Raw genomic sequence first — 288358 nt, 5'->3', positions numbered from 1 at the left:
CACAAAAGGACAAATATTATATGATCCCACTTGTTAGGTGAGGTATCTACAATGCTCAAATTCATGGAAACAAGAAATAGAATGGTGTTTACCAGGAACTGGGACAGAGGTGTAAATAGGAATTTATTATTTAATGGGTGGAGAATTTCAGTTGGAGATAATGAAATAGCTCTGGAGTTGGATATTATGATGTTTTTTCAACAGTGTGAATGTCACTCATGTCATTGAATTGTTCATTTTAAAATGATAAAGTGGGGGCTGGGGGACGGCACTGTGGCATAGCGGGTAAAGCCACCACCTGCAGTGCTGGCATGCCATATGAGCGCCAGTTCGAGTAAAATTTCACAGGGAAAACAGAGGTTGAAGGGAAACCTACGGATTTAAAGGTGTATGAGAGAGAGAGAGAGAGAGAGAGAGATAGACTAATTATAATGTTCAGGCCTCATTTATATCCTAACCCAGGCAAATTAATCTGCCAGACAAAATATAACATCTATGAGACAGTTGGAAATTGAAACACTGATTGAATATTTGATGATATTAAACAATTAACTATTGGGTAATATTTTAAACTTACTGTTAATTTTTAAGGCATGAAATTGATATTGGATGACTTTTTAAACAAATGAGTCCCTTTTATAGAGATTGATACTGAAATATTTACAAATTATGGGAAGGAGGAGGTTGAAATAAATACATTTTCAGCTGAACAAAAATTAAATTTGCCCTTTTTATTATTTATTTATTTTAAATTTGTATGTATCTCATAAATGCAGCATCATATATATAGTAACCCTAACTTGTTCTCAAGAATCCCTTCCTTTTAGTATATTAAAAGGAGGGTATTATTAAGTTATAGTGATGTCAAAGAGCTCACAAAAGATGTGTCATCCTTGGGTTCTTCTTTAAAGACAATTAAGTTTCAAACCACTATAATCCAAAAGTTGTACTTTTGAATTTATATTGATTAAATAAAAGTTTTCAAAAAAAGACAATTAAGTTTCTAAAAGGAAAGAAAGGGGAGGAAGGAAGGAGAAAGAGGAAGGGAAAAAAAGTGAAATCACCTCTTAGAAGCAACAACATAGATGAGCCCTTGTAAATTTGCCTTTAAAAGATTCCAATAAAAACACATTATTTAAAGGTTGTGTTTTAGGCAGAAAGTAAGTGATCGAAGGACTGAAGATGAAGCAGGAATGATGAATGAGTGTAGTAGACATGAATGTCTTCAGGAGTTAAAAACAAAGAAGTAACTAAGTGCAGGAAAACCTGGCACTTTTAAGTGTAGAAGGAGGGGCCAGTGCTGCGGTGTAGCAGGTAAAGCCACCGCCTGCAGTGCCCGCATCCCAAAAGGGGGCCGGTTCCAGTCCTGGCTGCTCCACTTCCGATTCAGTTTCTGCTATGGCCTGGGATAGCAGTAGAAGATGGCCCAAGTCCTTGGGTCCCTGCACCCATATGGCAGACCCGGAAGAAGCTCCTGGTTCCTGGCTTCAGATCGGCCCAGCTCTGTCCATTGCAGACAATTGAGGAGGGAACTAGCAGATGGAAGACCTTTCTCTCTGTCTTTCCCTCTCACTGTCTGTAACTCTACCTCTCAAATAAATAAATAAAAAATCTTAAAAAAAATGTTTGTGGCCCATCTATTTGCTGCTTACAAGAAACACATCTTTCCAACAAACATGCATACAGACTGAAAGTGAAAGGTTGGGAAAAGATATTCCATGCCAACAGAAATGAAAAAAGACAATACATATCAGACAAAATAAACTTTAACACAAAAACTGTTAAGAGAGACAAAGAGGGGCACTATATAATGATTAAGGGTTCAATTCAACAGGAAGATGTAACTATTATAAATGTATATGCACCTAATTACAGGGCACTGGTTTATTTAAAAGATTTGTTAAGGACTTAAAGGGAGACTTAGACTCCAATACAGTAGTACTGGGGGACTTCAATACTCCACTCTCAGAAATAGACAGATCAACCGGACAGATCAACAAGGAGACAGTAGATTTAAACGACACTATTGCCCAAATGGATCTAACAGATATCTACAGAACTTTCAATCCTACACTTAAAGAATTTACATTCTTCTCAGCAGTGCATGGAACCTTCTCTAGGATTGACCACAGACTAGGCCATAAAGCAAGTCTCAGCAAATTCAAAAGAATTAGAATCATACGATGCAGCTTCTCAGACCACAGTGGAATGAAGTGGCAAAAAAAAAAAAAAACCCTAAATGAAAGATCTCTGTGAGTGAAATCCCAGTAGAAAGACTGGGCCATCAAGGAAGGAGGTACCTTTCTCTGAAGGGAAGAGAGAACTTCCACTTTGACTATGACCTTGTCTAAATAAGATTGGAGATGGCGAACTCAAAAGGCTTCCATAGCCTTGGCAACTCATGACAAGAGCCTAGGGTGATTACTGATGCCATAAACAAGAGTGTCAATTGTTAAGTCAACAACAGGAGTCACTGTGCACTTACACCCCATGTAGGATCTCTGTCCTTAATGTGTTGTACAATGTGAATTAATGCTATAACTAGTACTCAAACAGTACTTTAAACTCTGTTTCTGTGTGGGTGAAAACTGTTGAAATCTTTACTTAATATATACTAAATTGATCTTCAGTATATAAAGATAATTGAAAATGAATCTTGATGTGAATGGGATGGGAGAGGGAGCAGGAGATGGGAGGGTTGCAGGTGGGAGGGAAGTTATGGGGGCAGAGGGAGCCACCATAATCCAAAAGCTGTACTTTGGAAATTTATATTTATTAAATAAAAGTTAAAAATGTTTGTGGGAACATGGAATTAAAAGATAATTTTAATTGGGTACAAAAAACTTTTGAAATCCATACATAGTTTTCTCATACTATGTGTTTTCCATGAATTTGCTGAAAACCCTTCTGTAGGTGTTTATGCTTTCCCTCTTACCACTATTTCAGCTGAGCCCCATATATTTTGGTAGGTGATGTTTACATCACCTTAAGCTTAACATATTTTCTAGTTTCCTTTGGTATCATTTCTCAGTTACCTACAAGCACAATGTCTAATTCCTACATCTGTGTGAATTCCCCACATTTCCTTCTGATATTTGTTAATTGCCTGCCTTGTGATCGGAGAACGTACATTGTATTATTTCAATTCTTTCAGATTTATTGAGGCTTGTTTTATGGCCTTACGTATGTACCATCCTGGAGCATGTTCCATATGCATCTGAGAATAACGTATTTTACTGTTGTTCAGGGGAGTATTTGATGGACGTCTGTTAGCGTTAGTTAACTTACAGTGTTGTACAAGTACTCTATTTCCTTGTTGGCCTTCTGCCCAGTAATTCTAGCATCATTGAAAGCAACATGTTGAAGCCTCTAATAATTATTCTTCCACTGGCTCTTTCTCCCTTCAATCCTGTCATTTTCTGCATTATGCATTTTGGGACAGTTTTGTCAGATATTTATATGTTTATAATTATTATGTCTTTCTGTCAACCTTTTCATCATTATAAAATGTTCTTTCTTCATCTCTTAAACAATTTATATTGTGGCTGGCTCTCTGGTGTAGCAGGTAAAGCTGCTGCCTGCAGTGCCGGCATCCCATATGGGCGCCGGTTCTAGTCCCGGCTGCTGCACTTCCAATCCAGCTCTCTGCTATGGCCTGGGAAAGCAGTCGAGGATGGTCCAAGACCTTGGGCTCCTGCACCCACGTGGGAGACCCAGAGGAGGCTCCTGGCTCCTGGCTTCAGATTGGCTGCAGCTCCGGCTGTTGCAGAGTGAACCAGCAGATGGAAGACCTCTCTCTCTCTCTCTCTCTCTCTCTCTCTTTCTCTCTCTCTGTGCCTCTGCCTCTCTTGTAACTCTCCCTTTCAAACAGATAAATGAAACTTCAAAAATTTTGAAAAATAGAAAACCCAATTTATATCTTATAGCCTATTTTGGCTGGTGTTAGGATAGCAATTTTCACTAAGCATATTGTGGTAGGTATACTTGGTGATTTCCTACAGGCCCCTGAGGTTTTGTTAAATTTTCTCTATTCTTTTTTTCTTTCTGTTTCTTTCTGTTCCACAAAGTACATAATCTCATTTGATGTATCGTCAAGTTCACTGACTTCCTTCTTTAGAAAAAAAAGATTCTACTGAATTCTTCATTTTAGTCATTGTACCATTCAGTGCAATAATTTCTGTGATTTTTAATAACATCTTTTGAAATAATATCTTCTTTTAAAGATGTATTCACTTATTTGAAAGACAGAGTTACAGAGAGGCAGAGGCAGAGAGAGAGAGAGAGAGGGAAGTCTTCCATTCTTTGGTTGATTCCCCAGATGGCTGCAACAGCTGGAGCTGGGCTTATCTGAAGCCAGGAGCCAGGAACTTCTTCCGGGTCTCTCACATGGGTGCAGGGGCCCAAGCACGTGGGCCATCCTCCACTGCTTTCCCAGGCCATAGCAGAGAGCTGGGTCGGAAATGGAGCAGCCAGGACATGAACCAGCACCTATATGGGATACTGGCACCACAGGTGGTGGCTTTACCAGCTATGCCACAGTGCTGGCCCTGAAATAATCTTTTTAATAATATCTTTTTGCAGATATTTTCTAATCAATGATAGATTGTTCTCATATTTTCCCTTAATTTTTCTAAGCAATCTTTCCATTCATTCTTCAGTTTTTTCTAATTTAAATTTGTTTAAAAACTGTTTTTTATTTTGTGTGAAAGTCAATGAGACAGAGAGAAAGACAGAGTGAGCCAGAGAGGTAGACAAACATCTCCTGTCCACTGTTTCACTCCTCCAAATGCCTTCAGCACCCAGGGCTGGGCCCTCTTTTAGTTCTTTGAACACATTTAGAATAGCTGATTTAAACTTTTGTCTTAGGGTTGGCATTTGGTGCAGCAGTAAAGATGCCTCTCAAGACACTCACACCTCATATTGCAGTGTCAGGGTTCAAGTCCTGCCTCCATTTGTGACTCTAGCTTCCTACTAATGTGCATCCTGGGTGGCAACCTAAGGCAGCAGTGAATGGCTCAAGTAGTTGGGTCCCTGTGACCCGTGTGGGAGACCTGGATTGTGTTCCAGGCTCCTGGGCTTCTGGGAAATGAGCCAGCAGATGGAAACGCAATCGCTCGACTCTCTCTCTCTCTCTCTCTCTCTCTCTTTCTTAAAGATAAAATAAAAGCCCAACATCTGGGCTTCCTCAGGTTGATGGCTGCTTTCCCTTGTGTATAGATAACACTTTCCTGTTTCTTTGTGTGTCTCATACCTTTTCTTTTTAATTTAGCACTTCGAGTAATACAATGTAGCAATTCTGAAAATTAGACACCTCCCTCTGAGGTTTGTTATAGTTATTGCTGCTGTTACTGTTTGTTGCTTTTTGTTTATTTGTTTAGTGACTTTCCTGCACTAGTTCTGGAAAATCTGTTTTCTTTGTCAAGTGTGGCCATTTAAAGTTTGTTCTCATTTAGCTTAGTGATCATTTAACAATTGCAAAGAGATTTCCTTAAATGCATTGAGCATAATGAGTTCTATCATTTTCCAAAAGGATTTATATGTATTTGGGATTTGTCTTCAATACTACAGTAATTTAAAACTCTGCCATAGTCTTCACTTCTTGGTAGAAACTCAAGGCCCACTAGAAGTGATTGATAATAGTTTATCATGTATTTCCTGGGAATGCACATAACCCTGGGCATACATTGGGCCATCTAAGTTCCTAAGAATGTGCTGGAGAGGGTGGTGTTTTGGTGAAGTGAGTAAACCCCGCTGCCTGCGTTGCCAGCATCCTGTACACGTGCCGGTTGGAGTCCTGGCTGCTCCACTGCCTATCCAGCTCCCTGCTAATGGCCTGGGAAAGCAACGGAAGATGGTCCAAATGCTTGGGGCCCTGCACCCACCTGGGAGACCAGGAAATAGCTGGACCGTTGTGGCATTTGAGGAGTGAACCAGGGGATTGAAGAACTTTCTCTCTCTCTCTCTCTCTCTCTTTCTCTCCCTGCAACTCTACCTTTCAAATTAAAAAAAAAAAATTGTGTTGGAGCTCTGGACATAGTATTCACCAGAATTTTCTTTTAAGGTTTTTGGTCAGACTCCTGTTTGTTACAATTGGTGACATCCTCAGGCATTTGCAAAGTTAAGCAATTGCCACTAATTGTTTTCTAGCAAGGATCTATGGATAGAGTGGTCCTCACTGACTGAGAAAAGTCGAATAAAGACAAATCCTACAAATGGTGTTTTTCCAGCTGAAAGATCAAACAGTGACAGTTCTGGGGCATAAGGGAACCTATTGGGAGAATTAAAATAGTCTAAAACTAATTTATGGTGATGGTAGCACACTCAATAAAGTTACTAAAATCATTTTATTGCACACTTAGATGGACCTGAAGTATAAAAATAATGATGTTTAAAATGATCTAAGTCAGCTACTAAAAGAAAGTATGTAGTGTATAACTTTAAAACATTACAATTAAATGAAGTATGGAATGAAAGAAAAAACTTTATCCACAGCAAGGCTAAATGCAATAGAAAAAGAAACATTAAAAAGATGGCTTCCGGCCAGCGCCACGGCTCACTAGGCTAATCCTTCACCTGCGGCGCCAGCACACTGGGTTCTAGTCCCGGTCGGGGCGCTAGATTCTGTCCCGGTTGCCCCTCTTCCAGGCCAGCTCTCTGCTGTGGCCCAGGAGTGCAGTGGAGGATGGCCCAGGTGCTTGGGCCCTGCACCCCATGGGAGACCAGGAGAAGCACCTTGCTCCTGGCTTCGGATCGGTGCAGCGCACCGGCCCCAACGCGCCGGCCCCAACGCACCGGCCATTGCTGCCACTTGGGGGGTGAACCAACGGAAAAAGAAGACCTTGCTCTCTGTCTGTCTCTCTCTCACTGTCTAACACTGCCTGTTAAAAAAAGAAGAAGAAGAAGAAGCTCCTGGCTCCTGGCTTCAGAAAGGTGCAATTCTGGCTGTTGTGGTCAATTAGGGAGTGAACCAGCGGACAGAAGACCCCCCCCCATCTCTCTCTCTCTCTCTCTCTCTCTGTGTGTGTGTGTGTCTCTCCTTCTCTCTGTATTTTACCCTGACTTTCAAATAAATAAATAAATCTTTAAAAAAATGGCTTCAGGACGGGTATTGTGGTGCAGCAGGTTAAGCCACAGGTTGCAACTCCAGCATACCTTATTGGAGCCTGGGTTCGATTCCTGGCTACTCCAATTCTGATCCAGCTCTCCATTAATGTGCCTGGGAAGGCAACAGAAGATGACTCAAGTGCTTGAGTCCCTGCCAGCCTGGAAAGAGACTGGAATGGATTTCCTGGCCCCTAGCTTCATCCTAGCACAGCCTCAGTTTTTGTAGGCATTTGGGGAAGTGAACCAGCAGATGAAAGATCTCTCTGTCTCTCTCTCTCTCTGTCTCTCTCTCTGTCTCTCTCTCTCTCTATGCCTTTTAAATACATAGTTTTTAAAAATGGCTTTGGGGCTGGCACTGTGGCATAGTGGGCTCAGCCTCCACCTGCGGTGCCAGCATCCCCAATGGGCTTTGGTTCATGTCCCTGCTGCTCCGCTTCTGATCCAGCTCTCTGCTATGGCCTGGGAAAGCAGTAGAAGATGGCCCAAGTCCTTGGGCCCCTGCACCCATGTGGGAAGACCCAGAAAAAGCTTCTGGCTCCTGGTTTTGGATTGGCTCAGATCCAGCTGTTGAGACCATCTGGGGAGTGAGCTAGAGGATGGAAGATTTCCCTGCCTCTCCCTCTCTCTGTAACTCTACCTCTCAAATAAACAAACAAATAAATAAATCTTTTAAAAATGGCTTCAAAATGAGGGAGAAGACTACATACATTCAGATGTGAAAAAGTAAGGAGGTGCTCAAAAGATGTTAGAGGGATATATAAAAAAGACACAGGTGCCAACTTCAAAGAGTTCTCAATGCCCAAATCTGGGACAATTTGAGCAAACAGAGAGAATGAAACAAATATTCGTGTGTCCATACTGATATAAGCAATTTAATAGGCAAAAAAAAAAAAAAACTAAAGAAGGGAAAGCCCTTCCTTAAACTAACATTCCACTTAATAAAAACATACAGAATGATGAAAATGAAGGACCATCATTTAGCAAACACCACAGGAAATCTTATTTGAGGCAAGAATCCTCAGTGGATGCTAAAACTAGTGGGGATATGATGAGAAGCAAGATATTTATACAGTCTCAAAGTATTCCTCATGAGGTAGTTATTAAATGCAAGGGGAAGAGGCTTTCAGTAGAGAAACCCTACAGACACCAGCGGATAAGCGGCATGTGCAGAGCAGGTGACCGCTGCCAAAGATACACTGAGAAGGGCTTAGCATTACCTCTGCTGGTCTTTGTTCAAACATGCATAACCTGGATTTAATCATGACCTCAGATAAGCCCAAAATGAGGGAGAGTCCACAAAATGATCTTCAGAAATGTCAAGATCAGGGCACGTACTTGGCATAGTGATTAAGACACCATTTGCTGGGACCAGCATTGTGGAACAAAGAGCTAAGCTGTTGCTTGCAATGCCAGCATCCCACTTGTTTGGGTCTCAGCTGCTCCACTCCACATCCAGTTCTCTGCTAATGTGCTGGGGGGAGGCAGCCGATGATGGCCCAAGTCCTTGGGACCCTGTCATCCAAGTGGGAGACCCAGACGGAGTTCCTGGCTCCTGGCTTCAACCTAGTCCCATGCTTACCTGTTATGTCCATTTGGGGAGTGAACCAGTGGATGAAAGATATCTTTCTCCTCTCTCTCTCTTTCTCTCTCTCTCTCCCTCCTCTTCTAAATAAGTAAATAAATAAATGAATAATTAAATTTTTAAGTGTCAAGTTCATGAAATATAAACAGAGACTGAAGAACCATCAAAGATCAGAGATTTTTTTTAAGATTTATTTTATTTATTTGGAAGTCAGAGTTACACACACACACAGAGAGAGAGAGAGAGAGAGAGAGAGAGAGAGAGAAATCTTCCATCTGCTGATTCAACCCCCAAATGACCACAATGGCTAGGGCTGGGCAAGATGGAAGCCAGGAGCCAGGAGCTTCTTTCAGGTCTCCCACACTTGAGCCATCTTCCACTGCTTCCTCAGGTGCATTAGCAGGGTGCTAGATCAGAAGTGGAGCAGCCCAGATGTGAACTGGTGCCCATATGGCATGCCAGCATTGCAAGCGGAGGTTTTACCCGCTATGCCACGTTGCCAGCCCCAACCAGAGAGATTAAGGAGACATAAAAACTAAACATAAGCTGGTGCCGTGGCTTAATAGGCTAATCCTCCACCTAGCGGCGCCGGCACACTGGGTTCTAGTCCCGGTCCGGGCGCCGGATTCTGTCCCGGTTGCCCCCCTTCCAGGCCAGCTCTCTGCTATGGCCCGGGAGGGCAGTGGAAGATGGCCCAAATGCTTGGGCCCTGCACCCCATGGCAGACCAGGAGAAGCACCTGGCTCCTGCCTTCGGATCAGCGCGGTGCAGCAGCGCACCAGCCGCGGCGGCCATTGGAGGGTGAACCAACAGCAAAGGAAGACCTTCCTCTCTGTCTGCCCACTCTGCCTGTCAAAAAAAAAAAAAAAAAAACTAAACATAATACAGAATCCTGGACCTGGATCTTACATTAATAGGACAATTGACAAAATTTTAATAAGCTCTGTAGATTAATTCATATGCCAAATATTGTACCAATACTAATTTCCTGATGTCTAGAATTGCAATATGATCATGTAAGATGTTAGCATTTGGGAAAGGGTTTTTTTTTAAGATTTATTTGATTTATTTATTTGAAAGAGCTACAGAGAGAGAGAGAGAGAGAGAGAGATCTTCCATCCGCTGGTTCACTCCCCAAATGGCTGTAATGACCAGGGCTGAGCCAGGCTGAAGCTAGGACCCAGGAGCTTCTGGGTCTTCCACATGAATGCAGGGCCCCAAACACTTGGGACATCTTCTGCTGCTTTTCCCAGCTTGTTAGCAGGGTGCTGGATTGGAAGTGGGGCAGCCAGGACTCGAACCAGTGCCCATATGGGATGCCAGCACTGCAGACAGCAGCTTGACCCACTACACCACAGAACCAGCCCCATTTGGGAAAGTTGAGTGAAATACACTTGGAAATTTTTTTTAATTAAATTAAACAGTTTTTTAATTTTATTAACAGCATCAGAATTACATCCCCAGAACTAAATCTAAAGAAAGTTGTAAAAAATATTTTCTCTGAAAACTGCAAAACATTATTGAGAGAGATATTAAAGAAGACCTAAATAAATGCAATAATAAATGTTTTCCTAGGTAGGGAGACTCAATATTGTAAAATGTCAGTGCTCCCAAGTGGATTTACAAATTTCATGGCAACTCTGATAAAAATCTCGGTCTTTTCTGTGGACAATATCAAGCTAAATCCAAAATATAAATGGAAATGCAATAGAAGAAGAATAGCTAAGACCATCTTGAATAACAAAGTTGGAGGAATTACACAACTGACAATCAGAACATAACTTAATTAACGTTGAGGTACTACAGCCAGTAGATTATTGGGGAAGGACTAACAAAGAGACCTCAGGAATAGAATAAAGAATACAAAATAACCACATGGATATAGGGACTTGATGTGTGGCAAAGATAGCATCACAGGCTAGTAGGGAAAAGCAGTGTTTTAAAAAGTAGACGTAAATTGAAACTCCAGTACACGTGAGTGGGACATAAAAATCATTCACTATTCATAAGAATTAAAATTAAAAACTTCTGTTTGTTAAAGGATACCACGGAGAGAGTGAAAGAGCAAGCTACGAAATACAGGAAGAGATATTAAGTAGATAAACAAAGCATTCAATTCCAGAATATATAAGTAATCTCAATAAACTAATAAGAAAAACAGGGACAAACTTATATAAAATTGAACAATAAATATGAACTGCCTAGTCAGAAAATTAAATATCCAAATTGCCAATGAGGGACCCTTTTTTAGAGGTCAAAGGGGGAACCATTACATTTGGAAATTCTTTTTTTTTAAAGATTTATTTATTTATTTATTTGAAAGTCAGAGTTACACAGAGAGAGGAGAGGCAGAGAGAGAGAGAGAGAGAGAGAGAGAGAGAGGACTTCCATCCATTGGTTCACTTCCCAATTGGCCGCAACGGCCGGAGCTGTGCTGATCCGAAGCCAGGAGCCAGGAGCTTCTTCTGGGTACCCCATGATGGCCCTTGGGCCATCTTCCACTGCTTTCTCAGGACAGAGCAGAGAGCTGGATCGGAAGAGGAGCAGCCGGGTCTCAAACCAGCACCCATATGGGATGCTGGCGCTTCAGGCCAGGGCTTTAACCTGCTGCACCACAGTGCTGGCCCCTGGAAATTCTTTGTGCTATTTTTTTGTATTTTTTTTTCATAAATCTGAAATATTCAAAAATGAATGTCAAAAAATTTTTAAATTAAAAAGATGAATGAATGGGCCTGTAGCATACGTGTGCAGGAGCTCTGAGACACTCTCCTCAAAACTTGGCCCCAGATAGGACGCAACATGCCTCATAAAGGAGGAGAAGGTTTCCCAGGCATGCCTTATCCATCACCAACAGCGATGCGGACATGGCGTGAAGCCAGGAAAGCAGCAGTCTGAGTGGCAACAGTGTGTGAAATAGTGGGACTAGAGAGGAGTCATCTACTAGGAGCAGAAACCTCAGAGGCAGGGAGCCTGCACAGGACAAGGAGTACGACAGCTGTGGATCCAGAGTGGTAGGGACTGGAGAGACATTAAATAGCCATGCAGCCTGAGTCCTGTAGCAATAATTTGTATGGATATTGATGATTGGAGCAGCAAAGGGTTGAGAAAACTGACTCTGAAACTCGAGCTCTTAGCCAAAACGTTGAAGAGACAGGTTAAAGTGAGCCCAGGCAGGTAATACCACATCCTCGCCTGCAGAAAGTTTTCTCAAACAGGGTCCAGGAGACCCAGAGGATTTAATGCAGTGTGATCTCATGATGACTGCCCAACACCAAACTCCTTCTATTAGTAAGAATCGACAGAAACAGGGCAAAGGGAAAGGACGTGTCAGTTCTCAGAAAAATAGATGTTGGAACAATCCAGTACATAATAACTGCACACGAAATGTTTTCTAAGAAGGGATACATTTGCTAAGATAACCATACAATAAAAATCAATGACCAGGGGCCAGTGCTGGGGCATAACGGGTAAAGCCACCACCTGCAGTGCCCGCATCCCATATGGGCACTGGTTCAACTTCCGGCTGCTCCACTTCTGATCCAGCTCTCTGCTATGGCCTGGGAAAGCAGTGGAAGATGGTCCGAGTCCTTGGGCCCCTGCACCCATGTGGGAGGCCCAGAAGAAGCTCCTGGCCCCTGGCGTTGGATCAGCTCAGCTCTAGCGGTTGTGACCGTTTTGAGAGTGAACCAGCAGATGGAAGACCTCTCTCTCTCTCTCTCTCTCTCTCTCTCTCTCTCTCTTTCTTCATCTTTGTGACTCTGCCTTTCAAGTTAAAAAAAAAATCTTAAAAAAAGATTCAATGACCAATAAACAGGTTTGAAAAGTGTGACTTCAAACAATGTAAAAACATAATTTATACTAAATTATATATTAAATGTCTTATAATTCTCTATAAAGTCTGACTTTTGACATTAAAAACTCAGGGCATGGATGAAACATCAGATTAGAAGAAGTTGAAAGGATAGTGAATTAACAGAAGTACCTGAAAACTTTGTTCTAAAATTGACATAGAGGGTGTGCGTTGTGGCACAGGTTAAGCTGCTGCTTGGCACGCCTGCATCCCATAGTGGAGTGCCAGTTCTGATTCAGCTCCTCCACTGCTAATCCACCTTCCTGATAATGTATCTTAGGAAGACAGTGGATGATATGTGCAGTTCTTGGGCTCCCTGTATGGGAGAACCGAATGGAATTCCAGACTCCTGACTTCAGCCTGGCCGAGTCTTGCTGTGGTCATTTGAGGAGTAAATCTGTGGATGGAAGATTCTCTTTCTCTCTCTCTCTCTCTCTCTCTCTCTCTCTTTCTGACTCTCCTTTTCAAGTAGATGAAAATAAATAAAAAGTAAACATTTAAAAGAATAAGTTAAAAAGCAGAGAGACATAAGGAGGTGGAACATATTAAGCAGAGATTAAGAGACATAGAGAGGGGCCAGTGCTGTGGCATAGCGGGTAAAGCCGCCGCCTGCAGTGCCGGCATCCCATATGGGCACCGGTTCGAGTCCTGGCTGCTCAACTTCCGATCTAGCTCTCAGCTCTAGCCTGGGAAAGCAGTATAAGATGGCTCAAGTCCTTGGGCCCCAGTACCCACATGGGAGACCCGGAAGAAGTTCCTTACTCCTGGCTTTGGAACGGCCCAGCTCCGACCTTTGCAGCCATTTGGGGAGTAAAGCAGTGGATGGAAGACCTCTCTCTCTCCCTCTGCCTCTGTCTTTCTGTAATTCTGCCTTTCCAATAAATAAATAAATCTTTAAAAAAAAGAGAGACATGGAGAATGGAATAAGAGAATCTCACAAATGATAGGAGTCTTGGCAGGAGAAAATAGAGACTGAAGGAGAGGGAATATTTGAAGAAAAATGGCTAGGATTTCCTAGTAGTGATAGTCTATGGATCACCTTTCCTGCTGAAAACAAAGTAATAAGGTATAAGGTATACAACTCTCTAATTTATCATCTATCTATATGTACACTTGTCTGTATTATTTAAGGGGGCGTCAAAAAAGTTGGTCAAAATGCAGTTAAAGGTAAGTGTATTTTAGTGCTAAGATTTTTGAAATCCATGTGTGGTATTTTCATAATATGCATTTTCCACATTTTTAAAAAATGATTTATTTTTTGAAAGGCAGAGTTACAGATAGAGGAGAGACAGAGATATCGTCCACCTTCTGGTTTACCCCCTAAATGGTTGCCATTGCCAGGGTTGGGTCAGGCTAAAGCCAGGAGCCTGGGTCTCCTACTTGGGTGGCAGGGTCCTAAGCACTTGGGCCATGTTCTGCTGCCTTCCCAAATGCATTAGCAGGAAGCTGGATCAGAAGTGGAGCAGCTGGAATTTGGCGCTCATAAGGGATGCTGGCATCAAAGCATCAGCTTAACCAACAAGTTGCACCACAGTGTCAGCTCCTTCCATGACTTTTTGAAAACCACTTGTGCGCGCGCACGTGTGTGTGTGTGTGATTTGTGTGCATGTGCATATATGTGTGCATGTAAAATCTTCCAACATTGACAAGCTAAAAAGATAGAGAGTTAGGAAAGTGCCAATCTAGTGTTAGCGGATGGAAGGTGAAGCAAAGCCTACATAGAGAGAGACAAGGACCATATCAGAACATCAGAGTGACTTTTGCCCTGACGGCACTGGCCCTCAGTCACTCCCAGGCTGCAGTTCAGTGGTGAGGGGAATGGAAGTGAGAGCTCAGCTCTTCTGAGTTGGGGAGTCTAGAGGATACCCTCCCCCCATTAACAGAAGATGCCAGCAAAGGTAACCTCTCTCCTTAGACCCAAAGATGCAAGGAAGACCACACTGGTCCATGCCCCTCTAAGTAAATACACGGCTCCTCTCCCATCCAAAAACAAAGACATCTTCGTAGAAACAACAACTGAGAGAGTTCATCAGCACCAAACCCTCACACAAGAAGATGCTCCCAGTTTTACTTCTGGAAGGAGTAAAGTGACCTGAGATGAAAGATCAGAGGTAAGTATGGGCACAAATATAAGGAAACACTGATCACATTAGGTAGTGACAGGTCTAGTGAGATTAAGAGGCTGAAGTGCCTTCACTGTTTGATACAACCTTATCTGTCTACTTATTTTTGTTACTTTGGGGATCTTATCCCAGAAAGCCACTGCTGATATCACTGTCTTGAAGTGTTTCCCCTAAGTTTCCTACTCCTAGTAGTTCCATATTTTCCAGTCTTACATTTAGATCTTCCAACCATTTGGAGTTGATTTTTATGTCAGCTGAGAGATAAGGAGTTAAGGTTCAATTTTTATTTATTTGTTTTTTGCAAATGGACATTAGGTTTCCCAGCACCACTGGGAAAGGAGAAGAGATTCTCCTTTCTCCAGCATTATGTTTTAGTCAACTTTACTGAGAATCAGTTGGCTGTAGATGCATGCTTTCATTTCTGGGGTCTCTATTCTGTTCTATTGGTCTATGTGTGTTTTTATGCCAGTACCATACTGTTTTGATTATAATAGCTCTGCAGTAAGTCTTGAAATCAGGTGTTGTGATGATTCCAGCTGTGTTACTTTTGCTCAAAATTATTTTGCTATTTGACAACTTTTGGGCTCCTATGTGAACTTTAGATTTTTTTTAAGCATGGAAACTTTCAAAAGTCAATCTGAACTTAGAATAGCAATTACTAGAGTAGAAGAGTAAAGGGGGACAGAGGGAGGCTAGATAAAGGGCACCAAAACACAATGAGATGCTGGTGTCCACAGCAGAGTGGGGCGACACCATAATGTATTATGTAGCATATAAAGAACTGGGGACAGGTATTCTGGTTCAAACCCTGGATCCACTTGCAATCCCAGCTTTCTGCTAATACAAGGCCTGGGAGGCAGCAGGAGATGGCTCAACTATTTGGATCACTGCTGGCCGCATGGGAGACTCAGCCTGAATTCCAAGCTACTGACTTAGACCTGGTTCATCCCCAGCTGTTGCTGGCATTTGGGGAGTCAGTCAATGGATGATTCATTCTTTCTGCCTTGCAAATACAAAGGGAAAAAAAGAGTTAAAGGAGAGCTCATAGGTTCCAACCACGAAGGAAGGTAGGAATGCTTATTACTTGATTTGATCAGCTTGTGCTATACATGTGCAGTGAAATTTTGTACTGTGCCCCATAAGATGTACAAATATTACATCTTGATTAATATTTTAAAGTAAAAAAATTAAAATACCAAACAATTGTATGTAGATTAGGAGGGAATAAAGGGAGTTTTCTAAGATGGGGGTAAATGTTTGATTAACTTTAGCCTTTGATCAGATACAGGGTAAGCAGTAAAAGAATAAAAAATGGAAAGAATTTCCAAACTAATAGAAAGGAAAAATTAGGGAGCCAGCATTGTGGTTTAACTAGTAAAGCCACCACTTGTGACGCTGGCATCCCATATGAGCACCAGTTCAAGACCCAGCTGCTCCACTTCCAATCCAACTCTCTGCTATTATGCCTGGCATAGCCGTGGAGACTGGCCCAAGTGCTTGGGCCCCTGAACCCATATAGAAGATCTGGATGAAGCTCCTGACTCCTGTCTTGGGCCTGGCCAAGCCCCAGCCATTGCAGCCATTTGGAGAGTGAACCAGTGTGGGTAGAAGGTCTCTCTCTCTCTCTCTCTCTCTCTCTCTCTCTGTGTGTGTGTGTGTGTGTCTTCTTCCCTTTGTGTAATTCTGACTTTCAAATAAATAAATAAATAAATAAATATTTTATAAAGAAAGTAATAAAACCTTATTCTAAAGGAAATAAAAGGCAAGAAAGGCAAGAAAAAGAAACAGAATGGGATCTGGTGACATTACACAAAATAAAATGAAAGATTTAAATTCCAGCATATCAGCAGATACTGCTAAGCTAAATAGACTTAAATGTTCCAGTTAAGAGATAGACTTTATCACACTGAATAAAACAAACAAGAAAAAAAATGAAGTCCCTCTTCTGATAAAAGTATCTCCAAAAGCCTACAGCAAACATCATACTTAGTGGAATCCTTCCATTGAAGTCAAGGAAAAAAAAAAAGGATGCCTGTTCTATCTCAATATTGTACTAAGGAATCTGATCTATGCAAAAATGCTGAAAAAGAAAAAAAAGAGGGTGGAGAACCAGAAAATCAAGGCAAAGTTGCCATCATTATCATTCAATGAAAGTCCATGTTGTCGAACATTCAGGAGAATGTACAAGCAAGTTATTGAACATAATAAGAGAGTTCAGCAAGGTTGCTGGATAAAGATCATCATATAAAAATAGCACTCCTATAACCAGTAAGAAACAATCAAAGGGGAGATGGAAAAAAGGACCCCTTCGCAGTGACAAGAAACCAGGCCTATTCACAGTGATAAGGCAGAAAACGGATATCAGTTTTCAGTGCTGCACAATAACTGATCCCTCACTTAGAGGCTTAACACAACTCACAAATTCCACAATTTCCACGGGTCAGGAGGCTGTCATGGCTGAGCCGGTCCTCCGCTCAGGGTCTCGCAGGCTGCAGGGAAGATACTGGCAGGGCCTGTGTTCTCATCTCGGGCTCAGGGTCCTCTCACACGTTCACACGGCTGTTGGTAGAACCCAGTTTCTTGGTGTACGGCTGATGTCCTTGTTTCCTTGCCGATTGTCATCTGGGAGCTCACTGTCAGCCTCTAAAGATTGTCTTTAGGTTCTCGTTGTGTGGCCCTCACATTACATAGCCCCCAACTTCTTCAAAGCCAACAAGAGACTCTCACTCCGACGATGCAATCTCAAGTAATGTGTAGTAACCACAGGAGAGCCTGTCCTTCACTTTTGTCATAGAATCAAGGAAGTATGGGAGGTTGCCTTCACAAGGTCCATAGAAAATGCTTATTATGAAAAGCTATGCATAGTTTTCAAAATTCTTTTTACCAGAACAGCTTATCTTTTAATTTCATTTTTCTACGAGCCTTTTGAAATTCTCTCATATTCACATCAATACTCAAGGTGGGACCAGCGCTGTGGCATACTGGGTAAAGCTGCCGCCTGCAGTGCCGGCACCCCATATGGGCACTGGTTCGAGTCCTGGCTGTTCCACTTCCTGTCCAGCTCTGTGCTACAGCCTGGGAAATCAGCAGAAGATGGCCCAAGTCCTTGGCCCCTGCAGCCATGTGGGAGACCTGGAAGAAGCTCCAGACTCCTGGCTTCAGATCGGCCCAGCTCTTGCTGTTGCAGCCATCTGGGGAGTGAACCAGCAGAGGGAAAATCTCTCTCTCTCTCTCTCTCTCTCTCTCTCTCTCTCTCTCTCTCTCCCCCTTTTCCTTTGCCTCTGCCTCTCTGTAACTATGCCTTTCAAATAAATAAATAAATCTGTAAAAAAATAATTATGTTTATGTACTCCAAAATAAATAACAAATATTCACCAAACACTTTTGGGGAAATATGAACTATTAGTAAAGGACATCAATAAAACCCTACCTGAATGAATGAAGAGCTATAAGAAGTTACTGGAGAGTAAGTCTCAGTATCATACAGCTGTTAACTCTCCTCCAATGAGTCTCTAAAAGAAATTAGATTAATTAAATTTCAAATTCCACTGAAATTCTTCAAAGAAAAATTCTTTTTTTAAAAAGATTTATTTTGGCTGGCGCCACAGCTCACTAGGCTAATCCTCCGCCTGCAGCGCCGGCACCCTGGATTCTAGTCCCGGTTGGGGCGCCGGATTCTGTCCCGGTGGCTCCTCTTCCAGGCCAGCTCTCTGCTGTGGCCTGGAAGGGCACTGGAGGATGGCCCAAGTGCTTGAGCCCTGCACCAGCATGGGAGACCAGGAGAAGCACCTGGCTCCTGGCTTCAGATCGGCGCAGCACGCCGGCCGAAGCAGCCATTTTGGGGGGGGGGGTGAACCAACGGAAGGAAGACCTTTCCCTCTGCCTCTCTCTCTCTCTCTCTCTCTCTCACTGTCTAACTCTGCCTGTCAAAAAAATATTTATTTTATTTGAAAGACAGAGTTAAAGAGAGGTAGGACAGAGAGAGAGGTCTTCCATCTGCTGGTTCACTCCCCAGATGGCCACAACAGCCGGAGCTGAGCCAATCTGAAGCCAGGAGCCAGGAGCTTCTTCCGATCTCTCACACCCATGGAGGAGCCCAAGGATTTGGGCCATCTTTTACTGCTACCCCAGGTCACAGCAGAGAGCTAGATCAGAAGAGGAGCAGCCGGGACTAGAACCGGCACCCATATGGGATGCCAGCACTTCAGGCCAGAGCTTTAACCCGGTGCTCCACAGTGCCAGCCCCCAAAGAAAAATTCTAATGCTAAAACTAAAAATTCTAAAATTCATATGAAAGAGACTTGTTTGAAAATAGTTAATGCAATTTTAAACAGAAATGAGGAGGGAAGGGAATTTGTTTTATTAGAATTTTTTAAAAGATTTATTTATTGGGGGCCAGTGCCATGTTGTAGTGTGCTAAGCCTCCACCTGCAGTGCCAGAATCCTACACAGAACCGGTTCGAGTCCTGGCTGCTCATCGTCCTATTCAGCTCTCCACTATGGCCTAGGAAAACAGTAGAAGATGGCCCAAGTGCTTGGGCCCCAGACCCGGAAGAAGCTCCTTGCTCCTAGCTTCAGTTCACCCCGGCTCCGGCCATTGCAGTCATTTGGGGAGTGAACCAGAGGATGGAAGACCTTTCTCTATGTCTCTCCCTATCTCTGTAACTCTACCTCTTAAATAAGTAAATAAAAGCTTAAAAAATATTTCTTTCTTTCAAAGGGGGGAGAGAGAGCAAGAGAGAATGAGAGAGGGAGAGAGAGGGCTCCCATCCCCTGCTTTAGTCCCCAAATGGCTGTGATGACTGAGGCTAGGCAAGGGTAAAGCCAGGAGCCAAGAGGCAGGTCTCCCATGTGGGTGGCAAGTGCCCAAGTACTTGGATGATCATCTGTAACATTCTCAGGTGCATTAGCAGGCAGCTGGATCAGAAGCAGTGTAGCTGGAGCTGGAAATGACAATACAATATAGGATGCTGGTATTATAAGCAGCAGCTGCACCTGCCATGCCACAATGTTGGCCCCTGAAAATTTATTTTAAGCAATAATAATTAAAACGGTGTGTGTGTGTGTGGTACAGGAATAGAGAAATGGATTACTGGAAGAGAATAGAAAACACAGAAACAGGTCCGTGGCCTTGCAATTTTTAGAAGTGACATTTCAAACACTAGGGAGAGGAAAGGCTATTCAATAAATAAGCGCTGTTAGAAGAACATATCCTGGGCCAGCGCCGCGGCTCACTAGGCTAATCCTCCGCTTGCGGCGCCAGCACCCTGGGTTCTAGTCCCGGTTGGGGCGCCAGTTCTGTCCCGGTTGCTCCTCTTCCAGTCCAGCTCTCTGCTGTGGCCCGGGAAGGCAGTGGAGGATGGCCCAAGTGCTTGGACCCTGAACCCGCATGGGAGACCAGGAGGAAGCATCTGGCTCTTGGCTTCGGATCGGCACAGTGCGCCGGCCGTAGCGGTCATCTGGGAGATGAACCAATGGAAGCAAGACCTTTCTCTCTGTCTCCCTCTCTCTCTCTCTAACTCTGCCTGTCAAAAAAAAAAAAGAGAACAACATATCCTTACATAGAAAAAATAAAATTAGATTACTAACTTGTATCTTGCACACACACACAAAAATTCTAGATAGACTAACCCTCTAAATGTGAAAAGCAAATTTTTACATAAACTAGAAGAAAGTACATGAGAATATAATATGATCTTAGAATAGGAAAGATTTTCTTAACTAAATTATAAAAGGCCCAAACCATAAAGGAAAAGACTTAGTTTGGCTTTGTTAAAATTAAAACTGTTACAAAATACTAGCACCAGAAACAGGTTTAAAAGGCAGGTGACAGACTGGAGAGAGACATTTGCAACCCACATAACACACACACACATACACACAAACTAAAATCCAAAACCTAAAGAGAATTGTCACAACTCAATAAGAAAGAAAGCAAACAAAACTCAAGAGGAAGAAGCAGATGCAAAGATGACTCCGGAAAAGGAAAACTAAATGAACCTCACCGTTAGGAGCACATACATTAACACGATGAGCTATCATTTCACAACAAAATTTACATCTTCCGATACATGATATGTAAAATGACAGAAGCCTACACGTGCTGCTGGTGGAAGTGTAAATTGAGACAACCACTTTAGAGAACTACTTGGTACTATGTAATAATAGAAAAGGTATACTTAGCACATTACCCAGTAATTTTGCTCCCAGTTGTTTTCCTTGGAGAGGCTCTCCAAGACGTGCACAAGGAGAATGTTCTATGATGTTCATTGCAGCAATTATAATAGCGTAAAATTGTGTAATGTGGGGACTGGTGCTGTGGCATAGCGGATAAAGCCCCAGCCTGCAGTGCCGGCATCCCATATGGGTGCTGATTTGAGTCCCAGCTGCTCCACTTCCAATCCACTTCCCTGCTAACACACCTAGGAAAGCAGGATGACCCAAGTCCTTGGACCCCTACATTCACATGGAAAAGACCCAGAAGAAACTCCTGGCCTAGCCCCAGCCATTGCAGCCTTTTGGGGAGTGAGCCAGAGGATGAAAAATCTGTGTGTGTGTGTGTGTGTGTGTGTGTGTGAGAGAGAGAGAGAGAGAGAGAGAGACCTTGTCTGTAATTTTCAAATAATTAAAATAAATCTTTTTAAAAAATGTATAATGTCTCACATGGTAGACCTGGAATGATTTCTTGGCTCCCAGCTCCAGGCCCAGCCATTGAGGGCATTTGGAATTTATTTTTATTAAAGGAACAGAACAGCTCTTACAGCTCTTTTTAAAAAAAAAAAAAAAGATTTATTTTATTTATTTGAAAGACAGAGAAACAGAGAGAGGTAAAGACAGAGAGAGAAGCCTTCCATCGCTGGTTCACTCCCCAAATGGCCTCAACTGCCAGAGCTGCACCGATCAGAAGCCAAGAGCCAGGAGCTTCTTCTGGGTCTCCCATGTGGGTGCAGGGGCCTAAGGACTTGGGCCATCTTCTACTGCTTTCCCAGGCCGTAACAGAGAGCGGATTGCAAAAGAAGCAGCCGGGACTAGAACCGGCACCCATATGGGATGTTGGCGCTTCAGGCCAGGACTTTAACCTGGCCCTTGGAATTTATTTTTAACATAATAGCACAGGTGTGCAGAATTCTGTGAACAACAATGATCATTATATTGAAAAGTTAGAAATAAGCTACATGGGATCAGCACTGTTGTGCAGCTGGTTAAAGCCATGGCCTGCAGTGTCGGTAAACCATATGAGCACTGGTTTGAGTCCCGGCTGTTCCACTTCAGATCCAGCTCCCTGCTAATGCTCCTGGAAAAGCAGTGGAGGATGGCCCAAGTCCCTGGACCCCTGGACCCACATGGGAGACCCGGATGAAGCTCCTGGCTCCTGGCTTCAACCTGGCCCAGCCCTGACAGTTTCAGCCATTTGGGGAGTGAACCAGCAGATGCAAGATCTCTCTCTCTCTCCCTCTCTCTCTCTCTCTCTTTCTCTCTCTGTAGCTCTTGCTTTTCAAATAAATAAATATATCTTTTAAAAAATTGTGTAATGGTAGATGTCCTTCAATAAGTGAATAAATAAGTTGTGGGACTCCTCTGCTTCCGATCCAGGTTCTTGCTAATGAGCCTGGGAAGGCAGCAGATAGTGACCCAAAGTATTTGGAACCCCTGTCACCCGTGTAGGAGACCAAGATGGAATTCCTGGTTCCTTGCTTCATTCTGACCCAGCTATAGCAGTTGTGGCCATTTGGGAAGTGAACCAGAGGATGGAAGATCTCTGGCTCGCTCTCTCCTCTGTCACTCTGCCTTTCAAATGAATAAGCAATCCATGCATATGAAGAGGTCTTCAGAAAATTCATGGAGGGGGCCAGCGCTGTGGCACAGTGGATAAAGCCGCTGCCTGCAGTGCCGGCATCCCATATGGGCACCAATTCAAGTCCCCTCTGCTCTACTTCCAATCCAGCTCTCTGCTATGGCCTGGGAAAGCAGTAGAAGATGGCCCAAGTCCTTGGGCCCCTGCACCCACATGGGAGACCCAGAAGAAGCTCCTGGCTCCTGGCTCCTGGCTTTAGGTCTGCGAAGCTCTGGCCATTGCAGCCATTTGGGGAGTGAACCACCAGATAGAAGGCCTTTCTCTCTGCCTCTGCCTCTCTGTAATTCTGCCTTTCAAATTAAAAAAAAAAAAGAAGAAGAAGAAGAAGAAGACAGGGGCCGGCGTTGTGATGCAGTGGGTTAAAGCCTGAGCCTGCAGCACCAGCATCCCATATGGGCGCCGGTTCGAGTCCCAGCTGTTCCACTTCCCATCCAGCTCTCTGCTATGGCCTGGGAAGGCGATGGAAGATGGCCCAGGTCCTTGGGCCCAGAGGAGGCTCCTGGCTCCTGGCTTTGGATCAGCACAGCTCTGGCCGTTGCAGCCAACTGGGGAGTGAACCAACAAACGGAAGACCTCTTTCTCTCTCTGGCTCTACCTCTCTGTGTAACTCTGTCTTTCAAATAAATAAAATAAATCTTAAAAAAAAAAAAGAAAGTTAATGGAAAATATATATTACAATAAACTATGTGTAATTTTCAGAATTCTTTGCACCAAAATAAACTTTCTTTAAAAATATTTTATCTATTTATTTCAGAGGCAGAATTATATAGAGAGGAAGAGACAGAGAAAGTTCTTCCATCCACTGGCTCACTACCCAAATCGCCACAATGGCCAGAGCTGGGCCTGTCCAAAACTGGGAGCAAGGAGCTTCTTTTGGGTCTCCCATGTGGGTTCAGGGTCCCAAGCACTTGGGCCATCTTCTATTAGCTGGGAACTGGATCAGAAGTGGAGCAGCTGGGACTTGAACTGGCGCCCATATGAGATGTCCACACTGCAGGCAGAGGCTACTATGCCACAGTGCCGGGCCTCCAAAGCAAACTTATCTTTTAATTCCATTTTCTACAAACTTTTTGAAAAATTCTCATACATTATCACATATCATATGGTAGAACGTCAGACTGTTTCTGTAAAATTCAAAAAACACAATGTAATACTTTATTATTTATGGATACATAAAGCTCTGTAAAAAGTATTAAAACATGTACACCAAATTCATAATAGTGTTAGCCTTGGGATGACAAGAGAGGGAAAGGATTGAAGACAGGGGGTTGAAAGGTTTCTTCCAGTTCATTGCACACAGTTGTCCCCCCCCACCACTTTTGTAGGGCTATATCCCAAAATCCCTGTAGATGCCTGCAACTACAGAGCATGCCAAACCCTAAACCTACTCTATGTTTTCAGATGGGCCCTGAAGCTTTTGCCACCTAGTACCAGAGTCCATCTTGCCCTTCCACATTTTATGCCCTGGTGTGTCCTCTGCATTACTACTCTGGTGCTTTGGGGCATGAATAAGCAAAGCAAGGGTTCCTTCAGCTCAAGGACTGTGACATCAGGGACACTAGATCTGATAAGCAAAGGGACTATTAAGTGACTAATGGGAAGACAGTAGTTGGAGTGTGGATGCCGTGGACCAGGGGATGATTCACACCCCAAGGTGGGAGGGAGCAGAATGGTGAGAGATTTCATCATGCTGCTCAGAACTGCCTGCAATTGAAAACTTCGGAATTGTTCATTTCTGGAATTTTCCACGCATTATTTGGGGAGCAAGGTTGACCGCAGAAAATCACAATTGTGGATGGGGAGGCGGGGGATGATTATAACTACTTTCATTGCTTTTAAGCACACGGATTTGAAGCCGGTATGCTAAAAGGGTAATCATTAAGAACCCTGGGTGGCTTGTATGGGTGTTTGCTCTGTTATGCTTTGTACTTGTCTGTAATTTTTAAGTTCTAAAATAAAATACGCCATAGAAGGGAACAGGAGAGGCTCTTCCCCCATGATGCTGACAAAGAGGGTCACATTTTGGAACCAATTCCAGGATGTTTGTGCTGAGCAGCACCAGAAGTGTAAAGGGAACAAAAGAGCACAAGATGATATGCATAATCACCACACTGTTCCCATGGACACGCTCCTCAAGTCTTCTTGTCTATTTGCAAATCATATTAGTCCTCCCCAAGCTCAAAACTGTATGATGAAATGACTAATACACCATTAATATTCCTATGTGGTCTAGGAGGACAGAATTCTAAGGCTCTGGGCAGTAACTATATAAAATGTCAAATTTCATAAGAAGATAAAATATGTATATACAATCTTGTTGAAAGCCTGGCATATGAAAGCAAGATTGCCGAAGCAGCATTTGGTAGACCAGAAGTTCTCTTATCTGATGCAGTTAATGGGAAAAGTCCGTTAGCAAGAGGAATTGATGTGACACATCAATAAATTACATTTTTTTATTTTAATTAAAACATATGAATGTACATCACTCACCAATAGTCACTGCAGATCCAGGTCTTTTCTTTGTGTTTGCTTCCACTGATTGGCCCCTGGTCTCATTTTTCCTGTGTAAGCCATACCGATAGTGGATTAACTCTGAGTTACTAGTTTTGCTTTCTTCAAAGTGGAACAAAAACTAAAAGAGGATTCTGCAGCAATCGGAGAGCAGAGTCCTTTCAGAATTGTAAGTGCCCTGCCGTCTAATGATGCTGAGTATCTTGTCAGATGCTGCTGAAACATCTCTTCATATACGTCGCTTGTTTTCCAATTAGATTGTTGCTCACTGTTGAGTTCTGCAATTTCTTTATAGATTTTGCGTTGATCTCACATTTAATATGACCCCATTTATTTAAAAAAATGGATTTGCTTTTATCCGGTCTTTCCAAAGCACTCAACTAGTTTTTTTACTGAAACTACAGTAATCATGATTACTAATCAATAGTTACTTTGCATAAAAAGTAAATCATCCAAGCAAAAGAGAGTAGGCATGGGCTGTTGGCTTAGTGCTTAAGCTGCTACTTAGGATGTCTATGTCCCACTTGAAAGGATTCAATACCTGACTCCAGCTTCCTGCTAAGACAGGGCCTTGGAAGCAGCAAGATGGTTCAAGTAATTGTATTCCTGCCACCAGCATCAGCCTCTCCTTCCCCAAATGTTGCAGGCATTTAGGGAGGGAACTAGTGGATGACAGCTGTTTCTCTCTGTGTCTGTGTCTTTCTCTTTCAAATAAATTTTTAAAAATTTAAAGACATAGAGGGGCTGACTGGACAAATAATATCCAACTACATGCAAGATGGCAAGGGTGGCTATACTTATAACAGATAAAATAGACTTCAAGTCAAAAACCATAGCAACAGATAAGGAAAGTCATCATCTAATAACATGGAATGTAATTCATCAATAGGACCTAACAATTATGAATTGCACCCAACATTGGAACATATATATATATATAAAGAAACTATAAGTCAACATGAAGAGAGAAGTAGATAATGATATATTGATAGTAGGAGATTTCAAAACTGTACTTTCAATAATGGACAGATTAATCAGACAGAAAATTAATAAGGAAATACTGGAATTTAACTGTACTTTAGAAAAAAAATGGACCTAACAAATAGATACTGAATTATCCATCCAACAGAAACAGAATATACATTTTTCTCTAGGACACATGGAATGTTCTCCAGGATAAACCATATTGTAAGCCACACACACAACAATTTTTCAGACATTAAAAAAATTGAAATTATATCAAGTATGCATTGTCCACAATGACATGAAATTAGAAATCAATAACAAGAGAAACTTTGGAAAATATATAAATTTATGGAAATTACATAAGCAATGGGATGATAAAGAAATTATAAGGGAAACTAAAAATTTTATAAGGACAAATGAATATGGAAATCTTAAATAGGAAAATCAATGGGATACAGCAAAATCAGTATTTGGAAAGAAGTCTGATAGAAATAAATACCCACATTTTAAAAAGAATGACCTCAAATAAACAGTCTAATGTTGCACCTCGAGGAGCTAGAAAAGCAAGAAGAAATTCCACCCAAAATTAACAGAAGGAAAGAAATAATAAAGATCAGAGAAGAAATGAATAAAATAAAGACTAAAAAAAACACACAAGATCAGCAAAACCAAGAGAGGATTTCTGAATAAATAAGCCACATCTATAACCTTAAAACAGCCTAAGGAAAAAGGAAACTCAAATAAACAGAATCAGAGATGAAAAGGAAGACATTGCAACTCTTAAATCACAGAAATACAAAGGGTCAGAAGACACTATCATACACAATTATATGCCAATAAATTGGATGAGTTGGAAGCAATAGAGCAATAGATAAATCTTGAATACATATATCTACCAAGACTGAATTATGTAGAAATACAAAATCTGAAAAGTCTAATAATGAGTCAGGAAATTGAATCAGTAATAACGTCTCCTATCAAAGAAAATTCCAGGACCTGATGGCTTCACAGCAGAATTGTAGCACAAATATAAAGAACTAATATAAATTCTTCACAAAGTATTCCAAAAATTGAAGATGAGGAAATACTTCTAAAACCATTCTACAAGGCCAGCATCAATGAAAACCATAAAAGGACACAACAACAATGAAAAATGCAGACTAATGACCCTGATGAACACAGATGCAAAAATCCTTAACAAAATACTGGCAAACCGAATTCAATATAACACAATAAAAAGATCATTCACTATAATCAAGGGAGATTCATCCCAGGGATGTAAGAATGGCTCAGAACAAAGAAATCAATAAATGTGCTATATCACATCATCAGAATCAAAGTTAAAAACCACATGGCCACTTCTTTTTAAAAATATTTGTATTTATTTGAAATGCAGAATGATCAATAGCTGCAAAGATGGCAAGAACCCATGTACTTGGGCCCATCCTCCACTGCTTCCCAGTTACATTAGCAGGAAAACTGGATCCAAAACAGAGGAACCTGCATTTGAACTAGCACTCCAATATGGGATGCAGGCATTCCAAGCAGCAGATTAACCCACTGCACCACAACTTCTGCCCCAATATGATCATTTCAATACACACAAATAATTTGATAAAATCCAAAATCCCTTCATGATATATCTGATCATGATCATCTGATAGAAGTAGGGAGTAGAATAGTGGTTACCAGGGATTGAGGAGGGTAGAGGGGAGCAGCATTGAGGAGAGACTGAGCAATGGGCAGATAAGATTTAGTTCTGGTGTTCGGTTGCACATAGAGTGACTATCTTACCATTTTATATTACCATAACAAAATATTTGAGACTGGGTATTTAATAAAGAAAAGAGGTTTATTTAGCTCACAGTTTTGGAAGTTCAAGAGCATGGCACTAACATCTACTTGCAACTCATGAGGGCACCTTTGGCTGTGTCTGATAGCCAATGACATCATGGTGGGAGTGCACAGAGGACAGAGAGGTCACACAGTGGTACAGGAAGTCAGAGAACAGGGAAGGGTCCATCTTACTGTTTTGTAACAACCCACTCTCATGAGAACTGACTGAGGCCGCATGAGAACTACATTAATACCTTCTGAGGGCAGTATCCCCAGTTACCTAATTGCTTTCCACATGGCTCCAACTCTTTAAAGTTTGACCATCTCCTAATATTGCCACACCAGGAACCAAGCTCCCAGCACATGAACTCTTGGGAAACCAATCATATCTAAACCATAGCAGTGACTATAGTAAACAATAATGTGTTGCATGTCTTAAAACAACTAGGAGAGAGGACTTTGGATGTTCTCACCCCAAAGAAATAAAATATTTGATGTGATAGATATGCTAATTGCCATGATTTCATTACTATAAGATGCATACATGTACCAAAATGTTGCATTGTATACCACGAATATGTACAATTATTATGCCACTTAAAATAAAATTTAAAAATAAGACAGCTTCTATCGTAAATGACAAATGATGTATCATAAGCCAGAGGGAATGGGTTTTTCAATAAACAGTATTAAGAAATTTTCCTGAGCCGGCGCCGTGGCTCAATAGGCTAATCCTCCACCTTGCGGCGCCGGCACACCGGGTTCTAGTCCCAGTCGGGGCGCCGGATTCTGTCCCGGTTGCCCCTCTTCCAGGCCAGCTCTCTGCTATGGCCAGGGAGTGCAGTGGAGGATGGCCCAGGTGCTTGGGCCCTGCACCCCATGGGAGACCAGGAAAAGCACCTGGCTCCTGGCTCCTGCCATCGGATCAGCGCGGTGCGCCGGCTGCAGCGGCGGCCATTGGAGGGTGAACCAACGGCAAAGGAAGACCTTTCTCTCTGTCTCTCTCTCACTGTCCACTCTGCCTGTCAAAAAAAAAAAAAAGAAAGAAAAAAAAAGGAATTTTCCCGGCCGGTGCCGCGGCTCACTAGGCTAATCCTCTGCCTTGCGGCGCCGGCACACCGGGTTCTAGTCCCAGTCGGGGCACCGGATTCTGTCCCAGTTGCTCCTCTTCCAGGCCAGCTCTCTGCTGTGGCCAGGGAGTGCAGTGGAGGTTGGCCCAGGTCCTTGGGCCCTGCACCCTCATGGGAGACCAGGGGAAGCGCCTGGTTCCTGGCTTCGGATCGGTGCAATGCACCGGCCGTAGTGCGCCAGCCGTGGCGGCCATTGGAAGGTGAACCAACGGCAAAAGGAAGACCTTTCTCTCTGTCTCTCTCTCTCTCACTGTCCATTCTGCCTGTCAAAAAAAAAAAAAATTTTTCCTAAGTAGTTGAAGTAAAATAATGAAGATCACTTGTTTCCTCTCTGCCTGGAAAATATGAGCAAGGTACAGACAGATTTGAAAAGGAATCAAACAGATTTTCTAGAGATAGAAGACTCTAATAACTGAAATGAAAACACATTGGCTTAAAAATTAACCTGAATTGAATCATTAAACACGTATTAGCCCCAGATTGGGAGACATTGTAAAAATAAATGTACTTATACTCTTTAAAAGCGTCAGTGTTCCAAAGTATTGAACAGCATGTAACTCTGCCAAGTACTTTTTATGAGGCCAGCATCACTTTGATACCAAAACCAAAGACACGACACCAAAAGAAAACAACCAATCTATATCCTTAATGAACAGAGACACAAGGGCTCTCAACAAAATACCAGCAAATAGAATCCAAAGCCACATCAAGATCATACATCCTAATCAAGTGTAGTTTATCCCAGAAAGGCAAGGGTGGTTCAATATTCGCAAATCAATAAACGTCATAAATCATGTCGATAGAAGGGAGAACAAAAACCATATGGTCATCTCAGTAGTTGCAGAGAAAGCATTTCATAAGATTCAATACCCTGGGGCCAGCACTGTGGCACAACAGGTTAAAGCCCTGGCCTGAAGTGCCAGCATCCAATATGGGCGCTGGTTCGAGACCTGGCTGCTCCTCTTTCAATCCAGCTCTCTGCTGTGGCCTGGGAAAGCAGTAGAGGATGGCCCAAGTCCTTGGGCCCCTGAACCCACGTGGGAGACCCGGAAGAAGCTCCTGGCTCCTGGCTTCGGATTGGTGCAGCTCCGGCTATTGCAGCCAGTTGGGGAGTGAACCAGCGGATGGAAGACCTCTCTCTCTCTCTGCCTCTCCTTCTCTCTCTGTTCAACTGTGTAACTCTGACTTTCAAATAAATAAATAAATCTTTAAAAAATATATCTCAAAAACTAAAAAAGGAAGGAAGGAAGGAAGGAAGGAAGGAAGGAAGGAAGGAAGGAAGGAAGGGAAAGGGAAAAGGAAAAAGAATGAGGGGAAAGGAGGGCAGAAGCAAAATATTATGTTCTTGGAATTCTATCTACAAATCACATTGAGTCTGTTTAAAACTAATTAAAAATTAAAATAAAAAATAAACAAAATTGTTTTAAATAAAATAAAAGTGACAATGTTGGGGAAGTCATTTTGGCCTAGTGATTAAGACACTGGTTAGGAGGTCAACACTGTAGCATAGCAAGTGAAACCACCCCTGTAACACCAGCATTCCATATGGGTGCTGGCTCATATCCCAGCTGCTCCACTTCCAATCCACCTCCTCGTTCATATGCCTGGGAAATCAATGGAAGATGGTCTAAGTTCTTGTGCCCCTGCACCCACGTGGGAGACCTGGATAAAGCTCCTGGCTCCTGACTTCATCCTGGTCCAGACTCAGCCACTGTGGTCTTTTGGGAAGTGAACCAGTGGATGAATGATAACGCTCGCTCACTCTCTCTCTCTCTCTCTCCCTCTCTCCCTCTCTCCTTCTGCTTCTCCTTCTCTGTAACTCTGCCTTCCAAATAAATAAATATTAAAAAAAAAACTCTGGTTGGGATACGGAATCCCATATCAGAATATTAGTGTGTCTAGGTTTGAGCTGTGGCTCTGCTTCTGTTTCCACCTTCCTGCTAATGTGCGCCTTGGGAGACAGTAGGTGATGTTTCAAGTACTTGACCCTGCCAACCGCCTGGGAGATCTGGATTGAGTTCTGATCTCCCAATTTCAGTTTTTCCTAGCCTCATCCAGTGTGGGTGTTTGGGGAGTGAACTAGTGGATGACAGCTCTCCCCCCTACCCCGAAAATAAATAAATAAATAAATAAATAAATAAATAAAATTTAAAAATTAAAAGTCCCATGTTATAAAAGGCTAAGAAATGCTAAGAAACTGTTCTTGATTTTAAAAGACTAAGGAGACTTGGCCATTGAAAGCAATGCTTGATCCTGGATTTTCTTTTAAATGACTTTGCTGGGACAATTTGAGTAAGCTTTGTTGATTAGATAGTATTCTGTATAAGTGTCAATTTCTCAATGTTGATAGCTGCATTATTGCTATGTACAAAATACACACTGAAGTATTTAGGGATAAAGGATCACCAGGCTTGCAGTTTGCTCTCAAACATTCTACAAACCATATATAAGTGTGTAGATGGTAGATAGATTGATGAAAGAAAGAAAACAAAAGAAGGAAGGATGGAAAGAGGAACAGAAAAGAAGGAAGGAAGAGAAAATGTAGTAACATGTTAGCATTTGAGGATTTTAGAGAAACATATACAGGATTCTTTGTTAAGTTTTATTTATTCATTTGAAAATGAGAGAGAGAAGGAGGGAGAGAGAAAGACAAAAACAGAGACAGAGACAGAGACAGAGACAGAGATCTTCCATCCACTGGTTCACTCCCCGTATGGACACAACAGATTGGTCTGGGCCAGGCTGAGGCCAGGAGCCAGGAACCCTGTCTGAATCTTCCACTTGGGTGGCATGGGTCCAAATACTTGGGCCATCATCTGCTGCCTCCCAGACATATTAGCAGGGAGCTTGATCAGAAACAGAAGTGGGACTCAATCCAGACACTTTGAAATGGGATATGGGTATCCAAAGAAGCAGCTTTAAAAAAAATCATTTATTTATTTATTTATTTGAAAGGTGAAAGGCAAAGTTGCAGAGACAGGAAGAGACTGAGAGAGAGGTCTTCCATCTGCTAGTTCACTCCCCAAGCAGTCACAACAGCCAGAGCTGGGCCAATCAGAAGCCAGGAGCTTCTTCTGGGTCACCCACATGAGTGCAGGGGCCCAAGCACTTGGGTCATCTTCCACTGCTTTTCCAGGACATTAGCAGGGAACTGCATCAGAAGAGAAGTCGGAACATGAACCAGTGCCCATATGGGATTCTGGTGCTCAGACAGAGGCTTAACCTACTACGTCACAGGGCTGGCCCCAGAAGCAGCTTTAACTTGCTGTACCACAATGCTCACTCCTGTATGCTGAATTATTTATACTGTTTTGTACATCTTTGTAACTTTTCAGTAAGTCCTAAATTATGGCAGAATAAAAAGTTTAACTCCATGACATGACTGTATAGTATATTAACCACAGCAGAAAGATATTTCATGCATTGATAGTAAAAATACATATGCACATGTTATCCAGCATACGGTACACAGAGACAAGAAGATTGCAAATATTAAAGAGCAGGGGAGAGATTCGAAGGACAGGATCAGGGCTAACATATTTCTAATTGGAATTTCAGAGAAAGATACTAGAGAAACAAGGGAAGAGGCAATCAGTGGTCTGAAGAACATCCCAGCTGAGAATTTCCAGAACTGATGATCAACACCAATCCTCAGACCCAGGAAGCTGTATGCATTTCAGACAGGGCAAATAAAAAGAAATTCAAAGAAGAGAAGATCTTTAAAGAAACCAGGGAGAAAAGATAGACACCTATAAAGGAGCGGCAATTAGAGCTGCCTTTTTCAAAAACAGCAGTAGAAGCCACAGGAGAGTAAAATAATTTCTTTGGGCTGAGTAAAAATAATTGGCTACCAAGAATTCTATATTCAGCAAAACCATCATTCAAGAACAACAACAAAAAAAAGTGACATCATGATACTCTCAGACACAGCAAAACTGAGATGTTGATCACTAAGAGACTCTCACTAAAGGAAATTCAAAAGGATATAATTTAGGGGCTGGCCTAGTGGTTAAGACACCAGTTAAGACCCCAGGTCCTGTGTCAGAATGCTAGGATTCAAATCCTGACTCTACTCCATATTCCAGTTTCCTTCTTATGTGCATCCTGGAGAGTGTGGAGCAGCAGGTGCTTGGATCCCTGTCACCCACATGGGAGAGCTGGGTTCAGTTCCTGGCTCCAGGCTTCAGTCTGACCCGGCCCTGCCTTTTGAGGGCATTTGGAGAGTAAACCAGTGCGTAGGAATTTTCCCTCTCTCCCCTTCTCAAAAAAAAAAAAAAAAAGAAAATTATATATACTTCAAGTGTAAGGAAGATGATTCCAAATGAAGGGTCTGAGGTTAAAAAAAAAAAAGGATTGATGCATAAAGATAATAGTAACTGTGTGGATAAAGCTAAAACTAAATAAATATTGATTGTATAAGACAAAAATAATGCCTAATTTTTAAACAAAAACACAGCAAGCTAAAACTGAAACATCACAGAAAATACAGCACTTATGTTGCAGTATTCTAATATCTTGCACTGTTCAGCGAAAGGATTTGAATATTGATTAACTTCAGATTTTGTCAAAATTTGGATTTTAAAATACCTAGCATAACCATTAAAATATGGATTTTGAATATATAACTTCTAAACAAGTACAGGTAAAACGAATGACAAAAATAGTTGAAAAAATTAAATCCAAAAAGGCTAAAAAAATGAAGAAAAAGGATAAATGGGACAAATAGGAAAAAAAACTAAATTTATAACTAGAATGTAAATAAAAAAATCAGGTGAAAACCAAAAATTATCACACCCAATATTTAAACACACACACACACACACACACACACAGGTGCTAAGTAGAAGACATACACCTAAAACACAAGCTTGTGCAGTTATAAAATAGCCCCTTCCTTATCGTGATTTCATTTGGCATTTTTCAGTTACCCGTAGCCAACTGCAGCCTGAAAATAGTAAATGGAAAATTCCAGAAATAAACAGTTCAAAAGAATTAAACTGCACGCCATTCTGAGTAGCACATGATGAAATCTCATGCCGGCCTGCTGTATCCTCCCCCTGCCCGGATGTGACTCATCCCCATGTCCAGCATAGCTACATTGTATACCCTACTTGTATGTAACTCACTTTGTAGCTAGCTCAGTTATCAGATCAACTTTTATTACACTTAATTATCGCACTTTCATTGTTAATTACTGTTGTTAATCTCTTCCTGTGCCTAAATTATAAAGTAAACCATATCATAGGTATATGTATAGGAAATTAAGAAAACAAAGGTACAGTTGAGACAATCAACAAAGTCAAAAGACTATGGTTTGAAAGGATTAACAGACCACACAGACATCTCACACAATGGATCAAGAGAGGGGCTGGGCCGGCGCCGCGGCTCACTAGGCTAATCCTCCGCCTAGCGGCGCCGGCACACCGGGTTCTAGTCCCGGTCGGGGCGCTGGATTCTGTCCCGGTTGCCCCTCTTCCAGGCCAGCCCTCTGCTGTGGCCAGGGAGTGCAGTGGAGGATGGCCCAGGTGCTTGGGCCGTGCACCCCATGGGAGACCAGGAAAAGCACCTGGCTCCTGGCTCCTGCCATCGGATCAGCGCGGTGCGCCGGCCGCAGCGCGCCGGCCGCGGCGGCCATTGGAGGGTGAACCAACGGCAAAGGAAGACCTTTCTCTCTGTCTCTCTCTCTCACTGTCCACTCTGCCTGTCAAAAAAAAAAAAAAAAAAAAGAGAGAGAGAGAGGGGCTGGAATTTTAGCACAACAAATTAAGATGGTGCCTGTTTCATACCTGGCTGTTCCACTTCTTATCAAGCTCCCCGTTAATGCACTTGGGAAACAGCGGAGCATGGCCCAAGTGCTTGTGCACCCCTGTGGGAAACCCAGAAAAAGCTCCTGGCTCCTGGTTTCAGCCTGGCCCGGCCCCAACATTTGCTGCCATTTGGGGAGTGAATTGATGCCTAGAAGATCTTTCTTCCTCTCTCTCTCTCTCTTTAACTCTGCATTTCAAATAAATAAATATTTAAAGAAAAAGAAAGAAGACACAGACGATATTACAAATGGAAAAGGAAGACATAAATACGCAGGCCTCAAAAAGTAAATAGAAAATGATGATATTATGAATAACTGTTGGCCAATGAAAACTTAGGCAAAATGGAGAAGTTTATAGGAAAAACACTCTCACTAAAATTAATTCAAGACAAAATTTAAAAATACAAATAATACTAAAACATTAGAAATAAGAAACAGAATTGGTGTTGTGGTCCAGCGGTTTAAACCTCCATCTGTGATGCCAGCATCCCATATCTGAGTGCTGATTTAATTCCCAACTAGTCTGCTTCAAATCCAGATCCCTGCCTATGCACCGAAAAAGCAGCATACAGTGGCTCAAGTACTACCACCTGCCTAGGAGACCCTGATGCAGTTTCTAGCTCCTGGCTTCAACCTGCTGCAGACCCAGCTGTTGCAGCCATTTGGGGGAGTGAAGCAGCAAATGGAAGGCATTTCTATCCCCCCCCCCTCTGTTACTCTGCTTTTCAAATAAGTCTTTTTAAAAAACCATTGAAACAGCAGTTAACATTTTCACACAAAGAAAATATCATGCCACAACAGCTTTATGGGGATGTTCTAATAAACACTCAAGAGAAAAATCTTTCCAATTTTATCAAAAATCTTAAGAGAATTGAAGCATAGATCCACTCCCTCACTCTACTTGTGAGGCTAAAATAATCTTGATAACCACACCCAACAAAGATAATGCAAGGAATTTTGTGGGCCAATGTCACAGAGATGCAAAAATCCTAGATAAAACATTAGCTAATCAAATTTAACAATATATAAGAAATAATATCATAAATAAACAATATTAGAATGAATAAACGAGTTCATCAGGGTCACGAGATAGAAGATTCATACACAAAAATCAATTATATGGAATTGGAAAGTGTATATAAATACACTGGCCATAAACAATTCAAGAAATGAAATTAATAAATTAATTCCTTTTATGAAAGCATCAAAAAGAATAAAATACTTAGAAAACAAATTTAACAAAAGATGCAAGACTTATACCCTGAAATCTAGAGAATATCATTAAAAAAATTTTAAGAAGACTTTAATAAATGGAGACAATACTGTGAAAGATTCAACTCAATAAGGATGGCAAGTCTACTAAAACTGATATACAAGTTAAGTGAAAATCTTAATCAAATCTCAGCAGGATGTTCTGTAGATGTAGAAAAGATTATTCTAAAATTAATATAGAAAGGCAAAGGAACTGTAATAGCTAAAACAAGTGGAAAAAGAATGATAAATTAGGAAGACTCACTCTACCTGACTTTAAGACATATAGCTACAATAATCAAGACTGTGTTATTGGTAGAAACATAGACACATCCATCAATGGAGCAGATAGAGAATCCAAAAATAGACTCACACAAGTCACGCCAAATGATTTTTGACAAAGAGGCAAAATAATTCAATTGATCTGAATGATGCTCCAGCATTCTGATGGTGCTGGAACAGGTATACATAGGTAAATAAATGATCTTAAACATAAACCTCAAATCTTATGTAAAAATTTACTAAAAGTGGATCATAGAATTAAATATAAAATGTAAAAATAATCATCTTAGAAGAAAACAGGAACAAATTCTCAGAATCTAGGGCTTGATGAAGACTTGACACCAAAAGCATGATCCATGAAAAAATTAACAAATTGGACTTCATCAAAATTACAGATCTTTGCTCTGCCAAGCACCATAAGAGAATGAAAAGTCAAGGTATAGACTGGGAGAAAACATTTGCAAGCCACATATCTGCTAACGTATCTAAAATTTATAAAGAAATCTCCAAATTCAAGAATACAATACAGACAATGCAATTAGAAAATAAACAAAATATATTAAGAGGGGCAGGTATTTGGCCTATGGTTATGCCACCGGTTGGGATGCTTACATCCCATATCAGATTACCTGGGTTTGAGTCTTGACTCCAGCTCCTGATTCTGGCTTCCTACTAATGTAGAGACTGAGAGGCAGCAGGAAATGACTCAATTAGTTTTATTCCTGCCACCTACATGGTAGACCTGGATTGAGTTACTGGCTCCTGGTTTTGATCCAGCCCAACTCCAGCAGTTGTGGGCATTTGAGGAATGAACCAGTGGGTGGAAGTGTCTCTCTCCCTCTCTCTAACTATCTATATCAATATAGATAAAATTATATATGAGACATTTTACTGAATAGGCTATATGGATGTTGCCTAAGCATATGAAAATATATTCAACATCATTAACTCTTCAGACCATACCACTACACACTTTTAGAACAGCTAAAAGAAGAAATCATAACAAATCCATACTGGCAAGAATGTAGAGAAACTGTATCTCTCACTGGTTACTGGTGAGAATGTAAAATATAACAGCCACTCACAAAACTATCTTGGCAGCTGCTTATAAAACTGAACATGCAGGGCCAGCACTGTGGCGCAGTGGGTTAACGCCCTGGCCTGAAGCGTTGGCATCCCACATGGGTGCCAGTTCTAGTCCCGGCTGCTCCACTTCCAAACCAGCTCTCTGCTATGGCCTGGGAAAGCAGTAGAAGATGGTCCAAGTCCTTGGGCCCCTGCACCCACATGGGAGACCCAGAAGAAGCTCCTGGCTCCTGGCTCCTGGCTTTAGGTCTGCGAAGCTCTGGCCATTGCAGCCAATTGGGGAGTGAACCAGCAGATGGAAGACCTTTCTCTCTGTCTCTATCTCTCTCTGTAACTCTCTCAAAAAAAAAAAAAAAAAAAAAAAAAAAACAATGGGGCCGGCGCCGTGGTGCAATGGGTTAACACCCTGGCCTGAAGTGCCGGCATCCTATATGGGCACTGGTTCTAGTCTCAGCTGCTCCTCTTCCAGTCCAGCTCTCTGCTATGGCCTGGGAAAGCAGTAGAAAACTGCAGAAGTCCTTGGGCCCCTGCACCCATGTGGGAGACCCAGAAGAAGCTCTTGGCTCCTGGCTTCGGATTGGCGCAGCTCTGGCAGTTGCAGCCAACTGGGGAGTGAACTAGCGAATGGAAGACCTCTCACTCTGTCTCTACCTCTCTGTAACTCTGTCTTTCAAATAAATAAAATAAATCTTTAAAAAATAAAATAAAATAAAACTGAACATGCAATTGTCATATAACCCAGCAATTTTGTCCTTGAGCATTTATGTCCAATAAATAAAAACTTATGTTCACATAAAAAATGTACGAAAATATTTGTAACAACTTTTATTTCTGAAGCAAAAATATTGGAAGCAACCAATCATCTTTTGATGAATGAATGGCTGAACAAACTCTGGTACAGTCATACACTGAAATAATACTCAAGAGTATAAAGGGAGCTTTCAGAGGGTGATGAACAAGATGCCTTCCCAGGATTAGGAGTTGTCATATCCCTTCCTCTGTTCCATTCAAGTGATAGCCAAAAAAGGGCATTCATACTGAAAAAAAAAAAAAACCAGAATTTAAAGGCACACTCTATTGCTCCCTGCAATAATTTGAGTGGGTATCAAAGGCATCATGCTGAATGAAGAAAAGCCAACCCCAAAAGGTTGCACACTATAGTTACATTTATATAGCATTCTTGAAAAGACTAAAGTAGAGTAATATAGAACAGATTAGTGATTGCAGAGATTAAGGATTGCAGAGGATGGGGAAAGGCTAGAAAAGGTATAGCACCAGGAGATCATTGTCATTATGGAACAGTACTGAATGTTGATCACAACATGGTCACCCGTGTCTATACTCTTTGTACCAAGGTCAGTAGGGAGAGGGAATGGATAAAGGATACATGTGATCTCTTTTGTGTCATATTTTAGACTTCCTATGAACCTAAATTATTTTAAAATAAAGTTTCCTTTAAAAAAAGTGGGGAGGACATTTGGGCTAGCAGTTAAGTTGCCCACATCCATAATGGAGGCTCTGGGTTCAATGCCAGCTTTGAAATCTTGATTCCAGCTTTCTGATTATGGGGACCTTGGGTGGCAGCGGTGATGGTTCAAGTAATTGGGTTCCTGACACCTAAGTGGGAAATCTAGATTGAGTCCCAAGCTTGCTGTTCTGGCCACACCCATGGGCTGTTATAGGCATTTAGTGAGCAAGCCCACTGGATAAGAGTGCTCACTCTCTCTCTCTCTCTCTCAAATAAATAAAAAAAATCAAGATGAAACATTGTTTTCAAATCAAACTGATCTTCCTTATATCACTAAATGCACAAAGACAATAGGTCTATATCTATAGTTGTGAAAGGAAGTGACTGTGACCCAAGAATTTTATACTTAGCAAAATTGTCTTTCAAGTGTGAAAGAAACAGAAAGATGTCAGAAAGATGTGTTTAGTTTCACTCATTTTCTCGACAAGGTATTTTGAGCTCCTACTCTGTGTCAGACAATATGCTAGGTGTTTGGGATGAAACAGTGAGCAGTACTGTTGAGATGAACTTGGGAAGAAGATGTCTATCAAGTTTCCACACTATTATTCTCCCTTATCTGTGCCTCTGTGGCAGCTGGTATGATGGCAATTGGACAGGCCCAGTAGCTGAAGCATTTTCTGCTAGTCAGCAGGCCCAGAAGGCTGATACAAATTCTGTTAGTCAGCAGGCCCAGAAACTCATACAGTTCTCTGTAACTCCTTAGCTGCCTGTCTGTTGTCGGTAAAACATATATTAGAAACTGAGGACAGAGCGAAGTGTGAATCCTCTTCTCTGTAGCTAGTCAATTAACAGAAGCAAACTGATATGTTTCTTGTGTACTCTCACCCACCATTGTGATAATAAAGAGCTATGAATCCTCAAAATGCTCTGAAGTTAGCCTGCCCAAGCCACCACATGAGTTGTTCGGGTGCTGGCTGAGTAAACCATGTTCCATCTTCTTCCAGCTTCTGACCCTGCACACCCCTCCATCCCTGGTTGACCAAGCTGGGACCCAACAAGTACAGATATGTTTCCTGACCTCATGAAGCTCAGAAAAGTCATAAGGATTATATTTAGAATAAATAATTAAACAAACAAATTAATGAATGCTTTTTTTTAAAGAAATACTTTAAAATTGAATTCGATCCCACAAAGGAAACAAATAGAGACCCATGATTTGGAGCAACATGCGAGAGCATCATTTAGAAAGATGTGCTGATCACCATTAGTTTCCTGTCCCAATCACTCTCAGCTCTTTTCTTTGTTGATGTGTGAGGCAAACCTACAAGTCTTCTGTGATTAATGTCACAGATACTGAGCAAGGAAAACATTTCAAGAAGGTGGGAGTGATAAACCGTGTCAAATCCTGATGAAAGCATGAATTAAAAGTTAGTAAAATGATCATTTGACTTGCAACCTGGAGCCCACTGGTCATACTAACAAGAGTAGTTTCAGTTGGATTGTGAGGATAGAAGCCAAATTTGAATAGGATAAATAAAGGGAACTAAGAGTATATACACACACATATATGTATATACACATACACATACATATATATACACACACACATATATATGTATGTATGTATGGTTTACATCGGGTTTGACTCCCCAAACTCATGTAGGTATTTATACCCTGACATTTTATGTTAATGGTTAATGGGTTAAGGGTGGAGGCTTGATCCAATTATGGTGTCTGACGGTGTGGCCTTTGAGAATTGATTGGATTGGATTAGGCTGCTACAGTGAAACCCATGATGGAATCATGATGGTTTTATAAAGAAAGCCACATGGGTATGGAGGAACAGCATACTCCCTGTGTCTCTGCTTCCTGACTCACCATTTATCCTCCTTCCAAACATTTTCTACCCTCATCAGATACCAGACTAATGGGGCTGCCAGATCTTATACTGTGAACTTCCAAACCAGTGAGCCAAAATGATTCTTCCTTCCTAGGAAATTCTTCTCAGGTATTTAGCTATATAGTAACAAAAAGCTGAGTTATGCCAAAGAAAACAATTTTGAGAAGTGCAGATAATGAAGGAGAAATAGAGATATTCATTCATTCATTACACAAATAGTTATTAAATGACTGATATGCATTGTTTTAAGCACCAGGGATATTTCTGTTTTCAAAACAAGTTGTGGAAGTATCAGCACAAGGACTCAAAGGAGAATTTTTAAGGTTTAACAAAACAACCTAGTTTAGATGGAAGTTTGATTATACAAAGGTGATAACCCAAATATAGACATCTTGAGATGGCGAAAGATAATCATAGGCTCAGAAAATATACATTCCCAGTACATATTTATGAAATTACTTGAGTATGCTCTCCAAATAACTGACGAAGGACAGTTAAGTTTAAGAATTAATTAAGGGCCAGCGCTGCGGCTCAATAGGTTAATCCTCTGCCTGCGGTGCCGGCACACCGGGTTCTAGTCCCAGTCGGGGCACTGGATTCTGTCCCAGTTGCCCCTCTTCCAGGCCAGCTCTCTGTTGTGGCCCAGGAGTGCAGTGGAGGATGGCCCAAGTGCTTGGGCCCTGCACCCGCATGGGAGACCAGGAGAAGCACCTGGCTCCTGGCTTCGGATCAGCATGGTGCACTGGCCATTGGAGGGTGAACCAACGGCAAAGGAAGACCTTTCTCTCTGTCTCTCTCTCATTGTCCACTCTGCCTGTCAAAAAAAAAAAAAAAAAAAGAATCAATTAAGGGGCCGGCGCTGTGGCGCAGTGGGTTAGAGCCCTGGCCTGAAATGCCGGCATCCCATACAGATGCCGGTTCTGGTCCCAGCTGCTCTTCTTCTGGTCCATATCTCTACTATGGCCTGGGAAAGCAGTAGAAAATGGCCCAAGTCCTTGGGCCCCTGCACCCAAGTGGGAGACCCAGAAGAAGCTCCTGGCTCCTGGCTTCGGATTGGCGCAGCTCCGGCTGTTGTGGCCAACTGGGGAGAGAACCAGCAAATGGAAGACCTTTCTCTCTCTCTCTTTCTCTCTCTCTCTCTGTAACTCTTTCAAATAAATAAAATAAATATTCAAAAAAAATCAATTAAGCTGCATGCACTGCATCCTGTAAAAGTATGCAAATATTACATGTTAATCAAAAAAACTTTAAGAAAATCATATCCTAGTATGAAAATAATAATTTTTAAACATTTTATTAGGAATTTTCGAATACACAAAAACAATTACAAGAATTACACAATGAACATTCTTATGCCTACTCTCTGTGTTCTAGAATTAATATTTAGCTGTATTTGGTTTATCATGCACATCTATCCATAACTTACCTTATTTTTGATGTATTTGAAAGTGAATTGAAGACGTCAATACACTTTACTCCAAAGCGTTTCAGTATGCAGAAAAGATAATGATTTCAGCACACGTGTCAAAATCCTTCCTTTTATAATCCTATTGAAATGACCAAAGAACCATGAAACTTGGAAAAAGTTTATCAGTTAACAATGAATACGTCAGAAACATTAAGAAATATCTACTAGACAGTTTGGTAAAAACAGTGACTAACATACAATTCAACACACTCAAAGTGGTGACTCGCCCAAGCAGTAGGAGATCCATTCCCCAGGAGAGATGTGGAAATATGTAGTCAGCAACAGGACCTAGAAGCACAAGTAGGCCACAACACAGATGCAAGAGAGAAAATCAAAAGACTTATACAATTGTCCCAACATTCCACATATGGATCAACTGCCTTCATTTGCCTCAGAAGGCGTACGAAATGAGAGGCATCACAACAGCAAGATTCTAAAGAAGGTTGTTGAACCAGTTAGGGGAGAAGTGTTGTGCCCCAGTTTACTGCAGGCTCTCGTCAGAAATGTTGGCACATCAGGAACATTCTCGTTCCACCGCGGACTCCGTGAACTCCCTATTTTCCATGGACAATTACATTTATGACTTGACACAGGAGCGCCAAAGCTCAGACAACAGGAGCCTGCGGAAAGAATAGAATGAAATGTCACTTTTTAATGGAAAAGATTCAAGTTATGCTATGAGAGACATTGGGAACTATACACCATGGTGCTGTCACATAGAGCAGTTGGGGTGGGGGTGGCTGATCATTTGAGAAAATCGTTAACCTCTCTTGACTACCTTTTGGTAGAACATTTCTTATCCCTCATGTCCCAGATGAATCCCCCAGCTACAGAAAATATAAACTTTCTCTTCTTTGCTTTGTCTGAAATAGCATCTTGAATAGATCCTGTTCCTGATGCCGGTAATATACAAACACAAGCCCTGTTTTCAGAATGAGTAGAGATAAGACATGAGCTCATGAAAAGACTCAAAAATATTTTTTCTCACTTTCCAGGTTCAGAACAGGGCAGGTAGTATTAGAATTCCAAGTTTACAAATGATGAGCTTGAGGTTTAGAAAGATGATGTGACTTATCCAGATGCTCAGAGTTAGAAGCCAAAGTTAAGAATTCAAGACTTCTGACTCCATGTGTAGGAAAAATAGTTTCACAGGGCAGCTCCGCTGTACAGGAACCCTCACGTGTCCAGCTACTCAGAAACTCTCCAAACCTGTCTTTTTATGGAGACTTCATTGAATGGCATGGTTGCTAACAGACTGCGTGGGGGAACCCAGAAGGAAGCTATCTGCTCAGATCCATCAGCATTCCTTCCTTGAGGGCCTGGGCCAGGACCCCTCTTGAGTGAGGAGGGTCTGAATCTATCACCTAACTTAGGAAGGAAGTTATGAGCCAGGTACCATGGAAGAAAACCAAGCCATGCATATCATAATGTCACACTCCAAAACCTACACTTTTGAGGGACAATCTCCTATAACTTAGACCTGGACTGCCAATAAAGGATCAGAGACTGCCGGCGCCATGGCTCACTTGGCTAATCCTCCGCCTTCGGCGCCGGCATACCGGGTTCTAGTCCCAGTTGGGGCGCCGGTTCTGTCCCGGTTGCTCTTCTTCTGGTCCAGCTCTCTGCTGTGGCCCGGGAAAGCAGTAGAGGATGGCCCAAGTGCTTGGGCCCTGAACCCGCATGGGAGACCAGGCTCCTGGCTTCGGATCGGCATAGCGTCTCTCTCTCTCACTGTCTAAATCTGCCTGTCAAAAAACAACAACAACAACAGAAAGGATCAGAGAGGAGAATGAGGAGAGTAGGTATAATAGGAATGAAAGAGAACACTTTGGGTTTTCCCTCATCAAGATAGTAGTTTTAGGCAGGGTTGGGAAAGAGTATGGAGTATAGACAGTCAATGGGTACAGGCATGCAGTTAAATAGGGAAAAGACAAATGATTAAGACTCAGAAAATGTTTATCTTTGAAATGGACTTGCTGCAGTAAATAGGTGAAACTTTAGAAAATTAGAAATTAGTGTTCTTAGTGAAATTTGAGGGAGGATTTTCCATCTCTAAAGAGTGGACGCTCCAAGCCTATTTTCATATAAGAGACCTGGTTACTGGAGTGAACATTTGGCCTCACATTTAAGTGCCAGTGAAGATGCCCATGTTGGGGCTGGCACTGTGGCACAGTGGGCTAGCTTCCACCTGCAGTGCCAGCATCCCATATGGGCGCCAGTTCGAGTCCTGGCTGCTCCACTTTCTATCCAGCTCTCTGCTATGGCCTGGAGAAGCAGTAGAAGATGGCCCAAGTCCTTGGGCCCCTGCACCCATGTGGGAGACCTGGAAGAAGCTCCTGGCTCCTGGCTTCAGATCAGCTCAGCTCAGGCCATTGCAACCATTTGGAGAGTGTACTAGTGGATGGAAAATTTCTCTCTCTCCCTCTCTCTCTCTTTCCCTCTCCCTCTCCCTCTCTGCCTCTCTGTAACTCTGCCTTTCAAACAAATAAATAAGAAAAAAAAAAAGATGCCTGTGTCCCATACTGGAGTGCCTGGGTTCAACACTGAGCCTCAGCTTCCTGCTAATGCAGACCTTGGGAGGCAGTGGTGGTGGCTTATGTAACTGGGTTCCTCACATGCACATTAGAGACGTGGATTGAGTACCCAGCTCCTGGCTTCAGCAAAGCCAAGCTCTGGCAGCAGCATCTTGTTTATATCTGCGGAAATGGTGACTAAGACTATCCTAAACCATGATGACCAAAATGAGGCTCTTTTGAAAATTCAAAAACTAGCATATTTTGAAAAATCTTGTTTTTAGAACCAAACAAATTGAATGGTAAAGCTGTTTGCACTGGTACCTGAAAGCATAAAAAAGAGAGACAGATATATTTACCTCCCTCCAGGAAACAAATGAGAACTTATCAGAAACTATCTTAGAGAAGAAAAAATAATATTTCCGAATAAGAAAGACTTCAGAAGACTTCACTGTCTCTTCCATAGTTTTCCAGCTGCTCCTTGATCATCTCCTTCAACACCCCTTTACCCTCTTTGTAAGAACTTCATGCCCGGATTTATCTTCTTCCCCTCATCCATTGCCTCCACAGGCAACCCAACCTACTTTAAGTACCCCCATGAGGCTCTTATTCTAGCTCCTCCCTTCTGTGAAATGCTGGTTACAGGGAAAAAGGAACCAGCTTTGAGAAACGAACCACTGAGCACATCTGAACTTGAAAGTGTCTTCAAGGATTTTCCTAATCCAACTAAGGACCCCAGAAGATTTCTAGAGAACTTGACTTAAGTGTTCTAACTTAAAACTAGGGATTCTCTGACTTTTATCACTTGGTCCATATGTTACTCTCTAAGGGAAGGACTGAAGAACAAAAAAGAAAGCAGATTGGAATAATTCATTAGAGGACTAAAAGCAATGCTCACTTTGTGGCAAAGGACCTTTATATGATGCCATAGCTCAATTTTTTTTCAAAAGTTTGTAGATTGGAAGAAGATCCATTAGTGCAAACAAAATCCAGATGAATCTGTTCTAGATTATTATGAATGTCTTTGAAAAAACTGTCAAACAATATTCTGGAGTAGCTGAAATAAGTTCTCAAAATAATCAAAATCATACTCTTTAAAATTTTATTGTTTAAACTATTTTAACAGATACATAAAAATTGTACACATTTATGGGGTACTATGTGATGTTTCATGACATGTATATGTTGTGCAATGTCCAATCATGATAAATATATTTATCCTTTCAAGTGTTTACCATTTCTATATAGTGAAAACACCTCAAAAATCTTACCTTCTAGTTTTTTATAGAAAAATGTACATAAATGTGTAGTATCTATTTTCACCCCCCTGTGCAATAAAACCCCAGAAATTCTTACTCCTGTCCAGGTATATAACCTAGTACTACCTATCAATCAACTTTTCCCAACCCCTCCCACTTTCCTTCTCAGCCTCTGGAAGCTGCAATAATATTTTTAAATTTTATGAGATCAACTATGTACTTTTTTACTCCACTTATGAGTAAGATCAAGTGATTTGTCTTTCTGTGGTTGGCTTATTTCACTTAGCATAATGACCTCTAGTTCCATCCATGCTTTTGCAAATGGTAAGATTGCAACCTTTTAAGGCTGAATAATATACTATTGTGTATATGTACCACATGTTCTTTATATATTCATCAGTAGATGGACACTTAGATTATTTTCATTTTGTGGCTACTGGGAATAATGCTGCAACAGATATGACAATGCTTCTTCATCCAGTGGATTTCATTTCCCTTGACTATCTACCTAGGAGTGGGATTACTGGATCATATCGTAGTTCTATCAGTAGTTTTTGGAGGAACTTCCATATTGCTTTTCAGAATAACTGTACTAATTTACATTTCCACCAACAGTGTACAAGGGTTCCCTTTTCTCTACACTTGTGGTCTTTTGACTTTTTGATAACAACCAATCTGACTGTAGTGAGATGATGTCTCCTTGTGATTTTGATTTGCATTTCCCTGATGGTTAGTGATGTTGAGCATTTTTTCATGTACCTATTGGCCATTTGTATGTATTCTTTTGAGAAATGTCTGTCTAGATCTATTCCCCATTTTTAAATTGGAATGTTTGATATTTTTTCTTTTTGCTATTGAGTTGTTTGAATTCAAATGATACACTTTAGAACTCTAATTCCCTAAATACATTAGATGCAAACATAGTCATTCCGATCAAAAGGCACCAACTTGATTGGCTGACCACTCAAACTCATGAGCTTGCCAAATTGACTGGTCAACTTCGAAGAACTCTCCAGAAAAAAAGGAGAAAATAAAGGCTTCTAAAAATAATGAATTGGAGGCCGGCGCCGTGGCTCAATGGGCTAATCCTCCACCTTGTGGCGCCGGCACACCGGGTTCTAGTCCCGGTCGGGGCGCCGGATTCTGTCACGGTTGCCCCTCTTCCAGGCCAGCTCTCTGCTGTGGCCCGGGAGTGCAGTGGAGGATGGCCCAAGCGCTTGGGCCCTGCACCCCGTGGGAGACCAGGATAAGCACCTGGCTCCTGCCTTCGGATCAGCGCGGTGCGCCGGCCGCAGCGTGCCGGCTGCGGCGGCCATTGGAGGGTGAACCAATGGCAATGGAAGACCTTTCTCTCTGTCTCTCTCTCTCACTGTCCACTCTGCCTGTCAAAAAAAAATAATGAATTGGAGCCAGCACTGTGGCATAGAGGGTAAAGCCACAGCCTGCAGTTCCAGCATCCCATATGGGCTCTGGTGCAAGTCCTGGCTGCTCCACTTCCAGTCTAGCTCCCTGCTAATGTGCTTGGGAAAGCAGTGGAAGGTAGCCCAAGGCCTTGGGCTGGTGCATCTGTGTGGAAGACCCAGAAGAATCTCCTGACTTCTGGTTTCAGAGTGGCCCAACTCTTGCTGTTGCAGCCATTTGGGGACTATACCAGTGGATGGAAGATTCTCTCTCTCTCTCTCTCTCTCTCTCTCTCTCTCCCCCTCTCTCTGTAACTCTGCTTGTCAAATAAATAAATAAATCTTTAAAAACATAAAATAAAATAATAAATCTACAGTTTCAACAGGTTAATAGCCCAAAATCAACCTTTTAGTCAGAAAAAGTAACTTAACTCTTTTGAAAATAGGAGACTAATATGCCATTATTGTAGGTAGCCTGAACACTTTAAAAAGGATTGCAAAAAACTCAAACAACAACATGAACAACTAAAAGAGGAACAGGGCTGCTCCTCAGAGCTCAAAGTTACTTTTCCATTTCTCCTAATCAATGTCTGAGGAAAAATAGAAGTTTATATAAATGGAGAACAGACCTATATTTCCTGGCACCATGCTCTCTGTTCCCAACTCCACCACAGTAGATTGTCCCCTTCCTCCTGTGTAATAAGATTGTGCAGACCAGGGGCCAGCACTGTGGCACAGCGTATTAAAACCCCAGCCTGCAGTGCCTGCATCCCTTACGGGTGCCAGTTCGAGTCCCAGCTGCTCCACTTCCAATCCAGTTCCCTGCTAATGCACCTGGGAAAGTAGTGGAAGATGGATCAAGTCCTTGGGCCCCTGCACCCATGTGGGAGACCCAGAAGAAGCTCCTGGCTCCCTGCTTCAGATCAGCTCAGTTCTGGCCATTGCAGCTATTTGAGCAGTGAACCAGCAGTTGGAATACCTCTCTCTCTCTCTCTCTCTCTCTCTCTCTCTCAACTCTGTTTCAAATAAATAAATCTTTAAAAAAATAAATAAAATAAAATAAATTTTAAAAAGTATTGTGCAGATGGTGAAGGCTTCTAATCAACCCATGATCATACATAAATCCCAACGTGTTAAATTCCAAGTGGAATTTTTAAATGGACTGCATTCTTTTCTGCTTGTTTCCTCTCCTCTACCGTCTTCTTTGTAGAGATTTTTTGGGAAACAAATGATACCCACATTTTCTTCTCTCAAAAAAGGGAAATGGTCTTACAAGTGGGACTGAAGGAGCAAGAAAAAGAACAAACTGAAACAAAAATGATACAGATCCAAGCTCAATGAAATTTTTCCAACCTAGATTTAATGAATGATACACATACGCCTTTGCAAACTCTGCTAGGTCACCTGTAGTCTCACTCATCCACAGATATTGGAAAAGTACTCTCAGCTACCTCTATTAAATTGAGGTAGATTCATTGAAACCCCTGCTGACTACAGAACAATACCACCTAAAACTGGAAGCTGTTGAAAGATCAGAGCAAGAATAAAGGGTTATATACAAAAAGGCCTAATAATCCCTTGCACTAGCCCTTTAAAAAAAGATTTGTTTATTTATTTGAAAAGCAAAATGAGAAACAGAGAAAATGAGAGAGAATCTTCCATCCACTGGTTCACTCCTGAAATGGTCACAACAGCCAAGTCTGGGCCACGCCGAAGCCAGGAACCAGGAACTTCATCTGGGTCTCTGAAATGGGTGGCAGGTGCCCAAGCACTTACTTGAGTCATCTTCCACTGCTTTTCCCAGGCACAATAGCAGGGAAGCAGAGCAGCCAAGACTTGAACCAGCACTCCAATTTGGGATACTAGCATCAGAGGTGGTGTCTTAATCTGCTGTACCACAATGCCAGCCTCAAACTAGCTCTTTTAATACTCCAGTCTCCCAATTAGGAAACCAAATGGGAAGAGCTTGCATTATGTACAAGACCTGAGAGCAATTAATAATATCATAATTCCTAGATATCCAGTAGTACCCAACTCTCATACTCACGACAGCTATTCCCACTGGAAGTAAAGCATTCACAGTTACCAGGCTGTGTAGTGACTTTTTATTTATTTATTTATTTGAAAGATAGAGTTAGACAGTAAGAGAGAGAGAGAGACAGAGAGAAAGGTCTTCCTGGCGTTGGTTAACCCCCCAAATGGCCACTACAGCCGGGGCTGCGCTGATCCAAAGCCAGGAGCCAGGTGCTTCCTCCTGGTTTCCCATGCAGGTGCAGGGGCCCAAGCACTTGGGCCATCCTCCACTGCACTCCTGGGCCACAGCAGAAAGCTGGACTGGAAGAGAAGCAACCAGGACTAGAACCTGGTGCCCATATGGGATGCTGGCACCACAGGTGGAGGATTAACAAAGTGAGCCACGGCGCCAGCCCCATGACTTTTTTTTTTTTTTTTCAGTATTCCAGTGGACACTAATTGCTGGTATTTGCTTGCCTTTACTTGGAAAGATCACCAATATTCCTGGACTATCATGTCTCAGGGCTATACTGAAAGGCCTTCTTACTTTCCTCAAATGCTGAAATCTGCTATAGCAGATGTGAGTTTCCCACACTCATTCAATGTTCTCCTGTGCTCTCCAAGCCTTCAGGCTTCCAAAGATGACTGTAGATACCTTTTGACTCAATTGGCTTTAAAGAGATGCAAAGTCTCCAAGGATCAATTTCAATTTTGTCAAACTCAAGTAAAATATCTAGGACACCTAATTTCAGAGAAAAGGCTATTAATAAACCCTGGCCAGATTAAAGGTGTTTGGGCCTCTTCTGAACCTTCTACAAAAAGACACTTCAAGGATTTCTAAGATTGACTTGCTATTGCTGGAATTGTATACTTAATTTTTCTCTGATAGCTCAACCCTGACATGTCCTTCTAGAGTGGGGGGCGGGGGAACATCTGGCTCATGGGCAATATAAGGCCAGTGAAATCATTTGGTCTGGCTCTGCCAAGGCAACTGCAGGAGGTGGGACTCAAATTTCAATAAACTTTAGGAGGCTAACTTTTAATTTGATAATTTTGTATGGCCCACAAATGACGTTATAAATATTCCATGAGCCTTGGCAGAAAAAAAGATTTCCCCACCCCTGTCTAGAAGAAGACCATTCTGACTCTTATCATTGATCCCAGAAGGATAATCAGCTCTGAAAATCATAAAAGAAAATCTCATCAATGCCCCAGCACTGGGGTATCCTAATTATAATCTACATTTTTTTCTTGTTTGTGCATGAAAGCAAAGAAAATGCTTTAGGAGTCCTAACTCAAAAACTTTCGTGACAAAGAAGACCAAAATAGACTCATGTGATACAATGGTCAACAATTACATGTTGTGGCAAGGGATTGCCACCTTGCATGACACAACATCAGCCATTGCTCAACTCCTCAAGGCAGTTGAAGAAATTGTTATGGGCTCTACTTACCATTTATGTTCCTCATTCTGTGGAAACTCCTCTAAACTCTCGTCATACTCAACATTACTCTGTCAACAGCCTTGCTGTATATGAGGTCTTCCTTTTTATCTTCATCCAATATCACTATGTATTGCTGTAACAGTCTTAGTTCATACTCTCCTGCCACTACCTCATGATGGACCAACTCCTCAACCCCAGAAGAGACTTACAAGAAACACCTATGGGAGCCAGCACTGTGGCGTAGCAGGTAAAGTTGCTGCTTGCAGTGCCAGCATCCCATATGGTTGCTGGTTAGAGTCCTGGCTGCTCCACTTCCAGCCTAGCTCCCTGTTAATGTGCTTGGGAAAGCAGCGGAGGATGGCCCAAGTGTTTGGGCCTCTGCACCTGCATGGAAGAGTTGGAAGAAGCTCCTGGATCCTGACTCTTTGCCCATCTCCAGTCGTTGCTGCCATTTGGGGAGCGAACCAGTGGGTGAAAGATCCCTGTCTCTCTCTCTGGCTCTCTCTGGCTCTCTCTCTCTCTCTCTCTCTCTCTGTGTGTGTGAAACTCTGTCTTTCAAATGAAAGAGAGAAAGAGAGAGAGAGAGAGAGAACAAAAAGAAAGAAAGACCTATAGGTAACACAGATGTTTGATTTCTAGATCATAAATCCTATTTGAAAGATGACTATGGGAAATATAAGGCAGGAGATGAGTTGTCTCTTTAACAGAGGTCATATAAAGGAATTCACTTCTGGATGCAAAATCAGTCCCTCACAAGGTAAGCATTTAGCCTAGCAGTTAACATGACAACTGAACTGCCTGTATTTCATATTAGAGTGCCTTGGGCTCCATAATCAGCTCCAATTCCTGACTCCAGCTTCCCGCGAATGTCCCCAGAAGGCAGTGATGACAGCTCAAGTGATTGGGTTCTTGCCACCCATGTGGGAGACCTGAATTGAGTTCCTAGATCCTGGCTTCTGCCTAGCCATGCTCTGGCAGTTGCAGGCACTGGAGGAGTGAATCAACAAATGGGAGCGCTCTCTTTATCTTTGTCTCTTTGTCTCTCAAATAAAAACAAATGAGGCAGGTGCTGTGGCATAGCAGGTAAAGCTGTCACGGGCAGTGCTGGCATCCCATACGGGCACCGGTTCAAGTCCCAGCTGCTACATTTCCAGTCCAGCTCTCTGCTATGGCCTGGGAAGGCAGGAGAAGATGGCCCAAGTCCTTGGGCCTCTTCACCCACATGGGAGACCCAGAAGAAGCTCCTGGCTCCTGGCTTTGGATTGGCCCAGCTCTCTCTCTTTCTTGCTGTATCTCTGCCTTTCAAATAATAAATAAATAAATATTTTTAAAAAGACATTGATTCATGGATTCACATTTCTCATTTTAAAAAAGGATCTCCTCCAGAGTGAGTCTTTACACCCAACAGAGACCTTCAACTAAAATTGAACTACAATCCAGTTCTACAGCCTCAAGACCAGAATGGGAAGCCAACAAGATATGTGTGGTCTACTTCCTCCCAAGAACCTGGTCCAGGCCTGTGTAAAGCACTGATGGTTCAGAGCTTTGTGTAATGTCTATAACACTCACAATACCAGAATATTGTTTATTCTGTCTTTGCTTGTCTTTTAATTTGCCTATTATATTGCAAAAGACATTATGGAAATCTACCTGAAAATGCTCTTGTCAATAGATGCGTTCCTGATGCTCACTTAACAAGGAAAGATTGTGTATTTACCAAAACAATTCTTACTGTTAGAACCAGAAATGGTTGAATGCCAACCTGTAAATTTAAATAACATCTCCTTGGATCATTCAATATCTCAATGAATCAGATAAATGATTAGCTACTAGATGGAACAATAGCAATATGCCAGTCGACTTTTTTATGTTTATAAAACACTGCACTTGTTATCAAGGACATTGCAGAGGAAAGAATTTCCAAGAAGCACTTTCTGATAAAGCTCCCAACTGTGTAATATATAATTCTCTGTATACTCATCACTGTACAGCTGTCAATCTTGATAATCAGATTCTTAGAAGAGTCCCTGGTTATAATGAGCAAAAGGAGGCAGCAGCATGCTCTGCCCATCAAGCCATCACCCTTGCTTTTGTTGACGGAAAGCTATTTCACAAAATAAAATGAAACAATGGATTGCTGAGGATAATAAGACAAATGGGCATTACATCATGTACCAGGTTTCCAATAAAAGTTAACCTGAGGTATGGACATTTGCACAGCAGTTAGGACATCACTTGGGGTGCATACAACCCATTTCAGAGTGCCTGGTTCAGATCTTGGTTCCTCTGCTTCTGATCCACCTTTTGCTAACACATGCCTTGGGAGGCAGCAGATGATGAGTCAAGTACTTGGGTCTCTGCCACTCGTGTGGGAGGCCCAAACTGGTTTCAAAGCTCTTGATTTTGTCTGGCCCAGGCTTGGCTGTTGTGAGCTTCTGGGAAGTGAACCAGTGAACAGAAGAGTCTCTCTCTCTCTCTCTCTCTCTCTCTCTCTCTCTCCTCTCTCTCCCTCCTTCTCTCCCACATTCTAAATAAAATGAAAATGAATAAATAATTTTTTTAAAAAAGTGAACTATCTTGGGCTGGCATTGTGGCACAGTAGGTTAAGCTGCTGCCTGAGATGTTGGCATCCCATATAGTGCCAATTCTAGTCCTGATTGCTCCACTTCCAATCTAACTCCCTGCTTACGCAACAGGGAAAGCAACAGGAAATGAGCCAAATAATTAGGCCTTTGCCACCCATGTGGGAGATCCAGATGGAGTTCCTGGCTCCTGGCTTTGGCCTGGTCTGGCTCTGGCCATTGTGGTCATTTGAGGAGTGAACCAGCAGATGGAAGCTCGTTCGCTCTCTCTCTCTTTCTCCTTTCCTCCCTCCCTCCCTGCCCTACCCCTCTCTCTGTGACTCTGCTTTTCAAATAAATCTTTTAAAAAATAAATTATTTTAAAAGTTAATCCTAGTTTATGGCAACAGAAATTGAGATAAACCTTATGGCATACCCAAACTAAATTATATTTAAGAGTGGGCACCACCTATCTGATCTTAGCATGGAATACTCAAAATTTCTGCATAATTTGTGCTCCAGCTCTGGTAAAGCCATTAGTACCAAAAAGCAATAGTATGTCTGGTGGATCAGGCAACACTGGCCCTCAAAGCAAGAGAGAGCTCTGAGAGACGTAGATACAGGCTTGGGTGGCAGAGAGCAAGCTGCAATCACCTATAGCGCAGAACGCCTAGAACAAGTTAGTTAGAAAGCATTCGTTTCAGGAAGAAGAGAATGGAAGGAGGCTACTTGGAAGTAGCGGGCCCAAGTCACAAATGGGCTTGTCCGTAACCTCATGGTTAATCTCTAGCAACTGCACTGAAGGAGCGCTGGAGTGCCCATGCAACGCTGGCCCTCAGGCCTCACTGCAGAAGCACAAGAAGTGCACTTATGGCAATCTTAGCACACTCAAATTCATGGAAGCATATTGGAGACACTTGAAATTTACATCACCTCTCTATGATCACCTTCACCCACCAAATAAAACAAGACACACTATTTGCAATAGTTCAGTTAATAATGACAGAGACCATACTGAGTGCTTCTCATATTCTACCTATAGCAGATAGACGGGCGTCACTGGACAATGATACTCCATGGAAACCACTCAAGACTATAGGATAGGGACTGGTGCTGTGGCGCAGCGGGTTAAATCCCTGGCCTGAAGCGGTGGGATCCCATATGGGTGCCAGTTCTAGTCCCGCTGCTCCTCTTCTGATCCAGCTCTCTGCTATGGCCTGGGAAAGCAGTAGAAGATGGTCCAAGTCCTTGAGCCCCTGAATCCGTGTGGGAGATCCAGAAGAAGCTCCTGGCTCCTGGCTTAGGATCGGCGCAGCTCAGGCCGTTGTGGCCATCTGGGGAGTGAACCAGCAGATGGAAAACCTCTCTCTCTGTCTCCACCTCTCTCTGTAACTGTCTTTCAAATAAATAAAATAAATCTTTAAAAAATTTTTAAAAATAAATAAAAATTTAAAAAGACTATAGGATGAGACAAGGTGATTGGCTTTGCACCAAATCTATCTGGAACCCAGAAATTTCAGAATCATGTCCTACAGTGGCTACATCCTTCCTTAATAATACCTGGCATTCGGACAAAGGCAGATTTTTTAGGAAAGGAAGGGTAAATACCACCATGCTGCTCACTGACTTGATAAAACTGAACTACAATATAATCATGCTGCAATATGGTGGAATACTAAAATCATCAGTAAAATGCAACTACCTCACATAAATAAGTTTTATGACAATACTGATATTGATGATCAGATGTATTGAGAAACTGAGTTACAATCCCCCATGGAAACTAGTTGGCCTAAAGAATTGTTATGAGGGCAGTGCTGTGGCATAGTGGGTGAAGCCGCCGCCATATGGGATGCCGGTTCAGGTTCTGGCTGCTCCACTTCCAATCTGGCTCTCTGCTGTGGCCAGGGAAAGCAGTGTGTGCGTGTGTGTGTGTGTCTGCCTCTCTTTCTCTCTGTGTGTAACTCTGACTTTCAAATAAATAAACAAATCTTTTAAAAAAGGAATTGTTAGGCAGCGCTGATCATCAATTGATAGCCATATTGATTATGTTTGTCCAAATATCCTGCAAGGTACAAATAACCATACATAAGAGGAGGGGCCGGCACTGTGGTGCAGTGGGTTAAAGCCCTGGCCTGAAGCGGCGGCATCCCATATGGGCGCCAGTTCTAGTCCTGACTGCTCCTCTCCCGATCCAGCTCTCTGCTGTGGCCTGGGAAAGCAGTAGAAGATGGCCCAGGTCCTTGGGGCCCTGCACCCATGTGGGAGACCCAGAAGAAGCTCCTGGCTCCTGGCTTTGGATCGGCACAGCTCTGGCCATTGCGGCCTTCTGGATGGACGACCTCTCTCTCTGGCTCTACCTCTCTCTGAAACTCTGTCTTTCAAATAAATAAAATAAATCTTTGAAAAAAAAAAACATAAGAGAAGGGGAAGGTGATAAAACTCGTAAAAGATTATTAAAATCTTTGTAGTGGAATCCAAGGAAGAATAAGTTGCTTTTTTGAATCACTTCCTAGTTACCTCAAACATTGGACCTTTTGGTAGTGCTCTTTATATCAGATCTGCTTTATAAGTGTGATAGCATTTGCTGAAGAAAGAAAAAGCAGAGCCAAATTATGATGGCACAATGGTTAAGATGTGACTCAAAGGCCACTGCTCTCGAGGAAACCTGACTGACGTCCCATAACATCATGAGATTCCAAGTTACCCAGGCAGAGTCGCCGCTGGCTTCATGGCTACAGCCTTGCCTTTCCCTCCCATGCGGAGCACCCCTACCCAGGAAATGCCTCCTTTAGTGACATTGCAGATCACCTTTGTGGCGTGATTTCATCCTTGAGAATAAGCAGTTGATCATTCTGGCTGGAGAAAGATTTTGATTGAAAGGAGGAAATGCCAAAGGAATTAAAACCAGGTAAGATTGAAGCTCACTAAAAAAATCACCAGCTGGGGGCAAACAAGAGATGAGCTCCTAGACACATCGGACCCTAATGTGTTGGTTAATGCTTGCTGACTAACCGATGCCATTTGGGCAGTCTCAAGTAAAGTGTATATTCCTGTTTGTTGCTCTTTCTCCTGGAATGCATCGCATGAACTAAGCAATAGCTAATCAGGAGATGTGGTATTCTTGTTAACCAGTGTTAACTAATTGTAACAAGTAATTTGTGAGTACCTTCCTTTAAAAAGAAAAGTCTGTATATTCAAACTGCTCAGGTGCCATTTGGGGGGCACCTATTCCGGGCCAATTTGGCTCAAATAAACTCCTTTATTTTCACATTTGACATGCCTTGACTTGCTTTCTAGGTTGACAAGATGAAGATAATGAGTAAAAAGAACAGCAATATGAAAGAATTTCATGGGTAAGGAAAAAAACTCCTACAAGATTTCAGGCAGAAAAAAGCAGGTCAACCACAAAGGGGAAAAAAAATTAGGTCGCGCTCAGATTTCTCTTCCACACCACTAAATGTGACAGAAGAGTTGAGCAATAGTTACAGAGTTTTGGAGGGGAACTCAGGGTTGTATATCCCACCAAGATGTCACTCATACAAGAGGGCAGAAAAAAAGACACTTGCACACATACAGCGACTCAGATGACATACGCATTTATTTCTTCCAAGCCAAATCCCTCTTTGTAGGGACACTTCCCTGTGCACAGACCTTAGAAGCTGTCCCTCAAACACTTGGCTACAGATCCTCGGACCACGTGCCTCGAATTGAGGCAGTCAAGGAGATCATCTGGGCACTTACATTGAAAGATCATTTAGAGCTAGACTGGGAGTACCAACTTTTAAACCTGCAAGTTGGAATTATAGTAGAGCAGTAAGCTCTCAAAGAGGAGGAGATCCTGGGGCTGGTCCTGTGGCAGAGTGGGTAAAGCCGCTGCCTGCGGTGTCAGCATCCTGTATGGGCGCCGGTTCAAGTCCTGGCTGCTCTACTTCCGATCCAGCTCTCTGCTATGGCCTGGGAAAGCAGTGGAAGATGGCCCAAGTCCTTGGGCTCCTGCACCTGCATAGGAGACCCAGAGGAAGCACCTGGCTCCTGGCTTCAGATTGGCACAGCTCCAGCTGTTGCAGCCCTCTGTGGAGTGAACCATCAGATGGAAGACCTTTCTCTCTCTCCCTCTCTGCAACTCTGCCTTTCAAATAAATAAATCTGAGAGAGAGAGAGAGAACCCAATTTTCAGAAAGAAGCAAGAGATTAGAGCAGATCCAGAGAGAGGAAAAAAAGAGCAACAATTACTTATTTCTAATCCCTAGCAGTCTATGGAGCTTGCCAGCTGTGTTTGTTTTTATAAAACCCCCTTTTGTCATATTTTCATGTCTTATTTCTGTATCAGTTAATGTTCTTTTTGTTGCAAGTAAGAGAAACGAATTCAGATTTGTTTAGGCAAGAAAGAGGATGCTTTACAAGAGTGGCTTGAGAAATCCAAAGGCAGGAACAAACTACTGGGCCTCAGGAGAGAATCAAGGTTTCCAACCCTGCAGAGAACCCAGAAAGTCCTCCCTCTCCTTCTCTAATCTCCACTTCTCTGAACATACTTCCTTCATTCTTCTTTCACTTGCTGTCAATTGATTCCTCTTGCTTCCTGGTCCACAAGAGAACTACTAAAATGATTACCAGTAGCTCTGGGGATTCCTTCTCCATCATTTCAGGGAGTTGCAAACTAAGACTGGAATCGTTCATCCCAATACCATGGGAAAAGACTTACTGCTTTTGTCTGGATCATGTGTTCGCTCAGTTGAATTATCTGGGCCAGGAGACAGGGTCATGTTTCCAAACTTACTGCCAAGGAGCCCATACCTGTATATCCAGTGCAGTTCCAAAGTTCTCCTAAGAGATTTCTACCATGGATAGTGACAAAATGAATACCTCAGACAATAGCGATGATTGGTGAGGATGTGGAGACACCGGAAGCTTCATCCATTGCTAATGGGAATGTAAGTGATGCAGTTGCTTTGGAAAACAGTTTGGCAATTTCTCAAACAGTGAAACAGAGTTATCACGTGACCCAGCAATTCCACTCCTAGTATACCCCAAAGAACGAAAAATACACTCACCCTTGAAACTTGTACACAAATGTGCATAACTGTGTGATTCGCAGAAGCCAAAAAGTAGACACAACTCAAATGTTTATCAAATGTAATATGTTTATATAAGTTAATATTAAGCACCCATAAGAGACAATATTAAGTACTGCTCAACACTTCAATGTGAATAAATCTTGGGAACATCCTAGGTAAAATAGTTCAGCATAAAAGAATGCGTATTGTACAATTTACTTTATACAAAATGTTCAGAGGAAGCAAATCTACAAAGATAAGATGTTGTTGCCAGGGGCTGGGAGAGGCAGGGATGAGGAGTGACTGTTAAGGGGCATGGAATTTCTTCCTGAGACGATGAAAATGTTCTGGAACATTCTGTAGCTTCAATTAGGTATTGGAGATAGTGGCACAACCTTGCAAATACAAGAAATCTCTGAGTTGTATCTTGAAAAGGGTAAATGTATGGATATGTGAATAAAAATTAAATGAGAAAAAATGAATGAGGTCCTTAAAATACGTGTTTGTTTTTAAAAAGGAAAAAAGAAATCTAAACAATCAAGTTCCTATAAAGTAAAAAGTAGAAATCTTTTTCTGACCACTTATAAGAAATAGCCATTGTTAATAGTTTGTTGTATATTCTTCCAGACTCCTATATGCTGTCCATAAATAGATTTGGTGCGATTTTTCTCTATTTGATTTGTTTAATAGGCAGAAAGACAGATGGACAGGCAGATAGAGATCTTTCATCCACTGATTTACTCCCCAAATGCCCACAACTGCCAGGCCAAAGCCAAGAGCTGAAACTCTATCTGGGTCTCCCACACAGGTAGCAGGAATCCAAGTATTTGAGCCATCACCTGCTGCTTATCATGGTTCATGTTAGCAGAAAGCTGAAGTTGGGTGCAGAGCCGGGACACAAACCCTGGCACTCTGATATGGGATGTGGGCCTCCCAAGTGGTGTCTTAACCCTTGTGCCGAACACCCACCCCACTGGGTTTTTTTAAAATTTCATTTTCACAAAGATTAACTAGATAGAATTGGAGTATATGCTGACTTGAAATTTTCTCTGACCTTGTGTGAGTGCTGCATTGTATAAACCAAAGTCTGTACCTGGTATTGGTGGAAGAGGGGTAGGGAGGGCAGCTGGCCCACTGCTGGTCAGAGTGCACTCCTAGGTAATCTTCTGGGAGTGGAAGAACTTTTTTCCCAGCGGAGGCAGTTTCCTGGCAAAAGCTCTGCCTCTGCAATCCAAGGTCTTCTCCTCACATGACTGCCTTTATTTGTTATACTTCAACTTATCACTGTTGATTGTCTTTTGCTACAAATTTCTATTATCTCTGAGCTGGGAACAATACCTCATGAGATATTCCCACCTTCTGTAACATTTCTTGCCTGCTTGTGCTATTCCAAGGTTTGAATTCCTTTGTTCCTTCCAATCATATTCGCCTTCTTTTTTCATAGATTCCTTATAATTCTAGGTCTACTGGAGGATCTTTTCTAGATTTCAACCCCTAGATTTCAATTTTTTAAAATATGTCATTTCTGTCATTTTCAGAAATTGGGGTTGGAGCAGGTTCTCAGTGTTCCATTTGGCTTACTCTGCTCCACACAGTTTCGTGACTTCCCTTTTTTTATTCGACAATTATACATGCATATTTTGTGATGTTTGCAGAAGATGAACTCCAGTTTATTTTGGTACAAACACTTTTTTTTAATCCTCACAGTTTTTCCATAGTATCCATTTCCATGAACTTTTGAAGACCCATCTTATAATGGGGTATTGGTTATTGTAGGAAAGCAAACCTGATTTATCCAGAACAAAATTAAGAAGAGTGGGATAAGTCCCAGAATCAAAGAAGAAACTGAGCAATTGAACTTCAGAAAGGATATGGAGCAGGGCAGCTTTTAGGATCTAGGTGATCAACTTTAACAGACAGGACACCATTGTTGAGATGAATCTCCTCCAACCATCTCCCCCATCTTTGTGTAATTTCATTTAAGACTCAAGACCACATAGTTACCCCTTCACCCACCCCTTCTCCACAGGCAGTCAACAAAATTCTCATCAACTACTGCATCCACACCAAAGTCCATGATCTCTGGGTGATGGCCTTACTTTCTTCAGTTACATCTTGATTCCCATTTTCTGTAACCTGTGGACTAAGGGAATTCACTGCCACAGCCACTAGTTCCTTTATAGAACCATGGAAACGGTGAAAGGAAATTAATTTTAAAACAAATAGTAAATATATAGCACATATGAGTAACAGATAAAGTGAGCATATTCAAGTGAGAAATCTTCATTTCTGCAATGGGGCAGGAAGTGGTGGTTGGTATTTATGACTTCCCTTTTCCATTACTCATTCTAAATTCAGTGCCCTTTGGTTGTCCTGACTATATGGAGTTACTTTCATCTTCCATTAACTTTTACTTCTGAACATAGTAGCAGCAGGAAGTAATGCAGGGGCTGCCCTGAGTGCCTTCCATACTGATCCCCACCCAACTGGACAGTAGCAAACTTATTTCTCCTTGAGATAGTCAATCATCCCAGCCTAACCAGTAACTGTATTTTTTGGTCTCATTACCCACCAGCATGAGAAATGACTATGTGGCTGTTGTGAAATATACCTCAGGGGAAGCATTTTTCTCTTCAATACAGAAACCTCTAAATTGGCAGAGTTCAGGGTCACAGAGATAAGAAGCAAACATTTTTGCAGGTGATTCATTAAGTGTAGTAGAAGGATCGTGCTGCATTCCATCCCTTGACTCCTAAATCCATGTGTTCTGGCTATGGGAGAAGAATCACCATATATTTATTTGTACTATAAGACAGCACTCAACTATAACAAGGTGTTGCCTCCTAACACACACTGATGCCATAACTGCTCTTCCCATTCTATGAGGCCCATTGTTGTGGGGTGTTAGAACACATGGTAAGACCAATAAATTGTATGAACATCAGTTCATTGCCTGCTTTTTCCAGCTGTCAGGTGAATTCCTTGTTCAGAGCAATGTCCTATGCAATATCATAATGATGAGTGAGGTGTCCAATACGCCCATTGAGGGTGAAACTTGGAGAAATATGGTAGACAAGGAAAATAAATTCATTTCTGGAATAATTGGACAATTCCAATCAAAAGAGATAACTGCCTGATCCAAAGAGGAAGGAGTCTGGTATAATCAAAATGCCAGTATGTAGATGGCTTGTCCTCTCAAGTCCTAATCCCTTATTGGAAACTCATGACAAGTGCCCATGGTCAACAAATTGGTCACTTAACAAAAAACAATTCAGCCTTATGAGAGGAAGTTGGTCCTTTGTTCATGAGCCCATTGAGCAAGCACTGGGATGGCTGAGCCAAGAGGCTGACGTGCTCCTAGGACAGGTCGTGCTGTCCACCTGATTGAGAGCCTCTTCCATAGCAGGGGCTCGGGGGAGTATTCTCAAGCTATACAAACAGTCCCAAACTCTGGGACTGTTTTGACCATTTTGAAGCATGTGCATTCTTCTTCCTCAGACCACTATGCCATTAGACCTCTGCTATTGCTCCTTTCAGTTCCTGATCCTCCAGCCAAACAATTAGAAATTACCTACGAATGAGTGTACATCCACACACACGCATTTGGCTGAATGTCCTTCCTAGCAAAGTGGATAACTACATTTGTTGCTTGAATTTTTTCCTGCTAAGAAAATATCCCGGGGCCGGCGCTGTGGTGCAGCAGGTTAAAGCCCTGGCCTGAGGCGCCGGCATCCCATATGGGCACCGGTTCTAGTCCTGGCTGCTCCTCTTCCTTTCCAGCTCTCTGCTATGGCCTGGGAAAGCAGTAGAAGATGGCCCAAGCCCTTGGGCCACTAAATCCACATGGGAGACCTGGAAGAAGCTCCTGGGCCCTGGCTTCAGATCTGCGCAGTTCCGGCCATTGTAGCCTTCTGGGGAGTGAACCAGCGGATGGAAGACCTCTCTCTCTCTCTCTCTCTCTCTCTCTCTCTCTCTTTCAAATAAATAAAATAAATTTTTACAAAAAGAAAATGGCCCTTCATCACTTGCCTAAGCCCAATAGATTTCTTTTAATTTCTTCATAATATGGTCATAGGTAATTATCCATAATCCTATAGGTGTGAAATCCAGGGAATGTGAGTCACCTGCAACTTAGTTGTCACTATAGGATATGCTTGAGCCCAATCTTATATATACATCCCTGTCATTAATGGAATACTGATGGAAACATCATGCTGTATTGGTTGGTAGATCAGAAAAGATTAATAATAGACAGTTTAGATTGTACGCCAAAGGCTATCCTAGGGTCAGGCATTGAAGTCTCCAGCAGAGCAAACCAAGATGTATTACTCCAAACGGAGATCCGTACTTGATGAAAAGGGCACAGCTTTTCTGAGTTGTGATTTCCCTATGAAGGCCTTCCATTGGATCAATTCCCACTGCAGACTAAGCTGTTTGCTCCATAAGGCAGATAAGAAAAAGACTCCGGATGGATTGCAGATTTCAGAATGGCTGCTGCCTCCCCTTCCCAGGCAGCATCAAGAAAAGGGGAGGGGGCAGCATTGTGGCATTGTGGCATTGTGGCGTAGCGGGTAAAGCCACAGCCTGCAGTGCGGGCATCCCACATGGGCGCTGGTTCGAGTCCTGGCTGCTCCACTTCCAATCCAGCTCTCTGTTATGGCCTGGGAAAGCAGTGGAAGATGGCCCAAGTCCTTGGGCCCCTGCACCTGCGTGGGAGACCTGGAAGAAGCTCCTGGCTCCTGGCTTTGGATTGGCGCAGCTCCAGACGTTGTGGCCAATTGGGGAGTGAACCAGCAGATGGAAGACCCACCCCCTCTGTCTCTGCCTCTCTGTAACTCTGTCTTTCAAATAAATAATCTTTAAAAAAGAAAAAAAGAAAAGAAAGGAAAGGGAGAAGAAAGGAACCTTTCCATTTTGCCTGTAAGAAACTAGAACCTGGGTAGAGAAAATCCCACAGGAAAATGCAGCATGAGGATGGGAATGTCCCAGTCACTGTAGATCCCAGGAAATCCATATTCTCAAAGTAGCTCACACTTTGGCAATTGCCTCCAGTAGTGATTCATCAAAAATCTCTAGTTCAATGTGGGTATTGCCTTACGTTGCATCAAGTAGTCTGCCCCGGGAAAGCCAATGCTTGAGTCTTCTATCTCCTAGGTCCTGTGGCCTATGGACTCAGTTCTCTGAAGGGTTTATGAAGAGTTGTTCATTTGCAGTCTGTCCATTTTTTTCTTCTTAGGGTAAGAGCAACATCTTTCTAGCTCCCTACCCTCTCTAAGTTGAAACTAGAATTGTTCTGGATGCCAATATTTGGATTTCATATAATTTCTCCTTGTCAAAAACATTATTCTCCTGTTGAATTTTTGAATCCACTTAAAATTGTAAGATCCAGCACTGTGGTGCAGTGAGTTAAGCTCTTGCATCCCGTATGAGTGCTGGTTCAAGTCCTGTCTGCCCCACTTCTCCTCTTCTCTTCTCTTCTCTTCTCTTCTCTTCTCCTCTCCTCTCCTCTCCTCTCCTCTCCTCTCCTCTCCTCTCCTCTCCTCTCCTCTCCTCTCCTCTCCTCTCTTTTGTATGTATCTCAGCTCACTGCTAATGCACCTAGGAAAGCAGCAGAGGATGGCCCAAGTACTTGGGCTCCTGCATCCATGTGGGAGATCCACATAGAGTTCTTGGCTCCTGGCTTCAGTTTGGCCCATCTCCAGCCATTGAAGGCATTTGGGGAATGAACCAGTAGATAGAAGTTCTCTCTCTCTCTCTCTCTCTCTCTCTGCCTCTTCCACCTCTCTGTAACTTTGCCTTTCAAATAAATAAATCAATCTTTTTCTAAAAAAAAAAAAAATCCATTGTTAGGCCAGCGCCGCGGCTCACTAGGCTAATCCTCCACCTTGCAGTGCCGGCACACCGGATTCTAGTCCCAGTCGGGGCGCCGGATTCTGTCCCGGTTGCCCCTCTTCCAGGCCAGCTCTCTGCTGTGGCCAGGGAGTGCAGTGGAGGATGGCCCAAGTGCTTGGGCCCTGCACCCCATGGGAGACCAGGAGAAGCACCTGGCTCCTGCCTTCGGATCAGCGCGGTGCGCCGGCCGCAGCGCGCTGGCCGCAGTGGCCATTGGGGGGTGAACCAACAGCAAGGGAAGACCTTTCTCTCTGTCTCTCTCTCTCACTGTCCACTCTGCCTGTCAAAAAAAAAATCCGTTGTTAGAGATGTACAAAAACAGACAGCAAGCTGGATTTGGCCCACTGCTGGTAGCTTGCCAACCCCCAATCTAAGGGCCTTATGCTAGTTTGTGAATGGTCAGGTGACCTAGTGCTGGTCAATGAGATATGAGGAAAGGTCTGATGAGGGTCTTCCAAGAAAAATGTCCTATCTTTTGATGACAGACACATACAAAAGATGGCCCAAATTCTTCCTTCTGGTGTTGCATGTCTGGATGTGATACACAGAGCTTCAGTAGCCACCTTGTGACTATAAGGTGAGTAGCCTGAAGAGAAACCAAGAGTCTGAGATAGCAAAACAAAAAGAAAAAAAAATCTGAGTCCTTGATGACACTGTTGAGCAGCTAAATTAACATCAGAGCCATCCTACCTCAAAATTTATTGCCGGGGCCAGTGCTGTGAAATAGTGGGTAAAGCCTCCACCTAGTGCCAGCATCCCATATGGGTGATGGTTTGAGTCTCAGCTGCTCCACTTCCGATCCCACTCCCTGCTAATGCACCTGGAAAAACAGTAGAAGATGGCTCAAGTCCTTGGACCCCTGCACCCATGTGGGAAACCTGGAAGAAGCTCCTCGCTCCTGGCTTTGGATCAGCCAGCTCCAGCAGTTGTGGCCTTTTGGGGAGTGAACCAACAGATGGAAGATCTCTCTCTCTCTCTCTCTGTAACTCTGCCTTTCAAATAAATCAATAAATCTTATTTAAAAAGAATTTATTGTTATAATAAGCTAGAGGTAATAAAATCTTCTTTTCATTAATCACTGTTTTCTGATTGGGGTACGTTTTCTGTTAGGCATTTTGACTAAAACAATGAGTCAAAAATTCTCCCTTCCACTTCATCAAAGCAAAGAATTTTGCTCTTTGAAAGACATTATGGTAAGAATGAAAAGGCGTTAGAACCGGTGCTGTGGCATAGCAGGTAAAGCCACTACCTGCAGGGCCAACATCCCATATGGGTGATGGTTTGTGTCCCAGCTGTTCCTCTTCCTCTCCAGCTCTCTGCTGTGGCCTGGGAAAGAAGTAGAAGATGGCCCAAGTCCTTGGGCCCCTGAACCCATGTGGGAGACCTGAAAGAAGCTCCTGGCTCCTGGCTTTGGATCAGCACAGCTCTGGCTGTTGTGGTCATTTGGGAAGTGAACCATCAGATGAAAGACCTCTCTCTCCCTCCCTCTCTCTCTCTCTCTCTCTCTCTCTCTCTCTCTGTGTGTGTGTGTATGCATGTGTGTGCGTGTAACTCTGCCTTTCAAATAAATAAATCTTTAAAAAATGAAAAGTCATGCCACAGGGTGAAGGCAAATATTTGCAAATCATACATACTTACGTTTGGAAATTTTGCTTATTTATTTGAGAGAGAGAGAGAGAGAGAGAGAGAGAGAGAAATGAAGTTCCATTTGCTGGTTCACTCCCCAACTGCCCACAACAGCTGGGGTTGGGCCAGGTTGAAGCCAAGAGCTGTGAACTTAATCTGGGTCTCGCATATTGGTGGCAAGTGACCAACTACTTAAGCCCTTGCTGCCTTTCAGTGTGCACATTAGCAGGAAACTGGAATTGAAAGCAGAGCTGGAATTCAAACCCAGGTGCTCTAGCAGGGATACGAACATCCTAAGTGATGTGTTAAACCTCTTTGCCAAATGCCCACTCTTGCAAATCATGTATTTGATGAAAGATTTGAATCCAGAATATATAAAGAAGCATCAAAATTCAGCAATAAAAAAACCAACCCAATAAAAATAAAAAGAGGCAAAAGATTTGATCACAGACACTTCACACTTCGCCAAAGAAGATATATAGATGGCAATTAAGCACATAAAAAGATATTTGACATCATTAGTCATTAGACATATGCAAACTAAGACTGCAATGAGATTACAACCACCCCCTTGTTAGAATGGCTAAAATTAAAAAGACTAACCAAATTGATTGTTGGAAGATGTGCAGGAACTGGGACTCCCACACAATCGTGGTAGAATGTAAAATGATACAGCCACTTTGGAAGTGTCTTAAAACTTAATTATACACCTGCCATATGATTCAACCACTTTACTCCTAGGTATTTACCCAAGAGATATTAAAGTGTATTTTTAAACAAAGACGTGTATAGGAATGTTTAAAGCCACTTCATTTTTAATCCAAAGGTGAGTGGATAAGCAAATTTTGGTGCACACATACAGTGGAATTCTACACAGAAATGGAAAAGAATGAACTACTGATAGTTACAAAAAAGAATGAATCTCGAAATAAATTTTGCTGAGTGAGAGAAACCAATAGACTACAAAAACTGTTCCATCAATTGAAATACCATCTATAGAAAAATCTAGAAAGTGCAAGGGAATCTACCATGACAAGGGAAAGAAAAGATGAAGGTTCCATAGAAGGAATGAGTTCTAGTGTTCTGCAGCACCACAGGGTGAGCATGGTTCACAATCACCTATCATAGATTTTATTTGAAGGCTACAAACATAAAGCAATGACAAGGAGAGGGAAGCATTAATTATCCTGATTTGATCTGTATGAGTTATTTGTATTTAGTGAAATTCACACTGGACCCCATAAATATATACAATTACTAAGTGTTCATTTAAAAGGTCGTTTGAAATATCTAAAGAGGTGGAAATGTTAATTCCTAATTTGAACATAACACATTGAATATATGGATCAAACTATGACACTATACCCTGTATGTATGTACAATGAAAATAATAATAAATCTATACAGACTGGTGGTGGCCTATGGATGAGGGCAGTGCATTAATGGTGGGACAGAGGAATTACAAAGGGACACAGGACATTTTGGACGTCTGGAAAATGGAATTAAAATATAAGTTAGAGATGGGCACTTGGCCTAGCAGCTAAGATGTGGCTCCTTAACGGGGCCAGTGCTGTGGCGCTGTGGAGCTGTGGCGCTGTGATGCTGTGACGCTGTGACACAGTGGGTTAAAGCCCTGACCTGAAGTGCCAGCATCCCATATAGGCACAGGTTCGAGACCTGGCTGCTCCACTTCGAATCCAGCTCTCTGCTATGGCCTGGGAAAGCAAGGGAAGATGGCCCAAGTCCTTGGGCCCCTGCACCCATGTGGGAGACCTGGAAGAAGCTTCTGGCTCCTGGCTTGGGATCGGCACAGCTCCAGCCGTTGCAGTCAACTGCGGAGTGAACCAGCGGATGGAAGACCTCTCTCTCTCTCTGCCTCTCCTCTCTCTGTGTAACTCTGACTTGCAAATAAATAAATAAATCTTTTTTTAAAAAAGATGTGAGTTAAGATGCTAGTGTACTGGGATGACACTGTGGCACAGCAGGTTAAGCCACTGCCTGCAGGGCCAGCATCCCATATTGGCATCAGTTCGAGTTCCAGCTGCTCTATTTCCTATCTAGCTCCCTAGTAATGTGCTTGGGAAAGCTGTGGAAGATGGCCCAAGTGCTTGGATCCCTGCACCCACGTGGGAGACTGGGAGGAGGCTCCTGGCTCCTGGCATCGGTCTGGCCCAGCCCTGGCTGTTGTGGCCATTTGGAGAGTGAACTACTGGATGGAAGACCTCTCTTTCTCCATTTCTCCCTCCCTTTCCCCGTAATTCTGTGTTTCCAACAAATAAAGTAAATCTTCAAAAAAAAATAAAGATGCTCGCATCCTTTGTTATAATGCTTGGGTTCAATTCCCAACTCCGGCTCCTGATTCCAGCTTCCTGGAAGTCAGGAGTGATGGCACAAGTAATTGGATCTTTGCCACCCACATGGGAGACTTGCCCTGGCCCCCAGGTCCCAGCCCTCACATTTCAGACACTTGGGGATTAAACCAGCAGATGGGAGCTCTCTCTCTCTCTCTCTCTCTGTTTCTCTCTGACTCTCAAATAAATAATTTTTTAAGTAAAAAAGATAATTTGGTTTCAGGGCAAAAATTCTTTGAAATCCAGGCATGGTTTTTACCCATAATACATATCATCCATGTACTTTTTAAAGATCGTGTGTGTGTGAGCCGGCGCCATGGCTCACTAGGGTAATCCTCTGCCTGCGGTGCCGGCACACCGGGTTCTAGTCCCGGTTGGGGTGCTGGATTCTATCCCGGTTGCCCCTCTTCCAGGCCAGCTCTCTGCTGTGGCCCGGGAGGGCAGTGGAAGATGGCCCAAGTGCTTGGGCCCTGCACCCCATGGGAGACCAGGAGAAGCACCTGGCTCCTGCCTTCGGATCAGCGCGGTGCGCCGGCCGCAGCGCGCTGGCCGCAGTGGCCATTGGAGGGTGAACCAACGGCAAAAGGAAGACCTTTCTCTCTGTCTCTCTCTCTCACTGTCCACTCTGCCTGTCAAAAAAAAAAAAAAAAAAAGATCGTGTGTGTGTGTGTGTGTGTGTGTGTGCAACTTTTTACATATCAATTACTTCTAAAGAAATCTGTTAAATTAAAAATTCTTGGTTGTTAGGGCTGGCTCCGCGCCAGTTCGAGTCCCGGCTGCTCCACTTCTGATCCAGCTCTCTGCTATGGCCTGGGAAAGCAGTAGAAGATGGCCCAAGTCCTTGGGCCCCTGTACCTGCCTTGGAAGACCCAGAGAAAGCTCCTGGTTCCTGGCTTCAGATCGGCGCAACTCTGACCATTGCAGCGAGTTGCAGAGTGAACCAGCATATGGAAGACCTCTCTCTCTCTCTCTGCCTCTCCTTCTCTCTCTGTGTAACTCTTTCAAATAAATAAATCTTTAAAAAAATTATTGGTTTTTCTTAAACTGCTTTAGATTTAGATTTTTCCTTTTAAAAATTTATTTTATTTATTTGAAAGTCAGAATTACAGAGAGAGAGAGAGAGAGAGAGAGAGAGAGAGAGAGAGAGATCTTCCATTCTCTGCTTCATCTCCCAAATGATTCTTCCTTCACAAAGGAGATTCTTCCAGGTCTTCTACATGGGTTCTGGGGCCCAAGCACCTGGGCCATCTTCCACTGCTTTCCCAGGTGCATTAGCAGGGAACTAGATAGGAAGTGGAGAAGCCAGGACTCCTACAGGTGCCCATATGGGATGCTGGTGTTGCAGGTGGCAGTTTTACCTGCTATTCCACAATGCCGGCCCTGAAATTTTCTTTTAAAAAATGTAATTATTTGAAAGCTGGAGTTACAGAGAAATGAAGAGACAAAGAAAGAGTAAGATCTACGTGCTGGCCCATCCTCCAAAGCTGATTCAGATCGAAGCCAGGAACCAGGAGCTTCATTTGGTCTCCCATGTGGGTGGTAGGGGCCCAACCACCAGGGCCATCCTTCTTCGCTTTTCCCGGACAATTGGCAGGGACCTGGATCAGAAGGGGAGCAGCCAGTACTCGAACTGGCACCCATAGGGGATGCTGCTGTCACAAGCAGTGACTCAACCTCCTGCGCCACAGTGCTGGCTCCTGAAAATTTCTTAGCTGATGCATCCTCATGTTTAGTCAAGCTATATTTAAATGAAACATTTAACCAACTTCTCGTATACCCAGTGCACAATGGTTAAAAGGACAATCAGATTACAGAAATAAAAACTACTAGTTAGAAAATGAAAGAAGAGGCTGGCGCCGTGGCTCACTAGGCTAATCCTCCGCCTTGTGGCGCCGGCACACCGGATTCTAGTCCCGGTTGGGGCACCAGATGCTGTCCCGGTTGCCCCTCTTCCAGGCCAGCTCTCTGCTGTGGCCAGGGAGTGCAGTGGAGGATGGCCCAAGTGCTTGGGCCCTGCACCCCATGGGAGACCAGGAGAAGTACCTGGCTCCTGCCTTTGGATCAGCGCGGTGCGCTGGCTGCAGCGCGCCGGCTGCGGCGGCCATTGGAGGGTAAACCAACGGCAAAAGGAAGACCTTTCTCTCTGTCTCTCTCTCTCACTGTCCACTCTGCCTGTCAAAAAATAAAAAAAATTAAAAAAAAAAAAGAAAATGAAAGAAGAAACAGTACACAACAGTCACTCCAGTCTAAAGTCCTGACTGCTGTAGCATAGCAAAGATTCCTTTCCATGGTAGTAGAGTGACTGCCTTGGTTAACCAATCTATCTGCTCCCAACTCTCACTGTCTTGGGAGAATTTCTCTGGCCTATTGTCCTCCTCAACCCCGTGGAAGCTGGTTGTTGGGGGAGAATTCCCTTTGTTAAGGCTCTGTCGTTCTAGTGGCCCATTTCTTGTTGACGGGTTCAGTATTTCGGAAAGTAGGATCTGTGATGCACCTGAATCAGAATCACCTGTTTAAAATGCAGACTTCAGGGCCTCACCCCTGAACGACTAACAGAGTCACTAGAAACAGAGCCTAGGAATCTTCTTTTCCACAAGCATTCTAGGCGGTTCTTAGTCATTCTCTATTAAGAGACATTGGATGAAGTCTTGAATTGTCACCCCTCATGTCAAAGAAAAGTCAATTTAGGTTTCCATATTGCTTCTTCTCATATTGGTCATCTCTCCTGAGACTGCCCTATCCTACTGTTTCTTAAATGTATCCTCAGCTGTCCGCAAATTCATCGCAAAATATTTTAATTTTGTATTTTTTTCTTGAGATGATAATCTAAATACAATAATTATAAGTATATTCTATATTTTGGGATGACTGCCTTATAATCAAGTGCAGCCATATAATTTGAGCATCCAGAGTGCTATTGCTTTTTATAATAAGGTTGGTACCAAGGTATAATATTTCAGTTGTCAGGAGGTATAGCAATGTCTATGCCCCTCTGTGTACTAACATGTTCGAGTCCTTGCCTCTAAGTGTAGGTATAGGAGCTGCTTTCTGACACCAATCCGGGTTGTCACCCCTGCAAGTGCTCTGGCTAAAGGTGTTTACGCACTGGTTAGATGAATGTGGTCCTATGTCCTGAAGCACAGACAGGGTACAGGCAGGACAACTCTTCTCCCATGCAGTGGTAGATACTTAGGTGGCAAGGTCTCCAAAGCACAAGAAAGGAAATGTCCCCATTCATGGGCTAGATACCCACGAGACTTAGACCCTGCCGTGGTTCTGAGTTTGGTTCTCTGGTCCAGATCAGTGTTTCTCATGGCACTACTCCTCCTGGTCTATTGGTCTGGGCCTTCTCAGGCCACCGACAAGCTATGTACTACATTCAGTGGCTTGTCTCCATTACCTTGAGGATCAGTCAATGTTTTCACTTTGGCAAGATCACAGCCTACCCCCAAGGACTTCTTGTCACAATGTGTGTTTCACAGTTTGAGCCCTCATGAGCTACTATCACATTGTGCTCCCAGTAAAAAGTCTTTGTGTCTAAAAAAAAAAAAAAACCAACCTCACACTCCATCCCACAGCCCTTTCTAAGAGAGAAAAATATATGGGTCATTTTCTAGAACTGGTACAAAAATTCCTGCGTGGTGGCTTCAGGGCTGATTGACTCAGTAATCAAATGACATCATCAAAGGCACAGGGGGCTTTCATTCTTTTTTCTCTGCCTTCCTCTGCTGACAACAGATCTTGCTTCCTGGTTGCAAGATGTCTGTATCAGTGCCAGCATGGCATGCACACATGACAGCATCCTGTTAAGAAGAGGCGAGTTTTATACCACACATCTTTTCTTTTTATTATTACTGAGGACAACCTTTTCCAAAACTATCCCCAGAAGAATTCCCCTTATGTCCCGGGACTGGGTTGCCTGTCCATTCCTAAATCAATCAGTGGCAAGGCGAATATGTCCATCAATGATTGGCATTGACTGTTTCAGACTCCATCAGCACCAGACACAAGGCTGGGGTAGAGTCTTTTCCTTAAGTGTATGATCACAACAGGACCAAGCCAGCAAGGAGAAGGGAGTGGGAGGATGCACTTGGGCTTTAGGGGCTTACCTCCAGATTCCCCCGCCATGGGATCATGTTTAAAGGGTGCCACACAGTGGGTCCTTACTCAGATTCATTCCCCAACCCCCTCGCTCTCGGATGGTTTATGTGTTGTTTTCCTCAACTTTGTATAAAGCTGTATCATTCAACGGATTTGTTCTAACCGCCTGATCTGGGTGGATCCAAGCGGTGGGGATGTTATTCCCTATCTGCCCTGGAAAATGTGGGGATGGTTTTCCTTATCAATCCCTTTATGAGCAAGACATTCTCTTGGTAGATCACTTTATCCAGACTTGCCCCACTTTCTGTGTAGACTTTGTACACAGCAGAGGGGCCCAGGGTTCCTTATCACATGCTAGGAACTAGTTGTCTAGTGACAGCTCACAGGGCAGCCTCAAGTTTCAGAGCAGCACTCAGTCCCCTTATCCTGTTGTTAGCTGCCTTCCCCCCTCCACCCCGGCCCCTTCTTGTTCATGATAAGCAGCAGTAGGACTAAGGGTAGTCAACTACTTAGTGATGTTCATGTTGTTTTGCTCCCTTGGCTATCCCAGATCAGAGGTCTGGGAGCTGCCAAGGTTTGATATTCAAACTTCAAGGAGCAGTGACAAAACCTATGGCATTAAAATTTCCTGGGGACATTTCAGTTGGGTGCCAAGAATGCCTCATCTTGTTTATAGTGTCATTTCTGACCAGGCTTTAAGTATTCCAAAAACATGTTTAATAAAAATAAGGTAAAGTCTCTGGCAGTGGCTCGCCCCAGGGATGGTGGGACCCAGTCTGGAACTTTTGCACCTTAGTTGATTAAAGTACTGTTTTCAGGAAATGTAAAGTTAGGGGAGACGTTGTACACTGAAAACTTTGCAGCAGAAGCTCCTCAGAATGGTGATACCTACACTTCTTTAGGAACCAAAAAGTTGCAACCAGAAAATACACTATGGAGCCTAACTTTGTCCCTAGTCGTGTTCAGGCGCAGCCCATCAAGGGTTCAAAGGCAACTGCTTACTGTGAAAAGTACAAAGCACTTTAAAAATCTCTCTCTTCACCTACCACTACCACCCACTCACCCCTAGATCACCCAAGACATCACGCTAGACTCTCTAGACAAGGAAGTTGTATTTTGAAGGCAACCCCAATTGCTTTCTCTGTCTCATAAAGACCACTGAAGCTCCTGGTCCAGTCCTTCAGCCACCCCCTTGGGCGGATCTAGTTTCCTTCCATCTAGCAGAAAAATATTGAGCCTTAGGGGAAGTGGAGCTCCTGTTTCTTTCTTTCATCAGTTTCCTCAGCTCAGGGTCAGCCCACTCTGCCTTCCTCTCCTCTGCATCCAAATGAGGTAGCAATGACTAACTTGGTGCCACGTGACACCCAGCAGCCATCAACTGTCAGCCTTTGCTGGTTCATTTGCTATTCTTTCTGGGTGTGCATTGAACCCACTTCCTCTGGTTGGGGACTTCCCCATCTTCTGATTCTTGGAAGGAAACAGAGCCCACCTCCCTGTACAGAGTTAAGAATGCCACATTCACTGTGCCTTGCAGCTGGGGTATGGGCCAGACACTGGTCCAATCCTCCTGGACTTGGTCTTAAGGGGTTGGAGGCAAAGACTCAAGGACCCCAGAAGAGTCTCTCGGGCAGTGCTAACAGCCGCAGCAAAACAGAGCTCCCTGCATGGTGACAGTGGTGAGCACCACAGCCTGAGTCTCTGAGGTCCTGCAGTGGGATCCTCACCAGACCAGTTCTGCAGCGTGGTTGGAGTGTTGTTCCTGGCTGCAAACCTGCTTCTCCAGCCCGCCTACTGATTCTGGAAGCTGCCCAATATCCTTTTGATGAATTCTTTTACTGGCTAAATCATCCAGCGCCCACTTCTGTTGCTTGCCATCAAGGACCTGGACCAGTACATAGCTAAACCTCCTTCAGTGCTTTGTCTCACTTCTGAGGAGTCCTAAAGGGCCATGTTCCCAGGCAGAGTTTCTATGGCAGGCAAGGCTATTCTTTGTAGATGTCCAGTCTGTTGTGAGTACTGAAATTAGAGATTACAAGGCTGCCCACCATTGCCTCACGGTATCTACTTCAGTACCAGTGTTCTGAGCAATGCTGGAAAGTCCCTTTCAAAGATCTTCTGCCCTGGCAAAAGGCTGTGTGATGCTTCTTGAAATAGTTTCATGACATCCCTTATATAAGAAGACTCCATCTCTGTGAACACATTAGTATGAAAGAGGGATGTAAATTATGAGTTGGCACCGACCAAATATTAAAATGTAAGGAATTTAATTGATTCTGAGTGTTCCTATTGAGATGATGCAATCACGGCCTGGTATTGAGCCTGCTGCTCCAGGGCGTGCTGGCAGGAAGACTTGATAACATTTTAAATCTGTTAAGAGCTCCCCTTTAAAGCCTCTATTCCAAATACAACCACATTGGGAGGCACTAGGGTTAGGGCTTCTGCACATGAAGTGTGGAGGGACACAATTTGGCATAATGATGAGGGAGATCATGGTTCTTCTAACACCCCTCAAACATGTGTTATCCTACCCTGTTTACGTTTATTGGCAAAGCACATGCTCCTTTAGGAGTGTGGCTATCTGCATCAGGAGTGGGCGACTCGAGTTCAACAGGGGAGAGCCGCTTCCACCTTCATAAGCTCATTTTCCCAATACCTCTTAGGACAAAGTTGGGCAGCTCTGATTTTCTTCAAAAAAGTTCTGAAGTGAATCAGAGTTGCACATTAAATGAATTAAATCTAATGTCATTTACTATATCCTAAGCTATAATTCATATCCTCATTATGGGAATATTCCCTATTCTGAATTATGCCCAGCCAATGAACTTCATTAGAAATTGCATGTTCAGTCCAGATGGTGGTATTAACATGTTCCAGATAATATATAAATGTCCAAAACTTGAACAATCTGAAATCCCTCCACTCATGAAATTCTTAGGAGGAAGATTAATTCCAAAATTCTAGAGAAATTTAAGTCTAAAATTATTTCCTCCCTACTTTCGGTTTCTTCTCAGTCTTAGCTAGGAGGGTCTCACTCTGAGTAATGGGAAGAATGGCAGCTGCTTCGGCCATTACAACCTGAGCTGTCATGCACTGACAATCACCTATGTTCTGGAAGGATCACCAAGACAATATTAATCTAATACAAAGATTCTCAAATGTACCACTTTCTAAGAGTTCAAACTGGGCATATAATATTTCCCCAGGACCAATGTTACATGTGCAAAATTTAGAAAATGGAACAAAGAAGCAACCATATGAGTCCAGTAAATGGAACATTCTGCAGAACCAATAGCCTGCTATCTTTGTCAAATCAAAAATCATTAAATATGATGTCTGTGCTAGATTAAAAGAGATTTAACGGACATAAGAAACAAATGCAATGTAAGGTCTGGATTAGGCACTGATTTGGATGAAACAACTGTAAGGGATATTTTTAAAGTCATTTGGGAAAATGCTAATAGGAACTGGGTGTTAAGACAACTTGAACATCTACTGAACTACCAAAACAAAGATTGATGACTGAAAAGAAGGCTGTAGAACATATGCATAGTATGATTTCATAGTATGATTTCAGTTTTTTGGTAATAAAATAAGAGCACACACACTCACAGAGAAAGATCCTCTAAGTTATGTACTACAGTCTGACAGTGGTGATCTCTGGGTGGAAGAAATTTTACTTAATTATTTATTGAATTTTTTGCTTGCCTGTGTTTCCTAACTTTCTTCAGGGCTTACGTGCTGATTTTGCATTAATGAAAGTTGATTTAAAAGAAAAACATTATTGGAAATCTCAAGCAAATCTTGGTCCTTGAAGTAGTTTATTCCAAGCAAAATTATGTTATGAGGAAAGATTACAGAATAGAGTCCAGACTTACACTGTTGTCAGAAAGCAAAGCTCTAGCAGAGATAGTGAGATCTGGGGAAAAAGAAGGGTAAACATCACAAACAGGAGAGAAGGAGGAATTTGCCTTCTTTTCAGCTTCAACAGAAGACAAATTCGATTGTCCTAGTGGTCTAGGTCCACAATCTTTAGCTTAATCTATTCTAGGATTTATCAAGAGACTAATTTTGGCACTTGGTTTACCATTACAAGGGGAGGGTGGAGTTCTTTGCATGTTTACAGTTTCCTCTCTCAGAGAGTGGCATTGTCTTCTTGAAAAGTTAGAGATTTCTGAGGTTGCACCCCTAGAACTCAGGTCACCCCTGAGGCTTCCTACTTCAAAATCTAGTCTCATAAATCCCTGTGTTGGATCCTGTGTTCCTGGCTTCCCACCATTGTCCGGAGGATGGGCTCAGTTTTATGACATATCTGTCACACTGTCTTGTGGGCAGCCACTTCCTTTTGGAGTAGGCCTTGCTCTGAGTGTGGTTCAGAACCCTGCTGTGTTTGTTTGCCACTGATGCCATAACAAATTGCCACAAACTCAGTGGCCTCGAGTAAACACATTTATTATCTTACAGGTCCGTAGGTTAGCAGACCATGGCAGGCCTCACTGGACCATTGATCAATGTGGGCTTGTTGCTTTCTGAAAGTTCTAGCTGAGAAATAGTTTTGTGCTCATTTGGGTTGTTGGTAGAATTCAGTTCCTTGTGGAGGTTGGACTGAGGTTTCCATTTTCTTCCTGGCTCTAAATAGGAGCCACTTCTACTCCTTGGCTAATGGCCCCTCCTCCATCTTTAAAGTCAGCAGCCTTGGGTAGAGTTCTTCCCACGTGGCTTCTCCCGTGATCCACTCTTCTTCTGTCATCTTCCATTTGTAAAGACTTGTGTGAGGGCCAGCATTGTGGCATAGTGGGTAAAGCCACCACCTGCAGTGCCGGCATCCCATATGGGTGCTGGTTTGAGTCCTGGCTGCTGCACTTCCGATCCAGTTCTCTGCTGTGGCCTGGGAAAGCGGTAGAAGATGGCCCAAGTCCTTGGGACCCTGCACCCATGTGGGAGACCTGGAAGAAGCTCCTGACTCCTGGCTTCGGATTGGCGCAGCTCTGGCCATTGTGGTCAATTGGGGAGTGAACCTGTGGTTGGAAGATCCTCCCCCCCTTTCTCTCTCTCTCTCTCTCTCTGCTGATCCTTTTCTGTATGTGTAACTCTGACTTTCAAGTAAAATGAATAAATCTTAGAAAAAGAAGAAGAAAGAAAAAAACTTCTTTAAAAAAAAAATACTCGTGTGGTTGCATTGGGCTCACGCAGGCTAATCTGCCCATCTCAAGGTCCTTCACCTTGAGCATTTATACACATTCTCTTTGGCCCTGTAAGGTAATATATTCACAGGTTCCAGGGGTTAGGGCCTGGCCATCTTGGGGGATCACTCCTGCACCTTGTCTTCCCTTGGCATCTAGTCTTGAGTCTCACTGGTCACTGCCAATGCCTCTTGCTCTGGAATTTCTTGATTGTATGAACCTTGCCTCTTAATGGTGGTTTTCCCTCTGGTTGCGATGTACTTTACCTGACAAATCACCCTCAGTGGAATCCTAAACTGATATTCAAAAGCTTGTGACCTTGGGTCCTGGTGAGGAAAAATTCTTCTGGCTTGGGCTTGCTGCCCTCACAAAAATGCCTTTCAGTTTTCCAGGCCTGACATAAAACTTCAACGGCAGATATAATTCTTTCTATTTCTCTGGTACCCTTTCTCCTTGTAGGAGGCTCACCTGCATTTCCTATTTCTTTTCAATTATGAAAAATGAAAGCTATAGAAAAAGTACAAAGAATATTGTAATAAAAACCCATATTCCTATCACCCAGAAATGTAGATATTTTGTAATACTTGCTTCCTGTGATTAAAAACTCTGAGAGATTACAGCTAAGCTTGTCCACTTAACCACCACTTATATTGCCATCCTTATCTGAAGCAATCATTATCTTTTCTCATCCATTTTTATACTCCACAAACACATATACATCCATAAATGGCACGCAGCATTTTTGTGCATATTAATTTACATAATAATATCATTTTTGTTTAACATTATGCTTGTGAGATGCACCCGCACAGCTGTAGGTAGCTCTAGCACCACTGCTGTGCAGTGCTCCACCGGACATCACCACATTTTGTCTGTTGACAGCATCTGGACACATTGCTCTCCAAAGGAATTGAACCAGCTGTGTAGGGGTATGTTTATTCCCCCCTATTCTTCCCAACACTTGTGGAGATTTAAACTATTTGAGTGTCTAATGGATGAGAAAGGATTACTAAGTGTTTTGTTGATGCTCGTGTTGTGAAGTGTTGCTCACTCTAAGCTGATTTCCTGACACTCGTAGGGCCTTGGCTCCTCTGCCTAAAAGAGGAACTGAAACTCCAAGCCTCTAAGGCCTGTGTCACTTCTGGCTGCTTCATGCTCTGCATTCACACCTGTCTGTCCTTTATGGATTCTCACTCTGCTTCTAAGCCATGGAGTGCTCCCTTTCTGTTTGTTTCCATGGGTAGCTGTCCATTTTTTAAACTTTTACAATATTTTATAAAAAGATGGGATGGTGATTCCAAATTCAAATAACTTAAGAGACAAAACAAAAGCTAATGCATGAACCTTGACTAGATACTGGTTTTTTAAATAATTTATTTGAGAGGGAGAGGGGAGGGGGAAAGAGAGAGGGAGGGAGAGACACCCCCCCCCATCTACTAGTTCACTTCCCAAATGCTAGCCCTAGCAGAGGGTGAAGGGGAGCTGAAGTTGAAAGCTGAGAACTCTACCTGGGTCTCCCACATGGGTGGCAAGAACCCAACTGCTTGAGTCATCACTGCTAGCTCCAAGGGTCTGCATTAGCAAGAAGCTCAAATCAGGAGCTAGAACTGGAAGTCAAACCCAGACATTCTGATACAGATGTGGGATGCAGACATCTAACCACTAGGCCAAACACCCACCCCCAAATCCGGGGCTTTTTATAAACCTATGAAAAGAATTTGGAAAATAATTAGGGAAATTTTCATATGGTCTAGATATTATTGGATTATATTTAAGTATCCTTGTTAGAATATTATTTCTCATTTCTTTTTTTTTTTAAGTTTTATTTGGAAGGCCAGCACTGAAGGTGGAGGCTTAACCTTCCACGCCACAGTACCAGCCCTATGGTTCATTTCTTAGGTGTGATAAAGGTTTTGTTGCTGTGTAGGAGAATGTTCATTCAGCATGCACATTGAAGTATTTAGGGATGATGCAGTCAACTCACTTTTAGATGTTTAAAAATATTGGGCCCAGCATTGTGGCATAATGGATAAAGCCACCGCCTGCGATAAACTGATAAAGTGCCAGTTTGAGTCCCAGCTCCTGCACTTCCTATCCACCTCCCTGCTGATGTGCCTAGGAAAGCAGCAGAAGATGATCCAAGTACTTGGGCCCCTGTCACCCCTGTGGGAGACCTGGAAGAAGCTCCTGACTCCTGGCTTTGGCCTGGCCCAGCTCAGGCTGTTGTGGCCGTTTGGGGAATGAACCAGTGGAGGATTGAAGATCTCTCTCTCTCTCTGTGTAAACTCTGCCTTTCAAATAAATAAATAAATCTTTAAAAATATTAGAAATATAAATGATAGATAAATAGCTGAAGCAAACGTGGCATGTTAAAAATTGTTGAAACTAAGTAGTGAGCATAATATTCATTGTACCAATTTGAACTTTTCTAAAATGTTTGAGGTTTTTCCCAATAAAAATCTGAGACCATTTTACACTAGATTTCTAGGTATTTGAAACAGGACTGAAGGCAAGTTGTTGACGAATGATCAAATCACTCTCTTAAACCACAAGTTCAGTCACGTTTTGAACTCTTTAATCTGCTTAGATGGGACAGCTTTTGTTATCTTATATGCGCATGGCTTTATTAGCTAAGCTATAGGTCCAGCTGCTTGGGAGAGTGACACAATCTCCAACGGTTTAAGCAAAGCAGAAATGTATTTCCCTCAGATGTAAGAGATCAGAAGAAGGCACTACAGGGCTACTGTGGCAACGTGTCTGTGTGGTTAATCCAGAGAGACATTCATTATCATCATCACTGGAATGATGCTCCCAGCCATATGACACATGGGGCTTTTACTCTGTAGTCAGCAGGATGAAGAAGGGAAGGGAAGAGGGTCTTCCTCGTACCTTCAAGACTGGACCCCAAAGTTGTACATATCATTTCCAGTAACATCCCATCAGCCAACATTTGTTCACATCTATCTGCGATGGGAATGAAAAATGCGGTCTTGAGCAGGAGAAGTGTGTGTATACCTAAAAACATAATTACAGGGGCCGGCGCTGTGGTTTAGCAGGTAAAGCCCCAGCCTGTAGTGCTGGCATCCCATATGGGTGCCGGTTATAAACCCGGCTGCTCCATTTCCGATCCAGCTCTCTGTCATGGCCTGGGAGAGCAGTACAAGATGGCTCAGGTCCTTGGGCCTCTGCACCCACGTGGGAGATCCAGAAGGAGCTCCTGGCTCCTGGCATCAGATCAGCCCAGCTCTGACCATTGTGGCCATTTGGAGAGTGAACCAGTGGATGGAAGACCTCTCTCTCTCTCTCTCTGCCTCTGCTTCTCTGTAACTCTGCCTTTCAAATAAATAAATAAATCTTTTAAAAAAATAATTACAGGGCCGGCGCCGCGGCTCACTAGGCTAATCCTCCGCCTAGCGGCGCCGGCACACCGGGTTCTAGTCCCGGTCAGGGCACCGGATTCTGTCCCGGTTGCCCCTCTTCCAGGCCAGCCCTCTGCTGTGGCCAGGGAGTGCAGTGGAGGATGGCCCAGGTGTTTGGGCCCTGCACCCCATGGGAGACCAGGAAAAGCACCTGGCTCCTGGCTCCTGCCATCGGATCAGCGCGGTGCGCCGGCCACGGCGGCCATTGGAGGGTGACCCAACGGCAAAAGGAAGACCTTTCTCTCTGTCTCTCTCTCTCACTGTCCACTCTGCCTGTCAAAAAAAAAAAAAAAAAATTACAGACGCTCCTTGACTTACATCCTGATAAGCCCATTGCATGTTGAAAATATCATACCTTGGAAATTCATTTAACACAACTAACCTACTGAACATCAGAGCTTAGCTAAGCCTAACTTAAACCTTCTCAGAACACTTCCATTACTCTATAGTTGGGCAAACCCACCTAACAAAAAGCCTATTTTATGATAAAGCATTGAATCATGTACACACACACACACACACACACGGGCACTTTTTTTTTAAGATTCATTTATTTTATTTGAAAGAGTTACACAGAGAGAAAAGGAGAGGCAGAGAGAGAGAGAAAGAGAGAGAGGTTTTCCATCTGCTGGTTCACTCCTCAATTGACCACAATGGCCAGAGCTGCGTTGATACAAAGTCAGGAGCCAGGAGCTTCTTCTGGGTCTCCCATGTGGGTGCAGGGACCCAAGGACTTGGGCCATCTTCCACTGCTTTCTCAGGCCATAGCAGAGAGCTGGATCAGAGGTGGAGCAGCCGGGACTGGAATAGGCACCCATATGGGATGCTAGCACTGCAGGTGGCGGCCCTACCCACTATGCCACAGCGCCAGCCCCAGATGGGCACTTTGTAAACCAGATGAGATAAGAGAACATAAAATAGCCAAAAAAATGTTGTCAACACCACACACTGTAGTGTCAGTGATTTCCCCTCATGACTGCATGGCTGCCTGGGAGCTATGCTGACTGTCCCTGCACAGCCTCCCAGGAGGAGTGTACTGCATATGACCAGCCTGGGGAAAAGATCAAAATTCAAAACTTGAACTATGACCTCTATTGAATGCACGTGGCTTTTACACCAACATAAAGTTGAAACATCCTAAGGAGAACCATGGTAAGTTGGAGACCATCTGTACTTTGAGACAGAGTAAGAACAGACACTGGAGAACATTCAGCAGCATCTGACGTGATGACTACTACTTTGAATCATAGCATGTTCCCTCCCTTTTTTTTTTAAAGATTTTTTTTATTTATTTGAGAGGTAGAGTTACAGAGAGGTGGCAGAGGCAGAGAGAGAGAGAGAGAGAGAGAGAGAGAGAGAGAGAGGTCTTCCATCCAATGGTTCACTCCACAAATGGCCGCAATGGTTGGAGCTGTGCTGATCTGAAGCCAGGAGCTAGGAGCTTCTGCGTCTCCCACGCAGGTGCAGGAGCCCAAGCACTTGGGCCATCTTCTACTGCTTTCCCAGGCCACAGCAGAGAGCTGATCAGAAGTGGAGCAGCCGGGACTCAAACCGGTGCCCAAATGGGGGCACTGCAGGCTTCACCCACTACACCACAGTACCGGTTCCCCCTCCTTTTTCTTTAATTTTGCTTTCAGACCCAGGCATTCATTTCCCTAACAGTCTTACATTTTGTCTTGTGAGGGTCACCATACTGAAAGACATTGTAGTCAGAAAATTCTGGGCCAGGCAAAAGCACAATTCAACAAATTCTTGTCCAGTGTCACCTCATCAGAATTGCATCCTTCCACCAGGAGATATTCTCCCACTAAAATCAACATCTGTTCCAAGTCTTAATCTATCATTGGTTTGCCTGATTCACCATAGAAGGTCTCATCTTCCCTCTTTCTTGTTCTTGGAGTCCTAATATAATACATATCCTGAACATGTGCCCATAAGGACATGTCGTACCCACTTCCCCACCCATAACTGTGCTGCCTTGAAACTCATCTAAAATGTACGACATATTTTACAATGATCTTCTCTGTCTTCCCTCCATAAATCTGTCCAGATTTTATGTGCTCACTTAATATGATGCTGAGTAGTAGTTTCCTTATTGCTGTTGGAACATATTACCACAAATCTAGAGGCTTAAAATGACAAATTTGTTCTGTAGGTCAGAAGTCTGAATTGGCTTGACTGGTTTCTCTGCTCCAAGTTTCGCAAGGTCAGAATCAAACTTTTGGCCAGCTGGAATCTTACTGGGAAGCTCTGGAAAGAATCTTCTTCCGTGTTTCAAAATTCAGCTCTTCGTGCTGATTATCAACCGAGGACCCTGTGGCCTGTTGCTTGGGACCCACCCTGGGCTCCTCAAGGCTTTGGTTTCATCTTTGCACGTGGCCTGTACATGTTACTCTTGGAATCTCTCTGGATTCTCCTTCTGCCACATCTACCAGGGTAGGTTCTCATGCTAAAATGAGATTGAGCCTACCTGGAAAGTCGTAAAGGTTGTGCCCTTAATTACCCCCTGCAAAGTCCCTTTTGTCATGCAATACATTCATAGGTTCTAGGGATTAAAGTGTGGATATTTTGGGGGGAGGGGAGCATTCTTTCTAAGTGTTATTTTTCTCGATTGTTTTAAATATGGACTCCTTATAGCACCTTTAAGAGGAAACTGCGGCTGGCGCCGCGGCTCTCTAGGCTAATCCTCCGACTTGCGGCGCCGGCACACCGGGTTCTAGTCCCAGTCAGGGCACTGGATTCTGTCCCGGTTGCCCCTCTTCCAGGCCAGCTCTCTGCTATGGCCCGGGAGTGCAGTGGAGGATGCCCCAAGTCTTTGGGCCCTGCACCCCATGGGAGACCAGGGGAAGCACCTGGCTCCTGGCTTCGGATCAGCGCGATGTGCCGGTCACAGCGCTGGCCGCAGCGGCCATTGGAAGGTGAACCAACGGCAAAAAGGAAGTAGGCAGGCATACAGGTTAAAATTGATCAGATTTGTGAACAGGAAGACCACGCCCCTGTGTGACCTCATGCTCCTTCCTGATGCCTTTGCCACACCCCTGTGTGGCCTCACTCCCCTACCTGGCCACACTGGGGTGCCCACCAGCCAATCAGGTTAATTAACCACTCCCCTTTGGAGCGGGTTAAAAGCCTGGGGCTCAGTGTGCTCGGGGCTCTGCCCTGCTCTTCTTCCCTGGCCTCTTGCCAGGACAGGGCTTGCTGTAGCCCCGTGCCTCCAGGGCGCATGGCCTTCGGGCCATGTGCTCTAGGCTTCCTGGCCTAGATGCTCATCCACGTGGCTGGTTCCTGGTGCTCAGTATGAACCCCTATTCACCTCTCTCCCCTAAATAAAGCTCTCACTCTCTTATGCACTTTTCTTACTAAATAAAAGTTTAAAACGTACCATGCTGCCTCGTTTATCTGTGCCGGGATTTAGAATTCTTCTCTAAATACTAGGCAAGAACCCTCTCAGGCTTATTAATATCGGGGATTTGGTAATAAGCCTGTGGTGAAATCGTAAGGCACCCCAAATTCCAGTAGCGCATGTGGCACCCCGAATAGCATTTCTAGGGAACTTTAAGGGGCCACATTTCAGGGTAAATTTCAGGGGGTCTTTTCCGATTTCACTTTCTCTCTGTCTCTCTCTCTCTCACTATCCACTCTGCCTGTCAAAAAAAAAAAAAAAAAAGAAGAAGAAGAAACTGCTTAGTAGCATTGTATATGTGGACTCTCACCTGTACAGTAATTTCAATGCTTGATTTTTTTTCTTTCCAATTCGTTGCCCAGTCTCTTTTGGACTCAGCCAAACTCTATGACCCAGTAGCAATGAAACTATCTCCCTGTCTCCTGGTTACATCTTTAAGAATGTTTAGATCCTGAATTTGTGTCAGTTTAGCTTGTTCTCCAAGCTCACATTTTCCTATGAAAACCCTTCTTGTTCTCAAGCTTAAACAGTGTATCTTTCTGTATTTTCTTCTTTCATTCTCTTGCTGCTTTTGTTCGGACACTAAGAACAAAGCTCATTTCATTTTTTTCCCTAATGTTTTATTATGGGAAATTTCAAACATCCAAAAAATTAGAGAAGGTACTATAATGAGCTCCTATGACAAGTAGAATGAATCATTGAGCTTTGACAGTTATCAATATTTTGTCAACTTAAATTCATCTTTTGATAATTATTTTCTGGAGCATTTTAAAGCAATCCAAGATATCATATCATCTCACAAATAAATCAGTATGAAGCATTCTTTTGAAAGAAAAATAGTACTTTCTTGATTTTTTGAACAAACCATATTCATAGAGAAGGTAGTCTTTAAAGTTTTTTGTTTTGTTTTGTTTGTTTGTTTTGGCTGAGTCTTTGGAATTTTGATGATTTTGTGACTTGTTTCTTCACCTAAATATAAGAAGATATATCCTTTGTTTGATGAGCACTCCCATTCTTCTGTCTGTACCTTGATAAAAAGTTATCTGCTTTCCTAAGTCAAACTCATAGTCCAGATCTTTTAAATCCAAAGACAAAGCCTGCCTTGTGGCATAGCAGGTAAAGCTGCCACCTGCAATGCTGGCATCCCCTGTGGGTGCCAGTTCCAGTCCCAGCTATTCCACTTTCAATACAGCCCCCGACTAATGCATCTGTAAAAGCAATAGAAGATGGCCCAAGTTCTTGGGCCCCTGCCACCCATGTGGGAGACCAGGATGGAGTTCCTGGCTCCTGGCATTGACCTGGCCCTGATCTGATGTTGAGGTCATTTGGGGAGTGAAATCTGTGGATGGGAGACTTCTCTCTGTCTCTACCTCTCCCCCTCGTAACTGTGCCTTTCAAATAAATAAATAAAAAATGAGAAAAAAATTCCCTGTCTCTCCCTCTCTCTGAGTGTAACTCTACCTCTCAAATAAATAAACAAAAATCTTAAAAAAAAAAAAAAAAAAGAGCCCACCCAAGACCATGTGGCAGTGGAGGTACAGGAGTGAGTCTACAAGTCTGAGGATGTGCCGCAAAAATTCAAGAAGGCGTCTCTGGCTTCGTTTGTTGTTGTTGTTGTTGTTTTTTTTTTTTTTTTTTTTTTTGCCTGCCTCTATATGTGCTCAAAGGGAGCACATAAGCAAGTCTAGTACCTGCTAACACTAACCGATAGAATAAATAAAGGGGAGAGTGATCCAACATGGGAAGTGAGATACTCAGCAGACTCATAGAATGGCAGATGCCCTAAATAGCACTCTGGCCTCAGAATCAGCCCTAAAGGCACTCGGATCTGGCTGAAAAGCCCATGAGAGTATTTCAGGCATGGAAAGCCAAGACACTCTGGCAAAAGATCTCTGTGAGTGAGATCTCAGTGGAAAGAACAGGTCTTCAAAGAAGGAGGTACCTTTCTCTGAAGGGAGGAGAGAACCTCCACTTTGACTATGACCTTGTCTAAACAAGATAAGAGTCGGAGAACTCAAGGGGCTTCCATAGCCTTGGAAACTCATGACTGGAGCATAGGGAGATTACTGATGCCATAGACAGGAGTGTCAATTGGTGAAGTCAACAACAGGAGTCACTGTGCACTTACTCCTCATGTAGGATCTCTGTCCTTAATGTGCTGTGCATTGAGATTTAATGCTATAATGAGTACTCAAATAATATATTTCACTTTGTGTTTCTATGGGGGTGCAAACTGTTGAAATCTTTACTTAATGCATACTAAACTGATCCTCTGTAAAAAAAAAAAAAAGAAAAGAAAAAAAAAAAAAGAAAAGAAAAGAAACTATCAACTCCCAACTTGACTCTCACTGGGATTAAACATGACAATAGGTCTGATCTGATTTCATCATCATTAAAAAAAATCATCTATTATTTTTCACTTTATGTTTCTGTGTGGGAGCAAACTGTTGAAAGCCTTACTTAATGTATACTAAGCTGATCTTCTGTATATTAAGATAATCGAAAATGAATCTTGATGTGAATGGAAGGGGAGAGGGAGTGGGAAAGGGGAGGGTTGTGGGTGGGAGGGACGGTATGGGGGGGAAGCCATAGTAATCCATTATTCGTACTTTGGAAACGTATATTCATTAAATAAAAGTTAAAAAAAAAAAAAAAAAAGAAGGCGTCTCTGGCTTCGTTTGTTGTTGTTGTTGTTGTTTTTTTTTTTTTTTTTTTTTTGCCTGCCTCTATAATAAAATGCAATTCAAAGCAAGATAGAGAAACAGCCCTGATAGAATGCCACCTGCTAAAATGTAGAAAATATAATCTTATCCTTTAGGACTTTGTGGCCTGTCGCTCCCCCTCTTCGCGGAGGAACGACACAGGACCCTGCGCTGTTCTTTCGTCTGCTCGGCCCTTCCCGGGTTTGCTGCTGGTTCTTCCCGGGTTGGCTACCGTCCCTTCCACCTCCGTGGAAGGGCGGTTCCCCCTGCCACTTTCCCCACTTCCGCGGGGGAGCGGCACACCGCCAGCCGGCTCTCTCGGGGGCTGCTCAGGTGTTCCTTCAGATAGATGTTCCTGGTGCATGTTGTGTCTCTCCTCCTTTATAGTCCTCTTTGCTCTCCTGCAATCAGGAGCAGGTCCTGCTGTTTATTGGTCGAACTGGAGGCAGCTGTGTAGAAGCTGTTTCCTCCTCTCCCAGCGCCATATTGTGGGAGAGCAGATGCATAGAATAAGTCTTAATTCCAGTAACTTAGTCTAGTCCGAGTTGCTCCCCACAGTGGCCTACATGCAATTTGGCTACTTTGGTAGTTTAAAGTCTTGGCCTATAGTCCTGGTTGAGAAATAGTGGAAAAGAAGTCATTTTTTTTTTCAGTCCTCTGATGGTGAGAAAGCCTGACTAACGAAGCTATGTTTTGAAGTGAACCTTAACCAAGACTAATATATTTTTTCTCCAATACTCTAACCCTTGCCTCAGTCACAAAACATGTCCAGCCTGTTTCCACTTAGGGTCGCATGAGCTCCGTGGCTTTCAAATGCCAGCCATAGCATAAAATCAAAAACCTGTGAAAGCTCTGCTTTCTGACACTACTGTCTGCCTACTAAAAGCAGTTAAGATCTCTCTCGGGGCTGACACTGTGACGTAGCAGGTAAAGCCGCTGCCTGCAGTGCCGGCATCCCACATGGGCACCAGTTCAAGTCCTGGCTGCTCCACTTCCAATCCAGCTCTCTGCTATAGCCTGGGAAAGCAGTAGAAGATGGCCCAAGTCCTTGGTCCATGCACCAGAGTGGGAGACCCAGAAGAAGCTCCTGGCTCCTGGCTTCGGATCAGCCCAGCTCTGGCCATTGCGGCCAATTGGGGAGTGAACCAGCAGATGGAAGGCTTCTCTCTCTGCCTCTCCTTCTCTCTCTATGTAACTCTGACTTTAAAATAAATAAATAAATAAATAAGTCTTTAAAAACAAATCTCTCTCAGGATGCCCACGCCCCTTATTGGAGTGCCTAGGTTTGAGTCTTGGCTCTGTTCTCCATCCCAGCTTCCTGCTAATGCACAACCTTTGACAGCAGCAGTGATGGCTCAGATAAACTGGGTTCCTGTCATCTGCATGGGAGACCTGGATTGAGTTTCAGGGTCCTGGCTTTGGCCTGGTCTAGCTCTGGCTATTGTGGTGCTTGCGGAAGGATCAGTAGATGAATGCTTGCTCTCTTGCTTTCTCTCTTTCTCTATCTTTCAAATAAATAAATAATAAAAAGATAGTTATGTGCCTTCTGAAATCCATCATTATATAAATGGCTACAAACTCCCAGAGTCAGTGATGTGTCTGGCCAGTGCTTTTGAAGGCCTGCACTTAGGGGGGAAAGAAATGACAGCTGTCACATCTGTGCAGATCAGCCACCGTGCTGCCATAGAGAACTGCCTCCCACAAATGCCACTCACTGCATCCATTTCTCAAGGCTATCCACCACGGGGTCTCACTAAAGTTCATACAATCACATCACTCTCTCTTGCTGACTTCCAAATTAATTGAGAAGTACAAATAGGAGAATCAAACAGGGACCAGAACACTGCCTTGTGGACAAGACTGATTTGGAGAATAGGCCTTGATCAGTGCCCAAGCCAAGGTTTCTAACTCTTTTACCTCCAGCCTAGACTTTGGCACCGTCCTAAGGGAACATGCGGGAGGTGAAGGCACCCTTCCCCTATCCTCCTAGGTTGACCACATGGAAGGTCAGAGAGGAGACACAGGTGTACTGTGCGCAAGGGAGCTCTGGAATAGAGAGAGCCAGGAGCTCAATGGGGACTGCGAAGCGGGCACTCCACTGCCCAGCAAAAAACAAAAAACAAAAACCACAACAACAAAAAGCTGGTTTTGCCCCACGAACATCTCCTGAGAGTCTTGTCTGATTACTGAGGCCATCTGGGAGGGAGAGTGCTTCAGTGCTAATTTGAGCCCCATTACTGTTTTTTTGTTTTTTGTTTTTGTTTTTGTTGGCCCCAGATGGCAGAGGACATCAAGTCTAAAGACAAGACAGAGGATACGAGGGAGCCTGAAACTGAGCTTGCAAACTGCTAGCCTGCTGAACAGATCCAATCCACAGATGTGTTTGATTTGGCCCATAAAAATTGTCAAAAATATGTTTTAATTACGCATCGGCTTATAAAAATTGGTAGAGTTCACAGAAAAATCCCAGATTTTATGACTTCTCTGGAAAAGTGCAAAGATTCTGGCCACATGGATGTGAATTTCTTTATGGCACAATCAGCTGGACAGATTTCTTTTTGGAAGGGCTACAGTCCCTACCTAGGCTTTGTCTGTCAGGCTTAGCCCCTATCTATAGATGCATTTGTCTTTGGGTTAAACTGACCAGAACTAGAGATTGTTTGTGATCTGAAAGAAATGCAAATCGTCCATCTCCACGTGTTTAATCATGTCAGAGCTAGTATTTGACAATGTGGAGAGTGCAAGGGAGGTGTGTGTGCCAAGAATCTGACCATCCATTGCGTGTGGGGGAGGGAGAAATGAGGAGACATCTGTTTGTGCATTGAGGGTGGGAGAAACTGCTGTGAAAGGCGGGAGAAAGCGGCGGTGGCGGGGCACACCCTGTAGTATATGGAAGCAAGCTAGGCTGGAGCAGGTGACTGCGGGAGTCAATTACAGCCAAGTGTTGCTAAGGTAACTCAGGCTCTATGCACAGGCTGGAGGGCCTCCGGCCTTCTCACTGCGAAGGTGGCTGATTTAGAGGCCAGATCTTGGAGATGAGGGATGCTGATGAGGAAAAAGTGTGCAGAGGAATTATCCTGGGTTGGGAGTCCATGTCTTGAATCAGATGCAAACAGAGCTACAACATCCTATATGGAGCTACTAGTAGCCACTCGAATTGGAAAACATTACATTGCACTCTTTATGGAAGTTCTTTCCAAACTGTAGGTCATGGTGGGGTATATGGCACAGCAATTAAGTCACCGCTTACGATGCCATATCCCATGTTAGAGGGTCTGGTTCCAGGCCCGGCTACTCCATTTCTAATGCAGCTTCTCACTGGTGTGCACCCTGGTGGGCAGCAGATGCTGGCTCAAGTACTTAGGTCTCTGCCATCCTCGTGGGAAAGCTGGATTGAATTCTAGCCTCCTGGTTTCTGCCCGTCCCAGCTCTGGTGGTTGAGAGCAATTCAGGAGTGAAGCAGCAGATGAAAGATCACTCTATCACTCTGTCTGTCTGCCTCTCTGCCTTTCAAATGAAAATGAAAACACACAAATAAATACATGTTAAAAGCTCTTTAAAAAAACAAGTCATTATGTATCAGTGGGCAGGGAAATTAATTTAGTGGGACAAAATCAACATATTAAAAAATGAAAAAAGATCTTTTAATGGAGTGCATTCACATAGTAAAGCTAAATACTATTTTGTGAAACACTGGTTTCAGGGGGTGTGTGTGTTAAAGTGTACACACATGCATATGAATGCACAAGCACACATACTGAGTTGTGATATCAAACGCTTCTTTTTTTAGATTTATTTATTTGAAATGCAGATTTACAGAAATGCAGAGGCAGAGAGAGGGGGAGAGAGGTCTTCCATCCACTAGTTCACTCCCCAAATGGTTGCAATGACCAGAGCTGCACCGATCCGATGCCAGGAGCCAGGAGCTTCTTCCAGGTCTCCCACGCAGGTACATGGTCCCAAGGACTTGGGCCATCTTCCACTGCTTTCCTAGGCCATAGTATAGAGCTGGATTTGAAGTGGAGCAACTGGGACTTGAACCAGCACCCATATTGGATGCCAGCACTGCAGGTGGCAGCTTTACCCACTACACCACAGTGCCGGCCCCTCAAATGCTTTTTATTCTGTGCATTGAACTTCAAAGCATCCAAAAGCTGCTGCCACAGACCACAGAATCATTCACTACAGCAAGCTGACTGGAGATGCCTAATTTGGCATGTGTAGGGGATTTTTTTCTCTTTTGTTTTTGTTTTTTGTTTGTGAACAACATCAACAGATGTAGATTAATCATAACTCTCTAAGGAGCACCTCTCTGGTATCAAACACACACACACACACACACACACAGAGGTAATGTTGGGCCAGCTGGGAAACAGATTTTGAGGTGTGGCTTCTCAGAGAGGCCACCTGGGAGTTGTAGCAGTGCAGGTGAGTGTGCTAATAATGTCAAAAAGAGAGCATATTCCACAGTGCTGGACCCAAAGTCTGTTCTTGTTCAGAATTTCCCAAGGTTTCTAGAAGCAACATCATCCCCACCATGTTTTGCATGGGCCCCATTGTTGATACCTTACCAGATAGCCATCCCTAATAGAGACTTAGTTTTGTTTTTGTATAGGGGAAACCAGTGCATCAAGAGAATTTGGGTTTTCAAATGAATACTCACCAAATCCAAGCCCCCAATTTTTCATAGATTAAAAAGGTGTGAGAATTATTCAACTTGCTAAAAAACGTTCTAAATGTGTATTCTCGATTTCAGTTCTTAGGTTGTGACAGTCTGGTAACCAAGAGTTTGTTGGCTAGTACCAGTCTAGGGACCACAGTATGAGTGGCACTGGTCTGAGTGAACTAATCATAGTCATTCTATTTCCCTTGTCAACTTATTGGTGTAAGTATGGGCTACAACATGATTTCTAGCCAATAAGAGGGGCTATCTCCTGAGAGCATAGGGAAGAATTTCTCTTTGTGTTAAAAGGGACACGTGATAGTTGTTCTTTCTTCCAGCTTCTTGATGTTATAGTTGAAGCCATCTTGTGATCATCAGGTAAAGGACCAACAGTAGAACAAGATGGAGGACAACTGGGTCCTTAATGATACTGCTGTGCTGCTGAATTACCAGCCCTGGAATTCCTCTGTGTTTGGACTTGTGGGAACACATACAAGGGCCTTCCTGGTTAAGCCATTTTCTGTTGGCTTTGTTATTTGAAACAGAAAGAATTCTGATTGATTCACCTTGTAGAACACGAAAGGGTTACTTAATTTGGGCACAGAGGCTTTGTCTTACCTAGGATATTTTATAGTGAGCTTAGAATTCCCAGAAGAGATTGTCCAGATAAGGAATGGTTAGACAAAGTTGCAATTGTTTACTGACCCACCAGCTATAGCAGATGTTATTCTAATTCTGTATCATTGGTTTTGTATTTTTAAAATCAATACACAGTAAATTATTTTTAAAGATTGACTTTATTTATTTGAAAGGCAGAGTTACACATAGAGGGAAGGAGACACAGAGATCTTCCATCCATTGGTTCACTCCCCAAATGGCCACAACAGCCAGGGCTGGGCCAGGCTGAAGCTAGGAGCTTTGTCCAGGTCTCCCATGGGGAGCAGGGGTCAAGTACTTGGGCCATCTTTTGCTGCCTTCCCAGGCACATTAGCAGAGAGCTGGATTGGAAGTGGAGCAGCCTGGACCCAAACCAGTGCCCATATGGGATGTCAGTGTTGTAGGCAGCAGCTTTACCTGCTACACCACAGCTCTGGCCCGAATACACAATAAATTGGTTTATAATTATAGTAGAGTTGCTTAAATTTTAACACATACACAGATTCATGTAGCCACCACCACAATCAGGAGATAGAACAGTCCCATCACCCCCAAAACACTTCATCATGCTATTTTTGAGGTTACACACCCTGTTCTCCATCACTGTAATTTTGTCTTTTGGAAAATGTCATAAAAATGGGAACATACATTAAAAGATTATCTTCTTTCACTCAGAATATTTTTTCATCCAAATGGTTGCATAGTCAGTCGTTTTTATTATTAAGCAGTATTCTGTTGCAGGGATGTACAACAGTTTGTTGGTCCATTCACCCTTTGAAGGATTTTTGGATTATTTCTAGGTTTTGGCGATTATGAATAGAGTTTTTATAAGCTTCCAAGTACAGGTTTTGTGTTAAACACATATGTTCATTTCTCTAAGGTAATACCCAGGATTAGAATTGCTGAGTCATATGTTAAGTGTGTGTTTAACTTTATAAAGGGGCAGGCATTTGGGTCAGGGTCAAGATGCTGTTTGGGATTTTTGCATCCCCTAGCAGAGAACCTGGATTCGTGTCCCACCTTTGCTTCTGATTCCAGCTTCCTGCCAATAGACACCCTTGGAGGCAGCAGATGATCACTTGAGATCTTGGGTCCTGGTCACCCACATGGGAGACCCAGAATGAGTTTCAGGTTCTTGGTGTCATCCTGGCACAGTGCCAGATGTTGTGGGCATTTGGAGAGTAAACCAGCTAATGGAAGATCTCTGTCTCTCTGAATTTCAAATATTAATAAATAAAATTTTTAAATATTTGTTTACAATAAACTGGTTAGGTATTTTCCAGGGTACTATTTTATAGTTCTACCAGCAATATTATGAGAGTTCAAGATTTTTCCGTTTATTTTCTTTGAAAAATCTTATGGTGTTGGGAGTTACCTTCAGAACTATGATCCATTTTGAGTTAATCTTTGTGTAAAGTATGAGCTTTTCATTAAGATTTGTTAGTGGGGGGGAGGTGGCAGCAGGCATTTGGTACAGCATTTAAATTGCCACTTGGAATGCCCAAATTCCAATTGGAATATATGATACAACTCCTGGTTCCACTAGCAGTTCAGCTTCCTGATAATGGGAGGCAGCAGATGCTGGCTCAAGTACTTGGGTTCCTGTCACCCAAGTAGGATACCTGGATTGAGTTCTGGGCTCCTAACTTTAGTCTGGCCTACCCCTGGCTGTTGTGGGTATTTAGGGAGTGCATCACCAGATGGAAACTCTCTCTATATCTCTCTCTGTCTCTGTCTCTCTCTTGCTTTTCAATAAAATTTAAAAAATAAAAATTTTAAAACCATATTACTTTTCAAAAATATTTTTGTGTGGGTCTACTTTTTTCATTACCTATTCTGTTCAATTGGTATCTTCTGCAATACCATATTTTCTTGATGACTGTATCTATATAGTACATCCTGAAATAAGGTAATGTGATTCCTCCAACTTTTAAAATCTTTTCAAAATTGCTTTGGCTACTTCAGTTCTTTTGCCTTTCCAGATAAATTTTAGGGTTCATGCAACTGTAACTACAAAAAACTTGCTGGAATTTTGATAGGAATGGCATTAACTATACAAATCAATTTAATTATGTTGAGTGTTTCAACCCATGAACATGGTATGTCTCTCTATTATTTAGGTATTTGGACAGTATTTTTTGTAGTTTTCAACGTAAAGACCCTGATCATGTTTTGTTAGACTTTTACCTAAGTGTTTCATTTTTCAGAGTTATTGTAAATAGTGTTACTCACTGGTAACTCTCTCTCTCTCTCTCTCTCTCTCTCTCTTTCTCCCTCTCTCTATAACTTTGTCTTTCAAGTGAATAAATAAATAAATATTTATAAAAAATAGGATTAAGTTACCTAATTTGAATAAGATATAAGGTTGGGATAAATAGATTTGCCACATGGTATCTATAAATTCTTCAAGTTGTTTAGGAGTTACTCTACAGCAAGGTGATAAGATATCATATATAAATGGTGTGATTGTGTATTGTGAACAATAATAAGCAATAGTAAATATTTAAAATAATCAACTGTACAAAAATACTAAGTACTTATTGTGTGCCAGAGACTGTTCTAGCAATTATTCATGAATGAACACATCTAGCAAACCCTATGAATTGGATACTATTACTCCCATTTTACAGATGAGGAAACAGATGGTAAAAACTCAGCTAGTCTGGCTCAGAAATGGCACTATTAGCCACTACACAATGAATTGGAAGAGTCTAGAAATAGACCTCTAAATGTCTGGGAATTTAGTATTTGTTAAAGGGGGAATTTCAGATGATTATGTGTAATATCAATAATTATATAGGAACAATTGGATGGTTCTTGGGAAAAAATGAAAGTCAGAACCCTGCATTTGTACTGTACATCAAAATCAGAAACATATGGTTTAAATACACAAGGTTCAAAGACAACAAATTGAGGAAAATATGTGTTACAGAAAGACAAAAGGTTATTATCCACAATATAAAAAGTGCTAATCCTAACTCAACAAGACTATTCAACAAAATACATAGGCAAAAAAACACAAACAGGCTATAAATTTTTTAAAAAGATAAATAATTATATAAATAGCTCAGGAAAAAATTAAAGATGCTCAACCTCACTAAAAATCAATATGATGATTGATGTAAAGATTGACATATCACTTTGTAAGTGTCAGACTAGCAAAGCAAAAATATTACTGAAAACATACAACATTAGCAAGGGTTTAAGAGGAACATCACTCTCATACTCTAGTACTGTGAATATAAATTTGGCATTATCTATCCAATTGTAAAATATGCATAACCTGTACTGCATTTCCATTCTAGTAATTTGTCTTAAAGAACACCTATGTGCAAACGTCTGTCTACAAGGATGTTCATTGTTCTAAAATAATGAAAATTCCATGACAATTTAAAGGAACACCTACCCTATGCAACTAATTAAGAAATAAGGTAAATCTTTAAATATTGACATGTTAGGACACCCATAATCTATTGTTGCCTTATCTACTTATTTCTGAGTATCCTTAGGGGATTTCTTATAGGCTGACTGCTAGTTAAATTAACACAGCTTTCTAACCTGTAAAATGGGCATAATCACATAAAACATTTTTAAACACCCATCAGTGAAATTGAAGAAGACATAAATAAATGGAAAAGTATTCCATGTTTTTGGATTGAGGGAATTAATACTGTTAAAATGTCCATACTATGTAATCTGTAGATTGCTATCAAAATTTCTATCAATTTTATAATTTCTATAAATTTCTATCAAAATAATAATGACATTCTTCACAGAAATAGAAAAAAGTCCTAAAATTTATGTGGAATCATGAATGATCCTATGGTGCCAAAGCAATTCTGTGAGAAAAAAAAAATGTTGGAATGTTGGAGGCATCACACTACCCGTCTTCAAAATATACAAATGTAGCACAACAGATTAAGCTGCCACTTGGGATGTCAGGAATTCAGTCTTTTTTTTTTTTCAAGATTTATTTTATTTATTTGAAAGTCAGAGTTACACAGAGAGAGAAGGAGAAGCAGAGAGAGAGAGAGAAGCCTTCCATTCTCTGGTTCACTCCCCAGTTTGCCGCAGCCAGGAGCCAGGAGCTTCCTCTGGGTCTCCCACATGATTGCAGGGGCCCAGGGACTTGGACCTTCCTCTACTGCTTTCCCAGGCCATAGCAGAGAGCTGGATCAGAAGTGGAGCAGCCGGGTCTTGAACTGGTGCTCATAGGGGATGCCGGTATTGCAAGCAGCAGCTTAACTCGTTATGCCACAGCACCAGACCCAAAATTTATTTATTTATTTGAAAGACAGAGTTACACAGAGAGAGAAGGAGAAGTAGAGAGAGAGAGAGAGGTCTTCCATCGCTGGTTCACTCCCCAGTTGGCCACAATGGCAGGAGCTGCATAGATCTGAAGCCAGGAGCCAGGAGCTTCTTCTAGGTCTCCCACTCTGGTGCATGGACCAAGGACTTGGGCCATCTTCTACTGCTTTCCCAGGCCATACCAGAGAGCTGGATTGGAAGAGCAGCAGCTGGGTCTAGAACCAGAGCTCTTACGGGATGCTGGTGCTGAGAGTGGAGGCTTAGTCCACTATGCCATAGCGCCCGCCTCCCAAAAAACCTTGAAATATAGGCTGTGAGGGCTGTTCAAAAAACTCATAGAATACGTATTATGGAAAAACTATACATGGATTTTACAACTTTTTGCACAAAAGAAGCCCAACTTTTAATTCCAGTTTCCATGAACTTTCTTAAGTACCCTTGAATAAACACACAGTGAATTACTATTCAGTCATAAATAAGGAAGAAATCCTTCTATTCCCAACAACTTGGATGGAACTAGAGGATGTTAAGTGAAAAAAGTCAGAAACAGAAAGATAAATGCTGCATGATCTCACTCATATGTGGAATCTAAAAATATTAACCTCATGGTAGTAGAGAGTAGAATAGTGGCTGCTAAAGTCCGAAGAGGGGAAGGAAGAATGAGAAGAAGCTGGCCAATGTGTACAAGGTTACTAGTAGAGAGGAGGCATAGGTTCTGGTATGTTCTACTGCCATCCAGGGTAACTATAGTTAATGTATCTTTCAACACGCTGGAAGAGATTTTTAAAATATTTATTTATTTATTTATTTGAGAGACAGAGTTACAGAGAGGGAGAGGCAGAGAGAGAGAGAGAGAGAAAGAGGGCAAAGAGAGAGAGAGATCTTCCATCCACTGGTTCACTCCCTAGATGGCCACAAAGGCTGGAGCTGGGCTGATCCAAAGCCAGGAGCCAGGGACCAGGAGCTTCTTCTGGGTCTCCCACGCAGGTGCAGGGGCTCAAGGACTCGGGGCATCTTCTACTGTTTTCCAGGCCACAGCAGAGAGCTGGATCGGAAGTAGAGCAGCTGGGACTCTAACTGGCACCCACATGGGATGCCGGCACTGCAGGCATCGGCTTTACCTGCTAAGACACAGTGCTGGCCCCATATCTTTTTTTTTATTCTTTTTTAAAATATTTATTTATTCACTTGAAAGGAGAGCAATGCAGTGCAGGCAGGGAAGGAGGGAGGGAGGGAGGGAGGGAGAGAAAGAGAAAGAATCTTCCATCTACTGATTCCCTTCCGAAATGGCTGCAATAGCCAAGGCTGGGCCAGGCCAAAGCCAAGACCCTAGAACTCCATCCAGGTCTCCCAGGTGGATGGTGGGGGTCCAAGGAATTGGGCCATCCTCTGCTGCCTTCCCAGGCACATTAGCAGGGAGCTGAATGGAGAACAAAGTACCTGGGCCAGGAACCCACACTCTGATATGGGATGCCTGCTACACAAGCAGCAAATTAACCTGCTGAGCTGCATGCTAGCTCCTGGAAGGGAGATTTGAATGCTCTCCCTGAAAGAAATGATAAATGTATGGTGATGGATATCCTAATTACCTTGGTTTGATCATTACATAATGTATTATGTGTCTAAACACCATATTGCACTCCATAAATATGTACACCTATTATGTGCGAACTAAAAGAACAGTTTGGTATTGGGGCTGGTATGGATTTCAGGACTACTGAAAAGATGATTTACACTGACACACACTTTTTTGTACTTGGGAATTTGGTTTTTGATAAACATTAAGAATGTACAGAAAATGTTTGAAGTCCTATGAGGGGCTGGTGCTGTGGCTTAGCAGGTAAAGCCACCACCTGCAACGCTGGCATCTCAAGCCAGTTCAAGTCCTGGCTACTCCACTTCTGATCCAGCTCCCTGCTATGGCCTGGAAAAGCAAAAGAAGATGGTCCAAGCTCTTGGGCCCCTGTACCCACGTGGGAGACCTGGAAGAAGCTCCTGGCTACTGGCTTTGGATCACCAGAGCTCCAGCCACTGAGGCCATTTGGGAATGAACCAGTGAATGGAAGACCTTTCTCTCTCTCTCTCCCTCCCTTCCTCCCTCTATGTCTCTGTAACTCTGACTTTCAAATAAATTAAATAACTAACTAACTAAATAAATCTTTTTAAAAGTCCTGTGGAAAATAATAACCAATTATTATTTATTAAAACAATAACTATTAAAATTAATACTATTAAAACTATTAAAACAATAACAATTAAAACAATAACTGTTATTTATTAAATAATAATTAATTATTATTTATTAAAGGTAAAATTGTAAGAATATTTAATAACTTGGAAAAATAATCACCAAAAAATTCCAAGTGAATTACAGAATGAAACACAATAAATCCTACAGTAGCACCAGAAAATACAATAAAGTTTCTAATTTTGGAGTAGATAGGCAAGATTCAAAAAGCAAAAGCTATAAGAGAAACTACTGATGCATTTGAATACATTATCATTTAAAACAATTGTATCCTAAAAGACCCCATAAACAAAATTTAAAAGTAATCAAAAGTCTGCAAAAAAATTCCCTCACGTGTCACAAAGATTTATATCCAGACTACAAAATTCAATAATAAGACAAATAATCCAACTGGAAAATAGATATGAGCAGGCAAGTTACAAAATGAGAAAAACAATGACCAACAAACATAAGAAAATATTTATTAGCCTTGCTAATAATTAGGGAAATGCAAATAATGAGGCATTTCTTTCAACCATTACATTGTCAAAATATTAAAATGGTTACTATCCAGTGTAGGTAAGCATTTAGGGAAGTAGTTATTCACCGCTGGGGCAGAGGTGTGTAAACTGTAATAATTTTTCTACATGACAACTGAGCATTGTGTATTAAAATTTCAAAATATGTTGTCTTTTTAAAAAAGATTTATTTATTTATTTGAGAGGTAAAGTTACAGACAGAGAGAGGGAGAGACAGAGAGAGAGGCCTTCCATCCCCAATTGGCCACAATGGCTGGAGCTGCGCTGATCTGAAGCCAGGAGCCAGGAGTTTCTTCTGGGTCTCCCACGTGGGTGCAGGGGCCCAAGGACTCGGGCCATCTTCTGTTATTCCAGGTGCAGTAACAGGGAGCTGGATTAGAAGTGGAGCAGTCGGGACTCAAACCATCGCCCCTTTGGGATGCTGGCGCTGCAGGAGGCTTAGCCCACTACACCACAATGCTGGTTCCTATGTTGTCTTTTTGATCCAGTCATTTCACTTCTTCATGATTATCTTGGAGAAATCTTTTAGCTTAGGCACAAAAAAAGCATGCACAAGAATTTTCATTGCAACACGGTTAGTTATTATTTTTAATTTTTTGGTACACTCTACATGCTTTTTATTACAATACTATCAAGCATACAAGGAAAATTCATCATCCAGTAACAACATCTAAAGTATAAACATTTGAAAGGAAGAGAATAAACAGATTCATTAAATTATGATGTGATTAAATCATTGACCAACTAGAAATTTCTTTTAAAGATTATTTATTTATTTGACAGGTAGAATTACAGACAGTGAGAGGGAAAGACACAGAGAGGGGTCTTCCATTCGCTGGTTCACTCCCCAAATGGCCACAATGGCCGGAACTGGGCCTATCTGAAGCCAGGAGCCAGGAGCCTCCTCCAGGTCTCCACATGGGTGGCAGGGGCCCAAGCACTTGGGCCATCCTCTGCTTTCCCAGGCCATCAGCAAAGAGCTAGATCAGAAGAGGAGCTGCCAGGACTAGAACCAGGGCCCATATGGGACGCCGGTGCCATAGGCAGAGGATTAGCCTACTGCATCACAGCGCCAGCCCCCCAACTAGAAATTCTTATAATAAAGCCAGAAAAAACATTGTAAAATATAATTTATAACCATTGTTCGCATTCAAGGAATGAATTCAGTCCAAATAATTCATACATTAGAATTTAAATAACACAGACTGAACTAGAGGCTAACAATAGTCAGCAAATAGCCTTCTATAAAATAAAAATACGGAAGTGTAAATCCTAATATCAGTGCATTATTTGTTTCCATACTTTCAAGAACATTTTGCTTTGCCTGTACATCACAGTTACAGCTACAGACTAGGTAGAGAATATTACACGTGTTCTGACTGCCCGTGACTGGAAAGACAGCTACCACACTATTTTTTTTTTAAGATTTATTTTATGTATTTGAAAGGCAGGGTTACAGAGAGAGAGGAAGAGAGAGAGAGAGAGGGAAAGAAAAGGAGAGTGATTGATCTATCTGCTGAACTGGGCCAGGCAGGAGCCAGGAGCCAGGAGCTTCATCTGGGTCTCTCACGTGGGTGGCAGGGTTCCAAGTACTTGGGTCCTCTCCACTGCTTTCCCAAGCCTTTAGCAGGGAGCTGAATCAGAAGTGGAGCAGCCGGAACTCAACTTGGCACCTGTATGAGATGCCAACATTGCAGGCAGTGGTTTAACCCACTATGCCACAACGCCCACCCCAGCTAACACATTATGGATTCATCAATTTTTATGTTGTAAAGGATTAGCTACAGCAACTCTAAGTACCATAACAATTTAATTTTGCCAATGTCCAATCAAAGTAGTAGCTTTCGCCAGCAAAATGACCTATTCATATTCACCGAGTCAGAAGTTAGACTAGTGTGGGTTAAGCGACTAAAAGTGGTTTGCTTTTTGAAAAAAGGTCTCTGTTACAAATTTTGGTGTTTTTTCATGTGGAAGAAATGCGTTATGGGGAAAATTTGGGTATCCATATGAGCCCCTTCTGTTCCCCACCACACATCTCAGTGACAGATATGACTGCTCCTTGCTAGAATCAGTCTCCTAATCCTCCCCAGCTCAGGTTCTGCACAGCCAACCAGATGTACCACCCTGCAATGTTTCACCAGAGCCCCGGTGCACCTCTGAGGCTGGGGAAGCGATGCCAGCCCTGGTTCCTTGGCATTGCACACATGCTACATAAGAAAGAGACGGCCACTAGAGTTACCATCCCTTTGCCTTAGGTTTGAAAGGAAACAAAATGTGCCTGCGCCAAGGCTCACTAGGCTAATCCTCTGCCTGGGGCGCCGGTGCCATGGGTTCTAGTCCCGGTTGGGGTGCCGGATTCTGTCCCGGTTGCTCCTCTTCCAGTCCAGCTCTCTGCTGTGGCCCAGGAAGGCAGTGGAGGATGGCCCAAGTGCTTGGGCCCTGCACCCGCATGGGAGACCAGGAGGAGGAAGCACCTGGCTCCTGGCTTCGGATCGGCGCGGCGCTGGCCATAGCAGCCATTTGGGGGGTGAACCAACAGAAGGAAGACCTTCTCTCTGACTCTCTCACTGTCTATGTCAAAAAAGGAACACAATAAATGTAAAGTGTGGGGGCCAGTGCCGTGGTGCAGTAGGTTAATCCTCTGCCTGCGGCGCCGGCATTCCATATGGAATGCTCCTCTTCCATTCCAGCTCTCTGCTATGGCTTGGGAAAGCAGTAGAACATGGCCCAAGTCCTTGGGTCCCTGCACCCACGTGGGAAGAAGCTCCTGGCTCCTGGCTTCGGATCGACACAGTTCTGGCCGTGGTGGACATTTGGGGAGTGAACCAATGGAAGGAAGACCTTTCTCTCTGTCTCTCTCTCACTGTCTGTATCTCTACCTCTCAAATAAAATAAAATGGCAACTTTTCCAAGAACATAGTATCTTCACTTTCTCTCTCACAGCAGCTGCAAACTCTGAAGTCTCAGCAGTGAGCGGGGGTGGGGGTGGGGGTGGGGAGTGTTGGGTCTGGAGAGGAGCCTGGGAAGGGGGTGGGGGTGGGGGAGGGAAGCACAGGTAATTCTGCACACTTTGGCTCCGGGAGAGTGCAACATCACTCCCTCACCTACTGTGCAGAAATAAAGAATGTAACAATTTTGCATGGAACAGGACTAGGCAACTAGGAGCACCAGGTGGGGAGGAGGCCTTAAACCCACACCAGCTGGAACAGCCGCATTCTCCAGGGAGAAAGCTGGCTTTCGAAAAAGCCTGGTTTTCGAAAAGCACTATAATAGTAAAAGATTGAAAGCCATATATGTTTATCAATGGGTGAATTGTTAACTCATTCAATGAAATACTGTATGGTAGGTAAAATGAATGAAGTTTGTCTATATATACTTACATGAAAGTGTCCCTAAACTGTGTTAGGTGACTACAGCAATTAATAGAATAATACCTAAAATAGGATGAAATTTGTATTTAAAAAAATGAAGGACACAAAACACAAACACAAAACAAAGCTATTTCTATTTGTGTATATGAATGTAAGGAAAACTTTAAATTTGTCTATGTTGAATATTTTATCATAATGTAATCATGTGTAATTAGGAAAATATTTTTAAAATGAAAAAAGAACAAAACTGAAGTTAATTGCATGCTAAAGAAAGGAAAGCTTCATGGTGCCATTAAAATGTTATAGAGAAATATTTAATTACATGACAAATATTCACTAGGTTATTAAATAATAACATGCTATGATACTGTGCTTGCTTAGAACAGTAAATGCATATATAATGTACAGAAAAAAAAAAGGAGAGGACAAAAAAACCAAAACATTAATACTAGTCCTATCTGGGTGGCTAGATTATGAGTGTTTTTCTTTTTGTATTGTCTATGGCTTCATCTAATTTCTGAATGTCCTACAATAAAAAAAAGTTTAAAAAAAAACACACATGCCTGGGGGTGTGTGTGGGGTTATATTGGTTAGAACGAGGACTAGAGAAGAAATGGAGTTAGCAAGAGAACAAGAGGCTGCTGCAGACTGAAGTGTAAACTAGGGCTGTGGGGTATATGGGGTTTTAGAATTAGATGTGGGGAACTAGACTGTACTTGGCCCAGGAATTAGTAGTAGAAAATGAAGGGTTAGAATTAGGAGTAGAGAGCATGGATTATAAGAATTGGTGGTTAGCCTAGCCATTAAGGTGCTCATCTCCCACATTGGAGTGCCTAGATTTGATAGCTGCCTCCTACTCCTGCCTCTGGCTTCCTGCTAATCCTGGGAAGCCGCAGGTGATGGGCAAGTACATGGGTCCCTGGCACCCAGGGTTCTGGCTTCCTGGCTCCTGGATTCTCCCTGGCCCAGCACTATCGTTGGGGTCTGGGGAGTGAGCCAGTGGATAGGAGATTTCTGTGTTCTCTCTGCCTTTCAAATAAACAGAACAAATAAATAAAAACTAAAACAAAACAAAACACTGGAGGGTATAATCAGTTTTTATTTCCTCTGTCACAAGAGTTCTTTGAATGGTCCTTTTGTCTTTATACTTTAAAATAATTAATACATACTTTTTGTTAAAATTCCAAACACTGTCAAAGCGTATAGAGTTGCCAAAGCCCTTTCCTCCTCTAACCCTTCAATCTCATTGTGTGTCCCCAAAGAAGCAAGGTTAATAGGGGATCTCCTGTAGCTTTGTATTCCTATACAATCTTCTACAGGCCCCTCACCAATTGCACTACTACCCCCAAATCCTTCCAAGGAGAAAAAGAAAGAACGCTTGAGAGCTTACTATGTGCCAGCTCATGTGGATTCACTGTGATGGGCGACCCCCACCCGGTCGTCTCCGGCTCTCCGTACTGTCCTGGCTTGTCTTCTTGCCGCCCCTTCAGCTAACAGCCCCCCCCCCCCCCCCCCGCCTTCACAGGGCAGCTAGAGAGGTTGTTAATTTTAAAACGTAAATCAAGTCAAGTTATGCTCCCTCGAGAGGCTTCCACCACGGCAGGAATCAAAGCCCAGTTCCCAGAGACCCTGCTATCTTGTGTGGTTGCCTCTGCGGGGCCATGAGTAGCTCGGGGGCGGTCCCACGCAGGAAACCCGGCTTCAAGACCCAGGGAGCGCCCTCCCCAGGGGCAGGGGCGGAGCTTCTCTGCGGTGGGTGGAGCCTCAAATCTAGTGTGAGCGGAGTCGGAGCCCGGAGGCTTTCGAGCGAGGGCGAGCGAGGGAAGCAAAGCTGAAGCAGGGCCGCGGACCCCGCACGCTCCTGCGGGCCCCGCGGAGCATTTGCGGCGGAGGTGAGCGTCTTCCCTGGGATGGGAGAGGTGGGTGCTATTCGCATGGCCGCCCTCGGCGCCTCGCGGGGTGGGTGGCAGTTCCCACTGGACCCTGTGCGGAGGCGCGGAGGTGGCGGCCTTGGGGAGCCTGCGGGAAAGGCTGGTGAAGGGGCCGGGCGGCCTGCCCCAACCCTCCCTGACCCCGCCTCCTCCCCCCTCCCCCAGGCCTCTGCCGGCGCCAGCGGAGAGCTAGCCGCATCTTCGGGGACGGCAGGGCAGCTGCCGGCAGCGCGGCGACGGCGGCCGACAGAGGGGATGCGAGGTACCGGCATTAGCTGTGGCCAAGTGGCCCTAGAGAGGGAGTAGAGGCCGGGCCTTCGGCATTTCTCCCCCGGGTTCCAGGAAGGCGGCCTCAGAGGAGAGGGAAGGTGAGGGGCGGGCAGGCAGGCTTTGCGGGTAACTACTAGGCGTTGTGTATGTATGTTTTGGTATCTAAATGGTACTACACACACATGCACGCACACACACACACACGCTCGTTTCGGAAAATTGCTTTTTAAAAATTGAACAATGTGTTTTGCACACCTTCCTATATCAGGGAATCCAAATTTATCTCAGCTTTTAAACAGCTGCATTGGATGATTGTACTACAGTGTATTTAACCATTTCTTGATTGATGTACATTAGCCTGTTTCCTTTGGCGGGGTGGGGGGGAAGGGACGTATTACAAGCAATGCTATAATGAATGGGTTTGTGTATATGTTTCGTGCACATGTATGAGTATTTCCATAGGAGAAATTCTTAAGGGAGTAATCTCTGAGTAAAATGTATATGCATTTTGAATTTTGATAGATTTGTCCAAATTACCTTCCCCAAAGGCTATACTAATTTATACCCTTCAGTGTTGTGCAAGAGTGCCTATTTTTCCACAGTTGTGTCAACAGCAATTATTATCAATCTTTGTAATTTTAGCCAATTTAAAGGGCAAAAAAAAATCGTATGTTGTTTTCATTTGTATTTTCCTGATTACTAGTGAAATCAAACGTAGTTTATTCGTCCCATTACAAAAGTAAATGGGCAGATATCAAGTCTTCCTATCTATAAGCAATATGCATTTTGAAAATACAAACCTAAAAAATTCCACTTGCAATAACAAAAAAAACATTAAAAATACCTGAAAGTAAACTATAAAACTTTATTGAGGAATATAATAAAAGGTTTTCATAAATGGGGAAGAGGTACCATGCTTCTGGATAAGAAAGCTCGATTTTTTTAGTGATGTCTATTTTTTCTATATTGGTTTATACATTTGCTGCAGTTTCAATAAATATACCAAGTTTTTGAAACTTAATATGTTTCGAAAGTTCATCTAAGGGGGGGGAAGGGATGGCTAAGAAAAACTGGGAAACGATTTTAAAAGATAAGATGGGGCTATTTGTACTACTAGCTATTACTATACTCTAAGGGAACAATATTTAAATTAGAATGGACAGAACAATGCATTAGAATGGAAAAGCCCACAAATCGAGCCACATTGGATCCCAGGATTTATTGGTGAAACATTGTTGGCTAGATGTGGAAAAATTGCCATATTAAAAGCTTCAAGCACTAACCACCACCACTACCACCACCTCAAGTTGAATTTGCCTTTGAGGGCAGACTCCTTTGTTTGGAGAAAACCACTTTATTGGATCTTTTTGGTTATGCCAAGGTAAAGCTTCAGTACTTAAAATTGGTGGCTCTAGAGCCAGAATGAACGCTATGAACCTTTAGTTAGATTAAGATGGATTCAGGTTAGCCTGCAGTGCGGCGAGGAAAGAAGTCTGGTTATTATAGGTCTTTTAAAATTTTTTTCGATCTAATGGGCAAAAAATGTTATGTCATTGTTTGCATTTGCATTTGCGTGCTTATTGTGAGATTGAACGTCTTTTATATGTTAGTCCAGGATAATATGTTATTCCTGGAGGCAGGTAACAATAGGAGACCCATTGCTCCCCTTCTAGAATGGAGTTTGGCTAATTGGTACAGCCCTGCCCGGAAGCGTGAGAATAAACAGGTTGACTTTTTAAATTTTCCTCAAGCACTGGGCAGGCTCTAGACACCTAGATTGGGGGCGGAGGCAGTTTTCAGGACATGGCCGAGATTTGGCGCTGAGCTGTGTCATCGCGAGGTTTGGCAGACAGCTCCGCAGTGGGTCGGAAACCTCGTGGTAAGCGAGATCCCTGCAGGACGAGAGGTTCCTCCCTTCCCCCCGAAAAACTCCCAGTCATTTTCGTGAAGCCCCGCCTCTCTCCTTTTTAGGAGCATGCACCAGGTCTCGCGAGATCTCTTGTTTCCTAAAGGCGAGGCGCGGGCGGCATCCTGCGGTGAATCTCGAAGGTCTCTTCGGGGCTAAAGCGTATTATCGCGATAGTTCTTACAGCGCATGCGGGAGCCGGCGGCGGCAGATTGGCTCCGCCCCTCGGTCCTTCGTGAGGTTGTGCGTCATTTGCTTTTCGCTTCGCTTAGGGTGAGAGCGGAGCTGTAGCGACTTAAGCTTTGGTGGGAGGAGGGGTCTGGGAAGGGTTGGGCTCCGGCTTTCCCGGCCGGTGGAGGTTCTCGCGGGATCGCGCGAAGGCGGCAGCGTTTCGGCTACTGACTGCAGCAGCCGCGGAGGCGGCGGCTACGTCTTCGGCTCGTACTGTTCTTTGCCGGTGAGTTCTCGCGGGAGCGGGTGTACGTCCTCGTGGGATCGTTGGCGGTGGCAGAGGTAGCTCGGGGGTGGGGGGGGCAGTGACTAGGGTCGGTCCGCCTGCTGTTAAGATGGCGGCGGAGGCTGATGTCTGTCCGGCCAGGACCGAGGACTAAGGTGTTGACTATCCGCGTTTGTGACGCCTCTCAGGTAGCCGACATTAAGGAGGTGACGAATGGCGAAATGCCGATGTGCCGGTAAACCCGACCGCAGATGAAGACCATCCCGTTTCTAGTTGGTGGAGGCGACACCATTTCCCAGGCCTCAGCCGCGTGTGGGCCCGCCTTTGCCCCACCGATCGGTCAACGCCTCCGTTGTTGCCGCCGCAGTGGGCGGGTTGGGGCGAGTGGGAGGGGAGTCTGGAGTGGCTGGGGAATGGGGTTGGGGTTAGATTGGTGGGAGAGGAGACCAGCCAACTAGGACTGGTACCCTACCCCCTACAGTTTTTATGCGCGCCCACCTCCGTTCTCAGCTTTTGCAACAACCCAGATGAATCCCCTAGTTTTTCTTTAGTTGGGCTGGGCTCTACTTCCCTAAGTCCCACGGTCTTAGAGCTAAGGGTTGGGGGGTCGAGCTGTAGCGTCTATACTCCTGCCCCTTCTCCCCTAAGTCATCGTCCTGCCCAATCTTTTCTGCGTGGATACTTGGGGCTCTTATTTAAGGAGAGGGGAGTCGGAGCTTTTCCCTGCCAGCCCTTCCGCAGGCCTTGTAATTTAGAGCTTAGCCCGAGTCCCCTAGCCTGGCCCGTCTTCCTCTTCCATCGGTCCACTACTTGGCGCAGGCGTTGAATAGAGCCTATCGTGATCCCTACATTTACTCCATCTTTGTTGAGGGAGCACAGTAGCCATGCATTTCCACAGGTTTTCACGCTTATATGACTCTGATGGGCCCTGGTTTCTTCCAACTCTGCATACTGCTAGACCACTCTTAGGCAGAACAATGAATGGACCGCTGGGGTCAGTAGTTGGATGATTCGTGGACCCTTCATTTGTGGCTGTTAGCCTTCCCTTTCTCATACCCCCTTCCCCTCAAAAAGGGAGGGGGAGCTGTGGAGGATAACCCTCCAGTAAACCAACTTTCTGTTCTCTGTCCCTCACCCATTCCCACTGCAAGCTTGGGAACCGCCCCTTTTCCCTGTCTTGCTCTGAGTTTCGGTAACCTCTCGGTCTGTGGACATCTATTTTTGTTGCTAACCACCAGTACATGCTTCTCACTTCTTGATCTTTCTATACCTTGCGTCCCTTCCACCCCCCACCCCCACCCCACGCTCTTTTTCCAAGAGCCAAATTCCCTAGAGAGGAGTCAGGCTCCCCTATGTGTTCTAGAAAATAGCATTGATTTAACCCTTAAACATTGCCCTTTCCTGCTTTATTTCCTTTCCCCGCCATACTACCCCTATTGTAGGCAATTAATAATTTCCAGTCATTTGTTTCCTTTGTAGATTACACGTTGGGCATTGTTATTTTTTAGCTCCAAGTTTGCATATATTGAGGACACACCAGCATTTTCCATTCATGGGAAGCAGTCTGTATGGTGGAAATATTGTGTGTACCTTGGGTTTTCATTGAACTTTGTGACCTTGGGCAAGTTTCTTTTCAGATTCTCAGTTTCTTCTCATCTGTAGAATGGGGATGGTGGTGCTTACTTTAAAGGATTGTTGCTAGAATTAGAGAATTTATGCAGGTCACTGCTCAAGGCAGGCACACAATAGATTGTGATTTTTTTTGTAGGAATACACGTGTAGATGCATCTGTGTCATCTGCTAGTTTTATGACCTGGAAAAGAATAAGAGATCTTTGTTTTGATCTATATATTTCTTGTCCAGACCTATCATTTTTGTTTGTGTTCCTTAGAAGCCAAGCTCTGTCTCTGATGGTTCATGATGTTTGAATGTGATTCCCACTCTGTCTAGGAATTTTAGTGCAAAATCACTATCTTGGAATGACTACCAGCTATAATGTTGTCAAGAACCACACCCAGGTGTTCTACTTTTTGGAAGGGGTGCCTCATCCCTTACCTACTCATTCCTTCCACTCTTTCAAAGGCAGTCTGTCCTGGCATCTGCCCTATAAAAGTAAAGAAATTTGGTGCCATGCATTTTACAGTGGTCAAGGGAACTTCTGGCTATTTTCCAAGTGTTCATGCTGCTTGTCCCTCACATTACTTGTTTGGGCCCTCAAAATCTGGGAAGATCTGCTATTTAGTAATCATCCTCTTACCTGGGCAGGATAATTTATATGTGAGAGATTTTAGATTATTTGGAATACGGAGCAGCTTTTCCAACAGTGAGTCACTTCTGCTTCTTTCATGTACTACCTCCTGTAGTGATTTTTGCCATTTTATATTTTCTAACATTAAGTAGAAGTGACTGTATTCAATTTAGAGATACTTTTCTCTTGCTGTTCATATTTTGATTAGACCAGTGCATTTTCTAATCACCTTGGCTTGGATATGGGAGTTGAAGTACTAGGATTGAAAATTTACATTGGGTAACCATCTGATAATTAACTATATGTGGACTCTGGTTTTGAGCTTCATAGTTTCCGGTTCAGTTTGAAAGAGGACAGGAGGTCACTAGATGCCTTTTACAGTGAGTTAAGCAGTAATGAAAGTAATGAAACCTCCATTTGACTCTTGTCGTTCGGTGTTAGGATAAATCTGGGAATGATAATCTAGGCATGACCTAAAAGGTTTAATTTATTCTAGGTAGATCTCTGAGAAGAGAGGAAGGAGTGGCATTAACGAATGAAAACTTTGTCTAAGGTTCAATGGCAAAGTTCAACCTGAGTTTCCAGGACATTTATCGTTTGCCTCCCAGTATGGCCAGAAAGCATATGTGAAGGTGAAAAATAATTTTTATGTGTATAGTATTTTTCACAAAGTTTAATTTTCCTTTTTTACCAGTTTCAGTGAAGATACAAAATTATCTGTATGATAATATCTCCTGTAATTTTATTTGGAATGACAACTGAGTTTTCAGGAGTGTTGTTTAAATGTCTGATTGGAAGTATTGTTAAAGCTTTTAGTTGCTGAGTTCTAAAGTTACTGATTGAAACAGGTCCTAAAAAATGCAGATTGATAATGTGAAGGCTGTTTCAGAAATAATTGTGATTATGAACACTGATAAAATGTTTAACTCTTCCACACTCTAATTAATAAATGTGTTATGTATGTCTCCCCCAACCTTTTTTCATAGGTTCTCCAGTAGCATAACCTGAATTGGGTTAGTGCTCCAGAAGAACCAGCAGATCAACTTGATCAGGACGGTTCAGGAATCTTTTGGAGCAGTGTTGGGATTTCCCACCAGAATGAGTATGATTGGCTGTGATTTTAGGTTCGTTTTTGAAGATCATTGTGGGTAGTATTTGTATTTTACTTCCTGGAATGGAGATGGTGGGGTATTTCCATTTTGTGACTGAGATACTTTGGTTTCTTCCATTATCTGGATCTGATGTGGGACTGGTAGCTTCTGGTATGTAAGTGTTACTCTTTACTGAATTAAAGAGAACTGTTGAAATCACCATAAGCATCATTCAGAAATAAAATTGCAAGACAGTATGTCTAACCAGTTCTTTTTTTTAAAGTTCTGAAAAATTTTAAACAGAAAAATTGAATAGTGTAATGATCCCTGTAGGTACATCACCATCTTAACATGCAGCAACTTGGCAGCTATTCTGTTTCATCCATTTTGAAATAAATCCCTGCTGTTGTTGTTATTTGTAAAGTATTTGTATCTCTAAAGGACAAGTACTTTTAAAACATAAACTCAAAACCGTTATTACAACTGAAAACATAAACTGATTTTTTTATATCAAATATGAACCTGTTCACATTTCCCTGACTTCTTGTTTTGTTTTGTGGTTATTTACTTTGTTTTTTTGCAGTTTGTGTTAGGATCCATAAAAGTCCATTTATTGTAACATTATTGCAAAGGGTTGATGTGGCTCCTAGATCTGTTTTAGTTTGCAGGTTGTATCTCTTTTTTCCCTTCAATTTTTTTTTTTGTTGTGGAAATTGTCCTATAGTTTCCCACACAGTGGGAATTACAGCTCAGTAATGGTGTCTAATGCATTTTGCTAAGTTTAAGACCCTGGAGGACCCATTATAATCGAACAATGGCAGTAATCTCCTATATCCCAGTTGGAGTTGATACTGCTGGCCTAGTCAGTATCCTAAAATAACTAGTCATGGATTCCTTTTTCTATGGCAAAGTCTGATTTGATTTGATACCTGACTTCAGTTCCATGTCTTGGCTCTGCTTACTGCTCCATGTTAAAAGTAGGCCGCCTGGTGGAAAAAGCTAGTGTTTCCTAGATAATCACCTGATTGTGCTTTTGGGATTCTTAATGCATGGTTTCCGTTTCCTTAGGTGATTTAATTATTTTTACCGCAATATTAAGTTGCCTTTAATTTTGATGTTGGTATCTCAGCTGCTCTGACCCATAACTTCTAAGCTGCTGAGACCTAGTGATGAGTTCCTCTGGCTTCATATAGTTCTTGAAATTGCAATACAAAAACAACAGTTTTTGAGAGCTTTCACTTGCATCCCGTTTTTCAGCTGTCAATAAAAATACACAACCATGGTTTTCCTATTTTTTATTTCTCACCAGTTTGTCCCAGCATAAAGTCCTATTAAAGTGTTTGTCTCTTACTTGTGCTACATTGACCCTTCTGTGGTCTACTGTGTATCCTTTCCATGGTGAAAATCTGAGAATGGAAATTGGACACATAGGCTTCAGCCAGCCTTTGATTTAGGCACAGGTGGGAGCAGAGCAAGGCCACTTATGCCCAAATAAGAGTAATTCCAAGTTAAGAGGGGGAGAAAGGGTTGAGATCATCATGAATGCAAGTTTTTGAAGTATTTAGATGAAATATGATTGTGAATCACCAGTGCCATGGGTAAGTCACTACTTGAAAATTGACTATTAAAAGAAAGAAGTGATTCCTTGGGAATTGGTAGTAAGCTTATGCATTCAACAAAAATAATTTTGAGCACATTGGATGTAGGATGTATCCCTGAGTTTCCTGTAGTTAGGAAGTTTGAGCAAAATCATTTAAACCTGAGTTTGTGAAACTAGGGTAACCCGGGTGTTGGTATAAATTTTGCACACAGCAGCCATTCCAATTATTTGAATTTTTCCACAGTTAACAGCTGCAGGTTCACAATGGAAGTGCTGTTGAAGTTTTTTTCCCTTTTGTTGTTTTCAACCATGAGTTCAAAGTATTATTGAAATGCTAAACTTGGTTGCTTTGAAAATATTTGCCCTTCACATTCCATGTTACCTCTTCTGGCAAGATTAAGTTAATTGAAATATGTTGTGAAACTGTAACCATATTAGGCTGCCTTACAGTGATCTCACTATCTACAAGGTGGATCCTGTCAAGCACATGGGCTCTTGGTGTTTTTGTTGTATTGTTCTCTGACTCCTTTCCTCAATGACTGGTTACCAGATGTTTATATATGTTAATATCAGGGATAATTCAGCTCTTAAGATTCTTTGGAAGCCCTCTCATTTGATGTGTCATATGGGTTGAGTTGCTAAAACTTGATGTACTTGTTGACCAGCTTGGTCTTCTGGTTATAAAAATGCTTTCAGATAGTGAAGGAGTGGCTTTCTGTGAGTAAAACAGCTGTAGGCTTTGTTTGGGCTGTTGTTAATCCTGACCATTTTCCACTTTTAGGCCTCTTAAAATGTTTCTAGTCATTTGGTTTTTAAAATTAACAGTGCTGACATAGATTGATCCCAGAATGTGATTTCACAGAAAGTTGGAATTTAATTTCCTATGACTGTATGATTGAATGGAGAATGGTATATAGATCTGATTCAGTGTGAATTGTTGATTGAGTTAGATGAGTGTTAAAATTCTTCAACCCTGAGATTCTGGTTGTATAATCTTATGCATTGAAAGACTGGTTTTTTCTGTCAGTAGTCATTAAATGCTGACTAAAAGGGACTAAGAGTAGGGACATGAATTATTCTAGAATGACCTTTCACTGTATTCATTTAGATTTAAAAGATTTGTAAGTCTGAACATAGTACTATGCATTTACTAGTTTTAGTACAACTCAGATTTTTAAGTCCTTTTGATTAGCTATTAGAGATAATTGTTACAGAAATGTGTGAGTTTTGGAAAGACTTTTGAAAGACTGCTTTGCTTATTACATTATTCATTGTGATTGTTTTCTTGTTTGTCTGTTTTATCATCAAGCATACTTCTCCTGGTCTTTACTTGAAAGAGTTGGGGCTGGTGCTTTGGCATAGTGGGTTAAGCCACCACCTGCAGTGCCGGCATCCCATATGGGCGCTGGTTTGAGACCTAGCTGCTCCACTTCCGATCCAGCTCTCTGCTATCGTCTGGGAAAGCAGTAGAGGATGGCCCAAGTCCTTGGGCCCCTGCACCCACATGGGAGATCCGGAAAAAGCTCCTGGCCTCGGATCGGCACAGCTCCAGCCATTGCAGCCATCTTGGGAGTGAACCAGCGGATAGAAGACCTCTCTCTCTCTCTGCCTCTCCTTCTCTTTCTGTGTAACTCTGCCTTTCAAATAAATAAATCTTTTTTTTTAAAAGTCGGAGTTAGAAGAGAGAGAGGAGAGACAGAGAGGAAAAAGAGATCTTCCATCCACTGGTTCACTCCCCAGATGGCTGCAACTGCCAGAGCTGGGCCAATCTGAAGTCAGGAGCTGGGAGCTTCTTCTGGGTCTCCCACGTGGATGCAGGGGCCCAATCGGTTGGGCCATCCTCCATTGCTTTCCCAGGTGCATCAGTAGGGAGCTGGATTGGAAGCAGAGCTGCATGGGATTGAACTGGCACCTATATGGGATGCTGGCACTGCAGAAGGCAGCTAAACCTGCTGCTCCACAGTGCCAGTCCCTGGTCTTCGTTTTCTAAAAAAATTTTTAAAAGATTTTCTTCATTAATTGAGAGGTAGAGTTACAGACAGAGAAGGAGAGAGAGAGAAGGGTCTTCCATGCACTGGTTCACTCTCCAAATGGCTGCAATGGCCAGAGCTGGGCTAATCCAAAGCCAGGAGCCCGGAGCTTCTTCCAGGCCTACCGTATGAGTGCAGGGGCCCAAGCACTTGGGCCATCTTCTGCTGCTTTCCCGGGCCATAAGCAGAGCGCTGGATCTGAAGAGGAGCAGCCGGGATTCAAACTGGTGTCCATATGGGATGCCGGTGCCACAGGCAAAGACTTAGCCCACTATGCCACAGTGCCAGTTCCTAAAAAAAACTTTCACTTCTGTTATTCTTGACTACTGTGTTCTGTCAGTTGCAGTGTTATAGCTGGAAAGCCATTTTAGCATTGTGGTTAAGAATGTGGACTCTAGAACCTTGGGTTCAATTTCTGACTCCATTTCTTACCTGCTGTGTCATCTTGTACAAATTATTTAACCTCTTTGTGGCACAGTTCTTCTTGTATAAAATAGTGGTACAGTTACCTCATAGGATTTTGGACCATTGTAACTGACTTAACACATGAAAAGTGCTTAGAACAATGGTTCTGAAACTGAAGGGAACATCTGAATCACCTGGAGGGCTCGCTGAAACAGATTGCTGGGCCCTAGCTGTTGGGTTTGTGATTCTGTAGTTCTAGAAGGGGCCCCTGTGTTTTGCAGTGGCAGTGAGTTCCCAGGTGATGCTAATGTTGATGGTCAGAGAACCACTGGCACAGAACAATGGTTGGCACAGAGTGTTAGCTTATTTTTTCCGGACTCTACTTTCTTAGTCTGGGTAAATCACTTCACTTTTCAGTGTGGTCTAGTGTTGCCTTCAGCTAGAAGCAGTTTTGAAATCCTCTGATCGTTCTTAGCATGTAGTTCCCACATCTGTTTCTGTTTCTTGCAAATTGGCAGCTGGATCCAGAGCCTTAATCAATTGAGGATCATTCCCTTTGACAAAAATATTGGCAGAGGTATATTCACTCAGAGCATTCGTTGTTATGATATCTTGGATTTTTTAGTCCATTAGAGGCTACAAAATGGTGACATTCTAATGTTGTCAAGTAGTTTTCATGTATTAGCTGCAATAATTGTTTAAGATGTTTTCCCTCGTTTTTTATTGGTTATTCAGTGATACAATTTATAATTGGAAGGACAAGTTATAAACTGTCAGCTTTCTTTTTTTTTTTAATGTATTTTTTTTTTTGACAGGCAGAGTGGACAGTGAGAGAGAGACAGACAGAAAGGTCTTCCTTTGCTGTTGGTTCACCCTCCAATGGCCGCCGCGGCCGGCGCGCTGCGGCTGGCACACCGCGCTGATCCGATGGCAGGAGCCAGGTGCTTTTTCCTGGTCTCCCATGGGGTGCAGGGCCCAAGCACCTGGGCCATCCTCCACTGCACTCCCTGGCCACAGCAGAGGGCTGGCCTGGAAGAGGGGCAACCGGAACAGAATCCGGCGCCCCAACCGGGACTAGAACCCGGTGTGCCGGCGCCGCAAGGCGGAGGATTAGCCTAGTGAGCCGCGGCGCCGGCCCTCTTTTTTTAAAAAAAAAATACAGCTTTCAGGATAATGAATTGATACCCTGTTATCCTTGAAAGTATATGTATATGTGGACATAGCTATGCAGTCATTGGTGTAAACATTTGATGGGTTGCAATACATTAGATTAATATATTGAAGTTCAAACTGTCCCTCTTTTGGCTAGTGGGAATCTCTGATCGTCGCATAATTTCCTTGCCATGCAGTGTCTCAGAATGTTCTGGGCTTATACATTTCTACTCCAGACCTGAAATCTGCTAATGGGATTAAAATAAAAGAAGTTGCCATGGGTAGCTTTGAACCTTGTATCTAGTCTTCCTTTTCTCTTTCTACTCAACTTCTCCAGGCTACCTCTTCATTCTCTCTTTTTCTCTTTATGATTACGAAATTTTTACTAGAACTTAAGTGGAAAAGTTTAAGAAGCCTTGCTAATAGTAGGAAGAGCATGGAGCCCAGGCAATTCTGGGTTTGGAGCCCACTAGTTTTATCAGTTTCAGCAATTTATCCTGTTCTGTCATTTGTCTCATTTGGGAAAATACCTTATTCATATGGTTATTGGGATTAAGTGAGAAAATAGAAGATTTTAGTACACTTGCAGGTGACCAGTACCTGGTAATTTATTTAATATAGTAGCTCACTTAACCCCTCCAACTGGTTAGCAAAGCATGTGTGGGTTCATCAGGGGTGAGGAGGAATAGGGTTTGTTCTTTGGTCATTTGGATTCTAGGACTTTTGGAGAGTGAAAACTGAATGTTCCACTAGAGTAGTTTTCACTTTGTCTTATGCAATTCTGTGGTGATGTGCGTTAACATCAGTTGCCTTGATCTCTCTGACTATGTGCTATTCAAGGTTCTTTTGTTCAGGGTTCTACTGTAACCTTAGTAACCCATAATGCATCTTGGTAGTCATCATTATCACTGTCAGTAAGAGTGGCACCATATATAGCAGGTTAGAAAAAGGTAAATATTTCTTTTAACATTTTATGTAATATATAAGGTATAATATGTGGCACATAGTAAGTGCTCAATAAATGAAGACTATTGGGTCTTCTTAAATGAAGATTATATCTTCCTTTCCTTCTCACATCTTAACCTTTCTTCATCTAGTTAATATAACCATTTACTGAGTATTTCTAAGTAAAAGGAGTTGGGGGCATAAAATGAATGAGACTTGTTCTCTGCTCTTGAGAAACAATCTAGTTAAGGACTCTGAGCTCATGTTTAAAGTTTCTTCCCCTGTCTTGTCCATGCATGATATGGCCTATCTATTGTTTCTCAAAGCTCTCCTAATTCTGTGTGCCTCTGCAGCCTTTGAGATTGCTGATATGTGAGAAAGCCTGCAATTGTCTACAGTGAATACGGGGTACTATCAAGAAAAACCTTTGGGCCAAGATTAGATTTCAAAGTGACACACACGGTTGACACTATACAATACCAGTTTATGGTCTTTAGATGGACCTCCACCTGGTCTCCAGCTTCTGTTGTGTTGCTTTAACTGTCCTCCTTTTTCCTCCCTTCCCCCACCCTCCCATAAAAATGTTTGCTACATAAAGATAGAGGCTCCTATACCCAGTTAGTGATGAATCAACTCTGTAAAACAACAGCTGTTCTTCATATAAACTTGGGTTTGAGTGGGCCTAGGGTATATCACTACATTTCAATTCATAGCTAAAAATAATAATCAAATTCTAATCTATAGGTTGCCTTGAGCATTAACATGAGATGATGTCTTTTAAAATGTTTACATTATAATCTACAAGAATAAGCTCATTATAGTTTGTGAAAAAAATGCTTAATAGCTATGATACTTGGCAAATTACTTCATCACTGAACCAGTTTCCTCATTCTTTAAATGAGGGTGATGCTATCTCACTCATCCAACAAATATTTATTGAGAACATACTCATTGCTGCCACTTACTGGGAATACAAAGATAAGCAGCTGGGGAGTGGAGGACATCATGGTCTACTTATTGGAGGGAGACTTGTAAATTGCGCTCAGGATCAGCGCAGTAATATGAAGAATGAGCAGAATGTGCTATAGCAGTTAATAAGAGGGCACCAGAATGTCACATAGAGTTTTGTTAGAGTTAAGCAAAATATGCTAAAAGTGTGTCATAAACTTGAAAATACTATACAAATGAAGTTAGCTAAATGTGTCCCAAATGAATCAGTGGCCTCAACTGTTATTTAATTTCTTCCTAAGACTTACAACTCAAATGCATTCATTTCTTAAAGCTTGATTTTCTGCCTTCCTTAAGGGTCCTTCTGTATTATAGTACCCTGAAAGTTACATTTTTGTCTCAAAAGAATTTTCTTATCCCATTTCATAGTTCCTACTATATCATTGAATTAATTCAGGAAAAAATAGAAAATGTGTACATATGTGGAAGAGGGGTATTTATAAAGCCATCATGTTTAGTCACCATTAACATTTTTGTGTATATCCATCTAAATAAAGGTAATTTTCCAGTAGAAAATCAGGGACAGGCTTTTCTTAGAATAGGAAACTCAAAATGTCCAATAACAAAGATACCCAAATGAGAAATCAAAAATGCAAATTAAAATAAGTGTTTTCTTTTTGATCATTAAGTTGGCCAAAAAACTGCTATATCAAGTCATGGTAAGAATTATAGGGAAGAATCTAGTTTCATAATACCCACACCGTGGTGTAGATGAATATAGCTATTTTAGGGGTAGTTTTCAAACTGATAAGTATTTGAGAGAAGTGGTCAAGAGGAATGTAGCTTTTTCTGTAATTTTTTAATACTGTGAGTGATATAAATTATTTTTGAAGTAAAAATTGAAAACTTGTGATATCGACATAAAAATGTTATTAAATAATATTAAATTTAAATAGTGCTTTAGCGTTTGTAAAACCATTTAGAATATTTTGGGAATACGACTGTTTTCTCATTTTATTGTGACTCTTTTGCTTGTAAACACTTACATTTTTAAGTGATGTTTCCCACGATTATAGAAGTAAGCACAGCTTAGAGAGCAGGCGAGCAAGCAAGCGCTGTCTGGTGATTTGCTCCCTAAATGCCTGTGGCTGGGCCAGGCTAAGAGCAGGAGCCAGGAACTCCATTCAGGTCTCCCACATGTGTGGCAAAGACTCAAATATTTGCCTCCTGGGCATGTCAGCCGGAAGCTGGATCAGAAGAAATGGAGGGACTGGGATGCGGGCATCTCAAACGGTCACTTAACCTGCAGCCTCACAGTGTCTGGCCCAGACACAGCTAATTAAGTTAAAAATACAGATAAGCACATAAGTCTGCAGTTAAACCATTCGGAAATAAGGGCTGTTAACATTTTGACACATGCTATCTTCTTTCAAGGCTTTTCTTTATGCCTCTGTAGCTTAAAATGTATTTTCAGAAATGCTCTCTTAAAAAATGTAACTCATTGCCTTCCTTAGGACAATTTCAAACAAAAGTGCTAAAAGAATAGGATAGTGAGATCTGCATACCACCAGCTAGATCCAACAGTTATTAAGTATTTGCCATTTTATATTTATATGTACACTCATCCTTTGATATCCTATGGGGGATTGATTCCAGGACCTCACACAGATAACACAATCTATAGATGCTCAAGGCCCTTATATAAAATGGTACAGAATTTGCATATAACTTACACACATCCTCCTGTATATTGTAAGTATAGGTTACTTACAATACCTAATATAATGCAAATGCTATGTAAATAGTTGCCAAACTATATCGTTTATGAAATAGTGGCAAGGGAAAAGTCTGTATGTGTTTAGCAGAGATGTACATTTTTTTCCAGAATGTTTTTGATCGAGAATTGGTTGGATCTGCAGATGTGGAACCCACAGATACAGAAGGCTGGCTGTACATATGTGTGTTTAATTTAAGGATGACACTCATCCTTAAGTCCACAACTTGCATGTCCTAAGAATGAGAACATTTGCAAAACCACAATATCATCATACCTAGGGAATTTGTTATTTTCCTTTTTTAAAATAGTTTTTTTTAAACAGAAGTCATTTTTATAAAGATTTATTATTTATTTGAAAGGCAGAGTTACAGAGAGGCAGAGGCAGAGAGAGAGGTCTTCATCCACTGGTTCACTCCCCAAATGGCTGCAGTGGCTGGAGCTGGGCCAGTCTGAAGCCAGGTGCCAGAGCCTTTTCCAGGTCTCCCACGTGGGTGCAGAGGCCTAAGGTCTTAGGCCATCTTCTTCTGCTTTCCCAGGCCACAGCAGAGAGCTGGATTGGAAGTGGAGTAGCCTGGGTTTGAACTGGCGCCCATATGGGATGCCGGCACTGCAGGAGGTGGAGTTTGCTATGCCACAATGCCGGCCCCCTAAAATATTTTTATTGAAAGAGATGAGGGGGCCGGCGCCGCGGCTCACTAGGCTAATCCTCTGCCTTGCGGCGCCGGCACACCGGGTTCTAGTCCCGGTCGGGGCGCCAGATTCTGTCCCGGTTGCCCCTCTTCCAGGCCAGCTCTCTGCTGTGGCCCGGGAGTGCAGTGGAGGATGGCCCAAGTGCTTGGGCCCTGCACCCCATGGGAGAAGCACCTGGCTCCTGCCTTCGGATCAGCACGGTGCACTGGCCGCAGCGCGCCGGTGGCGGTGGCCATTGGAGGGTGAACCAACGGCAAAGGAAGACCTTTCTCTCTGTCTGTCTCTCTCACTGTCTGTCCACTCTGCCTGTCAAAAAAAAAAAAAAGAAAGAAAAAGAAGAAGAAGAAAGAAAGAAAGAGATGAGGGTAGAGAGAGATCTTCCATCTGCTGGTTTACTGCTCAAATGGCCACAACAGGCAGGGCTGGGCCAAACCAAAGCCAGGAGCAAGGAGCTCCATCTGGGTCTCCTGCGTAGTGGCAGGGGTCCAAGGATTTGGGCCATTCTTGGCTGCCCTCCCAGGGCCATCAGCAGGGAGTTAGCTGTGGATGCCAGTTTTAGTCCCAGCTGCTCCACTTATGGTCCAGCTCTCTGCTATGGGCTGGAAAAGCAATAGAAGATGGCCCAAGTGCTTGGGCCCCTGCATCTGTGTGGGAAACCTGGAAGAAGCTCCTGGCTCCTGGCTTCGGATCAGCCCAGCTCTAGGCATTTGGGGAGTGAACCAGTGGATGGAAGACCTTTTTCTCTGTCTCTTCCTTTTTTTTGGTCATTCTCCCTCTCAAATAAATAAAAGTTTATAAAAAATGTTTATTTCAAAGGCAAGTGACAGAATCTTTGACCTACTGGTTCAATCCCAAAACACCCACAGCAGCGGGAACTGGACCAGGCTGAAGCCAAGAGCCAGGAATCGGCAACACTATCAAGATCTCCCATGTGGGTGTCAGGGGCCCAAGTGCTTGAACCATTTTCCACTGCCTTCTTAGGCTCATTAGCAGAAGCTCAGTAGCCAGGACTTGAACTGACACTCCAGTATTGGATATCAGTACTGCAAGTGGTGGTGGCTTAATCCACTGTGCCACAATGTTTGCCACAGAAATAGTATTTTTATGTTTGCTGTACTTAATATGTTGACTCATGTCCATGTCATGATGTATACCACTTAAGGATTTCTAATGGCTGCATTATATTCTGTTGAATGCCTGATTCATAATTTATTTAACGACTTCCCTATGTGTACACAAAATTTTTAAGTCCCAGGTTTTCAGGATATTAATGCTTTGCTGTAAACAGAAGGCAGTCAGTAAATTAGTGTTGAATGAACGAAAGAATCATAGGAATATCCTAATAGAGAAATATTCATTACATCCACGTGTATTTCCTTAAGAAATTTCTAAAACTGAAATGCAAAAATTTAAAGTTTTGATACTTATTGGAAAATTGCCCTTTAGAAAGACTATCCTGCATTTTTCAATGTGGTATGTTTTATATATGCTCCATGGTGATTCACAATATTATAATGCCTTGGATTAAGCCTCGATAAATTTAGTGTTGCAGAAGAGCATAAACTTGGATATATCCAGTATCTATATAGATGGCTTTCTCCATGTCTGTATCTGTTGCCATATTTTGCAGAGGCTAGTTTAAATCCTTCAGCTTGGAGCATCTTGCATCTTAACCCTGTCCCGGTTCTTGCTCCTCAAATTCCCTCAAAATATCTTGTAGAGTCCATCCGTAATAGGAAGAATAGTCCAAAGAAATGCATGTATCACCTGAAAACCTTTTACCTACAGTATTTTAGACTTTTTTCATTTAAAAATAAATGCAGACTGTCTTTAATGAGTGAATTAAAATCTACCTCCAGCAGGAGAAATTATAGTCATGCACTGTGTAACATTTTGATTAGCAACAGACTGCATATGTCTGGTTTCTTATATGTCACCTGGGGACATTGTAGCCATCTTTGTTTACGTAGGAATACTACAGTGTTGACCCAGTGATCAAATTGCCTTATGATTTCCTTCTAACAATGTATCCCCTTTGTTAAGTACAGTATTACTGTACTGTCAGCTTTAAAGTGGTAGTCGTTTCCATGTCCAGCAGAAAAGGTAGATGAGACTCTGTGTTTGCTATTATCTATGTCAAGCTCCTTATTTTGTAGGCCGAGTTAGAGGTACTGACTTGTCCAAGTTGTCATGACTGGATAGGGGTGGTTTGGATGTTTGAGCTCAGGTTACCTAGTTCAGGGTTATTCCCATTATACTTCATCTTTCCTTAAAACTGATCTTAGTTCTATTTCTGAATGTGCCACCAAGCATCAGCCATAGAAGTGCAGAATAAATGGCCCCTTCCTATAAGAAAGTTACTCAAAAAAGGAGGGAAATTTAATGAGTAGAAAATTTATATGAAAAAGGCAAAAGGTATAGACTATTCTCTTTGCTCTTTTGACCATATTAAATTCCAACCTGAGGTCAATTGAGAGATCTTTCGGTTGACAATTCTATTTGGTTCTGTGTTTTCATGCAGATATATGGATGTCATAAACCAGCAGATTGGACTGGATTTCTTGCTTATAAAGCTTAAACATTAAATTGATAGTTTCTTTTTTTAAAAAAATTATCAGGAAGAGTTATACACTCACACCCATTCCCCCACCCACCCACCCCTTTTCCATCTGTTGGTTCACTCCCCAGATGGCCAGTGCTGAGCCAGGCTGGAGTCAGGAGCTTCATCTGGGTCTCCCAGGTGGGTAGTGGGGGCTCAAAGTACTTTGGCAATCTTCCACTGCTTTTCCCAGGCTACTAGTAGGGAGCTGGATTGAAAGTGGAGCAACAGCTACATGAACCAGGGCCCATATGTGATGCCAGCTTCATGGGCTGCAGCTTTACCTGCTATGCCACAACGCTAGTCCCCTTAAAGTGAGAATTTCTAAGCCTGTATTTTCCCCCTTCCTCTTCAACTGCTTTAAATTATAAAAGTAACATGATTCCTGTTTTTTAAAAAAATTCAAAGTGAACACTTCAGTTAAAAATCAGTCCCCCTCTCAAAAGGCAGTCCTCTTATTTATACCATGCCTCAGAAATCTCTTAACAATTTGTATATATTATTTTACACCTTTTAGTATTTGCTTCTCCATTTATGTGCTGTGTTTATTTTTATGTGGTAGAATATACAGCTCTACTCCATTCTTTTTAATGGCTACAATTGTACCCTGAAGTATAGATCTGGCATAATTTAATCCTTCCCTATTGTTTAGCCTTACCAGTAGAATTGCTGCTGGGTCAGAGGGTGGTACCTATTTATACTTTGGACAAGTACTGCCAAGTAACCCTCAAAAAGGCTGTTTTGAATGGGTGACATTCCCACCAGCAGTGTTTGTGACTAGTATTGCATTGTCCACATTATCTGTCAGAGATGAATATTGTTGATCGTTTTAACTCTAATCTGATGGATGAGAAAGCACTGCCTTGTTTGATTAGCATTTTCCAGCTGTTAGTAAAGATGAGCAAATGTTTATGTCCTCTGTAAGTTGCAAGTTCATACCTTCTTCCTTCATTTTCAATTGGATTATTTGTTTTACTGAGTTATGAAGTTCTTTTTGTATATTTGAGATTTTAACTCTTTAATTCTGTTGCAGAGATCTGCTTAAGAGGAATTTTACTGTGATCGAATGCTTGTTATTTTTTTCTTTTAGGTTTCTCAGTTACAGGACTTTGTTGGAAGGCTTTTTTTTCCAGCTAGGATTACAAGACTGTTTCCTTGTATTTTTTTAATAACTTTCATAGTTTGGCTTTTCATGTTTAAGTATTGGTATGAAGTAGGTATGCATTACTGTATTCATCTAAATAATTAGTGCCTATTTTCCACCCTGGGAACAACTATTTGATCTGTGAAAATATGCTCAGCTTAAAAGTGAAGTATTTCTGAAAGTGTTATTTATTTATTTATTATATAAAAACCTTTGAAATGTGTGCCAAGTAGAAAACTGGCTTGGTTACTTATAGCTCTTTTAGTTTTTGAGGCTAATTCAGCTTGTTCATGTTTAATGCTTAAGCTTTGTTTTGAATTGAAGGCAGAGTATTATCAATAGTGCCTTAAGGGATCCCCGTTATTATATTTCCGTTTGTTTAAGGTCCACATTGCCTTCAGAAGCAGTGGTGGCTGAGAACTAGAGTATCCTTGCGAATAGACGAGCATATTTCATGTAATAGATATACTAGAAGACTTCAAAAAGAGCTCATGGAGAATGGAACTACAAGGAAAATAGGAATTTTCCAAGAACTTTTTGAAGCCCCCTTGTAAATATTTGAAAGCAGCAGACTGTTCACATTGTTTGGTTTATTTAAAAACATTTGAAGTGACTGTGTGCCAGGCTGTGTGTGGTGGTTTTAAATTTACTCTAACAGAGCTGGTTTTGTCTGTCCCACATTTTGGGATCTAGCTGTGTGTTTAAAGACTTTGTTTTGTGATTTTCTTATCAATGAACTAATTGGAGTCTCATAGCAAACCTGTGAAGTTGGAAATATTTTCATCGTATTGAAAAACTTTCTGCCATATTGATAATTGCTGTGAATATCTTGCTGTTTTTAAATCATAGAAAAGAATTTTTGTCTGTGATCCTTCTAAATTCATTTGAGCTAGCTCGAAGTGTGATATCCAATTCAAATCTTTGACTAAATGACATGGCCTGCACAGTATTTAGTAGGCTAGTTGGCCTTTGGAGAACTATAATCTGAGAATGAGACTGGAGCCTCCCGATCTTGTCATCAAAGTAGAGTTTAAATTTGGCCGGCGCCGCGGCTCACTAGGCTAATCCTCCACCTAGCGGCGCCGGCACACCGGGTTCTAGTCCCGGTCGGGGCGCCGGATTCTGTCCCGGTTGCCCCTCTTCCAGGCCAGCCCTCTGCTGTGGCCAGGGAGTGCAGTGGAGGATGGCCCAGGTGCTTGGGCCCTGCACCCCATGGGAGACCAGGAAAAGCACCTGGCTCCTGGCTCCTGCCATAGGATCAGCGTGGTGCGCCGGCCGCAGCGCGCCGGCCGCGGCGGCCATTGGAGGGTGAACCAACAGCAAAGGAAGACCTTTCTCTCTGTCTCTCTCTCTCTCACTGTCCACTCTGCCTGTCAAAAAAAAAAAAAAAAAAAAAAAAAAAAAAAAAGTAGAGTTTAAATTTTTGTTCATTGCAGTGCTTAATGCTACCAATCTGGAGATTAACACATACTGTATGTTCATTCTCCTTATGCAGTAATACGTACACAGTTTGAAAAGACCAGCTCTTTCTTGCTTTTAATCAGATCTGTCTGCCTGCCTATCTAGCATAAGGTTGCAGCCCTTACATTAATCTGGAGCAATAACAACATGACTTACTGTTTGCTGGGCTCAATCCTATGAGATAAACTTTTTTATTTGACAGAGGTAACTGACTCAGAGAGGTACAGTAACTTATCTAAGATCATACACCTAAGCCCAGGTCAGTTGTCCTCTACTTCATTTTGACTCTTTTCCACTAACATTCCTTAGTTTTTACCTTTAATATAAGTTTTAAAAATAGACATGTCAAGAAAAAGTAAGATGAAAAAAATTTTTTAATGAAAATATACATCTATGGGAGCAAATAAGTACATTACTAAGATGTCTGTTCCTTCTCCCATGTAGCTATGTAATTTTTTTAAGATTTTATTTATTTGAATGACGATTACAGAGAGAGGTGAAGACAGAGACAGAGGTCTTTATCTGCTGGTTCACTCCCCAAATGGCTGCAGTGACAGAGTTGAGCCAATCTGAGGCCAGAAGCCAGGAGCTTCTTCTGGGTCTCCCACGTGGGTGCAGGGACCCAAGGGCTTGGGCCATCCTCTGCTGCTTTCCCAGGTGCATTAGTAAGGGAGCTGGATTGGATGTGGAACAGCCAGGACTTGAACCAGCACCCATAAGGGATGCTGGTGCTGCAGGCCAGGGCTTTATCCCACTATGCCACATCGCCGGCCCCCATAGCTATTTCTTTTGACACAATATATTAAGGCATATAAAACCTTGCTTGTGCTTTCAGCTTTTCTTTGTGTGTTTTTATGTGTTGACTTTGTTGCTTTTATAGTATTATAATCTCTAACATACTTTTTTTTTTTACTTTTTAAAAAAATTTTCTGCTTTTCTGTACACTTAGCTATCTTATAGTACCCATCTCAACAATGCCCCCTGCATATAGTATGATTACAACTGTGAGGGTACTGCAGAAAGTTCTTGGAAAATGGAATTGGGCGATAAGTTTTTCTGGTCCAAAAAGTTAATATCTGCAGTTTGAATTTTCATGAGTTACAGAGAGAGGTAGAGAATCAGAGAAAGAGAGAGGTCTTCCATCCACTGGTTCACTCCCCAAATGGCCTGTGGCCAGAACTGAGCTGATCTGAAGCCAGGGGCTTCTTCTGGGTCTCCCATGTGGGTGCAGGGGCCCAAGCGCTTGGGCCATCTTCTATTTTCTCGGGCCATCTTCTACCTTGTCAGGCCATAGCAGAGAGCTGGATTGGAAGTGGAGCTGCCGGGACCCAAACCGGTGCCTTGGGATGCTGGCACTGCAGGCCGTGGCTTTAATCTGCTGTGCCATAGCACCGGCCCCAATAATAGGCATTTTACATGAACTTTTTTTTTTTTTTTTTTGACAGGCAGAGTGGACAGTGAGAGAGAGAGAGACAGAGAGAAAGGTCTTCCTTTGCCGTTGGTTCACCCTCCAATGGCCGCCGCAGCCAGCGCGCTGCGGCCGGCGCACCGCGCTGATCCGATGGCAGGAGCCAGGTGCTTTTCCTGGTCTCCCATGGGGTGCAGGGCCCAAGCACCTGGGCCATCCTCCACTGCACTCCCTGGCCACAGCAGAGAGCTGGCCTGGAAGAGGGGCAACCGGGACAGAATCCGGCGCCCCGACTGGGACTAGAACCCGGTGTGCCGGCGCCGCTAGGCGGAGGATTAGCCTAGTGAGCCGCGGCGCCGGCTACATGAACTTTTTGAAGACCCCACCCATACTTGTTGAATGGAAAGAAAGATGAAGGTTAAATGAATCTGGTTTCCTCTGTTGAAAATTTTGCCAAGAGTTTAATGTGAACCAACCAGGCTTTTTTTTTTTTTTTTTACTTTGTTAAACATTTACTGAATAGTCATTCATTCGGGTACTAATCTAAATGTTGCTTCTTATGCTGGTGACAGGAATGAGCAGATAAATATGATACAGCCCATTTGTGCAAAACTGTGTAGTGGGGAGACTGTCAGTGTGTTGGTTGAGGGTATATGCAGGCAGGATACAGTGGAGGCAGGGATAGCTTTTACGTTTTGGTGATGGTACCTGAAAAGCCTTATAGAAGAGTTGACCTTAAGGTGAGCTTTACAGAATATTCTGAAAGCAGCCATTTTAGCAGAAAGAACAATGCAGTCTTGAATGTTAGAGAGTTTTAAGATGCTTGATACAGCAGGGGGGATGGTGTTATGTAGTGTCATGTCTTTAGTAAGAGGTAAGTGGGTACCGGCTCCTAGTCTTGGATGCTGGCTTAGGTAAGGAGTTTTTATTTGATAGATTGACTCTCAGTTTTCAGGAGGTTGCTCTGGTAGCAATCTGGAGTATGGAACAGGAGAATCCAACAGAATAATTTGCCTAATTTATGAAAATATACCAAAGGAGAAAATAGTATAATGAATGCCACCTGTCACCCTGCTTCAACAGTTATCAACACATGGCTGTTTTATTTATGCCCCGCTGCTGTGTCCAGTTTTTAAACAAATTCCTAAGTCAGTCACAGATAGACAAAGCATAGTTACTGTGGCCATTGAGGCTGGCCTATGCAGCCAGATCACCTATATAGTTTGAAAAAAATAAAATGGTCCCACCTCAGATCTATTGAATTAGATACTTACATGATCAGGCATTTTTAATTTTCAGAATTAGTCTCAAGATGAAATATCTTTTTAGATGATTTTTAAGAACTTGACTTTTGATAAGTGAAAATGTTTTCCTGAACTCATCTAATGCTGCCTGTAGCACTTCTGGGTGAAATTCACCTGTCATGGCCGGAGCCGTGGCTCACTTGGCTAATCCTCCGCCTGCGGCACTGGCACCCCAGGTTCTAGTCCCAGTCAGGGTGCCAGATTCTGTCCCGGTTACTTCTCTTCCAGTCCAGCTCTCTGCTGTGGCCCAGGAGGGCAGTGGAGGATGGCCCAAGTGCTTGGGTCCCTGTACCCGCATGGGAGACTGGGAGGAAGTACCCGGCTCCTGGCTTCGGATCAGTGCAACGCCGGCCGTAACAGCCATTAGGGGAGTGAACCAACTGAGAGAAGACCTTTCTCTCTTAAGAATATTAGCTTAAAGGCTGATTTCCTGTTAGAGCCGGCCAAGTCTGCTAGAGCACTTGCATCTTTGACACTGGTGAGATAGGGAATAACCAGTCATTGTTATAATTGTTTTTTTGTACCAAGTTCAGCCACAGATAAGAGAAGGGGATGGGAGACAATTCTTAAAGGGTAGGCTAAGGTTATTCCAGAGAACCAATTTAAAATGTATAGACAAAGGACTCTTCTATTTAGTTTGTGTAACGTACACTTAAGCTTTGCTTCTATTTTTGTTGAGAATGATGAGAAGGGCTCTTTGGCACACTGCCATTTCCTCTCTGGCAAAACTGATAATCTCCAACTTTGATGAGCCCTCTTTTGTTACCAAGTTCTTCTGATGCCAGTTTCTTCGAGTAATTGGGAGTAAACGGCACAAGGATAGGGTAGCCTGGTGGATCTGCAGCTTCCCAGGACTGTGGAGTAGACCATGTGCTGGACTGTGTTCTCAGATACCATTCTCAGATCCAAAGTTGATGTTGAAGGTTTCAGGTTCCTCTTTCTTAGTATCCTTGCCCTTGCTTGAGTATACTGCAGTGCAGAGAAGGCATATATACTTAATCTGAGGTATAGTGGTTGTGGTTTTAAATAACTGACTCTCAAGGTGTCTCTGCAGGTACTTTCCAGATTTGTCTTGGGTGATTAAAGGCCATTCTTCAGTTGCTTTATTATTATATCTTACTAGCAGTGCCCATTAAAATCTAGGTCAGCAACCCTCAGGGCATATGGGAGTCATCTTTTATGTGGTCAAGGATAGGGAGGCTGGTGTCTGTGTGAGGTGGGGTTGGCAGGGTGAGTTGTGCATATAGACATGTGCACTGACGAGTTGTGGACCAGATTTGGATTTGAATCCAGGTTCTACCACTTACAAGTATTGGTGTGGCCACTGATGGCCTCAGTAAATTGGGCACAGTCTTTACCTCCAAGTTCTAAGAATTAGATAATGCATAACAGGTTAGAGTAAATGTTAGCTGTTGTGATCATAGGGTGGTTCTCAGAATATTTGGATATTAATGTAGATAATCAGAAACCAGACTGATGGTAAGGTCTCACACTTAAAGTGTTGTCTTCATTAACAAATCAGTTAACCAGTGATGTCTGTGCCTTTGTAATCAAATAGTGAGGAGGCTGGGCTTCATAATTTAGCTTGCTGCTTCTCAGTGTAATGGATGGTCAGGGCAGCGCCCACCTGAATTTACTTTCAGAGACTGGGAGGCAAAGACAAGCATTTTGCTTTGTGGTGCTTTGGAGTTTAGTGTTATACAAACATTTTTTGTTTAAAAAACAAACCATAATTCATTTCCATAGCTCCAGTGGGATTTTCAGGCCGATTTTGATTCAGCTCCAGACCCATAGATATATCAAGCATCTCTTACCTACCAGTAATCAGTCATGTCAATAAAAATCAAATGCTTTCTGAGTGCCAAGCTCCTAACAGCCAGAAGGTGTAGGAAAGAACCTCCAAAAGCAAGCCAGCAGTTAATCCAATGGGTTTGTTTAGATTATATTGTTCTTTGATGCGTGTCCTTTGTTTGGATCAGGAACTACTGTTTTCTTCCTTAAGAAGAATTTTACACAAAGAATTTGTGATTGTAAATGGATGCATAGATTATAGAAAATTTGGAAAGATGAAAAGCCTGAAACATAAATAAAACTGTGTTACTCTGCCACCTAGAGGCAGCTACTTGATAATGTTGTGCATGTCTTCCCTTCTCCCATTTTTTTTTTTTTTAAACTTCCCCCTCCATGTGACATTTTCTCACTAATAGTGGTAGGTACAGGGTTCTGTGTAAATACATAGAGAGGGGCACCTAGTCAAGATTTAAGAGATAAGGGAAAGGATTGTCCTAATTCTGGATAGTGTTTGTGTTATTCAAAATCCACAAAGTGCTCTTTTTGTGAAGGTGAAATAGGCTGAATGGTTCCCTACCCCCAACATTCTTAGGAACCCTTTCAGTTATTCCTTCTTTATAAGATAATTTGCATCCACTTAGGAACCCATGCTAGTGTCTTTATTCCCCCTGCTTTCTCCTCTACCTTTCAATGACCCCATAGTTCCCTGCTTCCCTTCTACAGCCAGCCTTTCAAGAGCATCTTCTACACATGCTGGTGTGGCTTCACTTCCCATTGATCACCTGCCTCACTGCAGTATGGCTTCCTTTCTGCTGTCCCACTGAAACTATTGCTTGTTGAGTTATCTCCAATCCAATTCTCTTTTTTTTTTTTTTTTTTTGACAGGCAGAGTGGACAGTGAGAGAGAGAGAGACAGAGAGAAAGGTCTTCCTTTGCTGTTGGTTCACCCCCCAATGGCTGCCGCGGCCGGCACACCGCACTGATCCGAAGTCAGGAGCCAGGTGCTTCTCCTGGTCTCCCATGGGGTGCAGGGCCCAAACACTTGGGCCATCCTCCACTGCACTCCCTGGCCACAGCAGAGAGCTGGCCTGGAAGAGGGGCAACCGGGACAGAATCCGGCGCCCCGACCGGGACTAGAACCCGGTGTGCCGGCGCCGCAAGGTGGAGGATTAGCCTAGTGAGCCGCGGCGCCGGCCTCCAATCCAATTCTAATGGACAGTTTTAGTGGACAGATCTCATTTTGACATTTGATGCAGTTGATCGCCGTTGCCATCTTTTGTCTTTGATGATATCATGATTAATTAGTTTTGCACCTACCTCAATGGCTTCTCCATTGCTGAGTATATTCTCTTGCAAAATCAAAGGAGCAGCATTGCCTTACCTCTTCCTATGCCTTACCTTTAAACAAAAACTCAGGTATGGGCCTCCTTCCTTCTTTGTAGACAGTCATCTCCAGACTTAGAGTTTTAAGTCTATATGCTGACATTCACAGATTTTACTCTCAGTGCATATGTCTTTTCTGAGCTCTCATTCTACAGGTGTGTATTACATGCCTATCTGTGGAAGATACTGTGTGGGATGCTGAGAGCTTAGCATTGTGGTAAATTGAATCCAAATTACGGTTACTAATTGCTATGAAAGAAACAAGCAGGTACTGTAATGGAGAAAATTACAATGGGACCAGCTTTAGGTGGGTTGCCATGGGAAGCCTCTCTAAGTCTCAGTTTAAATGTCAGTTCCTCAAATGGAACTAGCTGTGGGAAGAGTGGACAGGACAGAAAAACATTCCAGCAGGAACAGCACTTCTAAAGACCAGAGGCCTTATAAAGAACTTAGGGTGTTCCAGGAACTAAATGGAAAGACTAAGGTAGTTGTGTGGAGGGAAGAGACGGGAGTGTTTTAGGGGCCAGATCAGCCCAGGGCTCTTGGGGGTCATGGCTAGAGTTTGGATGGAATTCTAGGGAAACTGTTGAAAAGTTTTAATTAGGGAAGTAGCATGATCTGATTTATGTTTTAAGGAGATTACGTCTTCTCTATGGAGGGTGGATTGGGTGGAAGTGGGAGATCAGTTGTCCCTGTTTCACAGTTGAGGAAACAGATTAGTCTGTTAGTCATACAGTGAGTGAGACAGCAAGGATTTCTATCCCAGTTTTCTTTGTCTGAGCCTGTATTCTGATCTAGTGCTTCTCAAACTTTAATAGAATCTTGTTAAAATTCAGATTCTGATTTCCTCCAGTTTGGGTGGGACCTGAAATAGATTATTTTTGTGCAATTTTAGGTAACTCTCAGGTGATGTCAGTGCTGCCAGTCCTTGGACCATCCTTTGAGTAGTGAGGCTTGTCTGCCACTACTCTCAGATGCTGTTGAGCACATATGGGAACTACAGGTGTCCCCTGCCCTTAGCTGGTTCAATATGGGAAGTCATTATTTCTAAGTTTTATCAGGTGGTAATAATTACTTCGGAATGCATCACCCTTATTTAAGGAGTGACTCCCCTCAATATATTTTTTCCTTTTTTTTTTTTTTTTTTTTTGACAGGCAGAGTGGACAGTGAGAGAGAGAGACAGAGAGAAAGGTCTTCCTTTGCCGTTGGTTCACCCTCCAATGGCCGCCGCGGCCGGCGCGCTGCGGCCGGCGCACCGCGCTGATCCGATGGCAGGAGCCAGGAGCCAGGTGCTTTTCCTGGTCTCCCATGGGGTGCAGGGCCCAAGCACCTGGGCCATCCTCCACTGCACTCCCAGGCCACAGCAGAGGGCTGGCCTGGAAGAGGGGCAACCGGGACAGAATCCGGTGCCCCAACCGGGACTAGAACCCGGTGTGCCGGCGCCGCTAGGCGGAGGATTAGCCTAGTGAGCCGCGGCGCCGGCCCCCTCAATATATTTTAATACTACAAAATCAAAATTCAAACCTCAGAAGTAAGTGGAAAGTTGAAATGAAGATTGAAAACAATAATTCATTAGTTTTCTTCAAGTTGACCATCTTTCTGACTTGAGCTTGGTGCTCAGAATTCTGGTTCTGATCAACAAAGGCAGTAGGCCATTTCTAGGGATTTGTTTTAAATATTTTTGTTTCTTGTTAGATTTTTTTAAATGTAATTGGATTTTCAACTGTTTAGCTTCTAAGAGTATGTAGAACACATCCCTACGTTACTTTATTACTGAGATTGACAGTATCTCCGCTTCTCATCTTGTGCTCTGGCTTCCTCTCTTGAATACTTTTGAACAATAGAATCTAAAAGTGGAGAAGAATCTGCCATGAATTTATGTTCTCATGTGCATTTATTATAGTAATAAAACTGGTAGAGTGAATAGCATGTTATTAAAGCATGGGTTTGAGTCAGACCTGAATTTAGATCTTGATGCCAACATTTACCAAGCAGGCAAGGTACTTTTCTTCCTGAGCCTCAGTTTCTATCTATAAACAGATGTAAAACTTGACTAGAGTGGTGAGGGTTTTATGAAGGCACTTCAAAGTGTGCATAAAAATGAAATTAAAAAATAACTTTATTTTGTGTAAAAACATTTTGAAATCAGTGTGAGTATGAAAGAATATTGCATGAAGACCCTTGGCAGTGTATCTCAAAGTGTATTCTTTGGGATACTTAAATTGCTGGACTTTCAGTAGATACCACTGGGAAAAAAATGATTCTGTGCCCTAATGAGCTTCCTTTACCCAAGATTTCTCAGAGCCACTAATAATGTCAGCCATGTGACCATCCTAGAGGAAGGGAGATTCTGTAACATTTACCAAATTACCGGATCCTTGTCTTCCTGCACAGAGCAAGGCTCTAACACATTTTGGGAAACACCAGCCTCAGTATTGTCTGGCTTGTTGGAAACTCAGAAGACATTATCCCCTCTCACTGTGAAACCAGATTAGAAGTATGATAGCTAGGAATAAAACTTCTGAGTTTTCATTTTTTTCCCCCAAGTTTATTAGGTAGAGCAAGTTCCCATCCACTGGTCCATTCAGGCCGAAACTGGGAGCTGAGAACTCAGTCCAGGCCTCCCTCATGGGTGTCAAAGACCCAGTTACTTGATCCATGACTGCTGCTTCCCAGGGTGCATGTTAGCAGGCAACTGGAGTCAGAAGCTGGAGCTGAGCATTGAACCTAGGTACTCCCAGTGCAGGACATAGCATCTTAAACCACTAGGCCAAATGCCCACCCTGGAGTTTTCTAACTTGATGACTCATAGGCAGTGTTATCTTTATTTTTTAAATTATGAATATTGGCAGTGGAATTACAGAAGCCAGATTAGCATTATACTTGTGTAGAAATTTGTGTGTGTTTGTTCATTTGTTTTGGCTTTTTTTCTAAACTGGGTGCATCACAGGCTCACACTTAGGACTTAGAGTCTAGAGCCACTGATGCAAATAACCTGAGATGATTTAGAACTCATTCTGTTGGCAGCAGAAGCACTCCCAACTAAGTGTTTCTGTGGGAGGTCCTTGGCTGTAGTTCTAGGTTTCTTGGTTCCTTCCAGTTTTTGAATGTAGATCCAGCCGTCTGTCAGTTCTTTGAACTATCCAGTATCCTTCCAGTAAATTACTTTCTGCATTACTTAGCCAGAGTCTTTGTATCTTTGCAGACATTTGACTAGCACAATATCCTAAGTTAAAGCAAGATGCTTGCGTGAAGATTTACCAGGGACTTTAACATAATTTTTAAACCAGTTAAATGATTGTGAATTGCTTATTTCAGCACACAAATTAATCCATGTTCTTATTTTGGAATAATGATCGAGGTTTTCTAAATAGAATTTTTTTTTTTCGAGCAGTTTTAGGTTCACAGCAAAATTGAGTAGAAAATACAGAAATTTCCCATATTCCACTTCCCCCATACATATATATGCATAGCCTCCCACATTATCAAGGTTCCTCCACCAGAGTGACATAGTTGTTAGAATTGTTGAACCTATATTAGTGCATTGTTGTCACCCAAAACCCATAATTTTACATTGGGATTTTCCCTCAGTGTTTTAATTTTTGTGGTATGGACGTACTTAAAATGACATGTATCCATCATTATAGTATCATAGAGTAGATTCACTGCACTAAACATCCTCTGGGCTCTGCCTGTTCATTTCTTCCTCCTCACTAATCCCTGGCAACCACTGATCTTTAACTGTCTGCATAGTTCTCCAAAATGTCATATAGTTGGAATCATACTGTATGTAGCCTTTTGGAAATGACCGCTTAAGTTTCCTCAATATCTGTTCATGGCTTAATAGCTCATTTCTTTTTAGGGTTGAATAACATGTCATTGTCTGATTCTACCACCCTTTATCCATTTACCTGCCAGAGGACATCTTGGTTCCTTCCAAGTTTGGGCAATTAGGAATAAAGCTATAAATATCTACGTGTAGATTTTTGTAAAAACTTACTTTAACTCCTTGAATAAATATAAATGAGTGTGATTGCTGGGTCCTGTGGTAAGAAGGTGTTTAGGTTTGTAAGAAAACTTCTGAAGTACCTGTACCATTTTGCAGTCCCACCAGCAGTGAATGAGAATTCTGTTGTTCCACAGTCTTGTCAGCATTTAGTGTTCAAGTGTTCTGGGTTTTGGTCACTCTCATGAGTGTATTTCCTTATAATTTGTGTTTCCCTGATGACTTACGTGGAAAATATTTGCATGTTTATTTTTCAGCTGCATATCTTTTGGAGAGGTATATGTTAAGGTCTTCGGCCTATGTTTTAAATTGGCTCACTTCTTAAGGCGAAGTTTTAAGAGTTCTTTGTGTGTTTTAGATAACAGTCCTTTCTTTGTATGTCTTTTGCAAATATTTTCTCCAGCCTCTGGCTTGTCTTTTTATTCTCTTGATAGTGTCTTTTGCAGAGCAGATTTTAATTTTAATAAAGTCTAGTTTATCAACTTTTTTCATGGATCATACCTTTGGTTATATCTACAGAGTCATTACCAAACTGTAGGTAATTGGATTTTTCTCCTGTGATATTTTCTGGAAGTAAAGTTTAGCTTTTCCATTTAGGTTTACATTTAGGTCTCTGATCCATTTTGAGTTAATTTTTGTGAAGGGTGTAATGTTGGTCTGCATTTCTTGTACATGTTGATGTCCTGTTAACAGCACAATGTATTGAAAAAATTCTTTTGTCTTTATTGCCTTTTCTTCCTTGCCAAAGATCAGTTGGCTGTGTGAGTCTGTCTCTGGCTTCCCCTTCCTGTTCTTTCACCAGTACTCCAGTCTTTTGACTGCTGTACATTTATGGTAAATCTTAAAGTAGCATGAGCCCTCTGATTTTGTTCTCCTTCAATACTGTGTTGGCTATTCTCAGTCTTTTGCCTCGCCATATGAATTTTAGAATGATTTTGTCAGTATCTACAGAATAACTTGCTGAGGTTTTTATTAGATTTGCATTGGCTCTATAAGTGAAGTTCGGAATAGCTAACGCCTTGACAATATCGAGCTTTCCTATTTGTTGACATGTAATATGAGGATGCTTCAAAAAGTTTTTAGGAAATATGAATTTATTGTGGTGCCAAAAAATCCATCCATGCAAGCAATCATATTCCCATTCGCATTCAAAGTTCCTGAAAATAGGTGCTATTTTTAAAACTGTGCAGGAATTTTAAAAAAACATTTTGTGTCAAAAAATAAACTTTGCTATGAGTATTAGATTTGTGGGATTTTTCTGTGTAGATAATCCTTTGTCATTTGCAAAGAGGGAAAGTGTTATTTCATTTTTGATTTGTATGCGTGTTATTTCCTTTTCTTGCCATATTATAGGGGTTAAAATTAACATAATGTTGAATAAAGGGGGTAAGAACAGACATTGCCTTGTTCCTGATCCCAAAGGGAAATCATCTGTTATTTGAGTTGTATGGTGTCAGGGCTAACTGGTACTTCATACAGTAGAAGCAGTATTAGTAGCCTTCCAGCTAATGACTGCAGCCACAATAGTATGACAGCTACTTGATATATAATAGATGTGATGGATGTAAACAGTTTTGTGATAAAAGGGAGAAAAATGCAAGCCTGAGAGTAAGTGTACAAATAGTTCAGCCTATTATTTGCACTACATGGATAAGATTGTTGCCAAAATCTTACTGGCTTCGTTTCAATATTTTGAGGTTATTGGCAGTGTGCTTTTTTTAGTATTAGTTACTGAAGTAATTTCTTAAAAAGGAATATGGAATTTTATACCCTAAGTATCAACTTTTTCCTTCAGAAATCCTCCTTATAGAAAAGTATTAGATGATGGCCAGCGCCGAAGCTCAATAGGCTAATCCTCTGCCTGCGGCACCGGCACACCAGGTTCTAGTCCCAGTTGGGGCGCCAGATTCTGTCCTGGTTGCCCCTCTTCCAGGCCAGCTCTCTGCGGAGGATGGCCCAAGTGCTTGGGCCCTGCACCCCATGGGAGACCAGGAGAAGCACCTGGCTCCTTCCTTCGCATCAGCGTGGTGCGATGGCTACAGTGCGCTGGCCGCGGCGGCCATTGAAAGGTGAACCAACGACAAAAGGAAGACCTTTCTGTCTCTCTCTCACTCTCCACTCTGCCTGTCAAAAAATAAATAAATAAATAAAATAGAAAAGTATTAAATGATAACACTTTTAAATGAATTGATGCTAATTACCTTGATTGAATCCTTGTGTGTTGTATATGTGTGTACACCTTACTAACTAATAGCCGGGCCTCTGAATTAGCATAGCATCCTTCCAGTATTTTTACTTTAAAAATATGACAGAGTCTACATTGTATGTTGTCTGTGTCTAAGCTTGTGGAGCTTTCAATTGTAGCTTTAAGTTCTCACTTCTTTTGGGAATTTTTTTCTTTTCAGATCATAAAGCAAATAATCGAAATCATGAAAGTAGACAGGACTAAACTGAAAAAGACACCTACAGAGGCCGTAAGTATCTAGAAATTTGCTTTGCCTATCTCTTCATTACAGAGAAAAATCCTTGTGATCGGTTCATCCATACTGATCTTCCAGAAATGTCAGCATTCATATGCAAAGTGCAGTAAAACAGCTACTTGCCTTGAAACACTAAAACTTTGTTTTGAACTCCCCTTGATTAACAAATTGAATGGCCAAGTGACCCATGGAAAATGAGCTCTAGACAGTTCTTTGTATAACTGAAGTAGGCTCTTAGGCTGCTATTCCTATGCATTGAAAGGCAGTATGGTATAATGGAAAGAGCAACTGTGGATTAAAATTCTGACTGTAGCTGTGAGAGCTCATACAATTTTATTCTTTTTTTTTTAAATATTTAAAAAAATTTTTTTTAGTTTTATTTGAAAGGCAGAGAAATCAAGATCAAGATCTTCGATCTTCTGATTCACTGTTCAAATCCTTGAAATAGCCAGGGTTGGATCAAGGCAAACCTAGGGTCTCAGAACTCCATCTGTCTTCCATGTGGGTGGCAGGGATCCAGGTATTTGAGCCGTCACCTGCAGCTTCCCACAGTGTGTGTTAGCAGCAAGCTGGATTAAAAACAGAGGGAGACCTGTAACCCAAGCACTCTGATAAGGATGTAGGCATCCCAAGTGGCATCTTAACCACTGTGTCAAACACCTGCTCCCATGATTTTTTGGGGGGTAGGAATTTAAAGTAGTGGGGCCAGTACAGTGGTGTAGCAGGTTAAGCAACCATCTGCAGTGCTGACATCCCATATGGGCACCAGTTTTGAGTCCCAGCTGCTTTGCTTCTGATTCAGCTCCGTACTAATGACCTGGGAGGGCATTGGAGGATGGCCCAAGTGCTTGGGCCACTGCACCCACGTGGGATACATGGATGGAGCTCCTGGCTTTGGCCTGGCCCAGACCTGATCATTGCAGACATTTGGGGAGTGAACCAGTGGGCAGAAGATCTCTTTTCTCTCTGTCTCTTCCTCTCTCATTGTAACTCTTGGAAATGAAAGTAGTAACAACTTACTGGTGTTCTTGTGAAGCCTGTGTTTTAGCTTTCTTTATAGTAATAAACAATCATACAATTCAGTTTAACCTCTGTATTGTGTGTCCATGTCAGCTGATCCTATTTCAGCAGTAGAATTTCAGCTTCAGTCTAGTATGCCATCAGCTGATTTGAACCCTGCATTCTGAAGTTAAGGAAACATTGCTTAAGATACTCCTGTAGACCCTTGTGCTGTAGTTCAAAGCGCACAATCTTTAGAATTAGACCTGCATTTGTAGGTGAGAGTTTATTAGTTTGCCTGGTTTCCACAGTTGCAAAATGGGTTAACAGTTCCTCCCTCCTTGATACGAGCCAATTACTTAGCACAGTGTCTGACATGTAATAAATTAGTTAAGTTTTTAAATACAAACTGCTTGTTTTTTGTTTTTCAAAAATGAAGCTATCTACCAAGTTATCACTGAAGGATCTCCATTCTTAACATTTTTGTATTTCTTCCAGTCTTTTAAAAATTATTGCATGTGCACAGTTATCTTGCCCGTTCATCAGTATTGTTTCCCAGTATCCTCACTGGTGTTATCTTTTCACAGATTATCTTTTCAACCTTTATAAGTTTATCAGATGGGGGAAGAAGTATTTCACTGATCTAACCTGTATTGCTTCAATCTATGTATTTTTCAAGCTTTTGGACCTTGTATCAGTTATCTTATAGCTTTCATTTTGTATTTGACATTGTCATGTGACTGTGTTTCTTACTGAATGCCATATATATATATATGAGAGGATTTTTTTTTAAAAAGTTTATGTATTTGAAAGGTAAAGTTACAAAGAGGCAGAGAGAGAGGTGTCTTCCATCCTCTGATTCACTCCCCCCTCAAATGGCTGCAACTGGCCTGATCCAAAGCCAGGAGCTTCTTCCAGGTCTCCCATGTGGGTGCAGGTGCCCAAGGACTTGGGCCATCTTCTGCTTTCCCAGGCCATAGCAGAGAGTGGAGTAGCCAGGACTCAAACTGACGCTCATGTGGGATGCCAGCACTGCAGGCCATGGATGCTTTACCTGCTACACCACAGTGACGGCCCCGAGAATATATTCTTTTTATTTATCTCTTGCAGTTACTTTTATCGGCTTTTGCTTCTGAGTATTTAAAAGTGTTCATTTATTAGACGGACATTCAGAGAGTGACTCCCATTTACTGGTTCACTCTCCAGATGTCTGCAATGGCCAGGACTGGACTGGGCCAAAGCCAGGAGCTCAATACAGGTCTCCTATGGGGTTCAGGAATCTGTTTACTTGAGCCAAAGCCAGGTATTGAACCTAGGCCCTTGGATATGACGTGTACATCTTAACCAGTGATCTAACTGCTAGGCTAGAAGCCCTGAGTTTTTTCAAAGGTTTATTTTATTTATTTGAAAAGTAGAATTCTAGGGAGAGACAGAGAGAGAAAGAGAGAGATTGATCTTCCATCCACTGATTCACTCCCCAATTAATTGCAACGACTAAGGCTGGACTAGACTGAAGCCAAGAGCCGGGAGCTTTGTGGGTGGCAGGGGCCCAAGTACTTACCATCTTCTGCTTTCCCAGGCACATTAGCAGGGAGCTGGATCGAAAGTAGAGCAGCTGAGACTATTAACTGGTGCCTATATGGGATGCTGGCATTGCAGTTGGTGGCTTTAACCTGCTGTGCTACAAAGCCAGCCCCTGCAGGTGTTCCTTATATATTATATATATATATATATATATATGTATGTTTTGGAAATCAACCCCTGAAAGACATCAAGCAAAGTGAATTAAGTCAGTTGTAAAGGTCCAAATACTGTATGATGCCTCTGGTGTGAGGCATCTAAAATAGACACAGAGATGGCCAATAGAGTGGTGGATGCCAGGGAATGGGGGAAGTTGTTCAGTGCATATAAAGTTAGTTATACAAGATGAGTAAGTTCTAGAGTTGTGCTGTACAACATATTGCCTGTAGTCAACAAAAGTATTGTGCACTTAAAATTTTGTTAATAGATTTCTTAACATGAACACAAAAAGGGGTAGGAGGAAACTTGGAGGTGATGGAAACATTTATTGCCTGGGTTATGTTATGGTGACGGTAATGTGAGTTTATGTGTATATCCAAACTCACCAAATTATATACACCAATTATGTACAGTTTTTTATATCCGTTATAACTTAGTAAAGCAGGGACAGTGGCGCAGGCACATGACTAGCTGGGAAAAATATTGATACTTCAGTGTAATCACTATCTTTAGTAGTAAGATCAGTAGGAAAAATGAATGGCCCAATGACAAAATGAGCATAAAACATTTCAGAAAAGAACAAAACTAGTAAACATCCCGATAATTTTAACCTTATAGATCATCAAAAGAAATAGTATTTTTTTTAACTTAGTGGATTATAAAGGATTTGATCCAAATTTCTGGTTAATTTTTCCTAGCTTCTAGCAGATTACTTAGGATAAGCTTCTAGAAGTGGAATTTTTAGGTTATCAACTATGTACATTTTTTTTTTGACAGGCAGAGTAGACAGAGAGAGAGACAGAGAGAAAGGTCTTCCTTTTTGCCATTGGTTCACCCTCCAATGGCCACCGCCACCGGCGCGCTGCAGCCAGCGCACCGTGCTGATCCGAAGGCAGGAGCCAGGTGCTTCTCCTGGTCTCCCATGGGGTGCAGGGCCCAAGCACTTGGGCCATCCTCCACTGCACTCCCTGGCCACAGCAGAGAGCTGGCCTGGAAGAGGGGCAACCGGGACAGAATCCGGCGCCCCAACCGGGACTAGAACCCCGTGTGCTGGCACCGCAAGGTGGAGGATTAGCCTAGTGAGCCGCGGCGCTGGCCTAACTATATACATTTTTAAGACTTGAATTGCCTTTTTTCCTCAAGTAGAATGTAAGAGTGTTCATTTTCCCACGGTGTGGTCAATACTAGGTATTATATCTTACATTGATAATTTGTAGAGCAACAGCAGTGCAAAGGATTTTTCCCCTAGGTTTGATATCTGTTGGAACAAATCAATAGAAACCCTGGCTGTTGGTATGGAGCTATTGAACTGGCAAGCTCTTTTGTTTATGTTAGGATGAGTAAGGAAAAATCACGTTTACATTTATATAGTGAGGCTAATAGGGTAAAGATGGCATTATGCCAACTGGTTCTTGGGAGCAGGAAATACAAGCATCTTAGGTGCCTCAGAAATGCATGTGCCAGAGGGTCAGAAATGGACCCTGTGAAAGCTTCAGGGCTGCCACACAAGGAATATTTCTAGGGGTTTTGAGGTCTGACAGACATTGAGATATGCCTTTCAAAAGCAAGACAAGTCCCTGCACCTTGTCCCACACACAGTGAAGGAGAAGAATGCTGTATAGGATACTTCTTTTGGATTTTTTGTCATATTTGGTCATGCTATCTTGATCTATTTACTGGGTAACCTTTAAAGCATTCAGTGGGCCATTGCTAAAGTGCTAGCGAGGTTTGGATCTAGAAAAGATTGCAGAAGCTCTGATGCAAGCCGCCCTACTACTTGGACATTATGATCTAGGAGACCCAGTTATTTGACTTCGGTGTCAAGGATGCATGTGGTGCCCCAAAAAGAGAATCACAATTAAGAACTCTAGAAGTTTTAGCCATACTGTGTATGTTTTTTTAAAGCTCTTGTTATAGTCCACATTGTGTTTTAGATGCCGAAAATAAAATTCCCACAGTTTGAGTCTCAACTGCTGTATTGCTGTATACATAAGTGGCATTAGTTCATTTTGTAGAAAAGAATACTGAGATTCAAAGAGTTAGCTTATCGACAACCTAATTCCAAAGTCTGCGCCTCTCAATATTTAAGCTGTTGTTATGTGAGATAAGTTCTTCACGTATGTGGCAGACATTTGAGTTTCCTGTCTCTAAGGTAGCTATTCTGTTTCAGGCAAGAAACCTAAGTGATTGGACTTGCTCATGATCAGATACCTGACTAAACACAGCTCAAAAACGGAACCCAGATTTGTTTGGTTACAAATCTGGGCCCCTTCCCAGGGTACTGTTCTGTCTTTATAAAGTTAAAGTGTAGGGCCTGCTGTTGTAGTTCTGCAGGTTAAGCGGCTGCTTATGACACCAGTATCCCATATCAAAGTGCCAGGTTCGAGTCCTAGCTGCTGTACTTCCAATCCAGCTTCTTGTTAACGTGCCTGAGAAAGCAGATTATGACCTAGGTGCTTGAGTCTCTGCCACCTATGTGGGGGAACCAGATGGAGTTCCTGGCTCTTAGCTGATAGGGGCATTTGTGGAATGAAACAATGGATGAAAGCTCTGTCTCTCCCTCTCTCTGCCTTTCAAATAAATAAATATTTTTAAAGATTTATTTTATTTATTTGAAAGACAGAGAAACAGAGAGGTAGAGACAGAGAGAGAAGCCTTCCATCGCTGATTAACTCCCCAGATGGCCTCAACAGCCAGAGCTGCGCTGATCCAAAGCCAGGCACCAGGAGTTTCTGGGTCTCCCACGTGGGAGCAGGGGCCCAAGAACTTGGGCCATCTTCTACTGCTATCCCAGGCCATAGCAGAGAGCTGGATGGGAAGAGGAGCAGCTGAGACTAGAACCAGCACCCACTTTGGGATGCCAGTGCTTCAGGCCAGGGCTTTAACTCACTGCACCACAGCGTCATCCATTAACAGCACATTTCTGTCCCAGCTTGTATTTTCTTCCTCCCTTCTACTTTTGGATACTTTAAACTCTCAAACCTTTCCTTGTTACCTGGCAGACAAGCCCTTTCATCAGTAAGCAAAAATGTATGGAAATGGGAACCCCAAGAAGGAGTGAAGTCGTCCTAGTTTGACAAAGTTCAGAAGCTCTTTGCCTTCCCTCAGTTGGAGGGTTTAATGTTGGAGGAAAATGTAGCCAGTGCTGATCTTCACCTTTAGTTGGGATTTCACTGGTTGTATTTTTCTGATACAAATTGCTGTTAATGTTTAGCCTTTTCCCTTCGTTTCTGTTATTTGTAACCTTCCAAGAACTTTGCATGTATATAGGTTTATCAAGTTTTTAGCACAGATGGATTATTATGAAAGAAACATTTTCTCTTGGTTTCCAATGTAATCCTATGATAATGTGGCAAATCTCTGGTTTTCTTAAGTATTGTATTCTAGCATAAATTACATTACTGTGTGGGCTCAAGGGCCACTTTTCCCTTTCTCCCTCTCTCTGTCACATATTCCAAAACACCTTTTGTGTGTATTTGTTTTTCTCAGCCTGCAGACTGCAGAGCCTTAATAGACAAACTCAAAGTTTGTAATGATGAGCAACTCCTCTTGGAACTACAGCAGATCAAAACATGGAATATTGGAAAGGTATGTGAACTCATGCTTCCAGAAGATACGACTCACTTTACTAGTACGTCGTGCTGTGTGTTTTGATACAGAAATAGCAACACAATGGAGTAGTCACAGCACTTACCTAATAAGTAGGTAGCATATGCCTAGCACAGTTCTAAACCAGTGACCTTCAACCTGAATCGTTCCCAAGAAAATTTTCAAAGGGAAAACTTGTCTAGCCAAGGATTGCATAAGTGATAATAAAGAAGGTCAACCACAGAGTTCTTTTAGTTTGACAGTATGACTTTGAGATAGTCTACAGATTTTTACCTTTAGTTTAAAAGAATTTTCTTTAGGTAACTAAAAATGAACCCTTCTGATTAAATGAGTTCTTATAGGGTCAGTGCTTATCTTCGTAGATCTCAGCATGTAGCCAGAATTCTCCCTCTTGAACATTTATCATTAAGGTTTTGTTGTGTCTACTGGTGTTGACACGTTACTTTGAGATGTATACAAACGAACTCTCAGGTTCTTTTTAGCTCAGAATATGCTCTTTCTCATATGGGCAAAAAGTAGGAAGAGAATTTGACAAAGTGCCATACTCAGCAATTTCTCGTACGGAAGCTCAACTGCAAGGCATGCATACGGTGCTTTTCCCATATTCTGATATCCTCTTTTCCCCTCTGCAGTGCGAGTTATATCACTGGGTGGACCTGTTGGACCGCTTCGATGGAATTCTGGCAGATGCTGGACAGACAGTGGAGAACATGTCATGGATGCTCGTATGTGATAGACCGGAAAGAGAGCAACTGAAAATGCTTCTTTTGGCTGTGTTGAACTTCACAGCCCTGCTCATTGAATACAGCTTTTCTCGGCATCTGTACAGTTCCATAGAGGTAGGGGGAAGTTATAGCCCTATGTAGGCTGTTCTTAACTAGAATTGTTTATACCCACTCCTCCAAAAAAAAAGATTGTTATTTCTCTCTAATGTTTGCTTTCTTTCCTTTTCATTCTGAAGTTCTGGGCTTTTCTTTGTACAAACAATGGAAGATTGTTTCTTGTATTACAGATTTCATGCTTCTTAGGATTGATGGGAAGGTACTGTACTACCACCTTACCCTGAGTTTCAAGATTGAAGAAATGAATGAGAAATGTAATATATATTCTGAAGTATTCTAGGAAAGTTGCCAGAGTTAGTCTTCATCCCAGGTTGTTAGAGCAGTCTCAGATTACTTTTAAACTATTAGAAATAGTTTGGTTGCCTTAACACATTTACATACCTACCACTAGACTTAAGTTTTAGTATGCTGCTTTTCATTTTCTTCTTTACTCTTTCATACTCTCCCCCAAAATATACACGTTCTTCCCTTGGTATCTGTTGGGGGATTGATTTCAACATCCCCTATGGATACCTAAATTTGCAGATGCACAAATTTGTTAAAAATCAATCAGCAAATGCATTCTTTCATTATTTATAATACCTAATACAATATAAATGCTGTGTAAATACTTGTTAATCTATCTTATTTGAGGATTATGACAAGATAAAAGTCTGTATGTGTGACAGTACCTTAGTCCACTTGGAAGCTTAATGTGTTAGGTCACATTTGTCTCTTTTGTAATGTCTTCCTTCATGTGGGGACATTTATGTAATTTTAAGCTGCTATTTACATTTGCTTACATTTTTTACATTTATTGTACTTACCGGCTAGTTGCCAGATTGTAAGCTCCTTTTGGACCAGGTGACATGTTGTAGATTCTCATATTTAGAATTTTTTTGTATTGTGACCACTCAATAGCTTTGTCAGTGTTACCAAATACATTGTTACATTGCTCTTTTAAGTTTCCAAGGCCAGAGTGTCCCTGGTACCATGAACTTTGTTCCCTTTTGTCCCTGTAGCATTTGACAACTTTATTGGCGTCCTCTGATATGCAAGTGGTGCTGGCTGTCCTTAACCTTCTGTATGTATTTAGCAAAAGATCAAACTATATCACACGTCTGGGATCTGACAAGAGGACCCCACTGCTAACACGGCTGCAACATTTGGCAGAGGTGAGTATTTGGTGAAGAGGAGAAGGGAACAAATACTGGAGCATATATTTCCTTTCACGGGTGCTTCTTAAAGTCAGAATGGGTTAGAATCCCCAAGTTAACTTTGCTGGCCTAAGGGAATGGAAATATTGGGGCTCACTTTTCTAAGTTGAAAGAAACCTAAGTAGTGAATTTTAAAGAACTCAAGCAGAAGCACTTTGTTTGAAAGCTTCTTTGTTTGCAGCTTCTCTTCTGCAAAGAAAATTCAAAATCAGATCCTGTGTGACAGAGAAGCATAGTATAATAAAATCAAGTGGATTTGATTCCTGGCCCCATGTTGCTTATTAGCTCTGATATCAGTTTTTCTATCTGGGATTTAATATATCTAACCTCAAGGTGGTTTTCAAACAAAGTATGATGTAGGATACTTAAGAGTTTGTGATGATAATGATTATAATTGAAGGCAAAAGGCTTCATATTAAAGATCAGCTCTACAAAGCCATGTGCAATATTCCTAGAAGCTTATTGGTTATACATACTCCAGTTTGAGGGATAACCATTGCTGGAAAATATTTTTGGAGTAAAACTAACGCAGGCATTTTAGAGTCTAACAGAATGGTTATCTCCAAAATAACAGAACTCGAGTTTCAGGCTAGTCATGGTTTCCATGATTACTGAAAAATCATATTTTTAATTTTTTAAAAGATTTATCTTTTTTTATTTGAAAGGCAGAGTTACTTAGATCTTCCATCTGCTGGTTTACTCCCCAAATGGCTGCAATGACCAGAGCTGGGCCAGACTGAAGCCAGGAGCTTCTTCTGGATCTTGCGCATAGGTGCAGGGGCCCAAACTCTTGGGCAATTCACCACTGCTTTCCCAGGTGCATTAAACAGGGAACTGGATAGAAAGTGGAGCAGCTGGGACTTGAACTGGTGCCCATTTGGGATGCCAGCGCTGTAGGCAGTGGTTTAACCCGCTATACCACAGCACCATCCCTGGAAAATCATTTTTATGTGACTTTTGTGTTTGTATAGCATGTATTGTGAAAATTCTAGGGCATACAGGAAAGTATAGAGAAAATCCATCAGTTACCTATAATTCATCAGAGTGTGTATTTTTTTTAAGATTTATGTATTTATTTGAAAGAATTATAGAGAGAGAAGGAGAGGCAGAGAGAGAGGGAGAGGTCTTTCATCTGCTGGTTCACCCCCCAATTGGTTGCAGTGGTAGGAGCTGCGCCCATCCAAAGCCAGGAGCCAGGAGCTTCTTCTGGGTCTCCCATCGGGGTGCAGGGGCCCAAGGACTTGGGCCATCTTCTACTGCTTTCCCAGGTCACAGCAGAGAGCTGGATGGGAAGTGGAGCAGCTAGGACACAAACGAGTGCCCATATGGGATGCCAGCACCGCAGGTGGCAGCTTTATCAGCCATGCCATAACACCAGCCCCAGAATGTGTATTTCTTAACATATTGTAAATATGTCCTCATTATATTTGAAAAAACACAAGGCAGTTCAAAATCAGATTCCAAGTAGCAAGAGGAAAAACAAGCCATATCTCAGTAGATAAAGCATCTGATAAAGTTCTGCTTGTTAGCACAATAAGTGATACAAACTCTAATGAAGCCAGGAAAGGAAAATTCTAAATTTATAAATTATGTACCAAAAGTTGTAAATGGAGAAGCTGAAGCATTTCTGTTGAATTCAGAAGTAAGGCAGAACCCACCTGGTGTTGGAGTGCAGCAGGTTAACTTGCCACCTGGAATGCCCGCATCCCATGTCGGAGTGCCCGGGATCAAGTCCCACCTTTGTTTCCAATCCAGCTTCCTGCTAATGCACCTTGGAGCCAGCAGATGATGACCCAAGTACTCAAGTTCCTGCCACTTACAGGGGACACTCAGATGGAATTCCTAACTTCTGGCTTTGGCCTGGCCCAACCCCAGGAGTAAACCAGATGATGGAAGATCTCTTTCTCTCTCTGTGTCTCTTCTCTCTCCTTGTCACTTTTCCTTTTCAAATAAATAAATAAATCTCTGTTTTCAAAAAGTCACACAAGGATGCTGGGAATTAGTTTGGTGTTTTAATTTGCACCAGAGAACATAAGCTATATAGTAAGAGAAAGGAAAGAAAGAATGCATATTGAAGAGAAAATGTGTTATTTTCGTGAGGACACAATGTAAAATTATTAAAAATATTAAAGTACTGTGTAAAAGATTAGTGTATGTATGAGTGATAACCAGTTAGAAAATGATTGGAGCAAAGAGCATAGTTTACAGTATGAATAAATAGAGTACCCATAAAATAAGCTATATTGGGTAAAACCATAAGAGAAGACAAAACAGGGGTTATACTGTGATTCAGTTGTGGGGAAGGTATTCATAAAATCCATAAAGCCACACCTATGGATAAAATTTCAAATTTTAGAGTCCTATGTTGTGGTGTGGCAGGTTAAGCCACTGCTTAAAATGCAGGCTGGTTTGAATCCTGGCTGCTTCTGTTCCAGCTTCCTGCTAATGCACGTGGGAAAGCAACGGAAGATGGCCCAAGTGCTTTGGCCCCTGTCACCCATGTGGGAGATCAGGATAGTGTTCCTGGCTCTTGGCTTTGGCCTGGCTATTGTGACCATTTGGGGAGTGAAACAGCTGTTGGAAATTCTCTCTTTCTCTTGCTCTGCCTTTCAAAAAATGAATAATCTTGTAAAAATTTAAATTTTATAATAAAAATCTTTTAATAACACTAGCTCAATGCTGTTCCTTAGGCACTTACACTGGAATGTAAATCAATACGCCTTCACTGAGAAAAAAATGTCAATTGTACTAAATAGTGTAGTTGCTACTGTAGTGAAATAACAGTCTGGTGCAAACTCATTTGTCATGGACCAGTACTTTGAAACAGTTGGTGGAATAGCAGCTGGTCAACAGAATTAAATAGCATTGCCAAAGACAAAAGTTATCAGACTCACAATAGATTGAGAGATGTTTAGCAATGTTTTAAAGCTGACATGGGTCTGTTAATACAGAACATCCAAAGAACTTCTTAAAATCAACAAGAATAAACAAACAGTTTTGGTAGGCAATTGATAAAATAAGACATTTGGCACATGAGCAGGTACCCAAACTCAACAATTAAAGTAAAGAAACAAGATAGAGCTTTGTAAACATCAAATTAGCAGAAATTAGAAAACTATATAATGGTGATTGTTGGCAGCATGTGAAGCTATAGGAACCCTTCTGTATGTTTGATGGTGTAGACTGGTACTTTTGGGCCTGTACCTAAAAGATTGATGAAGATAGCTTCACATCATTCCATAAAGGTGATGGCTTATTGAACCTTTTTTAAAATATGATTTATTTGGGGCCAGTGTTGCACAGTAAAGCCACTACCTGCAATGCCAGCATCCCACATGGGTACCTGTTTGAGTCTTGTCTGCTCTAATTCCCATCCAGTTCCCTGTTAATGTGCCTGGGAAAGAGCAGATATGGCCCAAATGCTTGGTCCCCTGCACCTTCGTGGGAGACCCAGATGATGCTCTTGAAGATGTATTTTATTTATTTCAAAGGCAGAGCCTCAGAAAGGAGAGATCTTCCATCTGGTTGGTTCATTCCCCCAAATGGCTGCTATACCAGGGCTGGGCAAGGCCATAGCTGAGGGCCTGGAGCTCCATCTGGGTCTTCCACATGGGTGGCATATTAGCAGGGAGCTGAATCAGAAACAGAGCAGTCAGGACTCAAATAAGTGGGGCAACTTAACCCTCCATAGTGCTATTTCCTGTTTTTTGCTTTTTTGGTTTTTATAAAGGCAGAGTGTCAGAATAAGAGATCTTCCATCCACTGGTTCAGTCCCCAAATGGCTACAACAGCCAAATGTGGGCCCAACTGATTCCAGAATGCCTTCCTGTTTTCTTATGTGGGTAGCAGGTCTTCCTAGGCACATTAGCAGGGAGCTGGATCAGAAGTAGAAGAGCTAGTACTTGAACTGGCACTCAGACAATGCCAGTGTCACAAGCAGCAGCTTAACCCACTGGGCCACAACCTTGGCTCTTCATTAGACCTACTTCTGTCAGCAAGTCAAATTAATCTCAATTTCTGCATCTGTAAATTGGAAATTATATCTGCCTCATACTTTGTAGAATTATAAAACTCGTAGGTTTAATGCCAATCATGTAGGAAGTACATAATAGAAGCTATCATTGATACATAAACTACAAATAATTCTTTTATATTTACTTTTCAGTTTTTACATAGATTATTTTCTTTTTTTTTTAGATTTATTTATTTGAAAGAGCTACAGAGAGATGTAGAGACAGAGAAAGAGAGGTCCTCCATCCGCTGGTTCATTCCCCAAATGGCCACAATGGCTGGAGCTGTGCTGATCCAAAGCCAGGAGCCAGGAGCTTCCTCTGGGTCTCCCATGCGGGTGCAGGGGCCCAAGGACTTGGACCTCTTCCACTGCTTTCCCTGGCCAGAGCAGAGAGCTGGATCTGAAGAGGAGCAGCCGGGACTAGAATTGGCGCCCGTATAGGGTGGCGGTGCTCCAGGCAAGGGATTTAACCCACTGTGCTACTGTGCCAGTCCCTACATAGATTATTTTCAAATAATTTTGTATTATTTTTATAATCAGAAATACTGTCGTGATTTTTAATAGTCTTTTTCCCCTTGGCTCACCTCCCCATAACCTTAAATGAATTCTTCTGGGGCATCACCACAGCTCACTAGATTAATCCTCCGCCTTGCGGCGCCAGCACACCGGGTTCTAGTCCCGTTGGGGCGCCAGATTCTGTCCCGGTTGCCCCTCTTCCAGGAAGGCCAGCTCTCTGCTATGGCCCAGGAGTGCAGTGGAGGATGGCCCACCTTGGACCCTGCACCTGCATGGGAGACCAAGAGAAGCACCTGGCTCCTGGCTTCAGATCAGTGCAGTGCACTGGCTGAGTTCGCCGGCCGCAGTGGCCATTGGGGGGTGAACCAACAGAAAAGGAAGACCTTCCACTCTGCCTGTTCAAAAAAAAAAGAATTCTTTTGTATGTATTTTTGTCCTGTTTATGTTGATCTATTAGAGGTATTTTTGTCACTGAATTTTTTGTCCTGTTTTTAAATTTAATACCTTGTTTAATAAATATCACCTGTGGGATCGGTGCTGTGGTGTAGTGGGTAGAGCTGCTGCCTGCAGTGCTAGCATCCTATATGGGTAGTGGTTCGAGTCCCGGCTGCTCCACTTCCTGTCCAACTCTTTGTTATGTCCCAAGTGCTTGGGCCCCTGCACCCATGTGGGAGACCTGAAAAAAACTCCTGGCTCCTGGCTTTGGATTGGCCCAGCTCTGGCCATTGCAGCCATTTGGAGAGTGAACCAGTGGATGGAAGACCTCTCTCTCTCTCTGCCTCTGCCTTTCAAGTAAATAAATAAATCTCAAAAAAAAAAAAAAAACTTATGTTAGCTATAACTCACTTTTAAGTGGTAGCTGTTAAAAGAATGGCTTACAGATGAATAAAATATGCTGAATAAAGTACCATAATTTATTTACTTAAACTGTGTGTTCATATATTTTACTTCTTTTTCTATTGCTTTTTTTCTACTATAAAAGCCATATTAGGGATATTAATCACTGGTTGTTTAAATTCTTTTGCCTAAATATTTATGTATGTTTTGTGTTTTTGTACATGGTATTTTCAAAACTATTTAATTGATAAGTTTAGGGAAAAGATTGACTATCATATTTGGGTCTTAGTGAAAAGTTAATTTTGTGCATGATTTCTTTTTGTAGTTTTTTTAATGATTCAGTAAACTTGGCAATGTGGGCTGTTTGTCAATGTAAGTAGTGATTAATGAACTACAAATTTTGTGGAAAGTTCTCCAGGAACATGTATCATAAAAGCCACTAGGCTGACCTATATGAATGTCAAGTAATCTGGTTCTTAAACTTGTCTTGGTGGTGGCAAAACACACTTTTCCTTCATAATAAAAAATGCATGTATCGGGCTCTAAATTGGCCTTTCTCGTCCCCACCCCTACATTTTTGATTCTGGGGGCTTGATAAGTTTGCATTGCTAAGAAATTCTCTAGTAATCCTAATAATACTAATACAACAAGAACCATTGGTCTTATCCATCCTATCAGGTAAAGTTAGAAAATTTTACCATTTTCTTATAAATCCATCTCAAAGAACATCAGACATTTAACTCAGTCTTTAGCAGATTCCATCTAGTAAAGTGGTGTTATATATGCTTCTCTGACATGATTGCTATAACATTTATTGGATGTCTGCTTAGGTGTCAGGGTCGTATGGTAATACTTTAGGTAGGGGAGTACAATGAGGGAGTCATGTATATGATTTTTAGGCAAAGCCTGTGGGCTGTTTCCCCTGATAAAGTGTGAAATGTAATTATCTGCTCTTCCTTATGGGCTTTTGGGGTTGCTTCACCATGGTTGTTATTCTGTCCATCCTATAATATAGCTGGCTTGTGCGTCTTCACCCAAATAGTTCAGTTCACTCAAAAGTTCATGGCCTAACCCTGTTGTAGATGTAGGATGAAAAGTTTTTTTCTTTAACCATCTAACTTAGTCGTTGAGAAAATATGTTGTAGGTGCATAATGATAAAAAGGGCAAAACTACTATAGCTATTCTGAATAGTACAGACTTAATAAGCCTTGAATCTTAAACATCCCGTCTGATCACCAGTTTGAGTCCTGGCTTCAGTTCCCATCCAGCTCCCTGCTAATGTGACTGGAAAAGCATGGGACAATAGCCTAAGTCCTTGGGCCCCTGTACCCCCATGGGAGACCTGGATGGAATTCTAGGCTCATGGCTTTGGCCTAGCCCAGCCCCAGCAGTTGTGGCCCTTTGGGAAGTGAACCAACATATGGAGGGTCTTCTCTCTCCCCCCTACTTCCTGTCCTCTTCTCTCTTCCCTCTCTTCCTGCAACCCCAACTGTACTTTTCAAATAAAGTTCATATTTTTAAAGATTTGAAAGATTTCTTTATAGATTTGACTTGGTGGCAGAACAAACTTTTCTTCCTAATGAAAGCAAGTGTTCAGTATTTTAAATATTCAGGAATGTACAGAAGAAAATTTAGTACATTCATGTATCTGCTTATTTTGATATATTTTCATGGTCTATTTTGTGCATATTTCTTTACATATGGTTCCTGCTTCATCTGCTTAATGTTCTAGCATCAGTGCTTTGCCATATGCCTTACATAATTTTGCAAGAAACATTTCTTTATGTGTAATATAATGGTACTATCTCTTAAATGTAGCAGCCTTATAAAATTTCACGAATTGTGTTTGGGTTGGCATGGTTTTTAAGGGTTCCAGGTTATCAGAAGTTTCTAATTAGAGGTGTTTTTCTGAATGAGTGATTGAATGATTTTAAAGAGAAGTATCTTTCAGCCACTGGTTTGCTCTTGAAATAGCTGCAACAACAGCCAGTTCTGGGTCATATTGAAGCCAGTAACTCCATCCAAATGTCCTACATGGTAGCGGAGGCCCAACTACTTGAACCACCACCCACTGCCTTCCCAGATGCATTATCTGGAAGCTTAGTAGCTGGTGCTTGATCAAACTGGCATTCCAGTATGGGAATCTGCTGCACCACAACTCCAGCTCCTGGTGCTTGATTTTTAGATCACAAAAGTTGACAAGAAAGAGGTTGTGACAGCAATAGAAGTAGTCTAACATAAATAGCTGGGACAACAGAGGAAAGAAAGTGGAAATATGCAAATGTATAGTCTTTCAAGCTTTTTATGCCTTGTCAATTCAGATATTTGCTTTGATTTGGCTGTCTCTTCTATGTAGCATCAAACGTTTATACAGGGTACTTCAAAAAGTTAATGGAAAAGTGAGATTAAAAGGTAAGTTTAGGGGCAGATGTTTGGCACACGACTTAAAATACTGCTTGGAACACCTAGATCCTGTATCGGAGTGCCTGATTCATGCAGGTTCTGACTACTTCCGATTCCAGCTTCCTGCCAGTGTGCACCATGGGAGGCAACAGGTGATGGCTCAAGTACTGGCTCCTGGCTTTGGTCTGGCCCAGCTCTAACTGGGCATTTGGGAGTGAACCAGCAGGTGGAAGATTGCTTTGTTTGTCTGTCTCTCAAGTAAATAAAACAAAATTTATTTTATTAAAGATATTTTAGTATAAAGCAGTTTTTTTGTGTGGGTTTTTTTTTTTTTTTTTGACAGGTAGAGTGGACAGTGAGAGAGAGAGACAGAGAGAAAGGTCTTCCTTTGCCATTGGTTCACCCTCCAATGGCCGCCGTGGCCGGCGTGCTGCGGCCGGCGCACTGCGCTGATCCGATGGCAGGAGCCAGGTGCTTCTCCTGGTCTCCCATGGGGTGCAGGGCGTAAGTACTTGGGCCGTCCTCCACTGCACTCGCGGGCCACAGCAGAGAGCTGGCCTGGAAGAGGGGCAACCGGGACAGAATCTGGCACCCCAACCAGGGCTAGAACCCGGTGTGCCGGCGCCGCAAGGCTGAGGATTAGCCTAGTGAGCCGCGGTGCAGGCATAAAGCAGTTTCTTTTTTTTTTGACAGGCAGAGTGGATAGTGAGAGAGAGAGACAGAGAGAAAGGTCTTCCTTTTGCCGTTGGTTCACCCTCCAATGGCCGCCACAGCTGGCGCGCTGCGGCCGGCGCACCGAGCTGATCCGAAGGCAGGAGCCAGGTGCTTCTCCTGGTCTCCCATGGGGTGCAGGGCCCAAGCACTTGGGCCATCCTCCACTGCCTTCCTGGGCCACAGCAGAGAGCTGGCCTGGAAGAGGGGCAACCGGGAAAGAATCCGGTGCCCCGACCGGGACTAGAATCCAGTGTGCCGGCGCCGCAGGTGGAGGATTATCCTATTGAGCTGCTGCACCGGCCACAAAGCAGTTTTTAAATCCATGCTTTTTCACGATACATATTTGTCATGTTTATTGAAGATATCTCATGCAAGAATTTCAACCTTTTTGCACAAAAGAAACTTTTAATTCATTTTCCATGGGCTTTGTGAAGTACCCACGTATTTCCTTATCATTGTGGTTTTCAGCACATTCCATGTGTCTTCCCTGGAGACTTGGGTATAGCCATGAAAGTATTGGAAATGCAGTGAGGAAGTATTAACTCTTTGTTAGTACTATTATTCATTTATAAAATTATAATAACTAAAATAGTGCCATGATAGAGTGGAATTCACCTGTCAGTACATTCCAGAAGCAGAGCCAACTTGTAACAATTGAATTTTTGGTAAAGTTGGCATTTCAGATTAGCCGAACAGGGATGGAAATTCAGTAATATACTTCTATTATAAGTGATGCCACAGTGAAAATCTTTACTGTTTGAACATTTCACCATATTTAGCAGCATATGCTTTTTTCTTAAGTTCTTAATGAATGTTGGGCCTTGTACTTAACATATTTTTGTCTAATTTAGTTGTGAAAAGGACAATGTAGACATCATGTTTCATTCTTTTTAGGATTTATTTATTTGAAATGTAGAGTTATAATAAAGAGGGAGGGAGAGGGAGAGACAGAGATGTCTATCTGCTGGTTCACTCCGCAAATAGCTGCAACAGCCAAGGCTGTGCCAGGCTGGAGCCAGGAGCTAGGAGCTTCTTCTAGGTTTCTCATGCGGGTGTAGGAGCCCAAGGATATTGGGCCATCCTCCACTGCTTTCCTAGGTGCATTAGCAGGTAGCCAGATGAGAAGTGGAGCCGCCAGAACTCTAACCAGCACCCATATGGGATGCTGGCACCACAGGGGTTGGCTTTACCCACTGTACCACAGCCCCAGCCCTGGTTTTCTAATTATTAAACATAAGTTCAATTTTGACATAAAGGTCAGAGAAATGTTGCCAATATCATTGAAGATCAACATGATACAGTCTGTCTTTAATCCTGCCTGTTCACTGGTTCCTCATGTATATAAGAGTATATTTAACCAGAAAGAGCTAGAGAAAACAAGAACATGATCTTTCTTTGGTCAGCAAAAGTTTGTATCAGTTCAAAGAAGCAATTTTTGATTTAGTTGACTCATGATTTTTCCATTTTTTTTCCACTTATCTTTGCTCTAATCTTTACTATTTCCTTCCTTCTGTTTACTTTGGTTGCGTCTCATTGGCTAGTTTTCTAGTTCTTTAAGGTGGAAGTTTAAAATAATGATTCGAGACCTAACAATTTTAATGCAGTCATTTTAACTTGTGGGATGTTTTCATCTCAGATAATTTTCTAATTGCCTTGTGATTTCTTCTTTGACAGTTGGTATTGCTTAATTAGCATGCATTGTGAATTTTGCAGATTTCCTTCTGTTAAAGAATTCTGATTTCTATTGTCATTGGAGAAGACACTTTGCATGATTTTGTACTTGAGATTTGTTTTGTAGCTCTGCCTTGGTGTCTTACAAAGAATGTGTTTTATATTGTTGGGTGGATTCTTCTTTTTTGTTAAGATTTATTTATTTCAAAGACAGAGTTAGAGCGCGCATGCTTCTATCTGCTGGTTCAGTCCCCAAATGGCCACAATGGCCAGAGCTGGGCTGATCCAAAACCAGGAGCCAGTAGCTTCTTGGTCTCCTATGTGGTTTCAGGGGCCCAAGCACTTGGACCATCTTCTACTGCTTTCCCAGGTATGTTAGCAAGTAGCTGGATCAGAAATGGAGCAGCTGGGACTAGATCTGGTGCCCATATGGGATGCCGGCGCTTTGTGCCAGGGCTTTAACCTGCTACACCACAGCGCTGGCCCCATTGGGTGGATTATTCTGTCTATGTTGTTTGGTCTAGTGTATTTAGTGTTAAGTCTTCTATTTCCTTATTTGTCCTTTATCTAGTTACTAGTGTTAACCCTCAGCTTACAACTAACATCTTAGCTTACAAAAACTTAGTTGAAATTAATGCTATTTGGTGTTAATATTAGGAAAAAACTTTGCTGCTATATAATTTGGTTCTTCCTCTCCACTTTATATTGTTAATCACAAATTACAATTTTAACATATCATATGCTTAGCATGATGTATAATTATTGTTTACGTGGTTGTCTTTTAAAACACATAGAAAAAGAATTTACAAACTAAAATCAATAACTGACATTTACTGTTACCTGTATAATTATCTTAGCAGTGGTATTTTCTTGTGTGGATTCAAGTTACTGTCTTGTGGTCTTCTATTTCAGCCAGAGGATTCCCTTCAGCATTTCCCCTATGCAAGTCTAATAGCACTGAGCTCCATTAGCTTTCATTTATCTGTGAATGTCTTAATCTCGACTTCATTTTTGTAGGATAATTTTGTGAGATACAGAATTCTTGGTTGATAGCTCTTTTCTTTTTAGTACTTTGAGCATGTAAAAGCACTACATACTTGATATGCCTCTCTGAATTATGCCCTTGTTAAGAGTTTGTTGAGCTTCTTGGATTTGTAGATTCATGTCTTTGTCAAACTTGGGAAGTTTTTGGCCATTATTTCTTTAAATAATCTCTTTGACCCCTTTTTGAACTTGCGTAAGTTGGTACACTTGGTAGTATACACACTCATTCTCTCTCTGTATCTATTCCCCACTCTCTATCTCAACCTCTCTCAACTTCCCCTCTTTTCAGATGGGCTCTGAGTGTGTGTTAGGTAGACTTTTAGCCAGGAAGTGTACCACTCTGCCAAAGCTTTATTTCCTCCTGCAGAGCCTTAAGGTCAGGCAGAGTTTGGAGCTTAAGACCTTCTCATGGCTTTTCACAGAATGTGCCAGCCTGGGGCTTGCATGTCATCTTTTAGGGTCCCAGGAATATGTGGAGCCTTTCAAAACCCTTATTCCCTGAAGAATCTCACACCCTCCCCCTTTCTTCCCTTTGACCTTTCTTCCCAAGCTTTTCAGTTTGCCCAAACTGTATACCCAGGAGGGTAGGGCCTAATGCTATTAAATGTTTTTAACAAGTGTCTCTCCCAACTCCCTCACTCCTGGGAGAGTTCCAAATAAGGTAAAATATTGGCAAGCTCTCTGTGAGCTGGTCCTTGGGTGGGTGGGAGGAGCTAGAAAGGCCAAAACAACCCAGCATAGTTTTTTGAGAACAAAGTCCATTTTGCTCACTCCAGATATATGGGCTGTTGGGCTCAGCCAGTGCTTAGCCTGGAAAGTGTGAGATAGAGTCAGGGCAAGTTAAATCACACAAAATGCTTTCTTGAGATTCAGCTGTTTTGTGGTTTTTATCCACCTCAGTTAAGCATTTGCCTAGTTGCTGTGAAGTATTGTTTAGTTTCCAGAGTTTTGATAAAAGTTGATTCTGACAAGTTTTTCCAGTTTCCTGCTTTTGTAAAGGACTGAAAATTTAGAGTTCCTTACTCTGGCATTTTTGCTGACATTGCTCCCAGTATAACAGTCCATTTTTTAAATCCTTTTGGAGCTACGAGTATGTAGTAATTTGTCTCCAGGCAGACTTTCTTAACCCAAGTTTCCACTAGAGAAGTAAACCCTAATGCCCTGAAGTGTCATCATATGTAACAAATGAATACTATTCTGTACTTCTAGAGTGGTACTAGTGATATGCAGTTCATTGGTGTGTTTTCATATATGATGAGTATTGAGAAAAGCTGCCGGTGGGTCAAGTGTAGTTAGAGAGAGCTTCTTTCTCAAGAGGTAGGCAGATCGTGGAAGCTTTAATTTTTCCATTTTAGAAATAGCATTCTATAATAGAGACCTTTGTGAAGGTACACTTCAGTGATTTACTCCATTTTTTTTTTAACTTTATTGGTAGGCGGTAACAAGATAGCAGCATTGCATGAAGAGGAAATATTTAAATGTAAAGAGAGCATGCCACTTTAGGCCACAGTGGCAGCCCCAATTCATTACCTCACAGACTTGCTGATGAGTTGTTAGACTTTATGACAAAGTACTAAACAAGGCAGATGTCAAGCTTGTAACTCGGCTCATGTCAAAAGAAAGGAACTGGAGAGCATGTGATTCTACCCTAGTGAGGAAGGTGAATAGGCAGAGTGTCAGTCAAGGTTTGATGGGACATGTAGGCATGTGGAATGCAGTGACTGGCAATTGCTTGTGTTCTTCCCAGGAGCTTCCTCAAAGAACAGTGGAATTGCTCTCATTAAAGAAGTCACCTCTAGGCCAGCTGTCTTGCCTTGAGTCTTGCTTCTGTTTGCTCCCTCTTGTTTGACCTTTACATTGGATGTTTGTCTCTTCAACACTGTGCTCCAAGCAGCTACATATTCTTAAATAATTTACTTATAAGGCATGATAAGCACTGTGTTAACTGTCTCTTTCTTCTTTTCCAAGAGCTGGGGTGGAAAGGAGAATGGCTTTGGACTTGCAGAGTGTTGCAGAGACTTGCATATGATGGTAAGTAACTTGGGCATGTGAGTGTCTTGGCAGAGCTATGATCTCCTTATGAGCCTTTCTTTACAGTATGAATACAAGGATGCTTCAAACATTTGTGGACAATAGAATTTGTTTTGGTGCAGACCAAATTTGAAATTCGTGCATAGTTTTTTCAGAATATTAATTTTCTAAGAACTTTCTTGAAGTGTATCCTTATATACATTATATAAAATTACCACTTCACATCATGACCTTTGAGGAACCTAAGATCATTTGAGATGTAGCACACGTTAGGAAGCAGTCTAGCAATGGTTGGGCCCTCACAGAGCTGGCAGTAGATACAGATTCTCATTCACGGTTATGTTCATACCCAGTTCTTTAGTAGGAAGCCACATCTGTTCAGTTGGTTTGAAAGTGGTTTTAAAATCTTCCGCCTGCGGCTCTGGCTTCCCATATGGGCACTAGATTCTAGTCCCGGTTGCTCCTCTTCCAGTCCAGCTCTCTGCTGTGGCCCAGAGGGGCAGTGGAGGATGGCCCAGGTGCTTGGGCTCCTGCCCCTGCATGGGGGACCAGGAGGAAGCACCTGGCTCCTGGCTTCAGATCAGCATAGCACCGGCCATGGAGACTATTAGGGAGTGAACCAACAAAAGGAAGACTTTTCTCTCTGTCTCTCTCACTGTCTGTAACTCTACCTGTCAAATTAAAGAAAAAAATCTAACAGTGCATTTGCTTGCATTCTTACACTGAAACCATCAGAACTGTAGGCAGTGTGACTTGATGTAGCAATGGCTGCTTGGAGAACAGTTCTGTTAGAATTATTGAGAACTTTTACATGTTCAGTCCTCTGCCTTTCGCCCATACATGCTTAGGTTATGCTTTGATATGTTGCCATGGAACCACAATCACAATTGAGGTTTTTGTAACAATTCTGTGCCTTGAGACAACTGTGTTTTCCAGCAAATGTACACTTTGTCTTGTCAGTTTTTCATATTTAGCAAAAATGACTGCAGTGAAATTTAGCAAATTTATTTTAAACCTCCCACCCCTGCCCATGGAGAATGGCTTCCTTTCTGGTTATAGAAATGTACAAGCTACTCTCCCACCTTAGCTGATAAACTTTTAGTGACTTTTTTTGAATGGATGTTGGCTAATATGGGAGGTGAGGATTGTGTGTTTAAGTCTCAGAACTACGTAAATCTTAATAGGGATTCAGAGTTTGCAATTCTAATTCTGAGGATTCAGTTTTTCCTTCTTAAAGTTTGGTGGGTTAATTCTGAGCCGTATGCACATCAAGCTTATTCTTTACCTCTTGGTCTAAACAGTATAATGCACTGTGCTATATTTGCATAATGTCTTTTCCTCATTTTGGACCAACCCTAAGTTAAGAAATCACATATCCTTTTATTGAGATTTGGCATGTGATGAACCTTTGGAGAATATAGTGTGTATTTTAAACGTAAATGGTAGGCTGGCGCCGTGCCTCACTAGGCTAATCCTCCCCCTGCGGCGCTGGCACCCCAGGTTCTAGTCCCGGTCGGGGCGCCAGATTCTTTCCCAGTTGCCCCTCTTCCAGTCTAGCTCTCTGCTGTGGCCCGGGAGCGCAGTGGAGGATGGCCCAAGTGCTTGGGCCCTGCACCCGCATGGGAAACCAGGAGAAGCACCTGGCTTCTGGCTTCGGATCAGCATGGTGCACCGGCTGCAGCGGTCATTGGGGGGTGAACCAACGGCACAGGAAGACCTTTCTCTCTCTCTCTCTCTCTCTCTCACTGTCCACTCTGCCTGTTAAAAAAAAAAAGAAAAGAAAAAGTAAGTGGTATATAGACATGTTTAAAAATTGAAAGAGTATAAAGGAGTATTAGTCTGGGAATAACTTTTTCATTCCCAGAGAGTCTGTACTAGTGATTTCTTTCAACATCTTGTGTTCAGCATGTTGCTCTTCTAGAGTTAAATACACTGTGTTGTTAGGCTTTACTTTATATTGGCTCGGTGTCTTCCTGTGTGAAAAATCAAATATCACAAGGAGTGGTACAGAATGGTACAAGGTAGCATTTGAAGAAAAAGAAGGTATGTTCGTTGAGGTATACTATGAATCAAATATTTGAGAAGGCTGATGATAGACCCCAAGGTTTTGGTAAGAGTTGTCCTTTTCCATTCATTAGCTGATACCTTGACCCTGGTGTGTGTTCTTGGATTTGTTGGTATTTGTTCTTGTTCATCCTTTCTTGGATTCTTACTCATTACTGCTTAGCCTACTTGCCCCTGTTTTCTCGTTTGAGAATAGCTACAGTCAAGAACCATCTCTTGAAAGAAAGGGCAACTGGTAACTTACAAGGAAAAATAGAGAAGCTTTTGGAGCTCTGGCTCTATCCTTCTGATTCTATTTTTCACAAATCTCATTCCATACAAGCCCTTTTCTACCTAAGATAAAGAGTTAAAGGTACTGTAGATGCTGAATACTAATTCTGCTGTCAAAATGAATTGGACAAGTGACTAGGTCTTTGAGGGAAGAATTGGGAAAAGATGTTGTCGGCCTTACCTAAAATCAGTGGAAGCTCAGTGTCTGGTTCTTTGTTGTGCTTTATACACAGAAATACCCACCCAGTGCAACTACACTACACTTTGAATTCTATGCAGACCCTGGGGCCGAGGTCAAAATTGAGAAGAAGGTGGGTCTCATTCACATGTGTTTTGATAGACTATAGTCTACTGTAACTGGTTTGACTTCTCTAGAACTCCTCAGTTTTAAATGAAGGAATGGGTTTAGTGCTGTATTTCTGCCCTCCCAATCTGAATATACCTACTAGCTTGTCAGGAATAAATGTCAGTTGCATGCCCATCTGTTGTAATGTTGCTTCTTACCCATGTTGGGAGCTGTCAAAAAAAAATAGGACTCCCTTTATGGGATGCTTCTACTGCTTGTGTATTTTTCTCACAGCCTTAATTGAGAATTCCAACGTACAGTATAATCTGAATATTGGTGGTTCAGGTTTCTCTCCTTAAGCTAACTTAAAAGATGGCTCTGTATGTTGCATATAGGGAAACTATTCAGTGATTCCTAACAGCTCTCTTTTAAATTTCAGACAACTAGTAACACACTACATTATATTCACATAGAGCAGCTTGACAAGGTAAGAGGAATGTTTGATTATTGGCTAGTTTCTTAACATTTGGTTGACTTTTTGTTCCTAACTTTTTTTCCCCCCCTCTAATATAGATTTCAGAAAGCCCTTCTGAAATCATGGAATCTCTTACCAAAATGTACAGCATTCCTAAAGATAAGCAGGTATGATGCACCCTGAAAATACCCAAGAGATGTGGTTGTTACCCAAATAGATTAATGATATGTACTTGGATGGGAGCCTGCAGAGCAGAAAGAATCAGCTTTGGAATCAGGCCATGAACAGATTAGTTAGGTTTTCTGGGCCTTAGTTTCCTGGTCTTATAGTGAGGGCATAACTTAATACTTTCCTTTATGAGAGTTTGAGGAAAATGTAAACTGGGTGGCTATCAGTCTCTAATAAGTAGTGATAGTTTTCTCAACTCTTTGGGTATCAAAGGAGAAAATGTTCAGTTGTGACTTGTTTTTCTTTCTTTCTTTCTTTTTTTTTTTTGTGCTCATTTTACGTGTTCCCTATTTTGTTGCCTGTCAGGATGCTGACAGTTCTTGGCTCACCTTGGGATTAGTAGGAATCTTTGAATTTCTGTGTAGTCAGCTGACCTCAGAGTGGATGGTAACAGTTCTGTTTGATAACTTAGCAAATAACAACAATACCATTTTATTCAACAGATAAGACTTAGCCCCCAGAAAGAATATTTACCTTTTCCATTGATTTTTTTAACATAGGCCTTATACTCTCTACAGATGCTGTTATTTACACACATACGGCTGGCCCATGGGTTTTCTAACCATAGGAAGCGACTACAAGCTGTTCAGGCCAGACTGCATGCAATATCTATATTAGGTAAGAGAAGAATATTATAATTAAGAGGCCGTAGTAGACTGTTTGTGCTTCATTTCCTTTGCATTTCATTCCTCTGTTGCTATGAGACTTGCTGAAGTTACCTAGGTGGTAACTTAAGTTTTAAAATTGTTAACATTTCCTTTGTTCACTGAATTTATTCATCTTTCTTGAGTGCTTTCATATTGGATGAGAGAGAGGATATGCTGCTTACTTACATGGATTTAGTCTTGATTTGTAGTCTTGGGTTTTTTTTTGTTTTGTTTTGGTTTTGTTTTTTAATTTTTTAAATTTTTTTTTTAAGGAATACAAATTTCCTAAGTACAACTTCAGGAATATAGTTATTCCCACCATATCAGCTGTACCACTCACTCTCCCACCCTTCCTCTTCCTCCCCCTCCCCTTGCCAGTCCCATTATCCATTAAGATTCATTTTCAATTAACATTTTACACAGACTAGCAACTCTGTACTAAGATAGAAATGATCTCTGAAAGTATAGTCTTTGTCTTGTCTTTTTTCATGAGTGTGCATCTCTCACTGTCCTCTACTATTCCGCTTGCCATCTAGTCTTCCTCTTCTCCCATTTTTTTGGGAGTATAATTTTGAAATTGGTCAAAATATTCATTAAGTAGATGGCTTTTACTGTATATGAGCATTTACTGTGGGGCCAGTAGAATGGAAAGCACATACTTTTGGAATCAGTCCTGGACTCTTACTCTGATTCTTCAGATTATTAACCACATGTATATCCTCTTAGTCTCAGCTTCCTTGTTTTATATTTAGACAGTACCTACTTTATATGCTGGTTTGAGGACTTAGTGAAAACCTGGAAAGCAACTCTCTTTTCATGCCTCCATCCCCCAAAATCCTTACTCAAAACTGCTAATACCGTTAGTACAGGAATTGTCAGTTCTGCGGTATTTAGAGCTCATACTTGATCTGATCTTCCATCCTGAAATTCAGTGATTCTGCCCTCTGATGCTAGTTAGAAGGGAATCCTTTCCCATTACCTGTAGATGCCTAGAGGTTTATCATTGGACATTGGCTTAACCTCTGCCTTCTTGCCTAAAGTGTTTATTTTTCCTTTTGCAGTGTATTCTAATGCCTTGCAGGAATCAGCAAACAGTATCTTGTACAATGGGTTGATAGAGGAGTTGGTAGATGTCCTTCAGATAACAGATAAGCAGCTTATGGTGAGTATTTATTAATAATCTCCCTGCATATCAGGCTTTTACTTACTTGCCTTTCAGGTTTTCCCAAGGGAATTAAAAAAAGACTCCAAAAGAGGAACTTAGCCCTTTTTCTTCTTTGACTATTAAACTGCAAAATTAACAAACAGTGGATTTTTAGGGTTAACTCTCAGCAGTCATCCAACTCCCCAAGCAGTTATTAGTGGACTGACTTAAAGTTGGGGTATATCAGCAACTGGATTCATTTGTTATCTTATTTGACATGTTCTGTATAGGAGATTAAAGCTGCTTCTTTACGGACATTAACATCAATCGTCCACTTGGAGAGAACTCCCAAACTCAGCAGTATTATTGACTGTACTGGAACTGCCTCCTACCATGGATTTTTGCCTGTACTTGTGCGGAACTGTATCCAGGCCATGATTGGTGAGTTTGGGTGGTGATTATTCTAGGTGAAAGATGACTCTTGCCCTTTGCTTTTCTGTTTTTGTTTAATATCCAACCAGCTTAACACTAAATTCTGAACTCAGTCTTTGTTTCCCTCTCCCAACCTCCCTTGTAGATCCTTCCATGGATCCGTACCCCCACCAGTTTGCCACTGCTCTCTTCTCTTTTTTATACCATCTGGCCAGCTACGATGCTGGTGGTGAAGCCTTGGTCTCCTGTGGAATGATGGAAGCCTTATTGAAGGTGCTCTACTTTTGTTAAAATACATTTGTGGGGAAATAACAGAGAATGTTGAATTGTGAGCTTAGAATTTTCCACTGTGAAAACAGGTAGACAAAGAAAGCTTACTCAGAAAAAGTTTTACTTAGTTCTTTAATTTTGGCCTTCTGGTTATCTCATTAGCAACTTTTTAAAGACCAGCTATGTCCATTATTAAGAATTTATTGCAGTTCAGCATATAGCAATAAAGCAGGAAGCCCCAAGAACTAATCAAATCATTGCAATATGTTATCAGAACCTTAGGTGAGACCCTGAGCAAAATGTATGTAAAGGTACCTTGTTCATTGTGCTGTAATAGCAGTAGTCTTTATTATTTGTTGAGGACTGGCTATCAGGTTTTGTTTTCTCCCTGAAGGTTTTATTTAATTGTGCAAAATGATTGATGTCCCCATTACTTCAGATGAGGTTGAGTCCTTGTAGTCAGAGTTGTCATTTGGCAAGCACCAAAACTCTTTTTTTTTTTTTTACAGGCAGAGTGGATAGTGAGAGAGAGAGAGAGAGAGAGAGAGAAAGGTCTTCCTTTTTGCCGTTGGTTCACCCTCCAATGGCCGCCATGGCTGGTGCGCTGCGGCTGGTGCACCGCGCTGATCCGAAGGCAGGAGCCAGGTGCTTCTCCTGGTCTCCCATGGGGTGTAGGGCCCAAGCCTTCCTGGGCCACAGCAGAGAGCTGGCCTGGAAGAGGGGCAACTGGGAAAGAATCTGGCGCCCCGACCGGGACTAGAACCCGGTGTGCCAGCGCCGCTAGGTGGAGGATTAGCCTAGTGAGCCGCAACGCCAGCCCAAAACTCTTAATACAGGCTTTCTTCCCCATACTATGGTACCTCCCTGCTGCCTCAGAAAACACATTTATAAACAGATGCATTTTTATAGCTTTATGTCTTTAGTTCATTGTTTTTACCTCTTTTTTTCCTCTCTAATAGGTCATAAAGTTTCTTGGCGATGAACAGGATCAGATAACATTTGTTACCAGAGCTGTGAGGGTGGTTGACCTCATCACCAACCTGGACATGGCAGCTTTTCAATCCCATAGTGGGCTTTCTATCTTCATTTATAGACTTGAGGTATTATTCTACTAGGAACACTTTGTGTAGACTTTATGCCAGTGAGAACTGAGCCCAAAACCTTTCCTAATATATCCCTAAGGAGTGATCTTACCCCTCTTATGTTTCTAGAAAACAGTTCTATAATCTGCCTTGGCATTCCTCCATTATGGATGTTTTTAATCCCTGAAACATTTACAGGATTTTCTTACTCCTTTTCCCTTGATTGTAGCATGAAGTAGATTTGTGCCGAAAAGAATGTCCATTTGTGATCAAGCCAAAGATCCAGAGACCCAGTACCACACAAGAAGGAGAAGAAATGGAAACTGATATGGATGGTAATTAACAGTTATTAAGTCATGAAAATAATTTCATGTTTGAGATTTTCCTGTCATCCCATCCAGATTTGAATTATCTTACATAAATAACAAAGTATCCAATTCAGTTAGTATATATTTCCAGCAACAGCAATTTTTTCCACGTTGATTTTCAAGTTGTTTTTACAAGACTAATCAGAAAAGGAAGGTGAATGTTTTTCAAAATAGAGGTGGAAGGTGAAGCAGACTGTTGAGCTGTAGTAGATCCCTGCTGTCACTCTATGATGTTAGTCTGTTTTATTTCATCACCTGAGTCATGTTTTCTTATGTCTTGATTCGTTATCTTATTCTCACTAAGTTCTAAGCTCCATGGAATCAGGGTTCTACTGTCTTTTTCAGTGCTGCTGTGCCTGATTTTTCCTAAGTGTTTAATGTGTTTTTGGTAGAGATACGGAGAATATAGACTCTAAAATGGGACCTTTGAAAACTTTGAGAAAGGGGAGGAGAGGTGAAGAGATTGTTGGGTAAGGAACAACTTTTAAATAATGAAATTGGAAAGAAGTCCAGCTATTCTAAATCTTTGGCTATATTGTCTTTTTTCAGTTTTTTTTCTTTTTTATTTATTTATTTTTTATTTGAAAGTCAGAGTTACAGAGATAACAGAAAGAGGAGAGGCAGAAAGAGAGGTCTTCGATCCAATGGTTCACTCCCCAATTGATTGCAATGGCCGGAGCTGCGTCAATCCAAAGCCAGGAGCTTCTTCTGGATCTCCCACGTGGGTGCAGGGGCCCAAAGACTTGAGCCACCTTCTGCTGCTTTCCCAGGCCATAGCAGGGAGCTGGATGGGAAGTAGAGCAGCTGAGTCTCGAACTGGCACCAGTATGGGATGCCGGCACTTCAGGCCAGGGCGTTAACCCACTGCGCCAAAGCTCTGGCCCTTGTATTGTCTTTTTTTAAAAAGCCCCACCTCCTTCCTAATGCATAAGTCATTATAGTACCAAAAAGAAATTATTCCCCAAACAGCTTACCCAAAATTTTAGTTTTTTGTCTTGATCTAGGTTATCATTACATGTCTGTTATCAGGCTTATAATGAAGATACTAGAATGTATAATGCTTCATTCTTAGCAATACATAAATACTCATTGGTTGCTATTCCTTTTTTTATGACTAAATTCCTAAACACAGTTAGACATGCATGTTGCCATCCCTGGAAGCCCATTTACCTGATTTCTGTTTCTACTCTATTTTGGGCAATCTGGTATTTGAATTTTTGAATGAGATCCCAGAAGGCTGAGTCAAATGTGATATGACTACTGTTCATTGTAGATCACTCTGAAAAACAGATTGTGCTTTTCATATATGAGTAAGGACATGCAAAAGTGATTATTTATGTATAAAAAAGATCATAAGAAAGTATTATTAGATGTAAACAATGGTTTATCCCTAATGGAACTTTATTATTTTATAAATTATTTGTGTATAAATGAAAAGTGAAGGCTCACTCACCTTTCACCATAGCTTCTAGTTTGGTGTAATTCTTTCTAGACTTTTTAGATATATACTAAAATACTTATATCCATGTATAGTATATAGTCTTCTAGAACAGGAAGATGGTTAAACATTCTGTTATTCATTCAGTGTATCACAGATATCATTGCTGTTGATTATGCTGTGTTAAATGTTGTAATTCTTTTTATAGTTTATTATTACTTACTTTACCTACTATATGCCTACTACTCAACGGTAGTACATGAAATTGCATGTTTTGCTTACCACTCTGAATCTCACTTTGGTGAGTGAAAAGTATTAAAGAACTTCTTTTGTTGGATTATTTTTATCACCTACTGATGTTAAATTCCCTTCTGTTTGTGGACAACTTAAATTTCTTGTTGGATTGCAATATCCTAATCCTGCTTCATTTTTATTTCATTCATTTCACCTTAATGGAAGAAATTTCTCAATCTATCTTTTGGGATGTATCTTTTATTCTTAAGTAGTTTCTTTATTATAACTTGGACTTCAGTTGCAGATGTGACTATGGAAAGCAGTCCAGGCTCATCCATCTCTATGGAACAACGGCTGGATGTTGAATTAAGGACATCAAGCTCCAACAACAGTGCTAACATCTCTTCTGGCCCTGGCCCTGGGCCTGGGCCTGGCCCTGGTCCTGGCCCTGGCCCTGGTCCCGGTCCTGGTCCTGGCCCTGGCCCCGGTCCCGGCCCTGGTTCTCGTCCTGGTGCGTAGACAAACGTATATGTGATGTTTCACAGTGACTTGAGTTATTAAACTAGTGAAGATGACAGCTTTAGGAGGAGCTTAAATTCTGTTACTGTTCTCCCTTGCCAGGTGTGCAGTGTATTCCACAGCGAGCAGCACTTCTCAAATCCATGCTGAACTTCCTCAAGAAAGCCATTCAGGACCCTGCTTTCTCGGATGGCATACGACATGGTACTTTACTCTGGAAAACTGTTTCTGAAAGATGTTTGACTCTTTCTATGGGTCCTTCTCAAGCTATTCTTACACCTAATCTTTTACCAGGAGGCTTAGGGAAAGACCATGCCATTTTGAGTAGCTTTTACTTGTTTGGTATTGCTTTTCCTGGACTTAAGTAGTGTTTAGCTGTTTTTGTAGTGATTTACCATCTTTAATTTGTTATTTTCCTTTTCCAGCATTTGGCTCTCTGTTGACTTCCATCCTACTACCTCTCTCAGAATTTATGTGCCTGTATTCCTTTAAAAAATTTTTGTTATTGACCCACTGTTAGAAAGCTCATTTCATGACCAAATAATAAAACAGAGACAAGCAGAGGCAATTAGATTGGAATCAGCACAGACTTTGCCACAGTGTGCTGTATATAACATTGTTTCATTATCTTCACTCCTTAACACTTCTCCCAGACTGATCATATTCTCCTTAATGTTCACTTTTCTGTTAGTAATGGATGGTTCTCTGCCTACCTCCCTGAAACACATCATCAGCAATGCAGAATACTATGGCCCATCACTTTTCCTCCTAGGTAAGTGGAATTGGTGGTTAGTTATACCGAGCTGGAATAAACTAGCAAACCTTTCTGTGTGTTTTTATTGTAGGATTTTGCTATCCACATTTCTACACTCAGATTATGTATCTTTTGTTGGTGAATAAATTTATTTTCAAATAAATACTCATTTCTTAAATGCCAAATATACATTTAAGTAGTGTATTATGAATTACTTGTGGTTAGAAGTATTGTACATTTGGCTGGTTTGTGCTATACTTACTGTTCAAGTGAGGTTTTTAAAAAAATATATAAAAATATGTCTGCAGATAGGCATTTGTCCTCGTGGTTAACATGCTGATTAGGAAGCCGTGTCCCACATCAGGGTGCCTGGGTTGGATTCTCAGCTCCAGTTCCTGATTCCAGCCTCCTGCCAAAGTGGTTCCTAAGGCAGCAGTGAATGGCTCAAGTGGTTGGGTTTCTACCACCCACAATGGGAGACCTGGATTGAGTTCCTGGCTCCTATTTCCTGTCTGCCTGGCGACTGCTGGCATTTGGGAAGTGAAATACCAGATGTGAGCTAGCATGCACACACTTAACTTGCTCGTTCTCTCTTCCTCTCAAATCAATAGATTTACTTTTTTAAAATCATAATCTTTTATAATAGTCAGTCATTGTGAGGGCATAGCAATTTGTTCCAGCAGATTGGAGCATTACCCCAGTAAAATCACTTCACTCGTTAGAGAAGTGTTGACCCCTTGGTATGGATTTCTGTTGGTAGCGATACCTATGACAGAATAGGGCACAAACATCACATTGAGATGCCATTTGCATGTATCCCACAGACCTAGTGACTAGTAACCAGAGGTCTCACTGAACCCATCGAGTTAAGGATAGGAGTAATACCTGAGCTTACTCAAAGTATGAGCAGTTGGTCAGCTCTGACATTATAGTGTGCTTCCTTTGTGACAACCTTGATATGAGCACAGATACTGGGAGACTTTAATGTAACACAAGAAGTCTGAGCATCAGTGTATTCCCACCATGAAAAGTCTCCATAGTGGATGGTCCTGAATATAACTATTTTGAGCGTACTCCCTAGGAAAAACAAAGATTCTAAAAATAAGAACCATGGATATACCTTTATTAAAGTGTCCTGCAGTGCCAAAGTGATTACATCCAGCTCAGTTGGGCTGCCTTTTGAGTAATGTATATATCAAAAATGACCTGGTTTTGGGGTAGGAAACAGCAGCTCTTCCAGCAGGCTTCATCATGTATGGTTGCTGGTGCTGCCATCCATAAAATACCCTTTTTATTGGATTTTTTACTAAATAAAGATAATATCTTTCTGTTCTTATGTCCTACCCAGGTACCCTGAGTACTATTGAAAACCAAGTTCACCAGTTACCCTTAGGACAAAAGCCTCTGAATTTCTGTTTTCATTTATTTGGGCCTTAGGCCAGATACTTACTTTGTCTACTCTTTACATTTTAAAAGATTTTTCAAGTATTTTATCTAGCTATTAGTTCTTCCAGCAGAACAACTTATGGTACTGTAGTGTATTTTTATCTTAAAAGAGGAATTTTCTGCACTTCTCCCATTCGTTAGTGATCCTGGACATTCTTTCTCGTCGTTTTATTTCAATTTTAGTGGAATATATCCTTGGGTAATTTTTTTAAGATTTATTTATTTTTAAAAAGATAGAGGGAAAGAGAGAGAGTTCTTCCATTTGCTGGTTCATTCCCTAGATGGCCACAGTGGCTGGGGCTGGGCCAGGCCAAAACTAGGAGCCAGGAGTTTGTTCTGGATATCCCACATGGGTGACAGTGTCCCAAGCACTTGGGCTATATTCAGCTACTTTTCCCAGATTAGCAGGGAGTTGAATAGAAAGTAAAGCAGACAGGACTTGAACTGGTACTGATATGGGATGCTGGCATCTCAGGCAGTGGCTTTACCTGTTAACACCACAACACCAGTCTCTCCTTGGATAATTTTTAAAGTGTTACATATTTCTTTCAGAATTTAGTGTATGTTTCTTCCTTGTGTTCTAATGTTCCATATTGTAGAAAACCATGATATCAGATTGGTTCTTGTTCTTCTGCAGGCAGTTTTCACCTTTTTGCTCTGGAGAATCTGTAGCATTTTTTCTTCACCTTAGAATTCAAAATTTCACCATTATTTTTAGATCTCTTTCGTTTCAAATTTCCCACATAGTGTTTGATTAGGTTTTAAAAATATGATTTTTTTTTTTTTTTGGCTTCTGGAACTTCTATTTCTTTAATTCCGTTTAACATACATGTTCGCTCCTGGAAACATGTTTACATAGCCAAAAGGCATACCACAGTTATTTTATTTTTTTCCTTTTGTAACTTAGTTGCTTGGTTCCACCCAGAGCTTGTTGTTTCCATGTTTATACCCTTTAAAAAAACACTGCATGATTTTTTGCAAAAGAGAAACTTTGATATAGTAGTAGTCATCTTTATTACACATTTCTGAATATCACCATCTGAAAATCTGGTCAGATTAATACCCAAGAACTTGTAAACTGTCGATAGTAGCTTGCTGAACAAACTTCTTAGAAGACAGTTTGTTCATTTTTGTCAGCTAAGCTTGCAGTCACTTTGACCCAGCAAACAGACATCTTAGTTTTTCTTTTTACCTGCTAAGGTGGCCCAAAAAGGAGGGGAGTGTATTTTAGGTTCAGGTTCATCAATTTTCACAGTAGGAGACTGGTTTTTATATATAGTGGTATATATGTATGTATATTAGAATATACATATATATTGGAATATGTATGTATAATGGAATATTATGCTATTCTCATTCAAAATGAGTGGGTTGCAGTGAGGGGGTAAAGGAGATTATATGAAACATACTATAGCTGAAGAACAGCAAATTATATAACCTCATTTATGTAAAAATATGTCTATAAGAACCTAGAAGAAGGTCACTAGATTCCTAATAGTGATTAGTCCCTGATAGAGCTTTCATTTCATAGTCAGCACAAATGCTTAAATTGTTAGACCCTGAATATGTATTTTTAAAAGCTTTGAGTATTTTGCTTTTAATATCTCTAAGGAATCCCTCAGTTTTCCACATTTTCTCATCTCTTTTTTAGCTACTGAAGTGGTGACTGTGTTTGTATTTCAAGAACCATCACTGCTGTCCTCACTACAGGACAATGGATTAACAGATGTCATGCTGCATGCACTGCTTATCAAAGATGTGAGTCCTTTCTGCTACTCTGAAAAACACTCCATGCATACCCCTTAACCCAACACACACACACTTGAAAAGCAGTCTTATGCTATGAAAATCCTATCTCTTACCTTCTGTATGTTGTACTGAATGTAACTGAAACCTTGTTGCCAGAATCCTTTCTGTCTCTCAGCGTGCTACCTCTGGCCAGGTTTTCCTAGCATCTATACATGGATTCTTTTAAATGTGTTCAACCTTAAATGTGTTCAAACTTCTTTTTAGGTTCCTGCTACCCGTGAAGTCCTTGGCTCCCTCCCAAATGTATTCAGTGCACTCTGCTTGAATGCCCGAGGTCTTCAGTCTTTTGTACAATGTCAGCCTTTTGAACGTCTCTTCAAAGTTCTTCTCTCTCCAGATTACCTCCCAGCCATGAGGAGGAGGAGGAGTTCAGATCCCCTTGGTATGTTGTCAGGATTTACCTTATAATAGAAAATTGGGTCAGTTGGCTGGGAAAGCCTTCCTTGAGCTCACGTGGTTTCTCTGGATAATACATTCTTTTACAGGTAGGAGGGAATGCTTCATCCTTAGCTTCTCTGCTTATAGTATTTCCATGCTTCTCAACAAATCATCATTGTACTTTCATGGCACTGCTAAGAATTAGGTACTAGGAAGCAGCAATGAGACATGTAGAGTTCCAGGTATTGATCCTGGTAATCTGATACTCTAGTATCCAAGTCTCTAAGACGAAATGTGACTCGCAGTACTTGAGACCAGACAGTTGAGAAATTACTAGCAAGAAAGTAGAGCTCCAAAAGGATTCCAGTTTTCAAAAACATGCTTTGTACTTTCTGGGACAGTCAGAAGGATAATAGTTTATGCTTCTTTTCCAATCTATAATACTATTGAGTTGAGATCTCTCTTTTTTTTTTTTAAGATTTATTTTTTATTTATTTGAAATACAGAGTTACAGAGAGGTAGCGACAGAGCTCTTCCATCCACTGGTTTACTCCCTAAATGGTCACAATGGCCAGAGCTGAGCCAATTCTGAAGTAAGGAGCCAGGAGCTTCTTCCGGGTCTCCCACGTGGGTGCAGGGGCCCAAGGACTTGGGCCATCTTCTCCTGCTTTCTCAGGCGCATTAGCAGGGATGAGCGAGGTGGATCAGAAGTGGAGCAGCCAGGACTCAAACGCGTTCATATAGGATGCTGGCGCTATAGGCTGGGACTCCAGCACACTGCGCCACAATGCCTGCCCCAGTAATTGAGATCTTTACAGTAGAGAGATTTCCAGAGTAGAGTGTAACACCCATCATTACTTGAAAATATGTTTACTAGCCTGATTCTTTCCTCCTCTTCAGTGATTTGGGGGCTGATGTGAATTCATTTGGGGAAGCGTGTATCACAATGACCAGCTCAGTTTCATCTTTTTGCCTGGTGTTGACACAGAGAAAAATAGCTCTTATTTTCTTCAGTCTTTCTTTCTAACAGTTCATTTTTGCTTTAAGGGGATACTGCATCCAACCTAGGGAGTGCTGTTGATGAGCTTATGAGACATCAACCTACCCTCAAAACAGATGCAACAACTGCCATCATCAAGGTAGGAAGTGATAACATTGACCTAGTGCATGAGAGAACCATGTGGGGCTAGTTTTTAGAAAAAGTAGTCATTTTAGTTCAGATCTTACCAGAAGTTTCTGTTAACTTCAGCTCTTGTAGATCAAGAGTTATTTTTTTTTTATTTGAGGGAGTTAGAGAGAGACAAAGAGAGGTCTTCCATCCACTGGTTCACTCCCCAAATGGCCTTGATGGTCAGAGCTGAGCCGATCCAAAGCCAGGAACCAGGAGCTTCTTCTGAGTCCCCCATGTGTATGCAGAGGCCCAAGTTACTTGGGCCATCCTCTGCTGCTTTCCTAGGTGCATTAGGAGGCAGCTGGATCGGAAGTAGAGCAGCCAGGACTCATAGTAGCACCCATACGGGATGCCAGCACTGCAGGTCGGGGCTTTAACTGTCTGCTCTATAACACCTGCCCCTCGTATATATGATATTAACAGGCATCCAAGGCCTAACCTTTGTCTAGTCATACTTTTATTGATATTTTTAAAGATTTGTGTATTTGAAAGAGAGAGATCTTCCATCTGCTTCCACTCCCCAAATGGCCACAGTTGGGCCAAAGTCAAGAGCCAGGAGCTTCTTCCAGATCTCTCATGTGGGTGGCAGGGGCCCAAGCAGGCACATTGGCAGGGAGCCAGATCAGAAGTGGAGCAGTCAAGACTTGAATGTGTGCCTGTATGGTATGCTAGCATTGCAGACAGTAGCTTAACCTGCTGTGCCACAAGGCCTCAATAGTTTCTTGATCTTTACCCCCAACATTTCTTAATCCTGCCAGTTGCCATTTAGGCTTTGAAACTCACAACAATATGAGTTCCTGGTCCTTGGTTAAATAGACAGGAGTCAGATTTGTCAAGTCAGTCACTTAAACAATGATGTCTGAACTTTAACAAATTACTTAACTTTGCAAATTTCCTTTTTCTTGTTTGTAAAACGGAGTTAATGACTACATTCCCAGAATAGTGCAGATAACATGTATATAAAGTGTTACAGCAAATACATGGTATATCTTCAGTCATGTCCCCACTCCTTAATTGCTGATAAGTAATTTTATTTTCTCTTTCAGTTACTTGAAGAAATCTGTAATCTTGGAAGAGACCCTAAGTACATCTGTCAGAAGCCATCTATCCAGAAGGCAGACGGCACTGCCACTGCTCCTCCCCCAAGGTCTAATCATGCTGCAGAAGAAGCCTCTAGTGAGGATGAGGAGGAAGAGGAAGTGCAGGCCATGCAGAGCTTTAATTCTACACAGCAAAGTGAAACAGAGCCTAATCAACAGTAAGTGTTCGGAAGACAGATTGCATAGCCTCAGGATCTTGGGCCTGTTACTGTGTAAGTCTTAGTGTTTTTTTCATCTATAAAAGGTGAGAACATTACATTAGATAATTTTAAGGTTATTTCCGGCCCTAAGAATGTGTAGTTTTCCCTTTTTTCACCTGTGTGTGTTGTTTGTTTTGTATGTGATAAAATTGATTACATTATGAAGCTTCTTGGGACTGTTTGAGATTGAATCACAGTTCAGTAAATCAGGTTGACGGGCTTTGCACAGAGGACTTGTTTTCCCTTTGTTGATTTGATATTCCACATCATTGACTGCTTGATTGTTTCAAGAACATATGAAACATATCGTACTTTTTTATTTAAAAGGCAGAGAGACATGGAGAGCCAGAGAGCGCTCCCATCCACTATTCCCCATATGCTTGTGAGACCTAGGACTGGGCCAGGCCAAAGATAGGAGACTGGACCCCAGTCTAAGTCTTCCATGTGTGTGGCTTACCACTTGAGCCATTACCTGCTGCTTCCCAGGGTGTGCATTAGCAAGAAACTGGAAGCGGAACTGGGATCCAAACCCAGGTTCTCCAATAGTGACCTCTAGGCCAAATGCCTGGCCTGCATTGCTTTTTTTGAAGCATGTCTCCTAAAAACTTCTTAAGAGCTGCAGGTATTCATTGTGTTGTTGTTCATTTGATTATTTTCTGTTCCAGAAAATTAACTTTGGGGTATACTATAAATAACCAGGCATTGTATATTTTCCTTCTCATTTCTATTTGTTTATAAGCTTTGTTCTACGTAAGAACTGTCTACCAGGACTTGGGTAGGGGTATTTTAAAGCCTGGTGGTGTATACTCTACTAGGCTCTTTGAGCTTACAGTATTCACCTGCAGTTAATGAAATGTGACTTTATAGCTGTAACTCTTAATCACCTTTTTCAGAAGCAGGAGTGATCTTTCTGGACAGTCATACATTCACTCATTTATGCTGTTGTTTATAGATAAGTAGTTCTGAGAAAGGCATGAGCATTTTAGGCATGACTGTGAGTGGGTTTCAGTTGATGCAGATGGGCAGCTTGGGGCTTATGAAAAGATTAAGGTGGAGAAAAGATTGAGGTACAGGGGAAGGCCTCAATTGAAAATTAGTATGTCCTCTTGGAACTGCAGATGATAATGAACCTATTGTCATCAGTAATTTGGTGTGATATGAACAAGTGCATTGCTTCTGAGAGGGCAAACCTTACCTTCATTCTGTCAGCATTTTCTGTTTTCTTTAAAATGTTCTATTTCTGGGAAAAAAAAAAAAAAACAGACATCTTGAAAGAAAGCAAGACCTTTTTTTGTGAAGGAATTAGAGTCTTACTGCTTCCTTTGCCACACCCTTCATTGTCAGTGACCCTGCTGGTTGAGATTCCTTTTCCTGACTATAAATAAGAAAAGATTTCTCACACATGGGTGGTGGTGGTTGTAAGTCAATATGTGTGTATGAATCTGCATATAATTTATCTATCTGAACATTTTAAAGGCCTCTTAAATCTAATATGCCCAAAATTCAGTTTGTTGCAATAAATCAGCATTTTCTCCATAACCTTCATTTATTTATCATTAATTTATTTAGTTATTTGAAAGACAGACATGGGTTTCCTCTGCTGGTTCACTCCCCAGATGGCCACATTAGCCACTGGTAGACCAGGCCAAAGTCGGAGCTCAGAACTTAGCCCAGCTGGGGCCGGCGCCGTGGCTCACTTGGTTAATCCCTTGCCTGCAGCGCCAGCATCCCATTTAGGCACCGGGTTCTGGTCCCAGTTGCTCCTCTTCCATTCCAGCTCTCTGCTGTGGCCCGGGAGGGCAGTGGAGGATGGCCCAAGTGCTTGGGCGCCTGCACCTGCATGGGAGACCAGGAGGAAGCACCTGGCTCCTGGCTTTGTGCAGTGCTGGCTGTAGCGGCCATTTGGGGAGTGAACCAATGGAAGGAAGTCCTTTCTCTTTGTCTCTCTCTCTCTCTCTCACTGTCTAACTCTGCCTGTCCAAACAAAAAAAAGAACTCAGTCCAGCTGTCCCATGTCGGGTGCCAGACACACAAGTATTTCAGCCGTTACCTGCTGCCTCCCAAGGTGCTAGAACTGGGAGCAAAGCCAAAACTCAAAACCAGGCTCTCTGATATGGGGTGTTTGCATACCAAGCAGCACTGTCTTAACCATTGTGGATAGCTGTCACCTCCACAGCCTTCATTTCACCCACCATTCCTTTCTTTGGATATCCTTTATCACTTGTGTTCTGTCCACATTTATCCCACATTCCCAAATCATCTTACCAACTCCCTTTTTTCCCATCTGCCATATTCTAGCAAGGCCAACTCAAATATCTCATTTTTAGCCCATTATGTCCCATCATCCTACATAGAGGATGCCTATAAAGGCTTAAATTGAGCATAAATAAAACTTATAATAATTTTGAAATAAGTATCATATAATTGAAATATTTGGAATTGAAAAACTTGAGGCCGGCGCCGCGGCTCACTAGGCTAATCCTCCACCTAGCGGCACCGGCACACCGGGTTCTAGTCCCGGTTGGGGCGCCGGATTCTGTCCCGGTTGCCCCTCTTCCAGGCCAGCTCTCTGCTGTGGCCAGGGAGTGCAGTGGAGGATGGCCCGGATGCTTGGGCCCTGCACCCCATGGGAGACCAGGAAAAAGCACCTGGCTCCTGGCTCCTGCCATCGGATCAGCGCGGTGCGCCGGCCGCAGCGCGCCGGCCGCGGCGGCCATTGGAGGGTGAACCAACGGCAAAGGAAGACCTTTCTCTCTGTCTCTCTCTCTCACTGTCCACTCTGCCTGTCAAAAAACAAAAAACAAACAAAAAAAAAAACTTGAGATTCGACTGGGTTAAAGCAACTTTGCATTTGCAAAGTAGAAGTCAATCTTGTATTCTCCCAACAGTTTTGTGAAGATTATTTATATAAGCTAATGGCTTCTCTATGTTCCTCAAGGGCAGGGACATGGACTCATTCAGCAGTGTATCCCTATCTCTTATAATAAGTAATCAGTAAGTATTTATTTAATTGAATGAGTAAAGATCATATATCAAAGAACCCCTTAGACTAAAATGCCTGGAGAGCAATCTACATCTACAGCATTAGTATTCTGTTAGTATTCTACCATAGTGATAATTCAGATGTAGCTTCTAAGATGCAAAGGATTCTACTAGTTGCTCTACTTTAGTATCAGTGTTGTTCCACACTCTGCCCAGCATGGGCATAGGTGTTCATCACTACCTCATTCACATAATATTTTCAAGAATCCCCCACATGTTGATACATGTATATACTTTTTTCACTGTGCTGTCTTTAGAAGCCTAGAATTGAGTCACTAAGTGGATTATTAGGCTTGTGAGAAAAAGCAAGAGACTTATCGAAACTCGGGCTTCATTCTGCAGAGAAGGAAGAGAATTTTTTTACTCTTTTTATCGCAGGCAGTTATGGTAGTAGGTGTACACCTTCAGACAGTCTGGGGAATAGGCTTAGAAATATTTGGAATCTATCTCTTAAGTCTTGTCAGTCTCCTCCACTAAATCCAAAATTCTTCAGTGGAACCTCAAAACAAATTCCTGTTTCCCATGCCCTCATTCATTATCCGGTGATTTACACAGACACACACACACACACACACACACACACATTTTTCCCCAGGTTTTTTTTTTTTTATTGAGGTATAATGCCATTATAGTAAACTATTGATTTTAAGTTTTGAGTTTCCCCACCAAAAATGAGATACCTGCTTATATTACTTCTTTCATTGTATAATAATTTTTCCTTTTCAAGAACATTCTATAAATAAAATATCATATAAATGGAAGCTTCTATGTATATTATATCTGTTGTATATGTATATGCTTTCTTGGCTTCTTTCCTCATTGTGGTTTTGTTTTGTTTTTAAGATTCATTCCTATGGTCTCTTTCAGTGGCTTGTTACTTTTTGTTGTTGAGTCTATGAATATTGTGTTTATCCGTTCTCCTATTGATGGAATTTGGGTTTCTGAGTTGTTTTCCCCCTCTGGCCAAGGCAGTTCTCTTTCCCTTCTTTTTTCTAAACCAACAGCTGGTACTTAAAGTAATTGTGCTTATATATGATCTTGGGATTCATAATTTTGTGCTGGAGATGAGGAAGTTTAGCCAACATGGTCCACCCCAGATCCATGGAGTGCTGTCTTCATTCAGAAGTGTTCACACGAATAGTGCTAAATGCTTGTCTTCTGGCCTCTTTTTTTTTTCTGCCTTCTAAGTTATTCAAACCCAAAAAATTTGATACTGTTATAGATGAATATACTTGTAAGTACCCAGGATTTCTTTTTGGGGGCACCATAGTTCATTTTGTGGTTGATTCCATTTAGTGTTCCTAGCTTAACACTCACATCTCCTGAGCAACTTGAAAGAAATGGGTTATGTAAGTCCATGTGATCTTTGGAACGTGAATAGTAGTTGTCTGGGCTTTAAAGGCAATGGGTACAGAGAACCATCTCTTCCCTGGAAGTGGGAACCACTGATGAGAGGGCTCCTTTGCAAAAGGCAGCTGTCTTTTCTTGGGCTAGGAGGGAAGGTCATGTCCCCAACCCCCTTCAAAAGAAAAATATGATCTTTTGTCTTGTATGCTGTACTATGACACCAAATATGAAACTCTCCTTAACTTCTGATCAGTGGCTCCACCATCATAAATACATATATAAATTTGAGTTTGGGAATATGTATGTTTTGGGGAGGGCAAAAAGGAAGAAGTTTTTAACTAGGGTAAATCACTTTATTCATCATGAGAATGCAGTCTTTTATTGAAAGATGCTTTGGGCCAAAGTTTCAAATGAGATAAAGATTAGAATGATTTTTCTTGTAATCAGTTAGTAGGTAGAATATATTGAATTATTTTTAGTACCTATATATGGCTTCTTGGTCAGAGAGCCAAATGATGAGAATAGCCAGAAAAGTGGTTACTGAACCAATTTGTTCCTGCTTCGTATTGAGAACCACTATTGGTTTGCTTTCTTTTCTTGTTCTCCCCAACTTGCATCTAGCAAATGAAGGGAGCATATTACTCCCACTTATTACATTATTCAGGTTGTTTGTCTTTGAAATTTACCAAGAGGCAGGTGTCTCTTTGGGTTGGAGCCTCACCTGCACTTGTTGGCTGTTAGAGGTGGTCGTCTGGATTTTTCCTGGTGAAGTAAGGCCAAGTTGGGATGGATAATTGGTATAAATAACAGAGTGCTGCCATGTTTCTAAGGAGGAACTTTATAGTCAAGAAAAGGTCTGTGGTCTTCCCTTTGTACAAAGTTCTTCCCTACAGTTTTCATTGAGGATGTTTGCAACATCCTACCCAAACCCTAGTCCTGGATATTTGATCTCTGAAGCCATTCGTGTTACCTCTCCATCCCTTTGCTTGTTCAACATTTTGCTGTCAGATATTCTTGTGCCTGGAGAATCTTTATTCACATTTTTTCTTTCTCGGAGATGAAGACTTAGTTTGTTGCCTTCTTTTCTCCCCCTACCTACTTCTCACTTCTGTCTGCTCCTTTTCTCCACACCCCCATTCCCTGCCCTAATCTATTCCAAGGGCCTATCTCCAAAATGCTCCATTTTTCTACTTAAGTCTTACTCTTTCCCAGGGTTTATCTTTGAGATATATTTTGTTCATTTCAGTATACAAGTGGCTTTCAAAATTTCATGGAAAAATCTCATGCTATGAAAAAGCTATGCACAGATTTCAGTTTTTTGGTACTTACATAAACTTAACTTTTAATTCCATATTTCTATGATCTAATTATGGATTTTTGAACAAAACTCGATTCTATTTCCTACTTTCCATAAGTTTAAACTTGGTACAAGAACATGGTAAGATATTTATGTGTTTCTTTCTTTAGCTCCTTTCTTTAAGCAAATGTTAAAAGTCTTTGAATTTATTTTTAATATTTTCTTGTGGGCAAATCTTCCAACAGTACTTAGCCTGAGAGAGGGTAATTTTTCTATTATGGTATATACAGATGCTGAGATTTTGAAAGCTTCTCTTTTTTCCCTTTCTGCTTTCAAGCCTCATCAAGCTAGGCAAGCAATCTTGAGAATGAACTTCGGCTTTTTGTTTTTCTCCAGTATGTACATCTAAAGGCTAATGTACTGTGGGCCATGCCTAACTGAGAAAGGCTTGGAGTAGCACTGTCCCTTTCCTCACTTTGGTCTCTTGCACTGCTATTGTGAATTTCTGTGTAACTCATTCTTTTCTCCCTTGACAGGGTTGTTGGTACAGAGGAACGTATTCCTATTCCCCTCATGGATTACATCCTTAATGTGGTAAGATTCATTGTATGGCAAACTGAGTGAAGGGTGTGTGCTTTTCTGGAAAATGTGTGTGGTTATCAAAGGGTCTAATTATTTCCATATTTATATTTAGGCTCTTTTTAAAAATATATTTTATTTGAGAGGAAGAGAGACAGACAAACCTTCCATCTGCTTGTTTACTCTCCAAACGCTTGCAACAGACAGGGTTGGGCTAGTCAGAAGATTGACTCAATCCAGATCTCACACATGGGTGGTAGGGACTCAAGTACTTGAGCCATTATCTGCTGCTTCCCAGGGTGCACATTAGCATGAGGGTTGGTTGGAAGTTGAGGAGGCAGGACTTTAAGCAGCACTCTGTTGTGGGATGTGGGAGTCCCAGTGGGCTACTAAACTGAATTAAATGCCCACCCCCAGCTTGGGCTCTGTAAATGCAGAGGGGGAAATGTGCAGACCTTTTGTTTTTGTTCTGTGATGCTGGTTTGCCAAAGGCTAGCAGTCGTGCCTTCCTTTTTATTCCCAATTTTCTGTTCATTTTTACCATTCCCATTAGAATCCAAATAGGATGGAAGTGAGCTTTCCTACGCCAATCCAATATTTTCTGAATGTGTCCAGTATTTTTTTCCCATTACTTCCAATGTGGACTTTCCTTTTAACTTTATGAAAAATTCACAGGAAAAGGTGAAAAGTTTGTGTTTTCCCAAAATTGCATATCAATAAGGGACAGTCCACTTAGCACTTTTTCTTTGTTATTAAGCACTTCAGGACTTCCAGAGATGGTTTCTCTTGTGCCTATGTTTGGTTGCCCACATTTTTTTCCCTCGTACTCCTATAAACTGCTTCAGTTGGTTCAAATCACTCTTCCAGAGTTCCAGGTTTCCTTTGCATTAAAAAAAAAAGATTTATTTTCCTTTGGGGAGAAATGAACATATTATCATGCAAGAAGCACTAACTTATCATGTTAAGAAATTGGAAGAGAGGCTGTCGCTAATTCATAGTGAGGACCTGAGCAAGTCACTTGACTTCTCTGTGCCCTCAAATTATTTGATTGAAAAGGTAGTTTAGAAAGAACATGATTATTCTGTTTCCCAGGAATTTGTTAGAGTCTGTGTCATACACCTATCCCTGTTTGCCTGAGGTTTTGCTGTTCTATAACATCGTGATGTAACAACTACAATGCTACCTTTGTCCTTGCTCCAAGGTGGCCTTTTAGTTCCAAGTGTCAGGCTCTAACTTTTCTTAAAAAATTTTCATTACCTAGATGAAATTTGTGGAATCTATTCTGAGCAACAATACAACAGATGACCACTGCCAGGAATTTGTGAATCAGAAAGGACTCTTGCCTTTGGTTACCATTTTGGGTCTTCCCAATCTGCCCATTGACTTTCCCACATCTGCTGCCTGTCAGGCTGTTGCAGGTGTCTGCAAATCCATATTGGTAAGAAGCATTAGCCAAATATGTTCATTTCTTTGTAGAAATCAATTTTGTCATACTTCTGCATATATGTTTTTACTGTGGTCTCACCTACAGTTGAAAAATAATGACTAAATTTATATTATGTTATGAGTAAATTTTGTGACTAATATATATAGTGTGCCACATTATTTTTTATTGAGATGTCAAGATAATTTTTCTTTGTTCCTGAGTTTGGTATGTTGTTCTAAAATCATTTAGAGTTTATTGGAGAGAATAATATAGTATATATACAGGAAAGCTTTGTAGCTATGTTTTATTAGTGGGTTCTTTAAAATTTTTTATAGATACATATATTCTGGCATTTTTAGCCCTATATTTTTCCCTCTTTCATGTTTGATAGACACACAGATATATCCAAAATTATGTTGAAAAATGGAATGAAAGCTGCTTATTACGGTGGAAGAACCTTGAAATCCGTGCAAGTTTATTTATAATACACATTATTCTTGGACTTTTTGAAGACCCCTTGTATGCATGGATTTCAAAAATTTTTCATTCCCATTTTAAGGAACTTTTTTTCTTAATATTGGTTTATTTATTTTGGAAATCAGAATTAGAGAGAGAGAAATCTTCCATCCATTGATTCATTCCCCAGATGGCCACAACTGCCATGACTCAGCCAGGCTGAAGCCAGGGTCCTTGAGCTTCATCTGGGTCTCCCACATAAATGGCAGAACCCAAGTGCTTGGGCCGTTCTCCACTGCTTTTCCTAGGCCACTAGCAGGGAGCTGGATCAGAGTGGAGCAACTGAGACATGAACCAGCACTCATATGAGATGCTGGTGTCATAGGTTGTAGCTCTACCTGCTGCGCCACAACATCAGCCCCTCAATGAACTTTTTTTTTAACTGACTTCATATATTATTTTTAACATAATTGACCTGTAGTTCACTGTTGAATTCTTCTGAAAATGAATGTCCTTTATCTTACTTTTCTTTACTGGTTTTAACTAACATAACATGAAATATGATATCTTAACCATTTTGAAGTGTACTGTTCAGTCACATTGTAGTGTAACCAAACTCCAGAACTTTATTCATGCAGCAAAACTGAAGCTATTCATTAAAAAACTACTACTCATTCTTCCCTCCTTCCCTTGGCAGCTGTCATTCAAATTTCTGTCTAGATTTGTCTACAGTCTACAGTATGGAGGCACTTCTTTCTCCTTTTGTGACTAAGTTATTTCACTAAACATAATTGTGTCCTCAAAGTACATTCATTTTGTAGCATGTGTTAGAATTTGCTCCCTTTGTGAAGCTGGATAATATTTCATTGTATGTATAAACCAGTTTATCCATTCATCTGTTTATATGGATACTTGGGTTGCTTCTACCTTTTGGTGATTGTGAATAGTACTGCTATGAACACCAGTGTCCACATATCTCTTCATCATCTTGCTTTTAATTCTGTGGGGTATATAACTAGAAGTTGGATAGTTGGATCATATGGTCAGTCTATGTTTAGTTTTTGAAGAGCTACCAGTCTGTTTTCCGTAGCAGCTTTATCATTTTACATTCCACCAGCAATGCATAAGGGTTCTAGTTTCTCCAAATTCTCACCAATGCTTATCTATTGATTTTTTTTTTTTTTACCAATAGGCGTCATAGTGGGTATGAAGTGACATCTTATTTTAATTTTGACCTGTGTTTTCCTAATAATTACTGATGTTTAGTATCTTTTCAGCCATGTTTTTATCTCTTGAGAAAGGTCTGTTCAAGTCCTTTACTCATTTTGAAACAGGCTTTTTTGATTGTTGAGTTTTAGGACTTCTTTATAAATTCTGGACATTAATCCTTTATCAGATGCATGATTTGCAAATATTTTTCTCATTGTATGGATTGCCTTTTCACCTTGATGGTGTTCTTTTGCACACAAAAGTTTTAATTTCATTGAAGTCCATTTATCTTTTTTTTTTCTTTTGTTGCCTGTGCTTTTGGTGTCATATTCAAGAAATCATTGCCAAATCCAGTGTCATGCAGCTTCACCCTATGGTTTTCTTCTAGGAGTTGATGATTTTAGCACTTAAATTTAGGTCTTCTGTCCATTTTGAGTGAGTTTTTTTCATATGGTGTAAGATAAGGATCAACTTAATTCTTTCACATGTGACTATCCAGTTTTCCCAATACAAGACTTCTTCATTTAATGGTCTTGGCACTTTTGTTGAAAATCATTTGACCATAGATTGGTGAAGTTTTACTTTTGGCTTCTCTATTCTATACCATTGGTCTATAAATCTGTCTTCATACCAGTACCACTGTTTGGATTACTATAATTTTGTGATAAGGTTGAAAATCAGGAAAAGGGAGGTCTCTAAGTTTTTTCCTCAGGGTTGTTTTGGCAATTTTGGGTCACTTGAGATTTCCTATGAATGTTTGGAAGGGGTTTTTCTATTTCTACAGAAAACAAATGATAAATTGTCATTGGGATTTTGACAGTGAATGCTATTAAATCTGAAACTTTTATTGGCTGATTTGTGTAGTTACAAGTGATTCTGAAAAAGATATGCAGTTCCATATTGACTTTGAAAGATGCATAATTGTGACATAGCTTTTCAGTGTTCTGTTTTATTTTGCTCTTTGCAAATATTGAGTTAGATGATATTCATAAGAGATAAATGGAAAAAAACTGATCCATCTTTATCCTACCTCTAGGAGACACTGTAGAGGTTGGAATAGGTTTAAAGTCATTGGAAAACACATCGTTTTTCCTTTCCTTAGATTGCAAGCCATGGTTATTTTACTGTTAGATATTTTCTCTGGTTGGAAAGAAATCAAAAGGACCGTATAATCCACGGGTTGTCTAGGTGGTGCCTATCCCAGAATTGTTTCTTAGGAAGAAAAGAACACTGTAGTAGCAGTTTACTTCCATGCTTTTGAACCTTTCTTATCATTGCTTCCTACTGAACAAAATTTGGAATTAATCTTAAAGCATAATCTTTGCTATAAAGATATTCCAGTTTGGCCATCATGAGCATTTAAGTATGATTGGCTCAAGAAATTTGAAAGTAGTGTGTTTCTGTAGAAAGAGGTGTTGAGGTACATCATACCTGGATCATACTGTAGTTCTACCATGTCAGTGGCCATGACCATGTCAGAAATTTGGGAGGCTTTAATAGTCACTTCCTTTGTGACTATTAAAGCTATAATGCATATGAAGTTCATTACTTATTAACATTTTAATTGTTATTCTTTTTTCAGACACTATCACATGAACCCAAAGTTCTTCAGGAAGGTCTCCTTCAGTTGGACTCAATCCTCTCCTCCTTGGAGCCCTTGCACCGCCCAATTGAATCCCCAGGGGGATCAGTGTTGTTGCGAGAGCTGGCTTGTGCTGGTAATGTTGCTGATGCTACCCTCTCGGCCCAGGCCACACCTCTGCTACATGCACTCACTGCTGCTCATGCCTACATTATGATGTTTGTTCATACTTGCAGAGTTGGACAGGTAAGAATAATCTTAGAGCAATGCATGTTCATTTAAAGCCAGTGAAATACTTAGAACATTGGCAGGTCACCCTGCTTAGAAGCAAACCTACCTGGGCTATAGCTGAAAGAACCATCCGATTTAGGCTGAGAGTTTTTGATTGTGTTTACCCTTCTAGTGGAAAATTTACATTTGTGCATCAAGTTGCTGTGTTACTCTCCCTTGTGACTATATCATTATTATATGAACTGCACTTTTTAGAGAATGAGAGAGATTGTTATATTATTGGGCATTAATTTATATAGTCAGTTACCCTTTTACCAGACAAATCTCCATCAGATGGTCATCTGGCTTCACTACTTTCTAATCTTTATTATAAGTGTATGTAGGCCTGATAATGGGTTATTGAAGGACATTTTGCCACATAACATTTAAATCAATAGTAATTAGATTACTAAAAATGTCCTTAATATCAGGGTCTGTGCCTACAATCTCTTCTTGTGATTCCAGAAAAAAGGCATCTTTGTGTAGGTGCTCAGAATTTTTCTGACTTCATTCCTCAGGCAACTGATACCGAAGATCAGTGGTATCATTGCTGAACAGGGCTGTTTTATGTGTGCTGTTGAGTAGGAGTGTATTCTCTGCCATCAGTGGGTTAGTCACATCAGAAATAAAAAGCATAACTTGTATACTGTTCAGAAAACTAGCATAACAAAGCCTCAGGGTTTATTTTTTTGTATTACTTTTTATTAAATGAAAATGAAACAGTATTCAATTTAAGAATTAAATGTAAATATTCCCTGAAGTAAAGAGGTTAGAGAGAAATAAGAAGGCCTCCCTCCCCCTCCACAGCAAAATAATTAATAAATAAATTGTTAATGAGGCTACAAAATTGTTTCTTTGATTCAGGAAAAAAGTTGTCACTAATGTTTACCTTTTGCTTTACAAAAAGGGATGAGGACAAAAGTTAAAGACAGTTTGTAAATATTGTAAGGGAATAATGTGTGGAAGTGTTATCTTAAATATGGACATTTTGGTGAAGAGAATAATTACGTTAGAATAGTAACAAAGGAATAATATAATCTTAAACCAGCTGAATGTTGATTTTTGTCAAAGGACATCTCAAACTTGAAATTCTTTCTGCTTTGGCTGCAGAGTGAAATTCGTTCCATTTCTGTAAACCAGTGGGGCTCTCAGTTGGGTCTGAGTGTTCTGAGCAAACTGAGCCAGTTATACTGTTCGCTAGTATGGGAAAGCACTGTTCTCCTCTCTCTCTGTACCCCAAACAGGTAAGAGAATGCTCATCATCCCTTTTTATTATCTGCTAGCTTTTCTGACAAAGAAATGAAGCTCAGTGAGCCCAGAGGGTTATTGTGCTCAGGGATGGCAGAGTATGGTAAAGAGTTCAGAAGTTTTTGTTGTGTTGTCCACTTACCAACCTATGGACTGCATCACAAATGAGCATCTTTGATTTGATGACTCATTGTAGCTGTGTCATGTCAGCATAGAAGGTGTTTAACATTGGGTCCAATTGTTAGCCATATACGAAGAATCGAAATGGTAAGTGTTACATTATGAATTGCAGATTTTTTATTACATTCAGCTCGTCTGCTGCAGGAGGGATAGTGTCAGCAAGTTATAAAATATGTCTAATATGAGGATATTTGATAAAGTTCATGGAAAATAGGATTTAAGTTTGTTTTTGTGCAAAAGTACTTATTTAAGATTTATTTATTTATTTATTTGAAAGTCAGAGTTGCAGGGGGAGACATCTTCCATCTACTGGTTCATTCCCCAGATGGCTACAAAGTCTCTGGGGCTGGGCCAAGACAAAGCCAGGAGCTTCTTCTGGGTCTCCCACCTGGGTGACAGGTGCCCAAACATTTGTGCCATCTTCTGCTGCTTTCCCAGACCATTATCAGGGAGCTGGATTGAAAGTGGAGCAGCCGAGATGTGAACTGGTACCCATATGGGATGCCGGCGTCACAGGTGGTGGCTTTACCCACTGTGCCACAATGCCAGCACTGCAAAAATATTTTGAAATTTGTGCATACTTCAGAACGTTAATGGAAAACGTGTGTTAAGAAAAAAACTGCATGGATTTCAAAAATTTTTTTTGACACCAAAATAAATAAGTAAATGATAAGTGTTGGTTTTTCCTCACTGTTTATATCTTATTGATCTTATTGCAGCCTACCATCTGGTTGTGAATTTGGCCAGGCAGACATGCAGAAACTGGTTCCAAAGGATGAGAAGACAGGTACGGCCCAGGGCGGAAAAAAATCAGGTAACTCTAAGAAACTAAAATCTTACTTGTTCCCTTCAGTTCTGTTTCCCTGTTTTTATAGGTTTGTCATGAAAATGTCGCTAGCTCTGTTGTCCATAGTCCTTCAGTTTTCATCTTTTCATTGAATCATTACATATTACTATAAATAAACTATTTTAGTGTCTTTATAAAAACACATACACTTAATTTTAAAAATTAGAAAATGTAGAAAGAAAAATCACCCATATTTCCACCACCACAAAAACAGAGTTTGGAAGACTTTGCCTAATATCTTTCTCTGAGGTATTTGTGATGTCTTAGGTAAAATGCCTCATAGCTTTCTTGCTTCACTTAACATTAAGTGCCAAGTAAAGGTAAATGAAGTGACCATTCCCTGCCCTGTTAAGTTTCCAGTCCATTATTTTGAATAGTGAACATCTTTGTGGTTTTATGCAAATATAGATTGATTCCTAGAAATCACTGTATCAAAATATGGTGGAGTTTTAATTTTATTGTAAAATATCAAGACGTTTTGATGATATGTTGAAATAACAAAATTTTGGCCAACACCATGGCTCACTTGGCTAATCCTCTGCCTATGGCGCCGGCACCCCAGGTTCTAGTCCAGGTTGGGGTGCTGGGTACTAGTCCCGGTTGCTCCTCTTCCAGTCCAGCTCTCTGCTGTGGGCCGGGAGGGCAGTGGAGGATGGCCCAAGTGCTTGGGTCCCTGCACCCATATGGGAGACCAGGAGGAAGTACCCAGCTCCTGGCTTTGGATCGACGCAGCGCCAGCCATAGCGGCCATTAGGGGAGTGAACCAACAGAAGGAAGACCTTTCTCTCTGTCTCTCTCTTCACTGTCTATAACTCCCTCTCTGTCTCTCTCACTGTCTAACTCTGCCTGGCAAAAAAAAATTTTTTTATTATAGTATGCTAAAAAATTTATTATTTAAAACCTAAAGTGTTTCTTTTTACTTTTTTTTTTAAGATTTTATTTATTTGAGAGGTAGAGTTACAGACAGTGAGAGGGAGAGACAGTAAAAGGTCTTACATCCGTTGGTTCACTCCCCAGTTTGCTGCAACGGCCGGAGCTATGCCGATCCGAAGCCAGGAGCCAGGAGCTTCTTCCTGGTGCCCCATGTGGGTGCAGGGGCCCAAGCACCTGGGCCATCTTCTACTGCTTTCCCAGGCCATAGTAGAGAGCTGGATTGGAAGAGGAGCAGCCGGGACTAGAACCGGCGCCCATATGGAATGCTGGTGCCTCAGGCGGAGGATTAACCTACCACGCCACAGCGCTGGCCCCTCTTTTTACTTTTTAATGTGGCTGCTAGGAAAATTAAAATTATATGTGGATCACATTATATTTCTTTTAGATAGTGCTGGTTTAGAAAATTGCTTTTATGTTGTATCATAAAGCTCCAAATTGGAATAAGCCAAAATCATGAGCAATTTTTTGCCCTAATGCAACAAACCAAAAATTAGTAAAAAATAACTATTCCAGAACATTAAGCATAAAGCAGAAAATTTATTTAAGAGTCAGATGTCTTCATCTGCTGGTCCCCAAATGGCTGCATAGCTGAGACTGGGCCAGACTGAAGCCAGGGACCCGGAACTTAGTCTAGGTCTCCCACATGGGTGGCAATGGCCCCAGTACTTTGGCCATCTTCCTCTGCCTTCCCAGGTGCATTAGCAGGGAGCTGAATTGGAAGCAGAGCAGCTGGGACTCAACCACTGATATGTGATGTCTGCTTCAGAGTGTGCAGCTTAACCTGCCGTGGCACATGCTGACCCCTCCCCCCCACAAATATACCAAATTTAACTCAAAGAAATCAAGCAATTTACTAAGAACTGAGAATGGGATTAGATTCACTTGCAAAGAACTGACTCTCCTAAGAATCCAGATGTATTTTTTCCAGCAGCTTCTTGAACACTTTTTGCAAAGAGCACTTATTTTCTATTTGACTTTTAGAGTATTGAAATGAAAACCTGATAACTTCTTTCAGTTTGCATAAAGATTAATTTTTAATTCTTACAGCACACACATATAACAAAAAGTCATCCCATATTTGCATACAATATTCTTAAATACTAGGAGTAGAATTCTCCAGTGATAATCTGTAATGTCAAATTTGAGTTTGTCAATAAAATAGAAAATTATAGCAGAGCACCTGCGTTGAGAGCAACAGGCACTTTGTACACTGCAGTCCATGTGAATGGTACCCCAGGGGTTGTGCTGTACCTATGGCAGTCTCCCAGGGGAGCCCTTTGTTAAGACAGTTGATATGCTTTCATTTGAAGATGTCAACATTAGCTACTTAATACAGCTCCAAACAGAAAAGCATATCGGTACACTTTCTGGCTGTTTTAGTTTTTAAGAGTAACATATACCATAGGTAGCTCGTTCTTGAGATTCAGAACAAGGCACCAGGTAAGTGCTGGCTCTAGAAGGTCTTAATGTTTCTTTCTTGTATCTGCAGATGGAGAACAGGATGGAACAGCTGGAAGTATGGATGCTTCTACCCAGGGCTTATTGGAAGGCATTGGACTAGATGGTGACACATTGGCTCCCATGGAGACAGACGAACCTACTACTTCAGACTCGAAGGGCAAATCTAAAATCACACCAGCCATGGCTGCCAGAATCAAGCAAATCAAGCCTTTGTTGTCAGGTGAGTGATTTTCTTTTTTCTACTTCCATTTTTGGCTTTTCAGAGCCTCAGCCATTCCTCAAACTGAGTTGAAAATGCTATATACTTTGATTTCACAAAGTTTGAAATTTCTGTGAGTTGCTTTCAGTTGTACGTTGTTGAATGCCTATGATGTAACAGGCTCTGTAACTGCTAAGAATATAGAGTACAAGGGAATCTTCTTTCTGAGTGCTATGTCTACCCTCCCATCTTAATTCCTTCTCTTCAACTATTGCAAATGGCTTCTGCTCCTACCATTCCACTAATACTGAATCCACTGATTATGTTTCAGTTCCCTTCTCATCTGTCTGCAGTTGGACAGTTGCCCACCATTTCCTTCTAGAAGCACTTTACCCTTGTTTGTGTGTGTGTATGTATGTGTGTGTGTGTTAGTAAACTCTCCTAATTACCTGATTTGTTACTCTACTAGTATCCTCTTCGGTTTTCTCTTCTTTAAATTTTGCTGACAAGTGACATAGTCTGGTATATGTTTTATTAAAGTCACTGGCAGCTCCATGAATACTACATTGGCAGGACACAAGGATGCACACTGATTTGTATTTGCCATCTTTTACCCCTTAACATAATATCGATGGTTGGCCTATTTTGTATATTCCTTAGTAGTTGCCTCTTCCTGATGCTTTAAAGAAATGTGAAAGTCTAACTTCTGGGCATCTGGAGCCCTGCTGAAAAGCAGAAAGTGGCCTTTGCTATTTCCATTTTTTTATCTTAAATCTTAATGAATTTTACACTTAGTTGAATTTTGAAAGTTTACCAGCAGTATCCCCAAATTAAAGTAAAATTGACCATCTGAGATGATATCCATGTTTATCTCACCTTGCTTTGTTTCACAAAACTTTTTGATATGACCTTAGAGCATTCTAAGAGGGCTACTTTGCAGGCACAGTATATGCTTTTGATGTCTATTTCTCTGTGATCACTGCCATTTAGTTTTTTCTCTAGTCCTTGAACTACCTTTGAGCCACTTTGCTGTCTGTTTACCTGAAAGCCATAGTGAGAAAATACAAACCTAATGTTTGGATGTGTTTTTCCCATTGACTTGAATTCATTAGGTTTTCAGTGCCTTGGAATACCCACCTTCCAGCTAGATAGTACATGTATACGTGTAGCCCAGGATTAAGAAATCTTAATCTGAATGAAATAAGAAGAAGGACTCTTTCCTCTCTTGCTATGCTGTATGTCTCAGAGCTTACTAAGTTTTAAGCTTGAAATGTGACATGAGCTCCAGTAGAGCTTGTTTTTATACCATGGATTCATATGTGCATGTACATCCTTACAAGACATAATTTGATTCAGACTTAGCCCTTCTTGTCTCTATATCATGATGAAATAGTGTTTATTTGAAAAAATGCTCTGTAGCATTTCCGTTTGCTTTTTAGAACTACTAAATACTGTAGAACTGTAAAAGTACAGAAAAGTATTTTACAGAAAAGCAGAGAAACAATGTTTAGGCTTAATTTTCTTTCTCTTTATGCATTTTCTTTTTCTATGCTTGTATTTGTAGTCCAATTTTTGTTCAACAATAGAAGGGTACTTCCAGAAAATGTCATGGAAAATGGAATTAAAAATAAATTTATCTTAGTGCAGAAATAGTTGAAATCCATGCATGTGAATGGTCTTCAACAAATTCTTAGAAAGTGTTATGGAAAAAAACATGAATTTTTTGCACCAAAAACCTTATCTTTTCATTCCATTTTTCCATGAACATTTCAAAGTCCCCACATAAATTAAAAAACGTGTCCTGTAGAGATGAACATTTGAAGTGTATAATTTACCTAATTCTGTAAGTGAAATTTTTATGCTTTCTCTAGCATTTCCCCCCTTAAATCTTTCATATTGTGATCAGACAATATATAATGTATACCTCTGAATGCTTATTTGTTATTCACATTTGTTACATATGTTACCAACATACTTCTGTCTTCTCATAAAAAAGGAATTTGAACAAATTTCCTTTTTAGATTACCGTATGTGGAGACAAACTCAAATGTTTCCTAGGTATTCTTTGGGAGGAAGTGGTCATTCATAAGAAAGTATTAATGGTAATGTGTCTATTGTAATGAAACCCATTTTGAGAATACAGTCTTATTTGGACTTCTGGGTTCTAGCTTCATCCAGATTAGGCCGAGCACTTGCCGAGCTATTTGGACTCCTTGTTAAACTTTGTGTGGGGTCTCCTGTGCGCCAGAGACGGAGTCATCATGCCGCCAGCACGACTACAGCACCAACACCCGCTGCTCGATCAACAGCCTCAGCCCTCACTAAGCTACTGACAAAGGGTTTGTCTTGGCAGCCTCCACCATATACACCAACGCCCCGCTTCAGGTGAGGTTCTGCTGTAAGATGCAAGGACTAGAATGTTGCCATAAAAGCAGTGTAATTTGCTGAATGAACTGTTTGGTCCCTTACTAACTCCTGATGCATACCCCAAAGAAAGTGTGAAGTGCTTGTTTTATTTGTATCTAGTACAACATAGAAATGTCCAAGGCATTTGCAATCAGAATGCATTTCAGTAACCCTTTATTTTAATGACCTTTATTTTAATAACCCTTTGTTTTAAAGTTTTGTTAAATTTTACTCTTGGCTTTTACGTGAATTTTCCATTGCTTCTCTGTCTGCTTCTGAGAAGGTTGAATTTTTTTTTTTTTTTCATTTTCCCTCATTCAGGCTGACATTCTTCATCTGTTCAGTTGGTTTCACATCCCCAATGCTGTTTGATGAGAGGAAGTATCCCTACCACCTAATGCTACAGAAATTTCTCTGCTCTGGAGGCCACAACGCTCTTTTTGAGTAAGGATCATTTGCTTCCAAGAGAAGCATTTTTTGGAGTTTGGTCTTTTCTTTGTGCCTTTCCAGCCCACAGCTTTCTAAGTCACCTATCTTTTGTCAGTAGGATACATATTGTTAATGTCCTTGGCATTGTAAACTTTTAGCGTGTTTGTCTGTTTTCCTTGGAGGTTGATATTTAGCTTGTCCTAGGGGTGTTTAAAAGGGTCTCTGCTTTTCCTTGTTGAACTTCTGGTTCACAGTATATATTTCTCTAATGGGCTTATCTTTTCTGTTTCCCTAAATACAGTAAGTTTTCTCATTTTCTTGGTCATAACATTGTAAACTGAGTTTCTCTCCTTTGGCAGGATGGGGACAGAGGTAAAGCTTTAAAAAGTAGAGTTAATAAATGGTGGACAGGAGTTGACACTGTGGCATACTAGGTTAAGCCTCTGCCTGTGGTGCCAGCATCCCCTGTAGGCGCTGGTTCAAGTCCTGGCTCCACTTCCAATTCAGCTGCCTGCTAATTCCTGGGAAAACAGTAGACGATGGTCCAAGTGCTTGGCCCCTGCACCCACGTGCCAGACCTGTGTGGAAGAAGCTTCAGATCATCCCAGCTCTGGCTATTGCAGCCATTTGGGGAGTGAAACAGCAGATGGAAGACCTCTTTGTCTGTCCCTTGCTCTGCCTCTCAAATTTTTTAAATGGTAGATTAGAAGCAATACCTCCTGGGAGGAAGGACATGTAGTACCAATATAGAGATTTCGGATCTTTTAAATGTATAACCACCTCCACCCCCAATCTCAAACACTAATATGCTAATTCCACATTTTCTCTTAATTGTGTTTTAGAACTTTCAACTGGGCTCTGTCCATGGGAGGCAAAGTCCCTGTTTCTGAGGGACTGGAGCATTCAGATTTACCTGATGGTACAGGAGAATTCCTAGATGCCTGGCTTATGCTAGTGGAGAAGATGGTGAATCCCACCACGGTGCTTGAATCTCCACATTCACTGCCTGCCAAATTGCCTGGAGGTGTCCAGAACTTTCCACAATTCAGTGCCCTGCGCTTTCTTGTGGTAACTCAGAAAGTGAGTATTTGGCACATAAAAGCAAGAAAAATTTCTCATGCTTACTAGGTAACTCCTATTTTGTTCTGTCCTCCTTGGTGAAATAACGTGATTGCTGAAGAACCATTGGATGGGGCTGTCTTACAGAAGGGAATACAGAGACCATTTGAGAATTCTGTAGTATAAACTTCAGATTGGTACTTCCATATTGAAGTATATGCCCTTTTTCTTTGTTTCTTTGGGGCCTCTCAGTGCTGACCTAGGATTTTTCTTGTTGACACTAACAGATTGTGGCAGGACTATTGCATAGGTCTTAAACTTATTCCTCTTGGGACTTTGAATTGAGACAAAATGATCTTCACAAACTTTTCAAATAACTTAACAGGCAGCCTTTACTTGCATCAAGAACCTGTGGAATCGGAAACCGCTGAAGGTGTATGGTGGGCGAATGGCTGAGTCCATGCTAGCTATTTTGTGCCATATCCTCCGTGGAGAACCTGTGATTCGAGAGAGACTGAGCAAAGAGAAGGAGGGATCTCGGGGAGAAGAAGATGCAGGGCAAGAAGAAGGTGGCTCCCGCAGGGAACCTCAAGTCAACCAGCAGCAGCTACAACAGGTAAGGTGCTGCTAGCCTGGCACTCCAGGCTCCAGACTTTGCACCTAAACCAATCCAATGCTTGTGAGTTTTCTAGGTTCATGTACCACTAAGTGCCCTGTCCTGTTAGCTAAGAGATAGATTTAAATTCACTCCCTCCTAGCAGTTTTTTTTTCTCCTAAGGAAAGCTGGGGTGTAGTCCCAGTGCTCTGCACAGGTACTAGATGTGTGTCCTCCTAAGCACATTAATTACTATTGGAAGTCTTAACAGTATTCTCAGTAGCCTGCTGCTTCCAGCTTCTTTGGAGGCGCTCTCAGTCCATTTTCTGTTGCTGATAGCACAGGACCTCATGCTGGGTCTAAGTTATAAAGAAAAGAGACTTATTTTTGGCTCATGGGTGTGGTTCAGTGTTGCATCTGGTGGTGATGGCATTTTTGCATGCAGAGTCCCAAGGCAGTACAGGGCATCAATGGTGAGAGGCCTAGACAAACTGTCTTATAGCAGACCCACTCTCAAGATAACCTGTTAATCCATTAGTTGCATGAATAGATGAGTCCATTATTCACCTCTTAAAGTCCCACCTCTTAATATCTAAAATTGGGATTTAAGTTTCAACAAGAGTTTTAAAGAAGACAAACCATAACAGGCAAATTTTGCTTGGCTATTATCTGGTTAACCTGTAAAGGTGGAGGGATGCTGTGGTCCAGCTTTATTCTCCAAGAGCAGTTTGAAACTTTAGTCAGTACAAAACCTTTTTTTCTATTTCCAAATAAATTTTTCATCCACATTGTAAAAATTGGAGACTAGAAGGGGGAAGGAAACAATACATAAGATCCTTCCTCTTCAGCCTCTGAGTGTTTCAGCATTTTGCTCTTGGAATTTTTATGTATGTGTGTTCTCTGTGTCTAGAGTGCTTTTCACATCTGTCTTCTATTACATGCGTGCATCATTTCTTTGAAAAAGTAATTAATACTCACTTTAGAAAACTCGAAAAACACAGCGATGTATTTTTTACAAGACATTCATAATGACTACCTTCACTCAAGGTCGTCATTGTCTTTCTTTCTAAGTCACTTGGTTCTGTGCCTGATTTTAATCTAATCAACATCAAACACTATGTAGAGCTGCACTGCCGTCATTAAGAGATGTTTTTGTTTGATGTTTTAAGGCTGTGGTGTATAAGTACCTTATGTGTACATCTCATGATTTTCTGCTTAGTAGTAGAATTCCTAGATCAGTTTTTCGGGCACATCTTCAATTACCAGTTTATTTTCTAGATCCTTTATGGTTTCAGTCTTTTAATTATAGTTAACCCTGTTAGTCACAATAACCTCTATCCTCCTCCCCCACTTTCTTAGAGAATGGAAATGAGAATCACCTTGACTTCCTTCCTCAGTAGCTTTAATGTTTCAATGCTGTGGAAGCACCAAACAGAAAGGGTTGTACGTGTTACTAACTGCCTTGACTTATACATGCTTTCAGTTCCTATCTTGAAAAGAGTCCTTTCTTTCTAAAATGCATTTGAATTTTTCAGTTCATATGGTGCTGAACTCTTGCATTCTTTTTATAGCTCATGGACATGGGCTTCACAAGGGAACATGCCATGGAGGCCTTGTTGAATACCAGCACCATGGAGCAGGCCACAGAGTACCTTCTAACCCACCCTCCTCCAATCATGGGAGGAGTTGTTCGAGTGAGTTGGCTCAGGAGCTCTGATTTTCGAGGATATTGCTTTGGCTGCCGATATCCTTTTTTTTTTACCCTCATCCTTCCATCACTGATCTTTCTATAAGCTGCTTCTCATTTTCAAATACCTCCATGCCAATATTTTCTTTTTCATGGTAACTCTCAAATCTCCAGAATATACCTCGGCCATGCAAATTACTGGACTTGGTTTGCAGAATAACCCATAAGTCAAAAAGAAGTAGAAGAGGCACACTTTATTGAGATGGAGAATTAGGTGGTCACATTGAAGCCCCCCTTTCTGTGCTTAATTTTCATTCTGATTAATCCCCTCGGTTCTTGTAGTGACCAGGTAAGCCTAGTTGATTTTCTCTAGAGAAAGCAGCATGTTCCATCTCTAAAGTATCAGCACAAGATGTCTGATTCATTGTGAGTTGGGGAAGCCGCATTGGGTTTTTGTGTGGATGTATGTAGTTGCTGGATTTTTTTGTTGTCGTTCTGTAGGATCTCAGCATGTCCGAAGAGGACCAGATGATGAGAGCAATTGCCATGTCTCTGGGACAGGATATTCCAATGGATCAAAGGGCAGAGTCACCTGAGGTAACTAGGAAATGGAGTTCAAAAGGGCTTGGTACATTAATTAGTATTTCTATGAACATTAGGCTACCATGTAATTAGTGGTAGAATTAAAGTTTAAAGAAATAGGTGCAAGTACTCATTTGTCCCAACTATGCCATCCATCACTGAGCTACCCCACATTGACCTGAATCTTTAGGCGAAGCAGAAGAAGCATTAATCTTTATTTCCAGACTTCAAAATGTACTTGGTAGTGCCCATTAGGCCAAACTTGGTACCAGTCATTTTAATTTCATATACTGGCAGACAATAGAAGACAGTGTCTAAAAGTAATTTTGTGGGAGATGGTGTAGGATGCTGCAAATAAATTGTCAGGATTTTATGATATGAAGATTTACCCCCCTTCTGCCTTCCCTTAACCTGAGTATCTGCCCTCATATTCATTGCCACACCATGATGAAAGTATCAACTGCTTGAGAAGGTAGGGGGTATTCATATGGTGAGGTAAATCCATTCTGAAGGTCTCCCTCACTTTTCTTCCTCCACCTCTTCCGTATGCTATCACTCTTCCTTCCCTGCCTCCAGGAAGTTGCTTGCAGGAAGGAAGAAGAGGAACGGAAAGCCCGGGAAAAGCAAGAAGAAGAAGAAGCTAAGTGTCTGGAGAAATTTCAGGATGCTGACCCTCTGGAGCAAGATGAGCTCCATACTTTCACAGATACCATGTTACCAGGCTGTTTCCACCTTCTTGATGAGCTGCCAGACACAGTGTACCGGGTGTGTGATCTGATCATGACAGCAATCAAACGTAATGGAGCAGACTATCGGGACATGATTCTGAAACAAGTTGTCAATCAGGTAAGCTCTCAAGGGGCCGTAAGAAGAGGCTAAGTGAAGTGGTTTCCCTGCCATCTGTCAAAACCTGATTTCTGAAATAACATTATTTTTGAATTCTACTCCATATGGGTATAGTCTTGGGCTTATTTTGATCTGGTAGTCTAGTTCTTACTTGAATGTTTCTTGCAACAGTGAACTATGTCACAAAAAATATCTTCAGGAAAGAAAAACAGAGCTCTTTTTCTAGCCTCTTTTATAAATATATATATACACACACAAACAAATGTCTAAAACATGTCTTGCTTAAGTCAAGTTCAGCCCCATCCCATGGGTTAATGATAAATAAATGTTTTTTCCTCCTTTGTATCAATCCCTTCAATAAATAGATCCCCATCATGATGAGTACTTGTGGTATCTTTTTTAAGTCATGCTTTACCTCATGAAATCAATTTATTCATTAATTTATGCTAACTATGTAGAAGTAAAATCAAAAATTATCCAAAATGAGATAGCCAGTTAATGTTTTGGTTGTAATTTTCTTTTTTATTTGTTAATCTATTCATGTACTTAAATCATTGAAATCTTTTTTATATGGCTTTTGTTATTTATTTCTTTAATTGATGATAGTAAGAGTCCACATTTATGAGGTACAGTGTGATAATTTGATACTTGTGTACAATGTGATGATCAGATTAAGATGACTAGCAGTCTCCTCTCCTTTAACATTTGTCATTTCTTTGTGTTGGCAAGCTTTGAACAGGACTCTTCTAGTTCTTTATAAATAGAATGCTATTGTTTTGTTTTGTATAATTTTAAAACCTAGAAATGGAAAGAAATAAAAAAGGGAAATGCTTTGGGGTGGCATCAATATAAACATATAACTATAAAACATCTTTCACAGAAAGGTTTAGTATCTTTTTCATCTACATTAAGAACTTAAATGATCATAATAAAACTAAAGCTATGATATAAAAGAGCAATAATTTCAAATTAAAATTTAATGTATGCAAACAAAAACCATACTGACATTTCTAACATGCATGGTTTTTGTTTTTTGTGATAACTCTGGGGGAAATGAAAGATTGATAAAGTGTAAATCGGTAGAACATTTTGGGGGTTAACTATCTGCACCAGGGATTCTTAAAATATGAATTGCCTAGGTCTTGTTCTGTGCAGCTGGTTACATTGTCACCTGTGAGGCCGCATCCCACCTGAGCACCTGTTTGAGACCTGATTGCTCCACTTCCATTCCAGCTCCCTACTAATGTTCCTGGGAAAGCAGTGGAAAATGGCCTAAATCCTGGGCCCCTGCCACCTGCAGGAAGCTCCAGACTCCTGGCTTCAACCTGGCCCAATCCTGGCCACTGGGGCTATTTGCAGAGTGAACCAGCAAATTGTAGTCTTGTAGTCTAGCCCAAGAAAGTAGTCATTTGGTGATGTTCCTTTAGAACCATACATCTTTTGGTACAGACCCAAATCTGTAACATGTTACTGTTTATCTATCTCTCTTCAGTGAATGTGTTGGATTAGGAGCATCCTAATAGGTTGAAAATATTTTCACTACCATTTCCTGTCTGGGTCACTTTTTTGCTTCTGTAGGTGTGGGAAGCTGCGGATGTATTAATCAAAGCTGCTCTTCCACTGACAACAAGTGACACAAAAACTGTGTCAGAGTGGATCAGTCAGATGGCTACTCTGCCCCAGGCCTCCAATTTGGCTACTAGAATCTTGCTTTTAACATTGCTTTTTGAGGTAAGATTTGGATTCTTTTGAGCCCTATAATTAATTTATCAAAGAATTATCAAATACCAATTTTATGAGGCATTGAATTAGATGTGTGAGGCATATTTCATGAAGCTAAGTGAAAATGAGCACAATTAAGTACATACTACAGTATTCTGGGCTACATAAATTATATCAGCAATACTGTTTTGTGTGAGTTTGGGAATGGTGTATGTGTCACTTCTGGATAATGTGAGAAAGATTTCTCAGAACAAGTGCTAATTGATTGTATTGTGTCTTAAAGGATTATAAGGTGGCAGTTAGAAAGACAAGTATTCAAATTACTATCATAGTTTGGTCATGGAATATTTTTGCCCCTTTGAAGAAACCTAACTGGTGGCCACATAAAGGGCGGGGTGTGGAAATTGGAATTTGGTCAGCATTAAGGTGGAAGCGTCAAGTGGAATCAGGCTCCTCCTTTCCTTACCTGATGAGTCAGCTTACTTGAGGCAAGAGCATGACTGGAATAAGACATGATTCTTGTTCTAATCAACATAGGAGCTAAGAGGCAGTTGACCTTGGGTTATTCATTTGTAGCTCTTCATGTTTAATTTAAAACCGAACTTAATGAAATAAACTCCTTATAAGAAGGCCAAATGGTGTGCCTACTCTCCAGGGACTTTCCCTTTGTGCTAGATGTAATCATTCTTTTTATAGCACCTTATGCATAGATTAAATACTTGGGAAAGTTTCTTAAATAACTAACTTTTTTGGATATTCATTTCCAGTTACAGGTAACACATTAGTGTAGCCCCAGGAGTAGGAGCCATTAGTGTATTTATTCCATCTGCTTTTTAAGATTCTAAAACTTCTCTGCAAATTGGAGACTGCAAGTTCCACATGGTTAAGACTGCACAGCTAAGATCACAATGCCTGATGATATGAATATTTTCATATTAAACACATAGTAATGTGCCAGGCACTGTGTGGAGCGCATTGAATAACCTCATTAATCATCACATTACCCTGGAGATAAAAGTTTAATTCCCTCAGACCCATGAGAAAGCTAGAACCTAGAAAATTTTAAGTAACTCATTTCACATTACACAGCCAGTAAGTGGTAAGGTAGAATTCAAATCCAGCAAACTGTATTACTATTTACCTTCATGTTCTCCTACACCTTCTAAATTCTTGATACTGAGTAGAAGTTGCTAACCTGGTTTATTTTTTTTGCTTTGATTAATGATTCAGGAGCTGAAGCTGCCTTGTGCTTGGGTGGTTGAATCCAGTGGCATCCTTAATGTTCTGATCAAGCTCTTGGAAGTGGTTCAGCCTTGCTTACAGGCCGCCAAGGAGCAAAAGGAGATCCAGACCCCAAAGTGAGTGACTGTTTCCAGCCTGTTTGATTTTGTGTTGCTGTGGGACTTGACCCCTCAAGCTTAAGGTCTGTATCTCAGGCACTTTTCTGGCTCACATATGGGTCAAATCTGGATACTTTAAGTATTTTGAAAATTGTGAGGTGCTTAATGAAATAAAGATACATTCTGCCAATTTGCACATATTTCAGACTTTCCCAGAAGAAATCATTTTTTGTTTTTAGGTGGATCACCCCTGTGTTGCTCCTGATTGATTTCTATGAGAAGACAGCCATATCCTCAAAAAGGAGAGCGCAGATGACTAAGGTGTGTGATATATATATGGTTGGCAGGACAGTCTAGGTTTCTTGAGAAAAGAGCAGACTGTAAGAGAATATTAGAGGGCAGTGAAGAATGTAAAGGTCTCTGACCAAAGTATAAATTTCATTAGGGATCTTCAGAGCCACATTTCTGTTCTAAGTGGTGAGTTGGAGCTGCTGGCCCAGTGCGCCAAGCACTTACTCTGGAAGTCATTGTTAAAGGGATTTACGGTCTCTGGAAGAGGAGTGGCTCTCATGTTATGTGAAGCCCTGAGTGTGCAACAGTTCCTCCAAAGACAAGTGCTCCACAGAGAAAGAATATTACATGTGACATTACCTTACTACCTTCTTAGAAGGAGAGGTTTTGTTCCCGCAGATCGGAAATGAATGTTCCCTTTTTGGGGAAAAACCATTAGAAACAAAAGGAAAGTAGAAGATGGCAATACAAGGATGTAGATGGATTTTTGCTTAGATAGATCCTAAGGATTGTGAGGACTAATGTCAATGGAAACGCAGTTTTCAAAACTTGCTACATGTCCAGTATATTTCTTTTTCCTGGATTAGTTTTAGCAATGAACAGTGATGAAGTTACTATCACTGACAACCTTGAAGGAAATACCAAGGAGAAAATTTTTTTTGCTTTGATATTTAGTACCTACAGTCCAACAGCAACAACTGGCGCTGGTTTGATGATCGCTCTGGGCGTTGGTGTAGTTACAGCGCAAGCAACAACAGCACTATTGACTCTGCCTGGAAATCGGGAGAAACAAGTGTACGGTTTACCGCAGGCCGAAGAAGATACACTGTCCAGTTCACTACAATGGTGCAGGTATATGCTGATCAGAAGCTATAAACTATATTACAAATTGGGAAACATGCCTTTTGATTTTCTTTAGGAAACAACAGTCTTAGCAGGATTACCACTACTGAATTTGGCTTGGTTTTCAGGAAATTAAGTCTTCTTTTCTTTTTTTTTTTTTTTTTTTAATTTTTTTTGAAAGATTTATTTGAATAATCAGAAGTTAGAGAAGAGAGAGAGGTCTTCCACCTGCTGTTTCACTACCCAAATGGCTGCAGCAGCTAGGGCTGGGCAAGATCAAAGCCAGGAGTCTCATCCCTGGTCTCCCACACGGATGGCAGTTGCCCAAGTATTTGGGCCATCTTCTGCTTTTCCAGGTGCTAAAATCAGCTAGGAGTTGAATCCGAAGTGGAGCAAGGGCCAGCTCTGTGGCACAGTTTTTTAATCCTCTGCCTGTGGTGCCGGCATCCCGTATGGGCACCAGTTCTAGTCACTGCTGCTCCTCTTCCAATCCAGCTCTGCTATGGCCTGGGAAAGCAGTAGAAGATGGCCCAAGTCCTTGGGCTCTGGCTTCGGATCAGCCCAGCTCCAACTGTTGTGGCCGTTTGAGGAGCCAACCAGCAGATGGAATACCTCTCTCTCCGTCTCTCCCTCTCTAACTCTACCTCTCAAATAAATAAATAAAATCTTTAAAAAAAAAAAGTGTATCAGCCAGAACTTGAACTGGTGCCCACGTGGATTGCTGGCATTGCAGGCAGCAGCTACTCACTACACCACAATGGTAGTCCCTAAGAACTGAGTCTTCTAAAGTTATTGATGAGACCAGAAATCTGTGCAGTTTGATACTATCCTTCCTGGAAATGAATTTTAAGTGTTCATTCCAGGGTTAGGGAGTTGATTAGGGCTGATCTTGCTCTGTTGGAAAGTTTAAAGTTCATTATAGGGCCTTGTATATACCAGTTTTCTTCCTGGGTTTTCTCTTCTATAGATGATGGGAATGGAACAGATTGCCAGGGTTTCTTCCTGTTACATCATTTTCCTGGGAAGTTCATACACACCCATGTGCACCTTTATAATTCCTTTTTTTGGGAGAGATATTTTTTTTTGTCTGCTTGAATTCCTAGGTTAATGAGGAAACAGGAAATCGACGCCCTGTGATGCTGACTCTCCTCAGGGTACCACGGCTGAATAAAAATTCAAAAAACAGCAATGGACAAGAACTAGAGAAGACGCTGGAAGAAAACAAAGAAATGGATATCAAACGCAAAGAAAATAAAGGCAATGGTATGGACTTTTAGTTTCAAGTTTTAAGGAATGTTTTAGTCTAGGGTGCCTTTGTGGCTTGCTCTGCCCTCTTCCATTGCAAGTGATTTCCTTTTTGGCAGATTGCTTGACAAAGTAAAGATACACAGTCTTCCCTTATGCCTTTTCATCTGGTCTTATAATCGGTGTGTAGTGTATTTTTCGTAATAGGACTCAAGTGCTTGGGGGATTCTTAGGAGGGAGAGGTATGGAAGGAAATGTCAAATCAAACTGCCTAAACTTTGATTTTTTTTTCTATTTGTAGATACCCCCTTGGCTCTAGAGAGTACAAACAGTGAAAAGGAGACAAGCCTGGAAGAAACAAAAATGGGGGAGATACTGATCCAGGGCCTGACAGAAGATATGGTGACTGTTTTAATCCGGGCCTGTGTGAGCATGTTGGGAGTCCCTGTGGATCCAGACACTTTGCATGCCACCCTTCGCCTCTGCCTGAGGCTCACCCGGGACCACAAATATGCCATGATGTTTGCAGAGCTGAAGAGTACCCGCATGATCTTGAATTTGACCCAGAGCTCAGGCTTTAATGGGTTTACTCCTCTGGTCACCCTTCTTTTAAGACACATCATTGAGGATCCCTGTACCCTCCGTCATACCATGGAAAAGGTGAGACATTTTGGTGTCATGCTGATTTAGATCTACATCATACCTTTGTTCTCCTCAGTCTTAAGCAAATAGACTTCTGCTTATGATACATAGCTAGATTTATATATATTCTCTACCCTATCCAGCAGAATTTCCCAACTGTGCAGAAACTTGCCTGGATATGGTTGATTATCTTGCTGAATGACATTAAAAGAAAGAACTGGAAAATTCATTTATATTCATATATATGAGTGTTTGTTTTTAATTTTTATAAAACTAAAAAAATTTCATTACTTATTTGAAAATCAGAGTCAGAGAGAGAGAGAGATCTTGCATCTGCTGGTTCACTCCCCACATGGCCGTAACAGCCGGGTCCAGGACAGGCTGAAGCCTGGAGCCAGGGGCTCCCACATGGGTGTAGGGACCTAAGCACTTGGCCATCCTCAGTTGTTTTCCCAGGCTCATTAACAGTGAGCTGGATCAGACGTGGAGCAGTCAGGTCTCGAACTGGCACCCATCTGAGATGCCAGCATCACAGGCAACAGTTTTACCCACCACACCACAACTGCAGCCCTAGAAAATTTATTTTCTACCATTAAAGTTACTATAGCAATAACTTTGATTTAGAAAATCTTCTCTAGTAATCTAGATTTTGTTAACCAAGCCAAAAACTGTTAGGAACTAGAATATCTAATTCTAAGTTTGTGTCTTAAAGATCATTCCTTTGAAGGAGTACTTCACAGGTACTCATCCAAGAACCTGTTTTCCTTTATTTTTTTTAACATTTATTTATTTATTTATTTGAAAGAGTTGCAGAGAGGCAGAGAGAGAGAGAGAGACAGGTCTTCCATTCACTGATTCACTCCCCAAATGGCTGGCAAAGGCCAAGAGCTGGGCTGATCTGAAGCCAGGAGTTTCTTCTGGGTCTCCCCCATGGGTGCAGGGATCCAAGGAGTTGAGCTATCGTCCACTGCTTTCCTAAGCCATATCAGAGATCTTGTTCGGAAGTGGAGCAGCTGGGACTTGAACTGGTACACATATAGAATGCCAGCACTGCAGGTGGCGACTTTACCCTCTACGCCATAGCCCTGGCCCCGAACCTATTTTCAAAATATTGTATTTCAGGATTATAAAAGTGTAGTAAGGCTTTTTTACTTTATATGATCTGCCAGGTACTTAACAAATATTTTTTGAGCAGATCAGAAAACAGTTTATATGTTTTATAAAGCAATGGAAGAAAAGATAACAGTAATTACAAAAGAATAAAAATGTAACTTTTTTTAAGATTATTTGTTTGAAAGAGTTACAGAGAAAGAGAGACAAAGAATGAGCATCCATCCACTGGTTCATTCTCCGAATGGCCACAGTGGCCAAGGCTTCGCCAAGGTGATGCCAGGAGCTTCTTCCAGATCTCCCACATGGGTGCAGAGGCCCAAGCACTTGGGCCATCCTCTGCTGCTTTCCCAGGTGCCTTAGCAGGGAGCCAGATCAGAAGTGGAAAAGCTGGGACTTGAACTGCACCCATATGGGATGCAAAGATTTATTTTATTTGAAAGGCAGAGTTAAACAAAGAAGAGAGTTCAATCTTCTGTTTGCTGGTTCAGTCCCCAAATGGCCACAACAGCTGGGTCTGGACCAGGACAAAGCCAAGATCCTAGAGCTCCAACAGGGTCTCCTGTGTGGGTAAAAAGGGCCCAAGTACTTGGCCATCTTCCACTGCTTTTCCATGTGCATTAGCAGGGAGCTGGCTCAGAAGCTTAGCAGCTAGGATTCGAACCAGAGTTCATATGGGCTGGTTTCGCAGGTTGTAGCTTTAACCTACTGTGCCACAATGCTGGCACCTCCATCTCCTTTTGTTGCAGTGTTCTTTTCCACATATTTAAGTGATGTTGCAATATACATTTTTGTGCCTAAGATTGTTACTCTTAGAGATCCATAAAAATCAGATCAATAAGGATAACAAATTCTGTTTTACTTGCTTGCCAGAAAGGTGGTACCCATTTAGCTTTCCACATGTGTATGTCTATACGTCACAGACTCTGCAGTTCTGCCAGCCTGTTTTAATTTCATCTCACATGTGCCAAGTCACGTGAAGTAGAGCTGTGAAAGGCAGCATGTATAGTTATCTAGTGTCAGGAGACAGCCCATCAAGGAAGAAACAACTATGTACAGATAGAATGCAGACTTAAAACATTTTATTGTTTAAAATTTATCAAACTTAAAGATGCTAGAAGAAAATGTAAGTTCTTATTGCGTGAGGAAAAAAATTTTGAAACTTGAAGTGAATTGTATTTGGGAGTGTGGGGAACAAAGGGAGATCAAAGTTTCAATAGGTCACCTTGGCAAAATGTAAACATTTGATAATATCCATTGTAGGAACAGGTATAGAGAACCAGGCATACTCTTACTTTGATGGGTGTGGAGATTGTGGCAGCCACATTGGAGGACAATTTGGTACTGTCAGTTTAAAATACCCTTTGACCTAGAAATTCTGTGGCTAAGAATTCATCTGATTATTAACATCAAGTATGAGAGAGTTCGCTGTGGACTTGCTTATAATATCAAGGAACTAGAAGTCTCATGTACAGCAGTAGGGTTTTAGATAAATATGGTATCTTTATAGTGAGATTAAACTTTTCTATATTTAAAAAGTGAAAGTTTTTTTTTTTAAATTGCGACCAAAGTATGAAGATTACCGTGTGTGAATGAACATGGCTTATTTGGTAAGAAAAACATTAAGAGATTAAAAGATAATTTATCCATATGAACATAAAATTCACAAAGAAATAGATAATAGAAAACACAGCTGAATTATTTTCTTTGTACTTTCCTGTGTTTTCCATGAAGAACAAACAGCTCTAGTCCAAATAATTGATGGTTTGGAGGTAGGCTATAAATTATTTGTAAGTCATTTTTGTTTTTAAATTTTTTTCAAAGATTTATTTTATTTAGTTGAAAGACAGAGTTACAGAGAGAGGTAGAGACAGAGAGAGGTCTTCCATCCATTGGTTCACTCCCCAGATGGCCTCAACAGCCGGAGCTGCGCCGATCTGAAGCCAGGAGCTTCTTACGGGTCTCCCATGTGGATGCAGGGGCCCAAGGACATGAGCCATCTTCCACTGCTATCCCAGGCCGTAGCAGAGAGCTGGATCGGACTGCACTTGGATTTTTAGGAAGTAGTGTTTGGTCAGCACTGTTTCTCCCTCTCTCTACCAGGTTGTTCGCTCCGCAGCAACAAGTGGAGCAGGTAGCACTACCTCTGGTGTTGTATCCGGCAGCCTTGGCTCTCGAGAGATTAACTACATCCTTCGTGTCCTTGGGCCAGCTGCATGCCGCAATCCAGACATATTCACAGAAGTGGCCAACTGCTGTATCCGCATCGCCCTTCCAGCCCCTCGAGGCTCAGGAACTGGTGAGTTTGACTTGCTTCTGACCTTTGACACATTAAAGGCTGTGACCTGACGTAACTCCAGAGATTTTTCTATGAGGGTATGTATAACTTGGATATCCTTCTTAGGTAGATGTTGCAACATTGGCTGGTTAGTCCTCTTGGTAAGTTCAGGAGGTGCTTCAGCAGCTTTTCTGATTGCTGTCAGACAAATCAAGGACAATGTAGTCCTTGCCTTCAAAGAGCTCATCTTGACAGGGCAACAGGGCTTACCTACAGTTAATGATTTACAAATAAAATGGTAATTACAAGGCAAATGAATGTGACTTACTTGGCGCAGTGGGAAATATCATATGTGTATTTTTGCCAGGGATTTGACCTATATTTCATTATAAACAATTAGATAAATACAAACTGTGGGATGTTCTGAGACAGCTGGTGTATCTCTGATTTCTGGGCATTACATTAGTATTGTGGTTATATAGAAAAATAATCCTGATAGGAGGCGTGTGTCAGTGTATTTCAGGGCAGTCAAATGGTGATCCTAGTTGAAAATTATGGACATTTATTGAACTTTTAAGATTTTCTTTCTTTAGTTTTTTAGAGTATTGCTTTGTTTTGAACAACTACTTGGGAAGGTTACTAATTATTTTGGGAGCCCCAGCAATATGCTAGGCATTTCTCAGGTGTGCTTTTATTTGATCCTCAAAATAACCAAATTTCAAAAATGAGAAAATTGTGTTTTGTTGATATAACAAAACTGGATTTCAAAATCAATTTTCTCTATTTGGTATTGCTGTATTACATCCTATGGGATGTGGGAAAGGCAAGAACCAGATGTTCTAGTAGACTACTTCAACATTGATTGGTTGAAAGTAGCCCCCTGTTCCAAAGCTTTTGTATCATTTGAGCACCTTTCTGAGTCTTCCTTTATTAGTTACCGAGTTTAGGTACTGGTTCGCTATTGATTGATTTTTCTCTCATTTTGGCTTAGCATCAGATGATGAATTCGAGAATCTTAGAATTAAAGGTCCTAATGCTGTACAGCTGGTGAAGACAACTCCTTTGAAGCCCTCGTCTCTGCCTGTCATTCCTGATACTATCAAGGAAGTGATCTATGATATGCTAAATGCTCTGGCTGCTTATCATGCTCCAGAGGAAGGTATGTGGCTAGCCCACCTCTGGAGGATGGGCACTGGAGGATACATTACTTTCCCTGGGTCTTTTTAAGCAACTTGTGGCATAGAGTGCCCACACTTTGAGTCTCGAGTTGAGACACAAAGTACAAGTCTCTGAAGAAACTAATACTCCTGAAGCATGACAGATACCACCCAGGGTAGCGGTGAGGCACCTGACCTGTTCAGGTGGGACAGGTAGGAAAGTCTCCTAGAGTAGAGTAAGTTATTTCTGAAATGAGTCTTTAATGATGAGGATCAGGAGACTGTGGAAGTTTTGAATGAGAATGTCTCTATAAAGAGATTAAAGAAGTATTTAAAAGGAAATAGTACCATTTTATGAACAGATTGAAAATGAGGTACAGATTTTTTGTAGAGTGCTGCTTGTAAGCAGTGAGAATACCATGGCTGAACTGCTTGGAACCAAGGGTCCCATTCCATTCATGTCCTTGTGCATTTCCTTCAGGACATACTATTACGGCCAAAATTTGATGCATACTGCTTTGAATAAGTAAAGAAAATCCAAACCTGTTTTTCATTTAGATAGCACTCTGACCCATACAAAGAATTCCTTGCTTCGCTCACCACAGAAACTTGACCCCATATCATAATTCCCTCCTCCCCATAATAATTTAGCTGTAAAGCTGTAGCAGCCATGTATTGACCCTGTGTGAGCAGTAGTATCTTCTATGTTAATTCAAGCTTAATTGTTGACAGCTGAGGAAAACAAGGAGCCTGAAAGTCAAATTGCCTGTGATCAAAAGACTGGTTTGTGGGGCAGTGGGTTAAGCCACTGCCTGTGACAACTGCATCCCATATGAGTGTCAGTTCAAGTCCACTTGCCATGCAACTCTCTGCTAATGTACCTGGAAAGCAGCAGAAAATGACCCAAGTGCCTGGGCCCCTGTCACCCATATGTTAGACCCAGCTGGAGTTCCAGGCTCCTAGCTTTGGCCTGGCCCATTTGGGGAGTGAACCCAGCAAATAGGAGATCTTTTTCTCTCCCTCTCTCTGTAACTGCCTTTCAAATAAATAAATAATTTTAAAAAGTTTAAAAAGTGTCAGAATAAGACTATCAACTGCCTTCTTGGTTATATACAAGAGAGATTCAAAAAGATAATGGAAAATTGAATAAAGTTTATTTTGGTGGGGAGGATAATTTGGAATCCGTGCAAAGGGTTTATGCAAACAAAAAGTTCATGGAAAATGCATATTATGAGAATGCTATACACCACAGATGCTTGCCCTCATACATTCATGTATCATGTAATGTAATTAGAGTATACTGAAATCTAGATTGTATACTCTACTGCACTCTGGGGCTATGGGTGTATCATCACATGTGCAATCCATCATTGACCAAAACATCATCATGCAGTGTATTGCTCTACTTAGACTGCTCCTGAAAACTCAGTAATGTTACTTTGTAAACAGTTGTAGCAGCTTAAAGTGAAACTGACCAAGCTACCAGATAGGCATTAACATTCTACAATCACAGAAGAATTTTTATTTTTGTTTTTCCTGTTTTCTCCAGCTGACAAATCTGATGCTAAACCTGGAGCTATGACTCAGGAAGTTGGCCAGCTCCTGCAAGACATGGGCGATGATGTATACCAGCAATACCGGTCACTCACTCGTCAGACCAGTGACTTTGATGGACAGACAGGCTTTTCCATTAATGTAAGTCAGTTCCAACAGCCTTCCATCTTTCTTCTCCCATTCTAGTGCCTGTGTTTTCTCAGTATTTAGGGTTATGCCAGGGAAATTTCGACAGTATTAATTTGGATGTATCTGCAGATTATCTGCAGCCTAAAAAATGAAAATTAAATTGACGTCCCTGGGATTTCTTTTTGTCTCGTAGGGTTGGAAATGGTTCCTTAATTTATTTTTATCTTCCCTTTTCCCTGCTTTCCCAGTCACTACATTTATAATGATTGCTTCTCAAATGTTATGGTATAGAGGGGAAAGTGCTTACAAGGTCAGCCAGAGTGTTTGTAGCATTCCCAGCCAGTACCCAGGGAAGGAGTCCTGCCATTTGGGGACCACTGTCTTTGAAGTTCACGAGAGCTCAAGAGTTTTCTCCTTCCACAGAGTCAGGTTTTTGCTGCAGATGGTGCCGCCGCTGAGAATTCCACTTCTGGGGCCTCCCAAGTAGAAGGTAATGATTTTGTTCATCCCTCTAGGATTCTTCTTTCTTGGAAAGACAAATTCCAGAAATTGTGGGGCTTTAGCTGAGGGTAGGAGAATATATGTGTAATTGTCACATTTACTTGTCTAAGCGAACTTTCTCAGAAGTACATTCAGTGTTAAAGGGCCTCTCTTTATACTGAAGTTAGTGGGAATACAACTTAACTAACCCAGTAATGGTTGCTGTGGTTAACATCCCTCCATTGTACTCCAACCCCCTCATACTACTATTTTTTTAAAGATTTTATTTATTTGAAGGTCAAAAGTTACACAGAGAGGAGAGACAGAAGAGGAGATCTTCCATCATTAGTTCACTCCCCTGATGGCCTTAGTGGCTGGGGCTAAGTCAGACTGAAACCAGGAGCCAAGAGCTTCTGGGAGCAAGCCTGATGAGACCTTTCAAGAACTAATTCTTGGGTAGGACAGATATTTTAGTTATATTTTGCTGCATATACCAGTGCCTGAAGATAAATGAAAGACTAATAATTAGCAGAACATTGTTTTACTCATTTGTGAGGGCTTCCTGCTCGTATGTAGTTTGTAGTATGGATGGTAGCAATCTTGTTTAAGGGAAGCATTGGTGCCCACTATGTGGCAGACTGTATCAGTGAGGGAGATCTGCAACAGAGAGAGGAGAGCATTTAAAAGTGAAGTCATCATTTGAGCTGAACTGCATTCATAAGAAAGCACCAAGCAAACATAAGGGAAGGCAGAGAAGGGTGTACGTGCCAGGTTTGGATAATACTAGCACAATTATTTCCAGATCACAATGTAAGTGGAGGGATGCCTGAACAAAGGGGTGGTGCCTCCCTGTTACACTCTGTCTACATCCCACATCTGAAACCCAGGTGATCCTAGTTCTCTGTTCTTCCACTACAGTGTAAGGAGAGCATTGGTTTATACCAATGACCTTCCGGTATAGCAGAGGTAGTATTCTTTGCACCTAAGACTTGATTTTTCCCAGTATTTTGATGTGAAATGGAACAACTATTTGACTTTTCACAGCCGCTGCGACTCCAGAGGAGTCTCGAGATGGGAAGAAAGATAAAGAAGGGGACCGGGCCTCTGAGGAAGGCAAGCAGAAAGGCAAGGGCAGCAAACCTTTAATGCCTACCTCCACTATCCTTCGTCTTCTGGCAGAGTTGGTGAGATCCTATGTTGGTATTGCTACCCTGATTGCCAACTACAGCTACACTGTGGGCCAGTCTGAGCTGATCAAAGAGGTAATCTTTCCAACTTCTACTTAAGATGTTACACTTCCATCATTTGGGTACCTACTTTGTGTTGAAAACTCAGGCATGCTAAGTACTAACCCAAGGATGAGGGCAACAGAGGATTCCATGAAAGAGCTAGGTCTTTTCCCTTGATGATCCAACAGGCTTACCAAAATAAACAAGAATTTAGCGGTTTATCTTCCAGATGTGCTCACACATGTACAAAGATACCAGATGTAGTAGCAGTATTAGTAGGGAAAAATGAAGGACAAGCCTAAATGTCCAACAATAGAGCTGTGGGAAAAAATGAAGTCATATTTCCTATGTCCTGATACATGATTATCTTCAAGTTAGATTTTTCGAGTGAGTGGGCACTTTGAGAAATTATGTCATATCCCAATATATGTAAAAGGTGTACCCAAGGAAAGTGTTTTTGTTTTTTAAAGGGGACCTTGTTTTGTGGGTTATGTCATAATTTTATGGTTGTTAAGTGGCAAGCAGTCTGAGAATGAGAGGGGGCACTAGCGTGGCAGAATCTGAATCTGATTGCAGCTGTCTTAAAACTACTTTTACCTTAATCCAAGTTTAACGTGCATACAAAAATATACACGTCCTGAGTAGTCAATCTTTTTTTCCTGGATGTCCACTAGCCACAGTAAATAAAGCATTACAGACTCCCAGAAGCTGTTCCTTCTCAAAGTGGTTTTGTGTTTTATATAAATGGAGTCTTACAGCGTGTACACTTTTGTGTCTGGCCTCTTTTCCTTAACATATTCACAGGGATCGTTTTTGTGCTTGTATGATTTTTAATTTATCTTAACTGCTGTGTAGAATTCCATTGTGTGAATCCGCCATCATCTCTTTGTTCATTCTGTTACTGAATGGTTGGGTTTTCCATTTGGAGTTTTCACAAGTAGTGTTGCTGTGAACATTCTTAGGCATGTTTTGAGGTAGATATATAAGCACTTTGGTTGAGTGGTATATGCCTAGGATTAGAATCACTGGGCTCTAGAATGTGCATTTATTCAGCTTTAGCAGATGGTACAAAGTTTTTCAGTGATGTGTCAATTTATATTTTTATCAGCAGCATATTGGTGCTCTGGTTGTTTCACCACCTTACAATGCTTAGTATTTTTCATTTCACCCATTCTAGGAGGTTTAGAGTGGTAAATTATCCATTTCCCTGTTGACCATCTTTGCATGTCTTTATTGACCATTTCGATGTTCTCTTTTGGGAACTGTCTATTCAAATAATTTATTCTCGCTAGTCTGTTGAATTCTTTATATCTTCTGGATATAAGTCCTTTGTGACATGTAATATATTAAATGTATATACTAGTTTTTATGTTGGAGCTTTTATTCATTTGTGCCATCTGTATTTATAATAGTATTGTTTGTGGACTAAAACATTTAGTTACAGACTTATTAAGTATCTTACTTAATGTGTCCAGTACTATTGGTACTGGGTACTGATGGGTGGCTTAAAACACTATTGTAATCCTGGCCACACTGCAAGGTTGTTGGCATTGTCTCTTTAACAGAGGAGAAGAGGCTCAGAGAGGTAAGTCAGTTGCCTAATGCCACACAACCAAGTAACAGAAATAAAATTGAAACCCAACCTCCAGAGCTAAATTCTTCTCAGTTGCACTGCTTTCCCAAACTGCAGTGCTGTTTTCCAGTTTTCACATGGTATTGTTCATGTTTTTACTCCGACAACAACTTTATCTTTGTATTTTATTCACTACCAGGAAGTTGATCTTTATTTCTAATAGTATTAAGGTCACTTTATCCAGTTTCCCAGACTCTAGAATTTATCAGTACATTTTCTATATTGAAGTAAAATTCACATACAATTACACATACAATTTAAAAATCATTTTAAAGTGTATAAGAAAGTGGCATTTTGTACATTAAGAGTGTTATGAAACCATCACCTAATTCTGAAATGTTCAACGAATTTTGGTCCAAAATCTACAACAAAAGACCTTTGAGTTTCTGTAAAGATTAGAAGTTATCACAGCAGAAATCATGGAGAAACAGAAAAGTCTGACTTAATTTCCTTCCCTTGTTTTGGGACCTTTTTGCTATTTTAAGTAACCCTGCATTAATATTTCTGCATATCCTTGTCTGTGACTGTGCTGTCTCTCACTTGACCCTTTTTTTGGATAAGATTTATTTATTCATTCATTTATTTATTTATTTGAAAGGCAGAGCAACAAAGAAAGAGGGAGAGACAGACAGAGATCTTCCATCCACTGGTTCACTCCCCAAATGTCCGCAACAGCCAGGGCTGGGCCAGGCTGAAGCCAGGAGCCAGGAACTCCATCCTGGTCTCCCACGTGAGTGACAGGAGCCCAAATATTTGGGCCATCCTCCGCTGCCTTCCCAGGTGCACTAGCAGGGAGCTGGATCAGAAGCGGAGCAGCTGGGACCCAAACTGGCACTCTAATGCTGAATGCCAGTGTCACAAGCAGCAGCCCAATCCACTGTACCACAACGCCAGCCCCTCTCTCAATTCTTGCCAGTTTATAGCACAGGGTCCTGGTGTTGTAAGTGTCAGTAAATACTATAATTTAATTGAATTCTAAAGGGATTGTAGCATTCAAATTAGGGAATCAAGATTTAATTCCTAAGCCCTTGAATAAATTATTTGTATAAGCCACTTTTCTTTGGGCGTCAAGTTACCCATCTATCAGGTGGGTAACTCACTTGTCTTATTGTATTTTATAGGTTTGTTACGAATAGTTCTATTAAATACCATACATAAAAATGTCTTAAGAAATATCAAGTGACAACTACATGACAGTGTCTAGACTGTGTAGTAGGAAATGTATGGGATTTGGAAGCTTTATAAAGCTGCCAAAGAAGCTTTGTTGTAATGGGTTTGCTACTTACTTAGCTTGTACCTTTGAGCCTTGGTCTCCTCATCTATAAAATGGACCCAGTAATCACTGAATGGGTGACTACGAGGAAAAAGTATGTGTGTGTGTGCACCTTGTTGTTGTAGAATGTTGTGGCATAATTGTGCCTGTGAGTAAATGCCATGATTAATGACTTTTTAGGACTGCAGTGTGCTAGCTTTCGTGCTGGACCACCTCCTCCCGCATACTCAGAATGCAGAAGACAAGGACACACCTGCCCTGGCCCGCCTGTTCCTCGCAAGCCTCGCTGCTGCAGGGAGTGGCACAGATGCCCAAGTAGCCCTAGTGAATGAAGTGAAAGCAGCCCTTGGACGAGCACTGGCTATGGCTGAGAGTACCGAGAAACATGCCAGGTAAAACCCAACCCGTGCCTGACCCAGTGCTAATGACCAAGAGCTTCCCCTTACTGTATTCTTAGTCTATGGGTTTCTTGCACTTGAACAAGAGTTCTGGTCATGCTGGCCTTGTACACTTTCTCATCCTCTCAAATAGTTCTGGTGCTCCAGAATCCCCAGAGCACTGATCACTTGTGGGTAAACAATTTAGCAAGAACAAAGGACCATTTTTGTTGTATTTGCAGAGTCTTCAAGCAAGAAGTTAAGCAGGTTACTCAGCCTTATTTTTGTTATTTTTGTTATTGTTGAAGATTTATCTACCTATTTGAATGTCAGAGTTACAGTGAGGAGGAGAGACAGATCTTCCATCCACTGGTGCACTCCCCAAATGGCCGTAACAGCCAGGGCTAGGCCAGACTGAAGCCAGGAGTTTCTTCTAGGTCTCCCACGTGGGTGCAGAGGCCCAAACACTTGGGCCATCTTCTGCTGCTTTCCCAGGTGCATTAGCAGGGAGCTGGATGGGAAATGGAGCGGCCAGGACACAAACTGACACCCATATGGGATGTCATGTCACAGGTGGCAGCTTTACCTGCTACGCCACAATGCTAGCCCAAGCCTTATTTTTAAAATTATGTTTGTAGAATATGAAGAACACTTCCATCAAGGAGTGAGTTCTCTTCTGTGCAGATGTTACTTCCAGAAGGAAACACAAGAGGCACAGGAGGGTTGTCTGATGCTAGTTAATGAAGACAGGGTATAAAAATGGCATGTACTCACGTGATTGAGGTGTCACACTTGTCTCTTCAGGCTGCAGGCAGTGATGTGCATCATCAGTACTATCATGGAGTCCTGCCCCTCCACCTCCAGCTTCTACAGCAGTGCCACAGCCAAGACCCAGCACAATGGCATGAACAACATCATTCGACTCTTCCTGAAGAAGGGGCTGGTTAATGACCTGGCCAGAGTGCCTCACAGCCTAGACCTGTCCAGGTAAAGTCATACCCAGCCCCAGGCTTTTGCCCTCCCTTCATCTGTGCTGCTTCCATCTCTATTTGCCTGGTAAACCATGTGCCTCTGTGGTGTGGCTGAGAGAGGCCTGAGTTCTCTGTGCTGTGGCTTTTAGCAAGGCATTTGCCTGGTTTTGGGCCTTAGTTTTCTCATTTGTTGCAGACTCAAGACTTGGACTATGTCAGTGCTGTTTTTTCCCCCGAGCTTCGCACCCTTTGAAAATAATCCTTTATTACAAGATGAATATCTGTATATTATAAGAAATACAGATGAGCAAAAGAAATAGATGCCATATTTCACCTGGATGTCACTGTGACCTCATTGGATGTTTTCCAGTGTTTTTCTTTGCATACACAAATAACATTTTTGTTACTAAAATGATAATGTAATGTTAATGGAATTGTGTAACAGGGAAGTAGGGGTAGAGTTGTTTTAAGTTAATAGTCTGCCTTTCCAGTGACTAAGTTTTTGTCCCATCTAATGCCCAAATCCATATTCAGAATTTTTGCCCAAGCCAGAATCCGGTTAAGACTTGATTTACATATGATTTTGCCCTCTGAGTCTCTTATTTAGCATAGATTTCTAATTGTTTTCATCTTTCTTTTATTGCTGTTCATAACACTACCTTGTCCTAGTGACCAGGCCTGCTATCCTGTGGCATGTCTCACTTTCCATGTTTGGCCTGGTTGCTTCCTTGCAACACAGATTAGCATGTTCCTTTACTCCATTATTTACTGTAAATTTGTAATTAGGTCTCTAGGGGCTTATTGGAGCAGTGGTAACATTTTTGGCTAGAATGTCTATCTTTAGTGTTGTACATCTCGTGTTGTGTCCTAAGGAGACACATCTTTCAAACTTGGTATTAATAATCACAGTAAGAATGATCACAGAATTAAAGTGACAGTTGTCATCATACTATTGTATTTTTCTCCTTAGTAGAAAGTAATCTGTCTTCCTGCTTTGGTACTGTATAAATGTTTAGTTCTCAATCAGCCATGTACCTAGTTGATAGTCCTTCTTTGAGTCAGTTCATTTCTTTGGGGGTTATGAATGACTGCTTTCTAATTTCTCATTCCTTCTACATTATTAGGTGGTATTTTTCTGTGAGATAGCCCAAGAGGGAAAGTGATTATCCTGAAATACAGTTCCTACTAAAAAGGAAGGATAAAACCTTAATTATTTTTTCTTTTATTCCCAGTGTAGAGTCAAAAATAACATTTGATCACAACCTCCAATGCAGGCTTTTTTCTAGCTTTCTATTTTCTCAGTAGTACCAGGGTACTTCATAAAAGTTTGTAGACAAAATGGACTTAAAAGATAAATTTATTTCGATGTAAAAAAAAATTTGAGATAACCAGTCATCACCATTTTTCATGCTCAAGTGATAATGCCCCTGGCCTGTGGGACCCTTTCATGATTTTGTCTTTTTGGTACAAAACTATCCATTATTATATTAACAATAAGTGTACATGTTTGGGGGCTACACTGTGGCATTTCAGTACATGCATACAATATATATATAAAGATCAAACCACAGTGATGAAACCTTGACCCTTTGACTTGACTTCATGACTAGAAACTTGGGGCTCCTTTCTTGGATTTAGTCATATTGTGTATACTATATTGTTGTGAACTACAGCTCCACACTATGCTGTGTCACACTAGGAACTTATTTTTTCCATCTAACTCTAATTTGAAACCTGTTGTCCAAATTCCCTCTATGTTTAAAAATTTTAAACTCTGCATAAGGGTGAATACCATATGTCTGAATTAAGTAATGGTTAACGTTTGCTCTGTTATTTTATTTCCTCCCACCCTGTCTTTTCAGGAGCAGAGTCATTTGAAATTAGTTGCAAATAACATGATACTTAACTTCTAAATATGTAGTATGTGTCTCCTGAGAATAAATATTCCCTTATATAATGATTAGAATTGCATTATCATATCTAAGAAATTTACTATTTTCTCTGAGATCATATGCTGAATAGGTGAATGTTCTGTGACCTTGAGATGTTTTTTAAAAGATTTATTTTATTTATTTGAGAGACAGAGTTACAGAGAGAGGTAGAGATGGTTCACTTCACAAATGGCCACAATGGTCGGAGCTGAGCTCATCTGAACCCAGGAGCTTCTTATGGATCTCCCAGATGAGTGCAGGGGCTCAATGACTTGGGGCATCCTCCGCTGCTTTCCCAGGCACATTAACAGGGAGCTGGATCAGAAGCGGAGCAGCCAGGAGTAGAACTGGCACCCATATGGGACCTGGTGCTGCAGACTGGGGCTTTAACCTGCTGCACCACAGCAACGGTGCCAACCTGGAGATTTTTAATTCCTTGGGGTCTTTACCTTGTTTCTTTACGTTACTGCTTACAGCAATGATATTCTGATTGTCATGTTGATGTTTGTCAGCTGGCATTCTTTTGTACTGAAGGACTCCCTGTCCCCACTTTTGTATCCCTGTGGCTGTAGCTTCTTTTTATATTTAACGTGTTACAATCCATAACTGTAATTGTTCTTTTTGATAACTCAAATTGGGTCTGTAGTAACAATCCCATTTTTCCCCATTAATTTTTGCAAGCCTTCTGGCAAAAAAAAATACCTTATATTCTCATTCTAATGAGCCTTGCTTCCTTTTAGTGCAGGCTGGTATCAGAGACTACTGTCTGGGTGATGTGAGCATATGTATATAAAACAGCAGAGCCCCTCTGCTTTTAGTGGGAACCTGCTTGGCTTCACATACATTAGTGCACGTAGAAATTCTGCATGTGCAGGCTCCATGGCACTTACTGAACCATAGGAAGCCCTGAAGAGTATAATTTGAAATCCACAGATCTTAAAACCTTTACCCTATTCCTGGGAGCTCTTAAGATTTGGAGGTGTAATGCTGGTACATGGTTTGTTTACATGGCCTGAGTGTGTCTGAGATGTTTGCCTGCTTCCATGTCGTCATCCAGACTACATCCTGGCTTCCAGTCAAGAATTTATTCCTTGCATGCTTAGCACGGCCCCCATGAAACATAGCATTGACGTAATCCTTGCTTTTGGGAAGGGAAGACCTTTAGGCCAAATATATTCTTCTACATAGTAGGCCAAATATTCTTCTACATAGTAATTTTGGTGTTAGTTCTGTGGCCTCATGCTCCTTTCTCCTTTAATAGTTTCTGTTGTAGGAGCCTTAGTGGTACTTAGAGGATTGACCTCTGGTATTTCTGTGCTCAGTCCATCTCTTTATCTTCCTTTATCTCAGTCCCAATATGGCCAACACAGTCAACGCTGCTCTGAAGCCTTTGGAAACACTTTCTCGGATTGTGAACCAGCCCAGCAGCCTCTTCGGCAGCAAGAGTGCTTCTAACAAGAACAAGTCTGAGCAGGATGCCCAAGGAGCCTCCCAGGACTCCAATAGCAACCAGCAGGATCCAGGTAGGGAAATCAGAGCCAATGGCCTGGACAGCTGGAGGGGAGGGAGTATGTAGCTGCTTTACGGGCATGGAATCACAACTGTTCTGGCGTGGTATCGTTTCCCTGGGAACTTGCTGGCCTTCCAGAGATCTGTCATAGTGGCGTGGGAATCTGCCCCACAAAGAATGCCTTCAAATTGCAGCCTTGTTTGGCTATCCTCACACGTAGCCTTGTCTTTTCCTTTGTCACCCATTCGTTTATTCGCTGAGAATTTGTAAACTTGCCCAAGGAAGGGACCGTATTGTCTTCGCACTTGCCTCGTGGTGCCCAGCACATAGGCACCCTTTGATTATTTTGCTGGTTGGTTGACTGTTTCAGGCGAGCCTGGGGAAGCAGAAGTGCAGGAGGAGGATCATGATGTCACTCAGACAGAGGTGGCAGATGGGGATATCATGGATGGGGAGGCTGAAACCGACTCAGTGGTGATTGCTGGGCAGCCTGAGGTGCTCAGTTCACAAGAGATGCAGGTAGGGAGGCAGATCATCCAGCATTCCTCTGTTGCGGCGCTGAACCAAAACCCCCAGGTGGTGTGGGTGGGTGAGTACTTTAGATCTTTGCCTCAATGCTGTCTGCTTCGCAGAGGAACACAGATGATATGCTTAGTAGATGTTCAGTAAATGTGTTTGCATTGTATTAAAGGAGGGGTGGGGGCAGGGCCAGGCGCCATGTATATACTATGAAACAGTATGGATCCCAACCAGAAAATTTAGGCATGGTGAAATGTTGAAGTAGAAAGCTGGCCTGAGGCCTTTGGGCCCAGGGTCTTTGATTTATTCGGCTCTGGTCATTAATGGAAGCTCCTAAAACCACCTTATGCCTATAGCACCAGCTCTCACTAAGGCATTAAAATGTCAGTCTTCTAAAGACCTTAAAGAAAGTAGTGTAATTTATGGAGCTGGTAGCAAAGGGTAAGAAATGGAGCCTGCAGTCCTAAGCTGCTGGCTCTATGGAGATCTGCATGTATTTCTGGACAGTATAAAGACTAACCTGTTATCAGACAACTGGAATGGACCCATTTGAAGGACAGTCTGAGTGTGGATTGGCAGCACGTGGTAGTTTCTGTGCCATTAGCACCAAGTGTGTGGTTTTTATGTAACATCCTCTGTCACACATTATCCTAGAAATGTATGCTCACTTGCTGGCTTTTTTTAGGGTTTCAGTGCTAGCACAATGCTAGATTTGTGTGCATCCATATATATGTTCTATTTCTCTCCAGGTTGAGAATGAGCTGGAGGACCTGATAGATGAGTTGCTTGAGAGGGATGGCGGATCTGGGAACAGTACAATTATAGGTGAGAGCCCCAGAACTGAGTATAGCCTCTTCCTTTGCCTCAGTCTCTCTTGGGAGGACCCTTTTTCTCATCATCTGCTTGCTCAGCTCTGCCTAAGGGCTCATAGCCAGCCTAGATTGCTGCTTGTCTTGATGTTGACAGTCTTACAGATGAGAAATTCACAAGCCATCTCCAGACCTGTGGCAGGTCTGAAGCGTTGCCTGTGTGGGGGAGGTGGTGGGGGTGACCATCAGTATAGATGATACATCAGGCACATGAAAAGAGTGTATATTCATGGAGGCCTAGAGGAGGCTGTAGGGTGAGAAAGTGCTTTCCTTTCAGTTCTTCGACGAAGTATGGGGGCTTTCTGCCTCTGAGTCTCAGTAGTGTAAGAAGAGTGATCATTCCCTAAGAGCGGCCCTTTTTAAGTCTCAGAGGGAAACTGCAAAGGTACCCTACTGACACCTGGCTTCGAAGGGTATATGTGTTACTCGTTTTTATTTTATTGGTCAAGGAAATCAAAGGATAAATGGAAGTAGACATGTATTAAATTTTACAGAGCTTTTACACACCCACTGTCCTCTGTGGTTTCACGATGAGTGGGATTGACAGGACAGATGTGATCATCCCGTTTTTACAGATGAGGAAACTGAGACTCAGACAGGTAAAGTCAATGGCCAAGCTCATCTAGTTAGCTGACAGCAGAGAAGAATCCAGATCTTCTCCCTCATCAAAATAAATGAATAAATAAAATAGAAGAAAATAGAAGAAAAATTAAAAAAGAAAAAGAAAAAAATGGATATCTGCTAGATGTACATAGCTACTTTAGGCGCACCCAGTCTGGAAAGGGAAGTCCTCTGTTGTTCAGTGAAGGCTCTGCTCTGTAACCTTCAGTGAGCAGAAGTGGAGAGGATGAATCACAAGAGGACGTGCTGATGGATGAAGCTCCTTCCAACCTCAGCCAAGCTTCCACCTTGCAGGCCAACCGAGAAGGTGAGAGTGCCGAGGCCAGAAAGGCCTCCCTTCTTGCCCTGCACGTCTGACAGACACTACACTAGGGTTTTCCTGGAGGCAGCTGCCCACATGTGCAGAATAAGGAAGCATCTGTCTGCATGCGCTGACATACACCATCCACTTTATCCTCAGCCAGTGTTTCAAATAACATGTTACTACTGCTTGCCCAAAGTTTGTCACTTCTTACTTGGTTCGCTTTCTTCTCACCCACCTGCTGTCATCGCTCCAGATTCCCTCTTACCAACAGGATGCAGCCAATAGCAAAGTAGGGCTGGAAAGACAAGGGGGCACCAGCAGACTTGGCCAAGTCCCAGACCATGGCTCCTCAAGCACCACCCTATAGCCAGCCTCCATATTCAGCCACCCTGCTCAGCGTGTTGATGCATTGATTGGCGCTCTCAGGAAGTCGGGGCTGACTCAATAAGTCTGTGCATCACCCCACATCTGGTTCTTCCTCTCAGAGTCAGACACCCCATCGCCTTCCCACTCAGTCTGCCGGCCTGCAAGTAGTCTGTTTTCTAGCCACTCAGTGTAGTCCTCCAATGTGCTCCCTTTGTTTTAGATTCCATGAATATCCTGGACCCTGAGGATGAGGAGGAGCACACTCAGGAAGAGGACAGCAGTGGCAGTAACGAGGATGAGGATGATAGTCAGGATGAAGAGGAGGAGGAGGAGGAAGATGAGGAAGATGATCAGGTGAGGGGGGACTATGTTTGGGTTGGTTCAGATAATCTCTTCCATGAGCTACAAAAAACCAACAGTCTGGGTTGCTAGCTAGCTTCAGCGCCTCCCTCGTATGCACATGTGGCCATGACATCAGTCTTCAGAAAATCCTTACCTGCAGCAACTCTCCATCTCCTATTTTCCCTTAAGGAGGATGATGAAGGTGAAGAGGGAGATGAAGACGATGACGACGATGGCTCTGAGATGGAATTGGATGAGGATTACCCTGATATGAACGCTTCTCCCTTGGTCCGATTTGAACGCTTTGACCGGGAGGATGATCTCATCATTGAGTTTGACAACATGTTCTCCAGTGCTAGTAAGACACAGGGGCTCAGCTGGGTTTTATCTCTTGATTCTTATACCCTTCTCTAGGGTAAGCCAAAGAGTGAACCAAAGCAGCTATCAATCTGATACAAACAGCACTTCTTTTCCTATGCTAACTTCCTGGGGCAAGGGATATCTGAAAACATCTCGCTCAGTGGTGTGTGCTTACAAGAAAGAATAGTGAGAGACTGCTTCTGTTCTCTCCAACTCAGTAAACAGGCAACCATTTTAGAGCCTGAACAACTTGATGATTTGCTTGATTAAAAAAAAAAAATGTGAGACCAAGGCTGACTGCATCAGGCACCTGTGTGCTCGCTACAATGACAGGGCAATCACTAATCCTTATGACACTGAATCTTGAGGGTTTGGATGGACGCCTTTGTGCTTGGCATTGGGGAGTGGATTTGAACATTTTCACTCTGTTCATCAAGGATGCATCTTTTGCAGGCAGAGAGTGAATCTCTTCCTGCCTCCCCCATCAACGTCTAAGTTCCGTGTTAGCATCAAGTTAGAGTCAAGTTCTTAGGATCGAGCTGTCTTGATAGGGCAGGTCTTGACCTCAAGTCACAAACATAATACAGCAGGAAACACTGAACTGTTCTGGTCTGTTGTCTTGGCCAAGTAATATCTTACCTCTTTGAGCCTCAGTTTGTCACCTGTAAATGAAAGGTTGAAAAGAAAATGAAAGGGTTGGATTAGATCATTTATGGATTAACTTCTATGATTCTCATTGCATTTTTTGTGTGATTTTCTTTGGTCTTCCTGAGAGTTGAGCCTCTGTCCATTCAGCAAAGTGAACAAATATTTGAGGAGTGCCTACTGTGTCGTAGGTGCTAGGAATCTAGCGTTAAAAAGGAAAATAAGTCCTTGTCCCTCCCAGGAGCGTATGGTCTATTAGGAATTACGAGTAGCAGACATTACCCAAAGGTATGGTAAGAAAGCACAGAGTAAAGGGTTAACTAACCCAATCTGTACAATTCAGGCTTTACAGAGGAAGTGTCATCTTAGCCCCAGAACAGAGGAGAGGTTAAGAAAAGGGAGAGGAGTCTTGAAGGCAAAGGCAGCAGCATGCGTCTGAGGGGCCTAGAAGCATCACTGTGGCTGTAGTGTGCAGAATGGATTGGGAGAAGGAACTATTTATTAGGAGGCCGTTGCAGTATCTAGGTGAGAGATGATGGCATAAGCTATTGTAGTGTCAGTGATTGTACATTCGGTGTGGGAATGAGGGAGAAAGGACAAAGCTCAGGTTTCCGTGTGAGGAAGTAAGGCCCAGGTGACATGGTTCTGCTTAAACAACCATGAAGCAAATTTGTGGGCACTGATCCCTCTGCGTGTTATCCTTGCAGCAGACATCCCCCCATCCCCAGGAAATATCCCTACCACCCACCCATTGATGGTACGTCATGCAGACCACAGCTCCCTGACGCTGGGCAGCGGCTCCTCCACAACCCGCCTCACCCAGGGCATTGGACGCAGTCAGAGGACGCTGAGGCAGCTGACAGCCAACACAGGCCACACCATTCACGTTCACTATCCTGGAAATCGCCAGCCCAACCCTCCACTTATACTCCAGAGGTAAGTTACAAAGACCTGTTGAGTTCACGGGAGCTCTTAGAAATAAGACTCTTGCTGAACTTTGGCATTATCTGGACCTTGGGGGGAAATACAATCCATTGGTTAGTGCGCTTATCTGTGTGTGTGTGTGTGTGTCCGAGTCCTTCCATCCCTCCGTCCCTCCTTCCCCTCCTCATTCCCCCCTCCCACTCTCACGCACACACATACACACACAAACTGGGTATCTGCTCTATTTCTTCGTGGGTTCCTTGTGCAGCCTTTTGGAGAATTACGAATTACATGGCTTATTCTTTTGCTTAAAAGTCCAGGGCACACATTCAGCCATTATTAAGCACCTCATATGCAAAGTGCTTAACACTTTAGATACAGAGACAGGACAAGATCCCTATGCTTGCAGTTTAGCAGAAGAAACCATTCTTTAAGAAGTGAAACGAGGCGAATTCAAGTGTTGTAATTGTCGGTACACAGACTACAGAGAGGGTACATCAGAGGCATTATCCCCTAACACAGTGCCTGGCACGTGGAAGCTTATCAGCAGCACTCAGTCTGTGCAGGGACTATGGAATTAATATGCAACCTCAGCCCAAGTACAGTTCTCAAACAGGTATGTATGGTAGTCAAAAAAAAGTACCGTAAGTCTATTGTGCAGTTTAAGATTCATAATTATGCTATATAGTAGTAAAGGATGCAGAAAAAGGCTCTCACAGTAATAGGCTACAGGGCACCTACGGGCTTAACTGTGACCGTGGTATCCGGCATCGCCCCACAGGTTACTCGGTCCCTCAGCTGCTGCTGACATCCTACAGCTGAGCAGTAGCCTTCCCCTACAAAGCCGGGGCCGGGCCCGCCTCCTGGTGGGCAACGACGACGTCCACATCATCGCCAGGTCTGATGACGAACTACTGGATGACTTTTTCCATGACCAGAGCACAGCTACCAGCCAAGCAGGCAAGTTTACATAATGAAAGGGGGGCTCAGGTGTGTCAGATTCTGCCTGTTCCCTTCCAAGGAATAGAAGTATCTGCCATGGAGAGTCATCCTTTAATGGGAGCCAGAACTACTTGGTAATTAGTAAAGGGCAGCGGAAACTTGATTGTCTCTAGGTACCTGTTATGTGCCAGACCTTGGTGATAGACCTTGGGTCTTATTAGGCAAATAGCACGATTTTGGATCTCTTTCGCCTTTGTTCCCCTGCAGGAACCCTGTCCAGCATCCCCACAGCCTTGACCCGCTGGACAGAAGAGTGCAAAGTTCTTGATGCTGAGAGCATGCACGACTGCGTCTCAGGTGTGTGGCAGCTTGCTCATCAGGGCAAGTGAGCCTTCCAGGGCTAGTCCAAGTGTGTTGGAGGGTTGTCTCCCTTCTGTTCTGGCTGCAGGCTCTGCCTCTTAGCTTCCTCTCCAGCCCTGCCAGGGCAGTCTCTGATGATTGCTTCTTTGCTGCAGTGGTTAAAGTGCCCATTGTCAATCACCTGGAATTCCTGAGAGATGAGGAGCTAGAAGAAAGGAGGGAGAAACGCAGGAAACAGCTGGCTGAGGAGGAAACAAAAATAACTGACAAAGGCAAAGAAGATAAGGAGAACAGAGATCAGAGTGCACAGGTAATTGCCAAGGACTGGGAGGACTCAGCTTCGGCTGTCACTCCCCTTACCTTTCATTTGGTTTTGGCACACACGTGAACACCAAGAGTCACTGAAGAATCCTAGGACATTCACTTTGAAGTTGGGAAACTGTTCATTGCAAATTCACCCTACATTCACCTGGTTTCCTTTTCTAATTCAAACCCAGAGAGAAAATTATGTCTCAAGTGTCCCACTGGGAAAAGGCTAGAGCCAGGATCAGAGTGGCTTTTCACTCAGCAGTCACAGTGTATGGTCATTACCTTCTAGGACCACAGCTAGACCAGGAAAGTGAGTGACCTTGCTGTTAGTTACTCCCATTTTTCTCAGTGGACTGCCAGTGTGAGGAACCTGACCAAAATGGACCCCCCTCCCCCCAATTCCATCGGTTGAAAAAGCTTATCTTAGGAATCATATCAGAGAGAACGTTAATGCTCTAAACCCCATTGCCACATATCATATCATCACCATATGTATAAGGCTCGTATTTGTGAAGTCTCTAGCATGCTTTCAGTTTAGAAAGAAGTGCCTACCTTTTTCTACAAATTCTAAGACTTGCGAGAGTATAGCTTTAAAAATAGATTAGTAAAGTTGATGTAAATACAAAGAAATTAAGACTTCAAGTGATTGTATTATAGTGCACTCAGAAATTAGAGTATCAAATTAGGAAGTGTTCCATCAAAACAACCCTAATCTAACAAATATCTTTATATAGAACCTTGTCCTAATAAACAAAATCACATTTCTCAAAGACATGGGGAAAATCAGCCAAGCTAGCATATGACTGAAAAAGTTTGTATAAAAATTAATGCCAAGGAAAGAGATCGAGGTGAAACTAAGAAATTCTTGCTAGTCTCATGATCTTGCCCAGCCCTAGGATGGTTTCTGTTTCTTCCTCTCATTGTTCAGTTGTCCCTACTGGCAGTTTTCCCCTAACTCCAGGCCACTTTTGAACATGAGTATGTATAGAAAAAATGGATATATATTTGTATAGTGCAATACCATTCCATTTGGTCACTTGGCCAAAGTGTTTGCCATCAAGGCACTGAACTCCTAGATGGGTTAGATGAGGGATGGCAGCTGTCACTTGTGACCTTGGTCTGTCCCTTCTCTTTGCAGTGTGCTGCATCTAAAACAAGTGACTCCGCTGAACAGAACCTCTCAGGTAACTCACCCTCTCTCTCTCTCTTCTTGCCAACTGGTTGGTTCATTCTTTCTCCTGACCCTTCTGTATAGCTGGCCCATGGGGGCTGAAGATGGACACTGGTACTCTGTGGGATGAGGTAGTAGATTGTATAGTTTTAGGGTCATACCCCATCTTGGAGATAACTATACAGTCTACTGTCTTTCCCACGGTGGTACGCTTCTCTTCTGACTGGCTCAGTTCAGGGTTTTTTTGGTTTTGGTTTTGGTTTTTTGTTATGCTTTCGTGTGTGATAAGCTCATGTGTTCTATTGCTTTCCTGATTGGTTCTGGTGGCTGAAACTCAGCATATACAACTTGGAGGTGGCCAGTCCTTTGGTAACCACCGTGGTATGGCACATCACAAAAGCACCTGATGACAGTAGTGTTCAAATGCCAGTGCTCAATGGAAATGAACAAAATCAGGGAGGTTAGATGGGTTTTCCCTTTTACCATATTGAGAGATCATATCCTTCCTAATTCTTTGGCATTAAAAATATTTTCAGTAAATGGTACTGATGAGATATTTCATTTTTACATTGCTAAACTAAAAGGTAACTCCTACACGAGTCTCTATTTTGTTCTCTTTTTTTAATCATAATTAATTCAGCCTGTGGAATCTAAAAATCAACAAACATTGTCTTGGACAATCTGCTTTTGGGGAAGGTAGCTCTGTGGGCTGCATGTTAGGATTATATGCTTTGTATTCCTTCTTCTAGCTAATCTTTGCAATGGTCAGTAGCCATTTGGTGATTCTAACAACTGGTCAATGTGGTATCCTATGTCTCCGCAACCCCTATTTCCTCAGAACTTTCTTCTGCTTTTCTTTCCCTATGCCTTCTGTCTCCTTTGGCACTTGACTTGGGAAATGGTTGTGCCGAGGCCAACACAGTATTTGTAAAACAGTGAAGGAGAGTAGGTGTCCTGGTGCCCTTAATCTAGCGAAAGGTCTTGGAAAGGGTCTGCCACCGGGTAAAGTGGCGTTTTGCCTGCTTCCCTTGCTGGATGACTCTGCTCATGCCGGGGTGAGGTAGTAAGTTGTATTGTTGTGGGGTAGGGATTTTAGGCCCCAATAAGAAGATAACTATACAACTTACTACTTTCCCTGATGTGTGGCATGTTCACACTCTTGGCAGTGTTGCCTTGTAGACAAGATTATAGGTGTTCCCTGGATAATCAGTACTGGGAGAAAGGGGATGTGGAAGAGGACAGATGGTATTTAGGGTGTGGCAGATGCTACCATTATAAAGTGGCTTGGCGTTCATTAAGTGGGGAATGTAATTTGATTATTTTACCTTTGGACATGAACTCAAGCATTTTTCTATTCTTCAAATGACTTCATTTGTTCAGTATTAGAACACAAATGTACAGAGGGGGATAGAAAGTGTACTCTCAAAAATTTTGAGGGAAATTCTGGTGATTTCTTGCTCCAAACATATGAGCAAATGAAAGGATTGATAGACTTTTGGTAAATTTTCTGTTGGCCTAGAGAGATATTCAGCCTCATCCTATCTATATGGCCTGAAATCTTTCCCTTCCACCTGGAGCTCAGCAAAGATTTTATTCTTAGGATCCACAGAGAGTCAGATCTCTCATTCTTAGGACAAACTGTACTGTGCCTTACCCTTTGACCTGGGTATGCCTGAGCAACCAAAAGCTATTTGTTGGAGCGGTTGCTTGTGGGGGAGTGTTCTGCATCACTGACTAGGTGGAATATTCACCAAGCTACATGTGATGGTTGGGGTGGCTCCTCTGGTCATTGGCTGATTTCCGCTTAACCCCCGTTATTGTTCTTTCCGAGAAAGATGGAACTCCTATGCCTGACAGCTACCCAACTACACCATCTTCAGCTGATGCAGCTACATCTGAGGCCAAGGAGACCCTTGGCACTCTGCAGCCCTCACAGCAGCAACCAGCACTCCCACCCCCACCAGCCTTGGGACAGGCTCCTCGGGAGCTGCAGTCCCCAGCTGCAGAAGGGGGAGGCTCTACACAGCTATTGATGCCTGTAGAGTCAGAGGAATTGGGTCCCACAAGGCCAAGTGGAGAAGCAGAGACAACTCAGATGGAGTTATCCCCAGCTCCCACCATAAGTGAGTAGAATTTTGACTTTTTTAAAAAGATGTTTTATTTATTTGAAAGGCAGAAATACAGAAAGAAGGAGAGAGAGATTGAGAAATCTTCCATCCACTGATTCATTCCCCAAATGGCTGCAATGGCTGGAGCTGGGTCAGGTGGAAGCCAGGAGCTTCCTCCAGGTCTCCCATGTGGGTGCAGGGGCCCAAGTCCTTGGGCCGTCTTCTATTGCTTTCCCAGGTTATAGCAGAAAGCTGGATCGGAAGTAGAACAGCCAGAACTAGAACCAACACCCATATGGGATGCTGGCACTGCAAGCAGCAGCTTTACCTTCTAAGCCACAACACCGGCCCCATAATTTCAACATCATACTTGGGTCCCTGCCAACCACATGGGAAGCACAAATGGATTTCCAGGCTCCTGGCTTCAGCTTGGCCCGACCCTGGCTTTTGTGAGCACTAGGGAGTAAACCAGCAGGTGGAAGATTTTGTCTGTGTGTGTATGTGTATCTGTCTCCTCTCTTTCCTCCAAATCCCTCATTGTCACTCTGCATTTCAAATAAATAAATGAATAAGTCCTTAGGAAAATAAAGTAACAGATGAGCCAGAGTGGGGGGCAACAGACGAGCAGGGAATGAAGGCAGAGAAGTGACAAGTATGAGCTGACTGCCCCTAAGGAAGGAGCCCAGTAAAAGACCTTGTCTGTCATATTGCCCTGATTCCAGGCAGAGGGCTAACCTCTCCCTATGACTTCCTCCTAGCCTCTCTTTCCCCAGAGAGAGCTGAAGATTCGGATGCATTGACAGCTGTCAGCAGTCAACTGGAAGGCTCTCCCATGGACACCAGCAGCCTGGCCTCCTGTACCCTAGAGGAGGCTGTGGGTGACACCTCAGCAGCTGGCAATTCTGAGCAGCCCGCAGCAGGCAGCTCCACTCCTGGGGATGCCCCACCAGTTGGGGCAAATGTGCATGGCAGGGGTGATGGGTCAGGGGAACCTGCCCAACCTCCTGAGGACAGGTAAGCACTGTATGGGCAAGAAGAGGATAGCATGTGTTGTTAGCTAACACTCGTTACTCTGGGGAGACGAGCCTGGTTTCTCTGAGAAGGGCTGTTATAGGAGGGTTTTATAAATGGGAAGCCATAATGCCAAGAACAACCTGAGAATGATTTTCCTCAGCTCTCCCCCTGCATCCTCTGAGAGTTCTTCCACCAGAGATTCTGCCGTGGCCATATCTGGAGCAGATTCCCGAGGGATCCTAGAAGAGCCACTGCCTTCAACAAGCAGCGAAGAGGAAGATCCACTTGCAGGTGAGGTGTGCTCTGTGTGTGCATAGAGCTCCCTGGGATTCTCGCAGCTTCTAATAGACCTTGGCATGAAGTTCCATCCAGACAGAGGGGGCATGTATGCAGATGGAAAATGCATATTATGTAGAAACCCTATACAGAGTTCAGAAAACTTTTTGCACCGGAGTAAAGTTCAGATTCCACAAGCTTTTTGAAGTACCCTCGTATGTGGGAGAGGGACTGGCCATCGGGTATGTTGGTGTTGCGTAACAGACAAGCCCGGCTTTGGAGTCAGACTGATCTTAGTACATGCAAATGCCTTTGCTCTGCCCCTTCTACCTATATGATCTAGGGTTATCACTAAATTTCTCTGATCCTCCTTCATACTGAGAGGATGACAACATCTGCAGGGCAGAGTCCCTACGAAGTAACAGGATACAAAGAACGTAACAAGAGTTGTTCTGAGCCTAGGGAAGGTGGGTGGGTAGTGGACCTTCCATGTGTGTCCCTTGTCCTGTGTAAACAATGAAGAAGTACAAAGCTGATTTCCCCCAAGCAGTGACCTGGGTTTCTTTTCATCAAGTACATCTGGAGCATCGCATCAGTTGATGTGTGAGTCCTTTCACATCATGCATCCACCCCCCCTCCCCCGCCCCCAGGTATCAGTCTCCCCGAAGGTGTGGACCCCTCTTTTCTGGCTGCTCTGCCTGATGACATTCGTCGAGAAGTCCTACAGAACCAGCTGGGCATCCGTCCACCAACCCGGACTGCCCCTTCCACAAATAGCTCAGCTCCTGCAGTGGTGGGGAATCCTGGTGTGACTGAAGTGAGCCCCGAGTTCCTGGCCGCCCTGCCTCCGGCCATACAGGAAGAAGTATGTGAGCGGGAAGATGGTGGGCCAGGCTGTCTGGCAGGAGATAGGCTCCCACTGACTTCTTCTACTCCGTAGGTGTTGGCACAGCAGAGAGCTGAGCAGCAGCGACGGGAACTAGCACAGAATGCCAGCTCAGACACCCCCATGGACCCTGTCACCTTCATCCAGACTCTGCCCTCAGACCTACGCCGTAGTGTTCTAGAGGACATGGAGGATAGTGTGTTGGCCGTGATGCCACCTGACATTGCAGCTGAGGCTCAAGCCCTGAGACGAGAGCAGGAGGCCCGGCAACGGCAGCTCATGCATGAGCGTCTGTTTGGGCACAGCAGTACCTCTGCGCTCTCTGCCATTCTCCGAAGCCCGGGTACAGAGGGAGGCAAGTGGGAGGGCTCTGGAATGTCTAGCTTTGCCAGCTGAGTCTCTGTTTATTCCCCCTTTGCATTGCCTGGACCCAGCCTACCACCCTTCCCCAGACTCAGTTTCCTTTTTCTTTCCTTCCAGCTTTCACCAGTCGCCTTAGTGGTAACCGTGGGGTGCAGTATACTCGTCTTGCCGTGCAGAGAGGTGGCACCTTCCAAATGGGGGGTAGCAGCAGCCATAACAGGTAACTTGGTCCTTTTTTTCCATCTTACCCCACCACCTTCCAAGTCTGGTAGTCCAACTCCCTTAATTTTGCAGGTGGACGAACAAGAATCCTTACAGGGATACTGAATGACCTCTCTGAGGACATTACATTTAATGAGTTAGGGGAGGCAGATCTTTGGAGTATCCCTTCAGAAAGCTACACCTTTAAATTAGTCTACCTACCAAAGATGACACCACAAAGGCAAGCTGGCAGCGGGTACTAGTAGCGGTGGTTTTAACAAGAAGGACAACCACTTCCCTCCTGTGCAAATAAGAAAACCCCAAACTGCTTAGCTTGAGATTGTAGCGGGGGGGGGGGGGGGGGGGGGGCAGAGAAAGTTACTAATTAATGAGGTGGAAATAAAAATGCCAAAATGTGGAGGGAATGATTGGTTCCTATGAAGCAGGCAACCCCAGAGTGATCTTGAGTGGGCAGAAATGAAGCATTATTTCCTAGACACTATGCGTGCAGCCAGATTTTCCTAGTCAATGGATGATCCACATCTGGGCTAGAATCTTGTTCTCTACTCAGTTGTCGTATGACATAGAACAAGTCACTAAACCCATTGGAGCCTCTTATTCATCAGCTCATCAGTGGGTGATACTGCAGCCTTGTGAAGACAGAGACGTTATAAAGTGCTTGGTCCATTGTAGCAACTCAGCAGGGCAGCTGCTGTAGAAAGTCTCCCTGGAAGCCGGCGCCGCGGCTCACTAGGCTAAACCTCCGCCTAGCGGCGCCGGCACACCGGGTTCTAGTCCCGGTCGGGGCGCCGGCTTCTGTCCCGGTTGCCCCTCTTCCAGGCCAGCCCTCTGCTGTGGCCAGGGAGTGCAGTGGAGGATGGCCCAGGTGCTTGGGCCCTGCACCCCATGGGAGACCAGGAAAAGCACCTGGCTCCTGGCTCCTGCCATCGGATCAGCGCGGTGCGCTGGCCGCAGCGCGCTGGCCGCAGCGGCCATTGGAGGGTGAACCAACGGTAAAGGAAGACCTTTCTCTCTGTCTCTCTCTCTCACTGTCCACTCTGCCTGTCAAAAAAAAAAAAAAAAAGAAAGTCTCCCTGGAGGTATCCAGCTCATTCTCCTCCCCTGGGCTTGTGCCTAATCCCAGCGCTGTAGTGGAAGTGTTACCCAGAAACCATGTTCTGTTCCCAGGCCTTCCGGCAGTAATGTGGACACTCTCCTCCGCCTCCGAGGACGGCTCCTTCTAGACCATGAAGCCCTGTCTTGTCTCCTGGTCCTACTTTTTGTGGATGAGCCAAAGCTCAATACGAGCCGTCTCCACCGAGTACTGAGAAATCTCTGCTACCACGCTCAGACCCGCCACTGGGTCATCCGCAGCCTCTTGTCCATCTTGCAGCGTAGCAGTGAGAGTGAGCTATGCATTGAAACACCTAAGCTCTCCACAAGTGAGGAAAAAGGGAAAAAATCGAGCAAAAGCTGTGGGTCAAGCAGCCATGAGAACCGTCCCCTGGATCTGCTTCACAAAATGGAATCAAAGAGCTCCAACCAGCTTTCCTGGCTCTCAGTGTCCATGGACGCAGCCTTAGGCTGCAGGACTAATATATTCCAGATCCAGCGTTCAGGGGGCCGCAAACATACTGAGAAGCATGCAAGCAGTGGCTCCACTGTCCACATCCACCCCCAGGCTGCTCCTGTTGTCTGCAGACACGTTCTGGACACACTCATTCAGTTGGCCAAGGTGAGGAGCTTGATGGAAAGCAACTCCTGGGGAAGGAAGAGGGGTTGACAGCCTGAGTGAAATCTCCACATTAAGGTGGCTAGCAAGTCTTTCTCTCTGCTGTTTAAGTCTTGAGCCCCCATTTTCCTTCTGAGAAATTGTCTGATAAATTCATATGCTTTATCTCATTCAGCCATCAGCGCCTGTCTGCAGTCTGTACAGATAAAGAAGATATGGGATTCAGGACATGTGACTAGGAAGTGTTAGAGCTGGACCTAGAACTTAATTCTGATCCAGTCAGTGCTCTTCCAGTAATGGGCATTGCTACCATGTATTGAGAGCCTGCCTTGTGCGGGCCACTGCAGAATACGTCATCATCTTTAATCTCGACAACTTGGCAAGTCAGTGTAGTTTTCTCCCCATTTCATAAATGTAGAGGCCAAGGCTCAGAAAAGTTTGCCAATCAGTCTGTCTGTCCCTCTAGGCTACTTGGCTGTCTGTTGGATCACACTCCTGTGTGACATGTCCTTCTTATTAGCGAAGCGATCTAAAGGAGAGGAGTGGGAAACAGCTGTCTTTCCCAGTATGGAGACCTCTCTGAATCAAGCCTGTCCTTTTTCTGGCAGGTGTTTCCCAGCCACTTCACACAGCAGCGGACCAAAGAACCGAACTGTGAGAGCGATCGGGAGAAGGGCAGTAAGCAGGCCTGCAGCCCATGTTCCTCACAGACCACCAGCAGTGGCATTTGCACAGACTTCTGGGACTTGTTGGTAAAACTGGACAACATGAATGTCAGCCGGAAAGGCAAGAACTCCGTGAAGTCAGTGCCAGTGAGCGCTGGTGGTGAGGGGGAAACCTCCCCGTACAGCCTGGAGGCCTCTCCACTGGGGCAGCTCATGAACATGTTGTCACACCCCGTCATCCGCCGGAGCTCTCTCCTCACCGAGAAGCTCCTCAGACTCCTTTCGCTCATCTCAATTGCTCTCCCAGAAAACAAAGTATCAGAAGCACAGGCTAATTCTGGCAGCAGCGCTTCCTCCACCACTGCTGCCACCTCCACCACATCTACCACCACTACCACTGCCGCCTCCTCCACATCCACACCCGCTGCGACCACCCCTGTCACTTCTACTCCAGCCCTGGTTGCTGCCTCCGCTATTTCCACCATTGCCGTAGCTGCTTCAACCACAGTGACTACCCCCACGACTGCTACCACTACTGTTGCAAGTAAGTGTGCGTGGAGGCTGGGAGCTCCCACCTCTCCCTGCCCCCTCCCCACCCAGGTAGTTCTCCCAGAATGATAGCCATCAATCACCTTGGCTTCATGTTTGAGTGCAGAACGTGTTTCTTCTCACCCTTATCGGTTGCAGGTTTCTCTCTCTCTCTCCCCCCTCCCTCTCTGAGGACCAGCAGGAGTTCACTGACTGCGGCTTCCTGAGGCTAGGCACCAAAAGAGAAAGAGAAAGCAAGTCTCTTTCTTGAGGGAATGCCTAGCCTCTCCAACCTGTTCTCATAGGAGATAGCATAAGAGCAGGCAAGGTGTGGTGTGGTGTGAAGTCAGGGTAGTCAGACTAACCCAGGAGGTGTAGGAAGGGAGCCCTGCAGCAGATCAGTAAGAGGTAGCTAAAGACATACATGAGAGAGCATCCCAAGGCATTTAGATTTGGCTTTGCTGGGTGGGTTTTCACTTCCACCACCACTTTCCCATTTTGAAGCTCTAGACAGTTCAGTTCCTTGATCCTGCCACCCAAGTCTCCAGCCTGTGAGCTTCGTGGAGGTTTACCGTGTTCTCTTTCCTCAAAGCTTCTACTAAGGGCAGCAAATCTCCAGCGAAAGTGGGTGAGGGGGGCAGCGGCGGTGCAGACTTTAAGATGGTATCCTCAGGCCTCACCGAAAACCAGCTACAGCTCTCCGTGGAGGTGAGTCCAAGCTCTTCTGACCTGCCAAGGCTGGGGTGAAAGGCTCCACAGGGTGGGTCAAGATTGGGTTAGGATGGGGCTTAAACCTTCTCGTTTGTTTTCCCAGGTTTTGACATCCCACTCTTGTTCTGAAGAAGGCCTAGAAGATGCAGCCAATGTGTTACTGCAGCTCTCTCGTGGGGACCCTGGGACCCGGGACACGGTTCTCAAGCTGCTACTCAATGGAGCCCGCCATTTGGGTTACACCCTTTGTAAACAGATAGGTAATAGCAGGAGTAAAGCGTTGTGTCTTTGTGGAATCTTGCACTTTGAAGTGTCACCTCTTCGGGAAACCTTCCCCGAGTGCCCTACCCCCTGTAGCCTCTGTCAACACTAACACTGGATTATTGTCTATTTTCCTCTGTTCAGTTGCTCGAGAGCAACAGTGGGCTTCGGTCTACATCCCCAGTGCCTTGACATGAGCAGGTGATCCGTGCTTGGTGAAATGAGAAGAGAATGCTTGGGAACAGCATTGTCTCTCACCTTCTCCCTTCTGAGCACCCCTTAGCGCTCCCTGAGGAGGCTGCGGAGCAGAGCAGCTTCACCGCCTCCAAGATGTGTCTGTGCTACATTCAGGCTCAGGGCTTGTAGAATTAGAATGATACCCTCTGCTTCTGGGTGGTTCTGAGAGCGCAGAACTACAAAAGCACTCTTAGATTATCTAATTTACACCTTCTTCCTCCCTGTTGGACCAAGAAGAGTGCTAAAACCCAGAGTGATAGAGTGATTGGATCAAGGACTAGTGACAGATTCCCTTTAACTATGGTCTCTCTGCTCTTTCTCACCCCTATCCTAATCATAGGTCTCCCTAGATCTTGACTACCTACTTAGGGTTCTCTCTCTTTCCCACAAATGTCCCTGAAGACAAGGTGACAGGAAGAGTTGATTGGCCTGTTCTTGGTTGCCTGAGTTTTCCAGAAAGCACTTGGCCTCCAGCCTCTGACCTTTCTTTACTGCTACCATTTATTCAGCACCTGTGGTCCAGGCACTGTGTAGACATTCTGCTAAATCATTATCTCCTAATTCTTACAGCAGTCTTGGGAAGTTAGACAGTATTTATTCCCACAGGTAAGATACATAAGCAACCTGGGAGAAAAGAGTCAAGAAATTTGCCTCAGATCACCACAAAACTTCAGTCATTTCAGGAGATAGACAAGATTTAGACTGGGCCTTGCTGGGCTCCAGGTGGCTGGCCCATGAGCACATGTAATGAATTTATACCCAATTAGAATTCCGTCTCACTCTGGATCCTTTGGTGCTGAGCAGAGAGGTTAGCTGGGCTGGTTTCTTGGAAAGGTTAGGCTTTCGGCTGCTACACTAGCAAAGTCTGAACACTTACTGGCTCCTCTGCCTGCCCAGGTACCCTGCTAGCCGAGCTACGGGAATATAATCTGGAACAGCAACGGCGAGCCCAGTGTGAGACCCTCTCTCCTGATGGCCTGCCTGAGGAGCAGCCACAGACCACCAAGCTGAAAGGCAAAATGCAGAGCAGGTGGGTTGTGGCCACCCTTTCAACTGGGGGCTAGAGTCTGGGACATTCTGAGAAATGGATGGCTCTTTCCCAGTCTTTTTTTTTCCCCCTTTGGATGATTTTCCGATCTGTCCTATACATACTTGACCAATTTTTTTCTACCTCTCTCTACTTGTAAGATTTCTTCCTGAGGTTCTTTACCCCTCTGGTTGACACCAAAGAGCCCTGATTGCTCTGGGTGTCTGTTTTGACACTGTCAGTATACGCAAGCCACCTCTACACCATCTAGGTTTGACATGGCTGAGAATGTGGTAATTGTGGCATCCCAGAAGCGACCCTTGGGTGGCCGGGAGCTCCAGCTGCCTTCTATGTCCATGTTGACATCCAAGACATCTACCCAGAAGTTCTTCTTGAGGGTACTACAGGTCATCATCCAGCTTCGGGACGACACACGCCGAGCTAACAAGAAAGCCAAGCAGACAGGCAGGCTAGGTATGGAACTAGAGTGTCCAATTGAGGGGCAGGGTTGGTGGTGGAGAACCCAGAGTTCCTGGAAGGGCAGGACTTAATGCCCTGTCTCCTTCCTGTTTGACCTTTTCCAAAGGAAAACGGTGATCCTGGTGTTAAATGTTGATGGTTGTATTCTGTTTCTTATTCAAGCTATGTATACTTAGAAAATTGATTAGGGCAAGTGGGAATTAAGGGAGAACAGAAATATGACAGGAAATTGGGGATCAACTTTGTGCTGAATGAGACTTCACTCACTGGGTGCACCTCCTTTCTGGCTCCCTTGATCATTCCTAACTAAAAATGCTGCAGCCGTGTGGCCTCAGCCATGGCCTGCCAAACCCTGCCCCCCACACACACACCTTGTTGCTTCTGTCCCCATAGAACCCTCTCACATGCCACCATCCCTCTGCCCAGCACCATGCTCCCTGCCCTTATTTGTAATGGTAGATCTTAGTGTGTGATGATGAGTGTACTGAAGCCAAAAACTCAAACACACCTCAGCAAGGTGCCCTGTGGCAGCCCAGGAGCTAGGAGAGAGGATACTGGGCACTTTCGCCTTCTTACATTTTGTATCTTGCCTTCCTTTTTTCTTTCTCCCAGGTTCCTCCGGTTTAGGCTCAGCTAGCAGCATCCAGGCAGCTGTTCGGCAGCTGGAGGCTGAGGCTGATGCCATTATACAAATGGTACGTGAGGGTCAAAGGGCCCGGAGACAGCAACAAGCAGCAACGGTTAGCATGATGCCTGTGGCCCCTCATTCATTTGTCTCTCTCTCTCTCTCTCTCTCTCTCTCTCTCTCTCTCCCCCCTCCCCCACCATGTCATCAGTGGGGTTCACTGCCATGACCTTGTACGCTTTTGCATTAAGTTTGCTATATGAATGCTTCTGGGAAACAGGGTTACTTTTCTGTTGGTATTTTCCTTACTGTTTGTTGATTGGTTTATTTGTTTGGTTTGAAATTTGATTTGTTTTAAAGCTTGGCCATCATACCCCACTCCCTGCTATCCAGTCAACAGTGGCGCTTTTGCAAACTGCCTAATGCTAAGTGTTTGGGTTCTGAAGGGGGAGGGGGTGTGGGGTAAAGATTTTTTTCAGTTTCATGTAACAATACAGGTATACCAGAGACATCTCAGGAATCCTACCCTTGAAAGTCTCCCAAACTTGGTGCACACAGCCCCCCACACAGTTACTTCTGTCTGTGGCTGTTCCCTCCACCCTGACCTCTGCCTCCATTTCCTCTAATTCCTTGGCACCTGGGCACTTGGACACTTTTAGGAGAAAACCCTCAGGTACTGAAATAGCGCAGTGTTGAGAACAAGTGGAGAGTGGCTGCAGTGAAAGCCTGGTATCACATAGGTGTGCTTGGGCACTTGCACTGTTTCCCTGTCCTTGAGACATACAAGTCACGCTTTCAAGAGTCAGGAAATGAAGGTATCCCTGAGAATAGCCTAGACTTTAGAGGCAGTGACCTCAGTAGAAACGAAAAGCAGTGAAAGCTGTTCTTCTTGAGTATCTTTTGCCCAATCTCTTTCCCATAACCTGATTAGATCAATTTTGTTTTTCAGTGATCCCACCCAAGAGAGGCTGCACTAGTTCCCCTAATGGTGCCCTTTTTGTGAGCAAACAAAAGCAGAGCAAGCCTCCCTTCTGCTCGTCTCAGTTATACATACACATACATGTCCACACATGTATATGTACACACATTTTTAACAAAGGAAAGAAAACCTGTCCCAGAAGAAAGTTTGAAGTCTGCATCCAGGTAGCTGGTGTCTGAGTAGGCACAGGAGGTTCACAGCAAAGTAGGTGGGGATGCCATTCTTGGGTCCTGGGGAGCTATAGTTTCTAAACCAGACATGGGACGAGTCCTTCCAAACTTCATGTGTGAGAAGTGGAAGGGCCGCCCTCTAGTCTGTCCATGAGGAAAGTGAAGTTGCTCCCTTTATGTGACTTTCTCTCCCTTTTATCCAGTCGGAGTCTAACCAGTCGGAGGCATCTGTCCGGAGGGAAGAGTCACCCATGGATGTGGACCAGCCATCTCCCAGTGCTCAAGATACTCAAACCATTGGTCAGTCCTACTTCCTATTTCCAGCCCAGCACAAGGGAGGGCCAGTCTTAGGAAATGGCTGCTGGATCACCTGCTCTCAACATACATAAGCTCAGTGCTTTCCGATACATAAATTGTTAGGATTAAACAGGTTAATGTGTGTATAGCACTTAGAGAAGCTCTTGTCACGGAATGAATGCTGTTATTAGTAGCATTTCTCAAAACTAATCATACACACCACAAGTGCTAGAGCCAGGATTCAAGCCTAAGGCTGTCAGCCTTGAGGAATGGCCAGGATTTGGTTTGAGAATGAAAAACAAAGGTCAGGAAGAAGTCTAAGCAGGGCAGGTGTGTGGTGGAGAGGTGGGCATAGAGAGAAAGGAAGAAGGGTTTGTGAAAAAGCAGTTGCTTCTTTCCCATCCAGAAAACGAGGCTGCATTGTGCTGCTTGGCTACTGGGCAGAATTTAGAACGTATCTCCGATGGATACCAGGAAAAGAGTGAGACATGAGGGTCCATCTATCACACCATGGCTTCCCGGGATTTTTTTTTTTTTTTTTTTTTTTTTTTTCACTGTCCCAGGACAAGATGACTCATGGAAAATGGCATCAGACTCAACCCTGTCCTTGGAAAAGAAAATAGGGGGAAAGCAGCCTGCTTCCAAGGGCAGCTGTCAGAATTTAATGAGGATAATGTCCTAAAATGTACTTTTTAAACTAGAATGCAATCATCTCAAGTACCACCACTGTTGGATTCCCCTTGGGGACCCATGGGTGTCCTGGAAACTGGTGAGACAGGACTAGATGGGCACTGTCCAGTGGGACTTTCTGCCGTAGCTGTTAGCCACATGTGGCTATTGAGTGTTTGAAATGTGGATCCTGCGACCAAGGAACCAGATTTGTCATTGTTTTCATTTCATTTCATTTCATTTTAAAGTTACATAGCATCCAGTGCAGAACTAGACCTTACTCTCAGATGTTGCTCAGTGAGTAATAGTGGCTTAAGGGGCCAGTCTCCCGTGATCTCTCTAGTAGTGTTTGGTCTGGAAAACATCTAAAAGGGAGAGAAATCTCAAAGGGTTTATGACTCTTTTCTGTGTGTGCAGTAGCTTCAGATGGAACCCCACAGGGGGAGAAGGAAAAGGAGGAGAGGCCGCCTGAATTACCGCTGCTCAGTGAGCAGCTGAGCCTGGACGAGCTGTGGGACATGCTGGGGGAGTGCTTAAAGGAACTGGAGGAATCCCACGACCAGCATGCGGTGCTAGGTGAGTTGTCTGAGCATCCAACTGTCAACTCATGTTCTGCTTGGAGCCTTCTCTGCCAACTTGCTTTCCTGCCTTCTGGCTCAGTGTCTCTGTGATGAGAATTCAAAACAAAGTTGTTTTTTCTCTGACCTTGGTATCATAAAAAAGATTGGCCTTCTCTCTTAACATCTCCTGTGTTTTGGTGTTTAGACCAGCGGAATCTTGATAGGCAAATGGCCCATCCCATTTTTCTTTGAGTTCAAGGAAGTTGTGACTTCCTCTGTGGCTTTGTTCTGCCATTATTATTTCTCTGCAAGTTTTCTTTATTTCTTCCTCCACCTTAGATTTTTGTAATTTGTTTGTCAAAGTGAAGAGGTTTCTAGAGTGGGGCTCATAAAAGTCACTTTGCTTTCATTCCTGCCTACAGTGCTGCAGCCTGCCGTCGAGGCCTTCTTTCTTGTCCATGCCACAGAGCGCGAGAGCAAGCCTCCTGTCCGAGACACTCGAGAGAGCCAGCTGGCACACATCAAGGACGAGCCTCCTCCACTCTCCCCTGCCCCCTTAACCCCAGCTACACCCTCCTCCCTTGACCCCTTCTTCTCCCGGGAACCCTCATCTATGCACATCTCCTCAAGCCTTCCTCCCGACACGCAGAAGTTCCTTCGCTTTGCAGGTACAGAGAACCCTCAGACCCCCACAAGTAGTAGAAGCCTTCATCTGATACAGGGTCGTGTTCGTACGTTTTATCCTTAACTGGTTCAGGAGAGAGAGAGGGATGGGGGTATGTGTGTATTAGAAGTTGAACCAAGTCATTACGGAAGCCCTTGTGCTACTCTAAGGGATTTAGATTTTACCCTGAAGCCATAGGAAGCCAGGTGTGGGTAGAAATGGTCAGAGGCACATCCACCCCTCGAGGCTGATCCCTGGCTTTGGTGAGTTCCTTTTTCAGGCCCCTGACAAAAGGGAAGAAAGAATGACTGGCTGGTTGGCTGTCTCATAGCCTTCTGGGACCCATGGAGTGCTGATTGCTGCTGTCGTTTGTCCCCTCAGAGACTCACCGCACTGTGTTAAACCAGATCCTACGGCAGTCCACCACCCACCTCGCCGACGGGCCTTTTGCTGTCCTGGTGGACTACATTCGTGTCCTCGACTTTGATGTCAAGCGCAAGTATGTGCCCTTGATGTTGGGGGATCAGGAGCTCCCCAAAGAGCATCTCCCCTCCCAGAAGGGAGTTGCTCCTGGGGCCAGAAGTTTGTCTTGGTGGCAGACACGCAGAACAGTGCTGGTGGGGAAGGAAGACACTCAGCTGAAGCCATGCCACTCACTCTCCCTGCCTTCTGTACCCCTTCTCCATTGTTATCAGCAAGATCAGAGCCACGTTATTTCTAAAGACCATTCTGTCCATTGGTGTAGTGAAGGAGGGGCAGGTGGCAGGCCCCCCTCAGCTTCTACAGACTCCCAGGTCAGCCCTGCTCTTCCTCCCTGTGCACAGACACATGCTCCCCTGTGTGCTATAGAATTCCATGCCATATCTCCGTGGCCACTCATTCAGTGGAAATGGAGAAAATTTAGAGTTAGTAATGAATGAGCTACCTTCCACACCACCACCAACTACCAGGCACTTCCCAAGTGGGTAGGGAGGCAGAGGTGGCAACATTGTGGGTCTTTTAAAAAAAATGTATTTATTTATTTGAAAGAGTTACAGAGAGAGAGAGAGACAGAGATCTTCCATCCACCAGTTCACTCCCCAGATAGCTGCGACGACCAGTGCCAGGCCAGGCCGGAGCCAGAAGCCAGGAACATCATTCAGGTCTCCCACATGGGTGGCAGGGGACCAAACACTTGGGACCATCTTCTGCTATTTTTCCCAGGCCATTAGCAGGGAGCTGGATCGGAAGTGGAGCAGCCGGGACTTGAACCTGCACCCATGTAGGATGCCAGCACTGCAGATGGTGGCTTTACCTGCTACACCACAGTGCTGGCCCCCATTGCGTCTTTATCCTAGTCAAACGGAATTTGCTCTGCCACCCTCAATCCTATTTTCCTTCCTTTCCTGCCTCCCAAGGTATTTCCGCCAGGAGCTGGAGCGTTTGGATGAAGGGCTCCGGAAAGAAGACATGGCTGTGCATGTCCGCCGTGACCATGTGTTTGAAGATTCCTATCGTGAGCTGCATCGCAAATCCCCTGAAGAAATGAAGAATCGATTGTAAGAACCCTGAGAAGAGAACAGATTGGGGGGCTGGTTGGCAGGGTGTTTCTAAACAGTAACAATTTCTTCCTCTGGCCTCTGATTTAGGGTTGTTCCTCCCCTCCCCCCATGAGTCTGGTTTAGGTAATCTCGCTGAGCTTCTCCCATCTTCTGGGCTTGCGCCACTGTCATACTAGGGATAGGAAACCTGGGGAGCCGGTACTCCGGCGGGTGGGGGAGGTTGTACTTGGATGAGTGGTCCCCGACCACTGCATGGGTGCTTCTGAAGGCAGGAGGTTGGCGGTTGACCAGGAAACCAAAGTTCCCCGATTGTGCCCTGCTCTTCTAGCATGCCCCACTTCCTCTCAGTGGCTTCATTTAGGCCTCTTAACCTTGCCTGCTGAACGTGTTTTCTGGAATATTGGCACATCTGTACTGATATTTCAGGACCTCTCTCCCATCCATCAGGGATGGGTTTGTGTGTGTGTGTTTTTCTGTCCCAGCTCCCCAGCCCCTCTTTGGGCTCTCCTGGCACTCTGAGGTCACCTCTCTATCTGTAGACACTGCACTCCCCAAAGACTTCTGCACAGCACTTCTGTCTCTGCTCTCTTAATGCAGGTATATAGTATTCGAAGGAGAAGAAGGGCAGGATGCTGGAGGGCTCCTGCGGGAGTGGTATATGATCATCTCTCGAGAGATGTTTAACCCGATGTATGCCTTGTTCCGTACCTCACCCGGTGATCGAGTCACCTACACCATCAACCCGTCTTCCCACTGCAACCCCAACCACCTCAGCTACTTCAAGTTTGTTGGACGCATTGTGGCCAAAGCTGTATATGATAACCGCCTCCTGGAATGCTACTTCACTCGGTCCTTCTACAAACACATCTTGGGCAAGTCTGTCAGGTGAGGATGTGGTACAGTCCTTGCACTGTCCTCAGCCCTGGAGGTCAAGTCCTTGTGTTCCACTGCTGTATGTCCTCCTCCCTTCCCCCCGGCCCATGACCCCTCTCTCTGTTTTTTAGATACACAGATATGGAGAGTGAAGATTACCACTTCTACCAGGGCCTGGTTTATCTGCTGGAAAATGATGTCTCTACACTAGGCTATGACCTCACCTTCAGCACTGAGGTAGGTCAAGACAGTACATCCTGACCAGCCTAGGAGATGTGATTTGGGATCACCTTGCAGTTGGCCCTGGATAATGTCTCATAGTTCTAAGGGGGCCTCTTCTTACAGTTCAGTGCCCCATGCACCATGAGACAGAGTGTGGCAAGTGTTCACGTGAGACATCGTGAACAGAAAAACCAGAATGCATGAAGCAATCCAGGCTGTTTACTGATTTCCCCTTTATTAAAAAAAATGCTGTGGTACATAATAATTCTTTCCCCAAAGTAATTCACTGTAAAAAAATTATACAGAGAAAAATGAAAAACAGAAAATATTTGAGGCTACTCTTCCCCCAAATTGTTTTCCACAAAGATTGTGCCCTGTGCACTTTTCCCTTATTGTCTGCTGCCTTTATGTGTTTTGGGGCATAACTTCCCTCTTTCTGACCCTGAGCCCTTGCCTGCTAGGGGAGTTGTAGGCTACTAGGAGCAAGGACTGTCGCTGTTCCAAATGGGCTTGCCTTGCCCTCTGCCCAGCACCTGGCAAATGGGTTCCCAGGCACCCATGGTAGCCCCACCCTAGACTAAGCCTGATACGTATAATTGGTGTTTTGGGTTTTCCAGGTCCAAGAGTTTGGAGTCTGTGAAGTTCGTGACCTCAAACCCAATGGGGCCAACATCTTGGTAACAGAGGAGAATAAGAAGGAGTATGTACACCTGGTGTGCCAGATGAGAATGACAGGTAAGGGAAATGTCCCTCAGACCTCCAGTTGCTCAACTTGGGAGGAAGTCAGATTTCATTCATTTCACAAGCATTTTTTGTCCTCTTCCCCTATGGTACAGCCATAAATGCCTTGCACAAAAGGAGTCCAAAAAAAAAAAAGTCAAGATACTTGGCCAAAATTATTTAACCTCCTTTCTCATATAAGGACCTAGAAGTAGAGTAGTAGGAGAGAAAGACAGTCCAGTCAGCACCTCATAGCATCAGGAGCTAAACTGGGGATCTGTGACCTCTAACAGTCGCAGAGTTCAGAAGCCCCGTGGCTTTTTTGTTCTCTCCCCAGGGGCTATCCGCAAACAGCTGGCTGCTTTCTTAGAAGGCTTCTATGAGATCATTCCGAAGCGCCTCATTTCCATCTTCACCGAGCAGGAATTAGAGCTGCTCATATCAGGACTGCCCACCATTGACATTGATGACCTGAAATCCAACACTGAGTACCATAAGTACCAGTCCAACTCTATTCAGGTGAGCTGCTGCTGGCATCCCTCCATGAAGGGTCCTCTGAGCCCAAGCAGTGCCAAGTATATGATGTCAAATAAACCAGCACTTTCAGAGGAAGGGGACTGTGGGTGGCAGTTTACCTGTACCTAACTCTTCGTTCTTCCAGAGCATATTTTCAGAGGATGTTCTTGCCCAGCTTATGAACGAAAGATCTGAAGCCCATCGCACAGAAGGGACTTGCCTGAAATCCCAGATACCCTCCTGGTTCCCAAATTCCATCCCTCCTCACTCCTCTCCTAGGAGCTCTTTTCCTAACACCAGCTTCCTGGTGTCTATCCTGCAGATCCAATGGTTCTGGAGAGCATTGCGTTCTTTCGACCAAGCTGACCGTGCCAAGTTCCTCCAGTTTGTCACGGGTACATCCAAAGTGCCCCTACAAGGCTTTGCTGCCCTCGAAGGCATGAATGGCATCCAGAAGTTTCAGATCCATCGAGATGACAGGTCCACGGATCGCCTGCCTTCAGCTCACACATGGTAAGAGAAAAGGCTTGTTTCTCCTTTTCAGCATTCAGATCAAGCTTGCATACTTTGACGCTTCTAGGTCTCTACCCTGCCCAAGGTTGGGAACACAAGTCTGGCCCAGTCCAGGATCTTGGATAGTTTACAGTTTGGTGGTTCGACGGAGAAGGTGATGTTTAAGATGGGAGGACGGGCAAGACAGGAAGTGGGGGCTGGGGAGACATTGGCAGGTAAGCTCCACCCCAGGGGAGCATGGTGTGTTCCAGGACTTGGCATAGCTGGAGCAAGGAGAAATGCAGGGAGCAGGAAGCTGTAGAAGTCAGAGCACCAGTGACCCTAAATACCTCTCTAGAGTTGGTACTTTAAGCCCATCCCTGTAGGTAAGGCAGTAATGTTGAAGGGAGAGTGACAGGGTCAGGTTTGTTTTTAGTGCCTGCTGGCCAATGGCAGAGCCAGCTTAGAGAACAGCAGGCCAGGCGAGGACAAGATTGGGAATCAGCTAGAATTGAGGCATAGGCTGCCTCAGGGAGGGAGAGTCAGGTGGGAATCCAGGGGTTTATTGGGTTGTTGTCTTTCTTCGTGAACTGGTCTTTCTTCTTCCCCTAGTTTTAATCAGCTGGACCTGCCTGCCTATGAGAGCTTTGAGAAGCTCCGCCACATGCTACTATTGGCCATCCAGGAGTGCTCTGAAGGTTTTGGGCTGGCCTAAGGAGGCCCTGCCCACATCTGTGGGGTTTTTCTACCATTGTTGGACCTGGGGAGGGGGGAAATTTAAAAAGAACCAGAAAGAAAATGTCAGAAACCAATAAATGAAATCCACCAACTCACCGTGTGTGTCCCAGCTGCCCCATCTTCCCCAGTGCAGACCTGGTGCCCTTCTCCTGCTCATTCTCTCTCCTGCCCTCCCATTTCCTCACCTCCTCTCCCCTTTCTGTGCCGTCCATGATCCCCCACCCCATGTGTTAAAAAAGGCGGTAGCCTTTGCAGGGACCTGTTTGTCCCAACTGTTTGAACAGTGTGCTCCTCAGATTCTGTGTTCAGAAGGATTTGCTGCATTGAGACTTGAAACCTTTGGATAGGGGAAAAATTATATATATATATATTTTTTTGTTCTGTTTGCATTTCTTAATTTGTGCTTGGAATGTGTTGATGTGCACAGCTAATGATTCAATGCGAGACAAGATTGGCGTCTGTGTTGTGGAGGTTTCAAATAAAGAGCACTCTTCATAACTCACCTTTCACAATGGAGTTTTTTTCAAAAACAAAAAACAAACAAACTCAAAAGCACATGCTAGACATCTGGAGAAACGAATCCAAATGGGCTCTCCAAGAAAGCATCTCTGTCCTACCCACTCGCCCATCCGCCTCTACCACTGGAGCAACTTCCTCCTTCCAAGCTGGTTCCCCCGCAGTCAGGAGAGATCGGCATCCACCCAGAACCGGGGTGCAGTTCATTGTGTAGAGTGGGACCTGCGCCTGCGCCTGCGCCTGCCGGCCACGATGGCATTAGAGATCGGAGCCAAGCACAAAGCGTCACCTTGCTCAAGGGGAACCAAGCGCAGCAGGTTGTACAAAATTGTCAGAGAGCTCACTCATCCCTCCCAGGGATTTCACCTGGGCGGGCAGTCTGCATAATCTCCAGTCTGGGGCTCAGTTGCAAATCTTGATTTAATTTGTTGATGGTTTAGTTCATTTCTAATAAATTTTAACAAGCAAAGAATTTGACTAGCTCGCCAGATTACCGTTCTTTTTGTTTGTTTTTTGTTTGGTCTCTTCCTCTTGTCATCTGCCTGCCTGTCTGCCAGTCTGCTCACAGACCACCTAGGAGTTTCTTGTGGTTTTTACTCCATCCAGCACTTGAAGCTGAGCCAAGGACTTTTGGTGGTCCAGCCTTCAAAGAAAAAAATAATTTAATAAAACTTTAGTTAGAAAAATTCACCCCAAGTTGTGCTTGCTTTGTGTGGTTTTTCTTATTCTGTAAGGTGCTGTCTCTGAAAGCGTCTCCCCACGGCTCTCCAGAGTGGGTAGAGGTGCGCAGGGCTGTGCCCTGTGCAGATGGCCGCTGCACTTACTTCATATTCACAGTCTTCTGTAACTGGCCTGCGCCGATACTGGGGAAGGTGGCTGCAGTGCCCCGTCACTGTTCCTGGGCTGCTAGTTGAGAAGAGGAGATGGTGATCAGCTCTGATGGATGCAGAAGGCCGGAAGGGTTGGGACAGGCATCCCATTGTCACTGGCACTTGGGTTGAATCATCACGCTAGAGAAGGCCCGGGGCGGGCCGGGGGGCGGGGGGGGTGGGGGTTGAGATAGCAGGAGTTTCCTTTATAGGACCTGGTGTGAGTGAGCAAGGATGGATGGTGGCTTGAGATGAGGCTGGGAGCCCAGGAGGGCATTAAAATGGAAAGAATAAGCAAGAAGACAGAATTGCATAAACAAGAACTGGTTCTTCAAAATAAAGTAGAACAATGTTCGTATGGGTCATTTAAATTTGAGAGGGACCCATGAGTTGGAGTTTCAGAGTTGCCTGTGGGGGCTGGAAATGCAGATGGAATGATCCTGAAGGAAATGGAAGGAGAGCTAATCCAGTGGCACACTTCCAAGATTGAGATCTAGGGGGACAGTACTGTAGCATGCACGGCAGCTTAGGACAGATGTCACTGGCCTCCGATATCAGGAGTGCTGATTGGAGTTCCAACTACTATGCTTCTGACCCAGCTCCCTGCTTAATGTGTCTAGCAAGGAAGTGGATGATGGTCCACATGCTGTGCCCTTCCTACCACCCATGTGGGAGGCCAGAATGGAGTTTCAGCTTCCTGGCTTTGGCCTGCCTTTTGCAGGCACTCAAAAAGTAAACCAGTGGATGGGAGATCAATCTGACTCAAAATAGTTTAAAGGTTGTTTAAGATTCACTTTATTTGAAAGAGCAACAGAGACAGATCTTCCATCTGCTGGCTCACTTATGGCTGCAATAACCTGATCTGGGCCAGGCCAAAGCCAGGGTTAATACTCCGTCCTGGTCTCCCACATGGTGGCAGGAACCCAAGTACTTGGGCCATCATCTCTTTTCCCAGGCTCATTAGCAGGAACCTGGACTGGAAGTGGAGGAGCTAGGACTAGAACCGGCACTCCAGTATGAAATGTGGGCTTCCAAGTGATGACTTGTGGGGAGCAACTCGGACTAGACTAAGTTACTGGAATTAAGACTTATTCTATGCATCTGCTCTCCCACAATATGGCGCTGAGAAGGGAGAAACAGCTTCTACTCAGCTGCCTCCAGTTCAACCAACAAGCTGTAGGAGCTGCTCCTGATTGGAGGAGAGCAGCGTACTCGGCGTGTGGGTAGCAGAGTTGGGATTGGTGGAAGAGGACTATAAAGGAGGCGAGAGACAATATGCACCAGGAACATCTAAGGGGAACATCTATCTGAAGGAACACCTGTGCAGCCCCCGAGAGAGCCAGCCGGCGGTGTGCCGCTCCCCCGCGGAAGTGGGGAATGTGGCAGGGGGAACCGCCCTTCCACGGAGGTGGAAGGGATAGTAGCCAACCCGGGAAGAACCAGCAGCAAACCCAGGGAGGGCCGAGCAGACAAAAGAACAGCGCAGGGTCCTGTGTCGTTCCTCCACGAAGAGGGGGAGCGACAATGACTGAACCTGCCGTGTCACAAGGCACAAGTAGGAGAACTTGAATTTGAATGCTGCTTCAAGATTATTTGGAGGAGAGCACATCCATCTGCTTGCTTGTTCCCCACATGACCACAGTGGCTGAGGCTGGAACAGGCTGAAGCCAGGGGAGTGAAACTCCTCTCCCTTGTGGATGGCTGAGTGTCCAAGCTGTTGGACCATCCAGTTCCTTCCCGGGTGCACTAGCAGGGAGCTGGATCGGAAGCGGGGCAACTGGGACTGCAACCAGCACTCTAATACGGGTTGCTGGCATCACAAGTGGCAGCTTAAACTGCACCATAACACCGGCCCCTGAGTAAGAATTTTAACAGAGGGGCTGGTGCTGTGGCGCAGTACGTTAATCCTATGCCTGCAGTGGTGGCATCCCATTGGGGCACCAGTTCTAGTCCTGGCTGCTCCTTTCTGATCCAGCTCTCTGCTGTGGACTGGGAAAGTAGTGGAGGATGGCCCAAGTGTTTGGGCCCCTGCACCTGTGTGAGAGACCTAGAAGCTCCTGGCTTCTGACTTCGGATTGGCCCAGCTCTGGCCATTGCACCCATTTGGGGAGTGAACCAGCAGATGGAAGACCTGTCTCCCTCTCACTGCCTGTAACTCTACCTCTCAAATAAAGAAAATATTTTAAAAAATTTAACAGTTTTATTGAACACTTACCATGTATTAGCAATGCTGAGAAGCCTCTGCTCTCAAGACTCATTGAAGAAGGAGGCAACCGTTAAGAGCACAAGGACAATAGTACACAAAGGGACTTAATAAGACCAGGTTAGTGAGATTAATAATCTTCCCAAACGCAATAACCAGTCATAAAACTTAATAGCAAATAGATTCCATTCACAAAAGCTAATATTTAATATTACATATTTGGGGCTTTTGCCCATGGTTCCTGGCTCATTTCCTCCCCAAGGTGGACCACAGAAACTTACTGATCATGTGACCATCTTCACTCCCGAAGGGTCCTGCCCCGCGCCCTGGAGGAAGGAACACTGCAGAAGAATCTAAACACAGGCCCTGCTGGGTTTCCCTGTGCAGCCTATCAGCTATCATGTCCATGCAGTGAAGTCTCCCTAAAAACCCAGGGATGGCGTTCAGGAGGAGGATGGGCCCTAAAAGGGCCTGGGGCACCAGGCCCCTTCCCTCTTATCTCACTCATGCCTCTCTTCATCTACCCGCTGCAATAAACCCACCAACGAATTTCTCTGGCTCCTGTGAGACACTCGAGCAAATTGATGGAACATGAGGAGGAAGTTATGGGAACCTTGATGGCCAGAGGCACAGGTAAAGCCACCTGGGGCTTGCGAGTGGCACCCAAAATTGGGAGAGGAGTGGTCTTGGAGATTGAGGCCTCCACCCATGGGGACCTGATGCTGTCTCCAGGTCGGTAGTGTTTGAAATGAATTGGAGGACCCCAAAGGTGGTGTCTACTGCTGCAAAACAAAGCACTACTCTACTCACTGTTGCTTATACCCTCCTCCATCATTCAGCTGTGCACCTGCCATGTGCCAGACTGGGGGTGCTGCAGTGAACACATTAGTCGGAACGGCTTACCTCCCTGAGGCTAACGGTCTAGCAGGGCAAGCAGGGGTGTTGACATCCTCTTCATCTGTGAAGAAAAAGCAAAGGGAAAGAGAGGAGAGGCTATTTTAGCGGGGGTGATCAGAGGAAGGTCTCCCTGAGGAGGTGACATTTGAGTAAGGGAGACTAATTTGAAGAACCGAGGATATAAGCCACTGGTGGGTCCCAAAGAACAGTATTCCAGGCAGGGGGAACAGCCAGTGAAGGGCCAGTGTTGGAGTGCCAGTCCTGGCTGCTCCGCTTCTGATGCACCTGGGGAAACAACGGAGGATGGGCCAAGTGCTTGGGTCTGGGCCACGTGGGAGACCCAGATGGAGTTCCTGCCTCCTGGCTCCCGCCTGGCTGTTGCAGCCATGTGGGGGAGTGAATCAATTAATTCTCTCTCTTTCCTTCAGATAAGTAGATAAATCTTTTAAGAAAAAAGAAAGGCTGCTAATGGGATAACATGGACCCTTTAAGAAAGACCAGGTGGGAGTGGAAAGTGGTATAGGAATCAAGCAGGCCAAAGAGGCCACATCCGGGGTTTTATTCAGAGTAGGATGCAAAGTACCACAGGGCACTGCGCAGAGGCCTTGTCATCTGAACCTCACAGGGTGCTGTGGAGAGAGGAGGGGCCAGGTGGAGAGGCCCAGAAAGCCTCAGGAGGCAGCCCAGAAGTGACCTGCCCAGGGGCGGACCCCCAATCCAACTCCCCGCTAATGTGCCTGGGAAAGCAGCAGCAGATGACCCAAGTGCCACCTACGTGGGGGACCCCGACAAAGCTCCTGGCTGCCCGCTCCCCCTATACCCCACCCCCGCCCAACCCTGGCCCTTGCGGCGATTTGAGGAATGAACTAGCAGGTGCAGGTGGAAGAGCTCTCTCTCCCTTTGCCTTTCAAATAAATAACTTTAAAAAACTATGAGTAAGAGATTTTTAAAAAGAAGGAAAAGATCCTAGCTTCAGTGGACACGCCCACTCCACAAAAGCGGCCACCTTAGGAAGCAGAGGCGGCCCACCCAGCCCTCTGCCCCAGTCTATGCCGCCAGATCAGCGGCCTCACTCCTGCGCGGGAGGCCTAAAGCCAATGGCAGGGCACAAACTTGGCTCCAGGACGCTCGGTTCCCCACCTAAAGGGGCGGGACTCAGCGGCTTCCCGCGAAGGCACCACCCAGAGCAGCCCCGCCCAGGGCTCCTTCCGGGCCCCCTCCTCTCCAACCCCGCCTCCTCCGGGGAAATACGTGGGACTGTGTTCCTGATTGGATAAACTGGAGAAGGGCGGGTTCTTTCTGTGTCTGGGAGGTTGTGTATAGCCTAAACTGCGAGTGCTCGCGTAGGACTGGGCGTGGCTGCTCCCATGGCTGTGTGTAACCAGATGGGCTTGCTGGGGAGCGTGGGGGCTGGCTCTGAGTGTCTGGTTCTAGGAGAGGACGTGTGTGTCTTTCCACGCATGGCCGGGTCTGGTGCCTTCCCTTATAGTGATCGTGTGAATGTCAGTAAATACGTGAAAAAGTGGCTGTGGCTGTTTCTGGGACAAGGGATGTGTCAGTCTTCATATATGTATGTTATCTGTGACTGTGTGAGCACATGTCTGCGTGGGGTTGCCTTTGTATTTGGAACTGACCTTTTTTAAGAATTTTTTTTTTATTTATTTGAAAGGGTTACAGAGAAAAGTAGAAACAGAGAGAAAGAGGTCTTCCCCAAATGACCGCTATAGCCAGAGCTAAGCTGATCCGAAGCCAGGAGCCAGGAGCTTCCTCCTGGTCCCCCTTGCAGGTGCAGAGGCCCAAGGACTTGGGCCATCATCTACTGCTTTCGCAGGCCACAGCAGAGAGCTGGATAGGAAGAGGAGCAGCCAGGACTTGAACCGGCACCCAGATGGGATGCTAGTGCTGCAGACCAGGGCTTTAACCCGCTGCGTAAAAGTGTCAGCCTCAAGAACTTTCTTGGCCGGCGCCGTGGCTCAATAGGCTAATCCTCCAATTTGCGGCGCCGGCACACCGGGTTCTAGTCCCGGTCGGGGCGCCGGATTCTGTCCCGGTTGCCCCTCTTCCAGGCCAGCTCTCTGCTATGGCCAGGGAGTGCAGTGGAGGATGGCCCAGGTGCTTGGGCCCTGCACCCCATGGGAGACCAGGAAAAGCACCTGGATCCTGGCTCCTGCCATCGGATCAGCGCGGTGCGCCGGCTGCAGCGGCGGCCATTGGAGGGTGAACCAACGGCAAAGGAAGACCTTTCTCTCTCTGTCTCTCTCTCTCACTGTCCACTCTGCCTGTCAAAAAAAAAAAAAAAGAACTTTCTTGTGGCCCCAAATTGTCTCTGTGTCCCTGAGTCTCTGGCCTGGTGTGTGACTCCTGCACGGTGATAAAACCGTGGTCCTGAAATCACATGGGCCCTAGTGCAAATCCTGGCTCTGCCACTTAACTTGGGCAAGAAACAGAATCTCCATTCCTCTGTTTCCTCATCTGCAAAACACAAATCCTAATCGTTCCCCCACCCCCAGGTGGATTGTAAGATGAGACAGTGCTTATCTGCTGCAGGGTGCTGGGTAGCCCACAGGAAGCACCCGGTGAACCTTAGCTCATATTAAAAGGTGGCTAGAGCGCACCTGTGATTCTGTCTGCATCACAAAGATCATGCACCTGTGTGCAGCTCTCAGGGGTTTCACTGGGTCAAGAAATACTAATTGGGGCCAGTGTTGTGGCACAGCAGGGTAAGCTGCTGCCTGTGACGCCGCCATCCCGTATCAGAGCGCCCGTTCAACACCCAGCTGTTTTGTTGCCAATTCAGCTCCCTGCTAAGGTGCCTGGGAAAGCAGCAAAAGACAGCCCAAGAACTTGGGCCTCGGCCTCCCACATGGGAGATCCGGATGGAGCTCCTGTCTATTGGCTTCAGCCCTGACGGTTGCAGCTGGTTGGGAAGTGAACCAGTGAATGGAAAATACCTCCGTCTCTCCCTCTCTCTGTTGCTCTGCCTTTCAAATAGGTAAAATAAATCTTTTTTAAAAATTTTATTTATTTATTTATTTGAGAGGTAGAGTCACAGACAGTGAGAGGGAGAGAGAGGTCTTCCTACTGTTGGTTCACTCCCCACATGGCTGCAAAGGCCGGAGCTGTGCCGATCCAAAGCCAGGAGCCAGGAGCTTCTTCTGGGTCTCCCATGCAGGTGCAGGGGCCCAAGGACTTGGGCCATCTTCTACTGCTTTCCCAGGCCATAGCAGAGAGCTGGATCAGAAGAGGAGCAGCTGGGACTCGAACCGGTGCCCATATGGGATGCCGGTGCCGCAGGCGGAGGATTAACCTGTACCACAGTGCCAGTCCCAGTAAAATAAATCTTTTTTTTTAAAAAAAAAGAAGAAATGGGCACCAGGCACTGCTCTAGACATGTCATATGCAATTAGGAAAAAGCAAACCTGCCACAGTCCCTGCCTTCAATTACCTGCCACCTTCAGGATCTGACCACTTGAAAACTAACAGTACACATCTACGTGCTGATGTGCACAGTGGCATGGGCACAAATGTACAGAGGGCTTTGCAGAGTCCATGGAGGGGTATACATTTGGAGCAGCAGCGCGGTGCTGCCTGCGTTCCCGGAGTACCTGGGATTGAGTCCTGGCTCCACCTCCAATTCCGGCTTCCTGCTTAAGTGCCCCCTGGAAAGCAGCGGACGATAAGGGCTGAAGTACTTAGGTCCCACATGGGAGACTCAGATGAGCTATTGAGTCACCAGCTCCTGGTTTCAGACTGGCCAAACCCTTGCTGTTGTGAGCATTTAAGGAGCAATCCAGAGGATGGGAGTGCGCTCTCTCTCTCGCTCTCTCTCTCTCTCTCTCTGCCTTTCAAGTAAATAAAACTTTTAGGGGCTGGCGCTGTGGGATAGTGGGTAAAGCCACTGCCTGCAGTGCCTGCATCCCATATGGGCGCCGGTTCAAGACCCGGCTGCTCCACTTCCGATCCAGCTCTCTGCTATGGCCTGGGAAAGCAGTAGAAGATGGCCCAAGTCCTTGGGCCCCTGCACCTGCATGGGAGGACCTGGCTCCTGGCTCCTGGCTTCAGATTGGTGCAGTTCTGGCCATTGCGACCAATTGGAAAGTGAACCAGTGGATGGAAGGACCCCTCCACCCCATCTGCCTATGCCTCTGTAACTCTCTTTCTAATAAATAAATAAATAAATCTTTAAAAAAAAGTGGAGGTGAGTTTTGTTCAATTGTACAACTCAGGAGTGCATCACCTGGGCAGTTTGATGCTTTATAAATAGGAGTGGGGGACCAGGGCTTCCCATCAGCTTGGAACGCGGTAAGTCTTCAGCAGAATGGTGAAGTGAGCGGGCCTCTCTGTTGGTCGGAAATCTCCGCTTTGAGATGCTAACCGACAAAGCAGAAACATGACCACACCAACATACACAGCCCCTCTAGAAAAGACTCCAGCTCATTCAGGCACGTCTTGGTCTTTTATGAACTTAGTGTGGAAGAAGGAATTAGAGTCTGGGAGAAGCAAGCCTTCCATTTGCCCCTCCTGGAAGTAAAACAAGCAGCTGGGCGGGTTCGAGTTTTCTATCACCAGTTTGCTGTGAGAGAGGGTCCTTCTGCCCAGGATTTGCTCACAGCTCTTCGGCTCAGCTGATAGCCAGCCGGCAGTTGGCTGGTACTGTGCTTCCCAACGTAGGGGCAGAGGGAAACCCCCCCTCTTTCTGAGAGCTCGCTGGAATAAATGGACGAAATGCAAGTTGGGGAAAACACAGCTTGGGGAAAACCACAGGAGGGTGATGTACCCGCACGGTTAACGTTATTTAGAAACGGATATACCCCTCTTTCGGCCGGTGGGGGGCGGGAGGCGAATGGGGGTTGCCGACAATTTCAAGGGGCCTGTAAATAAATGATTATTAGGGAGAATGAATGGGCCCAGAGACAGCCTTCTTTGGAAGGTGAGTGAACCCAAGGGACAGACATTACCTTCCACGGCAAGTCTGCCCGCGTGTGCTTTCATTGCTTAGTTTCCTTTCCAACATAGAAAATGGGATTTTTAAAAAAGATTTATTTATTTATTTGAAAGACAGACTTACAGAGAGGCAGACGCAGAGAGGGAGGGAGAGAGAGAGAGAGAGAGAGAGAGAGAGGTCTTCCATCTGCTGGTTCACTCTCCAGATGACCGAAATGACCAGAGCTTTGCCAATCTGAAGCCAGGAGCTTCTTCAGGTCTCCCACATGGGTGCAGGGGCCCAAGGACTTGGGCCATCTTCTACTGCTTTCCCAGGCCATAGCAGAGAGCTGGATCAGAAGTGGAGCAGCTGGGACACTAACCTGCGCCCATATGGGATGCTGGCACTGCCGGTGGTGGCTTTACCTGCTATGCCACAGCGCTGGCCCCGAAAACAGGATTTTGGAGTGGGTATGGAGGCAGTTGTGTTTCCTTTTGCAGTCTGTTCATGAGCATGAAAAGTATTGGACCGAGAGCCCGGCCCAGCGCCTGCGGGGAGAAGAGTAGGAAAGATTAGCGGGTCTTCAATTTTGAGCTTGCCTTTTTTCCTTAAAAGGCATTTATTTGAAAGGCAGAGTTACAGAGAGAGACAGAGAAAGATCTCAAATGGCCACAACAGCTGGGGCTGGACCAGGACGAAGCCAGGAGCCAGGAACTGCATCCAGGTTTCCCATGTGGGTTCAGGAACCCAAGCACTTGGGCCATTTGTCACTGCTGGATCAGAAGCGGAGCAGCTGGGACTTGAACCAGTGCCCATATGGGATACCAGCATTGCAGACAGCAGCTTAACCCATTACACCACAGCACCAGCCTGTATTTTGAGTTTGCTTTTAAGACTTTAATTCCCTTTCGGCAAATTGATGGACATGCCAAAACAAAAAACAAAAAAACCTGTATTTTGGTGTTTCAAGCATGTATCCAGAAAATATGGGGAGGGGGCAATTATTATGACTCTTTTCCAAGCATTCTCATGCTGATTGCTCAGAGATGGTTTGTTCTGCACAGTTCAGTGTGGGAAGGGCCAGGTGTTTGGTTAATCTTCCTGCGGTTTCTAACCTCATAAACTGTGCTGTATAACTCCTACATAGCCATTTTTAAAGGATTTATTTTATTTCTTTGGAAGGCACAGTGACAGAGAGGGAGCAGCAGAAAGAAAGAGAGAGAGAGAGAGAGAGAGAGAGAGTTAGAGAGTTATCTTCTAATATGATGATTCACTCCCCCAAATGGCTGCAACAGCTATGGCTGGGCCAGGTGGAAGGCAGGAGCCTAGAACTCCATCTGGGACTCCCACATGGGTGGCAGGGGCCCAAGTACTTACGCCATCTTCACTTTCCCGGGCACATTAGCAGGAAGCTGGATCAGAAGTGGAGCAGTATGGGCTCAAACTCACAGTCATATGGGATGCCAGCATCACAATTGGTGGCTTAACTCACTGTGCTACAACACTGGCCACCATAGCCATTTTTAAATACCCTCTTGATGGCCCCTAGCCCCCGCAGGTGGGCCAAGGGGGACCCAGCATGCTATATTCTCCAGTCCTTTTAATCAGCCATAGCTAGAACTAGAATCTATTTTTTTTAAGATTTATTTATTTATTTGAAAGCCAGTTACAGAGAGGCAGAGGCAGAAAGAGAGAGAGAGGTCTTCCATCCATTGGTTCATTCCCCAAATGGCTGCAACAGCCAGAGCTAGGACGATCCGATGCCTGGAGCCAGGAGCTTCTTCCTGGTCTCCCATGCAGGTGCAGGGGCCCAAGGACTCGGGCCATCTTCTACTGCTTTCCTAGGCCATAGCAGAGAGCTGGATCGTAAGTGGAGCAGCTGGGACTCAAACCTGCGACCATATGGGATGCATACGGCACTGCAGGCGGTGGCTTTACCTGCTACGTCACAGCGCCAAGTCTGTTCTTGAAAGTGTGGGATTGTCTGTCCTCCCAGGAAGCAGGAGTCCTCAGTCTTGGGAGCATGCTCAGGGTGAAACGCCCTGCCTATGTTAGGAATAAAAGCAACTTAACAATTCAAATAGAGCTGGAAAAGCCAGTACCATTTGCAAAAAAAACTTAGACGCAGCTGGTGTTCAAAGTGTCTTGGGGGGCCAGGAGTTGGCGCAACAGATAAGATGCTGCTTTGAATTTGAGTTCTGGCTCCATTTCTGATTTCAGCTTCCTGCTAGTGACCACCCTGGGAGGTAGTGGTGATGGCTCAAGTACTTGGGTACCCGCCACCCACGTGGGAGACCTGGATTGTGTTCCCACCTGCTGATTTCAGCCTGGCCTAGCTCTGGGTATTGCAGGGATTTGAGGAGTAAAGCCACAGATGGAAGATCTGTGTATCTGTCTGCCTGTCTGTCTCTATCTCTCTGTCTCTCTGTCTCTCTCTGCCTTTCAAATAAAAATCAAAATAAATGTCTTTTTTTAACAAACATTTTCTCATATAAAATACTTGGTCATAATTTTCCAGGCATTTTCAGCAAAGTGAAGATGTAATAACAAAAGAAATGTCTTGAGACTGCCGTCATGGCACAGTGGGTTAATCCACTGCCTACTCTGACATCCCATATTGTAGGCCCTGGTTCGAGTCCCAGCTGCTTTGCTTTGGATCCAGCTACCTGCTAATGCTCCTGGAAAAGCAGCAGAAGATGGCTGAAGTACTTGGGCCCCTGCCACCCAGGTGGGAGACCTAGAAGAAGCTCCTGGCTCCTGGTTTCAGCCTGGCCCAGCCCTGGCCACTGTAGCCATTTGGGGAGTTAACCAGCAGATGGATGATCTCTCTCTCTCTCTCTCTCTCTCTCTCTCTCTACCTTTCAAATAAATAAAATATTTTCTTAGAAAAAAAAAAACTTCTTACAAGAGAAGAGAAAGAGAAAGACATAGAGTTCTGGCCTTTCTGTTGGAACAAGACTCTTGATTTTGATTACACACAGTCAAGTTCATGTAGTGTCTGACCAAGCATCCAGTCTCAGGTCACGTTCTCTTCTTTGCCCTGGGCACATCTTTCTCCCAGGTCTTTCACTTATCTTTTCCAGTTTTGCAATGATCCTCTCCGGAAGTTAGGCACAAGTCTCCGCCTCTTTAAACCTCTCGGTCAGTAGTTTAATTTCTTCTTCACATTTATCTTCCTTTTCAAAATATTTTCCCCTATGCGGCCTCTAGCACTTTCAGATTGCTAGTGACGTCAGAACCCAGCCTCTAGCCATAATGTCTTTTTTTCTTTCTTCTTTTTTTCCAGAGGTCTTTGATAGAGACTTCGTCAGGCCTCCGTCTTTCTCCTTTGGCTTCCAGCTCTTCTCTCTCCACTGTGATTATTGTATATGAGCTCCTTACTAAAGATTAACTCACTCAAGCAACTCGCCACCTCCTGGGACCCCCATGATGTGGGAGGGGGACCCCAAAATGAGATCCTTCCTCCGTTCCATGTCACAGAGTCAATTTCGAAACCACAGCTGAGGGGCTGGTGCTGTGGCATAGCGGGTAAAGCCGCCGCCGGCAGTGCCGGCATCCCCTATGGGCACCAGTTCGAGTCCTGGCTGCTCCCCTTCCAATCCAGCTCTCTGCTATGGCCTTGGAAAGCAGTAGAAAATGGCCCAAGTCCTTGGACCCCTGCACCCACGTGGGGAACCTGGAAGAAGCTCCTGGCTCCTGGCTTCGGATCGGTGCAACTCCGGCCGTTGCACCCAGTTAGGGAGTGACCCAGCAGATGAAAGACCTCTCTCTCTCTGCCTTTCCTTTCTCTCTTTGTAACTCTCACTTTCAAATAAATCTTAAAATAAAAGGGATGACTGACATTAAAAACACACACACACACACACACACACAGCTGAGTAGCAAAAACGAGCAGCTTGATTCAGTGGCCAGAGTGGAGAAGGCTGAGCTTACCCATCGACTCCTTAGCCAGCTGGTGGCCTATCACATCTGTTGAATACTGGAGATACCATACAAGGCAAATGAAGCGGGGGTGCGGGGCAGAATGAGAGGGAGGGACACACTAACAAGTGGAAGGACTAGTCTCGGAACCTGGGAGCCAGCTTCTTTTTGGCCTTTTATGGTCTCTTCTGGGGCTTGTCATCATGATGTCAACTGTCAGGGCGCTGGCGGGTGTGCCGTTTAGCATGAAAATTAGACTTCATGAAATCTGAGGTCTTCTGACAGTGGCTCAGCAGCCACATAACATCCATCTGGGCCCAGCTGCATGGCCTGAAGAAGTGTTGACTGTAAGGCATCTTGTTCTCAAAGGGACACAACGTGAGGGTGGGGATAGGAACCTAACCAGGCCATGCAGCGTTGCCCTGGGTAACAGTACCAGACCAACCCCACACGGCCCCAGGCCGTGTTAACATCATCATGCCACATTCCATTTTTTTAAAGATTTATTTTATTAATTTGAAAGACAGACTTACAGAGAGAGACAGAGACAGAGAGGTCTTCCATCTGCTGGTTCACTCCCCAGATGGCTGCAACGGCTGGAGCTGCCAATCCGAAGCCAGGAGCCAGGAGCCAGGAGCCTCTTCCGGGTCTCCCATGCAGGTGCAGGGGCCCAAGCACTTGGGCCATCTTCTACTGCTTTCCCAGGCCATAGCAGAGAGCTGGATGGGAAGTGGAGCAGCCGGGACTAGAATTCAGCGCCCATATGGGATGCCAATGCTTCAGGCCAGGACTTTAACCTCCTGCGCCACAGTGCCGGCCTTGCCACATTCCATTTTGAGATGCTCCACCGGAACCCCAGACCCTAATCAAACAAACTGAGAACCATCCACCCAGACACCTGACACAGACCAGAGCACGCTTTGACATCACAGCATTTTTCAGAAGCACACACCAGCCTCCTACCACTGGCCGATCCAAGGGAAGCCATGAGCGCTGTGGACCTACCAGAGGCCCCCACACGAGCTAATCCCTGCACCGTGCAACCTCAACTTTATAAGGTTCACCACCCTTAATCCCTTGGAATGAAGCAATAGCTAGCTGTCTGTATTCTTGCTCTCTGCACTGAAAAAATCAAACAAACAAACTAGCTACTCTCTTCCCTCACCCAAGTGTCAGGGATTGTCTTGCTACAGGTTGGGCAATGAACCCAGGTTTTATTTGAGGTTCTACAATATTGTTGAATTCTTCTTAATATTTTTTGATTTATTTGAAAGGCAGAGAGACAGAGCCAGAGCCAGAGAAACAGATCTTCTATTTGCTGGTTCACTCCCCTGGATGCTCACAATAGCCAGGTCTGGGTCAGGCTGAAGTCGGGAGCCTGGAACTCCATGTGGGCGGCAGGCACACAAGCACTTGAGCCATCACCTGCTGGCTCCCAGGGTGTGCAGTAGCAGGAAGCTGCACTTGGGAGAAGAGCTGGGACTCGAACCCAGACACTCTGGTACGGAATGCAGGTCTCCCAAGTGGCGACTTAACTGCTGCACCAAACGCCCACCCCAAGGTCACCCTATTTTGGCTCAGACACCTCCACACGCTCCTCTGCCCTTTCCAGCTCCCCTCCGGGATGGCAACTTACGAGCCAGAGCCTGCTCCCCCATTCTTCTGGGCCTCTTTGAGCCCCATCTGCTGAATCCCCACCGTCTCATCTATCACAGCCCAGTTTGCTATCGCCTTCCTGCCTTTCTTGCTCTCCTTGGCAGCCTCTCCTTCCTCCCCCAGTTTTAAGAGGGGCTGTGGCCCTCTTGAGCCCTGTCCAGCTCCTCTTCGGTGAGCTGGACGCCTTGACAGAGAATGGCCACGTCGCCTTCATGTCACACTCTTGCTCACCCTCCAGTGATCGCTCCCGTAGTCCACCATCTTATCTGCCTGCTGCTACAGGGTCTGCATCTTGCTTTTTGCTGCCTTCCCGAAGCCGAGGCCCAACCACGGCACAGGGGTGCAAGCAGTAGGGGATGGGCAGCTTGGCAGGCACTGGGCTTCGTTCCATTCCAGTGAAAGCGGCAGCAGTCAAACCCTGGGCCCTGAGCCCTGGCCTGCATTCACATTTTGGTATTTTTTTAAAATATTTATTTATTTATTTGGAAGGCAGAGTTACATGGAGGCAAGGCAGAGAGAGAAAGGACTTCCATCCACTGGTTCACTCCCCAGATGGCCACAATGGCCAGAGCTGAGCTGATCTGAAGCCAGGAGCCAGGAGCTTCTTCCGGGTCTCCCACACAGGTGCAGGGGCCCAAGGAGCTGGGCCATCTTCTACTGCTTTCCCAGGCCTTAGCAGAGAGCTGGATGGGAAGTGGAGCAGCTGGGACTCAAACCAGCGCCCATGAGGGATGCCAGCACTGCAGATAGTGGCTTTACCTGCGACGTCACAGTGGCAGCCCCATCTTTTGGTACTTTGACTGGGGTTTCATTGCATAGATAGATCAATTTGAGAAGAACTGACTTTGCTAAAATATTAAGCTTCTGATCAACAAATATGCTCTATACATTTATTTCGTTCTTTAAACTCGCTCAGCATTATTTGGTGGTTATCAGCATAAAGAACTTGCAAGTCTTTTACCAAACTTTCCCCCATGTATTTCACATTTTTACGATATTATAAATGGTGTTGGTTTTTAAATTCTAATTCCTGTTTGTTGATAGTCTATAGAAATATAACCAAACTTTTTCCATTAAACATGCATTCTGCAATCAAGCTAAACCCATTTATTCCAGTAGCTTTTTTGTAGATTTCATAGATTTTTGTTTTTCCATTTGGTGTGTGTGTGTGTGAGAGAGAGAGAGAGAGAGAGAGAGAGATGTCATCCAGTGGTTTATTCCTCAGATACCTGCAAGGGCTGGGGTGGGGCAGGATCCAGGAGTTAGAATCATAATCTAAGTCTCCCCTGGGGGTGACAAGAATTCAATTACTTGCGCCATCACGTCTGCTTCCCAGGCTCTGCAGTGGCAAGAAGTTGGATTCAGAAGCCAGAGCCAGGAATCCATCCCAGATATTCCAATGTGCGCCACAGGTGTCTAAATCCCCAGGTCAAATGCCTGCCTGCTCCCTGCTCCTTCATAGGATTTTCTACATAGAATCATGTGTGCAAATAAAGACAATCGATTTCTTCCTTTCCAATCAGTTTGCCTTTCGTTTCTTTTTCTTGCCTTAGGGTCCTAACTAGATCCTCCAGTATAGTGTTAGACAAATATGGTAGAAGTAGACACATTTGCCTTTTTCTTGATCTTAGGGTAAAAACACTATATTTACCCTTAAAAATGAAGGTAACTGTAGTTTTTAGGTGGGTGCCTTTTATCAGGTTGAGGAAGGTCCCTTCTATTCCAATTTTCTGAGAGTTTTGTCAGTTTTGCTTTGTTTAGTGATGAATTGATGCTGGATTTTGTCACATGCTTTAGCGGTATCAATTTAGATGATTATATGGTTTTTCTTCATTAGTCTATAAATATGATGAATTATGCTGATTGATTTTCAAGTGTTAAACCAACCTTGTGTTCTTGGGATGATCCCCACTTGGTTGAGATGTATTATCTTTTTTTCCATATTGTGTTGGATTCAATTTGTTCAAATCTTATGCAAGATTTCTAGACTTATGTTTATGAGGGATATTTGGCCTATAGTTTTCTTTTGCTTGTAAAGTCTTTATCTGGTTTTGATATCAGGATTGGGGTAATGCTGAACTCACAGAATCTGTTGGGAAGTGTTGCCTCATTCCAAGATAGCCCTTAAGGTTGTGAACTCCAAGGGCCAGCGCCGTGGCTCACTTGGTTAATCCTCTGCCTGCAGCGCCGGCATCCCATATGGGCGCTGGGTTCTAGTCCCGGTTGTTCCTCTTCCAGTCCAACTCTCTTCCGTGGCCCTGGAAGGCAGTGGAGGATGGCCCAGGTCCTTGGGTCCCTGCACCCGCATGGGAGACCAGGAGGAAGCACCTGGCTCCTGGCTTCCGATCGACGCAGCACCGGCTGTAGCGGCTATTTGGGGAGTGAACCAGTGGATGGAAGACCTCTCTCTCTCTCTCTCTCTCTCTCTCTCTCTCTCTCTCTCTCTCCACCTCTCTACCTCTTTGTGGCTCTGCCTTTCGAATAAATAATCTTTTAAAAAAAAGATTGTGAACTCCTGATATACACACACTATTTCCTAGTCATTTAGTTAAGCGTGAATTTAGCTACTGCTGTGAAGAGTTTTTGCAGGTGTAACTAAGATCTCAAATCAAATGGCCATTTTTAATTTTTTAAAATATTTTATTTATTTATTTATTTATTTTATTTGACAAGCAGAGTGGAATAGTGAGAGAGAGAAACAGAGAGAAAGGTCTTCCTTTGCCGTTGGTTCACCCTCCAATGGCCGCCACAACTGGCGCGCTGCGGCCGGCGCACGCGCGGACCCGAAGGCAGGAGCCAGGTGCTTTTCCTGGTCTCCCATGGGGTCCAGGGCCCAAGGACTTGGGCTATCCTCCACTGCACTCCCGGGCCACAGCAGAGAGATGGCCTGGAAGAGGGGCAACCGGGACAGAATCCAGTGCCCCAACCGGGACTAGAACCCGGTGTGCCAGCGCCACTAGGTGGAAGATTAGCCTATGGAGCCGCGGCGCCGGCTTAAAATATTTTATTTATTTATTTGACAGGTAGAGTTACAGACATTGAGAGGGAGAGACAGAGAGAAAAGTCTTCCTTCCGTTGGTTCACCCCCCAAATGGCTGCAATGGTGGGAGCTGATCCAATCTGAAGCCAGGAGCCAGGAGCCTCTTCCAGTTCCCCCTTGTGGGTGCAGGGGTCCAAGGACTTGGACCATCTTCTACTGCTTTCCCAGGCCATAGCAGAGAGCTGGACCGGAAGTGGAGCAGCCAGGACTTGAACAGGTGCCCATATGGGATGCAGGCACTGCAGGTGGCAGGTTTACCCGCTACACCACACTGCCAGCCCCCCTAGTTTTATCTTCACTCCTTTTCTTCTGCTTACTTTGGATTTACTTTCCTTTTTTTGTCATACTTTGTTAAGATGGAAGCTGAAGTGATCAATTTGACATCATTCTTTTCTAATATAAACACTTATGCATGTGTTTATGTCAAAGGCTGAGTGACAGATGGAAAGGGAGAAACAGAGAGATCTTTCATCTTTTGGTTCATCCCTCAAATGACCACAATGACCAGGGTTGGGCCAGGCCAAAACCAAGAGCCAGGAACTCCATTCAGGTCTCCCATGTGAGTGGCAGGGGCCCAGGCACCTGGGCCAACATCTGCTGCTCTCAGGTATATTAGCAGGGAGCTGGATTGGAAGCAGATCAGCTGGGACTTGAACCAGTGCTCCAATATGGGATAGCGGCATCGCAAGCTCATGGCTTAACCCATTGCACCACAATGCTGTCTCCCAGTATAAGCATTTAAGGCTATAAATGTCTTTTTAAGCATGCTTTTGCTGCATTCCATAAATTTTGACACATTGTATTTTCATTTTATTTCAGTTCATAGTACTTTCTAATTTTCCTTATAATTTCTTTTTTGACCCATTTCTCCTGGTTATTGATTTATTGCCTTGCAACTTCAGAGCCCCCCTTTCTGCCTCCTCTGAGAAAATGGAAGAGATTTTAAATAGATTTTCCTTTGCCAGCTGGCACTGGGGCTTTCTTGGGAGAGGGTGCTGGAGAGAGATTGCAAAAGGAAAAGAGACCTCCTTTCTGATTCCTGTGTACATTTAGCAGGTTCCTGCTGCCTGGCCTTTTCCTTTTTTTTAAAGTGTATTTATTTATTTATATCTACTGGAAAGACAGAATGACATAGGGAGAGGGAGAGAGACATGGAGAGAGGAAGGAGGTGAGGGAGTGGGAGAGCTTCCATCTGCTGCTTCACTCCCCAAATGACTGCAACGCCCAGGGCTGGCTAGGGATGAAACCAGGAATCTGGAACTCCATCTGGGTCTCCCACATGAGTGGCAGGGGCCCAAACACTTTGGCCATCCTCCACTGCTTTCCCAGGTACATTAGCAGGGAGCTGGATCAGAAGTAGAGCAGCCAGGACTCGAACCAGCACTCAGATAGGGAATGTGGGCATCCCCAGCGCGGCTTAACCTGATGCGCTGCAATGCCTGCCCTTTGCTGGCTTTTTCTAGCATCAGACTCCTGTGGCAGTCACAGCTTTCCTCCTGTGTAGCTCCTGTAGTGCATGGAGCTAGTAGTCCTTAGTGACCAACAGCTTCCCCGGCCCCCAGCGCCCATCCTCACGCAGTTTTGTAACAGAGCGCCTCTGGAGGTTGCAGCGCTCACAGCTGCCCCAGCACCCGCTCCTGCAGTACACAGAGGCCAGCAGAACTCAGCACTAAACAGCTTTCCCTGGTATCACAGCAGGCAGATTGTCCAAAGGGTAATTTTTTTCTTTTTTTTTAAGTTGTATTGAGAGAGAGAGAGAGAGAGAGAGAGAGAGAGAGAGAGAGAATCTTCCACCTTTTATCCACTGGTTCACTCCTCCTAAATGGCTGCAACAGCCAGGGCTGAGCCAGGCCAAAGTCAGAAGAAGCCAGGAAATCCATACTGGGTGGAAGTGGTTCAAAGACTTGGGCCATCTTCAGGTGCCCTCCCAGACACATTAGCAGGAAGCTGGATTAGAACCGGAGCAGCAGAGACTCAAACCGGCACTCTGATATGGGATACTGGCATTGCAAGTGGTGGGTCACCCCACTGTGCCACAATGCTGGCCTCCCAGGGGATAGAGTTCCACCAAGTCCCACCAAGGCAGCACCACAATGACTTCTGTACCATTTGGTGAACTACAGCCATGTCACTTCCAACAAGATCTGGATCTCAGCCCTGTGGGTATTTACCCTCAGCCTAGTGATGGCAATTGCCCCTTGCATCTGCTGTTTCTATATTATTTAGAGTTCTCTTTGCCTCCTTTTTATTGAATTACAAAGAGAAGTAGACAGAGAGCCTCCATCTTCTGATTAACTCTCCCAAATTCCTACAATGGCTGGGGGCCTGAGCCAAACCTGGAAGCCGGAAACTCCATCCATGTCTCCCACATGCATGGCAGGGACCCAAGTTCTTGAGCCAGCACCTGATGCTTTCCAGGGTGTGCAGTAGCAAGCTGGAATTGGGAGTTGGAGTGGGGACCTGTTCTTTATGTATCTTACTAGCCAATCCACCACCATTCCAGTCTCCTGTTACAGGTAGTTCTCTGTTTGAATTGCTGTGGCATAGCTCTCTCCTGATTGGATTTGGACTGGTACTGAGTGGTTCTAGGAAGTGTACTTGCAGAGATGGGACTTTGAGATTGGCTTGTTCATGCTTGTGGGCTTGAGCACAAGCCTGCACTCCTTGGCAATGAGAAATGGATGCTAAGAATCCATGGCATGCAGAAGCATCACAGTTCACCAACCCATGGTTGACTGGGGTGAAGTTTCAATTGCAGTAGGTGCCATGGGAACCCAAGTGGCAGCTATACTTGACCATTGTGGCAGTAGTATTGACTACATGGGCTGTGTCATGGGGTAGATTCTTTTGAATGCACCTGAGCCCTTACAAAGAGATGACAGGCATAGATCTGTTAACTTCTGAGCTCAAGTCACAGTCTGAGAACCAGAGAGCTCTTGTGGTGCCTAGAAGAGACGCTTCCTTGTTACTGAGGCAAAGCTAATACTACTGAAAATCAAACATAATATTTAATTGTGTAGGTTGGTGAGTTGCAATGAAAGTTGAGTTCACACTTTTCACAGGTTTCTCACTTGAAATATGACTGGGCAAAGAATCGGATCCAGAAACTTGGAATGAGGACATCTGTTTTGGTCCCAGATGAAAGTCACGATCTTGAACTACTGAGTCACTCTGAGCCTCCCTTACGAATAGCCTGCCCTTCAGTGTCTGAGACTTAGCCTTTCTCTCTTTGACAATGCTAAGATCAACTCCCTTGGGGAGGATGCCTTGAAAGGGACTACCCGTACTCCTCCTTTCCCACCACAACCACCTGCTATTGCTACCACAGCCATAAGTAAGATCAAACCTCAGCATGCTCCAAGGGAACTAAGGAATTCAATGGCCAAGGAGGAAACAGTACATATACCAAAAGCATTGCAAGAATTTGCGAAAATATATTGGGCAGCAGTGGCCTTTAAGGGTGTTAGACAAAGAAGGGCAGACTAGAATAGTATTTTGGGAAGACACCATTGGTATGAGTATAGTAACCAGAGACTTTGGGTTGAATGTGTCAGCTCATGCAGCTGCAAGTAGCTCTAAGAGTGCATTTGGCTGCTCACCTGAAAGCTGGGACTCAATTGTGGTCTACAGTTAATGAGGTCGAGAGGCTAGCACTGCCCTGGCATGATGTGGAGGAGAGAATTCAAAGGCTTAAGGGGATAGGACAGGATTTATGCCATTTTATGGACTTGTCCTGCAAGGCCCACACTGTCGGGATGGTGGGGGCAATGGTGTTCTTCGGCAAGAAGCACCAGAGACATTTTCGGTGAAGATGTCTGTTTATTAACAGTCAGGCACAAACTTTTATAGGGCAGGCAAAGGGGAGTAGCTAGTTCAGGGTAGCAACACTAATTCTATAGGATAAAGCTGATACTGGCACCTCTATGCTTTTCCAATCAGTTTGAAGGTCACCTAGCCTACATAGCCTTCCAGGTGGTCTTACAGGTCTGGGCCACACCTGGGAGCTGTTTACCTAGTTGACAATTACAAGGTTCTTCAACAGGAAGTGGAGGGATTGGGGAAATGGGCCTGGGATCCCTGCCACCTAACAGCAGTCAGGTCTTATGTGGGTCTCAGTGTGCTGAGCCCCTGACCAGGGCCTTTCCCGGGAGGTATGGTGTGCCATACCCTCTTAACCTCCTGCATGGGCTAGGTAGACAGTTTTCCAGCCAGGCTCAGGCTCACCCACACCATTTGACCTACTCACAACCCTCAAATGTGGTCTAAGTGTCTGGGAAGACACTTTCTTCACCAAGACACTGAGAAATCCATGAGTGACAGGAGCACCTGTGTCTTTTGTAGGCCAGCCATGACTGTATAGGATGGGTTCCCTGAGTTCAGTGGAGGTCACGGAATCTCCGAGGAGCAGGGACCAAGTGGTAGCACTTAACTGCCGAATGGATTTACAGGCAAACTGATCATGATGTCCCTAGGAATGGAATAGATGGATAGCCTACTATAATTTTGTTTGATCTATACGATAGAAAAGGTTGTAAATCTAGTGGCGCCAAAAAAAAAAAAATCTAACTCAAATCACCACAGTAGAGAAAGTCTGCCTCTCACTGAATTTCCAGACTGAAGTCATTTGCAAACCAAGAGCCACTTGATTGAAGAGGAGGCCAGGCCCCCTTGAGAGAAGAGCCTGCAACCATTGCCACAAATATCTACCATAAATCTGCCTCCTAGCCTTCTCCAAAGGGACCTGTGGCCACGTACCAGAGTGACTAAGCCTTGGGGAAAAGGAAATATGCAGACCTTTTGAGGACTACTAGATTCTGGCTCTGCATGAACACTGATTCCTGGGATTCAACATGTCACTGTGGCCCACCGGTAAAGATGGGGGCATTAGGATGGTCAGAGTCCTAGTTCAAGTCTGATTCACGCTGGGCCCCACTGGTCTAAGTGACTCACCTCGTAGTTGTTTTGCCAGCTCTTGAATTTATCACTGGGATCAACATACTTAGAAACTGGCATAATCCCCGCATCAGCTTGCTAACAGGAAGCCGCTGCAATGTCTGCTCCCTTCAAAGTTAGTAAGCCAGAAGTGATGACGCAGACTTGGGGGGAAATGCACAGATGAACAGTACCATAAAAGACTCAAAAGAAACAGAGGTGGTGATACCGATAAGGTCTCCATTTCCCACACGAGCTTAGCCTGGGAAGAACTAGCTGAGTCCTAGAGAATGGAGGCAGACTGCCATAAACTGGAAGAGATGGTGACTCCAATTGCAGCTGCTGTCTCAGATATGCTATCTTTACTGAAACAACTCCACATAAGCCCGGGCACTGGGCACACAGGCCCCGGCCTCACTAATGACGTTTCCTCCCAGTTGTCAAGCGCCACCGGAAGCCATGTGCTTTCACCCTGCAAGAATAGGAGTGCAACTTCATAGTGCCATGAAGCATGGGGCTATGTCCATTGTCTTTGTCTCTGTCATAATATAGTCTGCAGAGATCTTAACCATCTCGACTCTTTTAAAAATATATTTATTTATTTATTTATTTGAGAGAGAGAGAGAGTGTGTTTCCATCCACCAGTTTACTCCTCAGATGGCTTCAACAGCTGGAGCTGGGCCATGCTGAAGCCAGGAGCTTCTTCTGGGTCTCCCACATGGTGGCAGGGGCCCAAGCACTTGGGCCATCTTCCGCTGCCTCCCTAAATGCATTAACAGGGAACTGGATGGGAAGGGGAGCAACAGGTACTCAAAACGACACCCTTATGGGATTTGGCAACTCAGGCAGTGGCTTAAACTGCTATGTCACGACACTGTCTAGGATTGTCTTAACTCTTAACAAGACATTGCGCTGGGCCACCACATGGATGACATACTGATTGGATTTGCTGAGCAGGAAGTAGCAAGTATTTCAAGTGCCTTAGCAAGAAAGAAATGGCTGGGCTGGCGCTGCGGTGTAGTGGGTAAAGCTACTGTTTGCGATGCCAGCATCCTATATGGGTACCGGTTCTAATCCCAGCTGCTTCACTTCTGATACAGCTCCCTGCTAATGCTCCTGGGAAGTCAGTGTTAGATGTCCAGGGGCCAGTGCTGTGGCATAGCGGGTAAAGCCGCTGCCTGCAGTGCTGGCATCCCATAAGGGTGTCATTTATGGGCACTGGTTCGAGTCCCCGCTGCTCCACTTCCGATCCAGCTCTCTACTATGGCCTGGGACAGCAGTGGAAGATGGCCCAAGTTCTTGGGCCACTGCACCCACGTGGGAAACCCCAAAGAAGCTCCTGGCTCCTGGCTTTGGGTCAGCGCAGCTCTGGCCGTTGTGGTCATTTGGGGAGTGAACCAGCAGATGGAAGACCTCTTGACCTCTCTCTCTCTCTCTGTATCTTCCTCTCCTCTCTCTGTGTAACTCCAACTTTCAAATGAATAAATAAATCTTAAAAAAAAAAAGCTGTCTTAAGTCCTTGGATCCCTGCCACCCATGTGGAAGAAGCTCCTGGCTCCCGGCTTTGACCTGGTCCAGCCCCAGCTGTTGTTGCCATTTGAGGAGTGAACCAGCCAGCAGAGATGGAAGTCTCTCTCTCTCTCAGCAAAAATGGATTGCCTCATGATGTGGTGGCTTCATCTAATCAGTTGAATACCTTAATAGAACACAGACTCACCTCCCTGTAGTAAGCAAAAGGCCTTTGAACTTGAACTGTAACATCAGCTCTTTCCTGGCTTACCCTGCATAGTTTGGACTAGCTAACCTCCATAATCATACGAGTCCATGCCTTAAAATAAATCATTAAGTTTACACACTTCTTATTGGTTCTGTTTCTCTGGAGAATGCTATCTAATACAAGCCCCACAGAAATTCAGGGGCCTGCCGCCTCAATGGAATGTCTAGGAGTTAAGTAGTCTGGAGAATGTCAAAACTGTCCCTCCAAGGAGAAAGACGAGCTGGTCTATGTCACACCTGCTACAACAAACACAAAGGTACAATCCTTTCGTACTTTAGAGGCAACACCTGAATACATCTCTTTGAACCCATCTACAGAGTCACCCACGGTTTCCAGCTTTGAAGGGGACCAGGCAAGACAAAGCCCTGGAGCTCACACTGCAGCGTCAGCTGCTCTTGCATTTGGACTTTATGACCTAGCAGATGCCATGATCCTCAAACTGTCTGTGACAAATTTGAGTGTGCTATGGGTTTTGTGGTGAGCACCATCCAGCCAATCACAGCATAAGCCTAAGAGTGAATCTGTGCTCTCTTTTGCACCTACCTAGTCTCCTTTTGAGAAACAGCTCTGGGCCTTGGCAAAAGACCAAACAAGTAGGCATGAGCAACCAGGTGACCAAGCAACCTGAGATTCCAATCAAGAACTAGTGTCTTTGGGGCTGGCACTATGGCGTAGCAGGTAGGGCTGCCGCCTGCAGTGCTGGCATCCCATATGGGCGCCAGTTTGAGTTCTGGCTACTCCACTTTCAATCCAGCTCTCTGCTGTGGCCTGGGAAAGCAGTGGAAGATGGCCCAAGTCCTTGGGCCCCTGCACCCACGTGAGAGACCTGGAAGAAGCTCCTGGCTCCTGGCTTTGAATCAGTGCAGCTCTGATCGTTGTGGCCATTTGGGGGGTGAACCAGCAGATGGAAGACCCATCTCTCTCTGCTTCTGCCTCTCGGTAACTCTGTTTTTCAAATAAATAAATAAATCTTAAAAAAAAAAAAAAAGAACTAGTGTCTTCTTGACACTAGTAGACATAAGCTGCAACACACCCAGCAGCAATCTATTGGTAAGATGAAAACAGCATGCAAAAGACCAAGACCAAGTTGGGCAGGTCTAGAAGGTCCGTGTAAGTTGCAAGAGCAGGTAGTTCAGATCTTGGCACCAACTCCCATCAAGGTGCCTCCTGTCCTCCAACCCGTGCCTGTGGGGTCATGAGTTGCTTCTTGTGACCCATGTGAATACCCAGCGAACGGCATACACTGCTCAGCAGACTCTTAGGAATCCAGTGGTGGAAATGAGGTTTTCTGTGAATATCAGTCAGCCTCTTTCTTTAGCCTCCCTGGTATTTACTCAATAGATCCATGAACAAAATGGCCTTGGTGGGGCTGGCGCTGTGGCACAGTGGATTGGCACCCTGGCCTGCAGTGCCAGCATCCCATATGGGTGCTGGTTTGGGTCTGGCTGCTCCACTTCCGATCTGGCTCTCTGCTGTGGCCTGGGAAGGCAGTGGAGGATGGCCCAGGTCCTTGGGCCCCTGCACCTGCATGGGAGACCAGGAGGAAGCTCCTGGCTGCTCGCTTTGGAGCAGCCCAGCTCTACCCGTTGCAGCCATTTGGGGAGTGAACCAGCACATGGAAGAATGGAAGAGCTTTCTCTCTCTCTCTCTCTCTCTCTCTCTCTCCCTCTCATCTCTCTGTGTAACTCTGACTTTCAAATAAATAAATCTTAAAAAACAAAAGGCCTTGGTGTCAGGAATGGAAACCACACCTAAGTCCAACACCATGGACTTCCTTTAAAAAAAAAGATTTATCTTTTTGAAAGTGAGAATTACAGAGAGAAGAGAGAGAGGGAGAGACAAAGAGATCTTCCATCTGCTGGTTCTCTCCCCAGATGGCTGCAGCAGTCAAGGCTGAGCCATATCCGGGTCTGCCACATGGGTGGCAGGGGCCCACGTACTTGGATCACCCTCTGATGCCTTTCCCAGGCCATTACCAGGAAACTGGATCAGAAGTGCAGCAGCTGGGACATGAAATACCACCCATATAGGATGCTGGTGTCGCAGGCTTTACCTGCTACACCCCAACGCCGGCCCCTAACTTCCTTAACCAAGGGTGCATGGCACAGTTGGTGCTACTGCCTAATCTGCTAACAGGAGAGACCAAAACGGAGCCCACAGGGCAGTATTCCCTGTGGGGCCCAGGCAGCCACTTGCTGGCAGGTTGCTTATGTTGGACCTCTCCTCTTCCATCATGGAGGAGGGCAGAGATTTGTCCTCACAGGCACATTTTCTGGGCATCATTTTTCCTCCCCTACCCATAATGCTTGTGCCAGCACCACCATCTGTAGACATTTTTTAAAGATTTATTTATTTATTTGAAAGTCAGAGTTACACAGAGAGAGAAGCAGAGGCAGAGAGAGAGACAGGTCTTCCATCCCCTGGTTCACTCCCCAATTGGCTGATATGGCCAGAGCTGCACCAATCCAAAGCCAGTAGCCAGGAGCTTCTTCCAGGTCTCCCACACGGGTGCAGGGACCCAAGGACTTGGGCCATCTTCTACTGCTTTTCCAGGCCATAGCAGAGAGCTGGATCGGAAGTGGAGCAGCTGGGACTCAAACCAGCGCCCACATGGGATGCCGGCCCTACAGGCAGTGGCTTTACCTACTACGCCACAGCACCGGTCCCCCATCTGTAGACTCTTGCACACAGCACTGCACCTAAATCCCTAGATCATTTTATAGCAAAGCAAGTACAGCAATTGGCCCCTGACTCTGTAATTAACTGGTCTAACTGCATAACACCTCATCCCCACCAATTGAAAGGTATACAAGGATGGGTCCTGGAATCCAAGCAGCCAAGACTAGGTGTGGCTCCTGTCATCTTGACAACTAATACCCCACTGGAGGAATTTTTGCTTCCTGTCTTGGCAATTTTGAGCTGTGCTAATTTGGAGATATCTTACCTGCAAGGGGAGAATGCTTCTTCTGGGGGGTGGGCACAAGATTGATTGCATCAACTGAAGTAACACCTTTACAGTAGGATCTCCATTTTGGAGCACTTGAGACTCCATTCTGGGACGGTGCCCCCCACCACACACACACCATGAGACTCTGGTCTGAAAGTATGATCTAAAACAGTTGAACAATAGCAGTCCACTACATTACACTAGGAGCATAGAAACCCCCTAGCATGATCGCTCAAGCTTGGAAGCAGATAGGCTACACCTGGGTTAATGATAAAAATGTAATTTGTCTATGTCCTACATATGATTAAAACCAATACCTGGATTAACGTCAAGATTATAATTGGAATTGTTAATATCATAACTGGTATTGTCAAGATTATAATTGATACTAGTGTCGCATAGGTTTTAGGTCAGCTTGACCCCGGTAACCATGTATTCCCCCCTGATCCTAGCAACCATGAATTCCCCTCTCAATTTTGTGGTTTTTGCCTTTATAAACCCTGTTGCTTTGGGCTTCAGGGTCGAGAGTTCTTTGGGGCAGGAGCCACCTCTCCACCGCCGGCAATAAAGGACCATCAAATTTTATCAATGTGTGGTGCTCCTTTGTTCATACTCGCTCAGGTACAACACAACTTGGAAGATCAGACACTGCGGACATGTTGGGCTCCTTATGTCGATGAGACTGAGCTGCTGCTACCTAAAGGAGGCTAGGAAGCCCATGCCTTGTAGCCCAGAGGGCTCTTTTAGCACTTCCAGGCTCAGGGTCAAGGTGGATGCAGAACTAGAGCAACTCAAGGCAGGCAGGATGATCAAGGATTCAGACCCTTCTGGAACGGAAGCTCGGTGAACTCTCAGGTGACAAAAGGAATCTGAGGTTCTGGATGGAGGCAGGGGAGAGAGAGAGCGGATACTAGAAAAAGGAACCCATCAAAGTCAATGACAGCCTTGTGATTCATTACAGAAACGAGTAAAAACATAGCTTTTGCTTGTTTTTCCTTTTGCTCACTTTGCGTATATGTTTACTTGCACAGGCTAGCCACTTTATTTTCTTCTCTTTCCCATTTTAGTTTGTATGCAAGTAGTTGTTGGAAGTTAATTTTACAATTCAGTCCCTAGGTAATGGGACCATGACCTAATTCGAGGAGTAATTAATATAGACAGTGGGGAACACAATGATTCCTGGGACTGTGTGTCTGCTCCTTTAGGGGAAAGGGTGGTCACTTCCTCTCAGTAGGAGCAAAGTTGTTTCAGAAGGGATACTTCCTGCAGTAGTTAAGCTGCCACTTGAATGCCTGGGTTGGAGTGCAAACACTACTTCCAATTCCAGCTTTCTGCTAATGAGCCTTGGAGGCAGATGATGGCCCAAGTACTTGGGTCCCTGCCACCGCTGTGGGAGACCCAGATAGAGTTCCAGGTTCCTGGCTTCAGCCTGGCCCAGCCCCAGGTATTGCAGGCATTTGGAGAGTAAACCAGCAGATGAATGATCTCTCCGTGTCTGTCTCTGTCTCTCTACCTTTCGAATAAACTGAAAATAAATAGATATAGATAATATAGATGGTAGGTAAATATCACTCCCTTTTCCAATTCAAAAACAAAAAGGAGTAAAGTTGTCTCATTATATGATAATTCAAATGTAGGTATAAGGATACACTTGGAGGCCAAGAAGCCAAAGGGACGAGCTGTGCCACTTGCCAATTTTTGCTCCTGGTTTCAAATTCACCCTTCATGCCTGCTCTGGAAAGATGGATCTGGGCTATTTGAATGATCTTCCTTTGCCAGCTGGCACTGAAATTTTGCCACTAGAGGGCACTGGAGAGACCCTGCAGGAAGGAGACATTTTGCTACCTGGTTCTGGAGCAAGCACCCAGTAGGTGCCTGCAGCCAAAGGTGCTTTCTCCAGAGCCTGGCTCCTGCAGTACTGGGTGCCCAGCAGCAGTCAGCAGCCAGCAACTTCCCCTGACACCCTCCCTCATGTACTTTTACCGTACAGCGAAACATCCTCCCACAAACCGCTTTCCCTGGCACCCTAGAGAAGGTGGATTTCTGTCAAGTTCCAGAGAGCATGTTCCTAGCAAGGGCTGCCATTCAGTGAACCACAGTCATATTCTTCCCAGTAACAACTGCATCTCAGCCCTAAGTTGAGGTGTAGACAGGAGGCTAGGAGAAAGGTGATCCCTCTCAACAGTGCCCAAGCTTCCCTCTATCTTCTTGATTGCATATAGTAGATTTATCATAGCTTTTTTTTTAAAAGATTTATTTATTTATTTGGAAGACAGGGGTCGGCTCTATGGCGCAGTGGGTTAACACCCTGGCCTGAAGCGCCCGCATCCCATATGGACGCCGGTTCGAGCCCTGGCTGCTCCACTTCCGATCCAGCTCTCTGCTGTGGCCTGGGAGAACAGTAGAAGATGGCTCAAGTCCTTGGGCCCCTGCACCTTCATGGGAGACTCAGAGAAGTCTCCTGGTTCCTGGCTTCGGATCGGTGCAGCTCCAGCCATTGCGGCCAATTGGGGTGTGAACCATCCGATGGAAGACCTCTCTCTCTTTCTGCTTCTCTCCTCTCTCTCTCTCTCTCTCCCCCTCTCTCCCTCTCCTCTTTTTGTGTAACTCTGACTTTCAAATAAATAAATCTTTTTAAAAAGTTAAAAAGAAAAAAAAAAAGAAACACAAAGTTACAGAGAGGTGGAGGCAAAAAGAGAGAGAGAGAGAGAGAGAAAGAGAGAGAGGTCTTCCACCCGCTGATTCACTCCCCAGATGGCAGCAATGGCTGGAGCTGGGCCGATCCAAAGCCAGGAACCAGGAGCATCTTCTGGGTCTCCCACGCAGGTGCAGAGGCCCAAGGACTTGGGCTATCTTCCAGTGCTTTCCCTAGCAGAGAGCTGGATCAGAAGTGGAGCAGATGGGGCCGGCGCCGCAGCTCACTAGGTTAATCCTCCGCCTTGCGGCGCCGGCACACTGGGTTCTAGTCCTGGTCAGGGCGCCAGATTCTGTCCCGGTTGCCCCTCTTCCAGGCCAGCTCTCTGCTGTGGCCAGGGAGTGCAATGGAGGATGGCCCAAGTCCTTGGGCCCTGCACCCCATGGGAGACCAGGATAAGTACCTGGCTCCTGCCATCGGATCAGCACTGTGCGCCGGCCACAGCGCGCCAGCCGTGGCGGCCATTGGAGGGTGAACCAACGGCAAAGGAAGACCTTTCTCTCTGTCTCTCTCTCTCTCACTGTCCACTCTGCCTGTCAAAAAAAAAATTAAAAAAAAAAAGAAGTGGAGCAGACGGGATGCGAACCAGCGGCGTCCATACGGGATGCCGGCACTGGAGGCAGTGGCTTTACTTGCTATGCTACAGTGCCAGCCCCCATCAGGGCTCTTTTAATGTCCTCTCTCTGCTCATTCTATCCTCCAGGTCATTTGAGGGTCGCTTTCTGTGGATTGTTGTTCTCTTCATGATGGGTTGCACCAGAGGATTTCAAGGAGTTCATCGGGACAGACATTTAGCCCCGCAGTTCAGATGCTGGCTAAGATGCCCACATCCCTTGGCGTAGATGTTAGGCACAGAGGTTCCGAAGCCACGTGGGATGCCCATACCATACTGGAATGCCTGGCTACTCCTCTTCTGGGCCAGCTTCCTGCTAGTGTGCATCCTGGGAAGCAGTAGATGATGACTCAAGTGTTTGGGTCCCTGCCACCCACATGGGAGATTCAGATTGAGTTCTGGGCTCCTGGCTTTCACTTGGCCCAGCCCTGGTTGTTTTTGGACATTTGACAAATGAACCAGTGGCTAGAAGCTCCGTCTCTGTCTCTCTGCCTGTTTCAAATAAAATGAAAACAAATAAGTAAAAATTAAACAAAAAGGACACCCACATCCCATATCTGAGTACTTGGGTTTGATACCCAGGCTGTATGTAGTTCATGATTCTAGCTTCCTGCTAATGACTCTGTGAGACAGTGCAAATGGTCCAAGTTGTTGGGTCCCTGTCACCCCAACAGGAGATCTGCATTGAATTCCCAGCTCCCTGCTTCAGCCTGGCCCAGCCCTGATCATTGTGGGCATCTGCGGGGTGAACCAGAGAATGGGAGCATGCACACTCTCTCTCTCTCTCTCTCTCTTTGAAAAAAAAAAAAAGTTTGTAGAAAAATGGAATTAAAAGATAAGTTTTTGATCTTATTTTGAAATGCAATTAATCAATTTGATACTTGTGAGGCTTGTTTTTAAACTTTTATAAAAGATTTATTTATTTATTTATTTATTTGAAAGTCAGAGTTACATAGAGAGAAGGAGAGGCGGGGGGGGGGGGTCTTACATCTGCTGGTTCACTCTCCAGTTGGCTGCAACGGCCAGAGCTATGCCAATCTGAAGCCAGGAGCCAGGAGCTTCTTCTGGTCTCCCACATGGGTGCAGGATCCCAAGCACTTGGCCATCTTCTACTGCTTTCCCAGGCCACAGCAGAGAGCTGGATCGGAAGTGGAGCAGCTGAGACTAGAACCGGCACCCATATGGGACGCTGGAACTGCAGGTGGCGACTTTACCCGCTACGCCACAGCACTGGCCCCGTTTTTAAACTTTTTAAGACCGTACCTGAACAGCCTTTGGCCCAGGGCTGATGGGCTGATAGTCTAGAGCTCACAGGCCACTGAGGTGATGCCCTTCTGAAGCTTCTGCTCAGGGGCCCTTGTATTGGGTTTTCTCACTCAGGCTGCTGTGCAGACGAACTTTCCTGGCTCTGAGGATTACTCCTCCTGATCGCTTCTCCTTTTAAGGTTTACTTATTCTCTTTTTAAAATTTATTTATTTATGTGAAAGTCAGAGTTACAGAGAGAGAGAGGGAAGGAGAGGGAGAGGCAGAGGGAGAGGCAGAGGCAGAGGGAGAGGCAGAGGAGGGAGAGGCAGAGGCAGAGGGAGAGGCAGAGGAGAGAGAGGCAGAGGAGGGAGAGGGAGAGGAGGGAGAGGCAGAGGAGGGAGAGGGAGAGGCAGAGGAGGGAGAGGCAGAGGCAGAGGAGGGAGAGGCAGAGGCAGAGGGAGAGGCAGAGGAGAGAGAGGCAGAGGAGGGAGAGGGAGAGGAGGGAGAGGCAGAGGAGGGAGAGGCAGAGGCAGAGGAGGGAGAGGGAGAGGCAGAGGAGGGAGAGGGAGAGGAGGGAGAGGGAGAGGCAGAGGAGGGAGAGGCAGAGGAGGGAGAGGGAGAGGCAGAGGAGAGAGAGGGAGAGGAGGGAGAGGCAGAGGAGGGAGAGGGAGAGGCAGAGGAGGGAGAGGCAGAGGCAGAGGAGGGAGAGGGAGAGAGAGGGAGAGGCAGAGGAGAGAGAGGCAGAGGAGGGAGAGGGAGAGGAGGGAGAGGGAGAGGGAGAGGAGGGAGAGGCAGAGGAGGGAGAGGGAGAGGAGGGAGAGGCAGAGGAGGGAGAGGGAGAGGAGAGAGAGGCAGAGGAGGGAGAGGGAGAGGAGGGAGAGGCAGAGGAGGGAGAGGGAGAGGCAGAGGAGGGAGAGGCAGAGGAGGGAGAGGCAGAGGAGGGAGAGGGAGAGGAGGGAGAGGGAGAGGCAGAGGAGGGAGAGGCAGAGGAGGGAGAGGGAGAGGCAGAGTAGAGAGAGGCAGAGGAGGGAGAGGCAGAGGCAGAGGGAGAGGCAGAGGAGGGAGAGGCAGAGGAGGGAGAGGCAGAGGCAGAGGGAGAGGCAGAGGAGAGAGAGGCAGAGGAGGGAGAGGCAGAGGCAGAGGGAGAGGCAGAGGAGGGAGAGGCAGAGGAGGGAGAGGGAGAGGAGGGAGAGGGAGAGGCAGAGGAGGGAGAGGCAGAGGAGGGAGAGGCAGAGGCAGAGGGAGAGGCAGAGGAGAGAGAGGCAGAGGAGGGAGAGGGAGAGGAGGGAGAGGCAGAGGAGGGAGAGGGAGAGGAGGGAGAGGCAGAGGAGGGAGAGGGAGAGGCAGAGGAGGGAGAGGGAGAGGCAGAGGAGGGAGAGGGAGAGGCAGAGGAGGGAGAGGCAGAGGCAGAGGGAGAGGCAGAGGAGAGAGAGGCAGAGGAGGGAGAGGGAGAGGAGGGAGAGGGAGAGGCAGAGGAGGGAGAGGGAGAGAGAGAGGGAGAGGCAGAGGAGAGAGAGGCAGAGGAGGGAGAGGGAGAGGAGGGAGAGGCAGAGGAGGGAGAGGGAGAGGCAGAGGATGGAGAGAGAGGGAGAGGAGGGAGAGGGAGAGGAAGAGGGAGAGGGAGAGGGAGAGGGAGAGGGAGAGGGAGAGGGAGAGGGAGAGGGAGAGGGAGAGGGAGAGGGAGAGGGAGAGGGAGAGGGAGTCTTCCATCCGCTGGTTCACTCCCCAGATGGCCGCAACAGCCAGAGCAAATCCCCCAGCCCTTGAGGCAGAGGCATCAGAATAGCAGCATTGGAAGCTGGTGTCTGCACGCCTCTCCCCCTCCTCGGCTTGTGAGTTCGAGGCCTGCCTGCACAGCTTTGTATGTTCTCACTGTGTCTGCGCATCTGTGCCCAGGGGCTGCGTGTCTCTGTATGGCATGTGGGTCTCAGCGTGACTTGTGCCTCTGTGAGCACCTGATGGTCACTAGACTGAGTGTCTCTGGGTGTCTGTGCCAGCATCGGGGTCTGCTGTTGCCTATGTCAGAGTGTGCATGGTGAGTCCGTGTGTATGCATCGTAGGTCACTGTGCAACAACAGTATCTCTGGGCTGCGCCAGTGCTGGCCTCTGTCTATGTGTCTGTGCCTCTGCCTGATCTGGAAGCTAACTCCCATAGGCCAAGACCGTCATCTTGCAGCCCTTGGCACGCACCACAAAAGTCAGGAGGTCATCCCCTGAGTGGGAGGCACCTGCATCTTCCCAGGTGCACGTCTTCCTCAGGAGGGACGGAAGGAAGAATGGAGGAAGGAAGAGAAGGGAGGTGGCCTCAAGGGTCCAGGAAGACCCTAACCTCCCTGCCTAGCCCTCCCTGTCCCTGATCCTAACCCTGACTTCCCCAGGCATCAAGGTTTCACCTTATACTGGCGCTACCTGAGCAGAGTCACCCAAATGCCATAAAGCCATAGCCTCCCCCTGTGCCCAAGGCGCTACCTGCTGCTGCCTGCACCTTCCATGCTCCATGAGAGCCTCTCGCCTCCCTCCTTTTCCCTGCCTCCTCTTCCTCCTGCATTACCAGATTGGGTCAAACTGGAATTGGTGCCTGGCAAAATCTGTACCCTTGTCACCAGTCAGGCTCATTCCTAACACAGGACCATTATACTGTCCTGTGCTAAGCACACCCATCCCCCACATCTCTGCACATCTGGCTTAAAAAAAGATTTATTTATTTGAGGAGCTGGCGCTGTGGCATAGCTAGTAAAGCCACCGCCTGCAGTGCTGGCATCCCATATGGAAGCTGGTTCAAGTCCCAGCTGCTCCACTTCCGATGCAGCTCTCTGCTATGGCCTGGGAAAGCAGTGGAAGATGGCCCAAGTCCTTGGGCCCCTGCACCCGCGTGGGAGACCCAGAAGAAGCTCCTAGATCCTGGCTTTGGATTGGCCCAGCTCCAGTCATTGCGGCCATTTGGGGAGTGAACCAGCGGATGGAAGACCTCTTTCTCTCTCTCTGCCTCTACCTCTGTCTTTTTGTCACTCTGCCTTTCAAATAAATAAAAGATTTATTTATTTGAAAGGCAGAGTGACAGAGAGAGGGGGAAAAACAAAGAGACAGAGAGAGACCTTCCATCCACTGGTTCACTCCGAGACTAGGCCAGGCTGAAGCCAGGAGCCTGGAACTCCACACAGGTCTGCCACGTGATGGCAGGGGGCCAACTACTCAAGCCATCTTCCATAACCTTCCCAGGTGCACTAGCAGGGAGCTGGATCAGAACTGTAGCAGCCGGGACTCGAACCATGGCTCCAATATGGGATACCACTGTCACAATCTGCAGCTTAACCTGCTGTGCCACAATGCCAGCCCCCCAGCTGGCTTCTTCAGAATGCCATTCTTGTCTCAGTTCATGTGTGTCACCTTAGGGAGGTCTCCCTTCCCTGCTTGCACTGGTAAGTGCCCACCTGCCTCAGTCCTCTCCATCTTTCTGCCTGCTTTGTTTTCCTTCGGGGCATTCATCGCCGCCGATACGATGCTGCATTGATCTGTAACGTCCTGATTTCTTTCTTCACCGCTTGCTACCTCCTCCAGAATGGTAGCTCCCTGTGTCCCCAGCATGTGCACTGTGTAAGGGCTCAATCAGGAATCAGTGGTATAAGTTAAACGCTCTCCTGATAGTCAGCGTGGCCCCTGGTTGTCCCCATCCACAACTGCTGATCTCACTGCCCATGGCTCCGAGGATGGCAGCATGGACTGGAAATGAAGATGCAGAACCAGTCGGGTCAAGGGGGCCAGGCCAGTCTGCACCTGGCATTTTCCTAGGCCCACCCCTAGCTCCTAGGGACCTCACACCCAGAGCTGGGGAAACAGCAAGTGCTGGGTATGGACTTTGCCCTGACCGTGCCTGCCCAGATGAATAATATGGAAATACTATGTACTGGGGCCAGTGCTGTGGCATAGCAGGTAAAGCTGCTGCCTGCAGTGCTGGCATCCCATATGAGCACCAGTTCAAGTCCCCACTGCTCCACTTCTTTTTTTTTTTTTTTTTTTTTTTGACAGGCAGAGTGGACAGTGAGAGAGAGAGACAGAGAGAAAGGTCTTCCTTTGCCATTGGTTCACCCTCCAATGGCCGCCACGGCTGGCACGCTGCGGCCGGCGCACTGTGCTGATCTGAAGGCAGGAGCCAGGTGCTTCTCCTGGTCTCCCATGGGGTGCAGGGCCCAAGCACTTGGGCCATCCTCCACTGCACTCCCTGGCCACAGCAGAGAGCTGGCCTGGAAGAGGGGCAACCGGGACAGAATCCGGCGCCCCGACCGGGACTAGAACCCGGTGTGCCAGCGCTGCTAGGTGGAGGATTAGCCTAGTGAGCCACGGCGCCGGCCATCCACTTCTGATCCAACTCTCTGCTATGGCCTGGGAAAGCAGTAGAAGATGGCCCAAAGTCCTTGGGCCCCTGCACGCATGTGGGAGACTCAGAAGAAGCTCCAGGCTCCTGGCTTTGGATTGCCCCAGCTCTGGCCATTACAGCCATTTGGCGAGTGAACCAGTGGAAGGAAGGAAGATCGATCTCTCTCTCTCTCTCTCTCAGTCTCTCTGTAACTCTGCCATTCAAATAAATAAATAAATCTTAAAAAAAAAAAAAGAAATAGCGCCGGCGCCGCGGCTCACTAGGCTAATCCTCCGCCTAGCGGCGCCGGCACACCGGGTTCTAGTCCCGGTAGGGGCGCCAGATTCTGTCCCGGTTGCCCCTCTTCCAGGCCAGCTCTCTGCTGTGGCCAGGGAGTGCAGTGGAGGATGGCCCAGGTGCTTGGGCCCTGCACCCCATGGGAGACCAGGAAAAGCACCTGGCTCCTGGCTCCTGCCATCGGATCAGCGCGGCGCGCCGGCCGCAGCGCGTTGTCCGCGGCGGCCATTGGAGGGTGAACCAACGGCAAAGGAAGACCTTTCTCTCTGTCTCTCTCTCTCACTGTCCACTCTGCCTGTCAAAAAAAAAAAAAAAAAAAAAAGAAATGCTATGTAGCTGACAGGAACCTTTACTGCCAGAGGTGAGGGCTAGGCCCAGAGTGCCCCCAGGGAGGGTCCCCCTAGCTCCACTGTTACATAGACCCTGAAAGTGACAGAAACATGGGGATTTCAGGGTCCACAGATACCTACCAAAGTCCTGGGGTAAAACAATGACATTCATTTGCAAAAATAAGCAGACTCATGCCTGTATTCATATTCTTTGTTATCAAAACATTGCAGTTTCTTTTTATAAAAGATGTATGTGAAAGGCAGAATGGAGAGAGAGAGAGAGAGAGAGAGAGAGAGAGAGAGAGACCTTCCATCTGTTGGTTCACTCCCCAAATGGCCATGACACAGGAGCCTGGAGCTTCTTCCGGGTCTCCCACACAGGTGGCAGGGGCCCAAGCACTTTGGCCATCTTCTGCTGCTTTCCTAGGCACATTAGAAAGGAGCTGGATTGGAAGTGGACTCGCACTGGCACTCATATGAGATACCAGCGCAGCAGGTGGCCACTTAGCCTGCTGTGCCACAATGCTGGCCCCATACTTTCTTTCCAAAACCAATTTGCTAAACGACCAAGTCACCAAACCATCAAGCTTCCCAGAACCCAACTAAGAAAAGCTAATTTTCTGGGGCCAGCACTGTGGTTTAGCAGGTAAAGACACTGCCTGCAGTGCCGACATCCCATAGGGGCACCGGTTCGTGTCCTGGCTCCACTTCTGATCCAGCTCTCTGCTATGGCCTGGGAAAGCAGAAGATGGCCCAAGTCCTTGGGCCCCTGCACCCAAGTGGGATACCCGGAAGAAGCTCCTGGCTTCGGATCAGCACAGCTCTGACCATTGCCGGCCATTTGGGGAATGAACCAGTGGATGAAAGACCTCTCTCTCTCTCTCTCTCTCTCCCTCTCCCTCTCCCTCTCCCTTTCCTTCTCTCTCTCTGTAACTCTGACTTTCAAATAAATAAATAAATCTTTAATAAAATAAAAAGACAACCTACAGAATAGGAGAAAATCTTGCAAATCTTACATCTGAGAAGGGTCTTGTGTCCAGTATACTAGAATATGAGGAATTCTTCCAACTCAAATGATGCAAAGAAAAACCACCTGAGTTTTGAAACAGCCACAGGACTTCAATAAACATTTCCCCCAAAGACGATACTCAAATAGCCAAGAAGCATCTGAAAAGGCACGCAACATCATTAGTCCCTAGGGAAATGCAAATCAGGAGCAAATCAGGTGTTATGGTTTCAATGCCCTCCCCTATAAAACTTAGGTTAAAACTTAATCCCTAAGTTCACACATTGACGGTATTTGGTGGTAGGACCTTTAGGAGGTAGTTGAGGTTTAAAAAGGTCATCAGACTGGCACATATACAATGGCATTAGTGACTTTTTAAGAAGAGGAAGAGTGACCCAAGTTAGCTCAATCAACATTTGTTCAATCTCGCTAAGTGATGCTTTCCATCAGGTTATGATGCAGGAAGAAGAACCTTACCAGAAGGTGGCACTGTGCTCTTGAATTTCCCACCCTGTGGAACCATGAGCCAAATACACCTCTATTCCTTATACATCACCAAGCCTCAGGTATTCTGTTACAGCAACAGCCAACTAAGACAGATGTCTATAATCAAGAAATCAGCCAAGAAGAGGTGGCAAGGATGTAGAGACACTGGGACCCTCATATAAATATTGGTGGGAATGTAAAATTATTCAGCCACTATGGAAACAGTTTGGCAGTTCCACTAAAAGGTAAAAATAGAAGGATCACATGGCCCAGCACTTCTACTCTCGTAGAGCAGGGGCTCTGTAGAGTGGGAGAAGTGAAAAAGCACAGAGGGCTGCTTGTTGCAGATAAACCCCGCTGTGTCTGCTGGCTGGATCCAACCCTCTCGCATTGCCTAGGAGACAAGACCCCATCATTCCTGATGATCCATTACATTTCAAGGGAGTGATTCTCAGGTCCTTGAGAAAGAAGCTTCTCGATTGCAATAAATAATATCTACAACTCTAAGCCTCTCTTAGAGGATGCTTTCAGAAAGGGAGGTCAAGGGCCTATTGTGGGGTGTTGGCTAGAAGCACAAAGTAAGTTGTCCAGTCAGCATTAAACTTACTCATGCGGGCATTTGAATGGGGAGCTGGGATCATCCTAGGAACATGGCCTTGTGTGGACAAGCCCTGCTTGGATCTGGTCAAATTTCCTAGGGCGGAGCTGTTGTGACTGAAGTTTTCAATGACACATGTTCCAGGGTGGATGAACCATGAAAACATGATGCTAGGGCCGGCGCTGTGGCGTAGCAGGTAAAGCTGCCGCCTGCAGCTTTACCACCATATGGGTGCTGGTTCTAGTCCCGGCTGCTCTACTTCCTATCCAGCTCTCTGCTGTGGCCTGGGAAAGCAGTAGAAGATGGCCCAAGTGCTTGGGCCCCTGCACCCACGTGGGAGACCTGGAAGAAGATCCTGACTTAGGATCGGTGCAGCTCTGGCCATTGTGGTCAATTAAGGAGTGAACCAGCGGATGGAAGACCCCCCCCACCTCTCCTCTCTCTGTGTAACCCTGACTTTCAAATAAACAATCTTAAAAAAAAGTATTTTGGAACTTGGTAAGAGGTG

General features: G+C 43.6%; 1 protein-coding gene, 1 long non-coding RNA gene and 2 other non-coding genes across 50 annotated transcripts; 3 read left to right on the top strand and 1 right to left on the bottom strand.

The window, feature by feature from the left end:
* Positions 1 to 38238: 38238 nt before the first annotated feature.
* LOC127484855 (uncharacterized) lies at positions 38239 to 42608 on the bottom strand. The gene is made up of 3 exons (XR_007912037.1): positions 42417 to 42608; positions 42177 to 42297; positions 38239 to 38419 (listed from the first exon to the last, which is right to left on the bottom strand). It is a non-coding gene; the product is annotated as an uncharacterized lncRNA (long non-coding RNA).
* A 62053-nt stretch (positions 42609 to 104661) lies between these two features.
* Positions 104662 to 249042, top strand: HUWE1 (HECT, UBA and WWE domain containing E3 ubiquitin protein ligase 1). 47 transcript variants are annotated; one of them, XM_070067323.1, is made up of 88 exons: positions 104669 to 104797; positions 105002 to 105098; positions 110214 to 110349; positions 110704 to 110841; positions 137858 to 137926; positions 144161 to 144259; positions 144913 to 145119; positions 146124 to 146276; positions 159485 to 159547; positions 162115 to 162192; positions 162607 to 162654; positions 162741 to 162809; positions 163389 to 163488; positions 164579 to 164679; positions 164952 to 165102; positions 165239 to 165366; positions 166323 to 166463; positions 166675 to 166780; positions 168790 to 168996; positions 169107 to 169208; positions 169696 to 169776; positions 172856 to 172962; positions 173218 to 173395; positions 174439 to 174530; positions 175609 to 175820; positions 182085 to 182142; positions 183389 to 183565; positions 186801 to 187046; positions 188181 to 188314; positions 189218 to 189285; positions 191768 to 191959; positions 194107 to 194323; positions 194666 to 194788; positions 195616 to 195853; positions 196218 to 196448; positions 197999 to 198121; positions 198616 to 198711; positions 199273 to 199542; positions 201121 to 201273; positions 202495 to 202622; positions 202844 to 202925; positions 203571 to 203747; positions 204842 to 205001; positions 205285 to 205643; positions 208839 to 209034; positions 210005 to 210172; positions 211720 to 211865; positions 212277 to 212343; positions 213378 to 213595; positions 215794 to 215925; positions 216649 to 216860; positions 217650 to 217832; positions 221098 to 221270; positions 221628 to 221776; positions 222526 to 222601; positions 223475 to 223573; positions 224157 to 224290; positions 224468 to 224636; positions 225991 to 226219; positions 226989 to 227167; positions 227417 to 227506; positions 227665 to 227819; positions 228957 to 229002; positions 230825 to 231112; positions 231856 to 232111; positions 232272 to 232402; positions 233038 to 233252; positions 233328 to 233628; positions 233754 to 233856; positions 235026 to 235572; positions 236178 to 236778; positions 237355 to 237470; positions 237577 to 237733; positions 238869 to 239001; positions 239270 to 239472; positions 240091 to 240218; positions 241456 to 241552; positions 241956 to 242030; positions 242636 to 242794; positions 243201 to 243446; positions 243824 to 243941; positions 244840 to 244980; positions 245581 to 245868; positions 245988 to 246093; positions 246696 to 246813; positions 247136 to 247317; positions 247637 to 247827; positions 248419 to 249042. In XM_070067323.1, exons 5-88 carry the CDS (start codon positions 137882 to 137884, stop codon positions 248519 to 248521), a joined length of 13524 nt encoding a protein of 4507 aa, XP_069923424.1. In that variant the 5' UTR covers positions 104669 to 104797; positions 105002 to 105098; positions 110214 to 110349; positions 110704 to 110841; positions 137858 to 137881; the 3' UTR covers positions 248522 to 249042. The 47 variants fall into 47 exon arrangements, with proteins under 47 accessions (XP_069923413.1, XP_069923424.1, XP_069923418.1 ...); XM_070067317.1 differs by having other exon boundaries at positions 189218 to 189312; XM_070067321.1 differs by having other exon boundaries at positions 168784 to 168996.
* On the top strand, positions 229110 to 229188 carry MIRLET7F-2 (microRNA let-7f-2). The gene has a single exon (NR_162448.1). It is a non-coding gene; the product is annotated as a microRNA let-7f-2 (primary transcript).
* On the top strand, positions 230046 to 230125 carry MIR98 (microRNA mir-98). Its single transcript, NR_162499.1, has one exon. It is a non-coding gene; the product is annotated as a microRNA mir-98 (primary transcript).
* Positions 249043 to 288358: the final 39316 nt, after the last annotated feature.

The sequence above is a fragment of the Oryctolagus cuniculus genome, chromosome X (genome assembly GCF_964237555.1).
Source record: "Oryctolagus cuniculus chromosome X, mOryCun1.1, whole genome shotgun sequence".
Taxonomy (NCBI): Eukaryota; Metazoa; Chordata; class Mammalia; order Lagomorpha; family Leporidae; genus Oryctolagus; species Oryctolagus cuniculus.
This window is presented reverse-complemented; position numbering and strand designations above follow the sequence as displayed.

What these genes read in the sequence shown, in the direction of transcription:
- HUWE1 (XM_070067312.1), top strand. Translation starts at nt 137,882, where the DNA reads ATGAAAGTAGACAGGACTAAACTGAAAAAGACACCTACAGAGGCC. An exon ending in ACTCCATCCTGGTCTCCCAC is followed by an intron (nt 215,926 to 216,648) that starts GTGAGTGACAGG and finishes ATGACTTTTTAG; the next exon opens with GACTGCAGTGTGCTAGCTTT. An exon ending in CTTGCAGGCCAACCGAGAAG is followed by an intron (nt 223,574 to 224,156) that starts GTGAGAGTGCCG and finishes CCTTTGTTTTAG; the next exon opens with ATTCCATGAATATCCTGGAC.